This window comes from Capra hircus, chromosome 17 (assembly GCF_001704415.2).
Source record: "Capra hircus breed San Clemente chromosome 17, ASM170441v1, whole genome shotgun sequence".
In the NCBI taxonomy this organism is placed as follows: Eukaryota; Metazoa; Chordata; class Mammalia; order Artiodactyla; family Bovidae; genus Capra; species Capra hircus.
The window spans coordinates 63,066,405-63,354,762 of NC_030824.1; the positions used below are offsets into that span (position 1 = coordinate 63,066,405).

The 288,358-nt window shown below is 43.4% G+C and overlaps 2 protein-coding genes, 2 non-coding genes and 1 pseudogene across 4 annotated transcripts in view; 3 read left to right on the top strand and 2 right to left on the bottom strand.

Annotated features, from left to right (window-relative positions):
* TRNAQ-UUG lies at positions 10,660-10,731 on the bottom strand. Its single transcript has one exon. It is a non-coding gene; the product is annotated as a tRNA-Gln (tRNA).
* Positions 49,203-239,800, top strand: DCLK2 (doublecortin like kinase 2). The gene is made up of 17 exons (XM_018061207.1): positions 49,203-49,933; positions 73,774-74,105; positions 171,938-172,040; positions 177,566-177,667; positions 178,848-178,898; positions 182,759-182,853; positions 202,494-202,569; positions 203,907-204,015; positions 205,952-206,009; positions 215,837-215,956; positions 216,541-216,687; positions 224,883-225,016; positions 225,418-225,495; positions 231,602-231,698; positions 232,475-232,555; positions 233,703-233,819; positions 238,661-239,800. Exons 1-17 carry the CDS (start codon positions 49,513-49,515, stop codon positions 238,844-238,846), a joined length of 2,307 nt encoding a protein of 768 aa, XP_017916696.1. The 5' UTR covers positions 49,203-49,512; the 3' UTR covers positions 238,847-239,800.
* LOC108637858 lies at positions 63,418-69,999 on the top strand (annotated as a pseudogene).
* Positions 103,367-103,438, top strand: TRNAS-GGA. Its single transcript has one exon. It is a non-coding gene; the product is annotated as a tRNA-Ser (tRNA).
* LRBA (LPS responsive beige-like anchor protein) overlaps positions 248,999-288,358 on the bottom strand; it is a 747,979-nt gene continuing 708,619 nt past the window's right edge. Inside the window, exons 52-57 of the mRNA XM_018061590.1 lie at positions 286,890-287,045; positions 280,268-280,435; positions 262,323-262,424; positions 259,073-259,269; positions 254,406-254,557; positions 248,999-250,109 (exon numbers count right to left, since the gene is read on the bottom strand). Coding sequence (XP_017917079.1) covers positions 250,019-250,109; positions 254,406-254,557; positions 259,073-259,269; positions 262,323-262,424; positions 280,268-280,435; positions 286,890-287,045 — 866 coding nt within the window. The 3' untranslated portion in view covers positions 248,999-250,018. The remainder of the gene's footprint in view (positions 250,110-254,405; positions 254,558-259,072; positions 259,270-262,322; positions 262,425-280,267; positions 280,436-286,889; positions 287,046-288,358) is intronic.

Below are 288,358 nucleotides of genomic sequence, written 5' to 3' on the forward strand. Positions count from 1 at the left end.
AATTAAAGTTACACAAGAGGAGGAAATGAGAAAATGGGGCAAAGAAAGACATGAGGAGAAAATATTTGATAAATTTCTAAAGTTGATGAGAGACTTTAAACCCCCTATTCAAGAAATTCAGCAAACTCCAAGCAGAATAAACACAAAGAAAAAAATCTAGATGCATCATAATCAAAGTGCTGAACACCAAAGATGAAGAATCATACAAGCAAGCAAATAAAAGAGATGTAACACACTGAGGGGAATAATATTGAAAATGAATCTGACGTCTCATCAGAAAGATTGAAAGGTAAAAGACAATAAAAGAGCATGTCAACCTAGAATTCTATACCCAGTAAAAAGCTCTTTCACACTAAAGATAAAACATATTAATATATTTGGACAGACAAAGCTGAGATAATTTGTTTCCAGCAGATGTGTGCTGTAAAAACTATGAAAAGAAGTTCTTTAAGCTGATAGGAGATGATGCCACATGAAAGCCCAGAACTACAGAAAGGAGAGACGAGCACTAGAAAAAAAATAAGTATGTGAGAAAAATAATTTTAATTTTTTTGAAAAGATTATTGTTTACAGCAAAAATATTGACAATGTGTTATGTGTGTATGGAGGAAAAACTATGACAATAAGGGCTAAGTGTGGGAAAGGGGTAACTAGACTTGTACTGTTATGTGTTACCTAAATCTTTATGAAATAATGTATTATTCTTTGAACATACATTGTGATTACACATGGATGCCTATCATAAACTCTGTAAAGCCACAGTTATTAAGACAGAGTGGTATTGTCATAGAACAGACAAACGCTTAATGGAATAGAATGATAGAGCGTCCAAAAATAGAGCCACATACAAACGGTCAACTGATTTTCAAAAAAGTTGTTGGTGAAACTCAATGGAAAAGGAACATCCTCACAAAGAACTGGAACAATCCAGATATACGTATAGGGAAAAAATTGAACCTAGACCCCTACTTGAGTCTATGTTTAAAAATTAACCTAACTGTCCAGCACCCTCAGAAGTCTTAGCAAAGAAGCCTGCTTGCAGTTAGGTAAGTAAAGTCCCTCTGGGGCTGCAATTGCCCCTTTCCAGTCCTTACGGCTCTGGCTGCCTGTCCCCGGCGGGGGATGGTCTGCAGCCGGCTTTTTCCGTTCCGTCCTTTGTTCTGTGCTCGGTCCTGGCGGTGTCTTATGTTCGAGCTTTTCGCGTGGTAGCTATCCCACAGTCTGGTTTGCTAGCCCAAGTTAGATCGTTCTGGTTGCGCGTGGGGCGTTCCTGCCCGATTCTTACAAAGCTCTGCAGCCCGCGCCTCCCGCGCGTCCCTGCCCTGCCCCCACTTCCCAATGGCGGATGCAGGCGTCTGTGCTGCTTTTCCGCTGGGGGAGTTACTGGTGGGCTTGTAATCTGTTGGTTTTAATTATTTATCTATTTTTCCTTCCTGTTATGTTGCCCTCTGTGTTTCCAAGGCTCGCCACAGACTCGGCAGGGAGAGTGTTTCCTGGTGTTTGGAAACCTCTCTTCTTAAAATTCCCTTCCCGGGACGGGCTTCCCTTCCCAGGATGGAGCTCCCTCCCCACCTCCTTTGTCTCCTTTTTCGTCTTTTATATTTTTCCCTACCTGTTTTTGAAGACAATGGTCTGCTTTTCTGGTTGCCTGATGTCTTCTGCCAGCCTACAGAAGTTGTTTTGTGGAGTTTGCTCGGCGTTGAAATGTTATGAAGCAACTGACAGACAACTAATCTCAAAAATATACAAACAACTTCTGCAGCTCAATTCCAGAAAAATAAACGACCCAATCAAAAAATGGGCCAAAGAACTAAATAGACATTTCTCCAAAGAAGACATACGGATGGCTAACAAACACATGAAAAGATGCTCAACATCACTCATTATCAGAGAAATGCAAATCAAAACCACAATGAGGTACCACTTCACACCAGTCAGAATGGCTGCGATCCAAAAATCTGCAAGCAATAAATGCTGGAGAGGGTGTGGAGAAAAGGGAACCCTCCTACACTGTTGGTGGGAATGCAAACTAGTACAGCCACTATGGAGAACAGTGTGGAGATTCCTGAAAAAATTGCAAATAGAACTACCTTATGACCCAGCAATCCCACTGCTGGGCATACACACCGAGGAAACCAGAATTGAAAGAGACACATGTACCCCAATGTTCATCGCAGCACTGTTTATAATAGCCAGGACATGGAAACAACCTAGATGTCCATCAGCAGATGAATGGATAAGAAAGCTGTGGTACATATACACAATGGAGTATTACTCAGCCGTTAAAAAGAATTCATTTGAATCAGTTCTGATGAGATGGATGAAACTGGAGCCGATTATACAGAGTGAAGTAAGCCAGAAAGAAAAACACCAATACAGTATACTAACACATATATATGGAATTTAGGAAGATGGCAATGACGACCCTGTATGCAAGACAGGAAAAAGGACACAGATGTGTATAACAGACTTTTGGACTCAGAGGGAGAGGGAGAGGGTGGGATGATTTGGGAGAATGGCATTCTAACATGTATACTATCATGTAAGAATTGAATCACCAGTCTATGTCTGACGCAGGGTGCAGCATGCTTGGGGCTGGTGCATGGGGATGACCCAGAGAGATGTTATGGGGAGGGAGCTGGGAGGGGGGTTCATGTTTGGGAACGCATGTAAGAATTAAAGATTTTAAAATTTAAAAAATAAATAAATAAATAATAAATAAGCAAATAAATCTAAAAAAAAAAAACAGGGAATGGAATAGCATACAAGAATCAAAAGGAACAAACTACTGATAAATCAACAACACAGATGCATTTCATAAACATAAAATTAAGTGAATGAAACCAGACACAAAAGAATATATATTATTCCATGATTTCAGTTATAAGGAGTACAAGGCCCATGATAACTAACACATCTGTGGTAACAGACATGGTTGCCTGGAGAAGGAAGAATTGACTAGAAAGGACAAGAGATCATATTCTGGGGTGATGGAAATATATTCTAGATTTTTTTTTTGAGTGTGAAATTACTTCCCTTTATTTTTTTAATATAAATTTATTTATTTTAATTAGAGGCTAATTACTTTACAATATTGTATTGGTTTTGCCATACATCAACATGAATCCGCCATGGATGTACATGTGCTCCCCATCCTGAACCCTCTCCTACCTCCCTCCCCATACCATCCCTCCAGGTCATCCCAGTGCACCAGCCCCGAGCACCCTGTATCATGCATTGAACCTGGACTGGCTATTCGTTTCACATATGATAATATACATGTTTCAATGCCATTCTCCCAAATCATCCCACCCTCGCCTTCCGCAGAGTCCAAAAGACTGTTCTATACATCTGTGTCTCTTTTGCTGTCTCGCATACAGGGTTATCGTTACCATCTTTCTAAATTCCATATATATGTGTTAGTATACTGTATTGGTGTTTTTCTTTCTGGCTTACTTCACTCTGTATAATAGGCTCCAGTTTCATCCACCTCATTAGAACTGATTCAAATGTATTCTTTTTAATGGCTGAGTAATGCTCCATTGTGTATATGTACCACAGCTTTCTTATCCATTCATCTGCTGATGGACATCTAGGTTGCTTCCATGTCTTGGCTATTATAAACAGTGCTGCGATGAACATTGGGGTACATGTGTCTCTTTCAATTCTGGTTTCCTTGGTGTGTATGCCCAGCAGTGGGATTGCTGGGTCGTATGGCAGTTCTATTTGCAGTTTTTTAAGGAATCTCCACACTGTTCTCCATAGTGGCTGTACTAGTTTGCATTCCCACCAACAGTGTAAGAGGGTTCCCTTTTCTCCACACCCTTTCCAGCATTTATTGCTTGTAGACTTTTGGATCGCAGCCATTCTGACTGGAGTGAAATGGTATCTCATTGTGGTTCTGATTTGCATTTCTCTGATAATGAGTGATGTTGAGCATCTTTTCATGTGTTTGCTAGCCATCTGTATGTCTTCCTTGGAGAAATGTCTATTTAGTTCTTTGGCCCATTTTTTGATTGGGTCATTTATTTTTCTGGAATTGAGCTACAGGAGTTGCTTGCATATTTTTGAGATTAATTCTTTGTCAGTTGCTTCATTTACTATTTATTATTTTCTCCCATTCTGAAGGCTGTCTTTTCACCTTGCTTATAGTTTCCTTTGTTGTGCAGAAGCTTTTAGTTTTAATTAGGTCCCATTTGTTTATTTTTGCTTTTATTTCCGATAATCTGGGAGGTGGGTCATAGAGGATCCTGCTGTGATTTATGTCGGAGAGTGTTTTGCCTATGTCCTCCTCTAGGAGTTTTATAGTTTCTGGTCTTACATTTAGACCTTTAATCCATTTTGAGTTTATTTTTGTGTATGGTGTTAGAAAGTGTTCTAATTTCATTCTTTTACAAGTGGTTGACCATATATTCTAGATCTTCACTTGGGTTGTGTTACATGGGTGTATACAGTTTTCAAAACTCATCAAACTATACACTTAGTATCTGTGCATTTTATTTTCTTTTTAAAGAACAGATTTTTTCCCCCCTTTTAAAAGCATTCTGGCTTGGCTGGTCATTGCTGCGGCGCACAATCTCCTCACTGTGGTGCGTGGGCTTTCCCTAGCTGCAGCACAGGCTCTAGTCACCCTGTGGCATGTGGGATCTGAGTTTCCGGAGCAGGGACTGAGCCCACATCCCCTGCATTGAAGAATCCCCTGCAGAGTCTTAACCACTGGACCACCAGGAAAGTCCCTATCTGTGCATTTTATTGTGTAAGTTATCTCAACAAAAAATGTAAAAATTTAAAAATATATATTGAAACTATAAGGAGTAGCTGCAATAACCTTACCACTGATCATTCTAACTCACCTGTACAACAGTAAGCAAGCATTCAGTTCTGAGCTTCCCTAAAACTAAGAAAATGCCTGTGTTTTACCTGAGAGAAAACGTTTTTGACATATAAAGGCTTGTTGGCTTCTCCAGTGGTTCAGTGGTAAAGAATCTGACTGCACTTCAGGAGATATGCAGGAGACACGGGTTCAATCCCTGGGCCGGGAAGATCCCCTGGAGAAGGAAATAGCAACCCACTCCAGTATTCTTGCCTGGAGAATCCCATGGACGGAGGAGCCTTCCTCCAATCTATTCCTGTAACTTACAATAGGAAGTATTAAAAAACAAATATGACCTGACTTCCTACTGTATGTGTGCATGTTTAGTTATAACTCAGTTATGTTCAACTCTTTGCGACCCCACGGACTGTAGCCCACCAGGCTCCTCTGTCCATGGGATTTTCCAGGCAAGTATACTAGAGTGGGAAACCATTCCCTTCTCCAGAGGATCTTCCCAACCCAGGGATCAAACCCTAGTCTCCTGCATTGCAGGCAATCCTATTGATTACAAATCAAATATAAACTTTGTTGTAGTGTAGCATATAAGATATTATATAGCCTCACTCTATTTAGCTCCCTAGTCTCATTTGCTACTACTCCTTGCTTCGTACCTTAAAGTCTTCTCATATACAATTGTTAAAGTGTCCTTGCACACTCTGTGTTGTGTAAAATCCCCATGCCTTGCTCATACTCTTCCCTGTGCTCAAAATTGCCTTTTCAACCTATCTTATCTTCAGTATCTTACTTATCCTTTTCAGACTTAGCTCAGGTGTCATCTTTTTAGGATATGTTCCTTGAACCATCACTTTCCCACTGTAACCAGAATAGCCTTAGCCTTAGGCTATTTTAAGTGCTTCAACAAATATGTATTGAGCATCTCCTATGTACCAAGCACTGTCTTAACCCTTGGAATACATCAGTTAACTTATTGAACCACCTTAACATCAGATAAATTTGTTAATTTGCTTTATCCAGCTAAATTCCATGAAGCCAAGCCATGGTTTTCCAAGTTTGTACCCACCAAGCACTGTGTTGGGCACATGATAACTGTTCACCAAATGATGGAACAGGACATAAGATGGCTCTGTGCTGATTAGTAGGAAGAGGAAAGACTGATTCTCAGGAACGGTCTGTGAAGCCCCAGCCTCAGGGGAGGCCCCTCAGCCATGGGGAGCAGCGGTGCAGCTGAGGGCCACGGGGAGGGCCAGACTTTATCGACTACAGTTTTGCCTAGATCTGCCCCTGTGTGAAGCAGCCAGGAATCATTTCAAGACCACATACATGCTGGGCTTTGAGTGGCGGCAGATCGCCGCTGACATCCCGCCGAGGGTGTTTGATTGCTGCCCTGTATCCCACACCAGATGTGTTTGGACGGCAGTCTACTTTCTCTCACCCTGGGGTGGCCAGAGGGGAAGTTGGATTAGAGGTAGGTGGGCAATAAGGTGAAGGTTTAAAAAATTATATGCTATGACTGATTCCCTAAGATGATGTATGAGGTGTGATTATAAAGTAATGAGAGATATTTTCATGTGTGACTTGTCTTATGTTTTAATCACACCTCATATATGGAATGTGTGTCATTTTATACAATGTTTGAAAATTACCACAACCTAGGGGATTTGGCAGGAAATGTTAAATTGTTATTGAGTGCTCTTTTACTAGGAAACTGTACCCTGGTTTCTCCTCAGAGAATGTACATAATTATAAGACTATGAAGAGTCTTTTCCTTTGAGAATATGTAGTTCTAGGCATGTCACTTAAGAGAAGAGAGAAACACTGTATGTATAAAGTAGTGATCGTTTAAACACTTCTCAGCCCTGTAATGATTGTTGTAAACTACCAGGGAATGATGATAAAAATGAAACTTTTGTGAATATATAATAGACACATATGTGGAATTAAGAGAAAGGTTATTAATTAAAATTATGAAAGTGATGATAGTAAAGGATTTCTATACAAAACAACTGTCATACTTCTTTCAAACATTTGCCTTTATTATCTAAAGGTCTTCAAATAAAATTCAGGTGAGTATTTGACAGACATGAAAACACTAACATTGAAACACATAGACAGCATTTTTAAAAGCAGAGACATGACTTTGCCAACAAAGGTCCATCTAGTCAAGGCTATGGTTTTTCCAGTGGTCATGTATGGATGTGAGAGTTGGACTCTAAAGAAAGCTGAGCACTGAAGAATTGATGCTTTTGAACTGTGGTGTTGGAGAGTCCCTTAAACTGCAAGGAGATCCAACCAGTCCATCCTAAAAGAAATCAGTCCTGAACATTCATTGGAAGGACTGATGCTGAAGCTGAAACTTCAATACTTTGGCCACCTGATTTGAAGAACTGACTCATTTGAAAAGACCCTGATGCTGGGAGAGATTGAAGGCAAGAGGAGAAGGGGACAACAGAGGGTGAGATGGTTGGATGGCATCACTGACTCAATGGATGTGAGTTTGAGTGACCTCTGGGAGTTGGTGATGGACAGGGAAGCCTGGCGAGTCCATGGGGTCACAAATAGTTGGACACAACTGAGTGACTGAACTGAATAGTTGATTCACAATGTTGTGTTAATTTTGAGTATACAGTAGACTTAGTTATATGTATTCAGACTTTATATATATATACACATATATATTATATTCTTTATCATTATAGGTTATTATAAGTTATTGAATATGTACTTTTAAAAACAGTTCTTGCTGTAGCTGAAAGAACACTCATAACTGACTTAACAAGAGAATAGCCATATTTTAAGAACCTAAGATTTGAAGTTTAAGATGTCAAATGCAAAAAAAAAAAAGGAAAGAAGAAAAGTAGTCAATTATGAGATTGACAATAATTGGATTCTGTCTTTGGTCACATGGAACTAAATCCATGATTATCAATATTAGATCTTGAGGGACAGATATGGCCAATCCAACATAAGAAGTAAAAATGTCAGCAGAAGCCAGAGTTGCACACAGCAGATTATAAAAAGGGAAATTTAAAGAGTGATTTATCTGGAGTGTGTAATTTTCAAAATGACTTAGGGCAGTTGTTCTCAAACTTAATGGCTCATAGAAATCACCAGGAATGCAAATTTCTCATTAGTGGTAGGACAGGAATCTGCATTTTATTCTAATGTAGGGGGTCTTCTGATTATGTTTTTAAAGTAGCACATAGAAAGCAGGAATTCTTATATAATTTTCATTATGACTTTCCTACATAATTTAATATGGCTTCCCAGGGGGCACAGAGGTAAAGAATCTGCCTGCCAAGCAGGAGATGCGAGAGACACATATTTGATCCCTGGGTCAGGAAGATCCCCTGGAGAAGGAAGTGGCAACCATTCCAGTATTCTTGCCCAGAAAATCCCATGGACAGAGGACGCTGGCGGGCTACAGCTCACAGGGTCTCAGAGTCAGACATGACTGAGCGGGGTTGCAAAGAGTCAGATACAACCGAGCAACTCAGCACATAATTTAATAGTGATAAGACTCAGATTTTAAAAATTTAGCAAAACTTACACTTGGGAAATAAATTCATTTAAAAATATTTCCCCTAAGTTTAATTATTTGAGGGGTCTGTATCCTTAGGGTATCTAAGAGAACACAGTGAGAAGTTGATTTTCTCTAGACTATGATTAATGACTTGAAAATCAAAAAGAAATAGGAGAAATAACATAATATAAAATCTAAGGTTCAATTTTCAAAGTTAGGGATTATCATTCAAGATAGATCAGTGTTGCCAGAGGGTGATGATGTGATGTGGAAACCAGGTTGGAGGCATTCATATTCGTATGCATCTAATTTGAGTATGCAAATATAGACTTCTCGCTGAGAAGCCCTTTTGCAAATTTTGCCCAGAATTGCAAATGAGAGCTCAGAATGTACTACTCCCACAGCCTCCGAAGGGTCCCAAGCTGAGCAGATCCCATCTGCCCGGGGACTCTACCACTTGTAAAAGCAGCAGCTGCCACTTCTCTGGTGTATGTTGGTGTGAAACTCCCAAGCGAAATAAAAGACTGACATCTGGGCTTAATTTCACTTCAATAGAAACTATCATGCTATGTTTGTCATGATTCCAAGAGGGATTTTTAAAATAATTAATGAGAAAGATACATTTCTCAAAACTCCCAATTGAGTTCTCACACGTTTTGTTACAAAGATGTCTGTCACAGAAAAACAGGATCATATTATTTACACTAACATAAAAGGAGGTTGATAAATAAGGTACTGAGCAACTGTATCTTATTTGCTTCAGCAAATATAGAGAAAAAAGCTAAATTTTATTCCAGCTTATTTGTGATATTTCTACATAGTAGGAGCTGTGCAAGCAAGGTTTTAAAATCATTGGAAATATATTTATGAAAACGACACAAGGGAGATGGCTTCCTTTCCAGGGCCATTAAGAGTGAGGGGAAGGGAGGAACACAGGTCAGATTATATTGCTGCTATGATACAAGGACATACAGTTCAGAGAAGGGGCAAAAGGGAGAGCGGACCATCTTACCTGGAGAAGCCTGAAAATTCTCCCTAGAAAGGTGAGCTGAGGCACCTAAAAAAATGTTTAAACCAAGAGGATAAGTGTACCCTGTAGGACGTCCTGGAAACCTCCTGGGAATTTGAGGAATATCAGCAATTTGATGGGGTCCAAGGGGGTGCAGATAAATGTTAAAACTAGAGAGGCAGACAGGAACAGGGCTGGCGGTTCAGGAGCTCTGTTTCCCATGGGAGTTACGTCAGAACCGCGAGGGTAGGTCTCCTGCATCAGGACCTTCTAGCAGGCCCATAAATGATGATTCTATGTGTTGCCAAGATTGATGACTGCAGCTCCAATGCATTCTCGTCAATGTTAACATACGTGCGGTGTGTGAATATTCCACATTTTAACGTGGGGCTTGATGTCATAATGTCCTATATATAAAACACTAAAACTTGAACATTAATTTACTGCTGCAAATAAATAATATATTATTTTCATTGTAGTTAGGATAACCTATGCGGAAGGGATTTGAGAAAGGAGATGGAGGTCCAGGCAGGAGGCTATTCCAGTAGTTCTGGTAATAAGCGTGAAGCCAGGCAATATCCTAGGGGATAAATAGGAGGAATGGAAATACGACTAGGAAAGAGACCCAAGGGACAAGATTTGATCACAGATGCAGGTGTGAGGTGGAGAGTTCAAGGGTGGCTCTGAGGTCTCTGGTCTGGATGGCCTATGGGCAAATTTAGCATGAATATCCCCACTTGAAATATTCAGATTTTACCAATTCCATCCAAACCAGCAGGCTACCGCTTTTTCCATGTGTTCCCTGCTATTCCTGATAACAATCTTCCTTCTGACCATCCTTAGAAACTCACCTGCATTTCTCTGTGGTGCTTATCATTTCCAGCCATTTGCTGGCATGATGCACACATGAGTCTGCACAGCGGGTGTGCTTCTAGTCCTTTCCAACCGTGTGCAAGACCTCACAGTTCTGCACGGTGAAGAAATGGTATTATGCCTACTAGGTCTCCTAGAAATTTCTACCTTGAGATGCAGCTCCAAAGCCAGTGCTTTGTTTTGTTAAATTACTTATTAGAATCCTGTGGACTCTACTTAGGAACAAGTTCAGGGAAACTTGATGGTCCATGATTGTGGGCCTGGACAAGGAGTCCCATTTTTTTCTTTCAGAAATTATCAAGCCACAGACAACAAGAACTTATATATATATATATATATATATATATATATATATTTATTTATTTATTTATTTTTATTTATATTTATAAATATGGCTGCCCTGAGCAGCTTGTGGGATCTTAGTTCCCTGACCAGGAATTGAACCTGGGCCCTCAGCAGTCAAAGTGCTGAGTCCTAACCACTGGACTTCCAGGAAATTCCCCAAAGCCAGTATTCTTAAAGCTATAGGTGTATCATGGGCCCTGTTGGCACTCTAGAGGCAAACTGATCAAACCAGGGATCTCTTTCAGAATGATATTTTTTAATGCAAAGAGATCAAATACACAGATTTATAAGAGAAACCAATCACATTGAGACATGGCTGTCAAAACAGCTTTGAAAAACAAATGTGTAATATAATACTATGTTTTTTTAATTAGTGTTTTAAGTTCAAAAATACAATAAAATATAAACAAATTAAAAATAAATTTATCTGTAAAGACTTATCAGTGGGAAGTCTGTTGTTGCTAGATTGAATAGGGACATTAATCTCTGGAGAGGGCTTTGAAAAGGCTATAGGCATGTCTTGTTGGATAAACAGCTTATGTCAATTTTTTGTTATTGTTACAGACATTGAGACTGCTGATTTGTAAATGTAAATCCTTGTAAATGGTTTAAAGCTTTTAGAGCTACTTTACAAGACAAGAATAGTTTCTGTCGAGGAACACCTGAACTTTCCAAGGTTTTTTGAATTAAACTCCAACTGGAGTCTTTTTTTTTTTAACCTAAGAATAATGAATTCCCTTTTGGCTAGCTCATCATCTTAATATACTTTATAGCAAAAAGAAAAAAGAGTAAGAGTTCATGGTTCAATTTTGATGTCATCAATAGACAATAACTGGTAGAACTTTCTGAACTGTTTCCAGATGTTTGCAAATTTGTCTTTTCAAAGAAACTGACAGAGACTTTTGCATCTCATCTTCCTGAGATAAAGCATCCACTCCAGCAGTGACAGCAAGATTTCCAAGAATATCCATTTAGGCAACAATAAAATTGATGCACTCTGTTCAAAAGTCCTCGCTGCCTTACAGAGAGTGAAGAATTCTTATTTAAACTGTCTAGTTTTGCAAACATTTAGGAACTAATTCCTCATATTGATCAACAAACAATTGTAGGTGGCTAATCTTGTAAAGCAGCATAACTGTCTGGGATACAGGTCTAGGGCAATTTTATTTGTTTGATGAAAGTATAGAGTTGACCAATAGCTGGCCAGCAACACTGCACAGTATCTCTAAACATGAAGATTGTGGTCCATGTAATCTTTCTAATTCAGAAATAACAATGAATAGTGATATTTTGCAAATCTGCAATAGCTACAGATATGAAAATATCTGTAGATTTTCTTGATAATGAAGTCACAAAAGAAATAACACCACTGTGGTTTGTCATCTACATTCATAATTGAAAGGTAACTAGAGTTAGATATATTAAGGGCATATTTTTTTCTTCTTCAAGTTCATAGACTCCCTCAAATTCTGATTTCAATCCATAGAACTCCTGTTCTAAAGGTAAACCTGAGATTTCCGGTTTACTTCTGAAATTCCAAAGGAAAAATAGCAAATGTAAACCTCCAAGGTTCAGTTCAGTTCAGTTCAGTCGCTCAGTCATGTCCAACTCTTTGTGACCCCATGGACTGCAGCATGCCAGGCTTCCCTGTCCATCACCAACTCCCAGAGCTTACTCAAACTCATGTCCATTGAGTTGGTGATGCCATCCAACAATCTCATCCTCTGTCCTCCTTTTCTCCTCCCATCTTCAATCGTTCCCAGCGCCAGGGTCTTTTCTAAGGAGTCAGTTATTTTCATCAGGTGGCCAAAGTATTGCAGTTTCAGCTTCAGTATCAGTCCTTCCAATGAATATTCAGGACTGATCTCCTTTAGGATAGACTGGCTGGATCTCCTTGCAGCCCAAGGAACTCTCAAGAGTCTTCCCTATCACCACAGTTCAAAAGCATCAATTCTTCAGCGCTCAGCTTTCTTTATAGTCCAACTCTCACATCCATACATGACTACTGGAAAAACAATAGCCTTGACTAGATGGACCTTTGTTGGCAAAGTAATGTCTCTGCTTTTTAATATGCTGTCTAGGTTGGTCATAGCTTTTCTTCTAAAGAGCAAGCGTCTTTTAATTTCATGACTGCAGTCACTGTCTGCAGTGATTTTGGAGCCCAAAAATAAAGTCTGTCACTGTTTCCATTGCTTCCCCATCTATTTGCCATGAAGTGATGGGACCAGATGCCATGATCTTAGTTTCCTAAATGTTGAGTTTTAAGCCAGCTTTTTCACTCTCCTCATAAAATCTCATTGTTCAAAACACCTTTGGTGGGGGATCTGGGGGAAGTATATTAATAATTACATCAGAACAAAAGTCTCCAAACAAGATTGTCCTGTTGTTCAGTTGCTAAGTTGTGTTGACTCTTTACAACCCCATGGACCACAACCCACCAGGCTTCCCTGTCCTTCACTATCTCCCAGAATTTGCTCAAACTCATGTGCATTGAGTCAGTGATGCCATCCAACCACCTAATCCTCTGTCACCCCCTACTCTTCCTACCCTCAATCTTTCCCAGCCTGTGTCTTTTCCAATGAGTCGGCTCTTCACGTTAACTGGCCAAAGTATTGGAGCATCAGTTCAGTTCAGTTCAGTCGCTCAGTCGTGTCTGACTCTTTGCAACCCCATGAATCGCAGCACGCCAGGCCTCCCTGTCCATCACCATCTCCTGGAGTTCACTCAGACTCACGTCTATCGAGTCCGTGATGCCATCCAGCCATCTCATCCTGGGTTGTCCCCTTCTCCTCCTGCCCCCAATCCCTCCCAACATCAGAGTCTTTTCCAATGAGTCAACTCTTCTCATGAGGTGGCCGAAGTACTGGAGCTTCAGCTTTAGCATCATTCCTTCCAAAGAAATCCCAGGGTTGATCTCCTTCAGAATGGACTGGTTGGATCTCCTTGCAACCAAATATTTGGCTATGCTACCCAGAGTAGAAAGGGGGTTAGCATGGAAAATATATATTGCAGAAATCAAAAGTGGCTTTATTTTTACAGAGATTCAATTCTCCCCTTTTACAAAGAATCACAGAATCTGAGGGAATTAGTGATTTCAATCCATTAATAAGTTAAGCTTTTTGCTTCTATCTTACCAGATATAATAAGCCATAGCCATCAATAATATAATTTACTTCTGTATGTGAAGGTGATCTAAACAAAGTTTTTTGACATGATGCAAAATTTGCCTTGGTCTAACACCCACTTTCTACTAAAAATTTATCCTAATTTGGGAAAATTATCTTCACATGCAAGTCTAAATTATTATTTAAAGTATTTAAAAGATGATCTTTTTAATCAATTATTGTGTCATTGCCTGTTGTAATCCATGAGCTTATGATACTTTATAGGCTTCCCTGGCGGCTCAGATGATAAAGAATCTGCCTGCAATGCAGCAGACCTAGGTTTGATCCCTGGGTTGGAAAGATTCCCTGGAAAAGGGAATGGCAACCCCCACCAGTATTCTTGCCTGGAGAATTCCAAGGACACAGGAGCCTGGCGAGCTACAGTCCATGGGGTCACAAAGAGTCTGACACAGCTTAGTGACTAATACTTTCTCTTTCACTATGGTACTTTATGAGCTCCTTGTATAATACAAGAAAAAGAGAAGAGGCACCAATATGGTTGATCCTTTGCCTGTCACTTGGTACTCAAGGGCTTGAGTGAGCAAGGTTATTGGAGTTTCTGAACTTGAAGTTTTCCCTGCAAGCACACCAGGCTGTAGAGTCCTGGTGCCCCAGAGACACAGGTGCAGGGGAGAGTTTGCAGTCTTCACAAGTCTTCCCAAGAGTCAAAGGAAGATATTTTTTCAGAGAAAAATCTCAAAAGTGGAAGTCACAGGTTTTTCTTTGTCAAGGCACAAAATTGAATGAAGGAGAGAAACTGGGAATGGAAAAGAGAAAGCACTCCTTTTTGGAGGTCTACATGTACCAGTATTTAAGATACCACCTCATTTAGTAGTAAGCCTGTAAAAGTACCGTTATTCCTGTTTGAAGGTTGAGGAATTTATTAACAGAACTAATTAACTTTTTGGAGGTCACAAAGCTAGGAAGTGCCAGAGTCAAGTTTTGAACCTTAAACTTGATCCTTCAGTCCAGAGCATGCTCTGCTCCTCACTGATACCTCAGCTCAGTTTGAGAGATCAAGGACACCACCATAACCATGATCTCTTCTTGCCCCTGGAATGTGAAGTCCACCTTCATCTGAATCCAAGATCTAAGGATGGAAGGGAGAGAGGTAGGAAGGCCTGAGTCCCTGGGAGAAGAAATTCAGGTCTTTTGTGTGTATGGGTCAGGAAGGTGTTTCTTAGAAGAACAAAGTTGATATGAAGGTTAAGTCTCTTCTGTTACAAATGTAGTTGGGCTATAAGAACAGGAAGTTTCTTTTCAAATCTCAAGGAAGATTTTTCACAGCCCAGTACAATTGTCACTATCACACAACACACTCGTTGGGCTTTCAACCAAGTCAATTATGACTCGTATTCATCACAAGGCCAATACAGATTCATCGCAACATGTGTGGAAAACATGGCTTGAAATATTGTTTCATCAATCTTCTTCCCTGTCTAGGGTCCATCCCATAATTTTAGGCCTGAGCTATGTAACTGGAGCTGTTTCTGATTAGCAAAATTAGCCTCCACTCCCCTTCATGTTAACATGTAACACACTTGAAGATAAGACTGATTGCCCTCTTTGAGTAAAGGGCTTTCAACAGAAATCACAGTTAATTGAAAAAGTTTCCCTTGAAATACAAAATACAAGGGGGGAAAACCCAGAAACAATAATGAAAAATTATCAGAAATTTAAATTTTTATCTTGAAAGGCAGCTTAAATTTAAGAGAAATTGTACTCATAGTTGTATTCATCTACTATATTTTTCTGTCAAGATACTCCAAAATGTAAATAAGATTATGAAATTTTAAAAAATGAAGGTGAGACTTCATTCATTCTTTCATTCATTCAATGATTTTTTTTTTTAGCACCAACAATTTTTCACACATCAGCAATGTGTTAGGCATTGAAAATACACAAGTGAGCAAAACAGATATGGTACCTGCCCTCACGGAGATCTCAGACTAGTAAGAAATACAAAACTGTTTTAAAAGTACTCTGAGGATTAAAGAATCCTCAATTCTCTGGCAGCCAAAGACTACGCAGGCAGAGTCAGGGTGTGCAAAGAGAGCCAGAGGTTTTAAGTCAAAAGACTCAAGTTCTTGCCTCAATTCTACCACTATCTCCAAGAACACATTACTTAAAACTCTTTGATAGAAATAACAGAAACCAGATCATATCATTTTAGGCAAAAACCAGTTTATTATAAACATATGTAGCATGAGTAATATTTCTGAACATGTAAATATTACCAGTTTTTCTCAAAACTTATATTTCCTCTCTACCCAACTCCCGAGGTTCCAAGTTTCTGTGATGAGTAATAAAGATAAGGAGAGGAAAGAACAGGAGGGGGAAGAAGGGAGTGAGAACAAGGAGACACAAATCCACACATGCTGAAATGTTACAGAGCTTTTTGTTTGTCATGTGAGTAGTTTCAAAATAGGCCTGAGGAGCCAGGAATCAGGCGAAAGTGGTTTTTTTAAAAGATGTTCTTATAAAAAACATTGTGAATTGTCCACAAGAGACCCAAGACCAGATTGGAATTCAGGTTATTTTTTGCATTCTATGTCACGATTCTTGCCAACACTGGGTCCACCAGAGTTCCGTTCCATGAGTCCTCTACTTCACTCAAGCATTGCTGCTGCTGCTAAGTCGCTTCAGTCGTGTCCAACTCTGTGCGACCCCATAGACGGAAGCCCACCAGGCTCCCCCATCCCTGGGATTCTCCAAATAAGAACACTGGTGTGGGTTGCCATTTCCTTCTCCAATGCATGAAAGTGAAAAGTGAAAGGGAAGTCACTCAGTCATGTCCGACTCTTCACAACCCCAAGGACTGCAGCCCACCAGGCTCCTCCGTCCATGGGATTTTCCAGGCAAGAGTACTGGAGTGGGCGTTACATCCCAATAAAAGTGACAAGTGTCTTCTCTAGTCCATTCAGGTTCTTCTCCAAGCTCTGTCTCAGACGCAAGTCTATCTCAGGGACCTGAGGCAGATGAACAGCCTGAATCAGAACCCACAAAAGTTTTCCCACCTCCCTTCACCCCTCTCCAGTTACTTTAACCCTCCTCTTCCTGCTTCACTATTTATGATAGAAGAACTGCACCCCAGATCCCCGAGGGACAGACAACTTGATTTTTGGTCACCTTTCCAAACCATCTTAGAAGGATGTCTGATTGAGCCAGTTTGAGTCAGATGGCCACTCCTGATTCAAACACTACGGGAAGGGCTTTTATTTCTGTGAGACTTCCAATCTCTAGGACAAGTTGTGGGTTTTGTCCCCTCTGTGTTTCTATTTGCTTGGCTATAAGATGAAAATAATTGTAATTCTCCAGTTTTAGCACAGATTGCTGTATTTTTTAAAATTTAAACCTTTTATTTATGCTTAAAGACTTTTTTTAAAATGTGGACCATTTTTAAAGTCTTACTGACTTTGTTACAATATTGTTTCTGTTGTTTCATGTTCTGGTTTTTCAGCCATGAGGCATGTGGAATCTTAGCTCCCCAACCAGGGATTGAGCCTGCATCCCCTGCATTGGAGGGCAAGTTTTAAACACTGGACTGCCAGGGAAGTCCCACTGATTACTGTGATTTTTAAATGAGCAAATATAGATTAAAGTGACCTAGTAACTGTAAAGTTCTCTTTAAATAGAACTTTAAAGTTATTATTTATATTAAAACATTTGAAAGCAATGTGTATAATCACAAGCAATACTGTAGTGATGCCAGTTCTGCACCTCTTCTCAAGCAATCCTTTTGACTTAAGAGTAAATGTGTCTGCTTCCTGTTCAGATGACAGGATCCCCACTCAATGCGTGTACATGCATATTCAGTCACTCAGTCGTGTCTGATTCTTTGCGACCCCATGGACTGTAGCCCACCAGGCTCCTCTGTCCATGGGATTCTCCAGGCAAGAATATTGGAGTGGGTTGCCATTTCCTTCTCCAGGGGATCTTCCCCACCCAGGAATCAAACCATCAGTACTGATTACTCTTTTGGGATCACAGCCCCTTCAAAGGCAGTGGTAGGAGCTAGGGAACTTCTTCCATAAAAACACTCCCACATTCCTAAATGCAACATTTTGTGTATGATTTCAAGGGCTCCATAAACCCCCTAAAGCCCTATCTCTAGCTAAAGGTGCAGGGAGCACCCTCAGAGGCTTAGTAACCTGCTTCTCCCCTCTCCACTGACACGAAAGGGAAGTCACCTTCAATAGACTTCACTGTCACAGCTGAATAAGAGCAAGATTTCATCAGAGGGAGAGAGGGGGGAAAAAAAACTGCATCCTCTCAAAAGGTTACAAACTCCACTTTTATCTCTCCAGAAACTATTGCCTTTTCAATTTATCAAACAGTAAGCATCCCCCTTGTGTCATTATGGAATGAGAATTAATGTATTACTATTTCTGTCCTGCTTATTTTCTTTAGTAGAAATTTTTAATTTTTGAGGTTATCATGAATTAAATAAAATATTATCAAGTTCTACTATATGACAACAAAATTCTGAAAATAAATCTTATATAACATTTATAATCAGATATATATAGACAAATGAGAGGTCAACATGTCCCCTCAATTTGCATTTAAATATGATGAATTTCTAGTCACTTTTGGCCTCACGATGTCTGGACAGTATTCTAATTAAACTCAAAACTTGATTATTTATTCTACTAATTGTTTGACCCACTAATAATGTAAGTGGTTAAATCTGATGAGCATAAACATGCAACCTAGATAATCCACTTTGTATAGGTAGATATTCAGCTTGAGGTATGTGGAAATTATCACATCTACCAACAGAGAGCTGAAGATATTCAATAGATAAGGACAAACTGTCAAGTCATATTTGCTGTTGATCATCGTGTACCATCTAATGTACTAAATCAGGTGGACATTTACCTAAGTCATGTGGAACTCTCACCAGCGTCTAGAGTCTCCCAATGAAGACATAAACTGGGATAACTCCTGAACTGAATTAACCTGGATAAGGCTTTTGAGCCCGTTAAGTGCCCTATTGCACTCCTTTGCTAAATCATACCCAAGTTTGCTTTCATTAAACCTGAGTTAAAAACCTAGTTATGGCATTCACCAGCTACCTGACCTTGAGCAAGTGACTTGGCTTCTCTGCATCAAAATTTTCATAGCCATAGAGTGGGGATGACTCGACAGGTTATTGTGAGGACAAGATAAGAAAATGTGTGTACCCCACACAATGCATGACACATAGTAACTATGAAATAAATGGTAAATTGTTAGTGCTAGCCAGTTTACAAAAATAGCAGCTGAATTTGTCAACTGTCCTTCCATGCTGTAGACATTGCCCACATTCCAAAGACAGGCATGGGTAAACTCTAGTCTTATAAAATTAAAAAATTGATATTCCAATTAAAAAGCGGGAACAATGCTGAAAAAAAGTTATTATTTATTTGACGTTCACATTGTCCCAGCTTATCTTAGCAATGGGTCTTATGGACCAGAAGCTGATTTTATCATTCAAATGTATCTTTGTGATTTTTTTTATATATTTTACTAATTTATTATAGTTTTAAGTAATTTATCTTTCTTCACATAATCCAAATAGACCTAAATATCCATATTCAAATTACCATGGCCTATGTCAGTTGCCTGTAAACTTTTCAAATGAACACTCACTGCTTATTTATTATAATACTCACGAAACTAAACATACTAGATATTTGCTGGCATTTTTAACTATTACTTTGGTCTACCTGGCATCTGAACCCCCATGTGACTTCTTGTGGGAAGCACCACTCACTCCAGAAGTCCAAAAAGGCCAGATTCGTTCTTTGCCAGCCTCCCTTGCAGCTAGGAGATGAGCCCATAAGGTAGGTTGACCCACTACCTCATCACAGATTTTGAATAGGCATGCATGGCACAAGGAGGGAGGGGAGGGGAGCAGAGAATCTGTTTGGCTAAACTGACTCAGCCTCCAAGAATGGCGAGGGCAGGGGGACATCAGCACTTGACAGCAAGGGCTACGGTGCCCCTGACAGGCTGATTCCATGAAAGATAATGAGTTAGACATGCAAGTATTTCTTCTCTCACATTAAAGATGTGCAGAAGTAGACAATCCACTGAGGCATCAGAGACCAGACTCCTACCACTTTTCCCCTATACTGTACTTGGACATCACACTCTCAATTACCTAATGGCTCAGGATGGCTGCTCTTGGGGTATAAGTCATCACATCCTACTTTCCAGGCAGCAGGAAAAAGGCAAAGTGGCACTCCTCCCAGGTGAATTGCTTCCTTTTTTGTTGTAATTTTTTAAATTTATTTTTAATTGGAAGATGACTGCTTTACAGTGTTGTGTTGGTTTCTGCTATCCAACAATATGAATCAGCCAAATTTCTTCCTTTTAAGAAGCTCGCCTAGAAATACTATGTCAAGAACCTAGTGCTGGGACCATACTTCCATCCACAGCTACAAGGGAGGCTGGAAAATGAAGTCTTTATTCCAGGTAGCAAAGATGAGGTGAAGAGGTGCTGCTTCTAAAGCAAAAGGGGAAGGTGAGTGTGAAGAAGGCAGATAGTGTCTCGGCCACACCTCGACAGCAAAACTTGTCCCGGAAGTGAAAGTAGTTTATGGTCATGCTCCTGCCACTGTCTGTCCCTCAGGATGCTCCCTCCTCCACCACCCTGAAACTGTTCTTGTCAAAGTCACCAACTTCCAAATTGCCACAGCTCATGACATGTTCCCATCTTTTCACCCTTTAACTTCTGAACAGCATGCGGCACCATGTCCCACTTTCTGCTCTTGGTCTCCGCCACCCATTCACTTTTCCTGGTGTCCCTGCTCCTTCAATGGCTAGTTCGTCTCAACCTTCTTTGCTGGCTCCTTCCCCCTGCCCTCCTCCTTGACAGCACACCCCCTCCAGGACAGTGTGTACAATCTCAAGCTTCAAATACTGTCTCTATTCTGATGGCTCCTAAAACTATACCCCTGCCCTGATCTCCCCTCTGAGTTCCATGCTTAATTTGAGCGGCATCTACTCCATAACCACATGATGCATATCATCTTTGGCATATCCAGTGTGGCACTCCTATTTCTAAAAAAAAAAATAATGACTGCTCCTCAGATTCTGAAAATGAATGACCGTCTACATGCTGTGCTGTGCTTAGTCACTCAGTCATGTCCGACTCATTGTGACCTCATGGACTGTAGCCCGCCAGGCTCCTCTGTCCGTGGGGATTCTCCAGGCAAGAATACTGGAGTGGGTTGCCGTGCCTTCCTCCAGAGGATCTTCCCTACCCAGGGATCAAACCCAGGTCTCCTGCATTGCAGGTGGATTCTTTACCAGCTGAGCCACCCGGGAAGTCCCAATCATCTACATGGAATTGGTCAAACCGAAATACCACTCACTAGTCCCTGATTCTGGGCCTTCTTTTACACCCACACATCCAGTACATAAATAGAGGGTTGCTAGCACCACTTCTAAGACATTTTCTAAACCTGTCCACTTCTCTCCAGCTCCCTTGCTGCCCCCACAGTGCAAAGTTCAGAACCAGTATCATTTCTCATGCGGACTGCAGAACTAGATACCTAACTGACTTACCTGCTTTCATACTCCCTCATCCCACTGTTTAAAATATAAGACAACAGAAAAACCCTTTAATAGCTTCCACTTTTACTAAGAATCAAATCAAAAGGCCCATGAAGCTCTGAGGTGTGGACCCTGCCTGCCTGAGTGTCCTCAGCTCAGCCTTCCCTCTCCCTGTCCAGCAACAGTGCCCACTCTGGGCCTCCTTCTCTCCCTTCCACACATCAGGCTCGTTTTCGTTCAGACCTCCCGCATTTGCTGTTCCCTCTATCTGTACTATTATTCCCTCTGAGATCATCTGGTGGGCCCATTAGCCATTCAGGCATGCAAACGCCACCAGCTCAGACATCCCTTACCTCCTCATCTGATACTGTGCTCCCCTCACCCAGCTGGCTCGCTTTCACTCTATGTGCTTTGTTTGAAAAAGTGGGATATGGTTGCTTTACACTATTGTTAGTTTCTGCTGAACAATGAGGTAAATCAGCTATCTATCTATCTATCTATACATATATGCCTTCCTCCTTGAGCCTCCCTCCCACCCACACCCCCATCTCACCCATCCAGGGCATCACAGAGCACCGAGCTGGGCTCCCTGTGCTTTATCCTGCAGCTTCCCACTAGCTGGCTGTTTCACTCATGGTAGTGCATACAGTCAATCCCACGCTCCCACTCTGAGGACGTATCTTTTAGAAAGTGACTTTTAAGCTGGTATTACAAGTAGGTGGTTAGTCCAAAGAAAAGGGTAGAGAAGAGCATCCCAAGCAGAAGGAGGAGCACAAGGAAAGGCCCTGCGGGAGGACCAAGTCTAACCAAGGACAGGCCAGCGTAGTGCGGAGTGGCAGAAGCATGCGGGCTAGGTCTGAGTGTCAAGGCTGGAGCCACACTGTACGGGAGGACCAAGTCTAACCAAGGACAGGCCAGCGTAGTGCGGAGTGGCAGAAGCATGCGGGCCAGGTCTGAGTGTCAAGGCTGGAGCCACACTGTACGGGAGGACCAAGTCTAACCAAGGACAGGCCAGCGTAGTGCAGAGTGGCAGAAGCATGCGGGCCAGGTCTGAGTGTCAAGGCTGGAGCCACACTGTACGGGAGGACCAAGTCTAACCAAGGACAGGCCAGCGTAGTGCGGAGTGGCAGAAGCATGCGGGCCAGGTCTGAGTGTCAAGGCTGGAACCACATTGTATAGGGCTTTACAGACTACGGTGAGGGCTCTGATCATCCTAAGAGTAATGAGAAGCCCTTACTGATTCTTAAAATGGTTCAGGGAGTAGATGCAATGAAAATTAGGAAGCAAGGCGGCTTCACTGGCTTCTGGGTCAGAATGATCTGCCACATAGAAAGGGAAACAACCCAATCCTTTTTCTTTTGCTTGACATCATACTTCAAGCTAATCGGCATAAAATAGACAAGGATCCAAAGGTCTTAGTACCATCAGACCTGCAGCCTAAGGGAAGAAATATCATTGGACTGCTTTAATTTGACCTTCCTCTATTGAGTTCAGATTGGAACCTGGTCTTTCGAGATTTGGACATAATTATTTCAAGCCACCCAACCCACATGATCCAGTCCCCAACCAAGGTGATTGCAGATTCTGAGGGACTTCAGTTTGCCTGGTTACTGTGGCACGGGGAGTTAGTCCAGACACATCCTGTAATTTTCCTGCTGGATCCTAGACTCAGGCTTACCTAGCTTCCTTTCTTCCATCTTCCCTCCCTTCCTCTCTCTCTGCTTCCCTACATCCTCTTCTCCTCTGCCTCCTCCTCTTCTTCTTTTTAAAACGTTTTTATTGACATATAGTTTATTTATAATGTAAATTCTTCTATAATTCAATGTTAATTTCTTCTATACAGCAAAATATATACATTCTTTTTAATATTCTTTTCCATATGGTTTATCACAGGATATTGGATATAATTCTCTGTGCTATACAGTAGGGCCTTGTTGTTTATCCATTTTATATGTGATCTCTCCCCATCCCCTTTTTCTGCTCATTTTCTTCTCCCTATCTCTCTCTTTCTCTCTCCCTCTCTTTCTCTCTCCCTCACATTCTCACTCTTACTCTCCTGAAAGTCATGAGTTCATCCTGACACCTCCAATTAATTTCAGCCCAACACTGCAGGGCTCCTTCTTGTTTCTCTCTTTCTCTGTCTGTTACCCCCTCTTCTTACCATGAAAAACCTGACTCCCGTCCTCCTCAATATACTGACCTATTTGCTCATGCCAAGAATACACTGACAATTGTTTCAGAACTGCTAAACCGTACTGCTGAGAAAACACATATTCCATATTGTGTTGAGTAAAGACACTGCAGTTCAGAATGCTTAAGTGATTTGCTTTAGAGACTAGAAAGCAGCAGAGCCGAGATTGTCCTTCCATTCTTCTGATGCCTTCTTCCATGCCCTTCCCACCATTTCTGTTTTTTTTTAAGACATGAAACAAAATAATGACTCTAAATATTTTATCTCTACTTATAATTCAGCAGCCACACACTTTTCAAACAGTATTCAAGGTGTCAGAAACATCAGGAAGTATAGATGTGGCCAGTTTTGACTGGAGAATTTTCAGCTTTTTCTATACTTTTCATGAGGCAAACACTGAAACACAGGAGCAACTTTAAAAATAAAGCAATTTTTAATGCATATTTTTTGAAAAATTAGCCAATGAGATCAGTGAGTTAATTCTAATTAGATGGAAACAGATTTTTGTGAGTTTATTTTGATTCCTGTGACTTTTTTCTACACCCTCCACCCACTCACACCCCCAGAGAAGTGAGCTAAGCAGAAAGATGAAAATTACCCCTTCCTTAGATGGGTGGGGTGTTTCTTTGCTATAGAATCACAGGGTTAAGATTTTAACATTTGATGAAATAATGATACTTTCAGCAACATAGATGGACCTAGAGATGATCAGTCTAAGTGAAGTAAGTCAGAGAAAGACAAATATCATATGATATCACTTATATATAGAATCTAAAAAATGAGACAAATGGACTTATTTACCAAACAGAAATAGACTCACAGAGGAAGAAAACAGACTTATGGAGGACTTACCTGGTAGCCCAGTGGTGAAGAATCCACCTTACAATGCAGCAGATGCAAGCTGAATCCCTGGTGGGGGAACTAAGACCCCACAAGCTGTGGAGCAACTGAGCCTTTGAGACGCAACTCCTGAGCCCACACATTTTGGAGCCTGCATCACAACTAGAGAGTCCATGCACCATAAGGAAAGATTCTGCATGATGCAAAGAAGATCCCGGATGCTGCAATCAAGACCCGAGGCAGGCAAATCAATAAATAAATATTCTTTGAAAAAGAAAATAAACTTATGTTTACCAAAGGGGAAGGGGAGGGGGGATAAATTACTAACAGGAGGTTGGGATTAGCAGATACAGAATACTGTATAAAAAAATAGTAGGTCCTAATAAGGACCTACTATGGCTTCCCTTGTGTCTCAGCTGGTAAAGAATCCACCTGCAATGCAGGAGACCTGGGTTCAATCCCTGGGTTGGGAAGATCCCCTGGAGAAGGGAAAGGCTACCCACTCCAGTATTCTGGCCTGGAGAATTTCATGGACTGTATAGTCCATGGGGTTGCAAAGAGCAGACACGACTGAGTGACTTTCACTTTCACTTCACTTCATGTATTCATAGCACAGGGAACTATATCCAACATCAAAGACCCTGATGCTGGGAAAGATTGAAGGCAGGAGGAGAAGAGGGATGACAGAGGATGAGATGGCTGGATGGCATCACCGACTCGATGGACATGAGTTTGCGCAGACTCCAGGAAATAGTGAAGGACAGGAAAGCCTGGCATGCTGCAGTCCATGGGTTGCAAACAGTTGGACAAAATTTAGTGACTGAACTGAACTGAATAACCTATAATGAAAAAGAAATATGTATATGTATAACTGAATCACTTTGTAATACAGCATATTCTAACACAACATTGTAAATCAATTGTATGTTCATTAAAAAAAGATTTGAGATTGTGCATAAATTTTTTTATATAATTTCAGGTTGCAATCACTGAAGTCACATTTGTGGGCCTGCTAGAAAAGATATTGATGGCAGGGTCCACACATCACTAGTCAGGCTTAGGTCTCAGAGTATAAATAGACTAACTGAAAATAGCAGGAGTTTTTGTTTTCCCTTGAGCAATAATACCTGGGTAAGAAGCATTGTAATTAGAACGTACACAATAATTACAGATGTGCTGAAAAAGCATGGGTGTTATGCTCCTCAAAATCTATTATTTCATGGTCTTTGAAGCAACCATTATGATACCATGATGTTGAAGCTGTCATTAGAAGATAAGTCGTACCAACACATTTTTGCAAAACAGAGTGAAAAAATCTTACCCTTTTCTTCTTTGAGGGAAGGAATAAGAAGATTTTACCCAAAGTGTTCAACATTAAGAAGTGTTGAGAATAAATAGGAAAAGCAACTCTACCTATCTATCTATCTATCCATCTATCTGACTCTGTGGGTCCCTGGAAGGCGGGTCTGCTGACTTTCTCTTCCGGGGGCAGCCTGAAGCCACCCGGAAGAAGATCCAACAGACTGTGAGATTAAACAGGAGAAGTTAATGTGCCACCACTGATTACTGCTTTGAAAGAAAGCCACTGTCCTTGAGGCCTTATTTGTAAAAGGGATCTTTAAGTGGACTCTCAAGGAATATAGTTTTTGTCCCCAAAACCTGTAGAAGAAAACCAGAATTCTATGGTCTGCTGTGGGTGGTGAGATGTAATGATGCTGGTGGAACATTATCGCGTCCAAGGACACGGGGACATGCCTTGGGGCCCGAGTGCCAGCCGCTCACTGGCCGCACCCTATCTCTGCGCGCCACATGGCTACTGTCTTGCAGTAGTAGCTGCTCAATCAGTAACGCACAAATCTGTCACGTGAACCCCATACTCCACGGAGCAATGAGATTATGTCCAGGGAGTGATTTGAGAGTCAGGGGTGGGGGTAGAGAGAAAGCACAAATTACTGGGTCCATTTTTAAGTTGGAGAAGTCAGGGGAGCACCTGTGTTTTGAGTACATAAATGCAATCTTCACAGCTGCCTGGTGACCATCAATTTCCCCATTTGGCACATAGGGAAATAAAACTTGCTGACGTGGCTTGGCAAGTGACACGCTTCTGATGCTAGAATGGAACCCATTTACTTGTTATACTCCAAATCCTTACTCCACATCATACTGGGAGTAAAATTTGTTTCTGGCCAATGGCAATCAGGACCTCCCTGATAGTTCAGTTCGTAAAGAATCTGCCTACAATGCAAGAGACTCCAGTTCGACTCCTGGGTGGGGAAGATCCCCTGGAGAAGGAATAGGCTACCCATTCCAGTAATCTTGGGTATCCGCCTGCAATGTGGGAGACCTGGGTTGGATCCCTGGGTTGGGAAGATCCCTAGGAGAAAGGAAAGGCTACCCACTCCAGTATTCTGGGCTGGAGGATCCCATGAACTGTATAGTCTATGGGGTTCCCAAGAGTTGGACACGACTGAGTGACTTTCACTTTCAGTGGCAATCAGGTGGTCATCAACAGATACAGGAACACTCCTCTTACCAAGGAATGAAAACACTCCATTTTTCCCAGGCTAGGCTGACAAAAGAACTGTATATCTGACTATTCATGCTCCACATGTGAGCACAAACCAGTGTGTTAGACCCAGGCTATGCATACTCCCGCGTCTACCCCCTCCTTGCTCCATGAGGAGCCCCAGCCACTGCTTCTCATGTCCTGTCTCCCAGAGCTCTTCCAGAGGCTGCTTGAGGGACAGTCAGGCTGGGACACAGTCTACATTAAGCCCATGATGGCAGAGCTACCGCAGCCCTGGTACCCAGGCCTCGTCTGCCAGGATGCACAGAAGTTCTGCCTCTGGTAAAGTATCCCAGCTGGGTAATCTGCCTTCCCAGTGGGGTCGTGTAATTCTGCTAGTATGTGTTAGAAGAGGAAGTCAAACTGATCCATTCAAAGGAAACTTACGATAAGGATCTGCTTTTTTCTTCTAGGCATTGTTTTAGAACCTGGGGCATCTACGGTGAAGGGTTCTCAAGAAGCTCATATTCTCTGGGGGAAAGTCAGGTCACTTGACTTGGGGCCATGCTTTTTGTCTCTGCAGCACATTGGCAATTCCAATAACCCACCTAATATTACATGTATTTCTTTTTAAATTTTTTTATTCTATATTGGATTATAGTTAATTTGCAACATTGTGTTAGTTTCAAGTGAACGGCAAAGTGATTCACCAAGAATATTGGAGCGGGTTGCCATGCCTTCCTCCAGGGGATCTTCCTGACTCAAGGATCAAAACTGCGTCTCTTTTCTCCTGCATTGGCAGGTGGGTTCCTCACCACTAGCGCCCCCTGGGAAACTAGCTTTATACATACACATATATGTATATAAGTTCTTTTTCAAATTCTTTTCCCCTTTAGGTTATTACAAAACATTGAGTACAGTTCCTGGTGCTATACAGTAGGCCCTTGTCTGCTCAAGCGTGCTCAGTCAGTCGTGTCTGAGTCTTTGAGATCCTATGAACTGTAGCCCTCCTGGCTCTGCTGTCCATGGAATTTTCAAGGCAAGAATACTGGAGTGGGTTGCCATTTCCTTCTCCAGATTTTCCCAACCCAAGGATCAAACCCACATCTCCAGCACCTAATGCACTGGCAGGTGGATTCTTTCCCACTGTGCCACCTGGGAAACTAGTTATACATGTGTGTGTTAGTCGCTCAGTTGTGTGACTCTTTGCAACCCCACAGACTGTGGCCCACCAGGCTCCTTCGTCCATGGGATTCTGCAGGCAAGAATACTGGAGTGGATTGCCATTCCCTTCTCCAGAGGGTCTTCCCAACCCAGGGATCGAACCCGGGTCTCCTGCATCGCAGGCAGTTTCTTTACCATGAATTCTTTATCAACTTTTTTCCCCATTTCGGTTATTACAGAACATTGAGCACAGTCCCTTGTGCCTGAGCAGCTCCTTGTGTGTTCGTGCATGCCCAGTCTCTGAGTCGTGTCTGACTCTTTGACATCCTATGAACTGGCTCTGCTGTCCATGGAATTTTCAAGGCAAGAAAACTGGAGTGGGTTGCCATTTCCTTCTCCAGGAGGTCTTTCCAACCCAGGGATTGAACCCACACCTCCAGCATCTAATGCACTGGCAGGTGGATTCTTTCCCACTCTGCCACCTGGGAAGCCCACAATAGGTCCTTGTTGGTTATCTATTTTAAATACAATAGTGTGTATATTTCAATCCCAGACTCCCAATTTATCCTTCCCAGTCACCTTTCCCCTTTGGTAACCATGCGTTTGTTTACTGTGAGTCTGTTTCTGTTTTGTAAGTAAGTTCATTTGTAGCTTTTTTTTTTTCCTTAAGATTCTGTATAGAAGCACTCTCATATATTTGTCTTTGACTTACTTCCATATCTTCTAATTCTCATTGCAATATTTTGTAAGAAAGGAGAAAGGAAATACACATGTATCAGTATATTAATAACAAAAACATCCCCAAATGCTGAAACTCCAAGTTCTACTATTATCCCTAAATAATACTGGAGAGTGTGTTGGGTGTGATTCAGTGTGGGAAATAGAAACCACTTTTCATACTTCAAACCAAAATGGATCTAACACGTGAAATTAGGGGCTGATGAAATGCTTGGAAGAGTTTGGTCTCTAGAAATCAATCACAGAACCATTCCTTAGAACTGACTCACTGGAAGCTATTCTCTGAGACTACCATTTGAGCAACTGAGTTCAAGAACATACAGTCATAATTGTAGTGATGAAATTAGGACATGGAAATGAAGGAGCTGAACGTGACATTCAGCTTCCTCTCCATAGCAACTCCTCTGAATACATAGAAAGCTAGATAAGGAAATTGGTAACATCACTAGCAGAAAACGTCACACCCCATGACCTGTTTGCCGATGGAATAAGGTAAGAGTCAAGAAAATGGCCTCCACTTCACTTCTGTCTCCCAAATCTCATGCAAGTTGGAGGAAACTACCATAGGAAATGAAATTTTCAGCATTCCAAACCCTACAACAGAGAAAAACATACTAGAAGAATGATCAAATAAAAATTGAATTAGCCAGTCCACCATGCCCACCACACAGAAGGAAAGACTGACTTTACCACATTGAATGATCACTATGGAATTACCAGGTGAGTCACATCTCCACCTGGTGCCTAGTGCAACATCCTGCACCTATTAGATGCTCATCAAAAATTTAATAAGTGAAAGAATGAGTCCATGAATAAATGCACTGTGGATGTCACAAAAATGAACCGTAATGGTGGCTTTTTTCTTTTAGTCTCCTTTTAAAAAATTATTCCTAAATGATGTAGTGATAGTTGTTTGTTCACTTATTTCAAATACAAACTAAAATATTCTTAACTGTCTCGTTTCCCTTTTGTGTTTGTCTAAGCAGCTTTTTAACTAACTTTCTAACTTCCCTGGTGGCTCAGACAGTAAAGCGTCTGTCTACAATGCAGAAGACCTGGGTTCGAGCCCTGGGTTGGGAAGATCCCCTGGAGAAGGAAATGGCAATCCACTCCAGTACTATTGCCTGGAAAATCCCATGGACAGAGGAGCCTGGTAGGCTACTGTCTATGGGGTCGCAAAGAGTCCGACACGACTGAGTGACTTCACTTCAAGCAGCTTTTAGAAAGCTCAGGAAGTAAAGTTTTAAAAATAGAAGAAATCTAGATTTTTTTTTTCTTCTTCCTTTTGTTGGACAATGAGTTTCCCTTTCACACTTTAGTGGTTATTATTGCTAAATGTTTCCTCCAAGAAGAAGTCTTCCTATTTGGTTTATTTTTAGAAAGTCAAAAGAGAACTTCTAAGCAATGGCTCTTTATTTAGGCCAGGATAGCAGCAACTTTGAGTAAATTATAAGAATATAGCCCTGCAGTCGGTCAACCTCTGATTCTCTTTGTTCCACATTAAACAGCATTTTTCAAGACTACTTTTCATTCTCTTTCCCTATAGCATATAGACAATCAAATCCATTTACCCGTAACAAAAAGTCATCCAGATATCTCCTTGCTTAAATCAGAACTAACTAGGATTGGCACTAAGTTGTACAAACTCTTATCACAGAGTGTTGGGACCAAAAGAGGTTTTAAGAGTCACACTGAACTACTCTATCACTTGTGGGTGAGCCTCGTTTGTAGGTGAGCACACCAACATGCAGTGAGGTTGAAGATTATCCTGCACGTCCAGCCTCTTCTCCTTACTTTGGTAACATTCTCTCACGTACATTTGTCCATCTAGTGGATAGTCAGTGTGCTTGGCACACAAAGCACTGTGGGAGGACTTGAATGGAGATGCTGGGATGTTTCCAGCCACACACAGCAAGACTACATCTAATGAGCCACACGCAAATCCAACCACAGGGGACAGTGATCCACCTCCCAAAGTGGCATGCATTTTCATGATTGCTCATCCCTAACCTGGGATTTCCCCCACAAGACCCAACCCCTCCCTCTCTTCACATCAAAATCCTATATGTTCTTCAAAGCCCCGGTCAGTTGTTTGTTTCTACCATGGTCTGAGTGTCTGTGACCCCTCAAAATTCATCTGTTGAAATGTTGGTGCCCAATGTGAGAGTATCAGCAGCTGGGGCATTTGGAAGGTGGTTAGATCAGGAGGATGGAGCCCTTATGAACATGATGAGAAAGTGACCCTACAAAACTCCCTAGCTCCTTCTGGGAGGATCCAAAGAGAAGTCTGCAGCCTGGAAGAGTGGCCTCAGCTGACCATGCTGGCAGCCTGACCTCAGACTTCCAGCCTCCAGAACTGCAAGCAGGACATTTCTGTTGTTTGTAAGTGACCCAGCCTGTGGGGTTTTGATACAGCAGCCAGAAGCGACTAAGACAATTACCAAACCAAGCCCTTCTCAGATCCCGCAGTCACAGTTGATTACAAGTTTTGTGAATTGCCAAGAGCTTTCTTTTGCTCTTCTGTTATGTCTTGGCTGTCTTCTGGCGGGGTAGATGTTATACAGATGGATACATACCATTTTGTCATGGTTCCAGCACTACGCTGAACTAAGGACAACATGGAAGCCCACTGGCTATAAGCCCTTAGGAACACTGGATTACAAAGTAACATGACAGAAAAGTTTTTAAAGTCAATCTTTAACTGAAAGAAAGGGAACACTCCAGCTGGCAGAAACACAAAGGGAACTGAAAGCCAGAGTAAGAAATGCCAGGACTAGGGGGGCAGCAGCTTTGAGAAGCTGATGGAGACAGTGTTAATGATTTGGTAAATGCAGGGTTTCAGCGGGGCTTCCCTGGTGCTCAGATGGTGAAGAATCTGCCTGCAATGCAGGAGACCCAGGTTCAGTCCCTGGGTTGGGAAGAGCCCCTGGAGCAGGAAATGGCAAGCCACTCCAATACTTTTGCCTGGAGAATCCCATGGACAGAGGACACTGGCGGGCTACAGTCCATGGGGTTGCAGGGAGTTGGATGTGATTGAGCATACACAAACACACACACACACACACACACACACACACACATACACACAAACACACAGTGACACTGCAGGAAACCTCAAGCCTAGAAATTGTCACGGTCCTGGGCCTGTGTTGTCTCCAGGACACCAGGAGGATGTTGCTATTAAACTCTGCTACCCAGGCAGCATGGGACAAGCACAGACAAAAATGAGCCTCACTGCAGCGAGCTTGTAATAAAAATCCACGTATAATGTATAACAAATAACCAGGGATATAATAAACAGGAGGTTTTTTAATCTCAAAATTTAGTATACAGGAAAACAATCTAAAAGAAACCATAGTCCACATGTTTAAAATTTTGAAAATCTGAAAGGCATTGGAAAAAATAGACAAATGGCATGTGTGCATGCTAAGTCACATGTTGTGTCTGACTGTGTGATCTTATGGACTGTAGCCCACCAGGCTCCTCTGTCCACGGAATTCTCCAGGAAAGAATACTAGAGTAGGCTGCCATGCCCTCCTCCAGGGGATCTTCCCAACCCAGGGATAGAACCCACGTCTCATTCTCCTGCATTGGCAGGTAGGTTCTTTAACACTAGTGCCATCTATTAAGCTCCAAATAAATGGCAATTCACTACGAAAGAAAAGGCAAAAATTTAAAACAACAAATAGAACATCTGGAACCAAGTCCCCTTAAAACTGAGATCCCTTGCAGAGTTAATGATTTATCTCTCTATCCACATCTTTATTCTCTTTCTGTCACCTCTGAATTCAGTCCTGTGCTAACTGACCACCAGAATCAGATGACTGAGACTGGTGTTGCTGATAACACTGTTAATGTTCTAAAATTGTTAGAGTGAGTGAGTGAGTGAAGTCGCTCAGTCGTGTCCGACTCTTTGTGACCCCATGGACTGTAGCCTACCAGGCTCCTCCCTCCATGGGATTCTCCAAGCAAGAGTACTGGAGTGGGTTGCCATTTCCTTCTCCAGGGGTTCTTCCCGAGATATCACCATCAAACCTGCAAGCTCAGGTTGTTTCTCCAGGGCAAGATGAGATAACAGATTTCTAAGTGACAGATCACCTGGACAAAAAAACTGCAAACCAGAGATACCCTAACTCCCAAAGCTATAATTAAGATATGTCACAACGATTAGCCCTAGTTTCTTTGTTCTTCCCCTTTAAAAAACCCCCGCTAACTCAAACACCAAGTTGGAGTGGATCTGAGGCTTGTCTCCCCCTCCCTTACTTGCCACCCTGCAATAAATCCTTTGTTTGTTGCAAACTCCCACTGTCAGAGTTTGGCTTTCTGAGCCGCAGACACAGAATCCTTGCTCGGTTACACACCTAGATGAATGGTCATTTAAATTTACCACTGGACAAATGGTCTGAGCAGTAGATTAGAGTCAGCTGAAGAAGGGATTAGTAAACTTAAAGGTAGATTTGAACACATTTTCCTCACTGTAGGACAGATGAAGAAACAGAAAATACGAAAAGGCACAGAGAAAAAAATGTTAAGGTCCAACTTAACATCTAATAGGAATTCCAGAATGAGAGAACAGACAGGATATGGGAGATAAAATATTTGCAGAGATAATGGCTAGTTGACTATATCAATAACCTCAGATATGCAGATGACACCACCCTTATGGCAGAAAGTGAAGAAGAACTAAAGAACCTCTTGATGAAAGTGAAAGAGGAGAGTGAAAAAGTTGGCTTAAAGCTCAACATTCAGAAAATGAAGATCATGGCATCCAGTCCCACCATTTCATGGCAAATAGATGGGGAAACGGTGGAAACAGTGACAGACTTTATTTTGGGGGGCTCCAAAATCACTGCAGATGCTGACTGGAGCCATGAAATTAAAAGACGCTTACTCCTTGGAAGGAAAGTTATGACCAACCTAGACAACATGTTAAAAAGCAGAGATATTACTTTGCCAACAAAGGTCCATCTAGTCAAGGCTATGGTTTTTCTAGCAGTTATGTATGGATGTGAGAGTTGGACTATAAAGAAAGTTGAGGGCTGAAAAATTGATGCTTTTGAACTGTGATGTTGGAGAAGACTCTTGAGGGTCCCTTGGACTGCAAGGCCTGGGTGTTCATTGGAAGGACTGATGTCAAAGCTGAAACTCCAATACTTTGGCCTCCTGATGCGAAGAATTGACTCACTTGAAAAGACCCTGATTCTGGGAAAGATTGAAGGCAGGAAAAGAAGGGGACGACAGAGAATGAGATGGTTGGATGGCATCACTGACTCAATGGACATAAGTTTGAGTGGACTCCATGAGTTGGTGGTGGACAGGGAGGCCTGGCATGCTTTGGTCCATGGGGTTGTGAATAGTCGGACATGACTGAGTGACTGAACTGAACTGAACTGAACTGAACTGAATGGCTAGTTGATAAAATCAGTTGATAAAAGATATATTTCTTCTTTTACTGGATAACTGCTTTGGGGCACAAACTAATTATTCATATTTACATTCTTAGAGCACTGTAAAAAAAAAAACAGTGTTAGCTGCTCAGTCATGTCCAACTCTTTGCAACTCCATGGACTGTAGCCTGCCAGGCTCCTCTAGTCCATAGAATTCTCATAGACCATTGTAAGAACTCTTAAAATATAGAGTTTTAGTATAATGAAAGTTACAGATATTAATAAAGGAAAAATATTAAAATAAGATGTGAGAGAATACAAAGGAAGTGCTACTGATGAAGAATTTATAGCAAGAAATTGCTTACATCTGGGATTATTAAAGAATTCATGGAAGAAGGAAAGGAGTACACTTTGACGAAGGTAGGAAGGAGGGGTTGGCCATTCCCAACAATCAGGATGATCTAATTGATCTGGTAAGGCACAGAGTGGGAAAAGGCAAAAAACACTCAAGAAAAGGCAAGTAGTCCATTCTGGTTAAATCAAGGACTAGTTGTGGGAGAGCAAGAAAATAGAGCCAGATGATACAGGCCTTGAATGTCAGGTTAAATATTTCGGACTAGTGGAGGAAGAAAAAATACTTTAAGTAACTGGCTGATGGAGGTGTTTCAACAATGGGGTGACAAGATCAGAACCGTTGTTTAGGATGATTGATCCAACCAATAATTACACGCAATATGAACTAGAGGGAAGACACAGGAGCCAGGGAAGTCAGTCGATTTGTGTGTCACAAAGGACGCTGGCTAGTGACAGGAAATGCAACTCTACCTGACTGGAGCAAATAAGTTTTACTAGGTCATGTAACCAAAATGTGCAGGGTAGATCTGCTCAGGTGTGTCTTTACTCAGCGTTCCATAATAAAAAGTTGAGGGACTTTCCTGGTGGTCCAGTGGCTAAGACACTGGGCTTCTACTGTGAGGGCTGTGGGTTTGCTCCCTGATTGGAGAACTAAGATCTCACAGTCCACACAGCATAGCCAAGAAATTAAAACAAAAAATTAATTAAAAAATAATTTAAAAGAATGTAGCCTCTGTCCTTGGATACTGGGAACTAACCTGTAATTCATTGGAACTTCCTAAGTAATAGGAATATTTTTGTCATTCCTAATGGACCCTGAGAGTTTATGCTAATACTGTGACTCATGTTGGGTCCCTCGTTTATACTAAGATGATGACTCATGAGGGTTTGGGAACTGAGCCCGGTGATATCAGCCTGATCTCCACAGAGGGGAGAGGGCCTGGAGATCAAGTTTAAATATATGACTAATGGTCCCATCAATCATACCTACAGTGAAATTCTAGTGAAACACAAGACAACGAAGCTCGAGAAAGCATCCCTAGCTAACAATATTCTGTATGTATTGCTACGCATCAATGCTTCCCGACTCTGCAGAGAGAGGATGCGGAAGCTTTGCTCTTGAGACCCTCCTAGACCTCCCCCTCTTCTTTTGGCTGGGCCCATTCTGCATCCTTTTAGCTACAACAAGACTATCACTGTAAATACAGTGCTTCCCCGAGGTCTATGGCTCATCGCAGTGAATTATGAAAACTGAAGCAGTACTGTGTCCCCTGTAGCCAGTTAATCAGAAGAGTGGATGGCCTGGGAGCTCCTGAGCTCACTGCTGCTGATGGAGGCAAAGGCAGCTTTATGCAGGACTATGCTCTCAACTTGTGAAGGCTGGCTGAATTCTGGGCCGTTAGTGTCAGAGGTCATTGCATCCAGCAGTGCAAAGACCCTGAGGTGGGATCATGCTTGGCTCACTTGAGAAACAGCAGAGGGGCCCAGGTCCGAAGGTGAGTGGTGGTTAAAGTGACATATATATGAGTCTGATTGGTAGCCAGTCAGCTCACAAAAGCACTGGAGAGCTTCTAAAAGAAACCAGTGTCAGGGAACCTATCCTAGGGAGATCCAATTAGTTTCTCTTGGGGGTGGGCACAGGCATCTGTATCCTTATAACTTCTTCAGGTGATACAGGTCTGATGTAGGCCCTTGCTGGCCATAATGTAAGGACACTAGATATTGTTCTGAGTGTAAGGGGAAGTTGATGATGCCTATTGAGCAGAGTGACATAATCTGTCTTAAGGTTTTAAAGGACTCACTCTGGTTGCTGTATGAAGAATATTCTGTAGTGGGACAAACTGGAGGCAGGAGTTCAGGTGAGAGATGAAGATGGCTTAGAATAGGATATTTCTGTAAGTGGCAGAGAGGGCTGATTCTATGTGGGATGAATTTTGAAGGAAAGCAATTTGCTTATGAATTAGATGTGTGGTCTGAGAGAAATAAGTCATGAATGAGCACATGATTTTTGGTTTTTGTCTCTTTTGGGGCCTAAGCAACAGAGTGAAAGGTAGTGCTAATCACTGGGGCCAAGAGAATGTGGTCAGCTGGCCAGGACTGACTCACATGTGCGTCCCTAAAGCAAGAGTGAAGTCAGTCTTGCCTGAAACACATATACTAAGAGCATAAGAGAGTATTCCACCAGAGTGAAAATCAGGGCATGCCATCAGAGGCCGGGGGAAGAGATGCTGGGTGAGCCAAGAACAACAGCTCATTAGACGAGTAAAATACACTTCAGAAAAAAAAAGCTCCTCCCTTTCCCTTCCCAAACGATTCAGTCCTAAGGCAGTTAGGTGTCCAAGAGGGTAGTCATGGTGGACCAGAGCAGGGTGTCTGGCCCCAAGCAGGGTGAGGAAGGTATTCTGATCAGGAGGCACCAGTGGCAGCCAGGAATGGTTGCTGGATCTGGGAGGGGCGGGAAAGTCAGCATGCAGGAGGACTGGCCTGCGGGGAGTGTCAGAGCCTAACCAGGATGAGGAGACCAGCCAGGAGGACCAGCCAGTGTGGAGCACCCAGGTAGGATAAGGAAAGTGCCCGTGCAGGACGCGCCCCAACACAGGGTCCTGGGGTCTGAGTCAGGTGAGGAGGACGTCTGTGTGCAATGGGGGCTTCAGCGTGAACTGACAGTTTTCAAGATACTGTGTGTATACACATATTTCCTAGTTCTGCCCGCTAAGAAGCCCAAGAGCAGATGAAACCCAGGGACAATAAGCATGCCTATTACCCCAATCTTGGCTCCCAATTAGCATTATTTATCAAGTTCAGTTCAGTAGCTCAGTCGTGTCCGACTCTTTTCGACCCCATGAATCACAGCACGCCAGGCCTCCCTGTCCATCACCAACTCCCAGAGTTTACTCAAACTCATGTCCATCGAGTCGGTGATGCCGTCCAACCATCTCACCCTCTGTCATCCCCGTCTTCTCCTGCCTTCAATCTTTCCCAGCATCAGAGTCTTTTCAAAAGAGTCAATTCTTCGCATCAGCTGGCCAAAGTATTGGACTTTCAGCTTCAGCATCAGTAAAGGAAGAAAAATAACTGATTCCACGGCTAGGGCAGAGAAAGCACCACACAAGTCCAAAACTTAAAACCAAAAGTAAGTACTAGAAAATGATGGGGACAGCCAAAGGGCATAGACGTCAGCTTGAATGCATTGACGAAACTGGGGATGATTTGAGCATTAACATAAATAATGATAGTAATTGACTAAAATAAGATACCATGAGTCAAAAGTGATAAATGAATAGATTGAAAGCTTGAGGAATATGATAGTCACATCAGTTACAAAGTGTCTTCTGACAATACTAGCTAATTACAGGAAATACAATGAAATACTTACTAATTTCAAGGGGAAAAAAAAGAGTAAACTTACATTGAAGAAGCCTGACAGGTATCACTTAATTAGGTGATCAAAGGGAACATCACTGGTAATGAGATAAAGTGAAATTGACCTCCCCCTCAGTATGATACCAAAGTGCACAGCACTTTGGTGCTGTGCATATCACTACTCTGATATTCCTGCCAAAGACATATAACTTAAATCTAATCCTGAAGAAGAATCAGACAAACCCAGCTGAGGGTCTCCTCAAAATCACTGGCTGGTAATTTTCAAAAGAGCTTCCCTCCTGGCTCAGTGTTAAAAATCTGCTTGCCAATGCAGAATACAGGGGTTCAATCCCTGGGTTAGGAAGATCCCCCAGAGAAGGAAAGGGCAACCCAACCCAGTATTCCTGCCTGGGAAATCCGATAGACAGAGGAGCCTGGCAGACTACAGTCCATGGGGTCACAAAGAGTCAGACACGACTTGGCAATTAAACAGCATGCTCAGTTACTAGGTCATGTCTGATCCCTCTGCCAGGCTTCTCTGCCATTCCCTTTCCTGGGGGATCTTCCTGACCCAGAGATGGAATCTGCACCTCCTGCGTTGGCAGAAAGATTCTTTACCACTGAGCCACCTGGGAAGCTCCTCTCAACAACACAATCTTCAAAAGTGTCAATCAAGTCATGGAGGTCTAGGAAAGATCGAGGAACCATTCTAGTTGAAACAGACTAAAGAAACAAGACAGAGAAGCACATAGTGATCCTGAATTGGATTCTTTCCCTTAAAGTGACATTATTAGGGCATCTGGAAAATTTGAATGGGTTCTGAGGATTAGGTGGTAGCAATGTTATCAGTGTTAAATTCCTGACTTTGATACTTGCATCATCCTACTGTGTAGGAGAATGTTTCAATTTTCAAAAAAATACACGGTAAATTATCCAGGGATGATGAGACATCATGTTGGCAATTTAATCTCAAATGATTCAGGAAAAAACTGCTTTGTACTGAATTTGCACTTTTTTCTGTCAGTCTGAGGTTTAAAAATCAACAACAACAACAGGCAAACCAAAAAAAGAAAAACAGAAAACTTGAGGTACAGATTGTTTTGGTATGTCAAGAGTCTTTCCAGCCCTATGGACTGTAGCCCACCAGACTCCTCTGTCTATGGGATTCTCCAGGTAAGAATACTGGAGTGGGTAACCATCCCCTTCTCAAGAGGATCGTCCCAACCCAGGGGTTGAACCCTGGCCTCCCACATTTCAGGCAGATTCTTTACCATCTGACCCACCAGGGAAGCCCCATAACTAATAGTTCAGTTGCCCAGGCATCTCTGACTCTTTGCGACTCCATGGACTGCAGCACGCCAGACTTCTCTGTCCATCACCAACTCCCGGAGTTCACTCAAACTCATGTCCATTGAATTGGTGATGCCATCCAACAATCTCATCCTCTGTCATCCCCTTTTCCTCCTGCCTTCAATCTTTCCCAGCATTAGGGTCTTTTCCAATGAGTCAATTCTTCGCATGAGGTGGCGAAAGTATTGGAGTTTCAGCTTCAACATCAGTCCTTCCAATGAACACCCAGGACTGATCTCCTTTAGGGTGGACTGGTTGGATCTCCTTGCAGTCCAAGGGACTCTCAAGAGTCTTCTCCAACACCACAGTTCAAAAGCATCAATTCTTTGGCACTCAGCTTTCTTCACAGTCCAACTCTCACATCCATACATGACCACTGGAAAAACCATAGCCTTAACTAGACAGACCTTTGTTGGCAAAGTAATGTCTCTGCTTTTCAATATGCTGTCTAGGTTGGTCATAACTTTTCTTTAGAGCCCCCTAAAATAAAGTCAGTCACTGTTTCCCCTGTTTCCCCATCTATTTGCCATGAATAACTAATAGAGGAAAACATAATTTTAGAGCTGACTGATACCAATTAGTCTGTGACCCAATCCAGAATTTTAAAATCATTCATTTGCTCCAAATAATTATTAGTAATTCTTTAAGGCTTTCTTAAATTATTATAGTAGATTTTTCTGATATTGAATGTGGATGTATTTCTTTAAAAGTATTTTTAATTAATATATGAACATTTTTTTAACATAATGCTATTGCATACATAACAGACTATAGTACAGTATAAACATAACATTTATATGCACTGGGAAAACAGATTTGTATGACTCACTGTGATATTTGCTTTATTCCCGTGGTCTGGAATCAAAGTGGAAATATCTCTGAGGCATATCTATACTATTGTAGTAATAATAATAAACAGTAACTATAATTAATCATAATACTAAAAGAAATGTAATTTTACATTGCTAACAAACTATTAATAATGAAGATATCAGTTACATTAAAATATATATTATTGGGCAATCATATGCATATACCTCTTTACCTTAAATGTTTAATATATACATTATATACATGCAGATATAAAACATACACACACACACCCCTACACATACAAACAAGTGAACAAACACAGATACACATGCATATATGACAAATAATTTGTATGACCAGTAAATCATGATCAATAGCAGTTCCTTCACATAGAAGTCTGGAAAGTATCAAAGAAAAGTTATTTTTTTTTAACTAAATGCATAGCCAAGTGAGTACAGATTTACTAACAGGGACTGAACAAGTCTGAATAGTATCATTATTTCTGTATATAAGATAAATATATTGTTTTAATATTCAAATATTTCAAATATGTATATGAGGTATAAAACATTTGTCCTAAAATAACCAGCTAATTTCCACTACAAACCTACCATAGGTATAAATTTTTTAACCATAAACTCCTAAAGAGACCTCCTTGTGATGAATGAATTTTGAAAGCCTGAAATGAACATCTACCCTGGAGTCAATTTCTATTTCTGCTGCTTAATCTTTCCTATTTCTTGTCTGTAATCTGTTTCTTTAACTAGGTCATAACTGCTTATTAATCATTATGAAAGCTTTATTATCCTTTAAGTACTCATGACCATCATTATTTCAATCTCATATATAGAATGACAGGAACACAGTTTGTCATATTCAGTATTAATATAAACATGAAAGGTGCTATTGAGAGGAGGAAACCACTATCATGACTGATTTTAAGACAAATACAATAATTCTTGTGAATTTAAAATGAAGCAAAACGCCTACATTCAAAGAGCAAATTGTATATTGGGCTTGAGAAATTTGATTCTTCAGAAACAAAATGAGAATACTGTAGTTCTTTCCCATGGTTTTCCACTTTGGGTATTACTAAATATCAAATAATTAAATAACTGTTGAAAATCACTGACTGGATCTCCATCCCCTTATCTGAAAGTAGGAATACTAAGAAGTGCTCCTAGACTTTCTTCCTAGGGAGATTTAAGACAAATAAGTTCAAATTTCTAGAAAGAGTTACTTTATGATTTTAATGTTTCCATTATTTTCACTTTAACAATTGTTGCAGATGGTGGTGGTTTAGTTCCTAAGTTGTGTCTGACTCTTTGGTGACCCCATGAGCTGTAGGCCACCAGGCTCCTCTGTCCATGGGATTCTTCAAGCAAGAATACTGGAGTGGGTTACCATTTCCTTCTCCAGGGGAGCTTCCCCATCCAGGGATACAACCTGGGTCTCCTGCACTGCAAGCAGATTCTTTACTGACTGAAAAATGTCAAAATATTGAGTATAATTTGAATACAGAGAATTTACTTGAAATGTGAGAGTCTTTGACTAGACACTTTGCGGAAGTGAAATGGGCCAGTAGAACTATTAGAACTATTAAACCATAGTTTTCTTACAAGGAAAAAACGAACCCCACCCATTTGTGTTCTACAAACATTTCAAGCATGCATATCTGAATTTTTCTTCCACTCATCTGCTATTTTCATTAAAAAATTAAACTTGAAATTTTTGAAAGACTTAATCAATTTTCTAAACCTGAAAGAGTAGTTTTAATCATTCTCTCATCTATATTTGCAAAGTCATTTTATTTGTGAAGTGCTACAAGCATCATTGCCGCAAAGGACAGTAAAGCTCTCAGGGGAACAAAAATTGAGAGAACAGTGTGAATCTTTTTCCCAGTCGTGGTGCCGGTTATACGGTGGGGTACAGAGTCTCTGAACCTCTGGGCTTTATACATTTTCTTGTAAAAATGTGATTAAAAAAAACCCCACTAAGTTTATAATCACTAAAGATTATTAAATAAAAAATTATGCTCTTTCAAAAATTCAAGTTCATAGTCACCCAGCATTTTCACTGAAAATAGCTGTTTCATCACTGTTGCTTCTGGAAGAAATGCCTGGCACACAGTGAACAGAGATGAAAACATGAGACAGCAGAAAGTCTTAGCACAGTGCAGTCTAAAAGGCTCGCAAGCACCCTTTATGTAATAAATAATGGAGTGGCTGGAAAACTGCCTCTGAAAGCAGAAGGTTCTGGCCGAAAGTGAAGAGCAGCCAATGCATTTGAGAAATGAAGTAGTGTGAAGCAAACCCAGGAGATGTTCAAGCAGAGTTTCTTAGGAAAAACTTCACATGGAAGCGTGGAATAAATAAATCTCATTTAAACAAACTATGCCACATAAAACTTGGTATTGTATTTCTTAATCAATGTGGAAATGGGGGTAGGGGGCAGGAGTTACCACTTGGCTAAAGGCAGCTCTAAAAGTCTATTGCTCATATGTGAAATCTGAAGAGAAGTGTCGAGAACAAAGAACAATCACCTTTCCTTCCAGCCTGGTTGAATTTTTTTTTGCCCCAGTGGTTTTCAGACGATCTGTCTTGAATAGCATCATGAAAAGTTTCATGTGCCCTGAATACTTTGTGATTTAAAAATATTATATATTAAGAGCAGAAAGGAGTTCTTTCTAACCCTGCATAAAATAAATGCAGAAGAGATTTTGGATTGAAATTCTTGGAGCTTAGAGATGAATTTTTGTTTTAGGCATAAAACAACAAGAATTTGTTTTCTCTTCTCTCGTGGTCCTAGGGGCCAGAAGTCCAAGAACAAAGTGTCATGGGGCGATGTCCCCCTGAGGTTCTATGAGGCGCCCTTCCTGCCTCTTCCGGCTCTGATGGTGGCTGACACTGCTTGGCTGGGGCCGCATGCCCCTGCTGTCTCCTGGTGGGGATCCATCTTCATGTGACATTCTCCTTGCGTGTCTGTATCTCTTCTTATCAGGCATCTTATGTGAGATTCAAGGCCCACCCTACTCCAGTAGGACCTCATCTTAACTATTAACACCTGCAAAGGCCTTATTTCCAAATAAGGTCGCCTTCTTTTTCATTTGTTTTTATTTTGTTTTGTTTTCAACTGGGGTATAGTTGCTTTACAATGTTGTGTTCGTTTCTGATGTACAACAAAGTGAGTCAGCCATACGTGTACATATATCCCCTCCCTGAGGAACCATTTTTAAGTGCTTTGCACAACACTTTTTATTCAGATAAATGTTTCACTAAGAGGGGTTCCCCGATAGCTCAGTTGGTAAAGAATCTGGCTGCAATGCAGGCGACCCCAGTTAGATTCCTTGTCGGGAAGATCTGCTGGAGAAGGGACAGGCTACCCACTCAGTATTGTTGGGCTTCCCTGTGGCTCAGCTAGTTAGGAATCTGCCTGCAATGCGGGAGACCCGGGTTCAATCCCTGGGTTGGGAAGATCCCCTGGAGAATGGAAAGGCTACCCACTCTAATATTCTGTCCTGGAGAATTCCATGGACTAAAGTCCATGGTGTTGCAAAGAGTAGGACATGATTGAGTGACTTTCACTTTCACTTGGAAGGATGAATGATTAGCAAATCAGATAGTGTTTCTTGGTTAGGAAAAAGGGGGTGCATCTCAGTAAAGAAAGGATATATCTTACTCTGCAAATTCTGCAGCCCCTTGAAAGGGAAGTATTTGCTTTATAAATTTTAAATCACACAGTAATCAAATTAATTAATAGTTGCCTACCTAGTACTCCCAAATTTTGTTTGCATTAGAATTATAATGCTGAAACTAATTTTTCCCACCCCAATAAGTCTTTAAATCTGGGCCAGCTGGGTCTTGATATAAGCCATATTCACTATGCAAATATCTTATGAAAAGTGATTGCATCTTAATTCTTCTGTGAAGATCAGGGATAAAATTCTTCAAACAGATTAATGTAAAAAGCAGGCACAAAATGACTTTTTACTTTAGGAAACAGCTTTGGAAATATTAATACTTCTCCCCCCCAACCCTCTTGAAAAGCCATCATCTTTGTCAACTTAGGGATAGAGCCTTAGGGAATAATGTTAAAATGCTGGCATATTACATCATTGTACTCATTGTTTAAGAAGGGTGAAATCTTTCATCAGGAATCCTTGAGTGAGAACACGTGTTTACATCCTAAAGCTTGACTGACTGAACCTGTGCTGCCAGCCTGTATGACGACCCCAGGGAGTTCCTGGTAGCCATAGCCCTACATAGTCCTCTCCCGCATTAAGCAGGACTGACCTTTGTAACATCATCTCATTTGCAGAAATGACCGTGTATTACTTCCAAGCCTACATCATGAAAGACATCTGGCTTCCACCAAAATGCAGTTCTTGGGTGCAATCTCAAAAATGACAGAATGATCTCTGTTCATTTCCAAGGCAAACCATTCAGTATCACAGTAGTCCAAGTCTAGGCCCTGACCAGTAATGCTGAAGCAGCTGAAGTTGAATGGTTCTATGAAGACCTACAAGACCTTCTAGAACTAACACCCCAAACAGATGTCCTTTTCATTATAGTGGACTGGAATGCAAAACTAGGAAGACAAGAGATACCAGGAGTAACATGCAAATTTGGCCTTGGGGTACAGAATGAAGCAGGGCAAAGGATAAGAGAGCTTTCCCAAGAGAACACACTGGTCATGTCAAACACCCTCTTCCAACAACACAAGAGAAGACTCTACACATGGACATCACCAGATGTCAATACTGAAATCAGACTGATTATGTTCTCTGCAGCCAAAGATGGAGAAGCTCTATACAGTCAGTAAAAACAAGACTGGGGGCTGACTGTGGCTCAGATCATGAACTCCTTGTTGCAAAAGCAGAAAGAAGTAGGGAAAACATTAGACCATCGAAGTATGACCTAAATCAAATCCCTTACAGTTATACAGTGGAAGTGACAAATAGATTCAAGGCATTAGATCTGATGGAGTGCCTGAAGAACTGTGGATGGAGGTTCACGACATTGTACAGGAGGTAGTGATCAAGACCATCCCCAAGAAAAGGAAATGCAAAAAGGCAAAATGGTTGTCTGAGGAGGGCTTACAAATAGCTGAGAAAAGAAGAGAAGCTAAAGGTAAAGGAGAAAAGGTAAGATATACCCATCTGAATTCAGAGTTTCAAAGAATAGCAAGGAGAGATAAGAAAGCCTTCCTCATTGATCAGTGCAAAGAAATAGAGGAAAACAATAGAGGGAAAGACTGGAGATCTCTTCAAGAAAATGAGAAATACCAAGGGAACATTTCATGCAAAGATGAGCACAATAAAGGACAGAAATGGTATGGACTTAACAGAAGCAGAAGATATTAAGAAGTGGTAAGAATACACAGAAGAATTATACAAAAAAGGTCTTCATGACCCAGATAACCACAATGCTGTGATCACTCACTTGGAGCCAGATATCCTGGAATATGAAGTCAAGTGGGCCTTAGGGAGCATCACTATGAACAAAGCTAGTGGAGGTGATGGAATTCCAGTTGAGCTATTTCAAAGCTTAAAAGATGGTGCTGTTAAGTGTTGCACTCAATATGCCAGGAAATTTTGAAAACTCAACAGTGGCTACAGAACTGAAAAAGGTTAGTTTTCATTCCAGTCCCAAAGAAGGGCAATGCCAAACAATGTTCAAACTACTGCACAATTGCACTCATCTCACATGCCAGCAAAGTAATGCTCAAAATTCTCCAAGCCAGGTTTCAACAGTATGTGAACCGTGAACTTCCAGATGTTCAAGCTGGTTTTAGAAAAGGCAGAGAAACCAGAGATCAAATTCCAACATCCGCTGGATCATGGAAAAAGCAAGAGAGTTCCAGAAAAACATCTCTTTCTGCTTTATTGACTATGCTAAAGCCTTTGACTGTGTGGATCACAACAAACTGTGTAAAATTCTTAAAGAGATGGACATGCCAGACTACCATACCTGCCTCCTGAGAAATCTGTATGCAGGTCAAGAAGCAACAGATAAAACCGAACATGGAATAACACACTGGTTCCAAATTGGGAAAGGAGTACATCAAGGCTGTATATTGTCACCCTGCTTATTTAACTTACACGCAGAATATATTCTGCAAAATGTCGGGCTGAATGAAGCACAAGCTGGAATCAAGATTGCTGGGAGAAATATCAATAACCTCAGATATGTAGATGACACCACCCTTATGGCAGAAAGTGAAAAAGAACTAAAGAACCTCTTGATGAAAGTGAAAGAGAAAAGTGGAAAAAGTTGGCTTAAAACTCAACATTGAGAAAACTAAGATCATGGCATCTGGTCCCATCACTTCATGGCAAATACATGGGGAAACAACGGAAACACTGACAAACTTTATTGCCTTGGACTCCAAAATTACTGCAGATGGTGACCACAGTAATGGAATTAAAAGATGCTTGCTCCTTGGAAGAAAAGCTATAATCAATGTAGACAGCATATTAAAAAAACAGAGACATTACCTTGCCAGCAAAGGTCCATCAAAAACCATAGCTTTGACTAAAGCTATGGTTTTTCCAGTAGTTATGTATGGATGTGAGAGTTGGACTATAAAAAAGCTGAATGCCGAAGAATTTATTGCTTTTGAACTGTGGTGTTGGAGAAGACTCTTGAGAGTCCCTTGGATTGCAAGGAGATCCAGCCAGTCCATCCTAAGGGAAATCAGTCCTGAACATTCATTGGAAGGACTGATGCTAAAGCTGAAGCTCCAATACTTTGGCCACCTGATGTGAAGAACTGACTCCTCAGAAAAGACTCTGATGCTGGGAAAGATTGTAGGCAAGAGGAGAAGGGGACAACAGAGTTTGAGATGGTTGGATGGCATCACTGATTTGATGGACATGAGTTTGAGAAAGCTCTGAGCATTGGTGATGGACAGGGAAGCCTGGCGTGCTGCAGTCCATGGGGTCACAAAGAGTCAGACACAAATGACTGAACTAAACTGAATAACAAAACAAATGAACCACCCATTTTAAACCATTTACACAGTTGAAAGGCTCTGCAGTTGCTACTACTGAAGGAGGACTTAAGAAATTTGGCATTTAGGTTCTTGTTTCTCAAAGTGTTGTACCAAGACTAGCAGTACTGGCATTATCTGGGGCTTCCCAGGTAGCTCAGTGGTAAAGAATTCGCCTGCCAATGCAGGAGATGCAGGTTTGATCCCTGGGTCAGGAAGATCCCCTGGAGTAGGAAATGGCAACCCACTCCAGTATTCTTGCCCGGAGAATTCCATGGACAGAAGAGCCTTGCAGGCTACAGGCCATAGGGCTGCAGAGAGTCTGACAGAACTGGGTAACTGAGCACGCAGGAGCACACATGCACGGAAACATCAGAAATACAGAATCTCAACTTTCACCAAAGACCTAGTGACTCAGAATCGACATTTTATGAGATTTCCCCCACTACATGAAAGTATGTCAAAGTTTGAGAATCAACAATGATCTGTTTGAATCTTAATGTTACATCCTATCGTTGGAAACCCTGGCTGTACCTAATACGTAGTTCTAAAAGCTACTGTTTGGGAAGCCCAACTCCAGAAATTCTGATTTAATTGGCTTGGGTTGAGGTCTATTATGCTGGTAGGGGTTGGGAGCAGGAGGAGAAGGGGAGAACAGAGGATGAGATGGCTGGATGGCATCACGGACTCAATGGACGTGAGTCTGAGTGAACTCCGGGAGTTGGTGGTGGACAGGGAGGCCTGGCGTGCTGCGATTCATGGGGTCGCAAAGAGTCGGACACGACTGAGCGACTGAACTGAACTGAGGTCTCTTATGGCCACGGACCCAGTTTCACATACCCACATGTGTCCTGAGCCTGTCCTGGGGGTTCCCTGAGCAAGAAGGAAGCTTCTGGGGCACTGCATGGCAGTTCAACTTCACAGCTACTGAGAAACTCCATCATATTTTCTTCCTTTTCTTATTCATGCTCCTTCAGGACTTAATTCATTCCAAGAAAAGCCTGTGGCGGCTTGGATTTGCTATCTAGGGCCACTCAGAGAACCAGGTGCTGAAGCCCTCAGGGAAATTTACCACCTGTCAGATTAGCACCAAATTTCTGTTAGTTTCATCTTTTCCTAATGGTGAAATGGAAGTAACTATTATTGCTCTCCAGCCTTTGGAAAATATGCTTTTACTGTTGACCAGGCACTACTAAATTAAGGTTTCCAGTATGAAAGGTGCTTACAAATAATAGACATATTACTTAACAAGAAGCTCAAATTGATAATAAGTATCACTTAGATGCAGGTGGTGGGGTGCGGGGATTGTCTATTTACTAATGCATCCCCAGTAACAGAAACAATGCCTGAAACGTTGCATGCTTTAATAAATTTTGTTAATTAAATTCCTCAAGAAACAATAATGTGTGACCTTTCATTCATTCAAAGTGACCGAACGTACCGTGTTAGCGAACCTGCAACAGACAGTGTTTTACCAAAGGATTTTTAAATGAAGCTCCAGATTTCCTTTGAAAAATAAATTGTGTGCCCCAATCCACTGCCGTGTTTCAGGTGCCCTAGTTTGACCTCGGCTCCTCAGTTGGAGGCTGGCTAAGGGATGTGATCCCTGCCCTTGAATCTCCTTCCTTTGTAGTTTTTTTGACCTGCGCGGTTCCGTTTCCCAGGCGGAGGAGCGCGCGCCGCGGCTGCGCCCGTCAGCGCGCGGCGCGGGGTTGTGGCTGTCGGGCGGGCGGGGCCGCCTAGGACCCGGGAGGATCCGCTTCTCCGGCGCCGCAGAGCCTCGGCGCCCCCACGTGCGGCCCCCTCCTCCTCCTCCAGGCCCACCGCCCTCCCTCCGGGGTTTGGCATTCCTTGGGGAGCGGGAAGCCGCCTCCGGCCCTGCAGCGGGCCGGGCAGGCGGAGTGGTCGGGCCCGGGGGCGGATGCTCGTGGGTGGGCCGGGCCAGCCGGCTGCGGGGGAGGCGGGCTGCGCTGTTTCCCGCTAGGGCCGGACTCTGCGCGGGACGAGCCTCCGCGCGGTGCTCGCGGGCGGGGCCCGGGGGCGAGCGAGGCGGCGGCGCTGCACCCGGGCCTGGGGCCGGGCCGACGCCCCCGCGGCGCCTCTCCCACGCTCGCGGCCCCTCCCTCCCTCCCCCCGGGCTCCCGGGAGCGGCGGGCGGAGGAGCTTTGTGTGCGCCCGCGGGCCGGGGGCGGGCCCACCTTGACGGCGGCCGGCGGTCTCCGGGGCGGGAGCGGTGAGGCGTGACCGGGTGGAGCGGGGGCGTGGGGCTGCCGGGCGGCGGGAGGGACCGAGCGAAGCGCGCCGGACAATGAGCCGGGCAGCTCGGCGCTGCGGCCACTTCTAGGGGGCGCGGGCCTCCGCGGCTCCACCTGCGCGGAGAGGGCGGGATGTGCGGGCCAGGTGTCCCGGCGCGCTGAGGCTCTCTCGCAGCCCGACGTTCCCGAGCCGGTTCTCGCCTTGACCCCGGGCTACCTGGAGCCTGCGGCCGGGACGTGCTCGGCCGGGCGCCCGCCCGGAGCAGCCGCGATGGCCAGCACCAGGAGTATCGAGCTGGAGCACTTTGAGGAACGGGACAAAAGGCCGCGGCCGGGGTCGCGGAGAGGGGCGCCCAGCTCCTCCGGGGGCAGCAGCAGCTCCGGCCCCAAAGGGAACGGGCTCATCCCCAGCCCGGCGCACAGCGCCCACTGCAGCTTCTACCGCACGCGGACGCTGCAGGCCCTGAGCTCGGAGAAGAAGGCCAAGAAGGCGCGCTTCTACCGGAACGGGGACCGCTACTTCAAGGGCCTGGTGTTTGCCATCTCCAGCGACCGCTTCCGGTCCTTCGACGCGCTGCTCATGGAGCTCACCCGCTCCCTGTCGGACAACGTGAACCTGCCCCAGGGCGTCCGCACCATCTACACCATCGACGGCAGCCGGAAGGTCACCAGCCTGGACGAGCTGCTGGAAGGTAGGCGGGGAGGGCCCGGCGCGGCAGGTGCGGCCCCGCGGGCGACAGGTGCAGCGGCTGGGCAGCCTGCGGCGGGGCGGAGGCGGCCGCGGGGATTGTGTGGTTCTCTCTGCTGTTCCACAGGCTCTGTGTGTGGGGCGTGCTTTCACAGACCCTCGGGCCTTCCTAAGAGATAAGTGTTTTTTAAAAAAGTGAGAAATCCTAACGGGATTTGTGACATCTCTCAATATGGATGAACTTCTTTTGATATTTGCTCTTTTGAAGTGCTCCATCATTGTGAAAGTGGCTCTCCCGTGAGGATCTGGGTAACCCTCTAGCTCATAAGCTGTCTGTCCATCGCTCTATGTGGAGCTCAGTACGGGCACCTGTGGTGTTTCGGCTTTCAGGACCCTGTTGTACCGGGTCTGCTCAGAAGCTGTGTTTGTGAAACGCTCTAGGTTGCCTTTCCTGGTGTGCGTTGCAGCAGAAGTTCCATGAGGTCAGGAGAGGTGATCGGAGACTGTGGTTCTCAACCTTGGTTGCGTCTTGGCTCACTGGGAACTTTAAGAAGTAAGGGTGCCTGGGCCCCCTTCCCAGGTATTTGGATGTAAATTGGTTTGGGGTATGGTCTGACCATCTGGAGTTTTAAAAGCTCCTCAGGTGATCTGAATGTGCTGAGGTTGAGAAGGGCTGTGATAAGGGTTTTCCACGATTGGTTGGTAATGAGGTGCTTCAAGGTTAATCTTTCCTAGTTAGGGAGATAGAGGCCCCAGAATCAGCAATAGAGGCCTGTTACAAATTACGCCTAGAGTGTCAACCCTGCTGGACTCAAGGCTGTTTGGCCTTATGTTGGGTCATCCTTGAATTCCTGCACTGTGTAGACTTCCTTCCCTTCAGGGAGAGAAATCAGTTACTAGTAGTTAAGAACCTATGTGCAGAATGAAACAGGACCCATAAAGTTCAGAACCCAAGTATGTGCTGACTGTGTTTATATACAGCCTGCTCTCATGCATCTTTTTTATAATTTATTTTTTTTAAATTTTGGCTGTGCCCTGCGGCATGTGGGATCTTAGTTCCCAGACCTGGAATCGAACCCACACCCCCTGCAAGAAGTGAAAAATCTTAAACAGACCTCCAGGGAAAGCCCCTCATGCATCTTAATGCAAAGAGCACATACTGCTCTGGTAGTCAGTCGTCCCTGTATTGGCTTGGCAGGAGAAGGAAACTGAACTTGAAGCCAACTATTTTTCTTATAGTAACTCATCATGTTGTTATGCTCTGAAGGCATTATGTCCATTTTATGCATGGGGAAACTTAAGCAACACGCCTTGTCATACAGGACATGCGGTATATGTCCGTTCACCTGCAATTCACTTTTTAAAATTTTTATTGGAGGATAATTGCTTTACAATATTGTGGTGGTTTCTGCCATACATCAACATGAATACATACATCAACACAAGTATACATGTGTCCCCTCCCTCTTGAACCTCCCTCCTGTCTCCCACCCCATCCCACCCCTCTAGGTTGTCGGAGAGCACTGGGCTGAGTTTATAAAACAGATGTAGTCACACTGTGGAGTCCTGAAAGTGGTTGGGTTTCTGTTTAGTCACTGTTAGGGAAAGTTTTCCCTGCCCTAGGCTAGATGAGGACTCAGCCAAAACTACATTGTCTTTTCTGTGTGTGTGTTTGTGACTTCACAAATTCTCCTGCACATTTGAGTGTTTTGGTTTTAAAGGCTGCCTGAGGTGATAACAGCCAGCAGAGGATTAGAATGAAGATACATTGTTAAAAGGGTTTTATTGCTTCATCCTGTTGCAAACTTAAAAGTAACATTTGCCTAGATACTTCAAAACTGAGTAACAAATTTTCTGATTGACCCAAGGCTAGGCTAGTGGCCCCATGGAAGGGTGGAGGCAATGCCTTTTGCTTAAATATTCATTACTCACATGCCCTTGGGGAAACTGTGCCTAGTGTGATCTGAGAAGGGACAGTAGTTTTAACATCCTTTTCTGAAATAATTTTAACAGTGTTAGCTGCATGAAATGAATGTAATCCAAAGGTGAATATCATCCAGGGGGCATGGTCAGCATTTCCGTTATGCATATGAAATGAGAACACATATGGTGTACTGAGTTTGTCATTGCTCTGGTGGTACATGGCCCACTGAGTCTAATTCTCAAATTCTCCTACTAATTTCTGTAGGACAGGGAACCATAAGTATACGGAGTCCAAATTACACCACAATATGAAAAGTGATAGAACATAAATATTTGCAACAGAGAACTGTTTCCCTAGTATAGCCAATTGCCCACTTGTTTCAAATGTAATAAAATTATATATATTTAAATGTAGTAAAATCACTGCAAATGAAAATTTAAGCACTTCTTTTGTCATAGTGCTATTCTCTTTGACAATAGATCTTTGAGTCTTGAATTTCCCACAAAATGAATGGACTACCCTGTTTCAAGGCAGTTTTTAAGAAAGATCCATCGATGCTTAATACCAGCCATTCAGTAATTTATATAGTTTCAACATTTAGCTAAAATTGTGTACTCAAATGTTCAGCTTTATCATGCAGCAGTACTAATGAGCCGTCTGTGAAGTTATTTGCATCAATATCACCCATGTCGTCAAAATTGACTATTTCATCTTAGTTCATCATTTTTAATAAAGATTTTCTGATAGTATGTTTTTACATCATCATGTTTAGCTGTTCTCTCCTCTGCCTCTTCCATTCTGTGAAATTTGTAGTTTAGGAGATACTGTTTTTCCTAAAATGTTTTTTTCTAAAATATTTGCTGTGAAGAATAGAAAATGATGACTCAAGATAGCTGGGCATGAATGCTCCTTCAGAGCCTCAAGCTCACTGAACTTAGATGACAAAAGAAATTTGCATGGCCCAGATTTTTTTCTTCTGCCCTTGAAATCCTCTGGAGACTAAAACCTGCTCAGGTGTAGGCTGGTCCTTCTGCACTGCACTAACCAGCAGGCACCTTGAAAGTGAAAGTCACTCAGTCATGTCTGATTCTTTGCGACCCCATGGACCATACAGTCCATGAAATTCTCTAGGCCAGAATACTGGAGTGGGTAGCCTTTTCCTTCTCCAAGGGATCTTCCCAACCCAGGGATCAAACCCAGGTCTCCCGCATTGTGGGCGGATTCTTTACCAGCTGAGCCACAAGGGAAGCCCAAGAATACTGGAGTGGGTAGCCTATCTCTTCTCCAGCAGATCTTCCCAACCCTAGAATTGAACTGGGGTCTCCTGCATTGCAGGCAGATTCTTTACCAACTAAACTATCAGGGAAGCCCAGCCTAATGGTTTAACTCCCCTTGCTGCGTTAATTTCAACGAGTTGGTGCTGTGCATACCTGTAATCCTATTTAGTCCATATAACTGGATAGGGACCTTCTCTCAAAGGACTGTGAGTCATAGCAGTCAGTACTGGGAAACACAGGTTGAACTGTCTGAAGCCATGAGCTAGCCAACCATGTCACAGCTCTGATAAATAACTGAGGATGTCCGGCTTACACGTTCCTAGGTTCTCAGAACTCTTGGTCTCAGTGTTGTTTCTTGAGTGTTCTCTTTTTCAGAGCTTGAGCTGTAATTATTTTGATGTTCCAAAGACAGATGCCCAAGGACAGTGGAAAAAATGCATGACCAAGTTGATGTCCCTAAGTTCTGCTGACTGTGGATTTGAAGAAAATTCACCTCCATTCACGGCCTCAGTGTCCTGTAGAATGAAAGGTTGGCAGATCCCCTAAGTTAGATCCCATCTGATCTAAAATATATACCCTTCCCCTGCCTAAGTGGTTATTTATTGTGTAATGGTCTGGGGTGCCTTCCCTTACCCAGAAACTATCTTCCAAAGAATTGGCAAGGCAGCAAATGCCTACACTACAAGGAGTGGTATGTGGCTCTGAAAAATTGTTTGCAAGGAGCCTGAATAGTTGCTGCCTATATCTGCTTCTTTCATTACAAAGTAGTGTGTCACTTTATATCATTTATACCTTTTCCCCCTCAGTCAACAATGAGTAAACCTCTTCCATTAAGCTATCTTAAATTAGCCTGAATTTGAGAAAAATTAAATTCTAAAAGAAATCAAACATTTGAAACTTCTGAGGTTTTCCTACTGTGCCTAGTTTATTGAATCTCTGGTCATTCAGTCTCTTTGGTTATTCAGTCTCCTTGAAGGTGTTGGATCAAAATATAGTGACAGTTACTTTTGAGTAAAAATGAGTCTCCCATAAGAACTCACATTATAGGTTTTATCCCCCTTGAAAGGTAGATTTTTATACCAAGAACAGTACCTGAGCTCTTGGAACTTGTTATAGTGAAAGCAACATAAACCCATGAGATATAAGATATTTGTTTGTGTGCGTGCTTGCTCAGTCATGTCCCATTCCGTGACTCCATGAACTGTAGCCCTCCAGAGTCCTCTGACCATGGGATTTCCCAGGCGAGAATACCGGAATGTTGCCAGAGGATATCCCAACCCAGAGATCAAACCTGCATCTCTTGCATCGGCAGGCACATTCTTTACCACTGAGCTACCTGAGAATCCCCTGTAAGATATTTGCACATGGTGAAAAGCAGGGCACATTTATATACAGCAAGTATGATGACTGGACATAATAGTTAACATTGGATCTTCACTCTGCAAAAGCTTCTCTACCTGGGAGACTCCTATCTCCTTCCAGACCCTCTTCAAATATCATCTTTCTGTGAACTCTTCCCACATCTCAGGGTCATTGGTCTCAAAGTGTTGTCGATTGAGAGGATAGTTGTTTTTCAAGGTGTTGGGGGTGCAGTTTTTTCCCTCACGGTGATCACATTCTAGAGGGGGCTTCACCGGTGGCTCAGTGGTAAAGAGTCCACCTGCCAGTTTGGGAGACACGGGTTCCACTCCTGGTCCAGGAAGATCCCACATGCTGTGCCGGACCAACGGACCCCATGTGCCAAGAGAAGCCACTGCAATAAATAGCCCAGAAAATGACTTTCCCTCTAAGTCTCTTGATTGTCAAGAGAGAATTCAAACTATGAATTAAGTTTGAATAAGGTTGTTCCTCTATATCTGTGGAAATGTGTGTTTTGGAAAATTGGATTGTATTTCCAATGAATCAGAGATGCCCTGCTGACTCATAATGGTGCAGACGATGTACTCTTCTGCAGTGCTTGCTTCTATAAATCTGATTTTTTTCCCTTCATCTCATTTCCTCAAAACAGGGGAACTCAGGTCTGCTATAATGCAGCTGCATAGGAGGCTCTTTCCAGGGGCAAAGGGAAGAGAAATTTTCATTTGAAGCATAAAGAATTCTAGAATGAATTCTAAGATGAAATACTTGGGAGAACATTTGTGAGATGAGGTTCTGACACAGTGATACGCTGGTAGTTAAGAGAAGATCACTATTTCATGAGGTTTTAAACTATGGAAATGGATGTTTTTATGGCCCTGTGATATAAAGTAAAGGGAACTAGAATTGTTAAACAGTGATTATCACACTGCTTTCTTCATCATAGAGAGGTCAGGGAATTTCTGAGCATCTGTACTGCCTGGCTAAGCCTCTGCTTCTCATCCCCACCAGCCTCTGCTCCTACCACTTTTGTTTTTTCTCTCTTCTATTGATAAAGTAAACCGTTACCCTAAGGATGATATATCAGTCACTGTAGATGTAAAGACAGTTTTAGGATGTTTTGTGTATAGTTCCTAAAATGAACCCTGTATTGACCTGTACACCTGCACAGTAAGGTCTGTGCATTCAAATTCTGCAGGGTGCCTTACTTGGCTTCAGTGTCCTCATCTGCAAAATGAGGAAGGTTAGTCATTGCTAAGAAGTCTTCCTGCTTAAAGTTCAGTGATCTTGAGAAATGCTTCCGGAAGTGGGAAAGAGAAATGATCTGTCTGCCTCCATGTCTCTCTTTAAAAATTGGCCAGGTTTTGTGTTTGAATGTGGTTACCCAGGTTCAGATGGAGTTCTTAGGATCTCCAGTAACGTCTAGGAGGTTCTTCTCCATAGAATGTTCTTAGGAAAGAGGAAATTACAAACCCATTGGGGGTGGGGACCATGGCCATCTTGTTCATTCCTTTTTCCTATCAATAAATACTTCTGGCACATGATGTTTTATTTATTTTACCTTTGTGCCACATAGAAGATAATTTTGATAGGTGGGAATAAGTGGGTATTGGTGTCTAAAAAATCTTTCTTAGTTAAGACAACCGGCTGAACAGTTGGCTAGATTTGCAGAGGTGGACTTAGTTCATGTCACTGGCAAATAGTCCTTGTCTCTTGTCTCAGTTTTGAAATAAGATCTTATTCAAGGAAAAGGGATGCAGTATATTTATATGTTAACAACTTGTCGATTTCACTAGTGTCTGAGATGCCTAACTCGTTTTTTCTCTCTGGAAATCTTTCATAATCTAATTCTTATACCTTTATTTTGAATGTGTGTGTTAAATCCCAGGACTATTCTAAGCCCCCTACTATTTTCAGCATCTGCTTTGAGTTAGTTCTCTGACATAACAAAGACTTAGTTTTGTTCATCTTTTCATATTTTTATTTTAAGCATTGTATTTAGAGAATTTATTTCATATATAGTTTAGATATGATGTGTGTTGTACTATAGTTTTAAAATTCTATGTGTTGGGACTTCCCTGGTGGCTTCAATGGTAAAGAATCTGCCTGCAATGCAGGAGACTTGGGTTCAATCCCTGGGTCAGGAAGATCCCCTGGAGAAGGAAATGACACCCTACTCCAGTATTCTTGCTTGGAGAATTCCATGGGCAGAGGAGCCTAATGGGTTATAGTCCATGGGGTTGCAAAGAGTCGGACATCACTGAGCAACTAATGCTTTCATTCTTTTATTCATTAGAGCATGCAGTAATTTCCATTCTAATTCAGGCTATTTGATCCTGTTTGCCATATCTCCTGCAGCCTAAACTGCTAGACTGGCCATATTGTAATCTGTCAGAAGCTACTACCTTTGAGACTGAAGGAATGGGAAAATATTGATTTGTGAGATCAACTTTGCTACTTTTGATTATAACATTTACTAACATCTCAACATAAATAATCTACAGTTGTGACCTACTATGTTTTTTGTTTATGCATTGGTTAAATTACAATCACTAGCAACCAAAATATATCACAATAGAAGTTTTAAAATTCTCATTGATTTGTTTCTTCTTTCACTGTATATGTTTTACAAATTTCAGATTACTCTGTTAATTTTTTGTCGTTTAGTCACTGAGTTTCTCTTTCCAGCATCTGGCTTTGCTTCTGTGACCAGTCACATCCACTATTGCATAGAAACCTGGAATATTAGGTCCATGAATCAAGGCAAATTGGAAGTGATCAAACAGGAGATGGCAAGAGTGAACATTGACATTTTACGAATCAGAAAATGAAAATTGACTGGAATGGGAGAATTTCACTCAGATGAACATTATATCTACTACTGTGGGCAAGAATCCCGTGGAAGAAATGGAGAAGCCATCATAGTCAACAAAAGGTCTGAAATGCAGTACTTGGGTGCAGTCTCAAAAATGACAGAATGATCTCTGTTCGTTTCCAAGGCAAACCATTCAATATCACTCTCAGTATCAGTGTATCAGTATCAATATCACTATCACTATCAACATCAGTAATCCAAATCAATGCCCCAACCAGTAACGCTGAAGAAGCTGAAGTTGAACAGTTCTATGAAGACCTACAAGACCTTCTAGAACTAACATCCAAAAAAGATGTCCTTTTCATTATAGGGGACTGGGATGCAAAAGTAGGAAGTCAGGAAACACCTGGAGTAACAGGCAAAATTCGCCTTAGAGTACAGAATGAGGCAGGGCAAAGGCTAACAGAGTTTTGCCAGGAGAACGCACTGGTTGTAGCAGACACCCTCTTCCAACAACACAAGAGAAGATCTACACATGGACAGCAGGTGGCCAACACTGAAATCAGATTGATTATATTCTTTGCAGTCAAAGATGGAGAAGCTCTATACAGTCAGCAAAAATAAGACTGGGAGCTGACTGTGGCTCAGATCATGAATTCCTTATTGCCAAATTCAGACTTAAATTGAAGAAAGTAGGGAAAACCGCTAGACCATTCGGGTATGACCTAAATCAAATCCCTTATGCTTATACAGTGGAAGTGAGAAATAGATTTAAGGGACTAGATCTGATAGACAGAGTGCCTGATGAACTATGGATGAAGGTTCATGACATTGTACGGGAGACAGGGATCAAGACCATCCCCAAGAAAAAGAAATGCAAAAAAGCAAAATGGCTGTCTGAGGAGGCCTTAAGAAGAGAAGTGAAAAGCAAAGGAGAAAGATATACCCCTTTGAATGCAGACTTCCAAAGAATAGCAAGACGAGGAGAGATAAGAAGGCCTTCCTCAGTGATCAGCGCAAAGAAATAGAGGAAAACAATAGAATGGGAAAAACTAGAGATCCTTTCAAGAAAATTAGAGATACCAAGGGAATATTTCATGCAACGATGGGTACAATAAAGGACATAAATTATATGTACCTAATAGAAGCAGAAGATATTAAGAAGAGGTGGCAAGAATACACAGAAAAACTATACAAAAACAGTCTTTACAACTCAGATAGTCATGATGGTATGATCACTTACCTAGAGCCAGATATCCTGGAATGTGAAGTCAAGTGGGCCTTAGGAAGCATCACTACTAACATAGCTAGGAGGAGATGGAATTCCAGTTGAGCTATTTCAAATCCTAAAAAATGATGCTGTGAAAGTGCTGTACTCAATATGCCAGAAAATTTGGAAAACTCAGTAGTGGCCACAGGACTGGAAAAGGTCAGTTTTCATTCCAGTCCCAAAGAAAGGCAATGCCAAAGAATGCTCAAACTGCCACACAATTGCGCTCATCTCACATGCTCAAAATTCTCCAAGCTAGGCTTCAACAGTACATGATCTGTGAACTTCCAGATGTTCAAGCTGGTGTTAGAAAAGGCAGAGGAACCGGAGATCAAATTGCCAACATCCATTGGATTATCAAAAAGGCAAGAGAGTTCCAGAAAAAATCTATTTCTGCTTTATTGACTATGCTAAAGCCTTTGTGTGGATCACCACAAACTATGGAAAATTCTGAAACAGATGGGAATACCAGACCACTTAACCTGCCTCTTGAGAAATCTGTATGCAGGTCAGGAAGCAACAGTTAGAACTGGACATGGAACAACAGACTGGTTCCAAATTGAGAAAGGAGTACATCAAAGCTGTATATTGTCACCCTGCTTATTTTAACTTCTGTGCAGAGTACATCATGAGAAACGCTGGGCTGGATGAAGCACAAGCTGGAATCAAGATTCCTGGGAGAAATATCATTAACCTCAGATATGCAGATGATACCATTCTTATGGCAGAAAGTGAAGAAGAACTAAAGAGCCTCTTGATGAAAGTGAAAGTGGAGAGTGAAAAAGTTGGCTTAAAGCTCAACATTCAGAAAACTAAGGTTGTGACACCTTGTCCCATCACTTCATGGCAAATAGATGGGAAAACAGTGGAAATAGTGACAGACTTCATTATTTGGGGCTCCAAAATCTCTGCAGATGGTGACTGCAGCCATGAAATTAAAAGACACTCCTTGGAAGAAAAGTTATGACGAATCTAGACAGCACATTAAAAAGCATAGACATTACTTTGCCAACTAAGGCCCATCTAGTCAAAGATATGGTTTTTCCAGTAGTCATATATGGGTGTGAGAGTTAGACTATAAAGAAAACTGAGTACAGAAGAATTGATGCTTTTGAACTGTGGTTTTGGAGAAGACTCTTGAGAGTCCCTTGGAGTGCAAGGAAATCCAACCAGTCCATCCTAAAGGAGATCAGTCCTGGGTGTTCACTGGAAGGACTGATATTGAAGCTGAAACTCCAGTACTTTGGCCACCTCATGCAAAAAGTTGACTCACTGGAAAAGACCCTGATGCTGGGAAAGTTTGAAGGCGGGAGGAGAAGGGGACAATAGAGGATGAGATGGTTGGATGGCATCACCAATTCAATGGATATGAGTTTGAGTCAACTCCGGGAGTTGGTGATGGACAGAGAAGACTGGCGTGCTGCAGTCCATGGGGTCACAGAGTCAGACACGACTGAGCAACTGAACTGAACTGAGTCACTGGGTTGTGCTTGATTCTTTTTGACCCCATGAACTGTAGCCTGCCAGGCTCCTCTGTCCATGGGATTTCCCAGGCAAGAATACTAGAGTGGGTTGCCATTCCCTTCTCCAGGGGATCTTCCTGACTCTGGGATTGAACTGGTGTCCCCGGCATTGCAGGTAGATTCTTTACCACTGAGCCACGGGGGATGCCCTTGTTAATTTTTGTGTAATAGCAGTGTAATTGTTTCTGAAAAACAGTGTTGGATGCTCTCTTCCCCAGTATCATTGCTCATTATCTCTGTTTCTTAACAGTATTTTTATCTCATCTGTTAAGGAATCAGGAAAAGAAAAAGGGAGTTACGGAAACTTGCTACTGGTTGTATTCTTCATCAAGCCTTGGAGAACGAAACAACTTGAGAAACAGCCTGATGTAAACTCGTCTTTTCTTAGTTTAGTGATTAAGGCCAATAGCTAGAAAGTTTCACATAAACTCTGTATGTGAAACACTTAGCAGAGTTCTAGCATGCTGTGGTGGAGAAGGCAATGGCATCCCGCTCCAGTCCTCTCGCCTGGAAAATCCCATGGATGGAGGAGCCTGGTAGGCTGCAGTCCATGCTAAGGGTCAGACGTGGCTGAGCGACTTCCCTTTCACTTTTCACTTTCATGCATTGGAGAAGGAAATTGCAACCCACTCCGCTGTTCTTGCCTGGAGAATCCCAGGGACCGGGGAGCCTGGTGGGCTGCTGTCTATGGGGTCGCGCAGAGTCGGACACGACTGAAGTGACTTAGCAGCAGCAGCAGCAGCAGCAGCATGCTGTGGCGGAGAAGGCACTGGCACCCCTCTCCAGTACCCTTGCCTGGAAAATCCCATGGATGGGTGAACCTGATGGGCTGCCATCTGTGGGGTTGCACAGAATCAGACACGACTGAGCGCTTTCACTTTCACTTTTCACTTTCAGGCATTGGAGAAGGAAATGGCAACCCACTCCAGTGTTCTTGCCTGGAGAATCCCAGGGACCGGGGAGCCTGGTGGGCTGCCGTCTATGGGGTCGCACAGGGTCGGACACGACTGAGGCGACTCAGCAGCAGCAGCATGCTGTGGCTCTTTGATTAGTGGGAGTGCTCCTCAGCATCTCAAGCAAAAATGTGTGTCCTTGTAACTTCCCCCTGTGATTCTGGAGCCACCCTTTGGAGCCGTAAGACTTCAGATGGCACTGAATGGCAGCACTTCACACATCTCATGACAGTGGTCATGCTTCCTCCACTGTTTCCCCTTTCTGCCCATCCCCCAAATGTAACCACTTTTTTTTTTTTTATGAACATCTGGTTTCTTTATCTTTTAACCTCTTGACTGAATTTTTTTGAGCTGTTCTCACTATCAATCTCTTGCTTAAAATTGGAGCCAAGTCTTCCTTTAAGATGAGTAGTGAAATTTAAAGGTGGACTGGGGAAACCTTGTTGAGGATGGTTTACTTCTATTCAGATGATGAGCCAACTGAAGGACTGACCCTGTGTCCATTATGCCCCAGCTTACTTACAGATAAAGTACGATGGGCAAAACTTTTTTCTATTTCTGTTTTGACTGCATGGCTCCTAGTTGTGGCATGCAGACTTCTGTTTAGTTGTGACACACGGACTCAGTAGTTGTGGTACACGAGCTTAGCTATCCCATGGCATGTGGGATCTTAATTCCCTAACCAGGGATTGAACCCGTGTCCCCTGCATTGGAAGGTGGATTTTTAACCACTGGGACTCCAGGGAGGTTCCCTAGATGGGCACATTTTGGTTTGAAGATCTCTTTCTCAGTATCCTTAAAACTGCAGCATTTCTCAAACTTCTTGCAGTGTTGGGATAATTAAAATTGAAAAACAATGTAAAAACCTAGTAGCCAAGTTGCAGAAACCCAGCACTGCCTTAGTTATTTTAAACACACTGTCACTTAAATATTTATTGAGGTAGATGTACCTGTGCATATAGGTCTTAGACACCAGTACAACTAGACAAACAAATTGATAACCTAAAAGCCAACAAAACTCTGCAACCAATAAAAATGCAAAATAGCGACATAAAGTTCCAGATACTATTTGCTTAAACTAAATTGTTATTCCCAGTGTGATCGTGGTGCTGAACACTGATCAGGCTTGGTGTGCTGAGTTTCAGAATGTCGTGTGATGAGTCTGTTTTGTACCAGTAATGAACCTTCATTCTTGCAGGGTGAAACTGTGTCCTCTGGCCTTAACTCTCTGTGCAAATGTCTTGTATGTAGAGTAAGTCCCTTCCTCCTCTTTACCTCCCAGCAGAATTGCACAACATGATGCCAGAAGTGTGGAGGCTGTTTGCACAGAGTGGCCTGACTGCTCTTGGTTTAGAAATAGACATTCAGCTGTCCCAGATAGGACGGTGTAAGCATTTTAAGTCTTACTGTCAAATTAAGTACAGAACTGGGAGTTCCCTGGTGGCCTAGTTGTTAGGGTTCTGGGCTTTTACTGCCATTGCCCGGGTTCAGTCCCTGGTCAGCGAATTGAGATCAAGGAAGCCATGTAGCTGGAGAAGGCAACGGCACCCCACTCCAGTACTCTTGCCTGGAAAATCTCATGGACAGAGGAGTCTGGTGGGCTGCAGTCCATGGGATCGCTAAGAGTTGGACGTGACTGAGTGATTTCACTTTCACTTTTCACTTTCGTACATTGGAGAAAGAAATGGCAACCCAGTCCAGTGTTCTTGCCTGGAGAATCCCAGGGACGGGGGAGCCTGGTGGGCTGCCGTCTATGGGGTCGCACAGGGTCGGACACGACTGAAGCGATTTGGCAGCAGCAGCAGCAGCAGCAAGCCGTGTAGCTCGGCCAAGATAAATAAGTACAGAATTAAAATTGCCATGATGAATGCTTGTGGATTTATGGGGTATGGGGTATGGGGTATGGTTGGCTTAGGTTTGAGGAGCAAGGAGACAGATTTGATCTATGGGTTCCATCCTACTGGGAGATTGTTGTTGTTGAGTTGCCAAGTTATGTCTGACTGTTTGTGGAGATTAGACTTTTTTTTCCCCTCAGCTTTAAGGCTTTTTGGTTAGTGTGTAGCATTTTTGTTTTTACTTTTACATTATTTCGTTGGTCTTATGTTAACTTTGCCCAAATTTCAATGCCGAAGCATGGAGTTGTGGACCTGCTCCCTAGACGTTGTGATGTTTGGCGTAGCTTTTCCACCGCTTCTGCAGTGGAGGGCGCACAGGCTGTGCCCCTGCATTGTCCCTTCGGGAGGTTGTCTGCAGCCGTTGGCCTTCAGATGTGCTGGGGCGTGCTGGGTCTTGGAGGTGAAAGATCTCGTTTTGCGCCCTCAGCCCTGCCCTGCGGGAAAGACTCATATTCGTTTTGTGAAGGTGGCCGCAATGGTCCAGCGTCCGGGTGAGAGCCGTGAGTTTTGTGTCACTCTTCTGGTTCACGTAAGTTTAAATTCTGGACGTTGTATGGTTTGGGTAGAAAACCCAAATTAAGCTGTTTGCCATGACAGGGTAGCAAGTCCGTCTAACTTTTCCTTACTCTGTATTTTTCTTAACCAGCTGGGTGTGGGAACTTATCTTCGGTGTGGTTTAGATGGAGATACTCACATTATTTCTGAGGAGGGCATGGCAACCCACCCCAGTATTCTTGCCTGGAGAATCCATATGGACAGAGGAGCCTAGAGGGTCACAGAGAGTGAGACACGACTGAGCAACTAAGCACGGCACAGCATTCTCTTTATTACCCACCCGGTAGGACAGTCTCACAAATGTGCTTGATTAAGGACATCGAATCCTCTTATACATGCAACATACCCAAGTTTATTTTTCTTGGTTACACTCCTGTATGTAATGTTTTTCCTCAAGTTTGGAAGTTGGGAAAGAATTTAGGTTTCTAAGATTTTTTTTGGTGATATTGGACCTAAAGTTTCAGCCATAGTTTTTTTTTTTCTTTCCTCTTCTTTGTTACCGTATTTAAATCTGTGTGTGTGGGCGGGGGTGGGGTGGGTGGGGGAGGTTTTCTCTAAGCTTGATGAGTCCTTGCACTTTAGACTTGTAAACAAGTTTTCTTTTTCATCAGGAAGTTCTTGCTTGCTTCTACTCCCAGAGTTAGGTATAGTCTCAGTGTCCAAGTTTTGTGTATCTGTTTCTGCCATGAATGTCAAATAGTTTGTAAATATAGCTAATTAATGCTGTTAGACAGTTAATGTAAATATTTTAACAGAGGCGGATAGAAGACTTTCATAGTAACCGGTAGGGCTAAAACATAGTGTTGTGGAACTTCCAACTGTGAATTTGCATTTAGCTGTTTACAGTTTGTAACAGTAAGTGGCTCAGTGGTAAAGAATCTTCTTGCCAATGCAGGAGACATGGGTTTGATCCCTGGATCAGGATGATCCCCTGGAGAAGGAACTGGCACCCCACTCCAGTATTCTTGCCTGGGAAATCCCATGGACAGAGGAGCCTGGCGGGCTACGGTCCATGGGGTTGCAAAGGAGTCAGACCCGACTTAGCAACTAAACAACATACAACGGTAAGTTGATGTTTTAAATGTTGAGGAGTTACTGTAATTTAGCTATTAAAATATATTTCATGTATAATTCACACAAAAACACATGCACACGTTTCATTGATTGAAAGACATTTATTGGGGGCCTCCCTGATGGTTCAAACGATGAAGAATCTGCCTGCAATGCAGGAGACCCAGGTTCGATCCCTGTGTTGGGAAGATCGCCTGGAGAAGGAAATGGCAACCCCTACAGTATTCTTGCCTGGAGCATTCCATGGACAGAGGAGCCTGGTGGGCTATAGCCATAGGGTCGCAAAGAGTCAGACATTTCTGAGCAACTAACACATTCACTTACATTTATTGGAGTGAAAACGTGTCACGGTCTGAAATGAAAACATTCCAGTAGGTACTAGGCAGCCCTCCCAGCCTGCTTGTCTTCCTCTGTGCCGCAGGTTGCCCTCTGAGGGGCTTTCATGACCCGAGAGTGTCTCGGACCACACGTGACGTCCATCAGGAGCCTGGCCCGGGCCTTTCACGGTCAGTCCATGTGACAGCTACCTGTGCAAATGTTTAACCCAGGAGCAATGCAAATCCAAACCCTGAGGTGTGCAGGTTTGCTCTGGAAATACGTGTCTTCGTCATGACTTTGACAAAGGTGTTCTGGGCGCCTCCTATGTACCAGGTGCTGGGCTAGGTGTGGGGAACATCAAGATAGGGGTGCCGGTGTTTTCAGGGAGCTTCCAGTCTGGGCAGTGGCTTGTAACCAGATTGTGTTCCAAGTCAACTGTGAAATTAGGAAGCCTTTCTCACATACTCTGGTCACACGTTCCAGTGTTTCTGGTTCAGATGAACAGTGGTGAGGCCTGGGCATCTGGGTTCTACAATAAAACCATCATACACAAAAGAAATTCTCCCCTGAGGACCAGCAGAAGAGACAGATAAAGAATAAATGATTGTGAGAGGTTAGCACACTGTAGACTCCAGATACAGTAAATACACCGAAGAGCGACCTAATTTTAAAAAGTTTGAAACTTACCTATAGAGAATTCATAAAACATACATGTATAGCCCAGTGAGTTATTAGGAAGTGAACACCTTTGTGACTCCTATCAAGAAATAGAGTAGTGGGAGCTCCCTGGCTGTCTAGTGATTAGGACTGTGCTCGCACTGCCAGGGCCCTGGTTCAGCCCCTCTTTAGGAAACTAAGACCCTGCAAGACGCATGGCATGGAGAGAAAAAGCAGTAGGATGCTGCCAGCGTCTGAGAAGCGCTCCCTGTGTCCCTTCCTAGTCCCGGTAGTCCGACTCCTGCTTTCCTTTGTGCTTTACTGCTGAGGAGGGCACCTCTAATCAGTATAGTTCAATTTTACTTGTTTTGAGTTTAAAGAAATTAAATCCTACTGCATTCTATTCTTTTTTCGTCTTTTGCTCACTGCTTGTAAAATTCATCCAAATTGTTGCATGTGGCTTGTTTGTTCATCACTGCATGGCAGTACGTTATATGACCACACCACGGTCTGTTCTCTTGCTGGACACGTGGGTTGATTGTCATCTTTGATTACTGAGCAGCGCTTCTGTAAACACATTTGTGTGTGTGTGTGTATAAACTCTGGTGCCCATATACACCAGTTTCTTTTTTTTAATTAATTTATTTTAATTGGAGGCTAATTACTTTACAATATTGTGTTGGTTTTGCCATACATTGACATGAATCAGCTATGGGTGCACATGTGCTCCCCATCCTGAACCCCCCTCCCACCTCCCTCCCCACCCCACCCCTCAAGGTCATCCCAGTGCACCAGCCCCGAGCACCCTGACTCATGCATCGAACCTGGACCGGCAATCTGATTCACATATGATAATATACATGTTTTAATGCCACCCTCCCAAATCATCCCACCCTCGCCTTCTCCCACAGAGTCCAAAAGTCTGTTCTGTACACCTGTGTCTCTCTTGCTGTCTCACATACAGGGTCATCGTTACCATCTTCCTAAATTCCATATGTATGCATTAGTATACTGTATTGGTGGTTTTCTTTCTGGCTTACTTCACTCTGTATAATAGCCTCCAGTTTCATCCACCTCATTAGAACTGATTCAAATGCATTCTTTCTGATGGCTGCCATATACACCAGTTTCTTCAGGGAATTTTCCTGGGGTGGAAACCTGTATGACGTGTACATGGTCAGCTTACTTATCACTAGGTAATGCCCCCCTGTTTTTCTTCAGTGATTGAACCAGTTTAAAGTACATGGAAGTTTAAAGTACAATATATCAAAATTCCTATTGCTTTACCTCCTTGCCAGGGGTGATGAATCTTGACTGATCAGTAAAAAAAACAGGTAACGAGAGAGGAAGAGGAAGGCTATTTCAAGCATGTGAGTGAGAATGAGAAAAGAGGGTGTGGTGAGTTTGGGAGGAAAGTGCATGCATCTGGTGTGACGGTACCTTGGGAGCCTGGGCGGAAGTGCGGGGGGTGAATGGAAGTGTGTGATAGGCCGGGCAGTTGGGCCTTTGTTCTGATGGCGGCAATGCAGGCAGAAGACATCAGATCTACACTTTTCAAAGCTTGCTGTGATAGCTCCGTGGGGGGGTGAGCTGCTGAGGCCTGCCACTGACTCGTAATCAGGGGAGACCCGAGAGAGCGCACGGTTGAAGGGTGAGCTCCCGAGATACTCAGGCCACTGTCAACAGTTCGGCCAGTTCTGCTGAACGTGGGTAAAGAGAGAAGAGAGGCAGAAGTCTGGGTTTTGCCTGGGCGACTGTGTAAGTGGTGTTGCATTAGGCTGGTGAATTCCAGAAGTGAGAGTTTGAAGTCGAGTGGCAGTGCTGAGGAGTGGAGTTAGCTTCAGACGTGGCGTTCGAGATAACCCCGCTTACCTGGTAGAGATGCTTTGTAAGTGGCTTGAACTCGAGAGGGCTGGACTGCAGGTGTCTTCAGCGTCCAGGTGGTGGTTGAAGCCATTTGCAGGGGTGGATGCAGCTGCTCACAGGGTCTGAGGAGGATGGGGTGGATGGAGGGTGGGAAGGGAATTCTGACAAACAGACCAAGGAGGAGCACCAAAGAAGTGAGGTAAGCGGGAAGAAGTTAGATCGTGGAGGCTGAGGAAGAAAAGGATTTGCAGGAGACAACTCGTGACTGGTGTCCAGCACCCTCAGAAGACATCAAGTGACATTACAATATGTGCTTTTCTTGTGGCAGGAGAGACATGCTTGGGGTTAGGGCATGTCAGCCAAGGGGCCGCAGGAAGCAGAGGTGATGCCGCAGGGGCTTTGAGCAAAATGTGGGTGAGGAAGTGGGGAAAGCAGATGAGGACTGTCTAGCTGGGCACTGCGTGTGTTGGTGGCTCAGTGATGCCCAGCTCTTTGCGACCCCATGGACTGTAGCCCGCCAGGCTCGTCTGTCCATGGGACTCTCCAGGCCAGAATACTGGAGTGGGTTGCCATGCCCTTCTCCAGGAGATCTTTCCAACCCAGGAATCGAACCCAGGTGTCCTGCATTGCAGGCAGATTCTTTACCGTCTGAGCCACCAGGGAGTGAATGGAACCCAAAGCGCCTCAGGTAGAGGGGGACAGGGAATGAAGAGGGGAGGATTTGTGTGTGGTAAGGTCGGAGACACTTGTGTATAATCCTGTGTGAACAAAGAAGAATGTGCCTGACTGGAAACCTCAGCATGAGAGGCAGGAAGGATCCAAATGTGGGCAAAGGGGCATGACGTTGAATGGGAGGAGAGAGCCCTTGTCACCGAGACGGGAGAGGAGGCGAGAGAATTGGTGCAGACTGAAGCGTGTCTGTAAGAGATGGAGGTGTTCAGAGAGGAAGAGTTTGGGAAGTTCCTGGCTTCTTGCCTCTTAAAGAGGAGGCAGTTCATTTGGTTCAGTAAGGATGAAATAACGGTTAACAGGTACCCAGGTTACATTACACAGCTGGTGACGGTCGGTCTGTCAGCCTGGCCAGCCTGAAGTTATAGGGAGCATCTCTGAACAGACGTCAGTGGTAAGAAGCTGCAGCTATGCCTCTGGAGAGTGGCAGAAGTCGGACATCTTTCTGTTTTGCACTCTGCTTGAAAACAGTTAGGGTGGTGTGTAAACCACCTCGTGCTTCTATCCCTCCTTCTACACTGAAAACAAAGCCTTTAAAAAAAAAGGTTCATTGAGGTGTAGTCGACTAACAATGTTAGTTTCAGGCGTATAGCTCAGTGATTGAATGCTTTTACAGATTACACACCATGCAATATTATCGTAAAATGTTGGTTTTATTCCTTGTGGTATATCTCACAGTGTTGTGACTTACTTTCTAGCTGGTCGTTTGTAACTGTTAATCCTCTCCACCTATTTTGCCACTCTTGCAGCTCCTCTCCCTTCTGATGACCACCGGTTTGTTCTCTGTATACAAATCCTTTTCTATATAGTATTCTTGTGATCATAATTTATAACATGATTTCCCACCAGTGTGTTATGGTCAAAGAACTGTTGTTAGAGACAGACTGTAAATATGTCTGAGCGTGTGTACGTATCTCAGCTCTCTTCAGCTGAAGACCACCAAGAGCACACCCAGAATTGAGCAAGTTGAATTTCCCACTCACGGCAGCAGGCAGGAGTGGACCCCACAGGACGCCTCAGGGCCACGCAGGAGAAGGCGTGACAGCTGCCGCAGAAGTTGGGCTTTGGGTGGATAGTTTCAGGGAGGTTCTAAGGCAGCAGGGACTCCTGGATTAATTCAGGGAGGTTCTAAGGCAGCAGGGACTCCTTCTGGATTGGGTGTTGTCAGAAGAAGGGCGATTCTGTGACTCAGTGTCTTGCTAAATGTTATACTGAGGGCAGACGACTGAGGGAAAAGCTAGACTGGCGAAGAAGTGGCCGTCCCTGAGTGACCTTGTTTGTGTCACTCTGTCACCTCGGGGTGGCCTCGTTTGATACAGATATTCTGTGAAGTGATACCCGCAGAGGAACACAGGTTGGACCATCTCAGACCAGACCCTGAGATCTAGCTGTGACTGTCAGATCAATTCTGACCATCCTCAGGGACGGCTTTAGTTTTGATATATCCATGTATGATATTTAGGTATATACATAACACATTTATAACTTTCATTTTAAATGAGATGTTTATTCCTTGTTTTGGTGAGTGTGTAATGTGTCTTGGTAAAAGTTTAAAAGATTCTCTGACAAGTTAGGGGAACAAGGTCGTGAGGAAAGAAGCGCCCGGTTTGCAGCCGCCGTTTCTTCCGCCTTCAGTCTCTGCATCTTTCGCAGAGCTTCCAGCAGCGCTGTGCTGGGACAGAGCGTCCAGAGGCTTGCATCCTCTGTGGTCCATAGGAGCCACTATGAGGAGGGTCCAGGGAAGAATATACCACTTTCAGTGGAAAGCAAGTGGCGATTTCTAGCTATGATGACTTGGTTCTTTGGGTTTGGATTTGCTGTACCTTTCTTAATAGTGAGACATCAACCACTTAAAAAATAATCAATGAGACAGATAGGAAGAGGAGCATATTAAGAGGTGGAATCTCTTAAAAGGATCAAACCCTTGAACTCAGCATCCTAGATATGTTTGTAAATAAACTTACGGCATAAATCCTTAACGCCTCTTCTCTGGAATATGAAAGTGAAACTACAGTCGTTCAGTCGTGTCCAACTGTTTGCAACCCTGTGGCCTGCAGCCCACCAGGCTCCTCTGTCCATGGGATTCTCCAGGCAAGAGTACTGGAGTGGGTTGCCATTTCCTTCTCCAGGGAATCTTCCCAACCCAGGGACTGAACCTGTGTCTGCCGCATTGCGGGCAGACTCTTTACTGTCTGAGCCACCAGGGGTGATAATTGAGCATGTGCTTATTACATTTTATTTGGGTAATATTGCATTATTACTTTCTTAATTAGACCTGTGATTTAAAAGAAAAAATAATTCTCTCACAGTGTAGCATTTTATGCATATACCAAGGTTCACTACTTGAGGGCATACTTTGTCAGCTGTGTCCTTAGCATTAAATGCACTGCCGTTTGGAAACCTTGTTTCCTCTCTGGAGAATGTGTAGGAAACAGAAGACTCTTTCACTGACCCAGGGGGGAAGTAGGTGCTGATGAGGGCAGAGAGGAGGGATATTTTTAGGAATATTTAGAAGGTTAATACGACACTGTGCAGCAGTGATGCTCCAATAAACTCCTTTTCTTGGTATTCATTTATTTTGGTTGTGAGGAGTCTTGGTTGCTGTGCACAGGCTTTCTCTAGTTGTGAGGAGCAGGGGCTACTCTCTAGCTGTGACGCACGGCTTCTCATTGTGGTGGCTCCCCTGTTGCAGAGCACGGGCTCTAAGGCAGCGGCCTCAGCGGTTGCGGCCCTTGGGCTCCAGAGCGCTGGCTCAGTAGCTTTGGTGCACGGACTTAGTTGCCGTGTGGCATATGGGATCTTCCCGGACTAGGGATCGAACCAGTGTCCCTTGCATTGCAGGGCAGATTCTTAACCACTGGAGCACAGGGAAGTCCAAAATCTTTTTTTAAGAGAGAAACATTTAGAAGATAAAGCAGATGGAATTTGATACCAGAATATAGTTTGTAGGGAAAACGTAAGGGTGAGGGATGATGCCTAGGTCTCTGGCTGAGGAGTTGAATAGGAAGTGATGTTCCTCACCAGGATGGGGAAAAAGGGAGCAGTGACTCATTGGCAGGGGGACAACAGATTTCAAACAGAAGCATAAATCTGGTTGTTGGAAGACGGATTGCTTCTACTCAATCTTGTAGTTGCCTGGTGTCTAACAAAGAATAAGGTTTTATTGTTTAATAGCAGGAACTATCACTGCCTTAGGAACCAAAGTGTGTAAGTGCTTTTGTCCACATATTCTCTCCCTGTAGGCAGATCTGTGTAAATGACAGAATTGTCGTCAGGAGATTGTTTGATGGAGGGGAACCAGGAGAGGCTAGTTGAGGCATCTCAGTGGCTACTTTGTCAAGGTGTGACATCTTTATATAGGGATTTCTGTGTCCAGAATACAGAAACTCAGGGCTGACCTCAAAATCACGTCTTGAAACTTTGTGCTGAAATGTTGAGTGCCAGGGATACCAAGGTGGGTTTGCTGTCATGGGGGCACCTGTCGTGTGAGCAGGCACTCCAGTGAATGGTGAGGAGAAAGTCTGGGCTAAACAGAAGGGTGCTCTATGAACGCTCGTGTCTGCCATGGGTGCAGAACAGGATGAAGCTCTGTTCAGCAGGCATTAGTCAGGCCAGGTTCAGAACTTTACATGTTTATTATAGAACTGATCCACAAGTTTCTAATAGAAACATTATGAAGAAAGGAAGAGAGAGGAAGGAAGTAAAAATTAATCAGTAACCACACACAAAATTGAGAGATGGGCTTTCTTTACCTGTTTTCATTCTGGCATTCTGAACTCGTGTAAAGAGGCAAAAGGAAAATGTAAAAGGCAGCTTTCCTGGTTGACATATCAGCTTTGAAGGGGCTAGTTTGATCAGGGTAATCTGACATATTAGCGCTTGTTTGGCCATTATCATTTCTCTTTATGTGTGGAAAGACTCTCCCCTAGCTGATTTCTCTGGCCTTAAAAAAGAACAATCCCTTTTTCTTGCTGAGATTCCTTCTTTTATCTTCCAACTTAATGTTTTGGATCAAACATGCAATTAAACTTTATCATAGGTAAAAATAGTAAGTTTTTCAATGTGAGAATGGTTTTCTCTATAAAATTAAAGCAGGATTGTAACGATTTATCTTAGCTCATGAATACATGTATGTGATATATAGTTCCATTTTTCTAAATTTACACTTACTTTTGAATTACATGCTGTTTTCCCACATTGTGAAAAATGATAAACCTACAGAGATGGAAAATCTCTAAATGGTGGTGGTTGGGCTAGATTTCAGAGTATTGGTGAAGAAGGAGCATTGAAGCCTGAGGCTGGTTCCCTAGCTTTCTGTGGGCAGTGGCCCCGTTGGACCTTTAAACAGAAGACGCTGCTCCTCTTTTCAGATACTTTTGTGTCTCATCTGTTCCTGAATTGTTCACATACCTTCGGGAATCTTTGCGATCTGCATTAATTAAGACTTCAAAACATTCTGACAATAGTTAAAAATAATATTTGCATTAATAGGTTTTCCTCAAGAATTCCCCTCTACTTGTTTTGGTCATTTTGTTTTTAGCATTTAAGGCTCGTATCGTCTATTTGAAATGAGGCCATTATATTACATATGTGACAGAAAGTGAATTCTTTTTGAGTTAGAAGATACTTTAGAGAAAATCTTAGCGTGTAATCCTTTTGTCTTTTATACCAGAAAGTTGAGACTAAAAGAATTAGGTGTCTTCTGAGTTTCCTGAGAGAAAAATTGTGATATTTTTTTTTCAATATATAATTTTGGAACTTAAAAGTAATGAACATTTGGATCAGTTTAACCAATTGAAAAATAGTACAGTTGCTATGTTTTACTTAGTAAAAATTAAGCCAAAGCCTACATGAATAATGAACGCATCATTTTAACTAATAATCCTTCCTCATTTAAGTAGGCATTGCAAAGGGTATCTGTTTAAATTAATTATTTTAAATTCATTCTGCCATTAAGGAAAAAAAATCTTGTGGTATATTTCTTTGAGCTGACAAAACTCTAGCTTCATTTTTGTAGTTTCGTTGAGTAAATGATCGTATAACTGAATACAATTTAGTCAGCTCTGCGAATTTTGTAGAAATTTTTCTTTGAGGGCTGAAATACATAATTGGAAAGAGGAGGAAAAGTTTTACTTCTTTATGTGAATATATTATCTTGTGATTTAGTTATTTCTTCCAGAATGAGACATTAAAAGTTAGTTAATGGACTTTTGTAAGCAAGGAGTAACTTAGAATTCGCCTGATTCAACAACTTCCCTTTATAGACAATGATGCTGAGAAGCAAAGTGCAGGAAATTCCCTGGTGGTCCAGTGGTTGGGACTCTGCACTTTCACTGCTGAGGGGTGGGTTTGATCCCTGATCAGGGAACTGAGGTCTCACAAGCTGCTTTATGCAGGGTGACATGTGACCAGAAAGAAACTCAGATCTTTAGTTTCTTTTCCTGTGCGTTTCACTCATGCACACATTATGAATAGCATCACACAAGATGCTGTGAAAAAGAAAGGGCTGTGGGGAGAATGCTGAACCTATTAAGCTGAAGAGTCACTTAATGGACTTACAGCATTTGTGCTTCATAGAAAATGCTTCCACAGTGGGAATAATTACATTGATAAACCTGATTTTTTTTCTTTTTAGGTGAGAGTTACGTGTGCGCATCAAATGAGCCATTTCGTAAAGTGGACTACACCAAAAACGTTAATCCGAACTGGTCTGTGAACATCAAGGGTGGGACCACCCGCTCGGCTCCTCCCTCCTCAGTGAAGAGTGAAGTAAAGGAAAGTAAAGATTTCATCAAGCCCAAATTAGTGACCGTGATTCGAAGTGGAGTGAAGCCTAGAAAAGCTGTGCGGATCCTCCTGAATAAGAAGACTGCTCACTCCTTCGAACAGGTCTTAACAGATATCACCGACGCCATTAAGCTGGACTCAGGAGTGGTGAAGAGGCTCTGCACGCTGGACGGGAAGCAGGTAGGATGTTTCTAGCCCCACATGCCCTAGCTTGCTTTTAAACCCCTCTGTACCACGGGAGTTACCTAGTTAACAATATGAATGTCAGAGTTGACTAGAAATAATTCTCCTAGTTGTACTTGTGAGGAGCGTGTGCATCTTGGTCTTTATCATGAAAAATGTAAGCAAGCGGCTTCCTTGTCTCTTTACCCAAGTCTCTGTAAAGAGATGTAGAGAAATCTATCATAAACTTTTTGAAGTATAGTGTTACTGTTGTTTAGCAAAGTGATTCAGTTCTTTTCTGTTATGGTTTAATCATAGGCTATTGAATATAGGTGTGTGTGCTATGCAGTAGGGCCTTTTTGTTTATCCATTCTGTATATAAAAGCTTCCATCCACTAGCCTCAACCTCCCACTCTGTGCCTCCCCCAGCCCCCTCCCCTTGGCAAGCACCAGTCTCTTCTCTCGGAGAAGGCAATGGCAGCCCACTCCACTACTCTTGCCTGGAAAATCCCATGGAGGAGCCTGCTAGGCTGTGGTCCATGGGGGTCGCTAAGAGTCGGACACGGCTGAGCGACTTCACTCTGACTTTTCACTTTCATGCATTGGAGAAGGAAATGGCAACCCACTCCAGTGTTCTTGCCTGGAGAATCCCAGGAACGGGGGAGCCTGGTGGGCTGCCGTCTCTGGGGTCGCACAGAGTCGGACACAACTGAAGCGACTCAGCAGCAGCAGCAGCAGCAGTCTGTTCTCTGTGTCCATGATTCTGTTTCTGTTTCATAGGTGTTCATTTGTGTCATATTTTGGATTCCAAAAAGAAGTGATATCATCTGGTATTTGGCTTTATTTTTCTGACTTCACTTCAGTACGATAATCTCTAGTTGCATCCATGTTGCTGCAAATGGCATTGCTCCCTTCTTTCTGTGGCTCCGTAATCCTCCGCTGGGTGTACGTGGCACACCTCTATCCGTTCCTCTGTTGGTGGACCTTTAGCGTGCTTCCGTTTCTTGGCTGCTGTGAGCCTGGGGTTGCGTGCACCTTTGGAATCACAGTTTTCTCAGGGTACATGCCCAGGAGTGGGATTGCTGGATCATATGATAATTCTGTTTGTAGTTTTCTGAGGAACATCCATACTGTTTTCCATGGTAGCTGTGCCAACCTAGAGGGAAATGTGAACTGCTGAGGGGAGAGTGTAAGTTGAAAAGGCTGCTACATGAAAATGAAATATTCTCTATTTAAGAATGAAAACATCTGTTGACCAGTAGAGTCATTATGAGTTTGGGTAAATCACAGAAGTAAAAATAAAAGATATTTAATACTTTTAGGAAACTCTTTCCTGCCTACTTATGTATAATATAGAAAATGCGTTTCAAAAATGTACTTTCATAGGAATGTTCATGTGAGTTTCATAGGGAACAGTGGAGGTAATTAAGCAGCATTTCTGAAAAATCTACACAAATTATACAGGAATATGCAGGCCAAATTATAGTAACAATATACCAGGGAACCTAATATGCTAAGAAAAAGTTGAGTAGATAGCAAGAATGCATGAATAGCAGATACACAAATATTGAGTTTCACCACAATCAGATTATCATTTCTAAAAAGAAACATGAGACTTCCAAAGTGTATTTTTTCCTAATTTCAGTAGTTGTTTAGATTTACATTGTATTAAACATTGTAGTTTCCAGCATTCAATTTGTTACTTTATTCCATTTTATTTCTTTCCTCGAACATACTTAATTTATTTTGAAGTGTTTGGCTTGTGTAGTGCTGAGAATGCATAATAAACACTGGAGCAATGTCTTCTGTAAAAACACAATTAGTTTCCAATTTTCTAAGACCAGATCTAGTTACTGGGTTGTTATCTTAAACAAAATTTTATACAGTAGATTCTAAAAGTTCTAGTACATGATAGTGAGTTTACAATGACTTTATTGATTAAAATTGATAGTGAGAAGGCATAACATTTCATAGAAGCCTGTCCCAAAATAGATTCACAGTATGAATGGAAATAGACACTTTGCATTTTAAGTTACTAGCACAGCACAATACAAAACACCTTAAGATTCATCTTGCAAGTAAGTGAAAAAAAAATTAGACCACAGGACAGAAAGGAGATTTGGTAAATCAAATAGCTGGTTGTTGGTGGATGCATAGAAGACTAGAAGTGGGAAGACAGATGTGTAAGATGCCTGACAAGAGGAAAAATGAAAATCAAAGGTGCAGCAAATTAGGAAACATAAATAGAGTATAAACTGGAATTCAGTAAAGACTTTAAAAGCAGAAACAGATTTGGAAATCTCCAAATGAATGTTGTTCAGGGAAAATGTAAATAAACTATAGAAATTGAACACCTAATTGAAATAGAAATCCCTGAAATTTTAGTATTCAGAAAATTATCTTTGAAAAAACTCCAGGTAGAAATATTTATATTTAAAAATGTTAAGTAAAGCACAAGCAATGCAAATCACCAACATATTAAAGACTATTGTTATGAGTAGACTTAGACAGAAATTAAAGGATGCCTTACTATTAAGAAACCCTTTCATACATGAGATCTAGAGGGAAAGGCAGAGTACACACGTTCCCAAACACTGTCACAAAGGCATTGACAAAATACAAATCTGTATTCTGTTAAAGATCTAGTAGTAAAATGGGGGACGAGTTCTTTAATACACTAGGAAAAGAAAAATTCTTACCTGAAACAAAAGCCCATGTCAGTTCAGTTCAGTTGCTCAGTCGTGTCCGACTCTTTGCGACCCCATGAACCGCAGCACGCCAGGCCGCCCTGTCCATCACCAACTCCCAGAGTTTACACAAACTCATGTCCATTGAGTTGGTGATGCCATCCAACCATCTCACCCTTTGTTGTCCCCTTCTCCTCCAGCCTTCAATCTTACCCAGCATCAGCGTCTTTTCAAATAAGCCCGCTCTTTGCATCAGGTGGCCAGAGAATTGGAGTTTCAGCTTCAGCATCAGTCCTTCCAATGAACACCTAGGACTGATCTCCTTTAGGATGGACTGGTTGGATCTCCTTGCAATCCAAGGGACTCTCAAGAGTCTTTCCAACACCACAGTTCAAAAGCATCAATTCTTCAGTGCTCCGCTTTCTTTATAGTCCAACTCTCACATGTATGTATAGTCTTTCCATACATGACTACTGGAAAAACCATAGCCTTGGCTAGACGAACCTTTGTTAACAAAGTAATATCTCTGCTTTTTAATATGCTGTCTAGGTTGATCATAACTTTCATTCCAAGGAGTAAGTGTCTTTTAATTTCACGCCTGCAATCACCATCTGCAGTGATTTTGGAGCCCCCAAAAATAAAGTCAGCCACTGCTTCCACTGTTTCCCCGTTTGCCGTGAAGTGATGGGACCAGATGCCATGATCTTCGTTTTCTGAATGTTGAGCTTTAAGCCCACTTTTTCACTCTCCTCTTTCACTTTCATCAAGAGGCTTTTTAGTTCTTCACTTTCTGCCATAAAGGTGGTGTCATCTGCAATCTGAGGTTATTGATATTTCTCCTGGCAATCTTGATTCCAGCTTGTGCCTCATCTGACCCAGCCTTTCTCATGATGTATTCTGCATATAAGTTAAATAAGCAGGGTGACAATATACAGCCTTGATGTACTCCTTTTTCTATTTGGAACCAGTCTGTTGTTCCATGTCCAGTTCTAACTGCTGCTTCCTGACCCGCATACAGATTTGTCAAAAGGCAGGTCAGGTGGTTTGGTATTCCCATCTCTTTCAGAATTTTCCACAGTTTATTGTGATCCACACAGTCAAAGGCTTTGGCGTAATCTATAAAGCAGAAATAGATGTTTTTCTGGAACTCTCTTGCTTTTTCGATGATCCAGCAGATATTGGCAATTTGATAACTGGTTCCTCTGCCTTTTCTAAAACCAGCTTGACCATCTGGAAGTTCATGGTTCATGTATTGTTGAAGCCTGGCTTGGAGAATTTTGAGTATTACTTTACTAGCATGTGAGATGAGTGCAGCTGTGCGGTAGTTTGAGCATTCTTTAGCATTTCCTTTCTTAGGGTTTGGAATGAAAACTGACTCTTTACACTCCTGTGCCCACTGCTGAGTTTTCCAAATTTGGTGGCATATTGAGTTCAACACTTTCATAGCATCATCTTTTAGGATATGAAATAGCTCAACTGCAGATGGTGACTGCAGCCATGAAATCAAAAGGCACTTACTCTGTGGAAGAAAAGTTAGACCAGCCCAGACAGCATATCGAAAAGCTGAGACATTACTTTGCCAACAAAGGTCCATCTAGTCAAGGCTGTGGTCTTTCCAGTAGTCGTCTATGAATGTGAGAGTTGGACTATAAAGAAAGCTGAGCACCGAAGAATTGATGCTTTTGAATTGTGGTGTTGGAGAAGACTCTTGAGAGTCCCTTGGATTGCAAGGAGATCCAACCAGTCCATCCTAAAGGAGATCAGTCCTAGGTGTTCATTGGAAGGACTGGTGTTGAAGCTGATACTCCAATACTTTGGCCACCTGATGTGAAGAGCTGAGTCATTTGAAAAGACCCTGATGCTGGTAAAGATTGAGAGCAAGAAGAAAAGGGGACAACGGAGGATGAGATGGTTGGATGGCATCACCAACTCAATGGACATGAGTTTGAGTAAACTCTGGGAGTTGGTGATGGAGAGGGAAGCCTGGCATGCTGCAGTCCATGGGGTCGCAAATAGCTGGACACGACTGAACGACTGAACTGAAACTGTGGTGGGGGTAGTGAAGACAGTGGTGACCTCCCTCAAAAGATCCCACGCATGCGCTGCTACAGTCCGTGCCCCCAGCCCTGCGGCAGGCCACCAGTGGCCCACGCCTTCACCGGAGGCTCCCAGACACTCACAGGCAAGTGGGGTCGCTGCTCCTTTCTCCTGAGTCCTGGTGCACAAGGTTCTGTTGTGCCCTCCAAGCGTGTGTTTCCCAGTCCTCTGTAAGTTCTGGCGGTTCTGGTGGTGTTAATGGCGACCTCCTCCAAGAGCACTTATGCCACACCCACACCCAGAGCCCCTGTCCCTGTGCCAGACCACTGCCGACCCGCCCCTCCGCAGGAGATGCTCACAGTTCTGTCTCAGTCTCTGTGGGGTCCCTGGGTCCAGGTGCACGCAAGGTTTGTTTGAGCCCTCTGAACATCTCTGGTGGGAACGGGGTTTAATTCTGAACATGTATTCGCCCCTCCTACCATCCCGCTGGGGCTTCTCCTTTGCCCCTGGATGTGGGTTATCTCTTCACAGCCACTCCAGTGCCTACCGTCTTACTGAGGTTTTTCTGACCTTGGACGTGGGGTATTTCCACTCAGCTGGTCCAGTGAAGCGCAGCAGCCTCTCCAGACCTTGAACATGGGGTATCTCAAAAGCCCATGTATTGGAAAACAAATGAGTTTCAGGAAGTGTTTCTATGACACTCAGGTACCTGGTAAGGATGCCTGATAGCACCTGATACTATCATGTTGATTTTTGTTGTTGTTCCATCACTCAGTCATGTCTGACTCCTTGTAACTCCACGGACTGGAGCACGCCAGGCTTCCCTGTCCATCTCCTGGAGCTTGCTCAAACTCATGTCCATTGAGTCGGTGATGCCATCCAACCATCTCATCCTCTGTCATCCCCTTCTCATCCTGCCTTCAATCTTTCCCAGCATCAGGGTCTTTTCTAAGTCAGTTCTTCACATCAGGTGGCCGAAGTATGGAGCTTCAGCATCAGTCCTTCCAAAGACTATTCAGGATTGATTTCCTTTAGGATTGACTGGTTTGATATTGCAATCCAAGGGAATCTCAAGAGTCTTATCCAGCACTACAGTTTAAAAGCATGAGTTCTTTGGCGCTCAGCCTTCTTTATAGTTTAACTCTCATCAACTCTCCTGATTTTTTGTACTGATTAAATGCAGTTTCCTTAAGAATGTAAATAAGATTGTTTTGGAGTGAGGAGAGCAGTACCTGACAAAGTGGTTTTAAAAGTTAATCTGAAAAAATAAGCAGGAGAATTTTGGAAATAATGATTCATTGGCTGTCATGCTGCCAGATATCAAATCCACATCCTCATAACCATACCAAAAATAAGCTCCAGGTGTCTTAAACATATAGATGTCGAAATGAGGCAAAAGAACGAAAGGATGATATGTAGGTGGTTGCAATGGGAAAGGATTTTCTAAGTATGAAAGCAGTGGAAAAATTAATTATGAAGGGAAGGTTGATTGGTTAAGCATACCAATTTTAAGTCTCTAGATGTCAAGCAAAGATTATGTCCATTTATGTTGAGTCATAGTAGTTTAATATGAAAAAAACCAACATTACAATGGAAAAGTAGATAAAGGGCTAAACAGACAATTTGAGAAGATAGGATTATAAATTGTAAGCATAAAAAAGTTCAGTGTCACTAACAAGAATGTAAATTAAGGCAATGAGATATTATTATTACTATTTAAAGTTGATAGTTTTTTTTTTTTTTAAAGAAAATGTTATTGTTTAATGTGCGGTGAATTGGCATTTCCAAAGAGTGGAAGTGTACTCCATCTCATCTTTATGGAAAGCAATTTTTTTGTATAACTTCAAAATATTTTTCCTGTTTGAACTAGTAAATTAACTTGTAGGAATTTATCCTAAATAACTGAAGATACAAACATAATTGTGCATAAAAATTTTCTAGCAATCAGATCAAAAGATTGGGAATAATTTAAAATCTCTAAAGTAAAAAGCAGTTAAATGGTATTACCATAAGATTTATGTATAGTAGGTATTGAAAATTGTGGTGGAGGAATATTTAAAGATAAAAGAAAATGTTAAGTGGAAAAAGCAAAGGAAAAACACTGTAGTATGTTTTCAGTTTTGTGTTAAGAAAAGTAGAGGAATAATTTTTTTTAATGAATTCAGAAGGCAACAAATTATAGTTAACATCAGAAATCCAGCATTTGCTGTTTTGATTTCCACTACTTCTTTCTCGTGTCTGCTTAGAAGCAGAAACTCAAGCACTGAGAAAGAAAATAAGACTGATTTCAATCAGATCATAGAAATTAAAACATTGAGTTAATCATTGAAATTTTGGCATGTGGTTATAGAATGTTACATGTATCATTTTTGTCACTGTTCATGTCTTAAAAAGATTAAAACATTATTTCCCATGTGCAAAGAAAAGAGAGATTTTTAAACTTTGAAATAAAATGTTGATTTGGAAAAATTATAGATTTCATTTTTGATAGACACAGCTTTGGCATATTATATTTTCAGATTGCCAGGTACCCTTAAAAACTGTAATTTTCTGGGCATGGGTTCAACATTTGTACTGTAGGTGGATTTACTATTTAAAACATCAAGTTTGTCTTTTTGTTGGTTTATAAGTGTGAAGAGATTAAATCTTGCTTTGAAATAGCCTGAGATTTGTCTTGTGCTTAAGATTAATGCAAATCTTTAAGTGGTCAGTGTTCATTTTAATTTTTTTTCCCATAAAATGAATTTTTCTAAACTATCTGCTCTCTAAAAACTCTCAAGAAAAGAAGAGCTTTGCTTAGTTGATGAGAAAGGAACTAAAATGTGTTAATGAATTGTCTCTGCACAAAAGTTTAGACTATCTGCGTTGACTTTAATGTTCTTTTTCCTGGTTTCTTCCTACTCACCTTTTGTTCTCACTTTAATTAGTCTGGTCTTTGACACAAGGATGGAGGTTAAACAGTTTGTAGGCAATTAATCAGTTCATCATGAACAGCCTAGTGATCCCATTCTGACACCTGTGCTAGAGTTTTGAAGGGCCCTGGTTATCTTTTCTGGCTTGAAAGCTTTTCTTGGTTGAAGAGGTACCTGTGTGCCATGTGCCTGAAACATTTATGTTGTGAAAGCCATGTCTGTGAAGCCTTTCCTCTCCTCTAAACCGGTGATCCCATCTTCCTAGTAGTAGTATCTCCATTTACAAGGTCTGACTTGGTTAGTCTGATGTATTTTATGTCTCTTTGCAAAATCACTTAAGATAAAATCACATTTCAGGATTTTGTCCATGAGAATTCTTGGGTTTTCTTTAGCATTAAGCTGTAGTGCTCAGCTGGGTACACTTTTGCCTTTAGAGGACTTTGCAATGTCTGTGAGTCGTGCTTTGGTGATCTTGACTGGCATTTAATGGGTAGGTGCCAGAGGAAACTGCTGACCCTCCTGCAATGCACAGGACGGCCACAGAATAATTCTTTGGGGTCCAAAATGTCAATAATGCTGAGTTTCAGAAATCCTGGTGTAAAGTAAGTGAAATGCTTCAAAGGGAAATGATACTTATTAAAATATCAGCTTTGTTATCATTTAGGTCACATGCTCCAAGTTAGGTTTATTGCAGACCTCCTAGATATTCTCATAACCTTTCTGTCCACTTTTTATCTAACTGACTCAGGTGGGTTTGAATGTCATGGTCTGTAGTCTTTATTCTCCTGGATTTCAGACTGTTGGTATTCATTGTGCAAGGCTGACATACTGTTGGGTAGTGTAGTTTCACACGGAATTAAATAAAGATGTCCCAAGTCATTTTACCTGTATTTAAAGAGAAGCCTAAGACATCAGGATTTAATTTTGTAAAATCTCAAGTATTTAATACTTAAAAGTGATGTTATATTTATCAATTTTTAAAAAATATACAACCTAGGTGTTTATAGATGAGATGACTAGAAAAAAACATTTGTGTAAATAGAAATCGTTACTATTCCCCTAAGTAGTTTTTTTTTAACTTGAAATTAATTTAGATTAAATGCTTGACTTTTGTTTTTGTTTTTAAAAACAAAATCATCTTGAATTTTTAAATTGTTTAGAAAGAGGAGGTTTACTTTTTAAATTTTGTGAAAATCAGAGTGCCTTTCTTAGAATAAACTGCAGCAGGGGAGAGTTCTCTTTTAAAAATGTCTTTATTCTGTTAAGGGACTGAAAGGTCCAAATATAGCTTTTGTCCACATCTGTAAAAGAGTCTAGCTTTTAGCTTTCACAGAAACAGCAGAGTTTTAAGGTAAAAGAAACATATTTAGTGGAACTTTGCAACAAGTTGATTCTTGTCATGGGCAGAGGCAAAACAGACTCAGAAATTGCTTGCAGTTGATGCTTTGGGGGTAAAATGCTTCCAGACTTTGGGACCAGTGCCAGCCTCAGGATGCCTGTGTACCATGGGGCCTCTGTGGGGAACAATGGCAACCCCTTGGAGGGCATCCATCTTATCAGCTATCTTAGTTTATGAAGGTTTCCATCCTCACTTTTTAAAAAGTTTTTTTTAATGGGTACTATACTATGAATAATACTTCTTTTGTGTCTTTTTCCAGCATCACATTTTTCTAGTGGAGATTCATTTCTTTGTAATGACCCAACCATATTTATTTAAAGCAAAAAATCTCTAAAATTGCTGCAGAAAAATCAAATGGTTGAATATAAATGTTTTCTATAATTCATCTAATCCTGATAGTCTTCTCCCTTGAGGTCAACGAGAACAGTTCGGTTTTAATTCTCACACTGCTCCCAGTTCCCGCATTTCCTTTTGTAGATACTAAAAGTCCAGACAACAGTGTTTTGTCCTCCTAGATAAATTCACACCTCTGAAGTATGAATAGGTAATCTATCTCAAGTCATGGAAAATTTATTCCAATCAGGAATCAATAGACTGTGAGTAACTAGGGATTTTTTTCAGTACAGCTGGGATCCAGGTATAGAGAGGGAGAGAATGTTCATTTGTTTTTTTTTCATTTGTTTTTTGATCCTTAATCTAAGCAGAAATATCTCTTACTTTAAGAAGGAGGGGAAAGATTAATCTTTGTTTTTTATGTAACAAATCCCGTTTTTCAAAGAGTGGTCTGAAAGGTGGGAAGAAAGACGGAGCATTTAGATATCACTCTTCAAAGTTTGTGTTTTGCTATTCTGATATCCATGGTATAGGCAATTTCCCTTGACCTTAAATAATAGTTTTTCCCTTTTATGGGAAACGGTAGGAAAACACTGAAATTTGGTTAGTAATGACTGCAATTGCAAACTAGGAGAAGAGATACTTAAAAACAATTTTAGTTCTCAGTGAATTATGCAATGTAAAGTGTAGGTGAAATAAAAATGACATCACTGAAAAATCTTGTTTCCTTATTTATGCCTTTGATGTCCAAGTTAGAGTAGTGCATAGAACATAAAGATTGTGTGAAGTTAGTTTCACTTTTGTTATAAATGTATTTTCAGTGATTATACTAATTATTAAAATGTATAATTTGTCACATATGTATTGTGCAGTGCTTAGAGTAATAGCTTAATTAGCTCATAGATATAGCTAGCTGCTTCCGAGGTCAGGCATTAACGTTATCCTTTGCATTAGTCTTCTCCACTAGTCCTCACAGCAGCCTTGAGAGTTGGGTATTGCAGTTTTTACTTAGCACTGAGCAAGCTGAAGTAGAGAAATCAAGTAACTTGCTCAGAATACTGCACTGGGGTTCATACCCAGAGAGGATGGTCCTGGATTCCATACTTTTCACAGCTACACTGTACGCCCTCTGTGGTCAGGCTTTGGGAAAGGCTTCAGTGATGTTATTAATAATAATGAGGGACAGGACAAATAACTAATAAGTTAACTAATAAGTTAACCTTGTGTCAAACAAATTTTTTTAGGTTTTAGCATGATGCAACTTTACCTGGGGTTTCTCTAAAATCTGTGTAATATTAGGTGGTGTGGTTAAATTGTATTTTGAGTCAGTCAGTCATTTCACTTGCTCAGTCATGTCCGACTCTTTGCCACCCCGTGGTCTGTAGCACGCCAGGCCTCCCTGTCCATCACTAACTCTTGGAGCTTGCTCAAACTCATATCCATTGAATTGGTGACGCCATCCTATCATCTCACCCTCTGTGGTCCCCTTTTCTTGCCTTCAGTCTTTCCCAGCATCAGGGTCTTTTCCAGTGAGTCAGTTCTTTACATCAAGTGGCCAAAGTATTGGAGTTTCAGCTTTAGCATCAGTCTTTCAATGAATATTCAGGACTGGTTTCCTTTAGGATGGACTGGTTAGATCTCCTTGCAGTCCAAGGGACTCTCAAGAGTCTTCTCCAACACCACAGTTTAAAATCATCTATTCTTTGGCGCTCTGCTTTCTTTATGGTCCAACTCTCACATCCATACATGACTGCTGGAAAAACCATAGCTTTGACTAGATGGACCTTTGCTGGAAAAGTAATGTCTCTGCTTTTTAATATTCTGTCTAGGTTGGTCATAGCTTTTCTTTCAAGGAGCAAGCATATTTTTAATTTCATGGCTGCAGTCATCATCTGCAGTGATTTTGGAGCCGAAGAAAATAGAGCCTGTCACTCTTTCCATTGTTATATTTTGAGTAGGATCTGAAAAGTGAAAAAATATAGGTGAAGGAGTGATTATATGCTTGACAAAAAGATGCCTCAGTGTTATTTTATAGATTAAAAAAAAATAAATGTGACATTGCAGAAATTACAGGGAAGGCTAAATGTACAATCTTTCCACTTTAGCACTTTGTTTTCATAATCAAGTGTTTCTATCAATATTTTCATTTACACACGTTTCATTTAAGAGAAAACTATTCAGGTAAAATCAGTATATTTTTACTGAAAAATGCAAAAGATTCAGGGAAATGCAAAGAATGAAAGGTTTTTTCCATGTCTGCCCTGCTTCCCCAGTCTCACTCTACTTCTTAAAAGGAACCATCTAATAACAGTTTTGTTAATGAGATTTATTTTTATTTTTACTTTTCATGGTACAGAAAGGCTTTAGTATAAGTTTACATATAGTATATTGCATCTAGTGGTTAGGAACTCAGTGATAATTTTCAGACATAAAAGCAATAATGGCGAATATTTATTGAGTACTTACTGTACTACACTTGATACATGTTATCTCACTTAATCCTCACAAAAATCATTGAAGTGGATGCTATTTTATTACTTTTCTGTCCCTGTAAAGCAGAGGCATTACTTTGCCGACAAAGGTCCGTATAATCAAAGTATGGTTTTTTCAGTAGTCATGTATGGATGTGAGAGTTGGGCCATAAAGAAAGCTGAGCACTGAAGAATCGATGCTTTTGAACTGTGGTGTTGGAGAAGACTGTTGAGAGTTCCTTGGACTGCAAGGAGATCCAACCAGTCCATCCTAAAGGAAATCAGTCCTGAGTACACATTAAACTGATGCTGAAGCTGAAACTCCAGTACTTTGGCCCTCTGATGCAAAGAACTGAGTCACTGGAAAAGACCCTGATGCTGGGAAAGATTGAAGGCAGGAGGAGAAGGGGATGACAGAGGATGAGATGATAGGATGGCATCACCAACTCGATGGACATGAGTTTGAGCAAGCTCTGGGAGTTGGTAATGGACAGGGAAGTCTGGCATTTTGCAGTCCACAGTATTGCAAAGAGTTGGGCATGATTGAGCAGCAGAGCTAAACTGAATGGATGAGAACTGTCTCAAAGAGGTGATGTAACTTAACCAGGGTTGCAAAGCTCATTTACATGCATATGCACGCACAGTGTTTTCATAACATGGATTTTACGTGTAATCATGTATCCTGCTTTTCTCATTTGTTAATCATACTCTTCCACGTCATATAACCGGCATATTACATACTTAATGACTGAACCTAGTGGTCAGTTGTCTCAGTAGACTGTCATTTCTCCAACTTATTGTTGGACATTTGGGTTTCCAGCTTCTCATTTTTTTTTTTTTTTAATCCTGTGATCCTGTTGCTACATACAGATTTTAACATTACTAGATCAGTTCATCAATTAGATCAGTTCCTTTCTTTAGGATGCATTCCTAGAGGCATATTCCAATAAGAGATTTTTAGGTATTTGGGGATACCAGAGATACAGTCAAAGCTGTTGACACAAAGTTGTCTAGTTGGCAACACTCCTGGTTTGTGCCCTAGTGTCTCTGAAGCTAGGAGACACTTAAGAGTGGATTAGATAGGACAGCTAGGCGAAGTGGTCATACTTGATTTCTTGCATGGAAAAATGCACTTTATGCAAAATACCTGTTGTGTAAATCGAAGCCCATATGCATTCCTCTTCCGACCTTTGCTGCTTGCTGTTCTAGAGAGTAGTTTATAAGGAGAAAAACCAGTTGACCTGTGTTTATCGGTTGTGTATTCAAGGCGAGTGCCAACCAACCAGTGTTGACGATGTTAAGCTTATTAGTAGGGAGAAACTATTTTTTTAAGCAAGTAGCCCACATTATGGTACTATGTCACCTTAATCTTGAACTAAAAACCTATCATTTCATTCAGTTATTATTATTTTTTTAATAACTTTTGCCTAGATGCCAAAAGTCCTATGAATATATTTCTGGTATTTAGTGAAGTCAGGTAACTTTTAGCTGTATGATACTTTGACTCAGAATTGAGTCAGGGATATTACTTGGAATAGTTACTTTGTAAAGTTTATCGCTTTTAGTCATAGCTAACTCTTGGATTTGTGTTGTTTTTGTATGCTATCGTGAGTGTCTACTGATCACAATTTCTACCAATATATATAGTATATAATAGTACTTTACAAGTTTTACTGGATTTTATGAAAAGGTCATTTATTCATCATGCCTGTGGTAATAGCAAGGACAGGTGCAAAGTCAGCATGGTGTTTTAGAATTTACAGTTGAGATAGGAAATTATTTAGTACAGCTTTCTAATTTTATAGATGAGAAATCTTTCAGGGCTCGTAATAGCTTTTGAGGACATGATGAAATCTGTGATTTTTCTCTTCCAAGTAAAGCCTGACTCAAAATTTTATGTATGATCGGCTTGTTTGCAGTTTAAGAAACTCTTCTTTGGCCTGTTTTACTCTGATCCCTTTAGTTGGGGGAACTGTTTACTTTCAGCCTTAAAATCATTGATTTTCCTTGAGAGCAAAAGTTAAGCTTGATTATGGTCATCCACATTCTTAGAGTGCTGGCTCATAGAAGAGGAATTAATTGGATCTAAACTAAAAATTACTTTATGAAGAAAAATAGTACCAGAGTCTTTATTTGATTTTTTAGTAATGCTGTGCAATCTCCTAGATTTAAAAAATTAACCTCTTGCATTTTGCTTAAGTTAGGAAGAGTACCACACTTGAACAGTAAGACTAGCTTTCATGAATATTTGGTGTGTGTGTATTTTTAGAACTTTTAATTGCAGCCTGATGCAGCTGCCAGACTCCCAGCAAAGTGTTGGAAAGCCCGTAGTCATTAGAGGTTCGCCTCCACAGAAGTTTAATTTTCTGGGCCTGAGGATTGTTAGGAATGAAGTAACACATACCCAGAAGGAGCATTCTGCTTTGCCATATGCATTTCAGGGTATAAGACTTGAAATAGTAAAGTTTATTTTAAAGTTTCTTTTTTTGTTTTGTAGTGGTTTATGGCAAGCTTCTCTAAATGTGAGCATAAAGACGCTTGATTATATTTTTAAATATTGCTCTTTGTTTGCCCACATGGTAAGTCATTAAATGCCATTTTAAGTGTGAGTTGTGGAAGATATCTAAATATTATATCTATGTATTGGTACTTATTAAAATGACATCAGTTACACTACTGTGTTTCTGAAGAATTAAGTTTATTAAACACCTAGTGTTTAGTATCACTTATATGTTTTTAGTGGTAAAATATTATGGTTACACATGCTATTGTGAAAATGCAAATTAAAAAGACAGTATTTTTAATGAGATTCAAAAGTTGTGTAAATGGAAACTTGTGAAAGCCTAGCTATGTAATCCACATTTTAATGTTTTATGTGTCTTTTCAGTTAATACCCCTGGAGAAGGAAATGGCAACCCACTCCAATATTCTTGCCTGGAGAATCCCATGGACAGAGGAGCTTGGTAGGCTACAGTCCATGGGGTCACAAAGAGTAGGACACGACTGAGTGACTTCACTTCACTTTCACTTTCAGTTAATACAGTCCAGATTTTTACATGCAGATAAAATGTATAACTCTTCTAGAAGGTATTATAGTGATTTTCACTTCTAGAGCATTCCTGCCTAGGCAGCATTAGTTCATCAGGGTCTTAATCACTTCTTGAGCTTCTAGGAGTTAAGAGAGTTGACATCAGTGTGATGTATGCCCGTAAGCAGCTGATTATATGCACTGGAATCAGAAAATACAAATTGAAATTTGATTGGAACATATTCATTTCCTGTGATGAGCTTCCTTGGTGGCTCTAATGGTAAAGAATCTGCCTGCAATGCAGGAAACCTGGGTTCGATCCCTGGGTCAGGAAGATCGCCTGGAGAAGGAAATGGCAACCCCCATTCCAATATTCTCGCCTGGAGAATTCCATGGATAGAGGAGCCTTGCAGGCTACAGTCCATGGGGTCGCAAAGAGTCGAGCATGGCTGAGCACACACATGCATACAGGGATTCAGTGACTTTCTGATTCAGTGGTCTTGACTGGGGGGTAATTTTGCCCCAGAGTGGGACGTGTGGAAATTTCTGCAGACATTTTTGGATGTTGTAACTGGAGTGGGCGGAATGGGGGAGAATGTGCTCCTCGCATGTAATGGGTAGAGGCCAGCAATGCTGGTGCGTGCCTCCCAGCACACAGGACATCCCTTCACCACGAATAATTATCTGGTTGAAAACATCAGTAGTGCTGAGACTGAGGAACCATGGCCTACTTTAATGGGTGTAAAGTAGGAAAGAAGTGGGGTATTGAGGGAAATGCAGATGGTTTTGGAACGGCCAACGTGAGGGATGTAAGTAGATACACATGGTTGAGTGTAGGTTTTGAAACTAAAAGGTTAGTCAAGGGAAGGTTATGCACAAGATACACTGCATTTCCAGAGATGTGGACCTCATCTGTGACAGGTTGTCAATGAAGAATGGTAAGAGGATTGGGCTTGCATTTTATATACAGTGTTTACTCTGGAGAGTGTAAAACAAGTTCACAAAGATGACCAGTCCTAAAGGATTGAATGTCCCCAGAAGCTGTCTCAGATAATACTATTTCAAAGGTGTAATATATTTTATAGTTTCCAAAATGCTTATGGGAGTTAGTTCCTAAACTCTATTCCATATAGGACGCAGACATTCCTAAAGAGATTTAAGTAGTTTCAGAGGGTAAAGATTTGGTTTTAGCAGGAAATGAGAAAGAAAGGGTCAGAGTCATGAGATCTCTTTAAGTAAGTGGACAGAAAGCATCATTTGGCTGGAGATTTTCCAAAATCTTCATAGTGATTGGAAGTAAGTAACATTTTATCAATATTAGTGTTCAAAAAAGAGCATTAATTTTCCCTGTACTTTTTATGTTTTCACAGTATTTGAGATGTCTGTGGCAGGATGGATATAGGGATTGTTGCTCACAAGTAGTTCTGGAATGTGGGTAAACACTACCTTTCTACCTGATGCAAAGAACTGACTCACTGGAAAAGACCCTGATGCTGGGAAAGATTGGAGGCAGGAGGAGAAGGGAGACAGAGGGTGAGACGGTTGGATGGCATCACCGACTCAGTGGACATGAGTTTGAGCAAACTCCAGGAGATAGTGAAGTCAGGGAAGCCTCGCTTGCTGCAGTCCATGGGGTCGCAAAGAGTCGGACACGACTGAGCAACTGAACAAGTGCCTTTCCTCATGTGCTGCTGGCCCTGTGGATGCTTTTTCTCCTCCTTTCACAACACACACCTGACAAGTCCAGGTGATGTATGACCAGGGGGCAAATTTATGTTTGGGAGCACCTGTTACTGCAGTATGGAAAGTCCTGCAGTCTTCTGCCCTCGGGAACACGTTTGCGAATGACTTAAAAGAGAATCACTGTGACAGCTAGGAAACATGCATACAGAAGCGCTTCTTGGTAGCAAAAGAAAAGGTTCTTTCCCTTAAAATTATTAGCATGGCTTAGAAGGTAAATGGTTCAGTCTTCATGAACCAGGTCATGATAGATCTATTAGAATACTTCAAAACCTTTGATAGCTTTAAAAAAGTGAACACTCCTGTGCTTAGGCTAATAAGATGTGTCTTCAGAAATATATTGATGAAAGTCAGTTGTTGAACTATTTCTGCTTCATCTTCCTAAAATCAAAGATAATTTTATTTCTTCCTAAAATCAAACTTTTCTTCTTTACTCGTGGACGTAGAAATTGCTTTGAAGAGGAGCCTAATCTCCATTAAATGATTTGACTTTTCATGCAGCTGTACATGGAGTTTTCATGCTGATATATTTAGGCTAATTTGATGACATGTGGGGTTGTATTGTTTATGCTGTGCAGTGATTCTTGGTTAACGGCTTCCTCAAATGATGTTTAGAGCAATTTAGGCAACTATATGGAGAAATGAAAGAGCGCAATTAAGTCCATGGACTTTTCTCCTGGAAGGTTTTTTTTCCTTACACATATATAGGTATCTCGGAGAAGGCGATGGCACCCCACTCCAGTACTCTTGCCTGGAGAATCTCAGGGACGGAGGAGGCTGCTGGGCTGCCATCTATGGGGTCGCACAGAGTCGGACACAACTGAAGTGACTTAGCAGCAGCAGCAGTTAGCAAACATCCAGTCTACCTAATGAACCTGTAATACTGAGGCTCAAAAGTACTTAATATGTATTTACTCTGAACTTCTGAATGCTCACCTGCTCAACTCATTCAGATGAAGTGAGGTCTCTGTTCTTGAGGAGCTTATACTCTAAGTGGTGAGGAAATATAAAACACAAGATGTAATTAGACATTGACAAAGGCCTGGTAGATAGGGGTCTTCAGCCAAAGAATAGATGTGTGAACTGGAGGAGCTGGGAAGAGTTCATGAAGAAATAAGGATTCCCTGTTAGCTCAGTTGGTAAAGAATCCTCTGCAGTGCAGGAGACCCCAGTATGATTCCTGGGTTGGGAAGATCTGCTGGAGAAGGGATAGGCTACCCACTCCAGTATTCTTGGGCTTTCCTGCTGGCTCAGCTGGTAAAGAATCTGCCTGCAGGGCGGGAGACCTGGGTTTAATCCCTTGGGTGGGAAGATCCCCTGGAGAAGGGAAAGGCCACCCACTCCAGTATTCTGGCCTGGAGAATTCCATGGACTGTATAGTCCATGGGATTGCAAAGAGTTGGACATGACTGAAAGAAATAGGATGTAAATTGTATTATGGATGGGGGAGCTGATCTAGAAGGACTGTTCCCACCCCACCAGATACACACATACACAACAGCAGTAAGGGAAAAGAAAGCATAAAAATGAATGACAATACTAAGGGAAAATAATGCCAGGTCACAGTAGGAAAGGAGTTTGAGGAATTGGAGGGAGGAGTGGACTTACATTCAAAGAAAGAGCAGTGTGGAGAGGGACTATTAGCTTTTGATGAAACAGCAGTGTGTTAAAAATCTGCTTTGGAGGGACTTCCCAGGTGGTCCAGCGGTTAAGACTTCGCCTTCCATTGCAGAGGGTACAGGTTTGATCCCTGGTTAGGGAGCAAAGATCCCACAAACTTCAAGGCCAAAAAAGAAAAAACAACAACCATAAAACAGAAGCATATTGTAACAAATTCAATAAAGACTTTTTAAAAATTTATTAAAAAAAATCTCCTTTGGGGTCAGTCTGCCGCTGGACTGATTTTGGAATGGAAGGAAAAGGACTGCACGGCCCATCAGAAGAGCTTCCCCGCAAACAGGGTTTGGTCCAAAGTGGCATGGCAGAAGTGGGACCGAGGAAACGACGGGAAGCAGAGAATCCAGGCTGAATGGGTGGGAAAAGAGTATGCTGGTGTCCTTTATACGATCACTGAGCCGCAGAGCCGGCTACAGGCCTGTCACAGAAACGCTTCAAAGTCCTGGCTTCCTAAGGGGCCACCAAAGTTGGAACAAACAGAAATATCAGGGACCCAAAGTATAGCTTCCGCAGTAAGTTGATCTTTTTATTAAAGGCACGTGGAATCTCATTATTATGTTTGATGTAGAAAAAAGCCTAGTACATTTCCATCCAGGAATAAATTAAACCAATTTATCTTTTAAATACCCACTTCATTTTATGTTAGCCGCTTCTCTGGTGGCCCAGACTGTAAAGCATTTGTCTGCAATGCGGAAGACCTGGGTTCTATCCCTGGGTGGGGAAGATCCCCTGGAGAAGGCAGTGGCAACCTACTCAAGTCCTCTTGCCTGGAGAATCCCATGGACAGAGGAGCCTGGTGGGCTGCAGTCCATGGGGTCACAAAGAGTCGGACACGGCTGAGCGACTTCACTTTCACTTTCAATGAGACAGCAATAACATTTTTGTTTAATTCCATATCACAAATTGCTCATGTGGGAGTTTTGTGTTTTTTCCCCAATAGATGTTCTTTGTGTGAAGAAAACAAACTGTTGTTTTTTACCTAAGTAAAATTTAAGCCTTCTTTAAGTAGCAAATATCCTTATTTTGCTGTTAACCTGAAAACGTGAGAAAGAGCTGCTTTGTGCCTGGAGCGGACTTTTCAGATGTGTAAGAGCCCATGAGACTGTTCTGTGAGAAAGACAGCTGAGGTCCGCATATCTGGGTCTCTTAGCCGACCCTGCAACCACCCTCGGTTACCAGAGCGACTGGGTGCTCTAGTCGCTGTTGTTAGAAACCTTTTTACTGGAGGTAGCAACGCTGTAAGAATCCTGGGGAGCCATCCTCAGACCGTGCCACCAGTAACTTGGTAGCCATTCATTTGTTTCCTATGCCTGTGACTCTGTTTTGTAGATAGGTTTGTAAATGAATGTGTTGAATCATGCTTTATAGAGCGCATGTAAGCAGTGTCCTACGATGTTCGTCTTTCGCTGTCTCACTGACTTTACTTGGTGTGAAGATCTCTAGATCCATCCGTTTTACTGCAGGTGGCATTATTTCATTCTTTCTTTAAACATTTATTTTTAATTGATTGCTTTACAATATTGGCTTGGTATCTGTCATACATCAACGTGAATTCGTCATCCATTATGTCTGTGTGTGTATATCACATCTTCTTTATACATTCATCTATTAATAACAATTTAGGTTGCTTTTATGTCTTGGCTACTGTGAATAGCGCTGCCACGGACATTGAGGTGTGCGTGTCTTTTTGAATTACAGTTTTCAGCTTTTCCAGATATATCCCCAGGAGGGGGATTTGCTAGATCTTACGGTGACTGTATTTTTACTTTTAGTTTGGTAAGGAGCCTCCATACCGTCTTCCACACTGGCTTAACCAGTTGACATTTCCACAAGCAGTGTATGAGGGTTCCTTTTTCTCCACACCCTCTGCACCATTTATTTGTAGACTTTTTAATGATGCCCGTTCTGACTGGTGTAAGGTGTTACCTCCTTGTAGTTTTGATTCACATTTCTCTAACAATAGTGAGAATGAACATATTTTCATATGCCTGTTGACTGTCTGCATTTCTTCCTTGAAGAAATGTCTGTTTAAGTCTTCTGTCCATTTTTTAATTTTTTTTTCATATTAAGCTGTATGAGTTGTTAATATATTTTGCAAATTAAGCCCTTATTGTTTGCATCATCTGCAAATATTTTCTCCCATTCCATAGCCTGACTATTAATTTTGTTTATGATTTCCTTTGCTGCTCAAAAGCCTTTAAGTTTTATTAGGTCTCATTTGCTTACTTTTGTTTTTATTTCCATTACTCTAGGAGATGGTTTCAAAAAAGTACTGCTGTGATTCATGTCAAAAAGTATTCTGCGTTTTCCTCTAAGAGTTTTATAGTATTTGGTCTTAAATTTAGGCTTTTAATCCAATTTTAAGCTCATTTTTATATGTGGTATTAGAGAATTCTAATTTCATTCTTTTACATGAAGTGAAGTCGCTCAGTCGTGTCCGACTCTCTGCGACCCCATGGACTGTAGCCTATCAAGCTCCTCCATCTGTGGGATTTTCCAGGCAACAGTGCTGGACTGGATTGCCATTTCCTTCTCCAGGGGAACTCCCTGACCCAGGAATCGAACCTGGGTCTCCCGCTTTGCAGGCAGACGCTTTACCGTCTGAGGCACCAGGGAAGCCCTCTTTCACATGAAGCCATCCAGTTTTCACAGCACCCCTTACTGATGAGATTGTCTTTTCTCAGTTGTGTATTCTTGCCTGCTTTGTCATAGATTAATTGACTGTAAATGCATGGATTTATTTCTGGGCTTTCTATGCTGTTCCATTGATGCATGTATCTGTTTTTGTGCTGGTACCATACGGTTTTGATTACTGTTGCTTTGTAGTATAGTGTGAAGTCAGAGAGCCTGATTCCTCCAGCTCTGTTCTTCTTTCTAAGCATAGTTTTGGCTATGCGTTGTGTTTTGTGTTTCCATGCAAATGAAAATTTTTTTGTTCTAATTCTGTGAAAAATGCTGTGGGTAGCTTGATAGGGATTGCATTGAAACTGTAGATTGGTTGGGTAGTATGGTCGTACTAGCGATACTGATTTTTTTCCAATTCAGTAACACAGTTAATTTCTTTCATCAGCATCCTATCATTCTCAGAGTACTGGTCTTTTGCCTCCTTAGGTAGGTTTGTCCTAAATATTTTTTCTTTTTGGTACAGTGTTAAATGGGATTGTTTCCTTAATTTCTCTTTCTGGTACTAACTGTTAGTATATGAGAAATGCAGCAGATTTCTGTATGTTAATTTTGTATCCAGCAATGTTATATAATTAATTGATGAGCTCTAGTAATGTTCTGGAAGTCACTTTAGGATTTTCTATGTATAACATCGTGTCTTCTGGAAACAGTGACAGTTTCACTTCTTACTTTACAATTTAGATTCCTTTTATTTCTCTTTCCGCTTTCTGTGGCTTGGACTTCAAAGTTATGTTGAATAAAAGTGGTGAGAGTGGGCATCCTTCTCTTGTTCCTGATCTTCAAAGAAATGCTTTCAGCTTTTTACTATTGAGTTTGTTAGCTATGGGTTTGTCATATATGGCCTTGACTGTGTATTCAGTTCAGTACGGTTGCTCAGTCGTGTCCAACTCTTTGCGACCACATGAACCACAGCACACCAGGCCTCCCTGTCCGTCACCCACTCCCCAGAGTCCACCCAAACCCATGTCCATCGAGTCAGTGATGCCATCCAACCATCTCATCCTCTGTTGTCCCCTTCTGCTCCTGCCTCCAATCCCTCCCAGCATCAGGGTCGTTTCAAATGAGTCAGCTCTTCACACCAGGGGGCCAAAGTATTGGAGTTTCAGCTTCAACATCAGTCCTTCCAATGAACACCCAGGACTGATCTCCTTTAGGATGGACTGGTTGGATCTCCTTGCAGTCCAAGGGACTCTCAAGAGTCTTCTCCAACACCACAGATCAAAAGCATCAATTCTTCGGCACTCAGCTTTCTTTATAGTCCAACTCTCACATCCATACATGATCACTGGAAAAACCATAGCCTTGACTAGATGGACTTTTGTTGGCAAAGTAATATCTCTGCTTTTTAATATGCTGTCTAGGCTGGTCATAACTTTCCTTCCAAGGAGTAAGTGTCTTTTAATTTCATGGCTGCAGTCACCATCTGCAGTCATTTTGGAGCTCAGAAAAATAAAGCCAGCCACTGTTCCCTATCTGTTTGCCATGAAGTGATGGGCCCATTTGCCATGATCTTTGTTTTCTGAATGTTGAGCTTTAAGCCAACTTTTTCACTCTCCTCTTTTACTTTCATCAAGAGGCTGTTTAGTTCCTCTTCACTTTCTGCTATAAGGATGGTGTCATCTGCAATCTGAGGTTATTGATATTTCTCCTGGCAGCCTTGATTCCAGCTTGTGCTTCCTCCAGCCCAGCGTTTCTCATGATGTACTCTGCATAGAAGTTAAATAAGCAGGGTGACAATATACAGCCTTGACGTACTCCTTTTCCTATTTGGAACCCAGTCTGTTGTTCCATGTCCAGTTCTAACTGCTGTTTCCTGACCTGCATACAGGTTTCTCAAGAGGCAGGTCAGGTGGCCTGGTATTCCCATCTCTTTCAGAATTTTCCAGAGATTGCTGTGATAAACACTGTCAAAGGCTTTGACATAGTCAAGAAAGCAGAAATAGATGTTTTTTGGAACTCTCTTGCTTTTTTGATGATCCAGTGGATGATGACAATTTGATCTCTGGTTCCTCTTCCTTTTCTAACATCAGCTTGAACATCAGGAAGTTCACGGTTCACGTACTGCTGAAGCCTGGCTTGGAGAATTTTGAGCATTACTTTACTAGCATGTGAGATGAGTGCAATTGTGCGGTAGTTTGAGCATTCTTTGGCATTGCCTTTCTTTGGGACTGGAATGAAAACTGACCTTTTCCAGTCCTGTGGCCACTGCTGAGTTTTCCAAATTTGCTGGCATATTGAGTTCAGCACTTTCACAGCATCATCTTTCAGGATTTGAAATAGCTCAACTGGAATTCCATCACCTCCACTAGCTTTGTTCATAGTGATGTTTCCTAAGGCCCACTTGACTTCGCATTCCAGGATGTCTGGCTCTAGGTGAGTGATCACACCATCGTGATTATCTGGGTCGTGAAGATCTTTTTTGTACAGTTCTTGTGTGTATTCTTGCCACCTCTTCTTAATGTCTTCTGCTTCTGTTAGGTCCATACCATTTCTGTCCTATACTGAGCCCATCTTTCCATGAAATGTTCCTTGGTATCTCTAATGTTCTTGAAGAGATCTCTAGTCTTTCCCATTCTGTTGTTTTCCTCGATTTCTTTGCATTGATTGCGAGGAAGGCTTTCTTATCTCTTCTTGCTATTCTTTGGAACTCTGCATTCAGTTGGGTATGTCTTTCTTTTTCTCCTTTGCTTTTCGCTTCCCGTCTTTTTACAGGTATTTGTAAGGCCTCCTCAGACAGCCATTTTGCTTTTTTGCATTTCTTTTCTTGGGGATGGTCTTGATCCCTGTCTCCCGTACAATGTCATGAACCTTCATCCATAGTTCATCAGGCACTCTATCTATCAGATCTAGTCCCTTAAATCTATTTTTCGCTTCCACTGTATAGTCATAAGGGATTTGCTTTAGGTCATACCTGAATGGTCTAGTGGTTCTCTCCACTTTCTTCAATTTCAGTCTGAATTTGGCAATAAGGAGTTCATGACCCGAGCATGTATGCCCATTTTCTGTTGAGGTTTTAGTTTTTATCATAAATTGATATTGAATTTTATCAAAAGCTTTTCCTGCAGCTATTGAGATGGTCTACCAAGATTACTCTTTAATTTTTTAGTGTGTGTCAGATTGATTTGTGGATATTCAGAAATCCTTTCATTCCTGAGATAAATCTCACTTGATCATTGTGTGTAATCCTTTTAATATATTATTGGAGTTTAGTAGCTAGTATTTTGTTGAGTATTTTTGCAAATGTTTTCCTCTGTGATATTGGCCTATAATTTAATTTTCTTTTCTTGTGATATCTTTGTCTTGTTTTGATTATCAGGGTGATGATGGCCTCAGAATGAGGTTGGAAATGTTCCTTTGTCTGCAATTTTGGAATAGTTTCAGAAGAATAGGTGTTAATTCTTCTCTAAATGTTTGGTAGAATTCACCTGTGAAGCCATCTGGTCCTTGACTTGCTTGGTGGGAGTTTCTCAATTAATGAATCAGTTTCAGTACTGGTAACTGGTCTGTTCGTATTTTCCATTTCTTCCTGGTTCAGTCTTGGGAGATTACAGCTTTCTAAGAATTTATTCATTTCTTCTAGATTGTCCATTTTGTTGACATATCAATTCAGTTCAGTTGCTCAGTCATGTTTGACTCTGCGACCCCATCAACTGCAGCATTCCAGGCTTCCCTGTCCATCACCAACTCCCAGAGCTTGCTCAAACTCAATGTCCATCGAGTCTGTAATGCTAACCAACTAGCTCATCCTCTGTTGTCCCCTTCTCCTCCTGCTTTCAATCTTTCCCAGCATCAGGGTCTTTTCCAGTGAGTCAGTTCTTTGTATCAGGTGGCCAAAGTATTGGAGTTTCAGCTTCAACATCAGTCCTTCCAATGAATATTCAGAACTAATTTCCTTTATGATTGACTGGTTTGCTCTCCTTGTTGTCCAAGGGACTCTCAAGAGTCTTCTCCAACACCACAATTCAAAAGCATCAATTCTTCAGCACTCAGCTTTCTTTATAGTCCAACTCTCACATCCATACATGACTACTGGAAAAACCATAGCTTTGACTAGACAGACCTTTGTCGGCAAAGAAAGGTCTCTGCTTTTTAATATGCTGTCTAGGTTGGTCATAGCTTTTTTTCCAAGTAGCAAGTGCCTTTTAATTTCATGACTGCAGTCACCATCTGCAGTGATTTTGGAGCCCAGAAAATAAAGTCTGTCACAGTTCCCATTGTTTTCCCATCTATTTGCCATGCAGTGATGGAACTGAATGCCGTGATCTTAGTTTTTTGACTGTTGAAATTTAAGCCAACTTTTTCACTCTCCTGTTTCCCTTTCATCAAGAGGCTCTTTAGTTCACATATAGTTGCTTGGAATAGTCTCTTACTATCCTTTGTATTTCTGTGGTGTCTGTTGTAACGTCTTCTTTTTCATTTTTGATTTTGTTGGTTTGGACCCTCACCCCTTTTTCGTAATGAATGTGGCTAATGGCTTACCAGTTTTATCTTTCCAGAGAACCAGATTTTAGTTTCATTGATCTTTTGCATTGTTTATAGTCTGTATTTCATTTGTTTCTGCTCTTTTTTTCTTTCCTTCTAATAACTTTGGGCTTCCCAGGTGGCACTAGTGGTAAATAACTCACCTGCCAATGCAGGAGACATAAGAGGTGTGGGTTCAGTCCCTGGGTTGGGAAGATCCCCTGGAGGAGGGCATGGCAGACCACTCCAGTATTCTTGCCTGGAGAATCCCATGGACAGAGGAGCCTGGTGGGCTACAGTCCTCAGGCCTGCAAAGAGTTGCTTCTGACTGAAGCCACTTAGCACACTAACTTTGGGTTTTGTTTATTCTTTCTCTAATTGCTTTAGGCATAAGATTAGGTTGCTTATGTGAGAATTTTCTTGTTTCCTGAAGTTAGGTTGTATCGCCAGAAACTTGTCTCTTAGAAATGCGTTTACTGCATCCCATATGTTTCAGATCTGCATATTTTCATTTTTCTCTAGGTATTTCTTTAATTTCCTCTTTGAGTTCTTTAGTGATTCATTGGTTGTTTAGTAGCATATTGTTTATAGTCTCCATGTGTTTCTGTTTTGTGCAGTCTTTTTCTCTTAGTTGATTTCTATCCTCATAGTGTTATGGTTGGAAAAGATGCTTGATACGATTTCAGTTTTCTTAAATTTACCAAGCTTTGTTTAGTGGCCTAGCATGTGGTCTGCCTTGGAGAATGTTCCGTATTCACTTGAAAAGAATATGTATTCTGCTGCTTTCAGATGGAATGCTCTATAAACATCAGTCAAGACCATGTGTCACTTAAGAACTGTGTTTCCTTATTGATTTTCTGTCGGGATAATCTGTCCATTGTTGTAAAGTGGGGTGTTGAATTCCTCTGCTATTTTGTTAACGTGATTTCTCCTTTTATGTCCATTAACGTTTACCTTAAATATTTAGGTTCTCCTGTGTTGGGTGCATATATATTTACAGTTGGTACATCTTTTTCTTGGATCAATTCTTTTTTCATTATAGTGTGTCCTTTGTCTCGTGTAACAGTCTTCATTTTAAAGCTGATTTTGTCTTATGTAAGTTTCACTGCTCTGCCTTCCTTTGATTTACATTTGCATGGAATAGCTTTTTCCATCCCCTCCCTTTCAGTTTGCATGTTTCTCTAGATCTGATGGTAGTCTCTTGTAGGCAACATACATACGGGTTCTGTTTTTGTATCCAACAGCCAGTCTATATCTTTTGATTGGAGCAATTAATCGGTTTACATTTAAGGTAATATCAATATGTATGTTCCTGTTGCCATTCTGTTAATTATTTTGGATTTGCTTTTGTAGGTCTTTTCCCCCCTTCTTTTGTTTTCTTGTGATTTGGTGACTGTCTCTACTGTTAATGTTTAGATTTCTTTTCCTTGTGTCTATATCTGTTATAGATTTTTAGTTTGCAGTTACCATGAAGCTTTTGTATAGCAGTTGGTTTATGTATGTGCTTGCTTTAAATTGCTTATCTCTTAATTTCAAATATATTTTAGATACCTTGCATTAGTACTCTCCTTCCCTCGTGATTACTGGTTTTGATATTATATTGTACATCTAATTGTTTTGTGTATCCTTTAACTGCTTATTATGGATACAGATGAATTTACTACTTTTGTCTTTTAACCAACCTACAAGCTTTGTGTGTGGAGATTTCTTACCTTTATTGTATGTTTGCTTTGCCAGTGAGCTTTTCCATTTCATAATTTTATTGTTTCTAATTGTGGCCTTTTCTGCCTAGAGAAATTCCACTAGCATTTGTTGTAAAGTTGGTTTGATGGTGCTGAGTTCCTTTAGCTTTTGCTTGCCTGTAAAGCTTTTGATTTCTTCATCAAATAGAATGAGAGCCTTGTTGGATACAATATTCTTGACTGTAGTTTCTTTTTCTCTTTCATTACTTTAAGTATATTATGACATCCACTTCTGGCCTGCAGAGTTGCTGCTGAAAGCCTTATGGGACTTTTGTTGCATGTTATTTATTGCTTTTCCCTTGTTGCTTTTAATATTTTCTTTTTATCTTTAATTTTTTATCATTTTGACTAGTGATTCTTGGTGTGCCCCTCTGTGGGTGGTCTGTTATGGGACTCTATGCTTTCTGGACTTGGGTCACGCTTTCCCAGGTTAGGGAAGTTTTCAGCTATTCTCTTTAAGCATTTTCTCAGCCCCACCGCCCCCCTTCTCCTTCTGGGGTTCCTATAATCCCTTAGCATGCTTGATATTGTTCCAGAGGTCTCTTAGACTGTCCTCATTGCTTCTCATTCTTTTCTCTGTTCAGCAGCAGTGATTTCCACACTGCTATACCTTCCAGCTCACCGAGATGATGTTCTGCCCCGTTTAGTCTACGCTGATCCCTCCTAGTGTATTTTTCATTTCAGTTATTGTGTTCTTCAATTCTCTCTGGTCGTCCTTTATATTTTCTGATTCTTTGTTGAAAACTTTTGATTTCTTGCTCTGTGCTTTCATTCTCCTGAATTCTTTGATCATCTTTATGATCATCACTCTGAACTTTTTCTCAGATAGATTTTCCATCTCCATGTCACTTAAAACCCCGTCTTCTGGGATTTTATTTTGTTTCTTCAGCTGAAACATATTTCCCGTTTCCTCATTGTGTGTAAATTGCTGTTTGCACTTTTGTGTATGCGGTAGGTTAGCTGTGTTTCTCAACCTTGGAGAAGTGGACTCTGTAGAAGATGCCTTATACATCCCAACAGGGCACTTCCCTACTGTCACCCAAGGCCTAGAGGCCAGCTCACCCCAGGGTGGTCTCTGGCCTGCATTTGTGAAATTGGTCTGCAGGCTGTGGAACTGGACTTTCTTGCTTCTGGTGTCTGCCCCTGGTGGATGAGGCTGGTGTGGAGGTTTGGGCAGGCTTTGTAATTTGAGGGACCAGTGCCTGCCCACTGGTGGGTGAGACTGGGTCTTGGTCCCCTGGTGGGCAGGGGCGTGTCTAGAGGCTCAGGGAATCTTTAGGCAGCTTATCTGCTGATGGGTGTCCCTGCCTAGTTTGCTGTTTGGCCTGAGGTGTCCCAGCAGGGGAGCCTACAGGCTATTGGGTGGGATCAGGTCTTGGTGCCAAGATGTCAGCCTCTAGGAGAGCTCACAGATGATCGTTTCCTGATGCTTATCACCAGTGTGCAAATCCCCAGGGAGAGCCAGAGTCTACTCCTCCCTCCCCCCAGCCTCCCCAGGAGAGCTCCAAGGCTAGCAGGCTCCTATCAAATTACTGCTTTGCCTTTGGTCCCTGTGCGTGTGAGATTTTGCATGGGCCCTTTAGGAGTGGCTCAGAGGTTAAAGCTTCTGCCTCCAATACGGGAGACCTGGGTTTGATCCCTGGGTCACGAAGATCCCCTGGAGAAGGAAATGGCAATCCACTCCAGTATTCTTGCAAAGAGTCAGACATGACTGAGCGACTTCACCTTACCTTACCTTTAGGAGTGAAGTCTCTCTGTTTCCCAATCCTGCGGCGCTCCTGTCATCAAGCCCCACTGACCTTCAAAACCAAATGCTCTGGGGGCTCCTCGACCTAGTGCTGGGCCACTGGGCTGCGGGGCCTGATGTGGTGCTCAGAACTCTCATTCCTGTGGGAGACTCTCGGTGATACAGTTATTCTCCAGTGTGTGGGTCGCCCACCCAGGGAGTATGGGATTTGATTATATCGTGTAGCCATCCCTCCTGGATTTCCCTTGTGGCTCAGACATTGAAGAATCTGCCTGCAACACAGGAGATCTGGGTTCAGTCCCTGGGTGGGAAGATCCTCTAGAGAAGGGAATAGCAACCCACTCCAATATTCTTGGGGCTTCCCTGGTGGCTCAGAGGTTAAAGCGTCTGCCTGGAATGCAGGAGACCCGGGTTCGATCCCTGGGTCGGGAAGATCCCCTGGAGAAGGAAATGGCAACCCACTCCAGTACTCCTGCCTGGAGAATCCCATGGAGGGAGGAGCCTGGTAGGCTACAGTCCATGGGGTCACAAAGAGTCAGACACGACTGAGTGACTTCACTTTCACTTTCTTTCCAATATTCTTGCCTGGAAAACCCCACGGACAGAGGAACCTGGTGGGTGGAGTTGCAAAGAGTCAGACATAACTGGCTAACTAACACTTTTATCTCTCCTACCCATCTTGTTGTGGTTCCTTCTTTGTTAGTTGTAGATCTTTGCTGGTAGGCTCCAGTCTTGTTCAACAATGATTGTTCTGTGGTTAGCTGTGATTTTGGTGTGCTCTTGAGAGGAGGTGAGCTTATTGTTGTTCAGTCACCTAGTCGTGTCCAACTCTTTGTGACCTCATGGACTGCAGCACGCCAGGCTTCCCTGTCCTTCATCTTCTCCTGAAATTTGCCCAAGTTCATGTCCATTGCATGGATGATGCCATCCAGCCATCTCATCCTCTGATGCCCTCTTCTCCTCCTGCCCTCAATCTTTCCCAGCATCAGGGGCTTTTCCAGTGAGCTGGCTGTTTGTATCAGATGACCGAAATACTGGAGCTTCAGCTTCAGCATCAGTCCTTCTATGAGTATTCAGGGTTGATTTCCCTTAAGATTGACTCATTTGATCTCCTTGCTGGCCAAGGGACTTTCAGGAGTCTTTTCTAGCACCACAGTTTGAAGGCATCAATTCTTTGGCATTCTGCCTTCTTTATGGCCCAGCTCTCAAAATTGTTCATGACCACTGGAAAGACCATAGCCTTCACTATACAGACCTTTGTTGGGATGGTAATGTCTCTGCTTTTCAACACACTGTGTAGGTTTGTAATAGCTTTCCTGCCGAGAAGCAGTCATCTGATTTCATGGCAGAAGTCACCATCCACAGTGATTTTAGAGCCCAAGAAGAGGAAATTTATCACTACTTCCATCTTTGCCCCTTCCATTTGCCATGAAGTAATGGGGCTGGATGCCATAATTAGTTTTTTAATATTTAGTTTTAAGCCAGCTCTTTCACCCTCATCAAGAAGCTCTTTAGTTCCTTTTCATTTTCTGCCATTAGATTGGTGTCATCTTCACATCTGAGGTTGTTGATATTTCTCTCACCTGTCTTGTTTCTAGCTTGTAACTCATCCAGCCTGGAATTTCTCATGATGTGCTCAGCATATAAGTTAAACAAACACGGTGAAAGCAGACAGCCAAGGTGAGCTTCAGTTTAGTTCAGTTGCTCAGTCGTGTCCGACTCTTTGCAACCCCATGAATCGCAGCACGCCAGGCCTCCCTGTCCATCACCGTCTCCTGGAGTTCACTCAGACTCACGTCCATCAAGTCAGTGATGCCATCCAGCCATCTCATCCCCTGTCATCCCCTTCTCCTCCTGCCCCTAATCCCTCCCAGCATCAGAGTCTTTTCCAATAAGTCAACTCTTCGCATGAGGTGGCCAAAGTACTGGAGTTTCAGCTTTAGCATCATTCCTTCCAAAGAAATCCCAGGGCTGATCTCCTTCAAAATGGACTGGTTGGATCTCCTTGCAGTCCAAAGGACTCTCAAGAGTCTTCTCCAACACCACAGTTCAAAAGCATCAATTCTTTGGCGTGCAGCTTTCTTCACAGTCCAACTCTCACATCCATACATGACCACTGGAAAAACCATAGCGTTGACTAGATGGACCTTAGTTGGCAAAGTAGTGTCTCTGCTTTTGAATATGCTATCTAGGTTGGTCACAACTTTTCTTCCAAGGAGTAAGCGTCTTTTCATTTCATGGCTGCAGTCACCATCTGCAGTGATTTTGGAGCCCAAAAAAATAAAGTCTGACACTGTTTCCACTGTTTCCCCATCTATTTGCCATGAAGTGATGGGACCAGATGCCATGATCTTCATTTTCTGAATGTTGAGCTTTAAGCCAACTTTTTCACTCTCCTCTTTTACTTTTATCAAGAGGCTGTTTAGTTCCTCTTCACTTTCTGCCTTAAGGGTGATGTCATCTGCATATCTGAGGTTATTGATATTTCTCCCAGCAATCTTGATTCCAGCTTGTGCGTCTTCCAGCCCAGCATTTCTCATGATGTACTCTGCATATAAGTTAAATAAGCAGGGTGACAAGATCTATTCTGCCATCTAACAGAAGCAGAAGATATTAAGAGGTGGCAAGAATACACAGAAGAACTGTACACAAAGATTTTCATGACCCAGATAACCACGATGGTGTGATCACTCACCCAGAGCCAGAGATTCTGGAGTCCAAAGTCAAGTGGGCATTTGAAAGCATCACTATGAAAAACCTAGTGGAGGTGATGGAATTCCAGGTGAGCTATTTCAAATCCTAAAAGATGATGCTGTTAAAAGTGCTGCGCTTAATATGCCAGCAACTTTGGAAAACTCAGCAATGGTCACGGGACTGGAAAACGTCAGTTTTCATTCCAGTCCCAAAGAAAGGCAGTTCCAAAGAATGCTCAAACTACTGCACAATTGCACTAATCTCACATGCTAGCAAAGTGATGCTCAAAAGTCTCCAAGTGGGCTTCAACAGTATACAAACCGAGAAATTCCAGATGTTCAAGCTGGATTTAGAAAAGGCAGAGGAACCATACATCAAACTGCCCACATTTGTTGGATCATCAGAAAAGCAAGAGAGTTCCAGAAAAACATCTACTTCTGCTTTATTGACTATGCCAAAGCCTTTGACTGTGTGGAACACAATAAACTGTGGAAAATTCTGAAAGAGATGGCAATACCAGACCACCTGACCTGCCTCCTGAGAAATCTGTGTACAGGTCAGGAAACAACAGTTAGAACTGGACATGAAACAACAGACTGGTTCCAAATTGGGAAAGGAGTACATCAAGGCTGTGTATTGTCACCCTGCTTATTTAACTTATATGCAGAGAACATCATGGGAAATGCTGGGCTGAATTAAGCACAAGCTAGAGTCAAGATTGCCGGGAGAAATGTAAATAACCTCAGATATGCAAATAACACCACTCTTATGGCAGAAAGCAAAGAAGATCTAAAGAGCCTCTTGATGAGAGTGAAAGAAGAGAGTGAAAAAGCTGGCTTAAAACTCAACAGTGAGAAAATTAAGATCATGGCATCTGGTCCCATCCCTTCATGGCAAATAGATGGGGAAACAATGGCTGACTTTATTTTGGGGGGCTCCAAAATCACTGCAGATAGTGACTACACCCATGAAATTAAAAGACACTTGCTCCTTGGGAAAAAAGCTGTGACCAACCTAGACAGCATATTAAATAGCAGTGACATTACTTTGCCAACAGAGGTCCATTGTTAAAGCTATGGTATTTCCAGTAGTCATGTATGGATGTGAAAGTTGGACCATAAGGAAAGCTGAAGCACCAAGAATTGATGCTTTTGAACTGTAGTGTTGGAGAAGACTCTTGAGAGTCCATTGGACTGTAAGGAGATCCAGCCAGTCAATTCTAAAGGAAATCAATCCTGAATATTCACTGGAAGGACCGATGCTGAAGCTCCATTGCTCTGGCCATCTGATGGGAAGAACTGACTCCTTAGAAAAGACCCTGATGCTGGGAAAGATTGAAGGCAGGAGGAGAAGTGGATGACAGAGGATGAAATGGTTGGATGGCATCACCAACGCAAAGGACATGAGTGAGCAAGCTCTGGGAGTTGGTGATGCGCAGGGATGCCTGGCATGCTGCAGTCCATGGGGTCACAAAGAGTCGGACACAACTGAGCGACTGAGCTGATTCTGCCATCTCGGCACCTCTCACCATCCTTGCCCTCGACTGTGCTGTTCCTTCTCTGGGTGACGTGTGCTGCCCCTTCTGCTGAGTAGGAAGCCTGGGAGCAAGACCAGCTACATCATTGGTAGGGCCCAGTGCAAAATGAAAATGCAGGACTCCTTGTGGAGATGAATGTGGGCGTAGGCTGTGGCATCCTCGCTTGCTCTCAGGGTCTTGTGAGACTTGGAAGGACTCCTCGCCTGCCACCAAACTGGAGAGCTCAGGACTGGCTGCTGCTCACACAGCCTCACATGTCCCGCCTGTGCTTCGGTGTCAGGGAGAACGGAGCTCCCTCCAGCCTTCTGCGTTCAGCTCCATTTTGTTAACAGTAACGTTCTTCTGAGAGGAGTGGTTGACTTCTTAGACATTCAGTGCCAGGTGGTAGGTTCCAAAACACAAGAGAGCCTCATTGTTGATGGTAGTTATGTTCTATAAAGTTGTCACAGACACTGAATTAGCAAATACTGATATGTTCCTCCTGGGTAACAGAGTTAGGTTCCTGTGAACCCATGGTCAGAACCTTCATCAACCAGTCAATACACAATCTTGTTTTAAGTGTGTTTTCGGTTGACTGAAGCTTTATTTAATATATAATTACTATATAGTGTTCATCCATTTAGGACGATGCGCTCAGGACCGACAATGCTGTACCTCATGGCCGCACAAATCGTGTCTAACACGTGTATTTTTCTCTGTGAGGCACATCACAACCTTCTTGAACCTAGGAACATTAGGTAGCACTTCCGCTTTGCATTTGGGGGCCATTTTGAGAGAGAAATGATAGCAAGCCCCCAAATAGAAAAACAGTGGCATTAAACAGATCATGAGAAGTACGTGAGCAGGAACCCGACAACAGAGTGTCACTTCGTTCAGACTCAGCTGGGAATTGTTGGGTGGCTCAGATTTTCTTGTCACTGTGCTCATGTCAGTGAATGACTGCAGAAGTGCCAGGAGTGTTGATTTAGGGCCAAAAATACATTTTAGAAAGTAGGCAAATTTGCAACTGTAGGATCTGCAGCGGAGGATCAAGTGCACTTGGAATGTCAGCTGTTTTATCATAGTGAGCTGACTTGTAATGCAAAACTATGTATCAGCATGGCAAAAGGTGGTTACTGTTTGTTTGTCTTTTTGAAGGCTGGTATAAGATGTAATACATTCATATGACAACCAACACAGTGTTTTTAAAATTTGAGAGAGCTGATTCAGAAGATAGAAAACGTTGTTCTGTGTCAGACATTTTCAGATTAAACCTGAAATACATTTACTTCTCTCTGATAAGAGAATGTGAAGGTGTTGTGGATTTGATAACCCATGGTACTAATAACCATCATTGAGTGTCAGCTAATTACAATGTGTAAAAATAAAGTATCCAGCTAATGGTAGGTTACATTAGTTTCAGTTCATGAGTCATCTTGTGTAAACAAAGGTGGTAGCAAAATGAGGAGATGAAAAAAGTTGAGATAGTACAGACTATATTAGGGCTGTTGTTACTCCCTTAAAGACACTGGCAGGCTCCAAAATACTGTCCAGTCTCTCTAATGATTGCACGGTTAAAGGAATTCCTTTGGAAAGCAGACTTCAGTGTTTGTGATACAACATTAAAATTCAGGAAATGAGATTGCATGTTTTGAAAGCACTCTCCTCTGAATGACACTTTTGTGTTCAAAATATTGTGAGACATTCCTATGGACATTGCATTTTGTGGAATAAACAGATAAAGCAGTACTTGCTGTGTTGACAAGACAGCTGGAAACATCTTGGAAGGGTTCAGTCACTCATGGATGCAGTGTGTGTCTTATTTGTATTTATGCGTATGCAGCAAGGGCTCATGGTACGGGTCAGTGTTTTTTGGTTTTGTTTTTTGATCTCCAGGGAAGTCTGGCAGGTTACAGTTTATGGGGTCACAGAGTTGGATACGACTGAATGACTATAAGTTGTCTTATCACCTTTAAACCAATCATGTACAGTGATGATATAATAGTTAAGTAGCATCAATAATTGCTTGTTTGTTGCAAAGGTTTTGAAATATCCAAAAGTCTTTTGTTTTTCTGTTTTCTGAAGCCTGGTGTATTGTGGGGTTATGGTTTGAGTTTGTGGTGGTTCTTCACAGTAGTTCCCTGAATCATGTTCCCTCTCTCCTGGTGGCCTTCCGTTTCACTCAGGAGGCCAGGCTAGCAATGGCCTCACTCTCTCTTTTGTTACTATTTTGATCTTTAAATGAGTTCATCTTCTAAATAACTGTTTACTGACTTGCCTTAGCCAGATGATAATGTTAGACCATTGACAGAACCTCAATTTCATTCATTATATAATGAAATGGTTACTTAGAATGCTTTTAAACAATTTATAAACCAAATTTTAGAAGACTGGTTTTCTAAATTATTATTTTTCCCTATTCTCTGGGCAGTGGTTTTAAAAAAAGTCAAAATCCACTGTGCCTTACCTCCCTTCACAAACATACACGTACCATACATATGTGTGTACACACACACACACACACACACACACACGATATATATGTGCGTGTGTGTGTATATTTGTACTCCAGAGTTCTAGGTTGTATTTGGGAAAGGCATCATTCTTGGAGACTGAAAGTGCATATTAGCATATCAGAAGCTTTGAAAAATTCTGCAGTGACAAAGCCTGTTGGTACAGGAATCTCCAGCTCTGGGGCCACGGCCTGGTAATGGTACATGGCTTGTTACAAGCCAGGCCGTACAGCAGGAGATGAGTTGCAGAGAGCGAGTGAAGCTTCATCTGTACTCACAGCAAAGGTTTTGAAATATCCAAAAGTCTCTTGTTTTTCTGTCTTCTCAAAATCCATCTGTTTTCTGAAGCCTGGTGTATTGTGGGGTTACGGTTTGAGTTTGTGGTTGTTCTTCACAGCAGTTCCCTGAATCATGTCCCCTCTCTGCTGGCTGCCCCCCATCGCTCGCATTACCAGCTGAGCTCCCCCTCTTGTCCGATCAGTGGCAGCAAAATAAATATAATGCACTTGAATCATCCTGAAATCTTCCCCCGCTCCCTCAACCCTCCTGGTCCGTGGAAAAATTGCCTTCTGTGAAACTGGGCCCTGGTGTTGGGTTAGAACATTGCCCAAAGTATTTGATCATAGATCCCTTCATTGTGGAATACCCTATTAGTATCCCCTTGAGCTCATGTTCTGTAAAATGCTGCCCTGAAGAGAAACAGGCATTTAAATGTTACCACTCAAATATAGCGAGTGTTTACTATGGGCCAACCACCAAGCTAAGCAGAAGGCATGTAATTGGTGACTAATGGTTTTCACCGCCGTCACGGGGAGAGCAGTGAATGGGACAGAACGCAGTGTGATGGGTGACGGGTGCCTGGTGGTCAGTACAGGCGCTGCTGAGAAAGACCATGAGGGGTGGGGACTAACCCATCCTCAGCAGGAAGGGTTCTTTCATTTACTGTGCAAAGATGTCTGAATGGGTTGAATGGGGGCTACAGCTGTGAATAAGAAAGTCCTCTGCTGGCGTGAAAGTTAAATTCCATCATGGAAAGGCAGAAAATAAGTCATTTAGCATTTTTGATAGTAAAAAAGTTCCATGAAGAAAATGAAGGTTTGAGATAGATGCGTGAATATGCAAGAGAGCTGGAAGGGGGTAAGCAGCTGTGAGGGTTCTGGTGAGGTGGGAACCGCAGACTTCATAACGGCATCACGAGTGTACAGAACCGTGTGGGTTTTATCCAGCTGCATCCATTGCCCAGGTGAGGAGCAGAGTATTTAAAAGCTGGGTTGACAGGAACTGGGGATTTTTCAGTCGTGGGCAGTTAGGGGAGGATCAGGTCCTGGTAGTAGATCCTGGAGGCTGAGCTGAATGGGAGAAGCCTGTACCGGGAGCAAGGAGGCTAGTAAACGGTTCAGATCCCAGAGATCAGTCAGGTCAGTTCAGTTGCTCAGTCGTGTCCAACTCTGCAACCCCATGGACTGTGCACGCCAAGCTTCTCTGTCCATCACCAACTCCCAGGGCTTACTCAAACTCATGTCCACAGCGTCGGTGATGCCATCCAACCATCTCATTCTCTGTTGTCCCCTTCTCCTCCTGCCTTCAATCTTTCCCAGCATCAGGGTCTTTTCTAATGAATCAATTCTTCGCATCAGGTGGCCAAAGTATTGGGGCTTCAGCATCAGTCCTTCCAGTAAATATTCAGGACTGATTTCCTTTAGGATTGACTGGTTTGATCTCCTTGCAGTCCAAGGGACTCACAAGAGTCTTCTCTAACACCACAGTTCAAAAGCATAGATCAATATATGGGTGTATTAGACTGAAAGGGCTAGAAAAACAGGAAGTTTGTGGTCAGGGGGCTGTATTAAAGATTCAGAAGTGGGGGTCCCCAGAATGATGAGGTCTGGATTGCAGCAGTGAGCCACGGTGACTGAGGACCTGCAGTGGTACTGGCCTTGCTAGGGGTGAGGAGGTTGTCCTGACCATCAGCATGGGCTGTGATGTCACTCAGGATAATAGAAGGGATACTTGGTATGGAGAGACCATGAACCAAGGTCTCAAGCTTTTCGGAAAAGAGGGAGACTGTCAGAACTGGAAGATATGAAGTGATAAATTAGATGGTGTGAGACTCTGAGGAAGAGGGGATTTCTTTACATTCAGGGTGGAGAAGGGGTCGGAAGCATCACAGTGAAGATGTAAGCAGGTTCTTCTTACCCTGCAATGTGGGAGAGCCTCCAGGTGCCTGGAGTGTGGCTTCACCATAACCTGGGCTCTGAAGAGGCTGTGACTTCTCAGTGCCGTTGGTAACTGGCTGAGAAGTAGGTTGGTAAAGCTCAAACCACGTCTTCTAGCTCTCTCTGCAGGGCCTTTCTTCCTAGTTGCAGAGATGTAGAGGCTACAAAATAAAAGATAATGATAAATTTATAAGCAGCCAAATAAATACTTTTTTTGATGAATGTTATTGGTAGTCTATCTACTGTGTAAAGTTGTATACATATTGGACCAAGCTTCTGGATTTTCATTTTTGAAAATCAAATTTGAAAATTTCTGGAAACCACTTTTGAGCTGTGGATGTCCAATATTTGAAAAATTATGTGATTCACAAAATGACTGCTCCCAGATCTCCATCGGTGGCCTGGTTTTCCTCCCCACCGCAGGTCCCGTATCCCTGCCGTATCCCTTCTTTCCCTGCCATCCTGCCTTGTCGTCCCTAACAGTGGCCAAAGTATCCATGGGAAACCTCAGCTAGCCTGCATCTCATCCTAGAGACCTTTGAGAGGTCATTGCTTCAAGTGCGTTTTCCTTGGAGCCTTAGCGAGAGGTACTGGTGCTGGAATGGTTTGTTTTAGAGATAAAGAATGGGAGCTTTGGGGGATCCCCTGGCCATCCAGTGCTTGGGACTCTGCGCTTTCACCTCCAGGGGTGAAGTTTCGGTCCCTAGCCAGGATCCAACAAGGTGTGTGGCATGGCCAAGTAATAATAACAATAACAAGAGCTTTTCATTTGCACAGAAATTGATTCCTGGGTCCACCTTTTTTATTAATGGGATAACTTTCATCAAGTAACCTCACTGCTCTTTAAAAAATGCGAGTAAAGTAAGATTTATGCCAGAGCACTTAGCACAGGGCTGACACATGGTACTTGGCAAATGAAATGTCCTCGTTCTTATCGGCATCCCCAGAGGTCCTTGCAGGAAGTAGTAGTGTTAGGGGCTGCTGGGGAGGAGGCTCTGGAATCCATCGTCTCTACAGGGACATCCTTCCTTTTGATGTGCTTCTCTGTGAACGTGACCTGAGTCGCTATCTCCCATGGACTGTGAAGCCCTGCCTGAGAGGAAAAGGCCAAATCTGGCCTGTGAGTAAGCTGGCCCTTCATCTTTTAGGACTGTCAGTTAGGGGTCCTGAATCATGACCGTCCATCAGAATCACCTGTGGAGTTTAAAAAACAAAAATAGACCCCACGCACCAGGAGATTCTTGTTAATAGACCTGGGGTAAGGCCTGCACAAGAAGGAAATGGCAACCCGCTCCAGTGCTCTTGCCTGGAAAATCCCATGGATGGAGGAGCCTGGTGGGCTGCAGCCCCTGGGGTTGCGAAGAGTCAGACACAACTGAGCGACTTCACTTTCACTTTTCACTCTCATGCATTGGAGAAGGAAATGGCAACCCACTCTAGTGTTCTTGCCTGGAGAATCCCAGGGGCAGAGGAGCCTGGTAGGGTGCTGTCTCTGGGGTCACACAGAGTCGGACATGACTGAAATGACGTAGCAGCTTAGCAAGGCCTGCACAAATGCATTTTAAATGTGTATAAACAGGTATATGAGCTGATAGAAGGTAGGACTAATAATCAAAACTTCCCAGAGCTGTCAGGATGAAGCTTGCCTCGTCCATCACAATTCACAGAATTATGTCAGTGATCTCTTGTTGCATAATAAATCACCCTAAATTCAGTTGCATTCAGAAATCAGCACAATAAGCATTGCTCTGTCGCCCTTTCAGCCAGCTATGCTGGCTGCATAGCTCTGCTGGTGCCCGCTGAGCTGTGAGGCAGAGTGCGGGTGGCCTGGCAGGGGCCGCTTTCTGCCGCAGCTTTCTCATGCTCCTGCCAGCAGCGAACCTGCCCAGGCCTTCCCAGCGTCTGTCGGAAGCCCAGGGGAGTAACTGGAAGCCTGGACTGAGAACGTTACTTCTGCCTCATTGTGTTTTGCAACAAGCCCTTGTGCCAAGGGATGGTGAAGTGTATGCAAAGGACTTGGGTGCAGGGAGGGGTCAGGACCGGGGGACAGTAGTGAGGTCTGTCCCAGAAGCCAGAGACATGTCCCTACTAGTGAAAGTGAAATGACTGCAGATGGGAAAAAAAAGTTGATGAAGCGTCCACTCTGTCGGGCTAAAATACCAACAAAAAGTGACGGAAACTGCCTGTAATGAAGGATTAGTGATACACGTTATTAGTTCCTCTAGGAGTGAAACAGAGTTAGAGTGTGTGTAGGATTTGGGGAACTTCCCTCGCTTTATAACTTTTTCCTCCCCGTAGGAAAAATCACACAGGATTTAAATGAGTTTGGGGAAATTACTCATAAAATGTAACCCACTTGTATTTTCCTTATTTCCATTCCATAACAAAACGTGTTGTGAAAATATTATTGGACCCCCAAACCACATCCTTTTTCAGCTGCCGTCTAATTATAACCTCGCATATGGAAGGGAGCTTTGTGGGAAGCATTAGGTATTGGATTTTTTTTTTTGTTTTTCTTTTTGGTTGGGTGCTCAGGCTTCTCTAGTTGTGGTGCTTGGGCTCAGTTGCCCCACAGCATGTGGAATTTTGGTTCCCTGACCAAGGATCGAACCCGCATCTTCTGCATTGCAAGGCAGATTCTTAACCTCTGGAGTACCAGGGAGATCCCTACACATCGGCTTTTAAGATAAAGAAATTTGCTACTTCGTCTGATGCTTGCATTACAGATGTGTGCATGAAATTTTTATCCCTGCCTGTTCTTCATTTGTAATGAGAGAAGTTACTTCACACGTTACTTATTGAGATTAGATGTAATAAAATATGAGAGTTGCTTCAAAGTTGAATGTCATAAACCAGTAATAAACGAAAGACATTTCTCCCAAGAACACAGGGGAAACTGTTGGGCTTCATGGCCAGATTACCTGGGTATGACTTCTGGCTCTCCCACACTGGCTGTGAAATGTTGGGCAAGGTAGGTTAACTCCCTTGCCTCAGTTCCTCCTTGTTGAAAAGGGAGTGAGCGTCCAATCTGGGCTTGCCTGGTGGCTCATCTGGTAAAGAATCCACCGGCCAATTCAGGAGACCTCGGTTCCATCCCTGGGTTGGGAAGATTCCTGGAGGTGGGAATGGCAACCTGCTTCAGTATTATTGCCTAGAAAATTCCATAGACAGAGGAGCCTGGCAGGCTACAGTCCATGGGGTTGCAAAGAATTGGACACGCATACACACGCAGCAGTCCTGTGTACTCTCTAAGGGGGCATGAGGATTCAGCGAGGTGTATTCTTGTAAACCTTGTCCTAGGCACAGTGCCTGGCCTACTGTAACTATCAGTAAAGGTAACTTTTTTGCCACAATAAATGAAATATAAACAAAATTACTGTTTGGCAAATTATGCTCAGTGATAGCTAGAACAAGTCTAAGACTTATGAACTTAGAAATCTGAGTGGGAAAGTTTGAAAGGTTGTATCTGCTTTGGAATTTTTCAGGTCTCAGTTATTTAAAGGTGAGCATTTACTGGGGACCTGGCAGTGTACAGTAATGTGTGATCCCTAGCAAAGAACTGAAGACATGGTCTCCATCTTGGAGAAGCTCACAAAAGCACACTTATAAGTCTGAAGTGATGGTGCCTGAAGGAGTGTGCATCCAGGCTGCTGGGCGGGTGCCAGGGAAACTCTATCTGTGGTTTCAGATGGCACTCGGTGGGTAGCCACGGCGTGGGGTGGTTATGTACTTATACAGGGGCGCAGGGTTAAATTGTGGTCTCCCAGGTGTCTGCAGCTGAAATGAGAATCCACAGAGGGAGAAGGGGAGTTTTGTAGTTGATGCTCATGTTTCTGAAGTCTCTGAAAGTCTCTTCTTTCCAAGAGAATGCAGAAAAGAGCTAAGTCATTTCATGCAGAGGCTCTCACAGAGCGAATGGGTCATGTGTCGTTCACAATGAAGTGTGGTGTTGGCCCTTGCTGGGAGAGGCAGAAACCAGCTCGTTCAGGCTCCGGTGGCTCTGCAGTGCGAAACCTAATGCCGGTTTTGAGCCAAGAATATAGTTCGGGATATTGGAGCATTATTGTCTTTGCAGTCTGTCTTTTTAAAAAGGATGATTTCAAAGTTTATATGAAGTGAATCTTGTTTGTCTGTTTCTTATCCAGCTGAGGTGGTTTGTTGTACATTTTGGCAAATGTAGCAAGCAAATATACCTCTGGAATGTCACTGCTTAGTCCCCACTTAGCCTTATATAGTCTATAAAGGTGGCGTTGGTCATTATCTCAGTATGGCGTAAAAGTGAAGCTTTAATAAACCATTATATTAGTAAGTCAATAAACCATTAATATTAGTAAGTCAAGGAGGGGAATGTAGAATATAATTTTCCCTTTGTAAAAACAAACAGAACAGGTTTCTTCCATAAAGTACATTAAAATGACTCAGATTCTAAAATGAAATTGGTGATGATTTGTTAGTTTAGCTTCTCTATTTGTTATTAATATTTTGCAGCACTTCTGTCTTAGAATTTAAGCTCTAATAGAAGAGATTAGATACCTTTGTTCTCTTTGGGTGAGTGGGGCTGTTGAGGAAGTACAGAATCGGCTTCCCCAAGCGAGCATGTAGGCCCCTCTAGACCCTGTGGGTCTCCAGAACCCGAGGGGGCTGTGGCGGTGACAGCAGAGGAGTCTGTAGGTTGAGGTCTCCGGTGGTGATGCTGTGTGGCTGGCAGGAGAAAGTGCCAGAGTCACTCGTGAAGACAGTTCTGGGGAGAAAGGACTTTTTCACAAAAGACTTTACAGTAGGCATGAAATAACGACTGCCCTGTGCTCAGATGTTGCAGGTAAGTCAGTGCACTGAGAAGAATTTTTCTATATTCTGCTTATTCTTCCTATAGCCTGCTTTTCACAGGAGTGAAATTTTGTGATGGTGCTGCTGTTTTATTTTTATTTTCTTAAATGTTTCTTGTGACAGTCCATGTATACTTTTAGATCTTAAGACAGTGAGTACTGTTGTTGGCGTTGGTTAGTTGCTGAGTCGTGTACAACTCTTGTGACCCTGTGGACTGTAGCTACCAGACCCCTCTGTCCACGGTATTCTCCAGGCAAGAATACTGGAGTGGATTACCAATCCCTTCTCCAGGATATCTTCCCAACCCAGGGATAGAACTCATACCTCCTGCATTGTCAGCTGGGTTGCTTACCACTGTGCCACCAGGGAAGCCCAATGAGTACTGTAAAGAGGTTATGTTAGTAGTAACAGTGTCGTGATTAGAACTAGGTAAATAAGATACGAGTAGCAGATTATAACGAGAATTATCATGTTTGTGTATCTAATGCTTTTCAAAGCTTTTATTGATTGTGTAGCAAAGCTGGATGAGAAACTTCTTTATTCAGATTATTATTTTTTTTTAATGTTTACTGTCAAAACTCTCTACCTAGTTAGGGGAATGAATGGCACTTCATTTTAACTCATTCTTTTCCTTCAAACATACATACTCAGCTAGGCAGGTATTATATTTATGATTTTGAAGCCATACTACCAACTGTGTGTGGCTTTGAATGTTCTGTTTTTGTTGTTTTTTTTTTTTGGGTGGCAGAAGTCTGCATGGCATTTTCTTAGCCTATGAGTTTTAATTCCATAATATTTCTTAGTTCTTAACACTAGGCCATATTTCATTAAATTCTCAGAAAATTAATCTTATAAAGGTTGTAGGATGATTCATGCTTGCCTTCCTTTCCCAGATCATGACTCATTTTCAGAGTTGTGTTTGAAAAGCTATGTAAGGTAAGGTGAGATATTTAGAGTTTGGCACTTGGCTATTTCCCCGACTGCCCACGTGGTCTCTGCCAGCAGTGCGTGTGATGACAGGGTTAGGTTTTATTTCTCAGGTGTTTCTGTTGGTGTTTCATTTTGAGGATCTAAACGGGGGGTTAGAAGGGAGTGCTGAAACAGAGGAGTAAGCTCTTAAGATTTTGGTTCCTGAGAGATGGAAGCCATTCAAAGACATCTGGTACATAGAGCTTTGTTAGCGTCCCAGTATTTGGCTCTTACCAGTTTATCGGCATCTTTACTACAAGACCGGTCTTCCAGGGTTCATTTTCTATCTTCGCAGAGTTCTCATTGGAAATATGCAAACAAGTCATGGCAAAAAGGAGAAGTTGAAACGTATTAGGGATTAGAGAGTGATAAACTTGAGGTACACATTCATTTCTTGGCAGAAAGATGTGAAGGAAAATGTGTCTTCAGAGCAAATGAGAACTACTCTACAAAGTTTTGAAAGATGCCTTTGAAATTTCTTTGTGTGGTTTGCTAACCCTTTTCCTCAGGAGAGTAGTGTGATTTCAGGCTCTGAAGTTAGGGTCATTGTGGTGAACCGCGCAGCTGTAATTAGAACACAGTTGGCCTGAACCCTGGTTTGAAGCTTGAGGCTTGATATGTTAAATGCATTAGCTCTCTTTTCGGAAAGATTTCTGTAACAGTGAAATCAGACTGTGTTGTGTTAAATTGCTAGTATCTTTCTTTTAGACAGAGGATTGTGAAATGTCTGATTTTTTTCCCATTACTCAGGAAAAAGTTTTATAATCCTGTCATGAATCAAATAATTATTTAGTGTAGTTTGCACTTAATTCCCTGCATTGCCACATATTCTTCTGTGACTCTTTCATCACTCCCTTCTGACTTCCTCTTTAGATCTGCAGTCAGTTTTCAGAAGCACATCTGTCAACATCTTGTATATAATTAGCACAGTGTCTTAGGTGATATCATCTGAATTACCCAGCAGGGATATTGATTGAGTAATCTGAGATGTCATCATTGACCCCAGATCTTCCTTCGCTGAATGGTAATAGTAGATAATGGTTTCTAAGCCATTGCACCCTTTCTGTTTCATAGAATGAAGGGTTAAAAAAAAAAAAGGAAGGAGAGGAGAAGGAAAGAGAGTCTTTCTGGATGTTTTTAGTTTCTTTTGTTTCCTTTATGTATTATTTAACATGCTAACCTACAGCATTTGTTTCCCTCACTTCTGTTTCAAATTAGAGTCAGTTACCTCTGGTATTTGTTGACATCAGAATCGACTTCAAGCATTTTATTTATGGAAGCTGTACTGGAGTTAACAATGAGCCAAGCTCCAGGAGAAGTCATATGGTAAATCAAGTATTTGAGTTCAAGACTTTATGCTTAACAGACACAGAAGTGCCCAAGATGCAGCTCATCACTTTAGTCAACTTGTGGTTGAATAGTCAAATTAAGTATAAAGCAGATTCAATGAGAAAAACAAAAGCCCTCAATTCTGTGTAAGGTTTTTCATAAGAGCCTTGGAAAGAATGTTCCAGACAAAGAGATAAGATGTTTTAAAGGGATGCTGACTCAGATCCTCCTCTTTCCTTGGGGTGCCTTTGACTGTCTCTGCATCACCAGATACTACCCCCATCCCTGGGAAGGCAAGTCGTCGGTGGTTATGGGAGCAAACTGGAGTCTCTGTGCTAGGTTGGGGTTTTGAATTGTTTACATGGCCTTTCTGAACCTGTGTCCTCACTTGTGAAAGGGGACGACAATCAGACTTCTTGAAGAAATACCTTAATAGATGATGAAGAAATGTTACCTCTTACTACATTTGCACTTTTTCCTGTAAAGTCCAGAACTGAAGAAGTGAAATCTCAGTTGTGTCTGACTCTCTGCGACCCCATGGACTAAGTCCATGGGATTCTCCAGGCCAGAATACTGGAGTGGGTAGCCTTTTCCTTCTCCAGGGCATCTTCCCAACCCAGGTATTAAACCCAGGTCTCCCGCATTGCAGGCAGATTCTTTACCAGCTCAGCCACAAGGGAAGCCCTTTAAAACCCAAGTGGTGGCAAAAATACTCTGTTGCCATTCACTTTTGCCAATTGAGACTGACTGGCATTGTAGGAAATAATTTTTCTTGATAAAATACTTATTGAATACCTACCATGTGGCAGAAACTACACTGGTTGGTTTAGATACATTATTTTACCTAATTATCATGACAGATGTAAAGAGGTAGGTTGCCTTAGCTCAGTTTTGTTGATAGCAAAGTAACAGTCTCTTTGAACATCAGTTTCTCTAAAGTCACTCCACTTTGGTATGTAGTTGGAGCTGAAATGCCAACTCCTGATCTTTTTGACTCTAAAAACTCATGTTTCTTCTCCAGTATCTCACAGAAATAGATATAAAATGACTCTCAAAAATGCAGAGTACCCAAACTTCCTATCAAAAGGGGGTTTTCTGTTGAAAACGCATAGAGTATCAAAGTTTCTCAGGCCCTGATCCTGAAGAGTTTGTATGACTTCACAGACAAAATCATTCAAATAATGATTGGAAATAAACTTTTGAGCAAAACAGATTCCTACTTCTTAGCCTCCCGTTCATCTTCAAATGGTGGACGTCACTAATGTCAAGGACCTGAGACCCATTTTAAGATTAAAAATGGTGAAGTACCTAACCCAGTAAAGTCATTTGCTTATGATAAGACTTACAGGAGAAAAGCGGGTCATGTTTTAGTCTTAACCTCCTCCCCACCAGGTGCAGCCCAAGGACTGGCATCAGCGTCCCTCAGAAGTTTTCACAGATGCAGACTCTCAGGTTCAGCGTTAGCTCTCTTGCATCTAACTCTGCATTTTCCCAGCCTCTAACTGATCTGTATGCACAGACTCGCTGTGTAAAAAAGCAATACAGGAGAAAACTCTCTGCACCTTACCTGGACAATTGTACTAATTATTAATGCTGGAAGAGAATACAACACCGTAGTCTATTTCCTAAGGTGAATTTATGAACCAGTTGGCCAGTACTGTGGTGCAGTTGTAGAAAGCTAGTTCGTTCCGCTGAGACCCGAGTTTCTGGACTCAGACGGCCTGCATCGGGTCCTAGCTCTCTCATGAACCAATGTGTAAGCTTGGGTGAATACATCCCGGAGGCTGTGACGTGTTCTACTTAAAGCTGTCAAGGACCAGACCCAAAGCAATTACTTTCATACTGCTGCTGTGATAAATTGGAATAAAATGGTAAGAAACACACGCGTCAAGAATAAGTTGTACAGCTGCTTCGTCCCCTGTGTTTGGTGCCTGTTGGCTCCCGACTCTGACCTAGCCATAATGCAGATTATACCCTTGTTATTCAACCCCATTATGCACGGTTGTGTCGTTAAAACTGGGCTGCAGAGGAAACACCTGTACTTCATAGAAGGTTGCCTGCCTCTGGAGCGGACGCTGGCCAAGCACAGGGCCAGATGAGCGATCCACTGAATATGCAGTGGCTGTCTGGTGTGTGGAGAGCATTGCTGGTACCTTATCCTTCTAGCCATGATATTGTCATTTCGTGAGTTACAGTAAGTAGGTTAAGTGAAATACGAGTCTGGGCAATATTTATCGGTAGAGTGTTGAAAAAATATCTTGTTGAATAATGAACAGAGTAGATGTTGAAATAAGGGTTGCCCTGGAAAGTGAACTGTGATCATGTTAAACAGTTGCTCACAAGAGGAACTGCAGTAGAAATCCTCTTGTTTTAATGTAATTGATCTAGGAGTATTTGGTGGATCTAAAGTCTTAGATCATAAAAATTGCATGTTCTTTTTATAGTAGAGTTTAACTTAAAACAATAAGTACATTCTGATTCAACAGATGCTCGATGTCAAGGCCTTTGCTTGGATGGTAATCAGCTAAAGAAATGTCTACCTTCTCTCTCCCTCTCTCGTGTAAACCACATCTACAGTGTTGAGTCTATAATTGCTACTCTCAGTTCTTAAAGATGGAATGAGACATTGGATACCTGTGAGTCAATCTGAGGGAAGAACCCATTTAAATTTTTATCATATTTCATCCCCCAAGTTTAAGATGTCTTGAGAACATTTAATTCAGTAGTAGTTTATTTGAATAACCTATCTTTATGGAGCATTTTCAAATCATTCAAATTAATTTCTGTTGAGAAACTTGATTTTCATATTCCTATTTCTACAATGTATGTGATGATTAAATTGCAGTTTTAGCCAGCTCAAGTAGCATAAACAGTTTTGCTAAGAAGCAGAACTGAGTAAGTTTAGTATCTGTTAAACTCAGCTGTTGGAAGTCAGTAGGTTTCAGGTACCTGGAGGTAGCCTTGAGTGTGTCGTTCAGCCAGCGTGTTTCACAGAGGAGATGGAGAGCGTGGTGGAGAGTCGGCCAGTGTTTATGGAAATATTCAAATATTCATTTTGACCACTGGCTCTAAGATGCCTGGCGTGAAGTGAAGTGTCTTATTTTTTGGAAGTTTTTTTTTTCTTCTTCCTACCGTTTTGTGAGGACTAAAGGTCATTTGGCAAACATGTGCTGTTTCACAACACATTATTAACAGCTTCTTTTCTCATGGGACAAGAAGCAAGCATGTATTTTTCTTTGCTCCTGTGAATGTCTCTCACTCCAGTTTTTGGAATGGTGTTTAATACAGAAAATCTGCACTGATTCTGGACCTGAGGGGAAGAAATCTTGGCACGTTGGTTGGGGATAGAAATGAGGTAGTCCTGTGACTTTTAAAATACTACAGAAATGTGCATCCAGTTCTTGTAAAACCAAGAGGACCTGGTCCTGATCTGAGCAAAACTTCACATGTTTAACTTGCTTGTGTTTTTAAATGAATGTTTTTGCTTTTTTGTTCAAAGGTTATTTTGACAAAGAGCATAGTTGAAGTACATGAAAGTGAAAGAAAATGAAGTCGCTTACTCGTGTCCGACTCTTTGCAACCCCATGGACTGTAGCCCATCAGGCTCCTCCGTCCATGGGGTTTTCCAGGCAAGAGTACTGGAGTGGGGTGTCATTGCCTTCTCCAGGAGATCTTCCTGACCCAGGGATTGAACACACGTTTCCTGCATTGTAGGCAGACGCTTTACCATCTGAGCTACCAGGGAAATTACATGAGGGTTAGTCATATCATGCTGACTTCTCAAAAATGAAGGGAGGGGTTTTTTTTTGTTTGTTTCTTTCTTTTGCTTCTGTGACTTCATTTAATGGGAAGTTTAACTGAATGTGTTTGAGATAAAGGTTTTAAAAAGTGAGAACAGTGTGTATTGTGGAAGTCATGCCTAGGCTGTTTCTCATTTCAGAAGGGTCAGTGCTCTTTCACGAGCTTTGTGATGAAAAGGATGCGCTGTCCCTGGTCTGACAGAGCACTGGCTGGAGACAGAAGCCTGGATTTCACACCCTCACCTGGGTGATGTCTGGTGAAAGTGTTGCTCACTCAGTCCTGCCCGACTCTCTGCGACCCTGTGGCCTATAGCCCCACCAGACTCCTCTGTCCATGGGATTCCCCAGGCAAGAATACTGGAGTGGGCTGCCATTCCCTTCTCCAGGGGATCTTCCCAAACCAGGGATGAAACCCCAGTCTCTTAAGTCTCCTACATTGACAGGTGGGTTCTTTACCACTAGAGCCACCTGGGAAGCCCATTTCCGGGAAGGGCACCAACGTAAAGAATTTGCAGAGGACTAAGTGATTTGGGGGTCTGGGAGGCACTCTGGCCAGCGTATCTGAGCCCATGGAAGATTTGAGGTCTTTAGGCCGGATATTGGGATGAGCACGTGTAACTCTGCAGGACCCGGAAAGGAATAAACTAGAGAGAGTTCAGGCTAGCTCCTCGCCCAAGGCTACTGCTTGCCCTCTGCTCTCTTAAATCCATTACTTTGGAAGTTTGGAAATATAGCAGCATTTTTGAGTGTTTTATTCCTCAAGAAGCTTGAAATGGAAAATGTGTCTAGGTAAAACCTAAGAAGCTCCAGTGAAGGTTTCTCCATAATTATTGATGAGATATTTTAAAATGTGGCTCTGGGTAAAATTTTAGATAGTCAAATGAGGTGCTTTGCATAATATTATTTTTGTTACTGTAATACCAGCTCACTCAACTGACGTATTTTAGGTCAATTTGAATCACGTACCAAGTTCAGTGAAGTGTAGAAATCATTTTATATATATATATGTATATGTGTATCTATATGTGTATACATACACACACATTTAACATATAAGCTGAAACTCCAGTACTTTGGCCACCTCATGCGAAGAGTTGACTCATTGGAAGAGACTCTGATGCTGGGAGGGATTGGGGGCAGGAGGAGAAGGGGACGACAGAGGATGAGATGGCTGGATGGCATCACTGACTCGATGGACGTGAGTCTGAGTGAACTCCGGGAGTTGGTGATGGACAGGGAGGCCTGGCGTGCTGCGATTCATGGGGTCACAAAGAGTCGGACACGACTGAGCGACTGAACTGAACTGAACTGATATATTCATTTACATATATATAACATATATAAAAGGAGAGGAAAACCTGAGGAAACTGTGACCATAGCAACAAGATTTGGATCCTATGAGTCTTCTTCGGGATATCAGATTTTGGTAAATAACAACTGAGTGGGAAATGCATATATAATTTGAAAGCACCTGTGTGACATAACTGATTTTTGGTTTTATTAGGTTTTTTCACTTTCTATGCACATCAGAAAAAGTGAAAGGCCAGTAACTGGTTCAAAACAGTGAATTCTCTGTACACTGCCCCTAGAGTAGCTGCTTGGTGACTTAATATTTGGAAATGATCATAACTAATGGTCATGGTGTAAGTAATATTATTATCCATAACAAATGGATCATAACTAATGATCATAATGTAAGGCCAAAAATATGCTTCACCAATGCCCAAAGATTAATTTAGAAAATAAAACCCAGCTTTTCTATTTCAAAAGAAAGACTCTTGTTTATATACTTTAAACAGTGCTTTCAGTGATACATTTCCTGGTGGCTCAGACAATAAAGAATCCGCCTGCAATGTAGGAGACCTAGGTTCGATCCCTGGGTCAGGAAGATCCCCTGGAGGAGGAAATGGCAACCCACTCCAGTATTCTTGCCTGGGAAATCCCATGGACAGAGGAGCCTGGCAGGCTACAGTCCATGGGGTCACAAAGAGTCGAATACGACTGAGGGACTGACACTTTCACATACTTTCAGTGGATCAGACTTACAGAGCAGCTTTGAGGTCAGTATATCCACTTGTCAGTGAGAGGAACCCTGTAAAAGCTTGGTAAATGTTTTAAGATATTAAGCAACGTGCTGTGAGAACAAAGGAGGGACTCATTCTGACTGAGAGGCTCTTCCTTCCTCTCAAAGGTTGGAGCATTTAGATAGGGCTTTGGTGAATGAGGGAGGGAGGAAGTGTGAGCAGAGGCATGCAGGCTTGGAAGTCCGTGGGCCCCTTGGCGACCGTGGAGGAGCCCGTCATCGCTGTGAGTGCTTCTCTTTTTCAGGTGGCCCCTGACAGCTTCGGGGCTCTTCTGAGACAGCCCCGGTTTCCCTCCCTCCCTCCAGCAAGCATCTCTGAAGGAACTCTTGACACAGTGAGCCTGATTTCAGAGTCAGACTCTTTGGAGACCCAGTGCTGTCAGTGGCTCTGGTCAGAGGCCATCCTGGGCTGCGTGGAGAGAGATGGTCCTGTGAGGGCAAAGTGTGTTCGGTTATTGGAAGAGTTGGGTGTGGGTGCTGGGCCTCGTTTGCAGCACAGGCTTGGTTCGGAGGTCTCCTTATCTTCAGTATACACAGTCGTTCACGGCAACTCTTTCTCTCCCATTGCTAGTGGACACTCACCAGAGTCCTTTAATTACATTTTCCCCCTACCAGAGTGGAATCTCCTTGAAATCAAGGATTCACTTACTCATGTCAGTAGTATTAACACCCATTTTGTACCAAGAGTCTTGCTCTGCATTAGGGATGCAAAGACAAGTAAGTTTGGACCCTGTTCTCTTAGGGTGCTTACGATGGAGTAGGGACTTAGGTTAGAAAGGCCATTTAAATACTCAGGCTTTACATCAGGACCCTTCATTTATGTTAAAAAAGGTTTAAATTTCAGATTCAACTTGAATTTTTAGGTGGAAAGATGGTGTGCACTGTATTTCCTTGCTTTTCTTAGAAACAGGCCTTCATGTAATTACCGAGTAATTTTTAAACACATAAAAGGAGCTAATCAACTAACTATAGAAGCCTCTGCTAGCTAGGTTTGCAGAAACAGAAGTGGGGTGATGGGTTTTTATTTTTTGATTTCTGTCTTTGTCATGTTAGAAAGCTTATTTTTATAAGTAAACAACACGTGTGAATGCACATTCTCATTTAAGTAATCACTCTGTTACCAAACCATACTTGGACTTGCGCGCCCTTGAGCAATAAAGCCAAACTGCCACCCCTAGCTGGCGGTGAAGGGAAAGTGCAGCATTTATTGCAGGAACCAAGTAAGGAGTCCGGGCAGCTAGTGCTTAAAAGATGCAAAGTTCCCCAGAGCTTGCAGAGACAGGCTTTTAAAGACAGGGTGAAGGAGGTGGGTAGTGAGGTGTGCAGACAGCTCGCAGACATTCATCTGATTTGCTGGTGGCGAGATGATCAGGAGTCAGCATCATCAACCTTCTGGTTCCAACCAGTCTGGGGTCTGTGTGCTTATGGGCAGCATATAGTTACCTTCTCCCACCTGGTGGGGGGTTTCAGTAGCTGTAGAACAGCTCAAAGGACATGGCTCAGAATACTGTCTATAGCTCCTGAGGAGGAACCGAAGGCCCTTGGCTTTGTTTAATAGCTACATGTGTGTTCACTCATGTTTGACTCTTTGCGCCCTGTGGACTAGCCTCATCTGTCCATGGAATTTTCCAGCCAAGAATACTGGAGTGCGTTGCCATTTCCTCCTCCAGCAGATGTTCCTGACCCAGGGATCAAAGCCGTGTCTCTTGCGTCTCCTGCGTTGGCAGGCAGATTCTTTACTGTTAGTGCCACCTGGGAGGCCCCTGTTTAATGGATAAACTATCATTGTCTTACTCAACTGTTTCCCTTTCTTCTGCATTTTCTCACTTCTCTGATTAAATTTACTCTTTGGAAGGTCTAAGAGGCTAAAGTTTCTCTGTAGACAAGAGGTAGGTGGAGAACACGGGGGAAGGGGGAGCACAGTCTGTTCTGGGAAGGCGCCATAAGGCCCTCCGCTGTTACAGCTCATGAAGACGACTCAAGAGAAAGTTAATCCCGAAGGTTGAACTCACCTCCATCATGAGTATACAGTATACGTTATGCATAACTTTTCTATGGATCAAGACCTTTATTTTCAGGCTCTATACCAGCTGAAGGGTATACTTCATATTAACTTTGTGCGCGTGCCAAGTGGCTTCAGTTGTGTCCCAGTCTTTGCAACCCTATGGACTGTAGCCCACCAGGCTCCTCTGTCCATGGGATTCTCCAGGCAATAGTACTGGAGTGGGTTGCCATACCCTCCTCCAGGGGATCTTCCTGACCCAGGGACCTAACCCCTGTGTCTTCTGTCTCCTGCCTTGGCAGGCAGGTTCTTTACCCCTGGTGCCACCTGGGAAGTAATTCGTATTAACTTGAGGGTTGGGAATATATTTTTCAAGAGACTCAGTCTTTATGTACAGCAAAGCATTACTTTTTGAGAAAAAGACAATGGCTGTACTGAATTTGAGAAGTGAATAACAGCAGCATGTCTGAAGATATGTTGGAAGTGACCATGGGCTGTGAGGATATCCCTCTGGAGGTCAGGAAGGGCAGGGGCGCTGAGTGTTTCCTGACAGTAAGTACTGAGAAAGGCTTCCAGGCCCCAGGGGAAGAGTCTTGAGAACTTCGTGGGAGTAAGTAGTGCTGGGCATTGACCGTTAGGTTGGGTTTCGCCTAGAGAAAGATGACGGAGTAAAGACTGCACATGGGTGGGCAGAGAGGCATTCAGGGGACACAGCAGCCCTGAAGGAGGTCGTCTGCACAGGGGACAGAGCAGGAAGAAGAAGGGGGCCTAGGACTGAGCCTTGTAAAATTTCCGCCATAACAGAGTGAGGAGGGCAGATGGAGGCTGAGGAAGACAGATGGGTGTGGAGTAAAGAGCCAAGGGGTAAATAGGCCTTTCAGGAAGGAGGTAAATGGACAGATGCTGGCAAGAGGTCTTTCTGAGGTGAGAACTGGAGATTTGGCTGCGTGGAGGTTGCTGGTGATCTGGAGGCGTCTGTGAGGCGTGGGGGCAGAACCCACACTCGAGTGCCTTCAGGTGTGGGGACGTGAAGACGCTGGTGACGATGGTCTGCCAAGAATGTTGGCTGGGGAGGAGAGGGAAAAATGCGGAAGAGTAAGTGGGGTTTGCAGAAACTTTGCTTTTGAGGTGGGAGAGATTTGAGAAACAGGTGAATGCTCTTGCAGATTATCCTATAAAGGAGTGAAAAAGGATAAGGCCCTGAGAAGACCGGAGGAGGTAGGTCTTAGATTACCATGGGGAGGAACACGGCCCTGTTGTAACTGGAAGGAAGGTATAAAGAAATAGGTGTGTGTATAGATTCTGGGGAGTTGTTTTCCAGTGTGGCTGTATCAGTCCCAGTCTTGAAAACTGCAGTGGTAGATACGTTTCTGTATTAGCCACTTCAGTGTTTCTTAACTTTTCTTTCTTGTTATTACCCTCTAGGGAAAAATTCTTAAGTAATTAAATGTATGAATTTATTAATTCATTCAAGATCTTTAAATTTAATTGTAATGAGATAATTAGTGAGGAATGAAATTTTGTCAGGTAGGGCTGAATTTTGGAGGGCCGCAAGCTGAAGCCAGGTAACTTGGCTTGGACTTGAATCCACAGATTGGGACAAGTACCCATGGTCTTTTAACTGAGATTACACCTGGTTTCGGAGAAGGCGATGGCACCCCACTCCAGTACTCTTGCCTGGAAAACCCCATGGATGGAGGACCCTGGTGGGCTGCAGTCCATGGGTCTCAAAGAGTCAGACACGACTGAGCAATTTCACTAACACTTTCCACTTTCATGCACTGGAGAAGGAAATGGCAACCCACTCCAGTGTTCTTGCCTGGAGAATCCCAGGGATGGGGGAGCCTGGTGGGCTGCCGTCTATGGGGTCGCACAGGGTCGGACACGACTGAAGCGACTCAGCAGCAGCACACCGGGTTTTAGGACTTAAGCAAGCTCAAATTCTTTATATCTCATTGCAGAAAGAATTCACTGAGAGACAAAGTGATAGTGAAAAGTGGGTTTATTTAAGAGAAATGTACTCTATAGGCTTCCCAGGTGTATGGGGTAAATAGGAGGAAACAGGACAGGGCATGACCTTTAAAAGAATGACACAGCTTGAGGACAAGATGAAACTGCCTGGAACCAAACAGGTCCAAGGTGGTGGACGGGCCGAGCTCCACTAGACATTGAGCCTCAATACATGCTCTTTGCAACATGTCAGCAAGCTAAAACACACAACCACAGGTGCACAGTGTGGGAAATGCGGGTCCAGTCGCTGGATGGGGAAGATCCCCTGGAGGAGGAAATGGCAGTCTGTTGTGGTATTCTTGCCTGGAAAATTCCATGCCCAGAAGAGCCTGGTGGGCTGTAGTCCATGGGGTTGCAGAGTCAGACAGCACTGAATAACCGACTGAGCATGCACACGTGCGCACACTCCACAGAGGGAGTGTGGGCCGGCTCAGAAGATGAGAGCAGTGCCGGGGTGTGGGGTTGTCGGTTTTTATAGGAGTAAGTTGTTTCATAGGCTAATGAGTGGGAGGGGTGTTCCAGCTCCTTTGGGGAAGGGGTGGGGATTTTCAGGAACTGGGCTGCAGCCTGCTTTTTTACTTTTGTGGTCAGGCTTGGAACCGTCATGGCACCTGTGGTTGTGTGTTTTAGCTTGCTGACGTTACGAAGAGCATGTATTGAGGCTCAATGTCTAGTGGAGCTTGGCCCGTCCACCGCCTTGGACCTGTTTGGTTCCAGCCAGTTTCGTCTTATCCTCAAACTGTGTCATTCTTTTAAAGGTCGTGCCCTGTTCTGTTTCCTCCTATTTCAGTACCACATCAGAAGCGGTACCATTCTCAGCTAAAACTGAGCAGGGCTCTGCGGGGCCCTCCCAGGTACAAAAGCCCTTCTGTATCCCCATGCTTTTATTTGTAGGCCTTCCCTGAGCTCCAAAGGGCAGATTCAAACCATTTTTAATTAGGAAAGTGAGGCAATGCAGGTAGAAAGGAAATGCAGTCAAAGAGTGGTGTAGCCATAGAGTTCTAGCTCCTCCTCAGTGAATACATATAACAGTGTATCTTTGTGTTCTTCGTAAGAAACTAAGGCCCCCACCCGGGTGGAGGATGGTAACTTCAAGCTGATGACATACAATTCCCGGAGTGCGGCCCGGTTAACCTCACTGCTAACTAATCATAAGAAAGGCATGCATCCTGCAGCCCTCCCCAACGAATTTGACTTTAAAAACTCTTCCCTGAAAACCACCTGGGATCCAGGGCTTTGAGTGTGAGCTGCCTGTTCTCCTTGCTCGGCCTCTGCAATAAACACTTCTCTGCTCCCTACTCCGACATTTCGACTTGTTTGGCCCCCAGTGTACGTCCGGCGCGTGTAGTTGGGGGCGCCAGCACATCCTTGATAAGGACGGTGTGGCGATTCCGGGCTGCTCAGGGGAGCACTGGGCTGTGAAGGAGAGGTCCTCATGGGCTCACCTGTCTGTGAACATGTACCGTCTACACGTCAACTTGATGGCGTTTCGTCTGCCTCCAGGTGTCCTCTAAGGGGGCTTCTCTGCCTGTCTGCCACTCTTAGGGATTTAACACTCACCTTTCGTCACCTTGGAACCTGGCAATGTCATCTAGAAGGCCTGGGCCAGCAGGCTGGGCGCACTTCGGGCCTGCGTGCCCTGCCTGGCTTTGAGAGAGGGGTGTTGTGACTCGAAGTGTTGGGCGTCTGCACGTGCAGACAAACCACAACACCTGCTAGTCCCCCTGAACAGGGCTGTCACAGTGTGCTATCGTAGGGGACCACCATTCATCACACAAAATGTGTTTCTTTGTCCTGTTTGAAGCTGGCTATTTTCTAAGAAACAGCAGACTGGAAAAACTCTTGAGGACCAAGCAGGAATTACGCTTTAGAAGAAGCGTCCGTTTGTAAGGGAAACTCTCCATTTGTAAGGGTGTCTCCTTCAGTGTACCAGGAAGAGGTGGTTGTTTAGTTGCTAAGTCCCTTCTGACCCTTTGTGACCCCATGAACTGCAGCCCACCGGGCTCCTCTGTCCTTGGGATTTCTCAGGCAAGAATACCGCGGCGGGCTGCCATTTCCTTCTCCAGGGGACCTTCCCGACCGGGCAACTGAATCCATATCGCCTGCATTGGCAGGCGGATTCCTTACCCCTGAACCACCAGGGAAATCCAGCCAGGTCGAGGAGGACCTCCAGATCTCTAGAAGCTTAACAGCAGAGAAGGTGATGACTTCAGTCTGCACACCAGATTCGTTTACTGTCCTTTTCCTTCCATAACTGGCTCTCCCCACCCTCAACATCCTTTTCTTTTCGGTCCGTAGTTGAGGATGCTATTTAAGGTGAGGGCTTCAGCCAGTTTCTGTGAGTTACTCAGTTTTGCTGGGTCTTTCCCATGTATATTGTTGGACTTTCTCCTGTTCATCTGTTTCATATTGATTTAATTCTTATACCAGCCAGAACAACTTAGAAGAGTAGAGGAAAAAATTTCTCCCCCCTGACCCAGTAGTATACGCAATTGGAATCTTTATTGAAGAAAGGGAGCCGTTTTCTACTTTTCACAAAGGTAAGTTGATAGTGACAATGAAAGTGATACAATTAGGAAAGTGTGTTAGAAGGACAGTCTTGGAGGCAAGAAGACATTGGGATTCCATAAGGATTAGGACGTGAGGGCAGGAGGTGGCTGAGAGACAGGAGCATCTTTCTTTGTTTCCTCGTTAGAAAGAGCAGGAGTCCCTGTGCATGGGACTTAAGAACAAGAGCAACATATAAAACAATGGTCCAGCATGTGAAAGATTTCCTTTCTCTTTCATCCTCTTGTTTGCAGGCCTTCCCTGATTGCCCTTCATTGTAGCAGAAGGGGTGCTTTGAGAGTAGTATTGTCTTTCTCTGATAATCATATGCTAATTATTTTGCAGCTTTTGAAACTATTGACATTCGTATTCTGGCACTGTGTTGATGTGGAGGTCCTGAGGATGACTTGAATTTTATCCATGTACCTAAGGATTCGTGATGACCCTGGGCAGTTAAAAAACCCGAAACTCAAAGAGGTTAAATAGCTTACCCCACCTCCTACAGGGGTATTGTTGAGGCTGAGGAAATCGCAGTGTTGAAGAGCTAACGGACTTACTTTGTTTCACAGTGGATTTGGAGCAGAGCCTAATACTGGTGTTCCTTAATGTGTTCGAGACTCCAGAGGGTGCTGATTAGGCAGACTATCCCGTCCAACCAGAATGTTTGCCCCCTCTGGACTCCCTTCTGTGAGCAGGAAAGGGAGGAGAAACATTGTGTTATTTGATCACAGGCAGAAGGACACTTACAAATCCTCTACTGGAGGCTCTTCACTTTATTGGTGAGATAATTAAGCTCCAGAAAGGCTGAGACTTGACTGAAATAACAAAGCTATTTGGTGGCAAGACTCCTGTCTCCAAATTCATTGATTTTTTTCAATCATATCCACTCTTTGAAGTTTAAAAAACAAACATGCAAAAACTCACTGAGCTAGTTAAAACCATTTGCATTAAAAGGAAATGAGTAAGGAGAGGGAAGCAGTATTTAGGTAAAACATTTGATTGCTTTATAGAAACTTTAAATTATATAGATTGTGAACAGGGGCTATAAAAATCAGAGGCTGAGGATGTAGAGAACTTAGTTTAAGGGTAGTTGGGGAAGCTTCCCTTTTGTGATGTAAATCAGTACAGAACTGCCTGGATGCAGGCTATCTTAACTCATGCGGGTCTTGTAAAACAGTAATAAATGTGCTTTCTATTTGCAGTTTCAGCTAACCTCTATAAATTAGAAAAATTAATGGATACTGGTGAATCTGAAGCCTGGAGAGCCACTTGATAGGTCTTCCCTCAAGAGCCAGAGATCGTTTCCTTGTGGGTTCACAGGGTAATAGATCTTGGATGTGCATTACAAAGAAGCCAAACACAAATTTTTCAGTTCCCAAAGGTCTAAGAGCTTTTCCACTTCTTTAGATCCTATCAGATAATTTATAAGATGTGCAGCTGATAAAAGACAGTGTAACACCCCGTCATTCAGGACAGTGACTCTCTGAAGCTCTCTGGAATCAGTTTGGTTTTCTAATATATTAACAGTTTGTGAGGAAAGGAAGGAAACCACATCACATCCATTTAAAAGTATGCACAGATGTGCCCCAAATCCACAGACAGCGGTTGCCATTTGTAAGTATTTTATGCCGTGGACAGGTTACGAAGTGCCGGGAAAATGGGAGATGAGAGATCACAATTTGTGAAATTGTGACGTTAGAACTGAATTGTCCAGGGAACATAAATTAAAAAGAAAATAATAAGATATGTGTCTGCTGCCTTACCACTGTACGTGGAGAGTCCCTCAAGTCCAGGTCCTGTGAATTACAGGGGCTGATGGGGTGATTCTTCTAGGGAGAGTCATAAACTTGTTTCCTACCGTGACTTGCTTCATGTCCTCACTTTCTGTTTATTGATTATGATTTACTTTTTAATACACTAAAGGTAGAATTATCAGGACCAGAGGAGCAAATCTAGATGGCATTTTTTAAAAAAGTGGATTTTAGGACTAATATAAATCTATTAAATATTATTATCCTCTATGTACATTTGTATGACCTCCCTCCTAAAAGTTTCAGGCTTATATTAGAAAAAATCAGAATGTTAATTTTAGTTGACATGATAAATAGCTAGATAGTTTAAGGTATTTTAGTGAAGATGATTTCAAATCAAATGTGCAGATAACTTTTAATAATGTCCTCTGAACTTTTTTCCCCTACGGCTATTATTTCACAGTCTTTCCAATAGGATACTCTCAGTCCTACTGGAAGTACTTACAATGTTGTTTCATCGCTCAGTCATGTCTAACTCTTTTGTGACCCATGGACTGTAGCCCACCAGGCTCATCTGTCCATAGAATTTCGCAGGCAAGAATACTGGAGTGGGTTGTCATTTCCTTCCCCAGGGGATCTTCCCAATCCAGGGGATCCGCAGGGGATCGAACTTGCGTATCCTGCGTTGGCAGGTGGATTCTTTACCACTGGGCCACCAGGGAAGCCCAGTTACAACATAGAAGGCAGTAACTCACACTCAGGTTCAGAGAAATCTTTTGACACTCTTATTCTATCTCCTGATCTCATCATTCAGCTGAATATTTATTATGACCATAGAATTGTCTATTGGGCAGTAATACTGAGAATGAGCTACATCTGTGACGTATCTCCCTTTCTTCCAAAATTGGCAAAATAACAATTTTTTAATCATTCTCCAGGACAGTCACCTCATCAGAGGGAGGTGATGAAACCAGACATTTAAATTGTTCTTTCCCTCTTTCATTCAATAACAGATTATATGTTAGTTCAGAGCCCAGGACCCTAAGCCACCTCCTACCCCCTTGTTGCATAACTTAATTTCTGAGCCCCTTTCCTTACCTACACAATGAGGGTAATTATAGTGCTTGCCCTGCGAGGATTAAATAAGGTTGTGAGGATTAAATAAGAGAACATTCTCTGGCTTCAGATAGTGAAGTGAAGTGATGTGAAAGTCAGTTCAAAAGTAAGAACTCAGCAAATGGTAGTTATTGTTGAGTACTTACTATGTGGAAAAAAATAGTTGAATAGACAAGCTCAAGAAGATTGTGTTTGAGGCACTCTCTGATATAACTTATTTAATTTGTATGAGATTTTTCTGTTTTGAAAATACCCTGGCTTGCATTCCCATTTGAACCTCATAATATTACTTTTTAAAATGCTCATGATTAAGATGAATGGCCATAATTAAGTTCTCGTCAGTCTTAGGAAGCTGGCTATTTTAATTCTTTTCAGCTTTCTGTGGTTAAGGACAGTACCGCACCATTAAGCCGCCTTTCCAGTTCTCTGTCATATCCATTGTATTTCTGATGTTACTGTACAGTTTTTATGCAAGCAGTGAAGAGGTAAGCTTCGGTTTCACCTCAGAAATTAGGGCATAATGTCTACTTTCTAAGATAATGGCTCTTAACGCCACATGCATGTTGGGATCACCTCGTGGAGAATTCGAACGCTACTGATGAAATACAGATGCCTGACCCCTCATCCTGCTGCTGCTGCTAAGGCGCTTCAGTCGTGGCCGATTCTGTGTGACCCCATAGACGGCAGCCCACCGGGCTCCCCCGTCCCTGGGATTCTCCAGGCAAGAACACTGGAGTGGGTTGCCATTTCCTTCTCCAATGCATCAAAGTGAAAAGTCAAAGTGAAGTCGCTCAGTTGTGTCCGAGTCTGTGCGACCCCATGGACTGCAGCCTACCAGGCTCCTCCATCCATGGGATTTTCCAGGCAAGAGTACTGGGGTGGGGTGCCATTGCCTTCTCCAGACCCCTCATCCGAGAGGGCCTGATTAAATGGTCTGGGGCTGGAACCCACGACACCAACATGTGAAAAATATACAGCTCCAGTGGAAACCACTGCTCTAAGGAATATGTTCCTACTTTGGTGCACACACCTTCCCCACCCCCCTTTCCTCCCCTAAATTAAAAACGTATAATTCATTAGCAAACAACAACAACTCTACATATTCTGTAGGTTTGCAGCTATTAAAGACACATTCGAAACAGTGAGAGGCTATTCTGGGGGGCTCCAGAATCACTGCAGATGGTGACTGCAGCCATGAAATTAAAACAGGCTCCTTGGAAGAATAGCTGTGACCAACCTAGACAGCATATTAAAGAGCAGAGACATTTCTTTGTCAACAAAGGTCCCTCTACTCAAAGCTATGGTTTTTCCAGTAGTCACGTATGGATGTGAGAGTTGAACTATACAGAAAGCTGAGCGCCGAAGAATTGATGCTTTTAAACTGTGGTGTTGGAGAAGACTCTTGAGAGTCCCTTGGACTCCAAGGAGATCCATCCAGTCAATCCTAAATGAGATCAGTCCTGAATATTCATTGGAAGGACTGATGCTGAAGCTGAAACTCCAATACTTTGGCCACCTGATGTGAAGAGCTGACTCATTGGAAAAGACCTGATGCTGGGAAAGATTGAGGGCAGGAGGAGAAGGGGACGACAGAGGATGAGATGGTTGGATGGCATCACCGACTCAATGGACATGAGTTTGAGCAAGTTCCGGGAGTTGGTGATGGACAGGGAGGCCTGGCGTGCTGCAGTCCATGAGGTCACAGCTGAGCAACTGAAGTAAACTGAGGGACACATTAATAAGCGTGTATAACGACTGAAGCGACTTAACAGCAACAGCATACTATTTAAAAGTATTTGAAATCTCATGTGTAGATTAACCATATGTGTCTCTTCAGGTAGTAAAGATTTATTTTTGCTTATTTTTTTAGTAATGATTTATTTTGAGCTTCAATAACATTATACAGAATAAACAAAGCTCCCCTTGGTTCTTGTCTTCTGACCCTTCTGCTCGTTCGACGACACTTATTTATGAAAACACTTGTTCTGGTTGACGGGAGAAATTTCTGATTTTGTAGACATGAAATGGGTTCAGTCATCCGAGACAAGTTTATTCATAACCTTTAGTGAAGGTCCCTTGAGGACGTGAATATTCCTTCTGTGGTTAGTGGTGGAACATACCAGTAGGGAAGGGACTTCCTTTTTTAAAGACCCTTAACAACTGTGGACTCCAGAGTTTTATAATTAAACGACTGGTCATTGAACTGTGAGTGTTCATTTCTGTGGTTTCTTCTGGTCTTTGTCTGCCTTTGGGTGTATTAGCGCTATTTCTGTTCTATAAGTCTAGCAGCTGTTAGAAATATCTCAGATGTTTGCTGAAATTAGGTGGTGATTTTATATACAATGCTGCTGATTGGATTGCTCAGGGTGGAGGTTTGCTTTTTTTTCTTTTTTAATTTCTCTTCTAGCATAAAGTTGGTTAGATTGGGGAATTGCTCTGATTTCTGAAAATTGGTTTTTAAATGTGCAGCATGTTACCGCAGTTGTTGCCATAAACAGCTGCAAACTGTGTATTAGCTTGAACACATGGTAAACGTTTTCTGGCTGGAATCATGAATGTTGCTTGCAGGAGAGAATTTATTTTAGAGAGAAAATAAATTGACCTGTAAAAAAACCAGTGGGAACCTTGAATCTTGAGATGCTGTATTCCTGAGTCTCTTGTTTAGCATCCATATAGAGCTATCCTGAATCCTTGGGTTACATTCCAGTCTTATCTACATGCATTTTGGTTGACTCGCTTGATGTCTGAGTCTGGATTCTAGTCACTATGGAGAGTGTTTATCTGTCTGCACCCAGGCTTGGTTGCAGCGCTCGGGATCTCCAATCTTCATCGTGGCCTGTGGATTCTTTAGGTGGGACGTGTGGGATCTAGCTCCCCGACCATGGATGGAACCCAGGTCCCCTGCATTGGGAGCGCAGAGTCTGAGTCTTAGCCACTAGACCCCCAGGGAAGCCCCTGCAGAGAGTTCAGAGGCTAATGCCAACACAGTCTTTGTTTAAAAATCTCACCAAAGTTCCACTTCTTCCTAGTGTTGACTGCTGATGAAAAATTAGTCTAAAAAAAGAAGTAATAAAATTTTATTTGAGTCAGATTTGAGGATTATAAGCCAGGAATAGCATCTCTGAAAGCTCTGAGAACTGTGTTTGTCTGAGACAAAGCAGTCAAGGCACGGTTCAGTTTTTTGAGACAAAGGGCTGTACTTTAAACGATTGATTATCATCGACAGTTTACAGAAACCAGAGCGAAGCACCATTGTGGTGAGTCATGTGACTTACAAGATCCTGATGGAATGCTATCATTTTAAAAGTTTATTGAGTTAATTATTTTTGGCTGCACTGGGTCTTCTTTGCGGTGGGCGGGGACCACTCTCGAGTTGCCGTGCACAGGCTTCTGGGCGCAGAGCGTGGGCTCTAGGCCGTGGGCTCAGGGGCTGTGGCACGTGGGCTCAGTTGCTCCATGTCCTGTGGAATCTTCCTGGACCAAGGATGGACACTGCATTGGCAGGTGGACTCTCAACCCCTGGACCACCAGGGAAGCCCGGGATGTTATCTTTAAAGGGGTCCTCTTGTTGCTCTTTATGGTTAAGCAAGTTATTTCCACTGATTGGGCAAGTTTGGTCAATGCGTGATGCATGGTGAGGGGAGATGGGGAGGCCAAGGGGTAGAGAAGAGTTTTTTATGTTTGATGCTGAAAGCTCAGCTTTCAGGTTGACTATGGGTGTTGCGTCGAATCTCAAGGAGTTTTGGGAGAAGTAGAAAAGAAAGGCTTTATTGCTTTGCCAGGCAGAGGGGCTGCCAGGTGCTAATGGCCTCAAAACTATGTGTCCCAACTTGAAGACAGTGAGAAGTTTATAGCAATTGTTCAGAGGGGACAGGATCAGCTCCTGGACATCCTGTTGATGGGTTGGTGGTGAGGTAAGTAGCAGTCACTGTCATCAGCTTCAGGTCGCACTGGTCTGGGGTGCCCTGAGCTTGTGGGCAGCAGACTGTCGTTAATCAACTTCTCCCACCTGGCGGGGGTTTCGGTGTCTGCAGACTAGTTCAAAGGTGATGTTCCGTGTATCCCTTATGGGGAAACAGGACTTTGCCCCAAGGCTGCTCTTGACTGTTTCTCCCTAGTTTCGCATCCCCTCTCTTCCCTGATTAACAACTGGTTGAATCTGCAGTTAAATCAACAAGTTCTTGAATTGGAACTCAGGGAAGATCACAGAGGATGAATGAAGGCTACCAGACCACCTGACCTGCCTCCTGAGAAATCTGTATGCAGGTCAAGAAGCAACAGTTAGAACTGGACATGGAACAACAGACTGGTTCCCAATCGGGAAAGGAGTACATCAAGGCTGTATATTATCACCTTGCTTATTTAACTTCTATGCAGAATACATCATGCAAAATGCCAGGCTGGATGAAGCACAAACTGGAATCAAGATTGCTGGGAGAAATATCAATAACCTCAGATATGCAGTGGAGAAAGAAATGGCAGCCCACTCCAGTACTCTTGCCTAGAGAATCCCGGGGACAGAGAAGCCTGGTGGGCTGCTGTCCATGGGGTCACACAAAGTCAGACACAACTGAAGCAACTTAGCAGCAGCAGATATGCAGATGACACCACCCTTATGGCAGAAAGCGAAGAACAACTAAAGAGCCTCTTGATGAAAGTGGAGAGTGAAAAAGTTGGCTTAAAGCTCAACATTCAGAAAACTAAGAATATGGCATCTGGTTCCATCACTTCATGACAAATAGATAGGGAAACAATGGAAACAGTGACAGACTATTATTTTGGGCTCCAGAATCACTGCAGATAGTGACTGCAGCCATGAAATTAAAAGATGCTTGCTCCTTGGAAGAAAAGCTATGACCAACTAGACAGCATGTTAAAAAGCAGAGACATTACTTTGCCGACAAAGGTCCATCTAGTCAAAGCTATGGTTTTTTCAGTGGTCATGTATGGATGTGAGTTAGACTATACAGAAAGCTCAGCACCAAAGAATTGATGCTTTTGAGTTACAGTGTTGGAGAAGACTCTTGAGAGACCCTTGGATTGCAAGGAGATCCAACCAGTCCATCCTAAAGGAAATCAGTCCTGAATATTCATTGGAAGGACTGATGCTGAAGCTGAAGCTCCCATACTTTGGCCACCTGATGCGAAGAGCTGAGTCACCGGAAAAGACCCTGATGCTGGGAAAGATCAGGGTTTTTCACTCTCCACTTCCATGGGGTGTAAAGAGTTGGACATGACTGAGCGATTGAACTGAATGAAGCCTATTTTTTTAATCCATGAAATAGGGAACACAGAAAAGCTTTGTGCCCAGGGGCCCCACAGTGCCCTGATCCATTAAAGGTTATTGCTAGTCACGAGGGTCTGATTGCTCAGTTAATGATGTTAGTGCTTTCCTTTGCAGGATGCAAGAATCTGGCTTCATTAAATTTTTGTTTCCTTTTGCTATCTCCAACTATCAGGGGCCTGGTTTTCCAAAGTACAAAGTTTCTTATCTCATCTTTAATCCTGGATTCCTTACGTGGTGCGCTATCAGTCAGTGACTGCAGTGGCTAACTTACTTGATCCTTGTTCAGCTGGATGGTGGGCAACATTCTTTGTTTTACCCAAGCCTTTTCAGTTGCTGGTGTAATGGAGAAGAGTGTTTTCCCTGGTGTCTTATCTCTGAAGGGGTGAAGTTCTGGATGCCGACTTCTGTGATGAGTAAACATTTTCCTATTTTCTTTGTGTGACAAATGATTAATTAAAATGCAAATGTTAGTGCATATTTTATCTGAGGTTTTAATTAGAGCACAGCTCCAGGCAGTGATTAAAAGTCCTCTCTGCTCCTGCAGCCTTTGTGCACTGTTAGGGAGAGCCGGGCTCTCACTGGGCTGATTGCCGGTCCTTTTCTGATTAGGAGACAACCCTCAAAAAGGCAGTGCTTCTGGCTTTTTTCAGACCCCTCTGAATGGCAGGGAGCCTAGCCTCCTTTTCAGGATTCTTCCTCGTTGCAGGGATAAATGGTGGGCGTGACGCTGCCTAATGATGACTGTGATCATGTAAAATAGCCTCTGATTAAAGAGCAGCTCAGGGGGCCTGCCTGGGTGCATTATTCTCTTGAGAGACGTATTACCAGGGTGGGGTTGAGGGAATTCTCTTCCATATTCAGGAGATAAATTGCTCTCATCAGAGGACCATCAGTTAGTTAAAAGCAATTTAAAATGTGCTTTTCTCATTTCAGGGGAAAATGTCGAAAAATTTTCTATTTCAACTAGAAAGAGGAAAGGAACATCCCAAAAGCCTGGCCTCAGACCTACAGACTAGTAGCTCTTTGGGCCTTTGCACTAGTTACATCCTCAGCTTAGGAAGGGCAGGTGCTCTTTGTGGCTACAGGAGTGGCTCTGAAAGGCTATGTCATGTTTTGAATATTCGTGGACAGTTTCCTATAAAGTTGCAGAAGAAAACAGTCTGTATCTGCTTGTGAACTTGCACCAATCTGCTAGTTATTTGTCAGCCAAATTACACTACAGACTTCAAGTTAAGACCCAACAGAATTTGTTTTGAGACCTAGATCTAATAATTGATCGGAAGAGTGAAACTGTGCGCCTCTGAGTGGACTTGAACCAACACGTTAGGTCTCTAACCTGGCCAAAGCCCAGACTGGGACTTGAACCCATGGTCTGTTAATTAGAATCACTCACCTGGTGTCTAGACTTACTGAGGCTTAGGTTCTTTGTATCTCAGCACAGAAAGAATTCAGTGAGAGAGAAAGTGATAGGTAAGAAGTGGATTTATTTAGAGAGACACACTCTCCATGGACACGGTGTGGGCCATCTTATAAGGTTGGAGGCCCTGAAATATGGTGTGGTTAGTTTTTTAATGGGCTGAGTTAATTTCATAGGCTAGTGACTGAGAGGATTATTCCAACTATTCTAGGGATTTCCAGGAATTGGGCCATCACCCACTTTTTGACCTTTATGGTGGCCTTTGGAACTGTCATGGTGCCTATAGTTGTGTTATTTAGCTTACCCATATGTTAAGATGAACATTCCCTGAAGCTCAAGGGCTAATGGAAGTCGGCTTATCGGCCACGTTGGACCTTTTGGTTCTAATCAGTTTGTGGTGTCCTCAAGCTATGTCCCTGGTGGCTCAGACAGTAAAGCGTCTGTTTACAATCCGGGAGACCCGGGTTCGATCCCTGGGTCAGGAAGATTCCCTGGAGAAGGAACTGGGAGTCCACTCCAGGACTCTTGCCTAGAAAATCCCACGGACGGAGGAGCTTGGTGCAGGCTACTGTCCATGGGGTCGCAAAGAGTCGGGCACGACTGAGTGACTTCACGTCACTTCAAGCTGTGTCATTCTCTTCAAGTTTGTGCCCCGCACCCATCCCTCATATTTCAAACACTGGAAAGGCATTGTATCTTGTGGTTTTCCTATCCCCTCCGAAAATAAAAAAGGAAGGGTCAGTGCTGTGTGTAGAAGTATCGTTAGGCTATTAGTTGACCGTGACGGGAACCAAGGTCTCCACTTCTGTTTGTGTAGCAGCTCTTGCAGTCTGAGTGTTGCGCTAGCCCTCTACAAATACTCCTGGGTGAACACTTTGCAGTGAGTTGGCAGTGACACTTACTGTAGTATGTGCTCGTCACATAATCGGTCAATGCTCTTGACTGACCCATATTTCTCACTGATGAACTCTAGATCTTAGCTTGCTCTGACTATTAAGCTGTTTACCAGTTTCTCAGCGATGTTGCTTTTGAAGGTCAAAGATAGGTGACTCGTGTGATATGGACGTGTGATGTTTAATGGAGCAGGAAGGTCCCATGACCGTCCCAAGGCTCAGGAAGAGCCTCTTTTGCTATCGCTCCACGTAAGAAGCGAGAGGGCCCACCTGAGAGAATCACTGTTTGTGCTGGTCAGATTTCACACATCTTCTTTGTTCTTAGCTTTTTGGCTTAGGCAGGCAGACTGGTGTTCCCTGTAGCCCTCTTACCCAAACCCCGCCCCCAGTTGTTCTAAATAGAGAGTGGTCATTCACATCCAGGAGTGCTATCAGATTGGGGAGACTTCTTATCTGACACAAAGGAGAACCTCGCCTCTGGAAACTTATTAAAATATTTCCAACATAAAAATTAATTTCTAAACGTCCTCACACTGGACTGAAGTGGTAAAGTTGTCAGATTCAGAAAGAAAAAAAATGTTCAGTTGACATTTATACTAAAAAATGATTTATTGCGGGACTTGCCTTATAGTCCAGTGGCTAAGACTCCATGCTCCCAAAACAGAGGGCCTGGGTTCAATCCCTGGTCAGGGAACAAAGATCCCACATGCCTCAACTAAGCCCCAGCACAGCCAAATAAATTAATACTAAAAAAAAAAAAAGATTTATTGCTTATCTGAAATTTACTTATTTTTTTCAATTAAAAATTTTTATTGGAATATAAAGTTGATTTACAGTGTTTTGTTTTAGGTGTACAGTCAAGTGAATCAATTATATGTATACAGAAAGTGAAAGTGTTAGTTGCTCAATCATGTCTGATTCTTTATGACCCCATGGACTGTCCTGACAATGGAATTTTCCAGGCGAGAATACTGGAGTGAGTAGCCATTCCATCCTCTAGGGGATCTTCCCAACCCAGGGATTGAACCTGGGTCTCCTGCGGGTTCTTTACCATCTGAGCCGCCAGGGCAGCCCATGTATACATATATCCAGTCTTTTCAGGATTGTTTTCCCATATAGGTCATTACAGAGTGTTTATGTATAGAGTTTCCTGTGCTATACAGTAGGTACTTATTAGTTATCTGTTTTACATATAGTGGTGTGTGTATGTCAGTCTCAGTCTCCCAGTTTATCTCTCCCCCACCCCCTGCTTATCTGAAATTTAAATTTAACTTGATGTCCTGAATTTTATCAGGCAATCATAGATGCAGGTAATGTTAAAAGAAATAGAAAAAAGAAATTAAAGGAATTTCCTTGAGTGGGGAAAGGGAGAAAACATTTTTGGACTACTGGTACCATGAGAAAAGTTGCCCTCAGTCCAGTTTACAAGAAACTAGAATTTTTCAAAGTTAGGCTAGAGACAATGAGAAGGGGGAAATGGATGGCAATACGCGCACAGTAGGAGTAGTGGGAGTTACAGAATACGAAGGCGTCCCTGTGATATGGGGAAGCGAATCACAACCTGTTACAGGGGAAAGGTTCCTTATAGATGGCCTAGTCTGATTTCTGCATTTCTCCTAGAAGGAATTGGAAGTGAAATGCTTAGAGGCTCAGTTACCGAACCACATGTTCAGCGTCATTTGGAGGCAGAACCAAGAACAGAACCTTGGTCTCTGACCCTTCCTTTCTGAAGACCTGTACATTGAGACTTTGACACACCAAGTTTAGAGTCAGTCCGCAGAAAATCAAGTACTTTTGATGATGGAGACATCTGAAGAGAGCTTTCTTGTGTAAAAAGATTTATTATTAAAATTGAAGCAGCACTTATCAAAATCCATCTTTATTTCAGTAACTGCCCTCTCCCTCCTACAGTGACCAGATTCACGACATCCTCAATACATATTCCTGACTTTTTTGGACTCCTAAAGGGAGCATCCCAGTTGACTAACCTATAAGCTAAGGGAGTTTGGGTTACATGATCTTAGTGGGAGCTTCTAAGTCTGGGACTGAATGATCTGTATTGTCTTTATCTCTCTTTAGAAGTTTAGAGTCCTGGTGATAGAAGGCATACTCATACAGCGTGCTCAGTCGTGTCTGACTCTTTGTGGACTGGAGCCCACCAGGCTCCTCTGCCCGTGGAACTTTCCAGGCAAGAATACTGGAGTGGGGTTCCATTTCCTACTCCAGGGGATCTTCCCAACCCAGGGATCGAATCCGAGTCTCTTGCATTTCCTTCATTGCCAGGTGGACTCTTTATTACCAATGCCACCTGGGAAGCCCACTCTAGGTCATTATAAAATTGGTCAAAAATTAATGTTAGTTAATTAAACTAACTAAAATTCAGTATGTGTGTGCCTAAGGAAGGAGATAGCAGTATTAACTGGAGTGAATTCTCCAGAAGAATAGGAGCTAAACTGAACCTTGAAAGGGCAGAGTGTGCACACTAGATTCAAGGGCGAGGCATCAGGCCAGTCCAGGCGCTCAGCCCTGGCCGACTCTCTGCGACCCCATGAATCGCAGCACGCCAGGCCTCCCTGTCCATCACCCACTCCCGGAGTTCACCCAGACTCATGTTCATCGAGTCGGTTATGCCATCCAGCCATCTCATCTTCTGTCGTCCCCTTCTCCTGTCCCCAATCCCTCCCAGCATCAGAGTCTTTTCCAATGAGTCAACTGTTCACATGAGGTGGCCAAAGTACTGGAGTTTCAGCTTTAGCATCAGTCTTTCCAGTGAACACCCAGGGCTGATCTCCTTTAGGATGGACTGGTTGGATCTCCTTGCAGTCCAAGTGACTCTCAAGAGTCTTCTCCAACACCACACTTCAAAAGTATCAATTCTTCGGTGCTCAGCTTTCTTTACAGTCCAACTCTCACATCCATACATGACCACTGGAAAAACCATAGCCTTGACTAGACGGACCTTTGTTAGCAAAGTGATGTCTCTGCTTTTGAATATACTATCTAGGTTGGTCATAACTTTTCTTCCAAGAAGTAATTGCCTTTTAATTTCATGGCTGCAGTCACCATCTGCAGTGATTTTGGAGCCCAGAAAAACAAAGTCTGCCACTGTTTCCCCATCTATTTCCCATGAAGTGATGGGACCAGATGCCATGATCTTCGTTTTCTGAATGTTGAGCTTTAAGCCAACTTTTTCTCTCCATTTTCACTTTCATCAAGAGGCTTTTTAGTTCCTCTTCACTTTCTGCCATAAGGGTGGTGTCATCTGCATATCTGAGGTTATTGATATTTCTCCTGGCAATCTTGATTCCAGCTTGTGTTTCTTCCAGTCCAGCATTTCTCATGATGTACTCTGCATAGAAGTTAAATAAGCAGGGTGACAATATACAGCCTTGATGTACTCCTTTTCCTATTTGGAACCAGTCTGTTGTTCCATGTCCAGTTCTAACTGTTGCTTCCTGACCTGCATACAGATTTCTGAAGAGGCAGGTCAGGTGGTCTGGTATTCCCATCTCTTTCAGAATTTTCCAGAGATTGCTGTGATCCACTCAGTCAAAGGCTTTGGCATAGTCAATAAAGCAGAAATAGATGTTTTTCTGGAACTTTCTTGCTTTTTTGATGATCCAGCAGATGTTGGCAATTTGATCTCTGGTTCCTCTGCCTTTTCTAAAACCAGCTTGAACATCTGGAAGTTCATGGTTCACGTGTTGCTGAAGCCTGGCTTGGAGAATTTTGAGCATTACTTTACTAGCGTGTGAGATGAGTGCAATTGTGTGGTAGTTTGAGCATTCTTTGACATTGCTTTTCTTTGGGATTGGAATGAAAACTGACCTTTTTCAGTCCTGTGGCCATTGCTGAGTTTTCCAAATTTGCTGGCATATTGAGTGCAGCACTCTCACAGCACCATCTTTCACGATTTGAAATGGCTTAACTGGAATTCCATAAATAAGACATAAGGAAAAGCATAAACAAGACAGAGAAATAAAAAAGGATTATAGAATGTTCTAGAAATTTAAACATTGGTTATGGCATAAAATGTGTGTTTGGAAATTGTGTCAAATAGTAATGCTGCAACCTCCGCTGTCCTCTCCGGTCTCACCCTTAGTCTTTTACAACGTAACTGAGCCACCCTGGCTCATCAGGTCTGTTTATTCTGACTAGTCTGGCCTGTCCACCTTCTCTCCAAGGAGGCTTTTCCAGAGTCCTCTAGGCCACTCCCTCATCTGACAGAACAGAAGATAAATCAGCACATGAGTCCCTCTTATGCCGTGTCCAGAATGTGGCTCAATAATGTTGTTAAAACGGCTGGACGTGACTTGGCAGCTGGACAACAGTCCTGTTTCCTGCTTACAGAAACCGCATGCATCCCTTGCCCTTAGTTGCAGCTCCAGGATCAGGCATTGCGCCTTACATGCAGTTAGTGGCCAATAACGTCATTTGTTCCAAGCTGTTTGCTGTTCTGCATGCTTGACTTAACAGATGATAGGAAAGAAGTGTAAATGTTCTTTGATGAAAGAGACCTCCCTTCCCTTTGTGCTTAACGCAGTGCCAGGAACACATAGCTAATCTCAATAGACATATGTGTGGAAACATGTACGTGTGTGATGAAAGGAATCTACAGCTTGTATACTCCAAACCCCCAGCTTTATGTGTGAGAAAACTGAGAACTGGAACGGGTAGTAACTTTCTCAAGATTACTAAACAAAATTTTAGGCATTATTATCCGGGCCTCCTCACTCTAGGGGGTGCTTTTTTTTTTTTTTTTTCTTTTAAGATTGTCTTGCTCTTTCTCATCTTTGCCTGGCAGTATATAAGAGCAGTTAGCTGGATTCAAGGGTGGATTGTGCGTCTCTCTGTGGCGTGCCCATGTCTCACTGTCCATCTCTCCTTTTGCCATTATTAGGACTAACGTGAAAAGAATGCCTAGGAGCCAGGGGACCTGGTTTCTTTCTAACCCTGCCGCTGCATTTGTGCCTTTGAGAATTCACTTATTTTCTCTAAGTTTCTGTTTCATGCGCATGGAGTTTAGCACCGCATAAACACTCAGGCCCCTCTAGTTACACTCAGTGATTCAGCCGTAGTTCTGAATTTTGTTGACTTTTGGGGGGTTCAAGAATGTTCCATTCTTCTTTGGCTTCCCTCTTATAAAGTGTTTCCACAGCATTTGCCAAAAGTAATGGCTAAGACAGTAAAGAATCGGCCTGAAGTGCAGCAGACCCAGGTTTGATCCCTGGGTTGGGAAGATCCCCTGGAGAAGGGAATGGCAACCCACTCCAGCATTCTTGCCTGGGAAATCCCATGGACAGAAGAGCCTAGCGGGCTCCAGCCTGTGGGGCTGTAGAGTCAGACATGACTGAGCAACTAAGCAGAGAGAGAGAGCAGAAAGGTGTAAGCATGTGTGGGAGTGAGGGGTGGGAGTGAGGGAGGGGAGCGGTGGGCCGGGGATGGAGCCGAGCTCCGGGGCGAGACTGGCTGGTGGCTCCTGCCCTGCTGCCCGCCCTTCCCCAGGTGGCTCAGCGTGAAAACACCAGCCAGCTCAGCAGGATGACCGTGGGCTTCATGGTGTGACGAGCCTTCTCATTGTGGGTGCCCCAGCTCTAGTTCTTATGTGGACGGTGTATTTGGTATCCATGTCCACAAAGCAGAAAAACAAAATAGCAAAAAGACAGGCTCTCCCAGGGCGTCACTGGTGGTGGAGCAGCGAGGCGCCTTCCTGAGGCACTGGGTGAGGAAACCACGGCGCCCTCGGGGAGGGAGAGAAGCGTGTGTACCCTCTTCACCTCTTTTTAAGTGCTGAGCCTCCCCCGAAGGATGTGTGTTTTTTCTAGAAGGAAAAGCCTGTGCTTTTGACAGCAGAACCGAAGTAGAGAAATTGAGCTTGACCTACTTCCTTAGCAGTGCAAGCCTTGCATTGTCCTCTCAGGCGCTATGAAAATCCTTGAACTGGGAAACTGACAGCTGCAATCAGACACTTGCATGGAGGGAAACATCATGAATTTTAATGGGAGTGCTGCTCCTGCATGAGGTTGGGAGAGCAGAGAGCGTCTAGCCAATTCAAACAAAGGGAGCAGGAGGGGGGTTATTATACCCACCTCTCACGGCAGTGATGAGAGCAAAATTCAAATTATTTATCCCACACGATGTTGGTGATTTACCAGGGAAGGACTGCGAAACTCTTGTAAAGTGGACAGGGTTGTGAATCTTCCGTGATTATTAATCCCACTGTACTGAAGGCAGAGAAGGCGGGACAACAGAACCTGACTTGTCCGCATCAGCAGTGCCCGGGAAGTGAGCTGGAGAATCCCGGCACCACCACCCGCTGACAGCGCTTTGGTCCCGGGCACACGTGCACGTCCACAGAGTGGGCTTCAGCACGCCCTTCCTGCAGCCCTCCTGAGTCACCACCAGCATCCTGTTTCCTGCGATGGAATCCGGTCCCATCGTCAGCCCCTTTTGTCACACGGTTGCTTCTTGGTATGAAAATTCCCAAAGCGGTCTCCCAAGGAGTGACCAGTGCAGTTTTTGTTGCTCACTCGCTCAGTCGTGTGTGACTGTTTGCGACCCCATGAACTGTAGCACACCAGGCTTCCCTGTCCATCACCAACTCCTGGAGTTTGCTCAAACTCCTGTCCGTCGAGTCGGTGATACCATCCAACCATCTCATCCTCTGTCATGCCCTTCTCCTCCTGCCCTCAATCTTTCCCAGCATCAGGGTTTTTTCCAATGAGTCAGCTCTTCATAGCAGGTGGAGCTTCAGCTTCAGCATCAGTCCTTCCAATGAATATTCAGGGTTGATTTCCTTTAGGATTGACCAATAAAGAGAACGTGTAAAAAGAATGCTTCTCTTTTGAGAACATGGTCCTGTCTGTCTCTTTATGACTGCGCCTGCCGAGCCACACCCAGACCAGTTGCATTTGTCAGAAGCCCAGCTGCTTCAGAGAGCGAATGCATTGTGAGCCTCTTTGTTCCTGTTATGTGATTGTGCTTCATTTTAGAAGGAAGACCCGAGGCTTTATCAGAAAAAGAATGTGATCATTTCAGAACTCCATTTTTCTGTGTAGATCTTGAAATAATTTTTTATAGTGAAGATGGCATTGAAAAAATACATGACAAGCTTTGTTCATCAGGTTCCTCTGTTGGTGAGATTATTTAGCCTGGGAATAGTTCAGCCAAACATGGTCTTCTGAGATGGTGCTGGCTGCCGTTCTATTTATTGGGGAAGGACTGAAGAAAACCTCCACACACTGCACAGAAGCAGCAACTGCCATTCCAAAATGGAATATTAAAGATGGAGCTAATTTCTTGGTCTGTGAGCAGGTTCTCCTCCTGTAGTAGACAGGGAATGAGATGAGTAAGGTCATCCCTTAGTATCCTCGCTGGGTAAATGGGTTCCAGGACCTCCTCTGGATATCAAAATGCACTGAGGTTCAGTCCCCATAAAGGGCCTCGACATCCACGGTTCCACATCCTTGGATTCAACTATGTAGCAGTTCTGTATTTAATGAAAAAAAAAAAAACCCACGTATGCGTAGATCTGCACACTTCACACTGCTGTTCTTCAGACGTCAGCTGTGTTACTATGATATAGAACTGGAACTCAAGTCAGAGCAAGGCAGGACACCTGAGAAATGGAGAGGAGGAACGGAGCTACCCTTTACTAACCAGACTGTGAAGGGGGACTCATCCTCAGTCCCTGCCAGGACTCGGCACTCGCCTAGAGGTGCTGGGGCTGAGTTTGTGGGCTATTTGGCCCAGACCTCACATTTGTGAAGGTCTCATATTGAGTCTTTTAAAATATCACTGAATGGATTTATATAGTTGTGCAAATCTGTGCAAAGTCTTTTAGTCATGTCCAACTCTTTGGCCCCTCATGGACTGTAGCCCACCAGGCTCCTCTGTCCATGGGATTCTCCAGGCAAGAATACTGGAGTGGGCTGCCATTTCCTTCTCCAGGAATATGTAGTTTTAGTTTTGTGTATATTTAAATCATTTGCTGTTGCGTGTAGAATATGTCATGACTACCTTAACCTGTTTCTGCACTTGAGTTTTAGTAAGTGGAAGTGTTCCTCCCTCCTCACCCCCTTCACTGGTCTCTGAGCACACTCTTCCTGCCCACAGCACTCCAAATACTGGGGTGTCCTAGGGGTCCATTTGATACTGGGGTCTTCTCAGGGTCCCATTTGTTTTGTCCTGACTGTAAGCTGGGAGTGTTCCCATCAAGTCATTTAAGCTGCTAGATCCTAACCAGCTATGGTGGAAGAGGATAGATAGGTGGGTGGGGTTTGTTGTGAGAACATTACTTACATTTGGGACCCTGCTGGTGGTCAGATCCTTGCTACTGTGCAGTCATGCCACCGTTCCGCTGACGTCTGTTTCCTAGGGCCTCGGTGGTCCACGGCCATCCCTGCAGTGCAGTAGTAAACCCTGCCCCGCTATGAGTCTAAGGCTGCTGAATCTGGAGTGCCTGCCTCTACACCACGCATCCACCCACTCACTCGACGAGTAGTCCCTGTGTGTCTCTACCCAGGCGCAGAGCTGGTGCTCTGGGTACAGTGTGGAGAGACATGGACACGGGCTGGAGCTGCCACGTGTTTCCCCATCCTCCTCGCTGCTCCAAGCTCACGCCGACCTACCTAAGTCCCCATCTGGATGTCCCATCTGTCCTCAGCCACCTGCTTGGGTTTCCAAGGTACCTTGCCACACCACAAGAGAGTGAGGGTAACTTCTGTTCATATGGAGGAGAAACAAGGCACCAAGACCAAGCATCTTCCTGGAGAGAGGCTGAGAGGCCTTAAAGCTGTGGTGAGGCGGGGTATTCTTTAAGTCATTCAGGTGCCACGATGGATTGGAAGATGGCCAAGAAGGAAGGAGGCTCTTCTTTTCAGGCTAAATAACAGCCTCCTTGTTGGGAAGGGAATAATCAGTCCCAGCTGGAGCAGAGAGCCCAGCGTTCCCTTTGCTTTTCCATTCGAATCTAATCTCATGACATGAGCTTCTGACATGAGTAGCGTTCTTGCCCAGACTTGTGGCCCCAGGGAGGGAGGGGATGGTTATTTAAGACAGCTGGCTCCTCATGCAAGGCATATAACTTGATGATAAATGCTTACAGACAACTTCCCTTACTCACTGGTCCCAGTCCCAGTTTAACTGACAGCCCTGGAGACTTGGGGCAAAAAGAAACAAACATAGATGTTTCTTTGAAAGAATATCATGTCTCTGGATGCAAGAAAAAGATAAGAAATTCTGCAGGCATCCAGCTCATCGGTATTTCCCAGCTTACGGAATTCTTCAGGGAGGAATTCCTTTTATGCATTCTCTGTGAAACAGAAGTTTCCTGTGCCTTTAAAACCTGTCTGGTGTTATAGTGTACAATCAATCCAACGTATGATTTTGCTTTTTCCTTCCTTTGCTCTGTCTTTCAAAAAGAACTGTTCCTATGAATTAGTAATGTTAAGTCATTTTGCAGGTGTTTTTCTCTGAAAGCTTAGATATAGCTCTGTCATGAATAATTTTAAGTTTTAGTAATTAAACAATTCTTTTTTTCTTTATTCTCTTTTGGGTCAAAAAACCCTGTTCTTGGAATAATAGTTTTGCCCAAATCTCTGGACCTAAATGTCAAACATTTGCTGCCCATTCTTTTTTCTTAATTGGAGATGAAGTCTGTGGGCAAAACAGGAAGTGATTGACACATCTTTTCTTCCATCTGAGAACTTATTGGTCACCCTAATGGTTATAATGTACAAACTAAAATGATTAGTCTGAATAATAGTCATTTATCTGAGAGATTCTGAGTTTTGAGACTATGTAGAATTTATCTTTGCAATCAAAAGTAATGTTAAGTGGTACATGATGATCAAGGTTTTAAAAGCAAAAACTTTAGGAATGGATCAATGAGCTAAAAAAAAAAAATTAATATAAAAAAAACTGATACCTGAATAGATTTTAAGATCAATACCAACTGAAAAAAGCAAATTGCAGGATGATGTATTTCGTATGCTATAACTTACATAAAACTTTTACAACACATTAAACAAATTCCTGGTTTGCTGTAATATTGCTACAAGGTCTAAAAACGTGGCTTGAAAGGACCTAGGCTGAATATATCATGGTGTTTTGGGGAGGTGGTGGAGAAGAAAGGCAGGCAAGAGGGAGGGGAAATGGGACTTGGGACTAGGAACGAGAGAGATTTTAACGTAGGTTTTATTTCCAAATATTAAAGGAATCTGAGGCCAACACGACCAAATAACATTCGCTAACTCTGGGTTGGGGGCTGGGCATTATCTGCAGTAGTCTTTGGTCCTAAAATATATTAAATTACCTTAAAATGAAACAACAGCAAAAAGATTTTTCTGCCTTCATTCTAAAGTTTCAAACCAATGGGAACAGACTTGCACAGTCAACAGATACATGTCTTCTGTCGGGTTTTGTATTTTTGACAAACTGATGAATCTGACTGCCAGGTATCTTTACTGCTTTAAGTCCTCCAAAACTGAGGGCCCCTTCTAACAACAGTGCAAATCCATTATGTATATGTTAGTGTAACAAGTTCTGGCTGTGTTTCAGGAACAGGTGCCTTTTAAATAGGAAAATCTAATTGTGGTCTTTGCCTCCGCCAGTATCACTTTCATTTTAAAAGTGTTGCCATAAATAATTCAAATGGATGGCATGCTTTCCATTTCTAAATAGCCACAGGCAATGTACCTTATGCAGAGGATGTCTTTGGCTGTAAAAGTGAGACCCGCATCTGGTAAGAAGACTGTGTTGGAAAAAATATTCTCGTTGCTTTTCATGTAGGATTGATGTTGCTTTAAAAATGGAAATTTTGATTCCTTGTCACGGTGAAAATAAATGCAGCCATAGAAACCAAAATCTCAAGGTTTCTGTGGCACAGAACTGCCCATTTATTTTGGATTCAAATCTGGCCTACTCACCAGGCTGGACCACAGCTTAAAACAGGAACTATATGAAGGGAACTTTGTCGTTAGACAGTGTAAAATTTGGGCACTAAAGCTTCTTCCAGTAAAAGTTTACTCTTGTTTTACTCTTGTTTCCAAAACCTGAATTATCTCTCCTGAATGTGAATGCAGCAAATTAAAAGGAACAGTGCTGAAAGAGTAAGTGGGGTGGTCCTCTTGATGCAAGAAATGGAGATTCAGAGCATGATGGTGTTGCCTAAAAAAAAGATGCATAACTTGAGAGTTGTGAGTTAAGTTTTATTTGGGGCAAAATGAGGACTGCAGCCTGGGAGGCAGCACCAGATAGCTCTGAGAGGCTGCTCCAAAGAGGCAGTGGGAGGAAGGTCAATATATAAAGTTTTGGTGAAGGCAGAGTTCAATACTATTAAGCACTCATTTTACAAAAGGTTTTCTGCTAGTTAGGAGATCTCATGTCGCCATGAAGGAACTTGGTGCTTTTCTAGATATGAGGAGATGCAAGGATTGAGATCATAAAATCTGTTCCTAAAAACATCCAACTATCTAAAGACCTGTCCCACCAGATCCCTTGGAGCTCAGAGTACCTTCAGTTCAATTCAGTTCAGTCGCTCAGGCGTGTCCGACTCTTTGCGACCCCATGAATCGCAGCACGCCGGGCCTCCCTGTCCATCACCATCTCCCGGAGTTCACTCAGAGTGCCTCACTCCACCTGAACTTGCTCAGGGGGTGTTGAAGATCAGCAGCTGCAGCAGCACAGGGTTCAGTCTCTGCAGAGACAGATGCAGATGCCCCTGTTGTTCAGTCATTGGCAATGCAGTTGGTAAGTGCCAACTTGTAGTTGACAATGGCAAGAGAGGAGAAAAATAATTAAGATGAAGCATAAACAACAGACATGATTCCTTTTTAAAGACAGGGTTGGTTTTCCTACAAACCTAAATAGCCCTGCTACCTGAGAACATGCAGTGGTGTTTGTTCTGGCAGTGCTGAGTGGTTGGTGTTTTCCAGAATAAGTGTAGAATTAACTGACCAAGTTTTTCTGTACCCTGTTCTCTAATGGTTCTCTAGTCTTGATTGCCAGGGTCTTTACTACCTGGATGTGCTTACCATATGCTAAACCACATGCAGAGGCTGAATTTCCAGAAAGTGTTGCAGGGTGTACCTTTATGTTAAAATCTTAAAGGTCACAATATTTATTAATACATATTATACTCTAAGAGTCTCCAATCTGGAAGCAAATGGAGTGCTGAAAACCATAGGATTCCAACTTGTGCTTGTAATTTATGTTTAGTAAGACTTCACCAATTTGTTTGAAGATATCAATTTCAGAATATATTTAGTATTCCCGAAAGGATAGGTGGTTGGCCTGAACTTGTCCTGACGTTATGGCATTACTTAGAGGTTGATCCTTGGGCGGGGGGAAATCTAGATATATGCTTGCCTTTCATTTTCTTCATAAAAGTATGACATAGAAAACTGGTCTGATTATTTGGGTTTTAGACAAGTATGTAAAAACTTCTTTGAAGTTTTTATACTCAATGAGTATAAAATCTTATACTTTAAGATTGTATCTCAATAAGGTCTTTTATGTTGTTTTCATAGATTATAAATCACACTGTTGGTTTCCCTGGTAGCTCAGCTGGTGAAGAATCCGCCTGCAATGCAGGAGGCCCCAGTTCAATTCCTGGGTCAGGAAGATCCCCTGGAGAAGGAATAGGCTACTCACTCCAGTATTCTTGGGCATCCCTGGTGGTTCAGCTGGGAAAGAATCCACCTGCAATGCGGGAGACCTGGGTTCGATCCTGGGTTGGGAAGATCATTCTGGCCTGGAGAATTCCGTGACCTGCATAGTCCATGCCACAAAGAGTCTGACACAACTGTGAGACTTTCCCTTTCACTTTCTGCTTTATGGAAACAACTGTGTGGTCAGGTACGAAGGATGCATTCCAAGTCAGATAGGCAGAGTTCACATCCTGTGACAGGAAAGAGTCAATTTTGACTCTTCAATGCTAGATCTGTTTCTTTGACTTTAGCCCTTGGTTTTTTTTTTTTTTTTTTTGCCACTTCGTTACTATATTCATATATGATGGCCTGCCTCAGAGAATCCTGCCCCTGTGCCTGACTGTTAAGCTAAAGTGCCTTTGTTCAAAACCCTGTCGACCTGTAGATGGCAGGAGGAAATTGAAATCGACACATCCACCTGGCCTGAGGCTTGCCATTCTCAGAGATATTTGCAAAATTAATGGCCTTTTTTGCTTTGTTTCCTTGCCCCGACCCCAATGTCTGATCCATAAAAGAACTTGGCATCCAGACCCCAATAAGATGGTTATTTTGAGGGATTACTCTGCCATCTTCTTGGTCAGCTGGCTTTCCAAATAGTCGTATCCTTGCCTCAACACCTGGTCTCTTGGATTAGACCGAGAGACTACCACACTAGCCTCTCATGCAGCAAGCAGAGCGAGCTTGGATTCAGTAACAATGTCAGCTCCCCCCTCACTGGCTGTGTGACCTTGACCAAATGACTTAACCTTTTTGAGGCAGCAGTGCTGTGTAAAATAGGAAAAATCCTGCCCGCTTGACAGGGTTGTTCTGGGAGTTCAGTGAAATTGGTGTGCAAATGAGAATCAGGGTGTACACTGTATAGGTATGTATGCTCTGCTTGTTCTCCTAATGTTCGAAACAGAAAATTTTGGATTAGAAAATTGCTGCCTTAATTTTGATTCTCAGTTGCCTCTTCTGTAACACTGACAATACCATTTTTTGTTTGTTTGTTTATGGTTGATGCCTGAGTCCTAGGGAACATTGACTCAAAATTCTAGTCCCATCTGCTTGAAAACATTTAGGTCCCATTTAGGCTCAGAGGTTAAAGCGTCTGCCTGCAATGCGGCAGACCTGGGTTCGATCCCTGGATCGGGAAGATCCCCTGGAGAAGGAAATGGCAACCCACTCCAGTATTCTTGCCTGGAGAATCCCATGGATGGAGGAACCTGGTGGGCTGCAGTCCACGGGGTCAGACATGACTGAGCGACTTCACTTCAGAATTAGAGGAAGACTCATGATGGTTGGTATAATAGATTTCCTCTGACTACTTCACCTGAATTCTTCTAAAATTTTGCTCCAGCCTCTCTCCCTTGATAGAAAACTCTGGAGTAGGTTTGAAACTGTTTGTCTTGTAGGATTTAAGACTGAGTCCCTCAGTAGAGGCAGTCAGAGGGTCAGCTTAGAAATCACCTCCTTTATAGAAAGAGTGATCTCGCCTCCCAGAATCAGTAGCTGAATATTGTGAATTTTTCAAGGTCTTTTCATCCTGTTGATAGAAGTACTTTCTGAAGCCAAATCTTAGGCCTCAAGATTTTCTAATTAGTCTCAATTGGTGAATCATCATTATTGTGGGGAGGCCACAGTGGGAAAAGGAAGGTTAGTCCAGTATTTTTCAGTGAAAGCAAAGTAAATGTAGGGAGCTCTCTGCAGATGAAGCTGAGAAGCCCTTTACTGTAAGTACTGTCATCTTTTAGCTTCAGTTCTGTTTCCATGGCAACCACAGGGTTGATGCGTGCCTGGCTGAATGGTTTTACAGGAAGCTGAAAAACATTGCTATTCTCAGTAGCTTTCTTTTTTGCTGTAGAAAGGAGTCTCTCCCTGACTGGAGGCCAGCCAGCATTTACTGGGAACAAAGCAGGCTATTTATGCTGATTGTGTTCTGGGTAGGGAAGAAACAAATAGGGAGAATCCCAGCCCCTGGCTACTGACCTGTGAGTTTATTTTTCTGGTTGTTTTTTCCAGCATTTTGGAAGAACCAGATGACTTAAGTCAGATATGATTTTCCTGTTCATTTTAAGCAGAATTTATATTTCAGAGGTAGAATTGGGTTTAAAAAAAAAAAGAGTGGTGGTGGTGTGTGTCTGAGATAATGTTAGTTTTGATGAAGTCAATTTGCTGAATTTATAGCTTTGAAGTATCTATTTGAGTTTATTAAAAAAAAAAAGTGTCCCCTGCTAGCAATAGAAACAGGAAGATATTGGTTCAGTCAGTTATTAGGCTTATCCTTTATTATACATTAAAATTGTCATTTAGGTATTTTTACATCTTAAAGTTAACATTTTTATTTGTTTACATAATAGAAGAATTACATGTGGTAGAATACGCCTTGAGAGTTCACTGTGCAGTTCTCTTTGGCAATTTATTACCATTTCTTAGGAAAAAACAAAAGCAAAGGTATTGATACAATTCCATTAAAAGCCTATATAATAATTTTAGTTTCAAATATAAGCCACTGGGCTTTCTTTCTGGAGCTCCTTCAAACCCTCTTTATAAGTAAACTAGGGAACAAAAAAAAAAGTTTCTGCCTAACTGCTCTTCAGCAGAGGGCACCTTTCAAAGCCGAACCCTGATAGTGAAAGCATTTGACGTCAACAGAAGCTGTGGACTTTTGTTCTATTTCTGTCTTTCAGATATACCCACACACACAGTTAAAATGAAAGAAAATCCATAAATTCCATCTTGCAGCTTTTTAACTTCTGATATCCATCATGCCCTTATTTCTTTGATAAAGTATGATTCTTGTTCCAAAAAGTAGAGATTTCAGAAGTTCTGAGATTTGACCCTGATTCTGTTCAGGTAAGTTGATGTTTGTTAGCTTTAACTAGGCTCTCACTGAGATCCAGGATGATTCTTTTGCATTTTTATCAGGTCTTGGAGATTTTCAGTAAAATAGGCTTGGAAAATAGCTCAAGAGAACTTGTTTACTATAACCCCAGGTCTTTGAATGGCACCAAATGGCAGGTTTAATTGCAAACTTCCTGCCTTTGGATCTCCTCTACCAAATGGTTGCAGCAGGAAAGTTCATGAGCAGTTTTTGATGAGATTTAATTCTGAAAAGAGTTATGTGATCTAAGATGAGTATTCCAAGGTGTCTAGAGCCAAAATTTGATTACTAGGTATTTGCTGAATACCTCCTCTAAGGAGCTAAGGGTTTGATTGGTGTGGTCAGAGAGTTTATAGATTATCTTGATACGACCTATGGACTGTATACCACCAGGCTCCTCTGTCCATGAAATTCTCCAGACAAGAATACTGGCGTGGGTTGCCATTTCCTTCTCCAGGGGATCTTCCCAACCCGGGGCTCGAACCCAGGTCTCCCGCATTGCGGGCAGACGCTTTATCAACAGCCACCAGGGAAACAGCCAGAGAAAACTACCATTATAAATCTGGGAACAAGTACTACCTTGCGTGATAATGAATTGATAGGAACTCAGAAAGAGTGTGAGATGGAGCCTCTAGGAAGGGCTTCCTGGAACAGAAAGGAGTGAGGGCATTTCATTAATTCAACAGAAATTCATGGAACACATGCTCCATGCTAGGTGCTCTGTGCTAAGCTAGAAATCTATTAATCGTAATGACGATGAGCCTGCATGTGTGGAACTCGCACTGTGGTGAGAGGTTCAGACACAAAACCAGGCTACTGCCTCACTGCTAACATCTATATGGAGAAAGAGAGTATTAAGGCAACACCCAGGTTTGGAGGGCATGAAGATTTCATTGACGTTCCCTTTGAGGACATGTGAAGCTGAAACTTGGACAGAAGGAAATCCCAGATGGACATAGCTGTTACCCACTTAAAATAGCGCTCCTTTTTTTTCTTCTCTCAGAGAAATGCACTCAACTTTTCTAAAAGCACTGTCCTAAAATATAAATAAGCTTTTCTTAGAAACTAAAATGTTTAGACTATACTACTTCGTAGTAGGAAGTGATCTCAAAGAAATTCAGCCTGTTTTACCATCAGCTCCTTGGCAGCTCTGGAAAGGGTAGGAAATACAAGATTTCCAGAGTGCTAGGGGGTCAGGAATCAGAGACCTTGAGTTCAGAACTTGGGTGTCCAGGGACGAGGACAGCTCTGTGTCCTCCACCCGTTTCCTTTGGAGGAAATGGTTTATTATGCTCCGAATGCATGCAGAGTATTTTTATCAGACCTCTCGCCTTTGTGTCTCTTTCTGTATCCTCTAACAGAGTCCAAATAGGGAAAGAAGAGGGAAAAAAAAGTGGTTGTTGCAATTTATTAAGTACTAGCCCTGAAATTATGGCTGCCACCTCTTCACCCTGGGCTCATTAATCTGTCTACTGAAGTATAGAAAAATTACTGTTTTTAAATGGCCCACATTTGTTTGGAAGACTCAGATATGCTCCTGCAGATACATTATTTCTCAGTTGGATGTTTCCCCATTAGATCCTGCTCAAGGCTTTAATTTTGTACCTTAGCAGAAATACTACTTTACCTTCATCTGTGTAGCTTGCTTTCTAAGCTGCAGAGCATCCATTATTCGTGAGGAGCTTTTTGCACAGAAAAAAGAATTTAGAAGCAAACTGTAAGAGGTCTTTCAAATGGATATGCTTTTCCTCGTCCTTGTTAAGAATGACTTTGAGACATTATTCAGGGTATTGATAGGTTTTTCTTCTGAGTCAGATTTAATGACATGGCCCATAACTGAATGTTAAATGCTGGTTTTAAAAATATATGCGAAAAGGAACGAACAGGCTACTGGAGTTAAAGAACAAGACATATGTTTAAAAACCCATAAGAGAATTCTCTAAGTGTCTACACAAAAGAAATACTCTAAAGGTATTGAATATTTTACAGGATGCGGTTTTTCGTCAGGTTATTGCTTCTCTGCACTGCTTTATCCCTCTTGTAGCCGGGGTGCCCTTCTGTTACCACCTTTGCTTACTGTCATGTTTCGAGTGATACTTACTCCTCTTGTTCGTCTCCACCACTACTGCGTGCTTCTTGTCTTTTGTTTATGCCTGGCATCCAGTAGGCGTATGATTCACGTTAGAATGAATGTGCAGTAGTAAATTAATGTGAGAGTTGTTTTAACTTACAACAGTACCCTGGGCATTTTGTCTGATGTTTTATTTTGAAAAGTATCGACTGACTTTGGGGTACTACAGAGAACAATTAAATATGTGGCCTGACGTGCTTGTGAGATTTAAGTACGGCCAAGTAATGACTGTATTACATGGGGATCTACTATTCACAAATATAATTTTGGCATACAATTAGATTGATATGCTTGGAGTTCTATCTTTATATACATTATCTAAAAGCATCGACATTTATAGGTATAGCTTATGTGCATAAGCCAATGCTTACTACATTTAAGTCGAATCTTTCTTTTCTTGTTTGTACTTATTCTAGGTAGAAACATTTTTTAATATATGCATATAAACATTTAGGCGTATGTTACATATGTTTACTCTATATGGTTTATTTTCTATGACATGAATCACATTTTTGTATGCAATTTCTGGGAGCTTAAGAGATCTTAAGTTTGGGGGGCACTGATTTTTCACAAGTGAAGGGTATCAGTGGAAAGTTTCGAAGGCATCAGCGATATTTTTTCTGGGAATATATCTATCTTATGGAACTTGTAGGAAAGCGTGTGTTTTTGTGTTTTATTTATACTTAGGGAAAGGATTATCCATTAAGTTAAATTTTAAAAAATATTGGAGGCCATGGATTACTGAACATGAAGAAATAACACATACTGGCTCCTTTCACATACTATCACATTTTGTCCTTAAAGATGAAACTGGTTTCTTGCCCATTATGTAGACAGAGAAACAGAGCCTCGGAAGTTAAGTATCTTGTCTGCCTGTAGAAGAGGGAGGAGGCAGTCACGCTCAGCCAGGTGGTCCTCTGCTTGAAAGCGCACATCGAGCCTGGGCTGGGCTGACGCCTGTATTTTGAATAATGCCATAAGTGCATTTTCCTATTCAGCGAAAGCACAGACAGAACTGAAGTCTGCTCATTCTCCTCCCGTGCGTTTAGCTTTAGGTCCCCCTTCTAATCATGCTTGTCCCCCTTTAACCGCGTCTCTGCCCGCTGGCGTCTGTTTCTGCTGTGCTTTAAGTTTGCAGTTCAGTTAAACACAGTAATGGCAGTGCGTAGCAGTCCGTGTCCGCGTTGTGAAGAATATGAACAGAGACTTGCATTTTATCTGTGCTTTACACCAGCGACAGAGGGAGAGGCGTTCCCATTCATTCCTTATGTACCCGTTTTCCGTGGGCTCTAGGGTTTTGTATCGTCTGTGTTCCTAGCACTTCTCTTCTAGGGACTGATCAGGTGCCACTCCATGAAATGGTAGCTATTCCAGCTTAAAAAGACTTTGGTTTTTCTAAAACACTGTAGAGGTCGGATAGCTGCTTTCTGGTTTTAGAACCGAGAATGTCTGTTATGCAGGCTGTGGGAAGCTGAGTGGACCCCTAAATCTGTCTTCAGGCATGTCATACTTCCCTCCCTAGGCATCCTCCCCACAGTCCCAGACTGTAATTTCACACCTTGTTTCCCTCCTCACATCTGTACTTCCTCCCTCCTCCTGCCCCCTGCCTCACTTTGAGCTGATGGCTGCTTCAGTTTTCTCAGTAAAGCAGGTAGCACACTCACCCCTACCCCACCACTGCAAGTCCTTACCTAGCAGGTTCCGTCCGGTCCTTCCCTTTATTGTGGAAGGCTGTCAGTGGCCACATGCAGGCCGAGCCCTTCTGCCTGCCTGCTGATTCTCTCCCTTCTCACAAAGGGAGGCAGCTCTGGCAGTTTCCTTCCTTGCACCCCCATTTTTGTCCCACTGGATCGGTTCAGTAGCGTAGTAACGCATTATTTCTCTCACCTTGAAACTGAGTTCTCTTAACCACGGGCTCATTTCTTCCTTCTTCCACCTGCCCACCCCCTCTGCTCCACTTTCTTGGTCAAAACTCCTTGAAAAAGTTGTCTGCATTCTTTGTCTCCAGTTCTTTTCCTGTCCTCTGCTAGTGGTCGTTCAGTCGTATCTGACTCTTTGCGACCCCATGAACTGTAGCCTGCCAGGCTCCTCCGCCCATGGGTTCTCCCAGGCAAGAATACTCAGTGGGTTGCCATTTCCTTCTCCAGGGGATCTTCCTGACTCAGGGGTCAAACCCAGGTCTCCTGCATTGGCAGGCGGATTCTTTACTGTCTGATCCATCCTCCGTTCAAGGTGTTGCAGTCAGACTTGCTCTTCAACCACTGCACCAGAGCTAATTCTGATATTTAGGATCCCAGTGATCTCCGTGTTGCTGCATTCCACAGTCACTTGTCAGCCTTCATCTAACGTGGCACACCAGGAACGCTGACCTGCCCGATCGCTCCTCCCCCTTGAAACAGTTTGCTTGGCGTCCAGCAGACACCGGCTTACAGACACTCGCTTCTCTTCCTCCCTCGTTGACTGTTCCCTCTCTGTCTTCTTCTCTGGTTCTGCTTCTTCACCCTGACCTTGTGAAGTTGCTGTGTTTCAGAGCTCAGGCTTTAGACCACTTCCCCGTGTGCACTGCCATAACTGATCTCAGGATTTTAAATATCATTCAAGTGCTGGTGAGTCCCAAATGTGTATCTCCAGGCCAGATGTCTCCCATGAAATTCAGATTTGTGTCTAACTTTCCACCCAGCAACTTCCACTGTTTAACAGGCGTTTCCCAGTTCATGTTCCCAATCTGGATTTGTGAAAATCCTCACTGCCACTAACCTTGCCCATTACTCTGTACTCTTCCGTTAGAGTTACTGGCAAGCCTATCCTTTTAGAGGCTCGAGCCCCAGACCGTGAGCCATCATAGTCCTCTCTCCTCTCAGGCCCCAGTGTCCAAGGGGTGGTGAGACCCTTTCTCGTTCCACTCACTCCTGCCATCGGCCCCTCTCGTTGCCTGACTAGCGATAGCCTCCACTGCCGTCTGTCCTTGCCCGTTGAAGGTTTAGTCTGAGCACAGTGTGATCCTGTCTCAAGGCATGCGGTGCAGCGCTCTGCTCGGGAGCCTGCAGTGGGTTCGCATCCCACCCGGAGGGAAGCCAGTCCCGACCAGCCCCACCCCGCCGGCCTCCTCACCCTGCCCGCCTTGTCTCCCGCGGCGTCTCCCTCTTCGCGTGCTCTGTGCGTGTTCCCTGTAAGCATGCCAAGGCTTGTGCGTGTTCTTTGCTCACTCCTGGAACACTCCCCCACCCCCACCTCGTTCCTAGACGGTCATGCAGCTTCTCTCCGACCTCTCTTAACGCTTCGTTCAGATGTCCCCTTTGCAAGGGAGCAGCTTATTGCAGCATGCGCCCTGTGTTCATCATTCCGCTTCCTTGCTGTCTTTCTCTGTAGCTCTTGACGCTTTTGACATTGCATACATTAATTCCTTATTGGAGTATGATTTCTTTCCAGGGTTGTGTTTCTGCTGTGCAACAGGGTGAATCAGCTGTGTGTACAGAGTGTATCCCCTCCCCCTTGGACCTCCCTCCCCTTTCATCCCACCCCTCTAGGTCGTCGCAGAGCACCGAGCTTAGCTCCCTGTGTGATACAGCTTCCCGCTAGCTGTCTGTCTTACACACGACAGTGTATATGTGTGAAACCTAGAGAACTGTGTGCAGGTGGACTTCTGTATTCTTATCACGAGTCAGCTCACACTGCTTCCTGAGGGCGAGGCACCCCCTCCCCGATGTTTCTGTAGCTCCTAGTGTGCTGCCTGGCTCGGAAGTTCTCAGTACAGATTCGTTGAATGAATGGAAACGGGAGCTGCTTAACGTTTTATGAGATATGTCAGCATCCTGAGTATACCTTAATAAAATAGAATTAGTCAAAATACATGCCGGTTCATCTCGGTTTTATCATTTATATGACACCTATCATTTTTTGAGAGTAGTGGTCACTTATTTTAGGTAAATCTGAACCTAATTGCTAATTTATTCGTTTTGCTTAACTGTTTAACCAAATGTGTATTTAACGGCTGGAACCTGAATTAAAAGAGTGCAAACATCTTATGCAAACCATGTTTGGAAATCCAAATATTGACAGGTGAAATCATTAAACAGTTGATTAGTAAGAATTAAATAGGACTACTCAGGGAGGGGGAATAAACTACTTTTTTATGTATTTTATTCCCTAGACTTTTTAAATACCATTATTCCGCATAATAGACAACTTAATTATTTAGCATTTATTCTACTCAAAGCCAACTAATTTAGTATCAGATGAAATGTTTCCTTGTAAAATTAATTTGCTTTTCAAACAGATATTCACACATGTATATTTTAGAAAATTCACTTGTCATATTTTGTAAATTTATTCAAAAACTAGTGAAATGTTCTTTAAAAAAAAAAAAGGATTAAACTTTGGTAGGTATTTATTTGGCCAAGAAAGTAAAACTCAATTCAGTTCCATTTAAGAACAATTTGTTAATTATATGTGTGTGAAAAACAAAATAGAGGGAGATGTGAGAGACATTGCTGCTGTTCACTCGCTAAGTCTCAGCTGACTCTTGGGAACCCCGAGGACTGCAGCACGCCGGGTGCTCTGTCCACTGTATCCCAGAGTTTGCTCAAATTCATGTCCATGGAGTCAGCAATGCTACCTAACCATCTCATCCTCTGCTGCCCCCTTCTTTTTTTCGCCTTCAGTCTTTCCAGCCTCAGGGTCTTTTCTAATGAATCGGCTCTTTGCATCAGGTGCCCAAAGTATTGGCGCCTCAGCATCAGTCCTTCCAGTGAATATTCAAGGCTGATTTCCTTTCAGTTCAGTCGTTCAAAAGTGTCCAACTCTTTGCCACCCCATGAATCACAGCACGCCAGGCCTCCCTGTCCATCACCAACTCTTGGAGTTCACCCAAACTCACGTACATCGAGTCAGTGATGCCATCCAGCCATCTCATCCTCTGTCGTCCCCTTCTCCTCCTGCCCCCAATCCCTCCCAGCATCAGGGTCTTTTCCAATGAGTCAACTCTTCACATGAGGTGGCCAAAGTACTGGAGTTTCAGTTTCAGCATCAGTCCTTCCAGTGAACACCCAGGACTGATTTCCTTTAGGATTGACTGGTTGGATCTCCTTGCAGTCCAAGTGACTCTCAAGAGTCTTCTCCAACACCACACTTCAAAAGTATCAATTCTTCCGTGCTCAGGTTTTTTCACAGTCCAACTCTCACATCCATACATGACCACTGGGAAAACTATAGCCTTGACTAGACGGACCTTTGTTGGCAAAGTAATATCTCTGCTTTTGAATATACTATCTAGGTTGGTCATAACTTTTCTTCCAAGGAGTAAGCGTCTTTTAATTTCATGGCTGCAATCACCATCTGCAGTGATTTTGGAGCCCAAAAAAATAAAGTCTGACACTGTTTCCACTGTTTCCCCATCTGTTTCCCATGAAGTGATGGGACCGGATGCCATGATCTTCGTTTTCTGAATGTTGAGCTTTAAGCCAACTTTTTTCACTCTCCTCTTTCACTTTCATCAAGAGGCTTTTTAGTTCCTCTTCACTTTCTGCCATAAGGGTGGTGTCATCTGCATATCTGAGGTTATTGATATTTCTCCCGGCAATCTTGATTCCAGCTTGTTCTTCTTCCAGCCCAGCATTTCTCATGATGTATTCTGCATATAAGTTAAATAAGCAGGGTGACAATATACAGCCTTGATGTCCTCCTTTTCCTATTTGGAACCAGTCTGTTGTTCCATGTCCAGTTCTAACTGTTGCTTCCTGACCTGCATACAGGTTTCTCAAGAGGCAGGTCAGGTGGTCTGGTATTCCCATCTCTTTCAGAATTTTCCAGTTTATTGTGATCCACATAGTTAAAGGCTTTGGCATAGTCAATGATTTCCTTTCAGTTCATTTCAGTCGCTCAGTCATGTCCGACTCTTTGCAACCCCATGATGATTTCCTTTAGGAGACATAAATAACTGTAAAGCAAGGTAGAATGTGATAAGAACTATAAAAGTATATACACGAACTCTGGGATTCCAGGTGAGGGGCTGCACCATAGAGTCAAGTTTAAAACAGAGATGTAGACTGGAGGACCTGTGTCGAATCCCTGTGCTTCTGTTCATTACCTGTGTGTGAGCAAGTTGCTCACTGTAGAATGCTTTTTTTTTTTTTTTTTTTTTGTCATTTGTAAATGAGGAGTGATGATGGTATCAACGTAATGGTTATTGTAGGGGTTAATGAGATAACACATATACAGTACACAGAGACAATTCTGAGAGGTTAAGCAATGCCGAAGCTCTGCAAGCCCTAAACATAAGTGATGGTGGTGGAGGTAGCAGTGGAGAGGGCGTCTGTGACGCCACTCAGCCCAGAGGAGTTATTCTGTGCCTGCGAACTCAGTGCCAATAGGAACAGGCCACACAGTTCATTTAACAGACATGTGTGAAGCATCCGCCGAGGCCAGGACTCTCCTAGACCCTAGGGAACAATGAATGGGCAATATCACTGCCTCCCTGGAGGTCACGGCACCAAAAGGTGGTCAGAAAGGTCGCTTAAGGCAGAGAAACAACATGGGGGAAAATATACTGATAAGAGCCAGCACTGAAGTAGAAATTACCCACATGTCCACTAACTGGTGAGTGGATAAACAAAATGTGGAGTGTCCATGCGACCAAGAATGCTCACCTCTAGAAAGGGATGAAGTAATAATACCTGCTACCGCATGATGAGCCTTGAAAACGTGCTCAGTGGCAGAAGAGTCTTGCAAAATGCTACATATTGTGTGACTTGATTTAGGTAAAGTGTCCAGAATAGGCAAATCCATACAGACCGAAAGCAGACTATAGGTTCTTGGGAGTGAGGAGATGCAGACCTGGGGAGTCGATGCTAATGGGCCCTGGGGGAGGTTTCTTTTTAGTCATGACAGTGTTCTTGCGTTATGGTGACTGATGGTTGCAGAACTCTGAGTACCGTAAAAATCATTGGATCGAATGCTTTAAATGAGTGAATTGTATGGTTTGTGAATTATGCTTCAATAAAGCTGTTTAACAAGAAAGAATCACTGGACTAAATGAGTAGTGACCCTGAAGTCATCTCGGTGTGGGTAAGAAGCGAGTGTGCAGAGTCAAGGGTAGAAGGCCCAGGCGGGGCCCGTCTTGTGTGCCCTGTGCAGGATCATCGTCTTGTCAGGGAAGGAGGTCAGTGAGCCCTGTAAGCAGTGTGGGTTTTGCAGGAAAGAGAGTGGGTCGCTAGAGAATCGTCACATCCCAGGTCACGTCTGAGTCCCCGGGGTGGTCGCCAAGTGGTGGTTCCTGGCTTCGCAAAGGAAAGAATTCGATAGCAAGCCATAGCAAAGTGAGAGAAGGTTTATTCAGGACCGAAGCATACTCCACAGAGTATGGGTCATCTCATAAGGCAAGACAGTCCCCAGGGTATGGGGCTGTCAGTTTTTATAGGCGTAGGTAGTTTCGTAGGCTAATGAGCAGGAGGAGTGTTCAAGCTCTTTTAGGGGAAGAGGTGGGGTTTTCTAGGAATTGGGCCACCGCCCACCCTTATGGTCAGCCTTGGAACTGTCATGGCGCCTTGTGGGTGTGCCGTTTACCTTGCTGACGTGTTATAATGAGTGTATAATGAGGCTTCAGGTCTAGTGGAAGCTGACTCATGCACTTCTTGGATCTATTTGATTCTACTCAGTCGATGTTGTGTCCTTAGGCTATGTCGTTCTTTTAAAGGTTGTGCCTCGCCCCTTTCCTGTCTCATGGGCACCCCTATACCATAGCTCAGTTGGTAAAGAATCTGCCTGCAAGGCAGGAGACCTGGGTTTGATTCCTGGGTTGGGAAGATACCCTGGAGAAGGAAATGGCAGCGCACTCTGGTATTCTTGCCTGGAGAATCCCATGGACAGAGGAGTCTGGCAGGCTACAGTCTGTGGGGTTGCAAGAGTTGGGCACGACTTAGTGACTAACCCATCATACAGTAACAGACTGCATATACCATTTATTCCCACATCTGTGAGAACAGTGATGACTGGAGCTAGGGGAGCAGAGAAGACTGCAGTTAGAAAACCTGTTGCTTGACAACGGCACGTGTCCAGGCAAGAAACAGTGAGAGCTGAACCAAGGGGTAGGAAGGAAAAATGATCTGAGGGGTTGATGATGAAGGGAGGAAAGGATGAGTCCCAGGATTCTACCATGGACAAAGGATGCGTGTGATCACCAGCTGAGGGGAAGAGAAGCAGGCTTTCCCGAAAAGGTGAAGAATGTTATTCTTCTATTATGAATGGCATGTTGGTGTCTCCCCAAGATTCATATATCGGAACCCTAATCCCCACTGTTGATGCTGAAAGCTTGGTGAAGTTGATGCCAAAAGCTGAGCCTCTGTGCACCAGTGCCAAATTGAATCTCAGAGACAGAGTTTTAGGTAAAGTAGAAAAGAATAGCTTTATTGCCTTGCCAGGCAAAGGGGACCACAGCAGGCTCCTGCCCTGAAAAACTATGAATCCTCACCCAGAATGATTTGATGGGGAGTTTTATAGCAAGGGTGGGGTGGCTGATTCAGGTATATGCAGGTCCTCAGTTCAGGTCAGTCGTTCAGTCCTGTCCAAATCTTTCCAAACCCATGGACTGCAGCATGCCATGCTTCCCTGTCTATCACCAACTCCTGGAGCTTGTTCAGACTCATCCAACCATCTCATCCTCTGTTTCCCCCTTCCCCTCCTACCTAAAATCTTTCCCAGCATCAGGGTCTTTCCTAAGGAGTCAGTTCTTCACATCAGGTGGCCAAAATATTGGAGCTTCAGCTTCAGCATCAGTCCTTCCAATGAATATTCCAGGTCTGATTTCCTTTAGGATGGACTGGTTGGATCTCCCTGCTGTCCAAAGGGCTCTCGAGTCTTCTCCAGCACCACAGTTTGAAAGCATCAGTTCTTCAGCACTCAACCTTCTTTATGGTCCAACTCTCACATCCATACATGATCACTGGAAAAACCTTAGCTTTGGTTAGATGGACCTTTGTTGGCAAAGTAATGTCTCTGCTTTTTAACATGTTGTCTAGTTGGTCATAGCTTTTCTTCCAAGGAGCAAGTGTCTTTTAATTTCATGGCTCCAGTCACCATCTGCAGTGATTTTGGAGCCCAAGAAAATAAAGTTTGTCACTGTTTCCACTTTTCCTCCATCTATTTGCCATAAAGTGATGGGACCGGATGCCATGACCTTAGTTTTCTCAATGTTGGGTTTTAAGCCAACTTTTTCACTCTCCTCTTTTACTTTCTTCGAGAGGGTCTTTAGTTCCTCTTCGTTTTCTGCCATTAGAGTGGTATCATTGCATATCTGAGGCTGTTGACATTTCTCATGGCAGTTTTGATTCCAGCTTGTGCTTCCTCCAGCCTAGCATTTCTCATGATGTACTCTGCATATAAGTTAAATAAGCAGGGTGACAATATATAGCCTTGTTGGTCTCCTTTCCCAATTTGGAACCAGTCTGTTGTTCCATGTCCAGTTCTAACTGTTGCTTCTTGACCTGCATACAGATTTCTCAGGAGACAGGTAAGGTGGTCTGGTATTCCCATCTCTTTCAGAATTTTCCACAGTTTGTTACGATCCACACAGTCAAAGGCTTTGGCATAGTCAATAAAGCAGGTGTTTTTCTGGAATTTCTCTTGCTTTTTCTATGATCTAGTGGATGTTGGCAATTTGATCTCTGCTTCCTCTGCCTTTTCTAAATCCAGCTTGAACATCTGAAAGTTTTTGATTCACATACTGTTGAAGCCTGGCTTGGAGAATTTTGAGCATTACTTTGCTAGCGTGTGAGATGAGTGCAACTGTGTGCTGGTTTGAGTATTCTCAAGCAGCATCACTTTTCAGGATTTGAAATAGCTCAGCTGAACTTCCATCACCTCCACTAGCTTTGTTCATAGTGATGCTTCATAAGGCCCACTTACTTTGCACTTCAGGATGTGTTGGCTGTAGGTGAGTGATCACACCATCGTGGTTATCTGGGTCATTAAGACCTTTTTTGTACAGTTCTTCTGTGTATTCTTGCCACCTCTTTTTAGTATCTTCTGCTTCTGTTAGATCCATACTGTTTCTGTCCTTTATTGTGCCCATCTTTGCATGAAAGTTTCTCTTGGTATCGCTAATTTTCTTGAAGAGATCTCTGGTCTTTCTCATTCTATTGTTTTCCTCTATTTGTTGGCTATTTCTATTTCTTTCCTTTATTTTAGATAAGAAGTATCCTTTATTGTATTAAGAAGTAGAGATATCACTTTGCTGACAAAGGTCCAGGTAGTCAAAGCTGTGATGTTTCCAGTAGACATGTATGGGTGTGAGAGTTGGATTGTAAAGAAGGCTAAGCACTGAAGAATTGATGCTTTCAAACTGTGGTGCTGGAGAAGCCTCTTGAGAGTCCCTTGCACAGCAGGGATAGCAAACCAGTCAGTCCTAAAGGAAATCAACCCTGAATTTTTTTGGAAGGACTGATGCTGAAGCCAAAGCTCCAATACTTTGGCCACCTGATGTGAAGAACTGACTTATTTGAAAAGACCCTGATGCTGAGGAAGATTGATGGCAGATGGAGAAGGGGATGACAGAGGATGAGATGGTTGGATGGCATCACTGACCCGACGGACATGAGTTTGAGCAAGCTCTGGGAGATAGTGAAGGACAGGGAAGCATGGCGTGCTGCAGTCCGTGGGGTTGCAAAGCGTCAGCCACGACTGAGCGACTGAACAAGGGCCCTAATGAGCCCCTCTGCTCGCTTTCACTTGGCCTCAGGTAGGTTTTTAGTTGCTCCTTCCCTGATTGGCAACTGTTGGAATCTGCCCTTTGAAACTCAGGGGGAGGTCCTGGAGGCTGCATTCTGTTCCCTACAAACAGGAAAATGGGAGACAGAAAGTCTTCTGTGTCCCGGACCCCCACGGGATTCTTCTTGGCTTCAATGTGATGGTGTTAGGAGGTGGGGCCCTTTGGGAAATCAGTGGGGTTGGGTGAAGTCGTTAGGGAAGAGCCCCGTGGAAGGATTCGTACCCTTATGAGAAGAGGCAGGAGACAGCTGCTCCCTCCTGTGTCTTCCCTGTACCCCGCCATGTGAGGGACCCGGTAAGAGGGTCCTCACCAGAGCCCCACCCCCCTGCTCTCAGCCTTCCAGCCTCCAGAGCTGTGAGAGTAAGGTTCCGTCATTGAAGCTGCCTTGTCTGTGGGAGTTTCTGACCAAACTGGCTAAAGCGCTGCTGCCTGGGCGGGTTTCAGTGAGGTGCAGAAGACACATCTTGCTCGATGAGAATTGGAGTGGCTGGAGCAGAGTCCTCGTCTGTTCCATTCGCTGTGTCTAGTTCACTGTCTGCTCTCTAGAGCATTTTCTTTTAGCTCTGCAATGAGAAATATGTTTTTTCAAATAAAAAGCTAAGTAGTGATCAGAAAGACAAGGAATTCTTGAGATAACACAACTTTTCCAAGTACTGGAAACTTTATTAAACTTTATTACTTGTTAAAAACTTCATATTATTATTCGGAGAGGAGTACTTTTTTGAAAAAGAAATCGTATACATCCCGTTAGAAAACAGGTGAGAATGGAGCCTGTCTGCATCCCGAATCCTAGAAGATGGTTCTTCTTGTCACCACTTGGATGAATGGATAAATGTGCTTCCTGGGGTGGGTCAAGTTCTATGGAATCTGAAACTTATACTGTGTGGGGGAGGGTTGAAAAAAAGAATGCGAAGTTAAGACTGTTTAAGTACAGGGCCTTGGAAGGGCCCTCATTAGCTTTATGACAAGTCTTCCTCTGATTCCAGTGATGGTGGCAGAGATGAGTCTTAACACATTGTACTTACATGCCTGGCACTCGTTCCGAGAGGTTTTCGTGCATCAATCCTCATGACAACCTAAGGCACACTGTGCCAGAGATACAGAGGGGCCACGCCTGAGATGACGTGGCTGGGATGTGGAGCTGCTGGGAGAGAGGAAGTGTAGACGAGCAGACTGCGAACAGAGAGCTCCACCTGCCCCAGCGTTGCCCCCTGTTCAGGGAAACCTGGAACACATCACTGAGCCTCCTGTGGATGCCTTTCACTTCGCCTGTGAAACAGGAATATTGGTGCCAGCTATGAGCCCCTCATTTTGTTGTTCTGAGGTCAGGAGACAGTGTGTGAAAGTGCTTTGTGAAGAGTAAAATACTTGGAAATAGTTTTTCATTCCAACTCACTATTATAGGTGAGGCTTGAAAATATAAATTTTGTTGACTTTTATTGCACTTTTAATGTTTCTAATTTACTTCTTGGACATGATTTTTTTTTTTTTTTTGTAGGTTACTTGTCTGCAAGACTTTTTTGGTGACGATGATGTTTTTATTGCATGTGGACCTGAGAAATTCCGTTATGCCCAAGATGACTTTGTCCTGGATCACAGTGGTAAGGCGATTCAGTGATCATCTTTGTAACCCTGAAGTGGAGGTTTAGGTTTGGCATTTGGTGCATGTTAAGTGGTCTGGTTGTCAAAGAAAGAAGTAATGAAGAGTTAATTTAATTAGATCATCATCTACTCTCTCTCTTAGTAGAGTTAGTTTCTTTGAATTAACAAAAGTAGAAAATACAATGAGGCAGTTATCTAGTTGCAAAAACCAAAAAACCCTAATTCCAAGTAGTTAAATATTTTTGGGTTTTTTTTGCAAGTTGGTTTCTCCTCTTTTTTACCGCATTGTTACACTTTCAAAATTGATTCCTCCCTTCTTCCAGAATGATGCCTTGGCTAGGCCTCCTTAAAATATGGATAGTGCTGAACCTGAAAATAGTTAATTATACATTTCTCATGTCCATAAAGAGATGTGTAAAAGAATAATAATATGTTAGTAATGATTATCTCAGATTTCTTTGCTCTGTTTCCATCTTTTTAAAAAATAACATGAATTGTTATATATGCAGAAAAAATAAAGCTATTTTCATTGATAAGAAAATCCCTTTCTCTTAATTTTAGCCAAAAAATGGAGTTTTTGACTGTTTAGCAATAACCTCAGTGATTTCAGATGTTATTGATTATGGGAATATTGCTGTACTCTGTTATCTGAAGTTTAAACTGATTAGAGTATTAGTGATTATTAGCTGATAGTGAAGTCAACTTCATCTTTAAATGAGATAGAATCATATAGACAAAACATTTCGCAGAGAAGAGAGATGTTAGAGGTTTCAATCCCACGCTTTAATTTCATCAATGAGGAGAGCTGGCTTTTCAAAAATTAGACTAGTGATAAACCCCTTCCAGTTGCAGTGACTCGACAGTCCAGAATTAGAGAAACATATCACCAAATAAATATGGTGACCCATAAACTTTTAAAAATTCAAGATGGTACATGCTACAGTGTCAGACTTCCTAATTCTTTCCTGTTATACTATATCAGTTTTCTAGGGGTGACTTATCTACTGAGTGCTTGGGGCTCATTTATCTACTCTTCTTGGTTTTCCACTTGTTTTTTTTCCCCACAGGTGCCAAATTTCTTGAGGGTTTCTGTAGCATCTTATATCTAGCCCTGCTTTAGATGAGTAATGCCACCAGAAAGACCTTAAAGAATTAGCGATATTATCTATGTTAATACTCTCACCTATTCTTGTGGGTTTACTGAAAAATGTAAATTCACATATCATCTCTATTTTACATCGTTTTTGACTGTAGCTTAATTTCGTTTCATAATGTTTCTTTGTCAATGTTTATCATTTTGAAAGTTGAGACATTGAAACTTGGCCTATTTCAGGTTGTAAAGTTAATTTGGGTGGCAACACAGCGATTAAACGTTTATTGAGCACTTTATATACTAGGCATTGTCCTCAGTGCTTTTATGTTAGTATGTTGTTAATTTACCTGCAATATTTGAATCATTCATAGGTTTTTGTTGTTTTGGCTACCAATGAACTCCTATAATTAGAGATAGGAGAAAGTTACTGATTTCTTCCCTCTTGATATCTAATTACTTAACCTTCTGCAAACTGGGGATAATAATAGGGGCTTTTTCATAAGATTTTGTGAGGGTTAAATGAATTAATATGTGTAAAACAGTTGGAAGGGTGCCCATTACATAGTATATGCTGTTACTGTTGTTGTTGATGTTATTATTATATCATCACCATTAAGTCTGTCATGCGAGTGAATATTCCTCGGCTCTTTGTCTCGTCACAACAAAGATTTGGAGCCACGGACATTAAAGCCCTCGGCGTGTCACAGCTCTCGGGTCTTGGACAAACCGTGTTATAGCTCGTAGGCAAATCAGTGTTACAGCTCTATTTTATTTAGGAGATAGCAGGAGAATCCATCCTCGAAGCGTGAGGGCATGCCAACCCAAAGACTGGAAGGGAAGAGAGTGGAGGGGAGAGAGAGAGGGAGAGAGAGAGAAAGAAGAGAAGAGAGTGGAGGAGAGAGAGAGGGGGAGAGAGAGAAAGAGAAGAGAGTGGAGGAGGGGGGGAGAGAGAGAGAGAAGAGAAGAGAGTGGAGGAGAGAGAGAGAGGGAGAGAGAAAGAAGAGAAGAGAGTGGAGGAGAGAGAGAGGGGGAGAGAGAGAAAGAGAAGAGAGTGGAGGAGGGGGGGGGAGAGAGAGAGAGAGAAGAGAAGAGAGTGGAGGAGAGAGAGAGAGGGAGAGAGAAAGAAGAGAAGAGAGTGGAGGAGAGAGAGAGAGAGGGAGAGAGAGAGAAAGAGAAGAGAGTGGAGGGGGGGAGAGAGAGAAGAGAAGAGAGTGGAGGGGGGGGAGAGAGAGAGAAGAGAAGAGAGTGGAGGAGAGAGAGAGAGGGAGAGAGAAAGAAGAGAAGAGAGTGGAGGAGAGAGAGAGAGGGAGAGAGAGAAAGAGAAGAGAGTGGAGGGGGGAGAGAGAGAGAAGAGAAGAGTGGAGGGGGGGAGAGAGAGAGAAGAGAAGAGAGTGGAGGAGAGAGAGAGAGGGAGAGAGAAAGAAGAGAAGAGAGTGGAGGAGAGAGAGAGAGGGAGAGAGAGAAAGAGAAGAGAGTGGAGGGGGGGAGAGAGAGAGAAGAGAAGAGAGTGGAGGAGAGAGAGAGAGGGAGAGAGAAAGAAGAGAAGAGAGTGGAGGAGAGAGAGAGGGAGAGAGAAAGAAGAGAGTGGAGGAGAGAGGAGGGGAGAGAGAGAAAGAAGAGAAGAGAGTGGAGGAGAGAGATGGAGAGAGAGAGAAGAGAGTGGAGGAGGGAGAGGGGAGAGAGAGAAAGAAGAGAAGAGAAGAGAGTGGAGGAGAGAGAGAGGGAGAGAGTGGAGGAGGGGGGGAGAGAGAGAGAAAGAAGAGAAGAGAAGAGAGTGGAGGAGGGAGAGAGAGAGAGAGAGAAGAGAGTGGAGGAGAGAGGGGGGAGAGAGAGAAAGAAGAGAAGAGAAGAGAGTGGAGGAGAGAGAGAGGGAGAGAGAGAGAGAAGAGAGTGGAGGAGGGGGGGAGAGAGAGAGAAAGAAGAGAAGAGAAGAGAGTGGAGGAGAGAGAGAGAGAGAGAAGAGAGTGGAGGAGAGAGGGGGGAGAGAGAGAAAGAAGAGAAGAGAAGAGAGTGGAGGAGAGAGAGGGGGAGAGAGAAAGGGCGCGTGCACGCGGGAGAGAGCGCGCAGGCGCTTCGGCCCCTCCTCTTACATGCCACCCCCCCCCCCGCCCCGCCCCTGCCCTGTGCAGACTGGGCTTGGCCAGGAGTGCTGTTGGTTCTACCTGGAGTCTTCACTCTGGTCCTCGGACCTTCTTTTGTCCTATTTTCACAGAATTTTCCCTTCCTTGTCTTTTAGCCACCGCCATTTTGGACTCCTTTTCCCTATTCTACCTACCTAACAGGTCATAAAATTTTACTATGAAAACAAGCCTCAGACCTAATTCTGCCACAGGTGCCTTTATTAGGAGTGATGTCAAAAACTCAGCCTCTGTGCACTGGTGCTGAGTCAAATCTCAGAGACATACATAGTTTCGGGCGAAGTAGAAAAGAATAGTTTAATTGCTTTGCCAGGCGAAAGGGGACACAGTGGGCTCCTGCCTCTCAAAACTGCGTGTCCCAACCCTGGAGGATTTGGTGAGGGGTTTAACAGCAGTTGTTCAAGGGTGAGGTGTGTGCAGAGCCTGCACGCCTTTGACCTGTTCTCAGGTGGTCTTCTGATGAGTTTTTCTGGTTCCTAAAGGTGGTCTTCTCTGGAATGAGGATTGCTGATATCTTCTGTTTACTGGGGGTTTGTTCTGTAAAGAGCTCAGAGACACTGTTCTGTGTGTCCCTTGAGGCAGAACCAGGGCCCTGCCCCCCTTGCCTCTTCATTGCCTTCCTTCCCTGACTAGCAACTGTTGGAACCTGCCCTTTGGAGCTCAGGGAAGGTCATGGAGGCTGGAGTCTGTTCCCTACAAGCAAGGGGCGGAGCGGGGGGGGGGGGGCGGTGAGGGGGGGGGGCGGGGGGGCGTTGCGGGGGGCAAACAGGGAAAGGCTTCCATGCCCAGGAGCTTCTACAGGGTCCTGTTTGGGTTTAGGAGGCAAAGATTAAAAAACAAACAAAATCTGTGTGACTTGTAATCTCGATGAGTCCCAGCTCTGTCCTTTTATACTTCTGACAACATCTTGCATTAAAAAAATCATTCAAAGTTCATAAAAGTTAGCTAACCTAGTCTTAGGGCAAAATCCTGTGTTAGTGAGCTGGGTGCAGGGCTTGCTCAGATTCCTAAGCCTTGGGGTGGTTCTGGTTAGTAGCTCTCTAGGGTTATACATCCTGTTCATGAAAGAGTGGCAGTGCCTTTAGGAAGGTTCTAACTAATCCACACACCACTCCTTTCAACACTGGAATACTTTCTAACATCTATAATGCTCATGAACTAAACTGCTGTTGCTACAGCCCCCTTTGAGTAAGGTTTTGATTAGAGTCTTTCAGATGCTAACTAGCCTCCCCTGGTGTGTATTTTGCTAATTAATGTACTTCACTTGTTAATTTATTGTCCCTGGGGGTATAGATTAAAACCAACCCATATTTTAATCTTTCTGCATAAATTGAAGTATTTTAATGTGAATTTGACAATACGTTATATAATTTAATCCTTATAACAAGCCTGTTAAGCAGATTTAGTCTCATCCCAATTTCATAGGGAGAGAAAACTGAGACTTAGACCTAAGCTAAGTGCACCAGTCAGCAAAGTCACACCCATGATTCATCCCAAAGCTGCAGGACTCTAAAACCCACATTCTTAATTGTCTGAATTGGAAGTGATTATTTTAGCCGTGTAATTAGTTCTGGTACTCTACGCGCCGATTTGTGCTTCCCTGGTAGCTCAGCTGGTAAAGAGTCTGCCTGCCACGCAGCAGGGAGACCTGAGTTCAGTCCCTGGGTTGGTAAGATCCCCTACAGAAGGGAAAGGCTACCTACTGCAGTATTCTGCCCTGGAGAATTCCGTGGACTGTATAGTCCATGGGGTCGCAGAGTCAGAGATTACTGAGCCACTTTCACTTTCACATGCTGATTTATTTGGCAATTTATGGAAAGAACAAAGCTATTGTTTAAAGCTGGTTCCCTCATTTTTGATGCTTTGTACTTTGGGCAGATGGAAAATAAGTAAGGGGTTCATAAATTAGAATCCTATAGCCTTTCAAATTAAGATTAGCTGAGTTGGAGAGAACTCTATTATAGCCTTTGCCTATCAATGCTGTTGATCAATAATAATAAGTTGTACATGTGGAGATTAGGTTGTGTGTGTGAATCAAATTTTCTTGACTGAGCACTTACTATATATGGATTTCTGTATTAAGGACTCCTTCTGGAACAATGAGGTGAATGACAAGGTCTGAAGCCTAATTTACGAAAATCTCAGGTGTGCTTTTGGGATGGATGCTTTGTATATAAAAGTCATTTAACAGTAATAAAATGATCAGGTAATGGTTCTAGGCACTAAACTACTGGACTGTGGTCTTTCTAGAATTAAAACTAGATCTCTTTAAAGCGCTTTCCTTTCTTTCTAGAGTGCCGTGTCTTGAAGTCTTCCTATTCTCGCTCCTCAGCTGTTAAATATTCTGGATCCAAGAGCCCTGGGCCTTCCCGACGCAGCAAGTCACCAGCTTCAGGTAGTTACAGGGAGGGAAGCGGGTAGTCACAGACGGAGCACGTTCTTCGGTTTTCTTTAGAATGGGTTGGTAGTCGTGCCCATCCTTGTATGCAGCCAGGTTCCAACATAACATATAGATGGCATGATTTTTTATATCAAAGGTTTTGAGTCTGTTTCTCCAAGATATAACAAGTGTCCTAAGATACTTGTTTTGTTCTGACACATTTTCTCAAGAGCAATCTTATCTAGATTCTTTTCCTGGTATTTACATAGAAGTGTTTTCACATTTTGACCACTGTGTCTGCATTAAAAAAATTTTTTTAATGGATATTTTCTTCTCTTATTGGTTTAAAGCATAAGCTAATACACCCACCTAGCAAAACTATTTCCTTGATAAGGTTCCACAGGCTTTTCCTTTGTTAAGCAATTTAATCGTAGCAACGATTATTGTTGGAAGTAATACTGCTTATTTCAGAGTCAGACTTACCTCTACATTTCTTTCAGATCCTAAACCTATAGATTTGTCATAATTTTGACAGCTTTTGACATTTTTAAAAAATTAAAATGTCCCCCAAATCTTGATATTTTGATGCTATAAGGCTCGCTTATAGTATGCTAATATTGTTTCCCATTAAGGAAAGGATTGTGAAAAAACATGATTTTACATGTGAGGAATCTAGAACATGTGAAAGTAATATGAATAAAAACTGTCTGAAGCCTCAACCTGTCTATAAAATACTGAGTTTCGGGGGTTTCTGCTGCTCCATCTTCTGCACCGACCCCGCTTTCTTTAGGTGGGATAGTTTCCCTTCTTTCCGTGTGCACGTTTATTTTATTATTTATTTTTTTAGGAATTTTATACATATTTTCATTTATTTAATCTTCTCAGTAACTCTAAATTTAGATATAATTATTCTCAATGTAGAAAGGAAGAAATTAAGAGATTCTTAGTAAGACTCTGAATGGCCTCACTCCCAAAGCCCCCATGCATCCTTAATGCCATATTTTCTCTTATCATGTTGCTGAGCTGATTCACTATTGTGAGGCATTTGGGGTTATTTCTGATTTACTGTAGTGATAATTCCATCCCATAAAATTTTTTTTGTAACCCTAATCATCCTGGGTCGTGTGCACGTTTAGACCTGCCGAATAACTGCTCTCCTTACTTCTCCCCCTTTGTCGATACTGAATATGTACAGTAAAGAGGGGTGGCCACTACTCCAGTGCCTACTCTACAGCCAGATCCCCAGGTGAGCAGGAGAATTACGGCTTTGTCGCTCTGCTGGGTGTTTTGTTTTTGTCTTCTGCCGCCTTTTCTGTTTCCTTTTGCTCCATTTCCACGCCTGTATCTGGCTCGTACCAGTGGACATCTGTGCTGCAGCAAGTGTGTCCTGCTTCGGCTCCCTTGCTTGTTAGAGAGCCAGGCGCCTGCAGGAGGGAGCCCCGCGTGTAGTCTGCGTGCAGCCTCAGTACACAGTGATGGGGGAGGCGCAGTGCTTCAAGGGGTCTGTCTTCAAGTTAATTTCGGAAAATAATCTGTTAGTGAAAAAGGCTAAGGGTTGTCGGTAATACGGAAATGGCCATAGAAGCAATTCTACTCCTTCCCTCCTTCCTCACTCTGGAGTCAATAAGCCCAGTATTCTCTCTCTAAAAATATTGGCAATATGAATATTTTTAACCGGAAGCATCTCTCTGATGTTAAGCTTATTTCAGATCATAGTTTGCTTTCTGTAAAGTATTGGGTTGGCTGCAAAATTTGTTTTTTAAGATCGAGTGGAAAAATCCAAATGGACTTTGGGGCCAATCCAATATTTCAAATGCTGGGAAAGCTAACGTAACCTGAAATTTGCATGAATACACTTCACTGGGTTTACTATGTGGTAGACGTAGACATTTGTTGGGTTCTTAGCTTTTGTTTCAGTGATAGCTTTCCAGATGCTTATCATATAACTAAAATAACTAAATAAGAGTGGAGATCAAAGTTCAAAGTGGAGTGGAGATCAAAGAGTTCAAAGATCACATATTATGATTACTCTAATTTTGGCTACCCGAGGTCTAAAGAGGGAAATTAATTAAAAACACGTTTCATAGCCATACTTGTCTTGCGGACCGACTGCTTCACAGAATAGTCTAATAAATGTATAAATCTTCTTAACTAGAATTTGAGATGCTTAAATAAAGTGATTTAAGAAAATCTTAACATTTCACTACCTCAGATTTTCAACTGAGTCCATATTTGGATTTGGGTTAGTCAAGTTTATCTTAAACTTACAAGTAAGAGTTGTGAGATGTAAACCACATCTCCATGGTTAAATGACTTCTCTAAAAGAGATTAATCCAAAAGCATGTTCAATACATACTGTATAGTTATAAAAAATAGTTTTGTGTTATTAACAGCCGCAGAACCCAGATGGATAACTTGCTTTTACAGGCACTTTTGCTGTAGTGTACCCATTACCATTTAGAACATTCCATGGGACTCCCTGGAATTTCAAACAGAGCAATAACTTTGTAAACATAATCTTGTGCTTTTTCATTATTGAGACAGAAGTGCTCCCATCATTGAAGTCTTCTGATTGACTAAATCCCTCCATAAAACTCACATTTATCAAAATAGCTAAATAGTATGTAATAAGTACGTAGACATTAACCCGGGTAACACAGTGGAGAAAGGGAAAGTGGCTCAGTCATGTCCCACTCCTTGCGACCCCATGGACTATACAGTCCATGAAATTCTCCAGGCCAGAATACCGGAGTGGGTAGCCTGTCCCTTCTCCAGGGGATCTTCCTGACCCAGGAATCGAACTGGGGTCTCCTGTGTTGCAGGTGGATTCCTTACCACCTGAGCCACAATAGTCACCATAACGTGAGCATTTAAAATTCTCACTTAAGATTTCTAGCTTGTGACTCTTTGTCCACCTGGATAAAAAGTGTTCAGAGCAAGCGAACAAGAAAGCCCCACGTCAATTTCTTACCTTACAGTTGAGGGAAGGGTGGATAAAAGCCTTATTTGGGGGAAAGAAAATCCCAGTCTACTGAAGGAGAGGGAGCGTCCCAGAGATGCTGGGCGCTGTCCACCTTCCTGTTGGGGCAGCAGTGTCAGGGCAGAGAGCCCAAGGTGACCCTGTCCCAGCTTCCAGTTACCTTCCTGGAAATGGAGCAATGTGCCAATAAAAATGACATTAAGAGATCACTAGACAGCTTTTTTGTTTGTTTGTTTTGAGCCTTTGAAATACTATCAGAAACTTAAAGAGCTGTCTATGGCTTAGTGTCTCCAGGATGGGAGTTATTTAAGGGTAAATATGAACATGTATTTATAGACACCAGTTCAATCCCTGCCAGTGAGTTTTGTTAAGAAATTATGTTTAGGCAGGAGGTGTATTTATAGAGACATTGGTTGGCCACAGGGATTACCATTTGCAGGAACTAATTTTTCTTCTTTAGTCCCTTTCCCATCACTGCTCCAGGGAAATCTTTGATTGCAGAGTAATTTCTGAAGATCAGTGAAAGGTAACAACACTTGGGGAGGGGAGGAGCTGAACAGGTAGTTGTGTTGAATGAAGAGGAAATGGAGCCAGACTCAGTTTCAGCTCCTAGCAAGCTCACTAGCTCATAGCTCATAAATATCTCTTTTCTATGTGGATTCCTACCACCAGCTCCCTTTAAAGAGAATTTTTAAAAGAAACAGCACTAATTGAAGTGTGACTTTATTGAAAAATAAGCCGGACTGTTGAATACTCTTAAGAAGTTTCTAATTGACTGTACAGTTATTTGTGTTGTACTTGTGCTATAAATACCCACATATGTTTGTTCAGAAAATCTAGATAATGATTTATGAATGAGTGGTTTTAAACTAGAAAAGTTGAAGTTTGGTAATTGAAAAATAACTGTAAGACTTTTGCACCTTTGCTGAATTTTTACAGTGAGCCATACAATAAACAAACATGAATGAATCATCTCATCACAAATATTATGCTTATTGATCCAGAATTCTGCCTCCTTTCAAGGACTGGTGCTCAGTTTTTTGAGGTCACCTTTTCAGGAGTTTTGCATTTTGCTTTTTATACTTAATAGCATCATTTAAAATAATAGTTGTCTGCTCCCTTGTATTAAAAAGATTTTTTAAAAAGGAAATGGACTTTGCTTATCTTTCCATAGAGACGAATGGCAGTTTTCATCTACTTGGTGTAAAAGCTTTGAGAATTAATGATAAAAGGGGTTAAAATAACTCCCTAGAAAAGGGAAAAAAAAAGCAGTACCAGATGTTAACTAATAGCTTTGTGAAATTACAACAGAAGTGGTATAATTAGGAATAAGCCTGAGTCACAGTAGGATGTGTGACTAGCACTGTATAGTTAGTGTAAAATCTGCAAGCTTACCCTCTCCTGGAAGCCGCCATTGCCATGCTTTTCCTCACCTAGTCTCTAAACTGAGGAAGTGTGCGGAAATTTAGAGGAGGGTGTTGGAGAAACCTACCAAGATTTGCTAAATAATGGGAAAATTAAGCTAAGAAGACAAGAAAATGGAAGGACTCAGAAATAACTAGTCCAGATAAAAGGAAATTGGAAGAGTGCCTTTTATGACCTTTAAACAAATAAGTGGGTATTACAGGGGGAAATGACCAATAATTTTCTTTTTCCATTAAGAATACCCTTAGGATATGTGTTAGAATTATTGTATTGTGGAGTTGATCTGGGAGAGACAGAGAAATGCCTCAGTGATTCAGGCGGTGTGGACAGGTTGTAGGACAGCCTTCCGAGTGAACAGTTACAAATATGACGGCCATACATTTCTCTACCCTTGCTGGCATGCCGGATTTGTGGACAAGTTCCCGTTCACATCTCGAGCTCCATAACGTTTTACATATTTGTTTATGTTACTGCTGGAAAACTATTATTGAAAATCCAGTTTCACTGCTTATTTGCCTGATACTTTGTCTGCAATGCAGTAAGACACATTGTTTTGCTTTTTGCTGATTTGCCATCTGCTTTGAGCTTTCGGTGAGTCGGAGCTCCGTTGGAGCTGTGTGGGGCACGTGCTTAGTGTTTCTGCCCGGCCTGGTGGCTCTGGGTTCTGACGACCTCTCTCTCCTTTGCTGTCTCAATGTCAGTTAATGGAACTCCCAGCAGCCAGCTCTCCACTCCTAAATCGACGAAATCCTCCAGCTCCTCTCCAACCAGCCCAGGAAGTTTCAGAGGACCAAAGGTATGAAATGGGACATTGTGCCGTGTTCGTGTGATTCCGTTCTGTTGCATAATTTAGTGGTTAGTTTGTTCTGGGACTTGGGTGCAGTAACAAATCAAAAAGGAAAGAAGTTTGGATTTGGAGCCAGGAAGACTTGACTTTGGATCCTGTATCCTTTCTGTATCTCGTAATTTGGGTCAATTTACCTAACTCTTCTGAGCTAAAGTGTTCCCATCTCTTAAATGGGAATATAAAATTATGGTTAGGGTTGAACATGATGTGGTTTTATATCAATAAACAGTAGTTTTCCTATTATAATCAGAATAATTTGCAATGGCAAAGCTTTAGAGATTGATTCTTTTTAGAAATCTCATTTAGAAACCATGATTCTTTTTGGAAATCTCATTTAAAATTATGATTTTAATATTGTTACCATAATTCGACTATGTAAAAGCCTAAAATAGAGTGAAATTCTAGTATAATACTTATATACAGAAGTTAGTAACACAAGAAAAATATGTTCATTTTGGTGAAGAACTTAGAAATAAATCTTAGGTTTTGACTGTGATCTCCTGAAAATATGAACAGTAATTTAACATGATTAAGCAACTGGTTTGGTATGCATTTTATCTAGTGGAGAAGACTGATGAGTGAAACCAAATTTGCAGAATTTCAATAAGTTTTATTTGACTTAGTAGCTCTCAGTAGTTTAAACTTTTGAGTAAATTTGCCTGATAAAATAGCGGTACATTTTTTTTTTAATTGAAGGATAATTGCTTTACAGAATTTTGTTGTTTTCTGCCATACATCAACATGCATTAGCCATAGGTATACATATGTCCCCTCCCTTTTGAATCTCCCTCGCACCTCCCTCCCCATCCCACCCTTCTAGATTGCTACAGAGCCCCTGTTTGAGTTCCCAGAGTCATACAGCAAATTCCCACTGGCCATCTATTTTACATACGGTAATACAAGTTTCATGTTACTCTCTCCATACATCTCACCCTCTCCTTCCCCCAGTCCCCGACCCTGTGTTCCTAAATCTGTTCTCTGTCTTTTTCTCCATGGATGACCTGCAAATAAATTAATCAGTACCATCTTTCTGGATTCCTTATATATGCATTCGTATATGATATTTATCTTTCTCTTTCTGACTTACTCTTGGAGTGTTTAGTTGACATTGGACTTATCTTCATGGTGACAAATACATTCTCTAAAGCTGGTGACCCAAATGTTTCAGGTATCATCCAAGTGGGAAATTTTCTTTCCCTTAAGGATGTTGAGAAACATTTTCACTGGTAAAGTGAAGGATAAAAGGCCCAACGTGCCTTGTGAATTCCGGGTGGGAACCTGCTGGGCTGGCAGGGCATTTGGTCTGCGGGTTCTCCTTGCCTGCAGGGCTGTGTTCTCCATCCGACACTCCGGTGTGCTTGTCGGGTCCTGAGAACATTGTCTACCTCCAGAGTGAACTTGCTATATTCTTGTCTCAGTGCCTGACATCAATAACAGAAATTTCCACTGGAAAAGGACAGATCATCTGGTTTTGTGCCTGCTTGCTTATGTATGTTGGTAGAATTTGGAGAGATCAATAGTCAGTTTGGGATTTGGAGCACAGAGCTCTAGGTAACCTCTAAGTGCTGGAAGTTCCTGATCTTCATCAAAAGAACTGGCCATTTTCTGAAGTGCTAAATTGGCTTAGGTCAGTGCTTAATACGATTTCAATGGAATTCTTAAATGTCAACTCCAAAAGAAAAGCTGTATCAATTAAAAATCACTAATGTAATTATTTTCAGCTTTTCTTTCCCAGCTTCTTTTCCCCAGAATAGACTGGAGGTGCTGTGTGTTTTAATCCAGGTAACTTTCAAGAAAACTGAAATAAAAATCAAGTCGATTTACCTTGTTTCCAGTTTCGATTGTTTTATGCTTTATTAAAGCCAAAGCAAGCGATTCCTAGTGCTGGTGATTGTCAACCCATGCAAACCCAAACGAAGCTTTCCAGTGGCCCACCTGCAGGGCTCACTTGCATTTCTCTCCTGGCTGTTGCTGGAGGCAGGACTGCTGTGGTCCTTGGCCTCTGGTTGTCTGCGGCCATCCCAGAAGGGTACCTTAGACCATGCTCTCCTGGGTCTTGGTTGTTTTCCCCCTTTTTTGTTATCCATTGGTGATGTGGACTCTTGTCTTTCTTCCTCATCTGTCTTCAGCTCTTAGCCCACAATTGTTCTTTCCTGTGGATGCCACCAGGTCAGTTGGTGCTGCTATGCTCCGATGCAGACTCATTCTTTTACACATGTGCACATACTTGGAGGAGATCACTCACAGATGTGGAAATCTGAAGTGAAGAGTTGGGTTTCTTTTTTAATAGTACAGTAATAGTATAATAATATTTAAAGTATTTATTTTTGACTGTATCAGGTTTTAGTTGCAGCACTTAGGAGCTTCACTGTGGCACGTGTGTGCCTGCTAAGCCACTTCAGTCGTGTCTGACTCTTTGCAACCCTATGGACTGTTACCCACTAGACTCCTCTGTCCCTGGAGTTTTCCAGGCAAGAACAGTGGAGTGGGTTGCCATGACTTCCTCCAGGGGATCTCCCTGTTCAGGGATCAGACTCGAATCTCTTGTGTCTCCTGCATAGGCAGGCAAGTTCTTCATCACTAGTGCCACCTGGGAAACCTCTCTGGCACACAGGCTGTCTAATTGTGTTGTACAGGCGGGCTTAGCTGCCCTGCGGCAGGGGATCAAACCCATGTGCCCTGCATTACAAGGTGGATTCTCAACCACTGGGCCACCAGGCAGGTCCTCCAGTGGGATTTTTAAGACATGCTAACACGCTTTAATACGCTTGCAGAGACATTAGATAAAATCATTCTCAACTACAATAGATACATCTTAGTATCTAGAGTAACCTTAGAATTCACGGTAAGTGCTCACGGATTATTCATTGATGCAAAAAGAGATGAAGAAAGTTACAGGAAATGCTGATTCCTGGTCAAGACTGACATTGAAATCACCAGTAAGATAAAGGGTAACAGTCCTTTCATGACCTCCCACCCCTTCCTTTCTCCTCCAGCACACCTGAGGCTTGGCTGACAGCTGAGACCGCCTCTGGATTTCTTTTGATCATCTGTAAAATAAGAACATTTGACTTTAGATGAGTCCTACAGTGCTAAGATTGTAGTTCTTGTAAGTTGTCCAAAAACCTGTCTAGGATGCTGGGGAATCCATTCTTCTTCCTCTTACTCAAGCTGATATAGACTCACTGAATCTTACATTAAATATTTGAAGCTAAACAAGTCTGTGCTACACCCATCAGCTGTTCGGACATAAAGCTAAATATCTGTAGCCCCTGCCTGTTCCCGGGGGTCATACTTTGTGGGCATTCATTTCATTGCAGATTCCCCACAGTCGTGGTGTGTATTGTCCTTGGATGAAAACTTGCCTTTGAAACACTGCAGCTTAGGCGTGCTCCTTGCTCTGCAAGATAGCTTCATTTTGATGTCACTGTAAGGCTCTAGCCAGCATCTGTCCACGTTTGCATTATTTTCCTCTATTAAGTGACATTACACATGGAGAATTACAGATAATTATCAGGTGTTAGTGCTAGGCCTTTTCCTTCCCCTTCATTTAAAATAGCTCATTAAGATCCATTAAGAGGGGATGTCTGGCAGTGGAGGGCCGTTCTTCATGGGCAGCAGCTCTTTACTCCTATTTACCCTACTTGGATGCTTTTATGGCTTTGTGGGTAGCCTTTTTCCAGAGCACTGCAAACGCAGGCAGCGTGGGCCAGGACAGCTCCCGCCGTCCTCCCAGGACACAGCTTTGGGCACAGGGCCTCCTCCCCGCCCCTCCCCCATCTTGGCTTTACTTAACAGGGGCTTTGGCAGAGGTGAGCAGCATTTGCTATTCCGTCACAACCCGCCACCCCCCACCTTGTGGCAGATTCTGGGAACCATTCTGGCATTTGGGTGGAGACACTAAAATAATTGAAAAGGAAAAATGCTGAGGTTGTGTTGTTTAATCTCAGACTCCAGGGAGGCAGCGGTGTTTTTATTTGCTCCTCGAAAAACGTGGGGATTCAGAAACAGCTCCCCATCCCCTGCACAATGCCCTCATTGCTTTCCGGGTAATACTCTTGTGAGGAAGACAGCTCCGCTCCATTCAGACGTGTTCACAGAAGGTCAGGCTCTCTAAGGGGCTGGACCAAAGGCAGGAGAGGAAGCAAAGCTTTCCTCAAATTGTGTTTTTGGCAAGGTGGGGCTGTTGAGAAATAGGGTGGCAACCAAGTCATTAAGGTTCTTTAAACCTAAAAGTGAACGACGTTAGGACGACTGAGACTTACTTGTTCCTCGGTTATAACTCGCTGGCTTTGCTGGAGAGTTACCTAAAATCATAGAGCGTGGAAACCGGAAGTGACCCCGGATATTTTAGTTCATCTTCATCTTATAGATGGAGAATCTGACAGAGATACGAGGTGAGTTGCTCAAGTCCCAGTGGCCAGTTGGGATCTCTGACCCTCTCAAGCGCTTCATGTCTAACCTTTGACCTTCCCCACCCCCCATGGGTCTGCTTCCATGACCTCAGCACAGGCGCCCCTTGGAAAGGTGTGCTGCACGGGTCTTTTAGGAGGGGGAGTGCCTGGGTTTAGATGCTCTGAGTAAAACTGGACTGTGAGACTGGGGAAGGAACAGGGAGAGGGGAGGGTTGAGAAGAGGGATCCTGGGCTGGGGAGAAGCTGGGTGGAGGGAGGGGGAAGGTAGAGGAGAATGCCTGTTGACAGGCCTTCCTGGGAGGCTTTGGAAGAGATTGTTCATCGTACGCAATGATGATTCTTTTCAGGTGAAATGGTTACGCCGTGTGACCAGCAGTTCTGCCTGACCTCCTAAGGCTTAGTGGAATGATAGAGTCTGCAGTAGGTTAGGGTTACTGGTTTCCTTTGGAAGCCAGCAGTGGAGCTGAGTGTGGTCGAAATCGGCACAGGTTGGAAACGGATGCTGTGGTCCTGGCCCAGCAAGCACGGGGTCCTGGATGTGGGATGATGTTCCCCAGTGGTCCTGTGACCACAGGTCGTGAGCACTGTGGCGTGACTGGGACTTGAATGTAGGTCATGCACGGGACTGCTCCTGGCCCCGAGGACAGTGAGAAAGCAAGGCTGGCCTGCTGGATGCTTGGAACGTTGTCCTCAGACCAGAAATTCATAAAGGAGGCTGCTGGGGCTACTGGGTGGGTCCCCATGGGCCACGTTCCCCAGAACCTAGACCCTAGGGCTGAGAGGCTGGCCTTGATTTTTGTAGCGATTTGGGGAATCTGGCTTTTCTAAACACAGGGCCCCTCTTGTTGACAGTCATGCAGGGAGGAGACGTTTTTGCAGCCAGAAACGGGCCTCCTCCATCTCCACAGCACCAGGCTGCCCACCTCAGTCAGGCATCTGGGGAGTCAGGCTGTCCTAGGCCTGTGTCAGGAGGGCACACGTCTCCTCAGGACTCTTCTTTATTTTCCTGCTATTCTCCTTGTTGTTCAGTTGCTGAGTTGTGTTCTGCTTACTTAGCAGAATTTTCTGTGAAAGTCCAATCTGCCCCAGTTGAGAGAGGCCCCCTTAAGCCCCCTTAGACTTCCCTGGTGGCTCAGATGGTAAAAGCATCTGCTTACAATGCGAGAGACCTGGGTTCGATCCCTGGGTTGGGAAGATCCACTGGAGAAGGAAATGGCAACCCACTCCAGTATTCTTGCCTGGAAAATCCCATGGACAGAGGAGCCTGGCAGGCTACAGTCCACGGGATCGCAGAGTCAGACACGACTAAGCGACTTCACTTCCCTTAAGCCCGAGGGTGAAGGCAGAGACAGCAACCCCCTAGCGTGCAGTCACATAGGGTGAGACGGTCTGAGAAGAGGGAGCCCCCAGGCCCCTGGTCTGAGACGGACACAAGAGGCTGATGTGGTTCAGCGCGGGAGCTCGGAAACTGGGCTGTCCGGGTTCCGTCTTGGCTTGACCACTCACTAGCTGTGTGGCCTTGCACAAGTCACATCACCCTTATCTGGGACCTGCTGCACAGGGTTGAGCTTAACTGATTAAATATAAAGAAAGCACTTAGAATAACTTTGTTATTCTATTATGCTATTGTTATTCTTCCACATTCTGTTGTCCCATTTATATTACCAGAAGCATTGGGGTGTCCAGGTTCAGTTTTCACATCAGAGAATTTTCACTTAGGGAAAAAGAAATTGATATGCAATGAGGTAAGAAGAAGGAAAGAGAAAGTGAGAGAAGTCAGACTTCTCTGCTGATATTATTACCTTCTCTGCTTTCTTGTTATGACTTGCCCTCCCAGCCCTACCTTTGTCTCTGTTTTCCTGCCCTCTCTTAAAAGTTTTTGAATTTATTTATTTTGGGCTGCATTGTGGCGAATGGGCTTCTCTCTAGTTGTGGCACACACGCTTAGTTGCCTGTGGTATCTCAGTTCCCCGACCAGGGATCAAACCCACGTCCCTTGCATTGGAAGGTGGATTCTTAACCACTGGACCACCAAGTCCCTTCCTGCTCTCTTGACATAGTTCAACCCTATTAGTAATATTGTTAGTAACAAGCTATCCCCAAATTTAGCAGCTTAAAAGAACAATAAAAAATTATTTCCCCCACAGTTCTTGTGGGTCAGGAATTCAGGGACAACTTAAGATCTTAGATGGGGTTGTAGCTGTGCCCCAGGGCTGCAATCACCCGAAGTTTGACTGGGAACAGAGGATCCCCTCCCAAGGTGACCTGCTCACTTGGAGGCAAGTTGTGCCAGCTCTTGGCAGGAGGCCTCAGTTCCTCACTGGGTGCATTCCTCCATAGGTTGGCTTCAGTATCCTCAGAATGTTGCAGCTGTGTTTCCTGAGAGTGAGTGATCTGAGAGAGAGTGCTAGGTCCTGTCTGTGACCTAGCCTCGGATGTCAGGGACAGTGTCGTTTCCATCAGAGCTTAGGAACTGGAGATGTCGGTCCAGTTGAGTGTGGGAAGGGACTCCACTCGGGCATGACTGTCAGAGCGTGGGGACTGGCCTGGAGACTGGCTCCCACACCCCTTCTCCCTGCTCTCAGCTCGCCCAGAATTTCTCTCCTGAGCTGCGTCTGCTCCCTCAGTAGCTCTCTGTCCTCTCTCCCCATAAATATCACTGCTCTCTTCTCCCTGCAGCCCTTGTACTCTGCAGACCCATCGCTCTTGCCCATAGTTTTCTCTCCCCACCACCACTGACATTTTCTTCTCTTAATCCCTGTCTTCCGGATCCTCCATTTTCTCCTTGACCTCAGCCTGTGATCTCCTGTTTCCTCTGCCCAAGCTCCTCGGAGTCCCTTCGATCTAGCCGATAACCTTCCCTTCAGGAATATTTACCGTGTTTAAATCACAGCATTTTCCTCAGGACAGATAGGCAATAAAGAGTACTAAATGTGTCATCAGCTGCCAGATGGATGAAGAAAGCATTGCCCTGAAATTTAATTCATCATCCACATCCCACTTTAAGACTTTCAAGGCTGTAGTAATTCAAGGCTTCAGAGTGAGGGGCACATCTGTGGACACCGGGGGCTGAAACGTCTCACGTTTTGATGCTGACGCGTATGCCCAGGGGCTGTCTACTGTGAGCATTCTTGTTGGTTGAAAGAAGAAAGGGAAAAGAGGACGTTGGAACATTATCCAACATCTTGAGATTATAAACTGTCTGATGTGCTGATGTTTTATCTGATGATGTCTCCTGGGTCTCCTGGCGGTGAAAGATTTTCCAGATTTGTGAAGTGTGATGAAAGGGCTGGTAGTATCTCATACTGATTGGCAGAGCTAAAATGTAACTCTTTGACCTTCTGAACTCAAAACTTCTTTGCGAAGCTGTGAAATGTAAATCCACGGTAGCTTCTGACCTTGGAGAGGGTTTTGGCTTTTCCCTGGAGCTTAGGCTTTCTTTAGTATTTAAAAACTAGTTAATGGTCTTCAGTACGAAGAGACTGACACCCTTTATTACCTCAGAAATGGTGAGTGGTCAGTTAATCTCCGCATGTAATGATTTTGTTGACAGAAAAGCAGAAGAGGGACTAAGCAGTTTTGAAGATTTTGGTGCCCTAAAGAAATCAATCATCATGATGACTCGCAGATTCTGTGTGAGGACATTGATTTGTACGTCGTAGTTGGTCAGCAGAAAAGAGACATTTGGTGCATAAATGGCGCAGCTGGGTGGAAGCCCACTTTTATGGGGGTGGAGAGTTTGCCAGGCAGATCGGTGTGTAAGGTAGGATCAACTGTATACACTCTATTTGAATATAAGCAGCATATGTGTTTATCTCAAACACCCTCTTATTCATAAAAGTGGGTCATTAGACATTCTTCTCGGTCATGCATCAGTTAATTGGGTGGTGTTACTACTTAGAGGTCGTGACATTGAGCTGTCCCGTGCCAGTGAAGAACAAGAGTGGCCTATGCTGTTGACACTGAAAGTCACAGTCACCTCTCCCAGCACCCAGGCACCCTGGACATCCGTGGAACATCACACTGGGAGTACGCTGACATGTTTAGCAGGCAGGCGTGGCCATACCACTTGTTGCTCAAAATCCGGTAAGCCAACACTGCTTGAAAGGCTCACTCAATAGGGATGTGATGAGATTCTTTGCTGGTTTTGGCAAACCATGTCATCAGCTGAGGTGGCAGCGATACTCAGAGGAAGAGAAGGCCAAAGTCGGCAGGTTCCACACAGGCCCTTTTGTTTCTGGGTGCAAGTTCATACTGCTCACCACAGGACAGGCCAGGAAATTGAGAGAGGAGTTGTTGAGGCAGAGTAGTGACTTTATTCGTAAAGCCAGAAGACTGAGAAGATGATGGACTAGTGTCCTAAAGAGCCTTCTCACCCAAGTTAGGATTCAGGCTTCTTTTATACCAAAAGGGGAGGGGTCATGGTTGGTTATTGCAAACCTGTTGGTGCCTGAATCCTTTGTTCTTGCAGCTGCGGGTGTAGGTCAGGTCACAGTGTTCCTTTAAACCTTCAAGACAACTGTTATTCTCTGTTCTGCAACTTTGTATCTCTATATGAATGGAGAAATGTTGCCCCTTTAAAGATCAGAGCCTTGATGATGGGCTGTCCTGTATATTTCAAGCTATAGGCCACATTCTTTTAGTTATTAACTTGTAGCAAAAACAATAGAATACAAGTAAAAGAAATAAAAAGTAAAAGAAATAAAGTAAAAGAAACAGCCAGAATGGAGTGAGGCTTGTTCTTCCCTATTACACTTTCATGGACTTGAGCTGGCCCCTGTCCCAAACCATGTACATTCACAGACAGTGGGGTTCTGTGTACTGCTGGTCTCCACCATTAACCGTCACAAGTCTCAGGTTCCACTGATTGTACCAAGTGAGACCAAGGCTAAGGTATGGCTATAGGTGAGAGTATTTTGTATATTATGAATCTCTAGGTGCTGATTCAGATTAATTGTTCTCATATCTCATTACTAATACTGAAGTATTTCAGAGTACATTGTCACAAATCCAGTATGAACGTGATGAAGCTTCTCTCTATTTCTTTAAATAATTTTATCTGTTTATTTTTGACTGTGTTGGGTCCTCGTTGCTGCATGGACTTGTCTCCAGCTGCATTGCAGCGAGGCGGAGCTCCTGTCTCATTGCAGTGCTTGGGCGTCTCATTGCAGTGGCTTCTTGGTGCAGAGGACAGGCTCCCGGGTACAGGGGCTTCAGTAGTTGCGGTTCCTGGGCTCTAGAGTACAGGCTCAGCAGTTGTGGCGCACAGCCTTAGTTGCTCTGAGGCACATGGGATCCCACCAGACCAGGGATCGAACCCATGTCTCCTGCATTGGCAGGCAGATTCTTTGCCACTGAGCCACAAGGGAAGCCCCAGGCTTCTGTTTTTAAATGGACGCCTGATTTACCCTGGTTTTCCTTCCAATTGATGAAACTGATGTTTCTGATAGCTTTTAAAAATACTACAAAAAATGATAATGAAAGCAAATTTATTTATCAGTACAAGTAATAATGTAGCATCCTGATTTTTTTTTTTAAAAATCTTCCAATGCACTTCAGAGGTTATCATTTTAAAGAAGAATTTTTTCTGAAGACCTCTTCATATGAGGAAAGGCTGTGTATTTATTTATCGACTTAGATATTATTCGACTAAATTATAGGAAGGTGATTATAGTTATGTAACCTGAAAGCATGTTCAGATACTGCAATGACTATTTTGATCAGTGAATTGTATTGGGTGCAAGACTTCATGAGCAATTCGAGGTTGTAATGTGAGACTAGCCAAAGAGCTTCTGGGCTCAGCAGCCAGACCCGAGTTTAGATCCTGAATTTACATTTGCTGTGCCAACTGGGCAAGTTATATAACCTCTCTGAGCTTTGGTTTCTTCACAGATCAATGGAGATGAAATAATACCTAATTCATAAGATATAAAAGTATTCATTTTAGGACTTGGCTCAGAATAGGCGTTCAATCAATTGTAATGCGTTTCTTTCCTTTACTTACAAAGAGAAAGTTCTCCTTGGGCTATGGATGACTCACAGTGGTTAGGTTACTGGATGAGTGACAGAGAGAAGTTAAGGTAGCTGAACCATCAGTTATAATTACTTCAAGAAACTTCCTCCATGGAGGTTCTCAACTGTAGCTACACATTAGATCTTCTGTGGAGCTTAAAAATGTCTTGAGACCTGGGCCCTACATGCAAGGATTCTTTAATCTGTGGTGCAGCCTGGCAACAGAATTTTTCAGATCTTCCCTGGGAATTCTAATATACAGCCAAGGACAGAGAACTGCTGCTTTATAACATTATACCCTGGGGTTTATTCTGTTCTAGCGTTTAAAAGTGTAAGAATTATGTTGGAGGAAAAGCTTTCCTAAGAAAGTTCTTGTGGACTAGGGATTTATTTGCCTGTGGCCAAATTTGGCCCCAGCGCCTGTTTTTCTCAATAAAGTTTTATTGGAACGCACCCATGCCCATTCATTTCTCTTTGGTATCTGGCTGCTTTCACACTGCAACAGCAGTTAAGTCGTTGTGACAAAGACCACGTGACCCACAAAGGCTAAAATATTGCTCTCTGACCCTTTACAGAAGATGTTTCTGACCCCTGCAGCAGGCCACTTAAAATCACAGTGTCATTTTCCAAGATGCATTCAGGAAAGTCAACTCTCTACACAAGTATATCTACTAGATTCTGTTCAAATGCTTCTTTTTATGAAAACCACAATGAAGTAGGGACCAGCATTAGTAGAACTATTTTTGCCTCTTTTTTCCCCTGAGAATTGCATGTTTATGAGCAAAACTTCACAATTTTAATGTAGCATTTAACATTTCTCTTTAAATTTCATAGAAATAGTAATAATCCACTTGTCAAAGAAAGTTAATGTAGGACCCTGACTTCTTTGCTAAAAATGTGGCAAGCTGGCATGTCATCGGATGAACTCAGTCTGCCAGGAATGCTCTTTTAAATGGTGCTAGCAGTTGAGGGCACTTTATAGAATTTTTTTTTTTTTTTTGCTCTGTTTTCAAGTTTTTTTTAAAGTTCTTAGCAGAAGTGGATTCTGGTGCAGTTGCCTTCCTCATAAAACTGGGGCTGCTGCCGCCAGAGAGAAGGCCAGTGGTGGTGGAGGGCGCAGAGAATGCACTCGAAGGGTCTTCGGTGTTTTCCATCTCTTCCCTTCTTCACCCTCTATGACCTCATCAGGAAAAAGTCCCCTCTTCTCCCCACCTCTAACATCAGTGAAATACATATTTATTTATTGGCTGTGCTGGGTCTTTGCGCCTGTGCACAGGCCTTCTGTAATTGGAGCGAGCAGGGGCTGCTCTCTAATTGTGGTGGGCAGGCTTCGCATTGCGGTGGCTTCTCTTGCAGATCACTAGCTTGATAGCTGTGGTGCCCCAAGGCATGTGGGATCTTCCTGGACCAGGGTCCGAACCTGTGTCGCCTGCACTCACAGACAGATTCTTAACCACTGGACCGCCAGAGAAGTGTATTGCATCTTTCTGAACCAGTTAGTAATTATGGAAAATATCCTGAAAGAGTCCAGACGCTCCCTCCCATCCGTTTACACTTTATGGAAGAGCGTCTCGATCAGACGCAGCACCTAGGCACCGTCCTCATGCTGTCTCAGCGTCCTGGCTGCTGATGGAAGCATGAAGCACATTAGCATTTTAAGAGATTTTAATAAAAACATTTAGCTGGACAATAGAAACGGGACAGGTTTAATCAGGAATGCCGTATTTTATTCTCTCCTTGCTTCAGAGAATAGTTCTCTTGCCAGGGATGGGAAAATCCATATATTCTGCCTGGTAAATGGAGGGGATTTTGTAGTCCTTGCTTTTGCCCTTGTGTTTTCCTTCCTCTCTGTCTGCGTGTCTCTCGGGGCACCAAGAGTGCCTTATATGTAAGAATGGACACTTCATGTTTGCCAGGGATCTCTCCAGAGATCTTGGTGAATACTCAGCTTTTCTTGGATTCTCGGAGCATCAGGCTGGGAGGTCAGACTTAGAGGGTAGAGGTGTGATTCAGGTGTGCCAAGTGCAGACTCATGCTGTAGTGAAACAGCTCCTGCACATGGGTTGCAAACCATCAGAAAGAACCACATTCTGGAACAGTGAGGTTTCCAGGAATGGTTTTGCATGTACACATATGACTCTTCATTAGACTGTAAACTTCCAGGCTCTAAAGACCATAGCCCTAATCTTTGCATTCTCTAAAAGTCCGGCACAGGTTGTTGCTGATGGAGGGAAGGAAAACTGTCCCTGCATCTAATCATGTCCTGTCTGTTGAGCTGTGTTATAATGTAATGATTCCCTCATTTTTTGTATGCATTTTCATTTCCTTCATGAAAGTTTTTTTTTTTCCAAATAAAGGAACATGTTTGGACAGGTAATCAGATATGCCACTTCCGTTAGCTCTCTTATCTTTTAAACGCTGGAGGTTTAGCACTGTGAAACAGTGTCATTCTGTTGGAGAGTTTTGAACAATGCTCTTCCTGCCATCAGCCTTTGCTGAGAGAGTGCATTTCCTGGAGGTTTAGTGAGACCTTTGTCAGATACACGTGGAAGCAGCCCTTGGCGTTGCCCTGCAGCCTCACGTGGTCCCCGAGCCACCTCTCAGGCCAGCTTCAGCCTAGTTCTCATTTTGGTCACTACACTGTCAGCTTCTACCCCCGGCTCTGTATCCTGGTGTCTTTTCTGCCCCTTGCCACCTCTGAATCCCAACACCAACCAAGTTTGTAAGCGCTGGGAATCAGGATAGGTGTGAATGAGAATTTAATCAAAAGAAACATTGAGAATGTGACTGAGGTTGGCGGGAATTCAGTTAGTACTCCAGCAAGTCATCCATGTGAACATGTACAAGGAGGTAAAGATGCCTGCATTTTTCGCCTCTTTCTGGACTTCTCTTAGAGAGCCCTTGAGTCACACAGAGCACATCAGTTTGTGATGAACTAACTTACTCAAATAGCTCAGGGAAGAGACCTGTGAGAAGAGGGTTACGACTTCCAGAAGAGCTAAGCAGGCAGGCCTAGAGGAGAGTGGAGCAAAGCCAGGCAGCGGTGGAGCTGGGGTCTGTACCCCGCACACTCCCCAGGCTCTGAATGCTAGGAAGGGAGGTGCTTCCTGCCCAGTGCCCAGGCCAGATCCAGCCTGCTGTACCCCGAGGGTGTGGGGCGGCCCCGTCCTGGGTTGTGAAGTATAGACATGCAGGTCAGCCAGGCCACTGTCCACCGCTGCTCCCCCAGGCATCGACAGTCCACCCCCCCATCCCTGTAACCTAGCGGTGAGCTGAGGTCAAATGCATCTTTCTGTTTACTTTTTGACATATGAAACTTCCCCCCAAATGACTTTCTTCTCATCCTTATTCTATTAAGAATCTGTTGTTCAGTTGCTCAGTCATGTCCGACTCTTTGCTGTCTCTCGGACTGCAGCACGCCAGGCTTCCCCACCCTTCACCATCTCCTGGAGCTTGCTCAAACTCATGTCCATTGAGTCAGTGATGCCATCCAATCATCTCATCCTGTGTCTTCAATCTTTCCTCCTGCCTTCAATCTTTCCCAGCATCAGGGTCTTTTCCAATGAGCCAGTTCTTGGCATCAAGTGGCAAAAGTATTGGATCTTTAGCTTCAGCATTAGTCCTTCCATGAATATTCAAGGTTGCCTGGCTCTAGGTGAGTGATCATACCATCATGGTTATCTGGGTCATTAAGGTCTTTTTTGTATAGTTCTTCTGTGTATTCTTGCCACCTCTTCTTGATATCTTCTGCTTCTATTAGGTCCATACTGTTTCTGTCCTTTATTGTGCCCATCTTTACATGAAATGTTCCCTTGGTGTCTCTAATTTTCTTGAAGAGATCTCCAGTCTTTCCCATTCTATTGTTTACCTCTGTTTCTTTGCGTTGATCACATAGGAAGGCTTTCTTCTCTGTCCTTGCTGTTCTTTGGAACTCTGCATTCAGATGGGTATATCTTTCCTTTTCTCTTTTGCCTTTCGCTTCTCTTTTCTCAGCTATTTGAAAGGTCTCCTCAGACAACCATTTTGCATTTTTACATTTCTTTTTCTTGGGGATGGTCTTTTTTTGGGGGGGGCATGGTTTTGATCACTGCCTCCTGTACAATGTCGTGAACCTCCGTCCATTGTTCTTCAGGCACTCTATCAGATCTAATCCCTTGAATTTATTCATCATTTCCACTGTATAATCGTTAAGGATTTGATTTAGGTCATACCTGAATGATCTAGTGGTTTTTCCTACTTTTTTCCTATGTCTGAATTTTGCAATAAGGAGTTCTTGATCTGAGCCACAGTCGGCTCCCGGTCTTGTTTTTGCTGACTGTATAGAACTTTTCCATCTTCAGCTGCAAGAAATATAATCAATCTGATTTCAGTATTGACGATCTGGTGATGTCCATGTGTAGAGTCTTCTCTTGTGTTGTTGGAAGAGGTGCTATAACCAGTGTGTTCTCTTAGCAAAACTCTGTGGGCCTTTGCCTTGCTTCATTTTGTGCTCCAAGGCCAAACTTGCCTGTTACTCTAGGTATCTCTAGACTTCCTACTTTTACATTCCAGTCCCCTGTGATGAAAAGGACGTCTCTTTTTGGTGTTAGTTCTAGAAGGTCTCATAGCTCATCATAGAACCGTTCAACTTCACCTTCTTTGGCATTAGTGGTTGGGCATAGACTTGGGTTACTGTGATACTGAATGGTTTGCCTTGGAAACGGAGACCATTCTGTCATTTTTGAGACTGCACTCAAGTACTGCATTTCGAACTCTTTTGTTGACTATGAGAGCTACTCCATTTCTTCTAAGGGATTCTGGCCCACAGTAGAAGATGTAATGGTCATCTGAATTAAATTTGCCCTTTCTGGTATGTTTTAGTTCTCTGATTTTCTGGAATGTCGTTGCTCACTCTTGCCATCTCCTGTTTGACCACTTCCCGTTTACCATGGACCTGACATTCCAGGTTCCAGTATGCAATATTGTACTTTACAGCATCGACTTTACTTTCACTACCAGACACAGCCACAACGGGCGTTGTTTCTGCTTTGGCTCAGCCTCTTCGTCCCTCTTGGAGCTTTTCTCTGCTCTTCTCCAGGAGCATCCTGGGGCACCTACCAACCTGAGGAGTTCACCTTTCAGTGTCATATCTTTTTTTTTTTGCATTTTCATACTGTTCATTAATGATCCAATTGATATGCATTTAATTTGGATTCCTTATTTCCTTGAGTGACAATTTTCAATCTAGCAAGTGTTAGATTAGAAGAGAGAAGTGACTTGGAGTGAATTATATAGAAACATCTGTTGTAGCCATTGTACACTCAACAATTCAAAAGCCTTTCTCATACACTCATTTCAAGGCCCTGTGTTAGGCGTTTTGAGGAAAAGTACTGATAACTAATGTTGAGTTAGTACTGCATGTTGTTGACTGTGCTAAATGGTTTATGTTGCTGCTGCTGTTACTTAGCCACTCCATCATGTCTGACTCTTTGCGACCCCATGGATTATACCCCTACAGGCTCCTCTGTCCGTGGGATTCTCCAGGCAAGAATACTGGAGTAGGTTGCCGTGCCCTCCTCCAGGGGATCTTCCCAACCCAGGGATGGAACCCAGGTCTCTTACGTCTCCTGCATTGGCAGGTGGGCTGAAGACCTGAGGGTTGTTCTGGTGGTTGCGAAGACCCAGTGAGGCTCTGGGTCGGAATCTGAAGTCCCCTCTGGAAGAGCTGCTCTGGCAGTAACCGTGGCGTGGGGGGCCTGCCGGTGACTGAGGCGGCCTCTGGGGGAGTTGTCAGAAGCCGAGGCCGCCGGACTGGAGTGGCCGCTGTGTCCACGAATGCTGCCGAGGACGTGGTGGCTTTCCTTCCAGCTTCCCTTCGTGCCGCCCTCTGGGGCTTGGGTTTCAAACTCTAACTTTTAAATATTCCAGCATGAATTCCTGCTGAATTTGGATCCGTTTTAGCAGGGTAGTTAAAAGGAAACAAGCAAAAAAGCTAAATTTTGGAAAACTTTGTCCGCCAATGACCTGTGTTATGAGGAAAGAGTGAGTGGGTTCTGAGGAGCCAGCTACTCAGCCACCTGCAGTTCTCGTCAGGTGAAGGTGGCCAGAGAGGGGCACACATGCACACCCACGTTCCTGCAGGGCTACTCACGTGTCAGAGTGCAGGACACACTTAGGAGGGCGTGCTGAGTCCTCAGGGCAGCGCTAACGTGGTGCATCTCAGCGCTGGTTTCCAGTGGCCTGGGGTTTCCTAACAAGACACACCACTCCTGGTTTTACCATCCACACAGGTATGCTTATGTGAAATCTGAGGAAACAGCTCAGTTTTCATATGCCTGTCATTGCTGAGGCTTGTATTTTATCCCCAAAGAACTTCTGGATGATCCTGTCTGAAGGAATGTTATAAGTATTGGGTTTTCCTGGATTGAATGAAACTCAGAACCTGTGAGGTTTCCTGCTTTACCCGGAGTGGATTCGGGTCTCCAGCTTGCGGGCCGTGGGTGGCTGGGTCCCCGCCCTGGACCTGTGCTGGCTGTGTTTTCGTTTAGCAAGTGTGAGTTGAGTGGTGTGTTCACCCGGCCCTGTGGTTCACAGAGGGAATGCAGGGATGAAGAAGGCACAAGTGTGTACACTATCAGCACCAAAAAATGCCAGAGTTGCTTCTTAGTGTGTGACTAAGTCCTTTGACCATGTAAACTCCTAAAAGGAATACTTTTTTTTATTTTTAAGAGAAGAAAGGTCAAGAAGAAAGAGAAAAGACTGAGTTGCGAGGTGTAATAGCCCTTGGAAATTATGAAAAAACATTCCATAGGCCTACAGCATAATAAGCAATACATAAAATAGTAGTAAATAATGATACACATTTTATCATTTGATGCATTTGAACTGTGGTATTGGAGAAGACTCTCGAGAGTTCCTTGGTCTGCAAGATCAAACCAGTCAATTTTAAAGGAAAAGGAAATCAATCCTGAATATTCATTAGAAGAACTGATGCTGAAACTGAAGTTCCAATACTTTGGCCACCTGATGTGAAGAGCTGACTCTTTAGAAAAGACCCTGATGCTGGTGAAGATTGAAGGCAGGAGGAGAAGGCGATGACAGAGGATGAGATGGTTGGATGGCATCACTGACTTAACGGACATGAGTTTGAGCTCTGGGAGATGGTGAAGGCTACGGAAGCTTGGAGTGCTGCGGTTCATGGGGTCGCAGAGTTGGACATGACTGAGCAACTGAACAATAACAACAATGACAAACGTGTGTGTCATAGGCAGAATCAGTTTACCTATGTGTGCTCAATTGCTTCAGTTTTGTCTGACTCTTGTGACCCTATGGACGGGTAGACTGTCAGGCTCCTCTTCATGAGATTCTTCAGGCAAGAATACTGGAATGGGTTGTCATTTCCGACTCCAGGGGATTTCCCCCACCCATGTCTGCGGGCATTTCTTGCATTGCAGATGTAATCTTTACCTACTGAGCCACCTGGGAAGCCCTTTCCAGTTTCAGTTCAGTTCAGTCGCTCAGTCGTGTCTAACTCTTTGCGACCTCATGGACTGCACCATGTCAGGCTTCCTTGTCCATCACGAACTCCCGGAGCTTACTCAAACTCATGTCCATTGAGTCAGTGATGCCATGCAACCATCTCATCCTCTGTCATCCCCTTCTCCTCCTGCCTTCAGTCTTTCCCAGCATCAGGGTCTTTTCAAAAGAGTCAGCTCTTCACATCAAGTGGCCAAAGTATTGGAGTTTCAGGTTCAGCATCAGTCCTTCCAATGAATATTCAGGACTGATTTTCTTTAGGATGGACTGGTTGGATCTCCTTGCAGTCCAAGGGACTCTCAAGAGTCTTCTTTGCCACAGTTCAAAAGCATCAATTCTTCTGCACTCAGCTTTCATTATAGGCCAACTCTCACATCCATAAATGACTACTGGGAAAACCATAGCCTTGACTAGAAGGACCTTTGTTGGCAAAGTAATGTCTGTGCTTTTTAATATCCTATCTAGGTTGGTCATCACTTTCCTTCCAAGGAGTAAGCGTCTTTTAATTTCATGGCTGTAGTCACCATCTGCAGTGATTTTGGAGCCCCAAAACATAAAGTCTGACACTGTTTCCCCATCTATTTGCCTTGAAGTGATGGGACCAGATGCCATGATTTTAATTTTCTGAATGTTGAGCTTTAAGCCAACTTTTTCACTCTCCTCTTTCACTTTCATCAAGAGGCTTTTTAGTTCTTCTTCACTTTCTGCCATAAGGGTGGTGTCATCTGCATATCTGAGATTATTGATATTTCTCCCGGCAATCTTGATTCCAGCTTGTGCTTCTTCCAGCCCAGCATTTCTCATGATGTTCTCTGCATATAAGTTAAAGAAGCAGGGTGACAATATACAGCCCTGATGTAGTCCTTTCTCAATTGGGAACCAGTCTGTTGTTCCATGTCTAGTTCTAACTGTTGCTTCTTGACCTGCATACAGATTTCTCAGGAGGCAGGCAGGTCAAGGGGTCTGGTATTCCCATCTCTTGAAGAATTTTCCTCAGTTTGTTGTGATCCACACAGTCAAAGGCTTTGGCATAGTCAATAAAGCAGAAGTAGATGTTTTTCTGGAACTCTCTTGCCTTTTTGATGATCCAGTGGGTGTTGGCAATTTGATCTCTGGTTCTTCTGCCTTTTCAGTTTACTGAAAAATTTAGAGATATTTGTGTGTTAGACTGGGAACTTCAGCTTTTTGTTAGGTGGGAACCTATCATTTAGTTTTATCTTCTATTTCCCTCTGGTTCCTAGTTTAAAAAAAAAAAAAACCCTTATGGTGCTGCAGAGGCATTCCTACTGTCTTAGGATGGTAAAGGAGTTGGTTGGGTCAGGGCTGCTGTCTGGGTATTGAACCCTCTGGAGGGTGTTGTGCTGTGAGTGACTACCTTGTTCATCGGTGATGCCGTGAAAATCTCCTCTTCTTTACTTCACTGAGATCAAAAGTAATACAGTGTCAAAGAAGAGGAGCACAGTGCCAGTTCTCATGATACTAATTGAAAGTACTGTGTCTAAGGGATTGTATTAATGGGACTCTGTATAGGAAGAAGGGTGAGACGAGAAGCAAGGGGATGCTTCCTCTCTTTCTGTGTGATTCTATGTGGAAACTCACCCATATAGTCGAAAAGCTGAATAAATAACGAGCACTGTCCTTTTGCAGCAGGTTTCTGCGCATGGCCGATCTTCTTCCAATGTCAACGGAGGGCCTGAGATTGATCGTTGCGTGAGTCCTGAAGGTAGCTCTCAATGTGTGTGGAAGCCACCCATGTGAGCTTGGTGGACCCCCACGCCCACTTGTGCTGTATGGTGGTCTCTCTAAAGAGCAATGAGATCATGACCCCAGTTAACCTCCTCAGCCTTAGTTGTCAGGGGTCACATCAGTGTTAATTAAGTAATCCCAATTTCAGATTTTAGTTCTGGGTTTCCATTATTTTTCCTTAGTGGCAATCTGCTGGGAAAGACGGAGGGCAGGAGAAGAAGGGGACGACAGAGGATGAGATGGCTGGATGGCATCACCGACTCAATGGACATGAGTTTGGGTGAACTCTGGGAGTTGGTGATGGACAGGGAGGCCTGGCATGCTGCGGTTCATGAGGTCGCAAAGAGTGGGACACGACTGAGTGACTGAACTGAACTGAATCTGCCTACAGTTCCTAAATGTAGATTTTCATTTTTCTTAGATAATTTAAGTAGGCTTCTTTCTTTGATGTCTGCTGTGTACAGTCCACTTGGGGATGCATTGTGAAAAGTGGTCAGTCTTAACCACTTCCTCCTCCTGCCCCTCCCCCGACCTTCTTTTTGAGATAACTTGGAGCCAGAAATTGGCATTAACTTAACTTAGCTTAATTCATGACTGGCCAGAATTTTCTTTACTAGAAAATCTTGAGGAAAAACATGTCTAAGATTAAATCCCCACCATCACCCCCTTCCCCTTTCCCCAGGATTGACAAAAAATTTACAATTTAGTTAGACTTCCCTATTACCCAAGGTTAACCACTTATTTTCAGCTGATATTTCAGGAATTTGTTCAGTCACTCAGTCGTGTCCGACTCTTTGCAACCTCATGGACTGCAGTACGCCAGGCTTCCCTGTCCATCATGAACTCCCAGAGTTTGCTCAAACTCTTGTCTGTTGAGTGGGTCATGCCATCCAACCGTCTCATCCTCTGTCGTCCCCTTCTCCTCCTGCCTTTAGTCATTCCCAGCATCAGGGTCTTTTCTGATGAGTCAGATCTTTCCATCAGGTGACCAAAGTATTGGAGTTTCAGCTTCAGCATCAGTCCTTCCAGTGAATATTCAGGACTGATTTCCTTTAGGATGGACTGGTTGGATCTCCTTGCAGTCCAAGGGACTCTCAAGAGTCTTCTTGATTTTGTTGGTTTCTGATTCCAGCCAACAAGGCTAAAAGGAAATTGGTGATTCAGGCGTTTTATTAAGAAAATATGCTCAGAGGATTTTCTTTGGTTTTACTATAGATATAGAAGTGCATTTAGATTTGTTATTTTACAAATATGTAAACATCAAGGTGAAATGTGATGTGTTCATTAGCGTATGCGTTTATCCTTTTTTTGCAGGTGTGGATGGACACAGGTGCTCTGAGTCGTCGACTCTTCTCGAGAAATACAAAATCGGGAAAGTTATTGGAGATGGCAATTTTGCAGTCGTCAAAGAGTGCATGGACAGGTGAGAGAAGATACTCGCTTGGTCACTGACGCATACATTTCTGCTTTGGAACTTATTCTCACCTGAATGAAGAGAAGGCCTTCTCAAAGACTCCACCCTAGGGACAAGCGGTTTGCATGCCCACAGGCAGCTTGACTGTAGCCCTCCAGGCTCCTCTGTCCCTGGGATCTCCAGGCAAGAATACCAGAGTGGGTTCATGCCCTTCTCTAGGGGATCTTCCTGACCCAGTAATCAAACCCGCATCTCCCTCATTGCAGGCATTCTTTACTGTCTGAGCCACCAGAGAAGCCCTTCCCATAACATAAACCAAATATTGCTCGGATTTCTAATGAGCCTTTAGAAGGCATATTTTAGATGCCTGTTGCTTGGGCAACGGTCTGTGTACCAGAGCTAAGTAAAGGAGCTCAGGAGACAAGGAGCTGCTTTCTGCACCATATAATGAGCAGTAAACCTCCACCAAAGATGCAGCAAAACAGAAAAACTGTAGTTACCAGAACTTCCTGGAAAACTCACCTCCCGCCCACCCCCACAACAAAAATTACCACTTAGAACAGCTAGGACAACAGCCTGTAAGTACAAAGACTCTACTCTGAATTTTTTTCCAGTTTTAATATTGTTTACCATTTGAGAAATCAAGACCTTAAAATAAGGATGGAAAAGCAGAAATATTATTTGAATATGTGCAAAAGTTGGCTGCTTCTGATCTTGAGTAAAGTCGGAATCCATGTATCCTGAACTACTGGTAATATGAAATTAAATATTAAGTGAGGGGGTTAAATGGATTAATACAACTGTAGCATTGAGAACAAAGCCTGCCACAGGTAAGTGCTGTAGGAGATGTAATTTTTTTTAATGAATCGTATTCTTTCCCATTTCTGTCTGGCTCATGGATGAGACCTGATTCGTCTCTCCAAGTAGAAAGCAGGTTTATACTCTATACGCATATATGCAAACACGACTGGGTGGCTAACACAGTATATATACATGCAGACATGCATGCTAAGTTGCTTCAGTCGTGTGCAGCTCTTTGCAGCCCTGTGGACTGTAGCTCCTCTGTCCCTGGATTCTCCAAGCAGGAATACTGGAGCGGGTTGCCACGCAGGGATTGAACCCACATCTCTTACGTCTCCTGCATTGGAAGATGGGTTCTTTACCACTATCTGTACCATATACTAATTTAGATAAGAGTCATTCTTCCAAGGCAGGGCATCAGTGTGTACTGTGGCCACCTAGCAAATGTAGCTTGTGATTGCGAGAACTAATGCATTCCAAGAACACCACAGTGTTCTTTCTTGAACTGTTCTTCTGAATTCTGAAAGATGTATTTTGGGCATGTTCGGCTTAAATGATGTGATTAAAGGTTAAATAACATCATCCAGATTCTTGTGTCCAAGGAAACGATGTCTCTAGTACCAGACTGGGGTGTTTAGAGGTGGGGCTGAAACGGCAGCAGATCTTCACGGGAGTTTTGACTGAGAATGGATAGTGCAAGTCTAGGGACTTTTCAGTTTTGAATTGTGGCCTGATGGACTAATGGATTCTTGTAAAGACACTGATAAAAGAAAATTTTCTGTTACTTTGATTCATTTTTTTCTAAATTTTATTCTGTCTCCTAAGAGAACTATTTTTGAGATTTAAGTGTGGAAAAATATCTTTTGTCCAGCTTTGATGCAACAGAATTTAACTATTTTAAATATGTGAGTTACTGAATAATATTGTAATGGTTGATATTTATAAAAGGAAATTGACAGTGTGGCTTTGTGGGTTTTTAAAAAATCTTTTGGGGAGTATTTTTCTCCCAGACCCCACTCAGCATCCTCTCTGGGGTATAGAGGAGGAAGCCAGTCTTTCTTCCCAGAGTCTGCTGTAGAGGGAATCAGGAAGGATGGTGTCTTTGATGTATGTCTTTAAATGGCCTTCCTCTGTTTATTCATAGGTCAACCGGAAAGGAGTTTGCCCTGAAGATTATAGACAAAGCCAAATGTTGTGGAAAGGTACAGTATATATAAATATTTTGTAAAAAAAAAAAAACTGAAAACACTTAGGGCTGTTTACTGTGGTGAAGGAATTTAAGTGGTGATTTGATAAGCTCATAACAGGAATTAACTGCTGGTAGTATTGGGGGAAACCATATCAAGCTTTTTTTTTTCTTGCCATTTTTCTGAAACCTTAATCTTAAAACAGTAACTTGATTTGATCTTTATCCTAACCATCGAAAAATGTATGTTCTCTTCTCTGGGAGATGACTATTTCAGAACCTAGTAACACAAAAAAAAGTTGTGTCAAGAACAGTGAGGGGTCTGAGACTTGACCCTACTTTCAGACTAACACATTAGCCTTCTTTCTAGCTTTATAGATGTGGCAGAAGACACAGCACTCCTGAGTCACACACAAAAAAACACTTACTTGTGGCATAGCAGGTAGCGTGAGCTCCGTGCTGGCGTTGGTTCCTCTTAACTCCCAAGGCCCAGAGTGGGTTTGTGTCACAGTGGAGGATCCCTAAGCTTAGGAACCCCCCAGTCTTAGGGGAGCCACTAGTATCCTCGCCAAGCTCTGCTTTAGAGGAGGATGTTATTACCGTGGTCAGGAAACAGATCCGCCCTCCCGGCCAGGGCAGTCACCATCTTTGTGTTCCAAGCATGTTGGCGGTACAGACATCTTTCCAAGGATGTAGTAACAGGAGCTGAATCAGGATGTGCACACACGCCATGGATTGTCTCTCCAAGTGGATGAGCTTTGTTCTCCGTCCCACTCTCAAGATCCAGCTGGGGGAAAAAAAATCAAATGAGGGCATGCTGCTAGGTTACTGGTATTTTAACTATGTTTGAAAAGATAAATATTCTCTAATAATGACGACAAAGACCATTTTAGATTTCTTTCTGGTAGCTAACTAGCAGGTGAGAGAGCAGGCTCTGGTACTCACGGTCCCACTCTGAGCTCCTGGCACTGGAAATGTGGCTAGTCTGAACTGAAATGTCTGCTAAGTGTGAACACACAACAGATTGTGAAGACTTAATCCTCAAAGAAGAATGTAAAATGCTTAATATCTTTTGTATTTGAATACATGTTGAAATGGTAATATCTTGAATATCTGGGGTTAAATAAGTCATAAATTTTACCTGCTTTTTATATTTTTTAGCATGGCTACCTAGAAAATTTAGATTTACATGTGTGGGTCACGTTGCTGTTGAACAGCACTACTCTAGACAGATTGTATTAAGTTTAATCCTGTGTCTTCTTGCTGTGTGACCTTGGAAAAATTAGTTAGCCCCTCTGTGCCTCTGTTTCTTCCTAATAACTAATAAAATGCAGTTATTAATAATATTTAAGATAGAAGTTATTGTGAATTAATTAAGGCATGTAAGATATGCAGAAAAGTACCAGTATATAGTACAAGTTTAACACATGTTAGCTGATAATATTATTAATAGGCCAGAGGGATTCAGAACTTATTACTAGGAGGACTTGATGTGACTGTAGTGGTCTTGTATTTATGGAACTTGTAAAACTATTCTTCATCAGACATTTACAAAATTGTGGATTTTTAACAGAAAACCTAAAATAAGTATGGTAAAATTTCTCAGGGCCCCAGAATGTAAATCCAATAGGCAAATTTGTCATACACTTTTTTTTTCTTTTACTACATTGTGGCAGCTAATGAAGCAGAGTCTGTGCAAAATGCTCCCCTTTCTTTGAATAAGGTGTTTCTAAATTTAATTTTCTTTAAGTAATTCTGTATGTTTTTACCTATCGTGCTGACAATCTGATTACATTTTCAACTGCTGAGACTTTCTCCTTATGGGAGTGGGTGTTACTCTTTGTATCTGATATTGTGTGACTTAAGCAGAATGTGTTGTAATTTGGGGAGCCAGGTTCTAAACAATTGCATTAAAGTATTTCTTCATAAAAAGTTTAAAAATAATTAAGATGGAAAGAATACTGTTTACCTGATTAAAATTTAAGCAGCAGTCTCAGTAGTAGTAAAAAAGATCCTCATGCAAAAAAATACAGTCTGATACACCAAGTGTTAAGACAAATGAATAGGTCACTTCAAGCATTTGGGTGAAGGAAAAAAAAAATTGAGGTATTGTTTTTCCTTGTTATTGAATGTCATTGTATTTTTATAATTGATGCTCATATAGTTAGTTTTCATCCTCTGTTTTGCTTACTTGAGCAATTATTTCCACATTGTAGAAAATTATAATTTCAAAATTTTTTAAAAAATGGATAGTTGATTACAATATTGTGTTGGTTTCAGGTGTACAGCAAAGTGACTCAGTTCTTTCTTTTCAGAAAATATCAGTATTTCATTATGGGTCATTATAGGATGTACAGTAAATCCTTGTTGCATGTCTGTTTTATGTATAGTAGTTTGTATCTGTTCCTCTCATACTTATTTTCAATAAGTAGATTTTTCCACTGAATTTTATGCTTCGGGAAAAATGGTATAGAGAATTTTTTTTTTAAACAAAATCTTAGGGCAGGTATTAAGACACTCTCCTGGGGCATTGTTCCTTACCTCTGCTTTGTGAGATGTTCACAGAAAAGTAATAATGCTGAAAACAATGTCTGCCATTTATCAAAATGTAATGTCTATCCAAAATGTATTATCTATCCATTTATCAAAATGTATTATCTATCAAGGCTTGGACATTTAGGAATTTCGCACATTATCTTTAATGACTTGTAAACCAGATGTATTGGTTTTACAGATAAAGACAGAAATACAGATTAGATAGCTTCCCAGAAGTCACACAGAGGCAGAGCAGTGACCGGGTCTTTGGGTTAGTCCATCATGCTCCTCCTCCAGGTTCAATTTCTGCCTTTGTTCCTGTAATAAGAACCTGGGGGGAAATTCTTAACCTCTGACTTTCTATTTGCTTTTTCTATAATGTGTATGAGTGTTATTAGATTAATTCACTGTTTATCCAACATCTGATGTTGTGTGAGATTCTGTGCTAGGAATAAGGTGATTTAATATACAAATTAATACCAATTCTGTAAAGAGTGTTTTGGGAGTTCAGGGAAGCAGATGAGAGAGAAGCAGATGCTCAGTGGTGATGCCTTAGAGCAAGAAGCACTGGAGCTGAACTTGAGCAGTGGGGTAGTGGCAGACTGCGGTCCATGGAGTCACAAAGAGTCAGACGTGACTGAATGACTGAGGGCGCACGCGCACGCGCACGCAGGGCTTGAATAGGCAGGAATGACAGAAGAGCCTTAGAGGCGGTCAGCACAGCCTGGGCAGGGGCCCAGGAGATGGAAAGCATGTTGGTTTCTTCCAAGTGGGATATTTTCGTAAGTTGAAGTATAGTTCATTTATAATGTTGTCTTTCTGGTTTACAGCAAAAAGATTCAATTATACACATATTTTTTTAAATTATAGGTTAATACAATGGTGAATATCTTTCCCTGTGCCATATAGTAGGACCTGGGTATAGTAGGGGTATGCTAGTTTGTATCTGTTAATACCAAACTCCTAATTTACCCCTTCCCCACCCCCTTTCCCTTTTGGTAACCATGGTCTGTTTCCTGCGTCTGTGAGTCTCTTTCTGTTTTGTAGATAACTTCATTTGTGTCATATTTTAGATTTACATACAAGTGATTTGGGGCTTCCCTGGTGGCTCAGTGGTAAAGATTCTGCCTACGTTGCAGGAGACCTGAGTTTGATCCCTGGGTCAGGAAGATCCCCTGGAGGAGGAAATGGCAACCCACTCCAGTATTTGATATTGTATGGTATAATATTTATCTTTGTCTGACTTACGTGCCTTAGTGTGATAATCTCTAGGTCCATCCATGTTGCCGCATATGGCATTATTTCATTCTTTTTATGGCTGAGTAATATTCCGTTGTATATGTGCACCACATTTCCTTCTGCTGAGGGACATTTAGGTTGCCTTCATGTCTTGACTGGAGAAGGCGATGGCACCCCACTCCAGTACTCTTGCCTGGAAAATCCCATGGACGGAGGAGCCTGGTGGGCTGCAGTCCATGGAGTTGCGAAGAGTCAGACATGACTGAGCGACTTCACTTTGACTCTTCACTTTCATGCATTGGAGAAGGAAATGGCAACCCACTCCAGTGTTCTTGCCTGGAGAATCCCAGGGACGGGGGAGCCTGGTGGGCTGCCATCTATGGGGTCGCACAGAGTCGAACACGACTGAAGCGACTTAGCAGCAGCAGCAGCAGCAGCATGTCTTGACTATTGTAAAAAGTGCTGCAGTGAACACTGGAGGCGTATATCTTTTTGAATTAGAGTTTTCTCTGGGCGTATGTCCAGGAGTGGGATGGCAGGGTAATATGGTAACTCTGCTTTTAGTTTTTTTAAGGAACACCCATACTGTTCTCCTTAGTGGTTGCACCAATTTTTATTCCCACCAACAGTGTCTGAAGGTTCCCTTTTCTCTATACCCTTCTCCAGAATCTATTATTTATAGACTTTTTAATGATGGCCATTCTGCCTGGTGTGAAGTGATATCTGATTATAGTTTTGATTTACATTTCTATGACAATTAGCAGTGTTGAGCATATTTTCTTGTACCTAACTGGCCATCTGTAAGTTTTCTTCAGAGAAATGTCTTTTGAGGTCTTCCCATTTTTTGATTTGCTTGTTTGTTATTTTGAATTGTATGAGTTGTTTATATATTTTGGAAATTAAGCCCTTGTTTGCAAATATTTTCTCCCAGTCTGTAAGTTGTCTTTTTATTTTGTTTATGGTTTCCTTTGCTGTATGAAAGCTTATAAGTTGAATTAGTTTATTTTTGCTTTTATTTCTGTTGCTTTGGGAGACTGACCTAATGTCAGAATGTTTTGCCTGTGTTCTCTCCTCAGAGTTTTACGGTGTCCCATTTTGTATTTAAGTCTTTGAGCCATTTTGAGTTTTTTGTGTGTGCATGGTGTGAGGGAGTGTTCTGACATCATTGATTTATATACCAAGTAGGAGATTTTTGCAAGATCTACCTTGGGGCCAGATTTATGGAGGCTTTTGAGAAGGCTATGATATTGATAAATTTAAGAATTCTTCTATGCCTAATATTCTAAATGATAATCATTCTAAATATTTACTGAATCCCCACAGTGTGTGAGGATTCAGAAAGCCTGGAGCTTTCTGTAGTGTGCTTAGAAGTGGCCCTTCCCTCCTTTTCTCCCCAGAGTTCTGCATTCATTATCTACATGTTATGGGTCAGGGCAGGACAGAAATCTAAATGTATGCTGTATTAGCGTCCTGAGGCTGTTGGAATAACTTCCCAACCAGCTTGATGACTTAGAGCATTTTTCTCAGTGTTTCAGGGGCTGAACTCTGAAATCCACTTTTGCTCTGCAGGCTGTGGGGGGAAATCTGTTCCTTGACTCTAAGTAGCTTCTGGGAGCTGACAGTATTCCTTGGCTTGGAGGAACACATCACTCCGAACTCTGCCTCCAGCTTCACATCTCCCTCTCGTCTTTGTGTTTATTTTGCTTCTTCTGACTGTGAACTTTCCCTCTGCCTCTGTCTCATAAAGACACTTGTAATGGGACCCAGAAAATCTACAGTTTTTTCTTTGTTGCAGTGGCTTTAATCATATCTCCAGAGACATTATTTTTCCTCAAGTACAGTAGTATTTACAAGTTCTAGGCATTAAGACCTGATAACTTTGTGTGGCTGTTATTCAACCAACCACACTCATGATGTATAACTATTGAACATCTCGTCTCTCACTGTATCATCCTCAGAGGTACTCACTCCATAATATAGATACCGGCTGTAAAACTTGTAACAGTGAGCAGTGTGTGATGTGTTTACTCAAGAATGAACCGTGCTGGTTGCTGGAGAGCAAGGTAAACAAAGACCTCCAAGACAGCAGGTGACCGGAGTGAGCGCAGGGCGCTATGAGGACAAATTCGAGGGTTTCCTAACCCAGCCGTGATTAAGCAAGGGAGGCTACCTGGAGGAGGTGAGGTCCCCCATGGTTCTGAAGAATAAATAGGAGCTCATCAAGAAGTGGGGAAAGGAAGTTCCAGACAAAATTGCCTTTGCAGATGCCTGGAGGCCTAGAAAAAAGATTGGCAAAAGGGATAAAGAAGGAATGGATGTGTTCTGAGGCTACTGAGAAGGCAGGCGTGGCAGGGATGGGTGACTGATGAGCTGGGCAGGAGGATGCGGGAGGGAGGGTCAGGGCAGAATGCCCTTTTGCTCTCGGCACCCGGGTTCATTCAGTGAGACAAAGGACACAGGCGGGAAAGACTGGACACAAGACGAATCGTTTGGTTTGGGAGCATTGTTTATTCCCCAAATCCATTTGTCTCTGGCCCTGTCTGTCTCTCTTTTAGATGTTAAAAACCACCCTGGCCAAGGATAAGGCTGTATCCTTTGCCAAGTTGGCAGTTTTCTTTGTCATTTATTCTCACACACAGAACCTTGGCATACTGCCAGGAAATGATTCATATGTAAATTATTTGGAGTTAGAATCATGAATCACTTAACATAAATAATGGTGGGTGGTTGAATAATGTAAGTTCAGTACAGTTAGAGACAAAAGTGATGTTCATCTTGTATTTAGAAATATTTTTCTGGAAAATGTAACCTAGAGAGCATCTTTATATATTAGAAACAATGATTACATATGGACTGTTTAAAAAGTAGGAAGATAGCATTTTTAAAGATTTTTGTGCACCATTCCATTTTGCTTCTGAGGATGGTTTACTTTAAAAAGTGGATTGGTCCTTCAAAGACATTTTTACAGACATAGTCAGAGGTTGGGAAACAAATAGCTCCCACATCCCAACAAAAACCTTCAGTATGTGCGAAGAATACTAGGCATTGTTGAGTAGCATACAGCAAGCCAAGATAATAAATAGTGGTGGAAAAAATGTTGTTGGAATATCCACTTAATATTTGAAACATAACACGGCCGGAGGCCCAGGGCTAAGTTGCACAGTGCGTCCCAGAAGAGGCTCTGCTGTGCCTTTGCGTGAAGAAGATGACTTTGGAGAGGTGCGGGCTCCCTGACTGCTGGGCTCTCTATTTTAGCTCCAGTCTGAGTGCATTCCTGGGGTACTGGTGATGTGAATTATTTTATATATGTCCCTGGAAATTAGCATCACATGCAGAGCCCCTGAATAGAGGTACATTTACAGACTCCCCCCCACCTCGGGCGACGGAGAGGCGGGAGGAGAGCTGACAAGATAGATCCATTTAGCTTCCAAATCAAACCCCTGTTTTACTACAGTGTCGACTTGGCGCCACACAGAGTGAAATAAACTCATTCGGTTGCCTTTACCTGTTCACAGAGGTACAACCACCTCTGCGGTTACTGTGATTAAGGACCCGGTTGGCACAGATGAGCCAAAGGCTTCTGAAGAAGTGTGTGAACATGGACCATTTTTTGAGTCTTTGTCCCCATGGCCACAAGGGCTCGGCTGCCCAGCCGCTTGCCTTGGGAGGGCCCAGGGCTCTGTGCCTGCCTGGTGACGCTGCCACTCTGTAAGTCAGCGCTGTGCGGCCGGAGCCGGATCGGCAGCCCTGCGGCCTCTCTGCCGTGGTCAGTTAGGATCTGAGACCTGCCACTCTTCCCTGGGTGCCGAGTACAGAGCCAGCTACGTCTTGCCAGCCCTACTCATTAGTAGGCATAGGTGCTCTGCTTGGTACGAAGCCTAGTGTGGTCCTGCCTGGAGCCTACCTCAGGGTGATGCTACCTCTAGTTCCAACCTTTCAAGGAATCAGTTTCAGCTTGACAGCTGTCATTTTCATTTTGAAAGATTCCAAAAGATGTCAGCTTCGATGTCAGGAATCTAGGTTTGCATCCCCCCACTCAAAGAACTGTTCTAAGAATAAGCGTGGAGATGTTACGCAAGCACCCTGTACAGTGACTGGGGAATGGTGGTTTCTTTCCCCTGTGTGTGTGCTAAGTCAGTCAGTCATGTCCAACTCTTTTCGACCCTATGGGCTGTGACCCGCCAAGGCTCCTCTGTCTACCAGATTTCCTAGGCAAGAGTACTGGAGTGGGTTGCCATGCCCTCCTCCAAGGGATCTTCCTGACCCAGGGATTGAACACACATCTCCTGGGGTTCCTGCATTGCAGGCAGATTCTTCACCACTAAGCCCCCAGGGAAGCCCTTTTCTTTCCCCGGCTGCTGCTGCTAAGTCGCTTCAGTCGTGTCTGGCTCTGTGCAACCCGGTAGACGGCAGCCCACCAGGCTCCCCCGTTCCTGGGATCCTCCAGGCTTCTGTTTAATGTTTGCACTGTCATTTGCCAACGTTTGGACAAACACGGTGCATTCAACACTCAAAAAACACCACTCACCATGAGGCTGCCACAGACTTTTGTCTGGATATTATTTATTGGCTTGTTATAATTTATGCTTCCATCTATTGTCCAGAAATATTTGAGATTGCTTTGAGTAAAAATACACATATACGTGGAGGCATGGAGATAAGCGAGGAAGCATAAATGGTACAGTGAACTAGAGATAAGATAACGATCTCACTACCGCAGAGGGACATTCAGTTTAGTTCCGAGATTCAAGAGGGCAGAGGAGGCAAAAAGGGTGGTGAGAGGGACGCGCACACATGATGGACATATATGCACGTGTGTGTATTTGGGTACTAAATGGTAGCTCTTATAAGGTAAGCTTATATAAAGAAAGCTGTTTGAAAACCTAAAGTGTATAATAGGGCAATTAGCAGTCTTACAGAACATTCCCTAAATCCTAAACAATTCATTATTACAGTTAACGAGGATCAACAAATGTGACATTATTGAGCAATTTCTAACGTCTCAAAATAGAGCAATCGTTGTTCATGATTCATGGGCTGGCATACTAAGAATAATTCCTTAATGCTGTGAGTAAACATTTTGCTACGGTGCTGATCCGAACCACATTGCCCACCAGAACTGACAATCAGGCGGTGTTTTCAGAGAAGTGATTAGGGTTGAAATGAGGATGGTGGTCCCCCTGGTACTATATGCTTCCTGACTTCTGAAATACAAGAGAGGGAACATCTATCTGGTGAGTGGTTTCATACCCAAATACAGAGGAGGAAAGTTTCTTTTTCACAAATTTCAACATAAAATTCAAATTCATGATAGTTTAAAAGCTAAAAATGTTTATAAGGATGGAAGTTGTATCCCATCAGGTCAGTTCAGTTCAGTCGCTCAGTCGTGTGAGACTCTTTGCGACCCCATGAATTGCAGCACGCCAGGCCTCCCTGTCCATCACCATCTCCCGGAGTTCACTCAAACTCACGTCCATTAAGTCAGTGATGCTATCCAGCCATCTCATCCTCGGTCGTCCCCTTTTCCTCCTGCCCCCAATCCCTCCCAGCATCAGAGTCTTTTCCAATGAGTCAACTCTTCACATGAGGTGGCCAAAGTACTGGAGCTTCAGCTTTAGCATCATTCCTTCCAAAGAAATCCCAGGGCTGATCTCCTTCAGAAAGGACTGGTTGGATCTTCTTGCAGTCCATGAGTATGCCAAGTTTCCTTACATGCTGTCTTCATTTCTGAGTGTATACTGAGAGGGAAAAGTGATTCCAGCTGCATTACGCAGCACAGTGTGGCAAGCCCAAGCTCTCATAGCATCAGGAGCTCTTCAAGTGTTGGGAATGAAGAAGAGGCAGGAGGGAGCGTGTCCTACAGTCCAGATAGCGCACCGAGCGCTGTGAGGGCCGTGTGAAGTCCTTCCGCTAGTTGCCGTGAGCTGCCACGCCGCTTGTCTTGTCCCCGGGGTGCGGTTTGTCTCCACTCCTGCAGGCTCAGACCCACAGCCCGTGTTGTCCTCCGGCACGCAGGAACGGAGCCTGTTCCGTCATGTCTGATCCACCCCTCTAAACCGTTTTCCCCAGGAACATCTGATTGAGAACGAAGTGTCGATCCTGCGCAGGGTGAAACATCCGAACATCATCATGCTGATTGAGGAGATGGAGACCGCCACCGAGCTCTTCCTGGTGATGGAACTGGTCAAGGTAAGAGGCGGAGAGATCCCAGGAGGGTCCGTGAGTGCTGGATCCTGAGGCTTAGCCGTTTTCTCAGAGACCCTCACTGGACATGCACGCTGCTGCCTTGAAACTTTCGTTATTTGTGAAATGGATCTTCATTCATTTGCGCGGCACTTGTGTCTTTTTTTTCATCGTCTCTTTCAGGCTGATGAGCTTTGTTTGTCCCCTTCATAGCCCTGCCACTGTTGATTTTTTTTAAATTTAGCTTGTTTTTATTTTGTACTGGAGTATACCCGATTAACAACGTTGCGATAGTTTCAGGTGGACGGCAAAGGGACTCAGCCGTACGTATACATGTATCCATTCTCCTCCAAACCCCCGTCCCGTCCAGGCTGCCACATGGTGTGGAGCAGAGTTCCCTGTGCTGGACAGTAGGTCCTTGTTGCTTCTGCAGTTTAAACATGGCAGTGTGTACATGTCCACCCCGAGCTCCCTAGGTATCCCTTCCTCCCACCCTTCCCACTTGGTGACCGTAAATTTGTTCTCTACGTCTGTGAGTCTTGTTTCTGCCACCGTCGATGTTTTGATGTGTTCTTTTACATGTTCTCTAGGGTGGAGATCTCTTTGATGCAATTACCTCTTCAACCAAGTACACGGAAAGGGATGGGAGCGCCATGGTGTACAACCTGGCCAGCGCCCTCAGGTACCTCCACGCCCTCAGCATCGTGCACCGGGACATCAAGCCTGAGAACCTCTTGGTACGTGGTCCCTTCCTTTCTGTTCCAACTCTGGCCTCGCTCCCTTTAAAGTGGCAGAAGTCACACACAGACAGTCTTGTGCAAACTGTGACATTCCATACCAGCCCTGCAGGTAAGGGGCCAAGAGAATTTAAATCTAGAAAATCAAGTCAGTGACCATAAAGTCTTGACGGATTTCTTGAACTGATCTGCACTTCCGCATTTACTGTTTACCAGACATCAGAAAGCATGTTTTCTTTCCTCTTTCTTGGAAAGTTCTTTGTGGCTGTGCTGGGTCTTTGCTGCTGTGCAGGCTTTGCTCTAGTTGCAGTGCGGGGATTTCTCACCGCACTGGCTTGTCTGGCTGCGGAGTGTGGCCTCGAGGCCAGGCAGCCTCAGTAGTTGCAGAACATGGGCTCAGTAGGAGGCACAGTAGTGGTGGCACAGCGGCTTAGCTGCTCCGCGGCACGTGGGCTCTTCGGAGACCAGGGATCGAACCTGTGTCTCCTCCGTTGGCCCTGTGAGCCACAAGGGAAGCCCAAAAAAACCCATTTTCATTTATGTTTTAATGGATGGTACTAACTGGAGAAAGACAAATAGGAAATTACTTTATGAGGCAAAAAATTCTGCTGGATAAATTGGTGACAGAATTAGAGGATCACAGACAGAAGTGGAAGGGTTCGCTCGTGTGCAGGGCAGAACTTTGGAAACCTAACATAGTCTGTTCGGCTCAGCTTTGCGGGGATGGAAATTGAGCCCCAGGGATGCTGACTCTTCTTGTTGGGAAGTCTGCTTTGTCCTGCTGCTCTACAGAGGAGCGGCTACTCTGTTACGGTGCTCGGCGTCACAGTCTGGTACAGTCCACCCTTCCAGCCTCTTGTCTTGGTCCTCCCTTCCCTACCCATCTGGCCAGCATGACACTCACCTTAAACCCAGATGTCGCTCACTGCATGGTGGCCTTAATCACTAAATGTAGCCTGCTGACTGGGGACAGTGCTTATGTCTACGCTGTAGAGAAATTGAAGAGAAGGCAATTTGGGAGTTCTCCCTACACAGATCCACCAGTACACACAAGATACGAGGCATCTCTGTTCCCACCTTTCAGGGCTGAGCATCACCGTCATCATCCTTACTTTTTGGCAGGCGAGATTATCTGCGTCTCCTGTATCACGTTCATCCAAACACAGGTTTCCCCAGGCCCCAGCGTTGGTGAAGATGAGCCTTGTATCAGCAGTGTTAAACCTCACTGTTGATGTCCACACTGGTCCTCATAAACTGATCCAGTGTGCTCAGCTGGTGAGGAATCCGCCTGTCAGTGCAAGAGACCTGGGTTCGATCCCTGGATCAAGAAGGCCCCTGGAGAAGGAAGCGGCCACCCGCTCCAGTATTCTTGCCTGGAACATTCCATGGACAGAAGAGTCTGGTGGCTACATTCCTTGGCGTGGCCAGAGTTGGACACAACTTGGCAACTAAAACGCCACCATACTGGTCTTGTTTGCAGCATCCTGTCCGCCAGCAGACAGGTCCATCTCAGAAGATACTGAGCAAGGCGTGTCTTCTTGACATCACCCCAGCCTCCTTGAGCAGAGGCAGTCAGTCCTGGCCCCCTCTGGTTTCTGCTGCACTACCATGGTTCTGTGATTTTACCATTTATTTATCTGTCATTTTCTCTAGGTCAGCTCAGTTCAGTTGCTCGGTCGTGTCCAGTTCTTTGCGACCCCATGGACTGTAGCACGCCAGGCTTCCTTGTCCATCGCCAACTCCCGGAGTTTACTCAAACTCATGTCCATTGAGTTGGTGATACCATCCAGCCATCTCATCCTCTGTTGTCCCCTTCTCCTCCTGCCTTGAATCTTCCCCAGCATCAGGGTCTTTTCCAATGAGTCAGTTCTTTGCATCAGGTGGCCAAAGTATTGGAGCTTCAGTTTCAGCATCAGTCCTTTCAGTGAATATTCAGGACTGATTTCTTTTAGGATGGACTGGTTGGATCTCCTTGCAGTCCAAGGGACTCTCAAGAGCCTTCTCAAACACCACAATTCAAAAGCATCAATTCTTCGGCATTCAGCTTCCTTTATAGTCCAACTCTCACATCCGTACATGACCACTGGAGAAACCATAGCTTTGACTAGATGGACCTTTGTTGGCAAAGTAATGTCTCTGCTTTTAATATGCAGAGAGTCTAGGTTGGTCATAACTTTCCTTCCAAGGAATAAGCGTCTTTTAATTTCATGGCTGCAGTCACCATCTGCAGTGATTTTGGAGCCCCCCAAAATAAAGTCTGTCATTGTTTCCACTGTTTCCCCATCTGTTTGCCATGAAGTGATGGTACCAGATGCCATGATCTTAGTTTTCTGAATGTTGAGTTTTAAGCCAACTTTTTCACTCTCCGCTTTCACTTTCATCAAGAAGCTCTTTAGTTCTTCTTTGCTTTCTGCCATAAGGATGATGTCATCTGCATATATGCAATCTTGATTCCAGCTTGTGTTTCATCCAGCCAAGCATTTCTCATGATGTACTCTGTATATAAGTTAAATAAGCAAGGTGACAATATACAACCTTGACATACTCCTTTCCTGATTTGGAACCAGTCTGTTGTTCCATGTCCAGTTCTAACTGTTGCTTCCGGACCTGCATACAGATTGCTCAAGAGGCAGATCAGGTGGTTTGGTATTCCTGTCTCTTTAAGAATTTTCCACGGTTTGTTGTGATCCACACAGTCAAAGGCTTTGGTGTAGTCAATAAAGCAGAAGTAGATGTTTTTCTGAAACTCTCTTGCTTTGTCAGCAATCCAGAGGATGTTGGCAATTTGATCTCTGGTTCCTCTGCCTTTTCTAAAACCAGCTTGAACATCTGGAAGTTCACCATTCATATAATGTTGAAGCCTGGCTTGGAGATTTGAGCATTACTTTGCTAGTGTGTGAGATGAATGCAATTGTGCGGTAGTTTGAGCATTCTTTGGCATTGCCTTTCTTTGGGATTGGAATGAAACTGACCTTTTCAAACAGTCCTGTGGCTACTGCTGAGTTTTCCAAATTTGCTGACATAATGAGTGCAGCACTTTCCCAGCATCATCTTTTAGAATTTGAAATAGCTCACCTGGACTTCCATCACCTCCACTAGCTTTGTTCGTAGTGATGTTTCCTAAGGCCCACTTGACTTCACATTCCAGGATGTCTGGCTTTAGATGAGTGATCACACCATCGTGATTATCTGGATCATGAAGATCTTTTTTGTACCGTTCTCCTCTGTATTCTTGCCACCTCTTCTTAATATCTTCTGCTTCTGTTAGGTCCATACCATTTCTGTCCTTTATCGAGCCCATCTTTGCATGAAATGTTCCCTTGGCATCTCTAATATTCTTGAAGACACCTCTCGTCTCTCCCGTTCTCTAGGTAGTGGGCGCCCATAGAGCAGGTGTGTGTTCAGCCACCTTATCTCCAGGTGCTGAACGAGCGCACAGTGGGTGAGAAGTCCATGGCTGGTGACTGGCCATGATGGTCACTCAGCTCACCTGAAGCGGACACTCACAGCCAGGTCTTACACCCTGTGTCCTGTGTGCGGCACACCAGCACTTACTGAGCAGAGTGTGCTTTGATGGGTGGGCCGTGGCGCCATTCTTGGGCCCTCCTGATCCACCGTTCTGTTCCCCTTTCGATAGTGCCGTTTGATTATTGTTCAGCGCCCACTTAAAAGCGTGTGACATTTGTTTTCTTACCGTCTTCTGCCTTGAGCGAATGTGTTTTCTTTCTGTTAGGAAAGTAAATACCCCTGGTATGTAAAGCACGACGTGTCATGGGGCTTGGCGTTCTGACCTCTGAGGAGGAGTGGGGACAGTGGCGAAGCGGGCCTCGGGCCCGTGAGGACCCGCTGTGCTGCTGCACCGGAGGCTGTGGGGCGTGGCAGCGTCCCCCCAACCCCTCCACCGCCGGCCGAGTTTGGCCGTGGGATTCCCTAGCAGAGGTGACAGGGCTCCCCGGTGTTCCCGAGGACACCCTGCCCTCCACGCCCTTCCGTAGACCCGAGGGTGTCCTGTCCTGCTCAGCGATCCCACCCCTCCCCACCAGCCCACGTCTCCCCCTCCGCACTCACATTCCTTACTGTGTGCGGAGGCTCAGGCCCGCATCCCTCAGCCTTTGCTCTCGTTATCCGTCGGGGAAGAGACCGCGGCAGGGACTGACGGCTCCAGCCTGCCATGTCTCTGATGGCGGCCGGGAGACCGGAGTCAGGGCCTCGTCTGCCTCCCCTGCCCCGGCTGGGTGTCCCCCCCGGCCCCAGCCCCGCTCTGCTGCCCAAAGGGGAGGAGGAGGAGGATGGTGAACCTGGATGAGGCCTGCATGAGGCTCCCGTGTGACATGCGAGGCCCCTGGGGGTGCGCTGCAGACACTCTTCACTGAGTGTCTCAGTAAGATACGTGTCTGCCACTGCCGACCCACGGGGACCCCCGGCAGACCTAGAGACAGTCGGCATGCGGGTGCCAGCCCGGGATGAGAGAGTGCCACCGCGGCGCTAGAAGCCGGTCCACGCCCCTCGCTGCTCCGAGAGAATCCCGTCTGTGAGCACCAGGGCATTCAGACGTCTCATTTGCATCCCCTCGTCTGGCAGCTGTGTCGTAATTTAAACCCTGCCAGCAGAGATGTATGGGTCCCCGTGTCAGGGAGCACAGGGGTGGCCGTTAATGCTGTGAGTTACAGCCGGTGGTGCCCGGTCAGAGTTAACTGTGAGAGACCAGTGATAAATTCTGCCTTTCCAGGGGTTCTGGGGACAGGGGAGAGGAAAGGGCTGGTTTCTCATATTTAAGGTCCTTCTAAATCACCATGCTGACATTTTATTTAGAGAACTTGCGGCATGCAGTTTGTATGTGGGATCAGTTTTGCATTCTGAGAGTAGCTTGCGACAGGGCCTCTCAGCTGGTGGCGGAGCATCTGCGCACAGCAGAGCCAGCGTTCCCACGGGGGTGCTGGGTTAGGTCCCACCCGGAGTCTGTACACCCTGTAGCCTTTCAGACGCAGGGGAGTGCAGTGGATGGGAGTGGACTTGTTTGCAATCCCACTTGGCCACCTGCTCGAAACTTGATTTTGCTGGGCCTCGGTTTTCTCATCTATAAAGTGGAATAACAGCTGCCTTCCTAGTTGCCCAGCAGGGTGACTACAGAAGTGCGATGAGACGGTGTTTGGGAGACTGTGGGAATCTTGCAGGCCTGCGAGGATGGGCACTGCTGAGGAGAACTGAACTCTGCCAGAATGAGGCCTTGGAGTCACCGTGCGTTTATCACCTCTGCCTTAAGATTGGTTTCCTAAAGCAAAGCCTGAGTGTGCCAGTGTCGGTCTCTTAGAGGAGTGTCATAAATGTGTGTGTGTGTGTGTGTACCTGCAGATTTATAGGTGTGTGTATATATTTTTTCCTGCTTTAAAGACAGTCTCCAGCCAAGACTTGAAATTTGCTTACATTCTTTTTCACATGTTTGCCTCTGTGTCTAGCACTGCGGAGTGATGAGTCAGGTAAAATGTTATCAGTTCAGGCTTGTCTGCCCTATTTGACACTGCCCTTTTGATGTTTAGCCAGAGTACCCCTTGCTCAGACATTATTCAGTGACTATAGACTCTTCATTCCCTTTCTGTTTATGTTCCTGCATCTGACTCTGAATTCCTTGTAGGGGACATGAAAAATGGGACTTCTGGGACCTCTGAGTATCCAACAACAGCTCTTAAATACCCTTAGGCATCCCTAAATTGAATGTCTAAAATAAACATGATTTTTTTTTAATGTACCTAATGAGTATATTGTAAAGTTGTAAAAACAAAATGACATTAACAAAACTTTTTTTTACTCTCATGATACATTTAGAATTATAATGTTCTTATCACTGCAATTGCTTAGGGAATTTCTAAAGTCTGGGTTGCAATAAATGCATCATAAATTTTAACTATAATTCAGGGTGTTCTCGTTAATGTTTACATTAAACGTAATGGATGGAAAGTCGTCCTAAGACTATGCATGACTAAGAACCTGGTTTCTGCTGCTTTAGGCTGAATCCTTAGTAGCTTTGAATATGCTTCTGCTGAGCTGTGGGCTGACGCAAAGTGATAAATATCTGTGAGGGCCCCCAAATCCTCCATCAGTCCTGTGAAACTGGAAAGTCATAAAGATGCTTGCTGAGCGTGGTCTTTAGTACATCAGCATGGAAGCAGTTATTAAAATACTGAGGTGAAAACTATTCCTCTTTAACTGTCGAGAAGCATCACAAGCGAGAAGGGTATTTCAGTGTCCCCCTTAAAAAATCCCCATTAAGACGGGGGTCATTGGCATTAGGAAGGCCTGAGGTTTTTGATATATTTTTTTTTATTGAGGAGTTTATAAATCACTCCCCATCATTAAGTATCAGACTAATGGACGGTGTCGTTAATGTGCTTATCTTGAAAAAACATCATTTGCTAAATTTTTCTCTTCTTTTAGTAAGTAGTGGCTTAGATGAAAATCTGGTTCAGTTCATAGTGGGATACAAGGAAACACAAACAAATATGTTTAAAATGTAAAAGTAGAGGAAAGATATGACAGAAGTTCCTGTTAGGTTTTTGCAGTTATTTCGAAATTCAGTGTTTTCAGAATGGACATCTAAGAGGCAAATAGCTTATTAAAACGCATACGATCAGCTCTCAGATTGTGTTCTCATATACACTTGGTTGCTTCGAAAACCATCCATTTAAAATAACTTCCAGACTTTTATCCCATAAGGAAAGTCTGCTTATATATAAAATTAATTTTTCTGAATTATGGAATGAGCATGTGTTCATTGTAAACATTCTGGAAACTTCTGAAAAGTATAAAGAAGAAAAGTACAGTAACCTGTAATGCTGCCATCTAGCGTAAACTTAACATTTTAGGGTATTACAGTATATATATATATTTTGAATATTCCTTTTTCTTTAATACACTGAACATTTCCCATAAGATTAATATTTACTTGAATTGTGCTTACTAGTGACTGTATAATATCACTGTTGGGATTTGCTATGATTTATTAAGTCATTAACCTGTTGGCCGCTAATGTTGCTTCTAGTTTTTAAAAACCAGAAGATGAATTCTGAGGTTGGCATTCTTGGATATAACCTTTGGATCCATCTCTGTTCCCTTACAGCAGGTTCTTAGAAGTAAATTTACAGATCACAGGTTATTAAGGATATTAAGAAATTTACATAGGACTGCCATACTTTCTAGAAAAGTTGCTTCGATGTCAGCAAACACATCACATCCTCACCAGCATTGTTAAACCTTTTCCAAGATGATGATCCACTTGATCTAATCAGCCATTCCTTCCAGGAAAGAAGGAACATTTACCCAGTCCTGATCTGACCTTCATCTCATTTCACCCTCTCACCAGCCCTGTGAGCCAGGGACCAGCTGTTATCCCATTTCACAGATGACGAAACATGCCCAGGGTGGGGGAGGGGCTTTCAGGGGTCAGGTCACCAGACAAATGGGTGGAGTGTTTCTTCCTGCAGGCTTGGGCTGTCTCATCCCAAAGATCATTTTCTTTCTAGATTTCCAAAGTTCTCCCCTAGGTAGTATCACTGTTTATACTCATCGTTGTCTAGAGAGCAAGTCCTAATTGTATCTTGTAACCTAAACATGTGAGTTGGAGAGCACCTAGTACTTTAGTGGACAACCTCTAATGAACACCATTTCTGAGGCTCTCAAGTGCCAACCCCACCCCCACCACGCACACAGCAGAGGTCAGCGTCCTGCCTTGAGGCTCGGGGGCCTCTCAAGCGAACCGGGTAAGCCGCCCACCTCCCCTCAGCATGCACGCATGTTCATTCTACTCCTAGGTACGGGACTTCTTGCAAATGTAGGAAATATTTTTTTCATATTTCACACAGTCAAAATCACACGCAACATCTCTAAAAAGAAAAATCAGAGCTTTAAAAAGCAAGAGAGGGACTTCCCTGATGGTCCAGTGGTTGAGACTCTGGGCTTCTAATGCAGGGGCTTGCAGGTTCGATCCCTGGTCAGGGAACTAAGATGCCACATGGCCAAAAAATCAAAACACAAAACTGAAAAGCAGCCGAGATAAACCATGGCCTTCATATCAGAAGGAGAGGTGTCTTACGATTTGTTGGTAAGTGTGTCTGTGTCATTCCTGCCCAATTCCAAAGGCTCCTCCTCTTGCAATCACTGAGGGAAAAACACTTCTGAGCATTTGCTGGTTTCTGTTCCAGGTGTGCGAATATCCTGATGGGACCAAGTCTCTGAAACTGGGAGACTTCGGGCTGGCCACCGTGGTGGAAGGCCCGCTGTACACCGTCTGCGGCACCCCAACTTACGTGGCCCCCGAAATCATTGCTGAAACCGGGTATGCCTCCTGGGGGGTTGGATTAGTGCTTGAACTCTGGGAACAGGCATATATGCCACGACTGCTGCTGTGGATTCACGTGCCTCCCTGGAACATGGGGGGCGGGAGAGGCTGATCCCTGCACCGTGACTTTGATACCAGGAGCTCCAGCTTGTGCTTGTACTTCCAAGAGCCCTGGGCCTGGACCTCTGTCCCAAGGCCAGTCTTGGAATCCAGATAATGGCAAGCTTGGGAGAAGAGCAGACACCTTGTCCAAAGGGTAGTTCATTCATCTGCATGAAACGAGGGGTCTGGTACTGAAAGGCCTTTTCCCCTAACAAGCCAAGGTACGTGCTGCAGTCCTGTGGCGGGTTCGTGGGAGTAGCGTCCTGTCTCTCCTCCCGCCCGCTCTGTTTCCCCAGCTATGGCCTGAAGGTGGACGTCTGGGCGGCTGGCGTGATCACGTACATACTGCTCTGTGGCTTCCCTCCCTTCCGAAGGTCAGTGGCTCTTCTAGTGACCATCTTTGAACTGTAAACTCTCTCCCTTTGATCAGGAAGCAGACATTCTACTCCTGGCAATCAGGACCGGAAACAGGTCAATAAAAATGTCAGTAAAAAAATTGTATAAACATGCTGCTCACTTTTTAATCTTAATTTACCACCTATTCATGTACATTCCGCGTCCGCACTTTTGAGGCGGCCCAGCCCTCTGCTCTGTGCCTGGTCCCCTGGGTTTCCCACGGCCACTCCTCCGTAAATCTCACCCCGCAGTCCAGTGTCTGTGATTTCCATTCCGTCTTTTTCAAGAGGAGTGAGGTTTAAAGATGCTCGCCAAGCAATCTGATCCTCCCAGGTAAGACTTTCTCTAGTTCTTAAGGGTTGTCTCTTCTACCTAATCTGACAGCTGTTTTTTAACAACTCATTTTGCAGAGCATGTGACCTGGTTCTTGTAGACACAGGGAACTGGTTCTTTTTCAATTAATTTTGTCCATTTATATACTACTTGGTTAAGGAGCATTGCAAATACTTTTGGCATTAACAGGCCTGGGAAGGGCAGATTGACCCTTCATGACCATACACTCACCTGCTGGGAGGACAGATGGCTGCACACGGGGTCCGGGTGTGTGGTGGGGACCCCCCCAAACGGTGTATGAACAGGGGCCATGTGGGGCTTCACCGTAGTGTCTCTCTTAACCAGTGCCGTCTCCCTCCGAAGCACACGAACACTTTGAAGCAGATGTTAATCTGATGATGCACGTCTGATGATTTTCCTCTGACTTTTCTTGAATGCTGTTTTCCTTTTAATCTTCTCTTATGGTCATTTTACAACTGTTTGTAGAGTGGCTATACAGTGGGCCAGGCATCGATCTAAGTTCTGGGAATTGAGTGGGAAACAAAACTTATTCTGTAAGGCCATAGTGTTTATAGAGTGTAGTCAGTCAGTAAGTGAAAAAATAGATCTATTTCTTCCCTCTCACCTCCCACATTTTATTATAAAAGCTTTTTATTATAGAAGCTTTATTATAAAAGCTTTTTACTATATGAAGCTTTTTATTATAGAAGCTTTATTATAAAAGCTTTTATTAAAGCTTTTTATTATAAAAGCTTTCCAACATACAGAAAAGTACAAAGATACAACATTTATCTTTTTAAAAAATAATCTATTTTTAGAATATATCGTTTAACACTGGGTCTTGGTTGTGGCATGTGGGGTCTAGTTCCCTGACCAGAGGTTAAACCTGGGCCCCCTGTATGAGGGGCATGGAGTCTTGGCCACTGGACTACCAGGGAAGCCCCTAATGATCAGTTTTTAGTTGAGATGAATAGTTGGTTTTGTTTTTTTTTTTTGTTTTGCTTACATTAAATACACGAGTAACACAGATGTCAGTCTCTACTTTTGAAAGGCTTATTGGTTTGAAAACACAGCATGAGAATATTGATCAAGCAGAATAACTGAGCATGAGGTCATGCCAAGTTGAGGGCAGGCTCAGCTGAGCACTGGACGTCACAAAAGGTTTAATGAGATACGACATTGGAGTGGGACCTCATCCTCGTGGCGTGGCTTGGGTTTCTTTCGGTGGAAGGCTCTTTCTGTCTGGCCATCCATCAACGTCTTGGTTTCCCACTGAGGTCATTGCCAAGGTGGGTTATTCAGACTGTAGGATATGACATCTGTTAGTTTTTACTGAAGGATAGATTTGTTCTAAAAGTAGGGGTATGAATCATTCTGGGGATCGACTGAGCCATTCTCTTGCCCTGGGCTGGCTTAGCGGGAGCCTGAGGTCAGTGTGGCTCACTCACATGCCTGGTAGCGGCTCGGTGTCAGCTGGGACCGCAGGTCTGACTTAGCCACGTGCCCGCCAGCATCAGAGAGCTAGCGTGGGCTTCACGTGGTGGTGGTGCCAGCTTCCTCAAAGCAGCAAGAGGGAGCAAGTTCCCTGCCCGAGTACCGTCCAGATCTCTGCTTGCTTCACATTTCTTGATTAATGCCCCATTGATCAAATGAAATCAAATAGCTAAGCCTGGGGTAAATGTAGGAGAAGGTTGTGTTCATAGAAGGAGGGAAGTAATTTGGGGCTATTTTTACAGTCACATGGTGCCCTGTGGTTTCAACTGGTTTCAGTGATGACTTGCTTTGGGAACCAGTCAAGTGCAGAGGATAGTGCGGTTTGATAGCAGGTGACCCAAGGGCCCGGGGCTTCCCTGGTGACTCGGTAAAGAACTTGCCTGCCAATGCAGGAGATGCGGGTTCTATCCCTGGGTCAGGATTAGCCACTGGGAAAGGAAATGGCAACCCACTCCAGTATTCTTGCCTGGAGAATCCCATGGACAGGAGCCTGCCGGGCTGCAGTCCATAGCATCGCAGAGTCAGACACACCTGAGCGACCAACCACCACCGCCAAATCCAAGGGCCGTTTCCCTCCTTGGTTAACCCAAGCTGAGAGCAGTTGGAAGAAAGGTATGGAGGAGCAGTTGTGGAGGACTGTGTGCTCACAACTCCCTCTAGTGTTTCCACTTGCTAGTGCAGCCTGGAAGTTTTTTTTCTTTGACTTCCTTGTTACTGTTTAACAAAAGAGAGACTTGAATTAACAATACGTATCTATTGTTACTTGTTACCTTGGTCTCTCTGTGGAATCTTCAGATCAGTCTGGCTAATCAAAAGCAGTAGAAGTACATTCTGAAAGCTGCTGCCTTAGAGGTTATATTCAGAAGCTGGTCCTATTAACTCTAGATAGCTTACCTTTGAAAATGTTTTCCTCTCTCATATCATGTTGTGATGAAAGAGAATTGATTATGTTACATGTTAGTTGTGGATGCATCTTCATAGCATAGAGAGACATTCTGGATAGATTTTATAACCTACTATAATATAAAATATTTACATATTTTATATATCATATATATCAAACTATGGAAATGGTCCTTTAAATAATGACAAATGACTGTGGTTTAAGATTAAGCAAATCTACATAAATTTGTTTCTAAAATAAAAGTCTTTCCACAGATATCTCAAAATATTTTCATTGTTTTCTAAAAAAGATTAATTGAACCCAAAGCTTTTTAATTAAAATTGTTCCTTGGACTTGACAGTTTGAGCTTCTTTACCTCTAGCATTTCCCATTCTTTTTTCAGGATTTTCAGGCATTAGTCGTAGGCTGACATGTAATATTTCATTGTTACTGAGAAGAATGTTGCTTTTCCAGGGTTTAGGTATTGCCTAAGGAAGTTTGTTCTTAGGGCCACTGATACCAAATAATACTTGCCTGACGATCCTGAGATATTTGATGTTTCTCTTAAACACACACCCCTGCTCCCTTTAAGTGAAATGTTTTGCACATCATTTGTGAAATAGCTTACAACATTTTTCACCTTTAACACCTCTGCACTGGAAAGAGTGTGTACACAGAGTCTTTTGCTGTTTTCAGAGTTTTTCTTACTGGCACTTCCAGACTTACAGCACTATACTATTTGAGAATTAAAAAGTGGCTCAGATGGTATAGCTTCTGCTTGCAGTGCAGGGGACCCGGGTTCAATCTCTGGGTTGGGAAGATCCCCTGGAGAAGGAAATGGCAACCCACTCCAGTACTCTTGCCTGGAAAATCCCATGGATGGAGGAACCTGGTAGGCTACAGTCCATGGGGTTTCAAAGAGTCGGACACGACTGAGTGACTTCACTCACTGAAGCATCTCAGCCAGACTAGTGTATACATGTGTTAACCCACCCAGGGGAGGTTTAATCAGAGGGACTTTTATTCTGTGATGACTGAGAAGGGTGCCTTCTCCGCAGGTCTGCTCTGGTGAGGACCACCGGAACACCAGGGCTCTCGCAGTTCACAGCACGGGTCCTCAGGGTGCCCCTCTAATTGCCCAAATCCTGGGCTTGTGTTGTTGACTCAGGCTATTTTGCCAAGAACCTAAATCCTGCAGACACACACCCAATGTTTTAGCTGTTTGTTAACAAAATAAAGACCGTGTGTATCAACAGAAGCTATTTGAGATTCCAGAAGAAGACCACGAGGGAAATGCATGCCACCATAGAGAGGAATGGCTAAAAAGAACGGTTCTGGAAACGGGTGACTTGATATATCTTCTTCTAACATTGTCTCCTGGGGTCCTCTGGTTTTCTGAAAGTTTCTATAAAATGCCGTTGTGTTTTCAGGCACATTCTTTATTCATTTTTAAGGAGAGATGAGCTGAATTAAGTCAGTAGAGAGGTGACAGTGAAAAGGAAGGAACATCAAACACCTGGAAACGAACAGCCTGTGCTCACTCGAAGAGCATCAGTTTCTCGGGGAGCAGGGCTTGCAGCCACCACTCTGAGTGCTGCCTGACGTCACGAAGCAGCAGCGTCGATTCCGCTCAGCTTGGTTTGATGTGATGAACGTTCCCAGAGCTCAGAGACTCTGCCCTTCTTCCTAGAATAGGAGTGAGGCAGCCACCTCATCACACAGCCCCAGAGGCTGTCTCTGGACACTGCCCTGAGTCACCTGTTTCTGGGGATGCCACGCTCACCATTGCAGAGCCTGGAGAGCTGGTAGTGTGGCCAGGCTCCTGTGCAGGAGGCTGGGCAGGGTCCCACGTGAGCACCCTGAGCAGCGCGTGGGGCTGAAATGTTGCATCCTTGCCAAGTGATCAGGGCTTCCCTAGTAGCTCAGTTAGTATAGAACCGCCTGCAATGCAGGAGACCCCGGTTCAATTCCTGAGTCGGGAAGATCTGCTGGAGAAGGAAGAGGCTACCCACTCTAGTATTGGGCTTCCCTGGTAGCTCAGATGGTAAAGCGTCTTCCTGCAATGCGAGAGACCTGGATTCAGTCCCTGGGTCTGGAAGATCCCCTGGAGAAGGAACTAGCAACTCACTCCACTATTCTTGCCTGGAAAATCCCATGGATGGAGGAGCCTGGCAGGTTGCGGTCAACGGGGTCATAAAGAGTCGGACACGGCTGAGTGACTAACACTTACACTTATTTGCCGAGTGAGACTGAACTTCCGCTCCTGGATTTTAACCTTGATTCCAGCAGCCCATCCTGAGTTTTCTTCTAGGCTTTGCATTGGCCTAGAGAGCCACTGACTTGCTTCCCACTCTGGCCATTGATGTGTCCACCAAGGGAAGGGGCCACGTGGCTGTGGAGATGCACTTTCTGGGAGGTAGGGGATGTCCAGTTTCCTGAACTTTTCCCAGCAGTATTTCCGCATTTCCCTGGCACTGTCCATCAAAAATGAAGTCATCTTTTACTCTTTAGACACCTGTGTGCAGGTGCACCTCTGAGGGAGGCAGGCAGGTAGGGGTGCCCACCTAGGGGGCTGCACCCCTGCAGTTCTAGTGGGTATTCTCAGATGATGGGCTTTTTCTCTCAAACTGAGCCTCAGTGAAAGGTTTCAGAGGGGAGCGTGTTCTGCTGTGAATGTTTACCCAGACTCTGAACTCCTTATACCTGTCCCATGTGCTGGCTGCTTCGCTGGTCTTTGGCTGTTTTGTTGGGAAAGTAGAAGGGGGAAGGACAAGGAGATCTGACTCGGGTTTCCCGCTTCCCCCACTTGTTATTATACCATGAAGGACTGAGGGCAGATGGCGAGCTGCTTTTTTTTTTTTTTTTTTTTGAAATGAGGACTTACATTTTTTGTGGATTCCATTTCTTCTTGAGTCTTTGTTTTTTGTGGAAAACTACACGTGACATAAAGTCTATCCCTTGAACCATTTGTAAGCGTGCAATTTCAAGTGTTAGGTGGTATTAAATACATTTAAACCATTGGTAAGTGTCACCACCACCCTTCTCCAGAACATCTTTGTCTTCCCACGCTGAAACCTGGTACCCACCATACAGCGTTCTTGGCTCCCTGCTCCTCTCTCTCTCTGCCCTGCTCCTCCTTTCTCCACCACCCGCCCTCCTCCCCTTTCTCGCTGATTCCCAGGCCCCTGGAAATGTTCCTTGGTTCAGCACCTAGAAGGCAGAGTGTGTCATCCCAAGCGCAGTTGAGATGCACAACCAAGCTGTGAAATGCCCACGCCAGAGACACTGGACTCCCCTGTCCCCCGTCCCCAGGAGCTTTTTATCACAAAGCCGAATGGTGACGCTGACCTTCTGTTTCTCTGTCACTGACTCAGTGAGAACAACCTCCAGGAAGATCTCTTCGACCAGATCTTGGCCGGGAAGCTGGAGTTCCCAGCCCCCTACTGGGACAACATCACAGACTCGGCCAAGGTACCCATCCCGGCCTGGCTCTGGGGGCGGCGGCGTGTCAAGGGGCCCCCGCCTGTTCCTGGGAGGCTGTCGTGTTGAGAGGCCCCCGCCTGTCCCGGGGGGGCTGTCATCATGTCAAGGGGCTCTTGCCTGTCCCGGGGGGCTGTCGTCATGTCAAGGGGGGCTGTTGTGTTGAGGGGCCCCCGCCTGTCCTGGGGGGCAGTGGCGTGTTGAGGGGCCCTCGCCTGCCACGGGGGCCTGTCGCCGCTCTTGCCGAGCTCCGGGTCTGTCTGCACGTGTGGCTCACCCTGCAGCGCGGTGCCTGAAATACTTCGGCGGATTCTGAAAGCTGGCCTGTCTTCCCAGTGTGCCGAGGCCTCCCCCTTAGGGCTTACAGACACTTCCCTAAGGCCTCCCTGTGTGTCCCTTCATGTGTTCGAGAGCTGTGTCATAGCCCCCTCGGCCTGCAGCCGTGGCCCCGTGCGGCCGGTGGCGTTGCCAGCAGGGGCGGCTCCGCAGCACTGGGCTGTGGATGACGCCGGTGCCCAGAGCCCATAGCAGGGGACGCCGTGGTTTGTGTGGACTCGGGCGAGACCTCTTGTCTCGGTGCTGCTGACGCGGCGGCCGTGCCTGCCTCGGAGGCCTGGGGAGGTGGCCGTGTGATCGCTTCTGTGTCCAAATACCAAGCAGCGGTGCTGGCTATGCCCTGAGGTACTCAGTGCAAACTCACGGTTCCTGTGTCTGTTGTTAGTCACCCCACTTTTGTCCCCTCTGTCCTCTCCTCTCTTTCTTCCCAGGAATTAATCAGTCAGATGCTTCAGGTCAATGTTGAAGCGAGGTGCACAGCAGGACAGATCCTGAGTCACCCCTGGGTGTCCGTAAGTACCCATGTCCGCAGGGAGCCGACGTCTCTGTGTCCTGTGGGCCACAGCGGGCCTCCTCGCCTGGGCTGTGGCGCAGACCGAGTTCTGGGTCCACGTCCTGTGGCGGATTGAGCGTCCTTTTCCGTAATGAGCAAGCGCCATGCAGCCTGCTCTCTGGCAGGACACAGCTGGCGCCAGGCTCCCTCTGTGAGCGGCCGGGCTCATCACGCTCTCTGCAGGCCGCGGCGTCCTCACCTGTGAGGTGCGGGGATCGGCCAGGAGCTCTCTGAGGACCTCTTTCTGTCATCCTGGGGTTTGAGAGTCTTCAGAGCTTGCCCATAGAGGAGCCTGTGTCAGAGCCTGATCTCTGCCTTCCTGGCACGTGGTCACGGGAGCGCTCCTGCTCCCGGGGGGCAGGCAGGAGCCGGGCGGAGGATGTGTGGGGTTTGGGGAGTCCTCTGAGTGTGGGCAGTGCCTCGGGGCCCGGGTGAAACAGTCCACACCAGGGGAGTCTGGGTCCCCCTCCGTCCTGGGAGCCTGGGTGCAGTGGCATTAACGCAGGGGCTCTTGCTGACTTCGGGGACGCCCTGTGCACCTCGGCCACCCAGACTCTGTCCCCCACATTCTGACAACTCCATTCAGACTCTCTGGGTCCTGTTATGTGACTTGGTTCTTGGACCAAGTAGCTGAGATGCCACATTTTTTTATTGAGTGATAAAGACTAGACACTACCTACATTCTTGACTAAAATGATAATTTTGACATTTCCATGGGCAGGATCTGTACTAAATTAGGTGGCATTTGTGCTGTGGAGGACGGTCTCCGGGCCCTGCAGAAGGTCCTTCTGCCCTCTCCTCAGTGCACTCCACACCTCAGGAGGGAGGTGCATGGCAGAGGGTCTTTGCAGGGGGTAGGGGACCACCCCATCCCACTCCAGACCTCAGGAGGGAGGTGCATGGCAGACAGTCCTTCCGGGGGGTAGGGGACCGCCCAATAGCAGTCGTTATTTTCAGTTACTTGACTTACATGGTTCCCCTGATCTCACGGCTTAGACGGCCCATTAGGAGGAGACGGTGGGAGTGATGGATGGGTGTGTGACTGCTGAGGAAGAGACAGCGTGGACCCGAGACTCAAAATACGTGTCTTTGATTCTTTTCTGTAGGATGACGCCTCCCAGGAAAATAATATGCAAGCTGAAGTAACAGGTAAACTCAAACAGCACTTTAATAATGCGCTCCCCAAGCAGAACAGCACGACCACCGGGGTCTCCGTCATCATGGTAAGTGGAGCGTGTGGTCCGCCCGTGGGCGCTGCAGGTCTGGCCTGAGTGCTCGGCTGACAGTGAACCTTGCGGGGTCAGCGGCCCAGCGCGCCCCTTGTGTGGCCCTGGTGCCTTCCGGGCTCCTCCCTCCACGGCAAGGATGGCCTGGCATGTGAAGGGCAGCGTGTGGCCGGCTCCCAGTCCACGGGTCCTGGGATCAGAGGGTGTGCAGGTTCCAGCCAGGCCAGACTGCAGGGCCTGGGCCCGAGTCCCCGCCTCTTCTCCTGGGCTCTGTGGACCCTGGGCTGTGGCGTCTGTCCCAGCTCTGCTTTCCCCCCTAGAGAGGGCTCCCCAGCCAGGCGGGACTTGCTGCCAAAGGCAACGACTCCCTGATTACTCAGGGCTTCACAAATAGATTATTTGTGCCGTGAATGATTCTTTGGGACCGGGGATAAGAAACAGCTAGAGTTAAGCAAATTCCACTTTTAAAAAATCAGTATTTTGTGATTTTTAAAAGTTCAGAAGAATGAAAAAAAATTGGGTTTTCCAGGTTTGGTAAAATTTTATGAGAAGTTAGTAACACAGATCCCCATATTTGGTCAGATCTTCCCTCTAAAGTGTTTTTGAGGCAGCTTACCTAAATCCATAAACACAGCAAATGGAAAATGGCATTAAAGTACGTGAAGTAACATGAAAGTAGGTCAGGGAGCGGGAGAAGATGGCAGAAAAGGTGAGAGTGAGTCAGCAGTGTGGCCAGCAGCCCTCCCACCAGCTGTCCAGACCCTGTCCTTGCTCCCGTGAGCCGTGAAGCTGGCTGCTGCCCCCCCCCCCGCCCCACCCCTGCTCATAGGATCGGGAGCAGCAGGGGCTGCCTTCCCGGGGAGAGGCAGGCTTTCTCGAGGTGGGGACCCAGAGCCGGACAGCGGGTGACGGGCCATCCCCCTGCTCCATCACTCTGGCCTCAGGACGGACCCTCCCACTCTGGAAAGGCTGGTTTCCTCCCTGACTGGGAGGAAACGGTCACTTATTCTCGCAGCTCCGATCCTTCCCTTGGAGGCCTGGGTGCAGGTGGGAGCCGGGGGGGAAGCCCGCTGCTCTGTCCCGGGATGGGGGGCCCGCTCTCCATCCTGGGGACCCCTTTCCTCCTCCCCTGCCAGGCTGCAGGCCCCCCAGCGGCTCTGGGCCAGACGAGAGGGAAGGCCTCTTGAGCTGTGGTTTTCCAGGATCTCAGTAGTGTCCTGCCCAAAGCCTGGGGCAGTCGGAGCTGTCACAGAGCGGCAGCTGAGACCCCGCGAGGAGAGCCGCCCTGCCTGAGCCGCGGCAGGAGAGCCTTCTCAGTGAGTCACCGCCGCCTGGGCTCGGGTCACAGCCCTGCCGCCAGCCTTGCCGTTAGGCAGCTCCAGAGGAAATCTAGAAGAACCTGAAGCATCAAAAATTGCCACACTCACCATGTAATGAAAAACCTTGAGAGTTAGCACACTTTAATAACTACACGTGAATTAAGCTTCCCAATCTCCTCGAGGAAGAAGCTTTATAGGATTCGCCCAGAGCTCACGAGAGCTGCCCCCTCATCCCCTGGGTCACCTGTTGACTCATGGCCCAGACACGGGGCCTGAGGCCCACCAAGGTTCTGGAACGATCGGCCCTTTTGCCTTTTGGCCCAGTATAGGCTCTGTTCTGGATGAGGATAATCCAGGCCCTCTCAGAACCTACATCTTGGGGTTTATAAGACGTTTATGGCTTTTTTTTTTTTTTATGGTTTATGGCTTTTTTCCATTTGCTGATGAAGTTCAAGCATTGTGTCAAACTCCTGACCTTTAACAGGATGTTTGCATGAATGAACACTGCTTTATTTTTTGTGAGTCTAGCAGTGATTGTGAGCATTGTGTGTTCACCCGTGTATTGTCTTGTTGGGCATGTTGGCAGGGCTCCATCTCACCCCCCGTTCCCCACCTAACTCTGCAGCTCCTTAGTTCTGGGGAGGTGCTGGCTGACCCATGAGGTCCAAAACCCATGGGGGAGCCAGGAACACTTCTGGAGGGACCATTTCTCCACGACCAGAAAGCCAGCCTTGGAATCTGGCTTGTCCCACGCAGGCCTCCATAGGGAGGGCATCCATCCTCACCCCACAGAGGCCTGGCCGGGGCGTGGTTGTGTCCGGGCAGCTTGCAAAGCTTCCGAATCATCAGTCATCCCCCCTGCCGCCCCGGACCACCACTAGCTTCAGCATTACTGTGTGTGTGTCCTGCCCCTGGGGACAGTTTCAAATGTTTTCTTAAGACTCCTGATTCACACACAGCTCTTCCTGGTATGCACATGTTCTCCTGTCTGGGGCATGTAAGGCTCGGGCGGTTTCCTGCTGATACAAACAGCACTGGGGACAGTGTATCCGTGTCCTGAGGCGGGACCCTCTGGTTGGGTTTGGTTCCCTTAGAACCCTCAGAGTTGGAGCCTGGGGCTCCTGTGGGGAAATGGTAGGCCAGGAATGGTAGATAGCGGCGAGCAAGTAAAGTTGATGCTGTTGCCTGCCTTTTGTTTGACAGTTTGACTTGACAGTTTGAGAGACACTTCAGAGTTTCACTGTGTACCCCGCTGAGACTCTGGGGACCCCGGAGCAGCGTTCTGGTATTCATGTGCTGTGCTTCCTCAGAGCGGCCTCTAATTCTCAGCCCCTCTTATCTGCATGCTTCTCTCAGACTTTGACAGCAGCGTCCAGCTCTCAGCTTCTCATGGGTGCAGGCTTCCTGTACCTACTGACACCCATTTTGGCCAAACACACCCGTGAAAACTTTACTTAGAAGTCTTCAGCTTGCCACATCACCTTGCTTCCCAGACCAAAAGCTGGTGAGGGCATGGGAGGAGGACCCCAGTCATTCTCCTGCTAAAGGTTATCTTTCACTGAGGTGCAAATGTGTATCTTTTAGTGGATGACAGCGTTAAGATGGGAGCCTTTGTGAAGGCTTTGGTTCTTTCTGCAAGGACATTTGCAAGGAGGCACTGTCCTCAGTAAGACAGTGTGCAGGCTAGGCTTTGGGATGGGAGAGTGCAAGAGGATAGGGTTTTGGTTTAAGTTGGGCCTGTGGTTGCAGATTGTACTTGCAGTCACTCTGACTTGTCCTGAGAGGCTTAAGGAAAGGCCCCGCACCTGCAGAGCGGGCTCAGGGCCTCGCCCAGAAAAGGCCATCTCGTGGTGGAAAAGGGAATTAGTGATAAGAAACCCCTCGTAGCTGCATTTTGTAGCCTTGTAGCTGACTCGAGAAAGGATGGATTCGAAAGGAGTGCTTCCTCACTCGGGGGACTGTGCTCCTTTCAGGGGGACGCTGGGAAGGATCGGGGCTTAATTTAAGTTAGACAAAACTGTTTCGACTGTGTTGCTTCTGTTGAAAGTAAGTCCAGTTTCTGTCCCCGCTTCTCTCCCCGCTCCTCGCGCCTCTCCCGCCGCCTGCATTGCTTCCCTCTGGCTAGGCCCAAGGCGACGGTATGTACTAACTGCACTGCTCTGCTTCCTCCCGCTGCCACGTTCATGTTCTCGTCGGGAAGAGAAGAGGAGAAGTAACTGTGGGGATGTTGATGTCTTTGGCCCAGGGGAGGCTTTTGGGTGGAAAACAGCGGAAGAAGCCTCTCTGCACGTTCCGTGTTTTCCTGAGGGGGTGGCCTGGCCTCTGCTCACACTCGGCGCTCCGAAGCTTGTTAAGGTGCAGGGCTGAGTTTCTGATTTGGCTTTTCCCCAGTTACCTCTTCTCCAGGAAGCGGAAAGTGCCCTTGGCAGTCACCGAGTGTTCAGGAAGGGCCTGTGGAGAACACCTGTCTTCCAGTCTGCCCCAAGGGCCCTGCAGGCAGCCCCGATTGTTCGGATTTTCTCCAGGCACTTTTTTCCCCTCCTGGAGTCCTGGAAGAATCGATGGTTCCTTTCCCCGTCAAGGTGGTTAGATGACAAGAAAAGGACTTCTGGTCTACATGCCTTTCAGCTAAAGGTGCTGAGACCTGACAGAGCCCCACGTTTGGAAAACCTGATGAGAGGGCGCCTGGCCTGGCTTCCCTGACTGAGCAGCGGTCCTCATACCAGTCAGAGGAGGAGGCAGGCAGGCCAGTTCCCAGCTCCAGGCTAGGGTCAGAGAGCAAGGGGACATCTGTGCCCCTGGGGCAGGGGAAAGTCAGAGTGTTAGTCGCTCAGTCATTTCCTACTCTTCGTGATCCCATGGACTGTCGCCCACTAGGCTCCTCCGTCCATGGAATTCTCCAGGCAGTAACACTGGAGTGGGTTGCAATGCCCTTCTCCTGGGGATCTTCCCTACCCAGGGATGGAACCCTGGTCTTCTGCATTAGAGGCAGATTTTTTTTTTTTAACCATCTGAGCCACCAGGGGGAGCAGGTCACAACCCTTGGGGGTGTGAAGACACCCCACAGGAAGAGAAGGCCAGGGAGGAGATGCTGGAGGCTGGAAAGATGGGCAATGTTTTTACACCCTGCATTCCCAGGCTTTCCATAGATTTCCGGCCGCCAGTGCGGCGGTGGCTTCGGGGCGGGATGAGGGTTAGGTATTATGGATGACATGACTTAACCTTTCCCATCTCCCGATGAGGAACCTTCTTTAGAGAAGTTAGCAGTCAGGTGCCTTTCATTCCCGTGCAGCTTGCTCTCGTCCAGGACGCCTCTGGGCTCAGATCCCAAAGGCTCCGGCCGGGCCGTAGGAGCAGAGGCCGCGGTGCGGGATGGCGGGACAGCTGGGCCGACGGGGGGCGCCGCGGGGCCGCGGGCGTTACTTCTCCTCTCCCGTCCCGCCCTGCATGCTCGGCGCGCCCGCGTTGCCCCGCGCGGGCGGCGGGCTCACGTGTCTTCCTCTCCCGCTCTCTCCCCAGAACACGGCTCTAGATAAGGAGGGCCAGATCTTCGGCAGCAAGCTTGGCGCCGACGGCGGCCGGCCAGGCCTGGAGCCCGCCGCCGCCGCGCCCGCCGCGCCCCCGGAGCCGCCCCCGCACCCCGGCCCCGCCGCCCCCGCCCCGGGCAGCGAGCGGGCGGGGACGTGGCGCCGCCACCGCGACTGACCCGCTGCCCCGCGCGGCTCCGCACGCTGCCCGGCCGGGCGCCTCCCGGGCCTGCAGGGGCCCCTAAGCGTCGGCTTCGGGGACGGTCCTCGGAGCGGCGGCTTTAAACGTTCCGCCTTTTCAGTTCAGTGGACGTTGGACCGCATCGCCAGGAGACTGCAACTTCGATCCGGCATCCAGCGCATTTTTATAGAAACGCTTCGGATGAACCAAGGTCTCTATTTAAGTAAACTCGGAGGGCTCCTTTTTTCCCTCTCTTTAAAACAGCTCAGAACTGTACCTGACCCTTCGTGGGCACCCTTCTTCTGCTGCCGGGGGTCGGGGGGCCAGCTTCCAGTGGAAGTCCTGGGCCCCCGGTGGACCCCCTGGTCCCAGCGCTCAGCCCATTTCGGGCTCTTGCAGGTGCGGGGCGGGGGCTCACGTCAGAGGACCCCGGGTCTGGACTTGGGCATAGACCCCCAGAAAGGCCGCTGCTTCCTCCACGACGTGCGTTTCCTCAGCTCCTCCCACGTCTGTATCGGGAGATGCCCGGGACGTTGTCCCTGGGGCTTTTCGAGGAGAGGCGGATGCATGTGCGTCGCCGGCGGGGCTTCCTTCTCCAGGTCCGACTGCGGGCACAGCAGGACCGACGTGAGCCCCTCAGAGGCCCCCAGTCTCCCTGCTCCATCCGCTTCTCATCCGCGGCGGGGACAATCCCAGGACGCGCGGGCACGGTCGGGACTGGGCAGGAAGGTGCCTGCAGACGTCCTCTGTTACTAACCTTCTGGAAGGCTGCTGGCAGTTTTTCCTTTTTTTCCACCACCCTGCTGTTTTTAATGATTGTACATAATCAGTGTATTTGTTTTCCCTGCTCATCTTCTAAAGGGGTGAGCCTGTAGTTCCTGCTGTTAGACTTTTGCCCCCTACAAGTGTATCCAATAAACTCTTCCTTCTTGAGAAGTAGTATTCAGGGTGGGCAGAGGTTCCTGTGTGGCTGTTTGCATTGCAGAGTGTGTGGTCAAAGCAACGCCCGCCAGGGCTGGGTTCTGGAAGGTACCGGTGTTTGCTTTTGTGTTGGGGACATGGCTGGGAGGAGAGGTGCTCGGGAAGAACACACGGAGATGCACTGGATGCAGGTATATTTGATCACAGGTGCAAAAGCACACAGCCAAGGCTCCAAAGCCGACTGGGATTATTGGTGTACGGCACAGGACTCTGATGGAACCCAGGATCCAAAGGTCAGGCTTTCCAGGAAATGGGGAGTCGGGGCCGCCATTCTTGTTTCTCTGTGTCTATCTCTTTCAGAGACTGTGCCGTCTCTTGTTTCTGCTTTTTTCAGTGTATTTTGGCCCTTGATTTCTGTTCTCTGATGACAGCTACTTGCTTGGGCTTAGCCTGGAACTGCTCTGTCCCCAGCTTCTCAAGTCCATACAGCTCCACGGCTTGAAGTCATCTGTTCGGCTTTGGATCACTTCATCTCCATTGCTGTGTGATGATTTCTCCCTGGGCTGAGCCAAACCAGAGGCGGGTGACAGAATGCAGATGGGCGTCAGGGGATGCAGGCTTCAAGAGGAGGGTGGTGATAGGCAGGTCCAGAACATTCTGTTGCTTTCCTCACTAGTTAAAGAGCAAGATTTTTTTTTTTTTTTACAGCTTCTAATAGAAAAATGTTAATGAAAGTGAAGAGGAAAAAAAAAAAGTGAAGAGGGACTTCCCAGGTGGTAAAGACTCTGCCTGTCAATGCAGGAGAGACAGGTTTGATCCTTGGGAAGATCCCCTGGAGTTGGAAATGGCAATCCACTCCAGTATTCTTGCCTGAAAAATCCCATGGACAGAAGAGCCTGATGGGCCACAGTCCATGGGGCGGCAGAGAGTCACACACGACTGGGTGAGCATGGAATAGACGCCAAGAGCTAATGTAACAGGAGAAAAATGAAAATGGAAGAACGATGGTGCGAGGCTGTTAGTGCCCGAAACTCGACCGCACTGCTGGAACTGCGAGGTTCAAAGACATTTGCCAAAGACTTAGAGCAAGTGGCCAGGAAGTGCCAGTCACAGGTGAGAGGACGAGCCCCTGTGTCCAGCACGCGCTCCCACGCTCTGTGCCACACTCGATGGCCTGGGGACAGGAGCTGCCTGAGTCCAGGGTGGTGGCATGGCCTCGCAGTGACTGAGCAGCTCTTCAGTAAATACCTTCATCCCACAAACACAGAGCAGTAAACGAACAAGCCTAGAAGTCGGGTGACACACCAGGGTCACAGACGTGGCAGGAGACAGAGCCGCGATGTGCCAAGTGAGGGCCTGGGCTCCGGCGGCCAAGGAAGGGCTCCGCCAGCACGGGCAGCTTGTTCCCTGGCCCACACGTTCAGCAGACATTTATTGAGATCTGGCGCTGGTCTCAGGATCCAAACTAAATGCAGGTGCCCAGCTACTGGGTTCCTCTGCTCCTGCACAGTGGGCAAGGCTGGGCTTGGGTTATAGTCAGTCCCTTGTTCCAGCAGGGGGATCTGGGCTACAGAAGGTAAAGCGAGGGAAGCGGTGACCTGCTGACGTCACTGGGGGGGGCCCTGCCGGGCTCAGCCGTGGGTAAGCCTGAGTCTGCCTCTCCTGAGTCAGGAAAATCCCCTGGAGAAGGGAATGGCAACTCGCTCCAGTCTTCTTGCTTGGAGAATTCTATGGACAGAGGAGGCTGGCAGGCTACAGTCCATGGGGTTGCAAAGAGACAGGCCCAAGCGATGAGCACTTTCCCTTTGCTCAGAAAGGTTGCCTTGAGATAAAAGTATATGGAATATACGGATTGGAAGCATTTGGCATCACTCCCCCCAGAATACCTGCATGAATGAGATTGTGAAATGAGAATCAGGAGGCGGCGAGGACAGACCCAAACAGATAAACCATACTCGGAGAGAGGGCGCTGGGCAGTGATGCTGTCTCGGATGAGGACCTCCAGAGCAGTTGGCCATCTGGTGGATATACAGTGTAAGCCACATCATTTATCTGATACCACATTAAAAAAAAAAGTAAAAAGGAACAGGTGAAATAAATTTTATAGCATAGTTTATTTAGCCAAATATATCTAAACATACCCAAAGTAGTATTTCAACATGTAATCAACAGGAAATCATCGGGATGTTTTCCCTTATTTCTTTGTACTAAGTCTGAAGCCTGGAGTGTACTGACACGGACAGCACATCCCAAGCTGGACGCACATTTCAAACATGTAACAGCCTCGTGCCCCTCCCCCTGCCACGCTGGACAGTGCGGCTCTAAAGAAAGGCCGGGGCACTCAGTTTCCCTGCTTAGTTTTGCATACGATGTGAATAACGGTGAAAAAAGACTCCTTATTCACTGTTGTAAATTTTTTTATTGGAGTATAGTTCCTTACAACGTTGTTCAGTTTCTGCTGTGCACTAAGATGAATCGGCTGTTGCGTAGACAGACACCCCCTCCCCCGGGAGCCTCCCTCCCTCCGGGTCGGGGCCCCAGGTGCTGTGCGGCGGCCTCGCGCCAGCCGGCCGCGTTACACGTGCTGGTGCGCATGCGCAGCGCTGCCCTCTCAAATTACCCCAGCCCCGCCTTCCTCCTGCCAGGGCCCACGCGCCCGTTCTCTGCATCTGCATCTGCGTTTCTGTCCTGCAGATAGGTACCATTTTTCTAGATTCCATATATATATGCCTTAATATGTATTTCTGACTCACTATGTATGACTCTCTAGGTCCGTCCACATGAATACAATTACTCAATGTTATTACTTTTTATGGCTGAGTAATAGCCCATTGTCTATAAGTACCATTCTTCTTCATTTATCTGTTCTAGGTTGCTTCCCTGGCCTCACTGTTGTGAACAGTGCTGCAGTGAATATTGGGGTACCCACGTCTTTTTGAATTGTGGTTTTCTCAGCATTTATGCCCAGTAGTGGGATTGCTGGTTCTATTTTTAGTTTTCTAATGGACCTCCATACTGTTCTCCTGGAGAAGGAAATGGCAACCCACTCCAGTGTTCTTGCCTGGAGAATCCCAGGGACCGGGGAGCCTGGTGGGCTGCCGTCTATGGGGTCGCACAGAGTCGGACACGACTGAAGTGACTTAGGAGGAGGAGGATACTGTTCTCCATAGTGGCTGTATCAATTTACATTCTTACCAACTGTGCAAGAGGGTTCCCTTTTTTCCACACCCTCCCTAGCACTTATTGTTTATAGACTTTTTGATGGCCATTCTGACTGCTGTGAAGTGACAACCTCATTGTAGTTTTGATTTGCTTTTCTCTAACAATTAGTGATATTGAGCATTTTCCCATGTGTTTCTTGGCCATCTGTATGTACTCTGGAGAAATTTCTATTTAGATCTTCTGCCCATTTTTTGATTGGGGTGTGTGTGTGTTTTACTATTGAGGTGCTTGCATATTTAGGGGGTTAACTTTGTCAGTTACTTCATTTGCAAATATTTTCTCCCATTATGAGGGTTTTCTTTTTGTCTTGTTTATGGTTCCTTTGCTGTGTAAAAGTTCTTAGGTTAAAATTATGTCCCATTTATTTTTGTTTTTATTTTCATTAAGAGGTGGGTCAAAAAGGATCTTGCTGCAATTTATGTTGAAGAGTGTTCTGCCCGTGTTTTCCTGTAGCAGTTTTTATAGTGTGTGGCCTTACATTTAGGTCTTTAATCCATTTTGAGTTTATTTTTGTGTACGGTGTTAGGAAGTGTTCTAATTTCATTCTCTTCCATGGAGCGGTCCTGTTTTCCCAGCACCATTATTGAAGAGGCTGTCCTTTCTCCACCGTATATTCTTGCCTCCTTTGTCCAAGATAAGGTGTCTGTAGGTGTGTGGGCTTCTCCGCTGTTTTAAACGGGATGGATTGATATCAGGTGACTTCAGCAGGTGAGGGCGCTGGTCCAAACCTGAGGTGTGAAATCAGAGCGTGGATCCTGTAGAGTCAGTGGCCAAAGCCGTGGCGGTCACTGCCGCTCGGGAGAAACCCGGGCGGGGAGAAGCACGCTGAGCGGCGGGTCATCCAGCGCCAACAGAGCCGCGTCCGCGTCAGCCGCGTCCTGAGAAGCCTGGGCGGGTCTCGGGCAGGGCCCCGTGCTGGGTGAGTGGTGCCGAGGAGGCAACCACTGCCGCAAAGAAGGCAGGCAGGTGGCGGAGGTTTGGAGCCCCGGCAGCCGAGGACTGGTGGCAAGGCGGCCAGGTGTGGGCTACGACGAGCCAGAGGGCCCTCTGCTCGCTGTGTTCCTTCGCCGAGAGCTGCTCTGCGGCAGGGGGTGCAGACGTCTGTGGGGTGCTCGGGGTGTGGCCCGGGTTAGTGGGCTGGAGGCCTGGAGGGTCAGGTATGAGCCCAGCGTTGGAGGAGGCGGCCAGTGAAAGGGTTGGCTGCTTTCTCAGGGGTCGAGCAGCTGGTTCTGGGAAATGCCTAGGTGTAAGTGAAGATTAGCCCTGGGATTTCTTTGGAAGGAATGATGCTAAAGCTGAAACTCCAGTACTTTGGCCACCTCATGCGAAGAGCTGACTCATTGGAAAAGACTCTAATGCTGGCAGGGACTGGGGGCAGGAGGAGAAGGGGACGACCGAGGATGAGATGGCTGGATGACATCACGGACTCGATGGACGTGAGTCTGAGTGAACTCCAGGAGTTGGTGATGGACAGGGAGGCCTGGTGTGCTGCGATTCATGGGATCGCAGAGAGTCGGACACGACTGAGCGACTGAACTGAACTGAAGTGGTAACAGAAGTTCCCAGTTTACAGAGTACCTCATCCTGTGTTGTTTGAGCCACATCACAGCCCTGAGACACTCACTTTCCTGTTCAACAGACGAGGAAACTTGGATGGGTTCCCAGGGCCCAGAACCGGGAGAGGCCTCCCCTGGCCCCGGGGCAGGTGTTCGGCCTCTGCCTTGCCTCTCCAGGCAGTCAGGGATGCTTTAGGGGGAGTGTCTGTATCCTGAGGCGGAGGTGGGCCGGGCCGGGGGAGACCCCTGGCAAAGTGGTGGAAAATCTAGGCAGCTAAGATCCCCTGGAGGAGGGCACAGCAGCCCACTCCAGTATTCTCTCCTGGAGAAATCCCACAGACAGAGGAGCCTGGTGGGCTGCAGTCCATGGGGTCGCAGAGTCAGACACAAGTGAAGCGAGTGAGCACGCAAGAAGTGATCAGGCCACAGCAGGTGTGGTCTGTTAGATGAGGGAGGCTGATGTGTGCAGCTCTGGTGAGTCCCGGCCAGTGGATTTCAGGGGGCTACTTCATGATAAAATCCACAGCCTTGAACTCAGTGGGGATACGTCGCCACCGTCGGGCAGCTGAGGGGAAGGAAAGGGTATTTGGTATAGAGACCACACAGAAGCCTCCTTCACTTTGGGCAGAGCTGGCAGCATGGCCTCGGTGTGGTCAGGATGGTTTCAGCCGGAGTCTGAGTCACCTGCCTCAGAGGCTGGGCACCCGCCTGAGGTCAAGGCTGGGGAGCATCTCAGCTGATCCAAGTCCGAAGCTGCGGCACAGCCGGCTGGTTTGGCGAGGAAACTCACTCCTGGACTTGCGACAGGAAAAGAACTCATTGCGTGCTTCTGACACCTGACGGCTGAGGTCTCGAGATTCAGAGGAACACTTGTAGGTGGCCTGCGCCCCTGGCCTGCAGGTCAGCCCACGCTGTTCATGCCGGAGAACAATGAGTGCGCCCCGATTGAGCAGTCTGCATTGCTGGCTCCGAGCTGCAGGGCAGGGGTCACATGTCGGTGCCGTTCATCGTAGCCTCAGGCTTTTATGTCGTGATCCTGTGATTGGGACACCCAGGACTCTACTTTTCAGGTCTACTGAAAAAATGAGCCAAAAGATGTGTCCCCACTCATCGGAGAGGAAATAGGAGAGACAGAATGTTTTTGATTTGCTATTTTATGGTCTTTACCATCTTCCTTGATTCTCCCTTGCAGTGACAAGTTGCGATGCCTACAGGATTAATGTCATTTATGTTACAAAAAAGAGAGGCAGCAAGGCTGATCACTCTCCTAGTTGAAGCAGAACACTCTTTTGTCCCTTTGTGATGGGGCAGAAATAGCCAGGTGGAGGCCCTGGTGTGTTTGGCGGTAGGTGAGGTGTGTGCAGATACTGACCTTCATGTGCCCCCTGAGTGTGGCTGGGAACGTGCTCTGGCCTAATGTGATGTCACGAGGTGACATGGCGGTGTGAGGCTGGCTGCTCCTCCGTCATCCAGTGACAGCAGAGAGTGGCAGCGCCTGCCCACCACTCTCAGCGTGCGCCCCTCCCCGCAGTGTGCGGACACGGGGCTGTGGAGGAACCTATCGGGGCTGCAGTGCAGGAGCGGGCGGGGCCGATGCAGGAAGGAGACCCAGACCGGGTCAGAGCGCTCAGCCCTCTCTGGGAAAGACATATCAAAGGTCCCCAGTGAAACTGTCCTGTCAAAGTCCTGTCCGGCTGGATCTAAAATGTGTGACATTTATTTTTTAAAAATGTTTATTCATTTATTTGACTGGGCTGGGTCTTAGTTTCAGCATGTGGGATCTAGTTCCCTGATCAGGGATTGAGCTGGGCCCCCTGCATTGGAAGCGTGGTATCTTACCCACTGGGGCACCAGGGAAGCCCTTTAAATTCAATCATATTTGTGGAAAGGGTGCAAGGTGGACGTGCGGTCTGGCTGCGTCCAGATTCCCTGGCCATCTGCCAGCTTGACCCCTGCGACCTCACTGCCCCTCTGACAGCGGAGTGGGTGCGGGGGGTGGACACACGGCCTCGGGTGTGGGCAGGCCCCTGGCGGGCTCCGTTCTCCCTGCTGAATAGGGGTGGGCAGCCTGGGTAGGAAACGCCCAACCTCGGGTCCTGCTTCCTGTGGTTCCCAGGGAGGGGGCCGTCCCGCATGCCGAGAAGCAGAACTGAAGGATGGGGACACTTCAAGGCAGAAGGTTCCTTCTCAGTGGACTGCCTGATGGAGCGTGTATTTATGGATGCTGGGTCCACGGTGGGAACAAGCTTCTCCTGGGTGTGTTGTTCACCACTTCATATCGGCTGGTATTCCCTCTGCTCCAAGCCCCGTGCCTTCTCCTGGAGGTGAGGGCTGTTTCCTTCGTTACAGAGCCTCAGGGACTTAATGGACGATGTCTCAGTCAGAATCCACGGCATCGGCGAGAAAAACCGCACTCTTCCGAGGCAGGGCGACTTCAGGTAGCGCGCTCTCTGCTGCGTGGGCTCCCGGCTGCCGAGGGTCATCCAGTTTCAGCCCACAGCACCTCAGTTTTGACCTGTTTTCATAGATGGTTTACATGTATTTGAAATTTTTTTATTGGAGTATAGCTGCTTTGCGGCAGCGAGTTAGTTTCTGCTGTTCAGCAGACTGTAGCAACTGTATGTTTGCGTATGTCCCGGCTTTTGGACTCCTTCCCCATTTAGGTCACTGCAGAGCGAGGCCCCTGTGCTGTACGGGGGCTCTCCTCAGTCATCTGGTTTATGCCTAGTATGGTCCACATGTACACAGCTGATGCGCACCGATCCCACTCTCCGGAGTCATCCACCCCCTCTTCCTCCCTTGGTGTCCACGTTTGCTCCGTCTGCCTGTGTCACTGTTTCTGCTCTGTGTATGGGATCGCCCACCAGCTTTTCAGATTCCACACGTATGTGTTAATATACACTTTGTTCTTCCTCTTCCTGACTGACTGCATTCTGTGTAACAGTCTAGTCTACCCACATCCCTACAAGTGGCCCAGCCTTGCTCCTTTTTATGACTAATATTCCACTGTATATGCTTTCCACATCTTCTTTATCCATTCTTCTGCTGATGGACCTAGACGTAATTTTTTTAAAGGAGTGAAAATTGGATAAACACGTGAATGTTGGGTAGATCCTAACATATACTGTACTGAGCAGATTCTATTGCCCAGAAGCCCCGTGTTGATGCCAGCTGAGTTCGTTTTATGAGTACGTGTAGCTGACCCTCCACAGCCAGAGCCCTACATCTGTGGTCAGTGGAAGCTGTGGGTGCAGGGAGCAGCTGAGGTAGTGTGTTGATCCCAGCTGTTAAACGTTTCAGTGGATTCTCTTAGTTGTAAGTTTTAAAACAATGGAGGCAGTGGAGGCACTGATTGTCTTCTTAGGCAAAAGGAAGCTGCTTCATGAACTTGGCTTCAGGCTTGTTAACATGGAGTCAAGTATCAGATGCCTGGTATGTGACTTAGAGATTCCTGTTCCTTCTACCACTTTGCATGAAGCTCCCAAAGTGTGACATCACAGGTTGATACGGTGAGGATATTCATTGAGCAGTAACTCACGTATGTCTTTGATTTGGAGATGTACTTCCCCTCGCCCACGTTTCAGCATCTATTGTTTTGTTAGTGGTTTGTAAAACAACTGTAACTGTGGATGTTAGAATAGTGTATAAATTCTTTGGTTTTATGGTTAAAGGTCTAGTGTTCTCATTTAGTTAAGAGGGAGCTCTCTGGCCAGAGGCCCATTTTTCCTGTTTTTATTCAAGAGAATTTCTCTATTGGTTATTGTTTGAAAACTGAATGAACCAAAGTTTAACGTTTTCTTTGAGAATAACTGTATTATCATTGTTTCAAAATTCGAAGTAAAATTGCTAGAAGCTGACATGGTTCTAGGTACCTATATAAGCATGCTGTGCTGGGAAAAACAGGGCTTGGTTTAAATTCTGGCTTAGTGCTAATACTGAGCTGTCTAGATCTAAGCCAAGTGTATTAGTGTCACTAAATCTTTAATTTTCTCAACTATAAGCACAGTGTTATTTTGATGATTACATGGACTAAAGTACTTGTTCTAGAAAAAAAGGAGTAAAAATATTTCCAACAATTACAAATACATTTTATTTTTCTGTCAAACCGAGTTGTTCCATTCCTAACTTTTGCTTTTAGAAAAGAGCTGAATGTGTAGAAAAAATGGTGCATGTGTGCTAAGCGGCTTCAGTTGTGTGCAACTCTCGAGACCCCATGGACTCTAGCACACTAGGCTCATCTGTCCATGGGATTCGTGAGGCAAGAATATTGGAGTGAGCCGCCATGCCCTCCTCCAGGGGATCTCCCCAACCTGGGGAGCAACGCTAGTCTCTACCTGCATTGGCAGGCGGGTTCTTTACCACTAGCGCCATCTGGGAAGCCCAGAGGGAAAGGAGGTCACCCCTTTTAGGCAAGTTGCAAGAGAAATAGAGATGGAATGTCAGTTTCAACTCAGAGTTCACAACTTACAAAGTATTTATTTATGCCATACAGACCTTTTCTCAGCTATTTTTCACAGAATTCCACACAGCAATCGACTAGAAAAGTAGAATTCTACAACACCAAAATAACATTTTCGTAGTATAAATTGCTAATCAAAAGGAAGAGGAAGATTGTTTCATAACAAATAGAAGGTAAAGCAAGGGTTGCTTCACACAGCACCCAGTAGCCACAGGGCTCAGCCTCAGTATGGGGGCACAGTCAACCCTCAGGGTGAGCTTTGGTGCTTACTTGCATTTACTTTAAAAGGAAAACAAAGTGCTGAGCCCAAGAACATCTCCATCATTTCGTTCTGATCTGCTACGAGGACAGATGAAGAAAACACTGCAGTATTTCACACTTGCTAGAACAGTAGGTCCCTAAGATGACCACACAATAAAATAAGCCTCCCCCAAACCATAATTTTCTAGGTCTAAAACATGCTTGAAAGATAATAATATTGATAGAAATAACTCATTGAGATGTTTCAAATTACATTTACCATAATTTAAACATGACTATTTAAATCCCAGAAATTTCTGTGCTGAAGAAGCACAGTTGTTTGGAAAAATACAGAACCCAAAGTACAGCATAAAATTCCCGTGTCCCAGGATTATAACCCATTTCCTTCTTGTTAAAATCATACATTCTCAAGATTACAGATAAATGGGACGTGTTTTTCATATATAACTAGAATAAGTGGGTTTACTTACTCCACTCTTTCTGTAATTGGTGAAAATAGACTTCTCATTATGACTAAAAATATAGATTTTTTTAAAACTACAGAACCCAGCAGCCAGTTTTCTGCTTTGCTATCCCCCCCCCCCAAAAGTCAAGCAAAGTCTACAAAAATAGCAATTAACTTTAAAAAATATTTTGCTTCTTGGAGCAAATTGAAGTTACATTCGGATGTGATAGCTATTTCTACGAGAAAGCTGCTCAGGGCACTTCCTGTGCTGGGGCTGGGGGCACGGCTGAGCCCAGCTGTCACCATCAGTAGCGGCTTTGGTACTCGTGGTGCCACCGGTTAAAGTCGTTGTAGAACAGAACGATGCTTCCTGAGGCCATGCCAGCAATGATGCACCTGGGAGGAGCAGAGAGAGGAGGCGCTTACAACCCGGGAGTCTCGTCAGGCTCTGCTACTAGAGAGAGGCCTGCCTCCCCACAGCCACGCAGGAAATACAGCAGATGGCAGCCAGACCTACGGTTTGTGAGGGTTGTGGTATGTTTTCTGATAACTAAAATGCAGTCTTGGGTAAGCTCAGAGTCCTACCTCCGTCACTCTGCAAGGGTCCAATCCACAGCTCGCCTTTATGTTGAAAGTACAGCCAGTATGTGCAGGATGAGTCACAAACCTGAACAGACTAGCCATTTCTGAGGCAGGGAGGCTGGGCAAGTGAATTTTGTATATTAGGTATCAGAATGAAAATAATGACAATCTCAGAGCAGCTGTTGGTGGAGGATCAATCACAGAGGTATTTGCCATGTACAAAATGGAAGCAGACTAAGAGATCAGTGCTGGGCCCAGTTTCGGCTGTGCTCTGCGGACCACCACACTGCGTCCACCTTGCTGAGGGTGGCCACCCGCTGACATTCTCCCTGCAGGAGCTGCGCCTGCTTCCCCCCGGCCCCGAGCAGGTGGTGCAGGGAAGAGATGGAGCAGTAAGCCAGGCAGTGCAGAGCGGCCTCTGGGAGGCAGACGCCTGTTGATCATCTTAGACCCTCCTCTGTCTAACCCTCTCGGTCTCAGGTTTGGTTAGGACAGTCCTTAGAGGTCATCCTTAGTAGTGCCTCATATCGAAATTAGGGACTAAAATGTGTCACAACAAAAACCCAACTAAACACAAAAGGCAGCGATGAGGATATGAGGGGCAAAAAAGCACTGAGACATGTAGAAAGCAAATAACACAATGGCGAGAGTCTCTCCCTGTCGGTAATTACTTCACGTGTAAGGTGATTAAATTCTCCACTCAGGAGGCAGAGAGACTGGCAAAATGAATAAAGACGTGATCAAACTATATGCCGTGTACCAGAGACTCACTGGTCTAAAGACAAACAGGTTGAAGGGATGGAAAAAGATACTCTATGCAAATAATAATGAAAACGGAGCTACAGTGGCTATACTAATATCAGACAAAATAGGTTTTAAGTTAAAAGAGACAAAGAAGGATGCTATATAGCAATGATGAAAGGTGTCAATTCATCAAAAGCATACAGCAATCACAAACATATATGAACAAACAGCAGGCTCAAGACGCACGGAACCAACACTGACGGAACTGAAGAGAGAAGCAGTTCTACAATAATAGTTGGAAACTTCAGTAATGGGTAGAACCACCAGACGGAAGGAAGCAAATTATTCAACAGTATTTGAACAATACTAAAAACCAGTTGGGCCTAAGACATATATAAACATTCACCCAACACAGCATGCACAGTGGACATTCTCCGAGATAAGCCATATGGTAGAGCACAAAACACTTGAAATACATTTTAAAAAGATTGAAATCATACCAAGTATTTTCCCTAATCACAACAGAATTAAACTAGACATCAATAACAGAGGCAAAATTGGTTAAGTTTGACCTGATAGGTCAAAGGAAAAGTCTCTAGGGAAATTAGAAACTACCAAGACAAATGAAAACGAGACAACAAGCCGAACCTTACAGGACGCAGCAAAGCCAGTGCTAAAAGGGAAGTTTATAGCTGTGAACACAGGAACTTTAAGAAAAGGAATATCTCAATCAGTAACCTAATTCTGCACCTTAAAGAACAAGAGAAAGGTGCCAAGTAAACCCAAAGCTAAGCAGGAACGAAACAGTAAAAATCAGAATGGGAATAGAAGACAGACAGAAAAACCAAAGGCAAACTGGTTCTCTGAAAAGGTGAACGAAATCGACAAAATGTTAGACTAAGAAAAAAGACTCGAATTACGAAAAATCATAAAGTGGAGACCTTATTACCAATTATAAATAGAAGTATTATCAGAGTACTAGGAACATCCATATGCCAACAAATAGGATAATCTAGATGAAATGGAAAAGTTCTTAGAAACACATTATTCCACAATTTAATCATGAAGAGGAAATCTGAATAGACATAGCTAGTAATGAGACTGAATCAGTAATTACGACCCTCTCATTACTGAGAACTTCACCAGAGACGTCTACCACACATTTAAAAAAGAATTAACACCAAACACTTTTAAAAACTAAAGAGAACATTTCCTAAGTCATTCAATAAGGCCGACACACCCTGATATCAAAGTGAAACAGACACTACAAGAAATGAAATTACAGACTACTATTCCTATGATTACTTATACAAAAATCTTTAACAAATACCAGCTAACCAAATTGAGTAGCATATTATGAAGATTATACACAATGAAGAAAGCGGGATTTATTCTTGGAATATAAGGATTGTTTCAATTTTTGTTTATACAAAAACCAATTGTAATATATCATATCAATAGAATTAAAAACAAAAAATCCCATGTGAGAAAAGGCATTTGACAAAATCCAACATCCTTTCGTGATTAAAAAAAAAAAACAAAAAAACTAAGACCAGATGGAAAGTACCTTAACACAATAAAGGGCATTTATGAAAAATTTCCAGCTAACATTATACTCGGTGAACACTGAAAGTTTCCCCCTCTTACTGGGAATAAGACAAGGATACCTGCTTTCACCACTTCTAGTCGATATAGTATGAACAGCCCCAGCCAAAGCAATTAGGCAAGGAAAAGAAATAAAGAATCTAAACCTCAAGGGTGTCCAAACAGCCAAAACAATCTCAAAAAAGCACAACAGAATTGGATATCTCACACTTTCTGATCTCAAAACTTACTATAAGAATTGAAAGAGACACGTGTACCCCAGTGTTCATCGCAGCACTGTTTATAATAGCCAGGACATGGAAGCAACCTAGATGTCCATCGGCCGACAAATGGATAAGAATGCTGTGGTATATATACACAATGGAATATTACTCAGCCATGAAAAAGAATGCATTTGAATCAATTCTAATGAGGTGGATGAAACTGGAGCCTATTATACAGAGTGAAGTAAGCCAGAAAGAAAAACACCAATACAGTATACTAATGCATATATATGGAATTTACAAAGATGGTAATGATAACCCTGTATGCGAGACAGCAAGAGACACCCAGATGTAAAGAACAGACTTTGGGACTCTGTGGGAGAGGGAGAGGGTGGGATGATTTGAGAGGGTAGTGTTGAAATGTGTGTTTTATCATATGTGAAACAGATCGCCAGTCCAGGTTCTATGCATGAGACAGGGCGCTCAGGGCTGGTGCACTGGGATGACCCTGAGGGATGGGATGGGGAGGGAGGTGGGAGTGGGGTTCAGGATGGGGAACATGTGTACACCCGTGGCGGATTCATGTTGATGTTTGGCAAAAACCACTACAATGTCTCCAATAAAAATAAATTAAAAAAAAAACCTTACTATAAAGGTGTAGTAATCAAAACAGTGTGGTATTGGCTTAGAGACAGACACGCAGACCAGCAGAACAGAGACCAGAAAACCTCTCACATATACGGACAGTCATTTCAACAAACAGTGCTGGGAAACTGACACCCACATGCAAAAGAATGATCATATGCAAATATTAATTAAAAATGCATCGAAAGGTAGACATGAGTTAAAACTACAGAACACTTAGAAAATATAGAGGAAAAACTTCAAGACATTGACTTTTGCAGTGATCTTGGATATAACACTGAAAGCATAGGCAGTAACAGAAAAAATAAATTAGACTTCATTTAAAAAGATTCTGCATATCGAAGGACACCAAGAGACGAAATAATGAAAACGTTTTGGAAATTGATAGTGGTGATAGTTGTACAACACTGTGAGTCTCCTTGATGTCACTGAGTTATGCAGCACCAAAAATAGTTTAAGTAGTAAGTTTTATGTATACTTCATCACAATAAAGATGTTAAAAACTAAAATGAGAGACTATATTAAGAAGAAATAAGATGTTGGATAAAGACTATCTCCCCAAAATGAAGGTTTTAGGAAATAAGCCAGATTCCTCAATGGAATCATTATGGAACAGATGGCATGTCACAAGAAATTTCGTTTAAGAAAAAAAGGTACTTTAAGAGTCTAGAAACTTTACAGCAATATAATTGGAGCCTTTGTTACTTAAATCCTGTCTAACCCTAGACAAGATAGCCTCTGTCCACAATTGGCAATGTCATCAAAGAAAAACATGCCTTTTAAAAAGTATCTTGGAAATTCCAATACTCACTGGCTTTTTCAATTGCACTGGTGACCTGCACAGCCCAGCCCATCTACATGAATCCCTGGACAGATTCTACCGCCACCAGTAGAGCCCCCGTCCCAGTGTTACCTCTGGTCGTAAGACAGGGCCATGGCCCGGATCCCGGCATCGCAGCCTGGATAGGCGAACAGCTGCTTGAGGTCAGACACCTGCCAGACCATGAGCACACCGTTGTCCCCTCCGGTGAGCAGGTACTGCCCATCCCGGCTCAGCTGGATGGCCTGGGGAGACACAGCAGCGTTCAGCAGGGTTGGGGCTCCAGGAAAGCCTGCCCGCCCTAGCCCACACCTCTGAGTAATTCGACATGAAGCCAGCTACTATGGCGTAGGGGGAAGGGAGGGAGTGTGTGTGTTCCTGAGTAGTTTTCAGGAAATCATGAGTCACAGAAGACTTTTGCTGTTTTTCAAATATCATATGGGCAAAGGTAGGCAATGCTTTTTCTTTTTTTTTTTTTTAATTTGTGCTTTTTAAGGATGAGGTGCCAAAATCTTCCAACTCTACAAACACTAATTAAATGGTGTGTGTTGTGAACGGAGACCTGGGCTCTGAAATGAGGAACTTCCTGGCACCTTTGCATTCGCTGTGGACATGCCAAGCTACCAAGGCTGGGCAGATGGTGCTAGCTGACATCACGTCCCCCGTCATAAAAACACTGCTGCCCTGGGGTCCCGGCCCCACAGGAGACCACCTACAGCTCAAGCACCCTTGCTGCTGCTGCTGCTGCTTTACAACAGTTGGGACGCCAACTTGGTAAGGAAACACAACTCCCAGGGTAAAGCCAGTCGAAGCATTTTCTTCTTGCTTCAGGACTGACTGCTTTCTGCTGGTGCTAAACTCGAAGGGCAGACATGTAATTTGCTCTGTAATCCTGTCAAACCCACCGAAGGCAGGTCACTGCCTGTTTTTCTAGGACTTTTTACATTTTTTTTCCTGGTTGGAAAAAAATCAAATATTTCATGACATATGAAAATAATATGAATTCTAAATCTCAGTGTCCATAAGTAAGGGCTGTTAGGACAAATCCACACCGATTCACTTCTGGCTACTTTATTTTTTTTTTTTAACGGAGGAAGTGTGCCTGCTCCTGACAGAAAAGGTCACTGCCTATTCTAAGAGCAGATCGCACTGCCCCTTCCTCTCCTCTGGCTCCCTGCTCTGCAAACCTTCTTCTCCCGGCTCATTAAGACACACACTTCCTTTCTTTAGCTGGAGGGTATTGGGAGTTCTAAAAGTTACTACAAATACCTATAATCTTATGTCCACCTGGACACAGTGAATGTGGGAATCCAGATGGCAAGCCAGAAAGAAAATATCTACCTTCTGAAAAATGTATTTACATTGTTCTGCACTCAAGAGTTTTAGGATAGTTGCCTTAAGTCTTCAAGCTGCCCTTTTACAACAAAAAAAATTTTTTTTTAATTACAGTTTTCTGTAAGGACTGTTTCATAGCCATTCAAATTCACACTAAAGTAAATGTAAACTTTTAGAGGTCTCTTAAATACAGCTTATTTTCAAGAACATAAAAATATAGCTAAGAAATCAGAACGCATGGGCAGAAGAGAGTTACATGTAAGAAGTATTTTCTAAATTTTAACCAATACAATAATAAGATTTTTCAATGTAAGTAAAACCCAATATCATTCCCCCCATTCATTTCACAAACAGCACTCTCCAGGGAGTTATCTTGGAAATGAAGACTACTACAAATAATTATTTGCTACACTTATAAAATTCAGTGGATGAAAACCCATTGACCTTGTGGCTGTGGTTCACTTGAGTTTTATACTTGAGGCTTTTTACTGGATAAGTGCTATATTAAAACATAAATTAAAACCATTAATCTTTAATTCTTTGTCCTAGAGTAAAAACTCCTTAATCCTAGTTCTGTGTTGAAATAAATAAAACCTGGACTTTCAGGACTATACTTTTATCCACATCTAAAACATTCTAATAAACCAGATGCCTGCCAAAGTTAGAAAATATTTTGTCGGCCCTTCTCATGAGGGACTTGTCAAGTTTCCCTGGCCATAAGAGCCAGGGGAGCGTTTCCTGAACAGCACCCCATCTCCCCCAACCCCAGTGGAGTTCTTGGTCTCATGAGCCTCCTGAGTGTCAAGGCTGGGCTGAGACTCTGGATGTTAGGAGGGCCCTGGAAACATGTGAACATCAGTCTCTGGACTCCTGAGAGCGTGGACAACACTGGCTGCCCTGGTTTCCAGGAGGGACCAGCGGGCCCCAGCCGTCTGCTGGCAACAGTCACATCTGAAGACACAGCTTCCCCAGGAAGAGAAAATAAATGAGTTTCTATGGTGAAATGGTGGCGGGCCTTTGTTTAGGAGAATGTAACTGCTGCTCCGTACGGGCTGCCCACTTAAATTTAAGCTCTTCATTAAGACATCTAAACACTGCCTGGTTGCTGTGCCCAGATATGTTAACCAAACGCCACAGCGCAATCTGGCATCTAAATAAAAACAGGTGGGAGGCCTTGATGAGGGCCGAGGTTCCGCAGGCCGCCTGCCTACAGGGTTCTTGCTATTTCAAAGAAACTTCATTTCTGGTCTGAGCTAACGACTAATTTGTTTCCACGGTCTCCCCCCTTAGACAGGCTCTGACTGAGGACGGAGGTGGAGAGTGTCGCTCTGTGAAGCCTCTTGCTCCCAGCCTGCGGTGGCCTTCCATCCTTCCCAAGGCAGTCAGCTACGAAAGGGTGGGTCTCTGGGGCTGGGCACGGGCGGTGCTCATTTTAGGCAAGCGCACTTTAATCACACACTTGCCACTTACAAGTTAGTATGATAAAGTACAGGCGTGCTGGGGAAAAGGCGATAGATTGTTTAAGCCTAAAATCCAGGGGGAAATATTACAGAGGAAAAAACACAAGGCCACAGGGCAGAGAGGAAAAGCGTGTGTGTGAGAACAGTGTGCAGAAAGCCTCCAACTGCTTCCTGGAGGAGCTTCCCGGAACCTTTGGTACTGACTGAAAGGCCACAGAAATTGTTTTAGCCAGCTAGGGATTTCAAATTACTTTACAGATTTATTAGTGTAGCTGACAATATAATCGCAACTCAAAGTGACAGGTTATCAACATTATTATCGTAAAGAAAAGAGGAAAGGAAAACCCTCTGATGTGTACTTGGTTTAAATGAAGGGAGGGAAAAATAAAAAGCCGAGTGTGAGCGTCTGTGTGTGCGGGGCGGGCAAAATGCACTGGAGAAAATTCCCAGAGAGAAGAGGAGAGCAAAGAGGAAAGCCATTTACTGAATTAGCAAGCCAACCTGGAGAATTCCCTGGTGCTCCAGTGGTTAAGACCCCACTCTTTCGTTGCTGAGGGCACAGGTTCGATCCCTGGTTAGGGGAACTAAGTTGCCTAGTGCAGCCAAAAGCTAAAAAAAAAAAAAGACTTAAAAAAAAAAAAGTCAATCCATGAAAGAAAGAAAAATAAATCATCCTAGGCTATAGAAGCAACAAGTGCCTTCGGTCTGATCAGTGCCATCTATATTTAGGGTTTCTATTTCTTAACGGGCTTCCCTGGTGGCTTAGATGGTAAAGAGTCTGGCTGCAATGCGGGAGGCCAGGGTTCGATCCCTGGGTCAGGAAGATGCCCTGGAGAAGGAAACCCACTCTAGTATTCTTGCCTGGAGAATTCCATGGACAGAGGAGCCTGGCGGGCTACAGTCTAAGGGGCTGCAAAGAGTCGGACACGACTGAGTGACTAACACTCTCTCTTGCTCCTTAGTACTTCCTGACCCCAATATTTATAGGAGAAAAGAGATCAGACTAGAGGCGGGAAAAGTGCGAGAATGCATGTCACCTAAGTCACTCCAGGTTAGGAGTAGCCACGAGTACAGCGGCCAGAACTAACTTAGACCACACTCAGAGGGCTGAGGCCTCTGCGGCCTTCTGCCCACCCCCAACACATCCTGCCCTTCACTGTGGGCAGGTCACGCGCCCCTCCGACCTTATCTCAGGAAATACAAGGGAGAAGGGAAAACGAAACTTCACCTGCACCAAGAAGTCTGGAGGTGTGAGAAGAAGGACCTTGAAAACACAGCCTCTCCAAGAGCAGTCCTTACTCTTCTCTTCACCCTCTAATACTCACGGAGCCTTATCCTGAAAATGAAGACCCAGGAGGGTCCACAGGGCCGTCTCTTGGACACCAAAAGTGAAAAATCATTTGTTGGATTCACATCATAATTTGAAGCACAACTTCCTTAACTTGGTGTGTTTGGGTCTTGTTATCCACACAGAAGTCAAGCCTGCAATTAGATGCTAGTCCTAAAGCATCGTAATCCCTACCATTCCCACCATCAACCTGTTCAAGTGTAGAGGGCGCCAGTTTTAGGGTACCCTAAAGGCACTATTTTAGCTTTGATACTCAGGAAACAGCACTGTGCAGTTAACATTCTTAGGTTAAAAAACAAAAACAAAAAAATAATGAGCAGTGCCACTGACAGCCACCCAGATGGCTTCAGATCTAAGAAGAGCCCTCTGCTGAAGGCTCCTCCCGGCTTCACATCACGACCTGGACTGCAGGCTGGGCACACAGTTGGCATGGCGGGACAGGCTGGGCTCTGGGAAGCAGACACCCTCGTCCAGGTGCTACCGGGTGATTCTGTCTCGGGTAAAAAGAAGGCCCTTGGTGTCGAAACAGAGGGTTCTTCGGGACCTTTCTGCCTCCTCACTCACCTCTGCGCTGAGGTAAAAGCGCAGACCCTGAGGAGTCTGTGCGGAACACTTACCCTTATGTTATCGTCGGTCTCCATGGCGGCCTGGAGCTTTCCGTTCACACTGAACGTACAGAAGGAGCCATTCTCATAGAATATGACACAGTGGCCCTCTCTTGACGCCTGAATGAGTTTTGGTTTCAGGCAGTTTTCTGGACCCTCCAAAGTCCTTAACAAGTCTCCATTCATGGAATGTATGAGACATGGTCCCTCTGAGAAAACAGAAACAAAAGGCAAAATGAAGCTTTTTCATAAGAACAGACAAAAGTGATCTGACTCTCGAGCACAGATCATATCACAGTTGCAGAAAGACTGAAAAAGATATCAGCTATTTTGTAAAATCAGCATGTCAGCCAGATCTCCCCTTCCACTTGGGAGAAAACAGTCATACATGTTCAATTTCACATCTCAAGAAACAGGAAATTACTTGTGAAATTCATTATGCCCAGAGATGATAAAAACTGGAGGAATTCAGAAAGGAACAGGACAAATTTCAAATCCTAGAAGAGCTTCCAGGAAGGCTGGGCCTCAGTTGAACTTGGGCTGCCATGAGGCACAAGATGGCCGTCTGTGACCCTCGCTGCATCTCACAGGGGCCTGGGTGCGGGCGGGCGTGGAAAGCTCAGTAAGGAAGGTGAAGAGACTGCCAAGCAGCCCACACGTAGCAGTGCTGTTCCATCTTTACCGAGTGCCGGCTCCACGCAGAGCAGAGGAGGAGCAGGTAACCAAAACTGCCCGTGTGATGAGCAGGTCCTAAGAAATGTCTCGTTGGATAAAGGAGGTCACTAGACTACAGGCCCACTTTTCTCTAAATTATCCCCAGTCTACATGGACTCATTACCCGTCCCTGCGTGACTACTAAGGCATGCTTCTCAGCTTTCTCTTGACCACTCAGGGAGTTGGTAAGTTTTTAGCATCCTCACCATAAATACACAAGGCAGTGTTTGCCCTGCACGGGTCCGGCAGGCATGGATTTCAGTCGTCACTCTAAATGACCCCAGCCTCGGTTCAGATTTCAGTTACCACAGGAACTGCCTAAGGTACACGCTCCATAACCAGCTCTTCAGCCCACAAACAACTACAAATAACAGGCCCGCTTCTCTCAAAGTCTGTTAGTGAACGGTCACTGCATGTCCATGACTCGGCTTACCCACAGACGCAGGCCCTATAGTTCTGTTGCCTCCTTGTCGCCAGGGACAGGACTATCTGGCATTTTACAAAAACAGATGATCAGAAGAGGACAGGGGCCAACAAAGATGACTCTGCCATAAGGAAATGGGAAGTGACAATGCTGGAAGTGACGTCTGAAGCAAACCCACATGGGTTTAGAGAGGACAGAGCTGGCCGTGGGGTGTTGGCATCACTTAGAGGCTGCGGACGCACAGCCCCAGGGAGTGAGTGAAGGTGGTCTCACTGACATAAGTTAGGAAAGTGGCTTATTAAACATGAGGATACCCTGGGCATGGGGCCAGCAGGAACCTTCACATTAAAGGAAACCAAGGAGATGTTTCATGACACTGAAAGCAGAGAAGATAACATGTTGGAAGCTGATCCAAACTGAGGAAGGGGTCTGACAGCTGGTCAAGGCGTCCAGAAGGTGCTCACCCCTTATCTTCCATTACAGGGAGAGGAAGGGGCAAGCACGGTCACAGCACTCCTATTTTTCACTCTCAGCGTTTCTAATGTTTTAAATTTACTGTGTGCTAAGTAAATGCGAAGAGCTGACTCATTGGAAAAGACCCTGACGCTGGGAGGGATTGGGGGCAGGAGAAGGGGACGACAGAGGATGAGATGGCTGGATGGCATCACTCGATGGATGTGAGTCTGAGTGAACTCCGGGAGTTGGTGATGGACGGGGAGGCCTGGTGTGCTGCGATTCATGGCGTCGCGAAGAGTCGGACACGACTGAGCGACTGAACTGAAGTAAATGTTTTACTTGATTTTTATGTCCATAGATGTGTGTATGTGTGTGTATACGCGCTCAGTCGTGTCCAACTCTGCCACCTCGTGGACCGTAGCCCACCAGGCTCCTCTGTCCATGGGCTTCCCAGGCAAGAACACTGGAGCGGGCAGCCATTCTCACCTCCAGGGAAATGTTCCTGACCCGGGGATCAAACTTACGTCTCCCGCGTTGCAGGCAGATTCTTTACCACTGAGTCACCGGGGAAACCTGTGCATGTATATGTGTATCTATGAAACTGAACAAGAGAATTTTAAAGGTTTTGATAAAAAATTCAAAAGCCACAGAACAGCCATAAAATTTCCAATTGATTATTAATCATAATATTTCCCGTTTAAATGACTGATTTTTAATATCTTTGCTTGAAACCATGAAAGGTGTCCACTTTGGATTGCATACAGTCCAAGAACTCATGTTAGCTCAGGATAAATAAAATACTGGGTATAAAAGGCAGTTATAGAATTCTTCTTATCATTATTATTGTTTCATTGTTTTGACCAACTAAGTTTTAAATACTAATATTGAACTAATACGTCTTATTAGCTAGACAAAGTATTATAGTTCAAGGCACAGGTAAGGTGACTCAAAAACTCTATGCCTCCCCATCAGATCAGCCTAAAAGAGATGTGATTGCATTCTGTATGTTCAGAGCTAAGTGCAGGGCAGCGGGACAGAGCGATGAACAGACTATTACAACTGAATGAAAGTGACCTGGAAACTGCTCTGCTCCGGGTCAGACGCTGATCAGTGTGTGTGCTCTTGGAGAGCGTGCTTAACACCTTTGGCCGGAACACAGGAGATACTCTGAGGGAGACCCTCGGGCAAACCAGCTGAAGTATTTTTCCACTCCATTCTCAATGCCATCTCGTTCAGAGATTTGGAAGGAAAGACAGACTGGGTCAGGAAGTTCTGTTCAGGTATGGGATGGAAGCCAGCCCCGTCAGAATCGAGAATAAACAAACACACAAAGATGCTCCTGTCCTCGCCTCACTCTTCAGAGCGATGCTGTGAAACAGGGCTTTCTGCGGTGATGGAAAAGTTCCCTTTCTGGGCTGTCCGACACCACAGTCCCTAGTCATGGGTGAATACTGAGCTCCTGCAGTGTGGTCAGTGCCACCAGGGAATTGAGCTGCAAATTTTATTTCATTTCAGTTAATGTGAACAGTCACGGGTCTGCCATGTGACTAACAGCCCCTGTGACAGACAGCACAGCTTCAGGAAAAAAGGCACCAAGTTCATCTTTGGTAATCTGTTACTAGAAGACACCAAAACGCGCACTCATTCGTGAGGGTCCCGCAGGGTTACCTCTGGAGCCGCTTAGCACGAGGCCGAGCTCCGCGCAGACTGCAGCACAAGTGACCTCGTAGTCGTGGCCTGTCAGAATGGCCCGCGGAGTGGCGGTCTCACCTTTTGGGGGAAAAAAGAAAAAAAGAACAAATTAATTCAAGTTCATGTGAGGGTGACCTCCCTCTACTCAGATTAAATCACCAATAATTTACTCCTAATACCCCTGATGCCTAATCTCTAATTTACAGCTTTGGAAAGAAACGTGTGTCAGCTGCTCAGTCATGTCCAACCCTTTTGCGACCCCATGGACTGTAGCTCACCAGGTTCCTCTGTCCATGAGGATTCTCCAGGCAAGAACGCTGGAGTGGGTTGCCATGCCCTCCTCCAGGGGACCTTCCTAATCTGAGGATTTAATCCAGGTCTCCTGCATTTGCATGCAGGTTCGTTACTGTCTGAGCCACCAGGGTCTTTGACCCCAAATCCTATTTTTAGGTGATGATCTGGACTCTATGCTAGAGTTTCAGAAGCCCAGGTTGCTAAATTTCTAAGCTTTACATGATGAACAAACAACGATCGTTTAAAATGGAAAAAAGAACACAAAAATCTGCATTATAATGCCTCCGATACTTTCGCAAGTATATATATGAGCCCTCTGATGAGATGGTCTGTGGATGAACAATAATAAAGTACGGAATGTGGTGGCTTCCTCTCCCCACTCCCTCAGCTGGCCCTCCTCCTCTTGGGCCACTGAGACCCTTGTCTTGGTGAAGATGGTCTGAACTGCACTCATGGTGTCTTGAAGCGGCTCAGTTCAGTTTAGTCATGCAGTCGTGTCCGACTCTTTGCGACCCCATGAACTGCAGCACGCCAGGCCTCCCTGTCCTGCATCATCTCAAACTCATGTCTCAACCATCTCATCCTCCGTCATCCCCTTCTCCTCCTGCCCTCAATCTTTCCCAGGATCAGGGTCTTTTCCAGTGAGTCAGTTCTTCCCATCAGGTGGCCAAAGGATTGGAGTTTCAGCTTCAGCATCAGTCCTTCCAATGAATATTCAGAATTGATTTCCTTTAAAATTGACTGGTTTGATTTCCTTGCAGTCAAGGGACTCTCAAGAGTCTTCTCCAATACCACAATTCAAAAGCATCAATTCTTCGGTGCTCAGCTTTCTTTATAGTCCAACTCTCATATCCATACATGACTACTGGGAAAACCATAGCTTTGACTAGATGGACCTTTGTCAGCAAAGTAACGCCTCTGCCTTTTAATACACTGTCTAGGTTGGTCATAGCTTTTTTTCTAAGGAGCAAACGTCTTTTAATTTCATGGCTGCAGTCATGGAGCCCAAGAAAATAAAGTCTGTCACTATTTCCATTGTTTCCCCATCTATTTGCCATGAGGTGACGGGACCAGATGCCATAATCTTAGTTTTCTAAATGCTGAGTTTTAAGCCAACTTTTTCGTCCTCCTTTTTCATTTATCTTTATCAAGAGGCTCCTCAGTTCCTCTTTGCTTTCTGCCATAAGGGTGGTGTCCTCTGTGTGTTTGAGGTTATTGATTTTTCTCCCAGCAATCTTGATTCCAGCTTGTCCTTCGTCTAGCCTGGTACTTCCCATGATGTACTCTGCATATAAGTTAAATAAGTACGGTGACAGTATACAGCCTTGACATACTCATTTCCCAATTTGGAACCCGTCTGTTGTTCCATGTCCAGTTCTAACTGTTACTTCTTGACCTGCTTTCTCAGGAGGCAGGTCAGGTGGTCTGGTATTCCCATCTCTTTCAGAATTTTCCAGTTGGTTATGATCCACACAGTCAAAGGCTTTGGCATAGCCAATAAAGCAGACGTAGATGTTTTTCTGGAATTCTCTTGCCTTTTCAATGATCCAACAGATGTGGGTAATTTGATCTCTCTGGTTCCTCTGCCTTTTCTAAATCCAGCTTAAACATCTGGAAGTTCCTGGTTCATGTACTGTTGAAGCCTAGCTTGGAGAATTTTGAGCATTAATTTGCTAGTGTGTGAGATGAGTGCAGTTATGTGGTAGTTTGAGCATTCTTTGGCATTACCTTTCTTTGGGATTGGAATGAAAACTGACCTTTTCTAGTCCTGTGGCCACTGCTAAATTTTCCAAATTTGCTGGCATATTGAGTGCAGCACTTTCCCAGCATCATCTTTTAGGATTTGAAATAGCTCAACTGGAATTACATCACCTCCACTAGCTTTGTTCGTAGTGATGCTTCCTAAGGCCCACTTGACTTTGCACTCCAGGATGTCTGGCTCCAGGTGAGTGATCACACCATTGTGTTATGACCAAATGCTGCAGGTCAAAAAATTAACTAGTGCTTTTTATGATGGTCAATGTGTTCTCTCAAATGTCATGCAAATTTATGTACATGCCTGTGTTTTGGGGGGTGGGAGGAAGGAAAAGAGGTTTTCTTGACAGCACATTGACCCAAACCAGGAGAGCACCTCTTCTTTAAAGACAGTCTGGTCTCTGTGCTCTGGGCCCCTCCGCCCCAGGAGCCTGCAGTTACTTCGCGTCTGTCTGGTCGTCTCACATAAATAACGCAGTGCGTTTACTGACTGCATGATGCAAGGGTAGGTCCCCACCGTGTCCTTCCTGGCTTTGGTGACTCTAGGTGCTTCTGAGTGAAAAGGCAGCATGTCAAACTCTGCACCACACTGGCTGTGCTCCGTGCAGATGCAGGAACTGGCTCGCATGCTGGGTGACGGACCAAGGGAGCCCTCAAATGACATACCGAAAGGTCAGGGGGTAAGTGCAACAAGGGCCTGGTTTCTTTGACTCAGTTTTAAAACTTTTGGGGGGAGAGAATGGGCTTTCCAGGTGGCGCTACTGGTAAAGAGCCTGCCTCCCAACGTAGCACATGTAAGAGACATGGGTTCGATCCCTGGGTTGGGAATATCCCCAGGAGAAGGGCATGGCGACCCACTCCAGTATTCTTGCCGGGAGAATCCCATGGACAGAGCGGCCTGGCAGGCTGTGGTCTATAGGGTTGCAAAGAGCTGGACACAACAACTGAAGCGACTTAGCATGCAGCATGCATGCATGGGAAGAGAAACCCACCTTAATACAAAGTTAACTTCAGATTTTCCAAACCAGAAAGCATTTGTCACACAAGCAGCTTTTTTTTCCCCTTTAAAAGTATATAAATGTGTTAAGAAAGAAGCAAATAATGCAAACCTGACTGAACTACTTAACCTTCTGCTAGAGGTAAGTCTTGCCACTAAAAAGAGAAATAATTTTTAAAAGTTACCAATACTTTAGCCCTGATTCATGGTTTCTTCCCCCTTCTCAAGATGCTCTATATTCCACAAAAATATGAGATGATGTTATATTTTTGAAATTAAGGTTTAATTATATCTATTGGCAACTTTCTTAAAATCAAGAATTAAAATCATTAAGATCTAAGGAACATATTTTCACTGTAGTTGTTCCTTTTTGTTTTCATAAGGTGCCATTTTCTGGGGTGCTGTCACTCAAGCATGCCAATGCTAACTTTTTTGTTTGTTTGTTTTCTAGATCTAAGAGTATTTTCTCAGAGACATGGAGAGGAAATGAGAAGATTGCTATCAATTAGATTTCTTTCTTTAATGTGAAAGAGTTGAAATACTGAGAATTTTCTAAGACTGTGAAGTTAGAGTTTAGGAAGCCTCATGATTTACCCCATAGAGTGAATTAAGATATAAGCATTCTTTTTGTAAACTCATAATTAAGATTTTTTAAACTATGCTTTACTGACAAATACCAGTTTCTAATAATCCACACCGTACCAATCATTTTTCCCTCCACACATCAGAACACACAGGCACATACTGTGTCATTTCAAAACCGAAAGAGATTTTTCTTTTCCTTGGGCTTGATCTCTAAATAAGGCCTGTTCAATGCTTCAAAGTTTGCAAAATGTTTCCTAACCCAGGAAGCAGATTAGACAGCTCAGGAAATACAGGGGGAGGAAGAGGAAAAGGAGAGAAAAAGAAAAGAAAACAGCAAATTGAAAGCGTAAGGGCCGTCTTACGATCACTGGGTTACATTTAGGTACCTGGTTTCACTCAATTTTTTCCAGTTTAAAAAAAATAAAGCCCCTGCTACTGAGCTTTCTTTCCCCCACTTCAGGAAACGCACATTAACAACCTCTAAAAGTCCACATACAACAATATAAGAAGAGAGACCATTTCCTCTAAGAAAAGCTATTTCCAGTCTGGTTTAAAGACTAAACTTCGTATTGCCCTTTACTGTATGGGGTGAAGATCGGATAGTCTTTACATTTTCTCATTTTAAAATATGCTCAAAATAAATACTTGGATTTTTGTAAGTTTCTATAAACCGAATGTTTTACATATTACAATTTCACTGTAGCAAACAGAATTATACGATGTGAGATTTAAGTTCAACAGATATTTTGGGAACCCTTGGAATAAAATTATGAAGGCTAGATGTGATGATGGGGGAAGGGAAATGCAGACTTCATAGTGGCTCACAGAATCTATTTATTTCTCTGTGGTTACATTATCCTGCAATATGCAATAACATTCACATATCGATAACAATACATATACATGTCTATGTATATGTGTTTGGAAAGCCTAGAAAAGAAATCTGGGAACCATATATGACTCTCATTGCAGCACTCAGCTAAATTTGCCCCTCCCACTACCTGTCAACACACAGAGTTAGTACCTAGCGGGGAAAATCAGCTCAAATAAGACAACACCGGCCACACAGTACCTTTTCAAAGACTCCAAAGCTATGGCCATCTCTCATCGAAGTCTCTAAACTGAATATAGAGCAGGGGGAAAATGTCTTCTGAAAAACATCAGGTTAATTCTTTGATACAAATTTCCACTAGTTGGTGGATACAAAAAGTCTTCACTGTTGCTTTCTGAGACAGTGGGATCTACCGAAAGCTATAGATCATAAAGCAGAACAGATTCCCTTAAGAACCTTTTAAAGTCTTGCTGCTTGAAAAATCGTCATGGCTTTCAATAAAGCTGAAGAGAAAAATTTATCTTGCTGCTAGTTTAAGGGGCTACACTTCAAACTCTTCTTAAAGAAAAATAAAAAGAGAAAGAGGATAGACTTCTTGGACTGCTTTGAAAAGCTTGAGCAATTACTTCAAAGGAAAGGGTGTCTTTGTCCGGAGAGCAGGTTTATGACTACTGATGCAAATCCTGACCAAAGGCTGAAAAGGACACTCAGTGCATCTTTATGGAGGGCCTTAAAGGAAGATGAACAAGTCAAAGGAGATTAAAGACAGTCCAAATCCTGCCACAAACACCAGGACACATCAGTTTTTACAGATGTGCTTTTCTCAGTACATAACAGGGAATATCAGTTACTAACTTACAGACGCCATTATAACAACCCAAGTTTCATTTAAGCAGAACAAGATCTCCATGATACCCATTAAGCATTTATATTGGACCTTAGTTTTAAAATATTAGGTGAAATGTTTTACACCATTAGGCAGAATAACAAATGCTGCTATTAAATGTGTTTCTTTGGTGCTCGCATAACACTAAGTGTATTTCTTCATCAAATGGACTCTGAACCACTTAAAGTTATACTTGAAAGAAGAGACGGAGGAAACAGTAATTTCTCTGGTATCCTGTTCATAAATATCCAATGAGAAAAATATTTCAAAAGATCTGTATCCATTAAGGCAAAGGGAATTAATAAGCCAGGTAAAAATAGCCCCGACACCTATTTCTGGCAAACTTTGACTTGCATTTTTAAAAATGAATAAAGTTCTTGGTATTTTGGCCATCATCTCCTTAATCTTAATGAAAATTAAATTACTTTCCAAAGGCACTGCAAAGTTCTCATTAACAGCTGAAGTACGTTGTTACTAGCAGAGAGAATCCACTTCATTCATTTACCATTTTCATACCATCTATCATGAAATGAAGAGGAGGTCAACATTTCCTTATTTTTAGTTTTATAGAAGTAAAATTAACTCTTCCAATGAAAACTTAAGTTTAACTACTCCTGGGACAGAGGTTAACATTTCTCATTTGTTTATTCATTCATTCCTTTAACTCCTTCACTTTAATATAACATTTACCGAGTATGAATTATGTGCAATGCACTGTGGAAACAAATGCAAGAAAATATGACCCTGTATATGTAAATGATTTGATTTTAAATGGTCACTGGATAAGGTTTTGTTGACCCTACTATAAGCCTGCTAATTATAAATATCTATTATTGGAAAGATCAAAAAGCTGCACTGAAGTCCAAACTATTATAACTTAATTTTTATACAAAATAAGTATTTACCATCAACTAATAAGGTTTTTAAATAAAAACAACCAATATAATTTTCTAGGTTAGCAAAATCTAATACCCATCTGACCTCTTAGAGACATAAAACAAAATATGAAACCTTGCTTTAAAAAAAACCACTTCAATCGAGTATTTATTTTGAAAGAAAATGTAAATTTGTTTAAGGACCTAAATATATAATTATTACATATATATAGGTTTAAGAAAATCTAAGTACTATATATACTCGCCATTTCCTAAAACTGAATACTTCTGTTTTGCACATCTTTTATTCCATTTTAATTACATCTGATTACTATAAAGCATCCATCAATGAAAAAATTCATCTGAAAACTGAAGACTAAGCTTTCTCATGTGGCTCACCATAATGGTAAATCAAGAGAGGAAATGGTTTTTGTGAAGCAGATGAGGTTAGTTGTTAAATGTTTCTTAAATCTTCCCATTAACTTTCTAATTTTTCAATTGGAATGATAACACTACATTTTAATTATACAAAGAGAAATTATTTAAGACTTGGTGTATAGCATCTCTACCAACCTTTCCTCTTTTCCTTTCATTATGGATTTTTTTCCACTGTTTTGAAAACATGTTGATTTTGTTGAACATATACATTACAGAAAACAAGTCATGGCTGCATTTAGAATATTGACAACCAACAATAAAATTTGGTAGCTTCCTCTTGTAAATATTATTAGAATTATTAATATAAGACAATATAATGTTGGTTTAAAACTCAATAATACTAAGTTCCTGATTTATAACCTTTCTCCTTTCTATGATATATACTACATATAATATCATATAAGTTCATATGAACTTATATAAACAAAAGTTTATGACAATGGAATCATCTTCTAAGACTACATTAAAAAGTGTACTTGTGTGAGTATATACCTACAATTGTATACATAAAGAATAATCCTAACATGTGTAATAGTATTTAAAAAGTACAAAACCTTATCATGACATTTTGTAAGAACTCAATACTAACTAGAGATTGCTAGAGGTAATAAAATTATCTTCTGCAAATACTAAGAGTGCTTCAGTGACAAAGCTGCATCACATTTTCCACAGTTGATGATCCAATAAAATGAAATTTAAAATGCCGTCCAGTTTAGTGGGTAAGAATGGTGCCTCTGGCCTAGAGAGCCTGGGTCTGAATCCAGGCTCTAGTTTGCTAGCTATGCTCCCCTTCCCTTGGGTTTTGAAGCTCATCGGTCTTACTAGAACTATGAAAACTATGAGAACTCAAATTCATGTCCACTGGGTTGGCGCTGGTATCCAACCGTCTCATCCTCTGTTGCTCCCTTCTCCTTCTGCCCTCAACCTTTCCCAGCATCAGGGTCTTTTCTAAGGAGTCAGTTCTTTGTATCGGGTAGCCAAAGTATTAGAGCTTCAGCTTCAGCATTAGTCCTTCCAGTGAATATTAGTCCTTCCAGTTGGTTTCCTCTTGGATTGACTAGTTTGATCTCCTTGCTGTCCAAGGGACTCTCAAGAGTCTTCTCTAGCATCGCAATTTGAAAGCATCAGTTCTTCGGCACTCTTTATGGTCCAACTCTCACACCCGTACATGACTACTGGAAAACCCGTAGCTTTGACTATATGGACCTTTGTTGTCAAACTGATGTCTCTGTTTTTTAATATGCTGTCTAGGCATAGAAAAAAGTCTGGAATGATAACTAGTACATGTGAGCAATCTCCTCCTGCCCTCAATCTAGTAAGTTCTCATGGTTCTAGAAAGATCTAGAAAGTAGAGGCATACTAATATTCTCTCTGTGCCTCATCGATAAAACAAGGATAATAGCAGGCCTGGGCTGCCCAGGTGGATCAGTGGTGAAGAATACGCCTGCCAGTGAAGGAGACGCAAGAGATGTGCATTCGATCCCTGAGTTGGGAAGAGCCTCTGGAGAAGGAATCCCCACTCCACTATCTTACCTGGAGAATCTCATGCACAGGGGAACCTGGTGGGCTACAGACTGTGAGGCTGCAAAGAGTCCAACACGACTGCACACACACACACACACACACACACACACACACACACACAATACCAGGACTACCGTGAGGATTCACGAGCTACCATGTAAAGTGCTGAAGCTGTGCCTAGCACGTAGGGGGCACTCAGTAAACACCAGCTAGCAGCAGTAGGGTGATGCATATTTTCACCCTCTGCTGCATACATCTTTTTGTAGCAAAAGCACAATATCTGATCCTGTGACACATAAATACCAATTAGGATGAGTTCTTATTACTACTTTTCCTGTCAGGGAGGAAAATATACCTTCATTTCATTTCTAGAAAGTAGACTATGATTTCTCCCATTGCTCTTTTTCTTAGATTCTCCAACCTTCTCTAACAATCCATTTAATTCTGATATAGCCAGAACATATAACTGAGAGCAGGAAGGGAAGGTACATTACAATAACTGGGTATTTTCCTACCCAGTAAAACCTAGTCATTGTCTCTGATTATCGAAATTATATATGCTCATTATAAAGCATTCATACAATTTAGTAAATTATGAAGAGGAAAATGAAAAAAATGCCTCTAAGTTCCACTACCTAAAATGACCATTGCTTACATTTACCAGTTATTATTTTTTTCTTGTGCTTTTTAAACTTTTTTAAATATAAATTTATTTATTTTAATCGGAGGTTAATTACTTTACAATATTGTATTGGTTTTGCCATATGTCAACATGAATCTGCCACAGGTATACATGTGTTCCCCATCCTGAACCTCCCTCCCTCCTCCCCCCCGTACCATCCCTCTGGGTCATCTCAGCGCACCAGCCCCAAGCATCCAGTATCATGCATTGAACCAGTTATTATTTCAGACTTTTTTCCAGCCTAGACAGCATACTGAAAAGCAGAGACATCACTTTGACAACAAAGGTCCATACAGTCAGAGCTATGGCTTTTCCAGTCGTCATGTATGGATGTGAGAGTTGGAAGGATTGATGCTTTTGAACTGGGGTGCCGGAGAAGACTCTTCAGAGTCCCTCAGACAGCAAGGGGATCCAACCAGTCAATCCTAAAGGAAATCAACCCTGAATATTCATTGGAAGGACTGATGCTGAAACTGAAGCTCCAATACTCTGGCCACTTGATGCGATGAGCCGACACCTTAGAAAAGACCCTGATGCTGGGAAAGGTTGAGGGCAGGAGGAGAAGTGGGCGACAGAGGATGAGATGGCTGGATGACATCATTGACTCAATGGACATGAGTTTGAGCAGACTCTGGGAGACAGTGAAGGACAGGGAAGCCTGGCGTGCTCCAGTCCATAGGATCGTGAAGAGTTGCACAGACTGAGCAACTGAACAATAGCAATACACAGTATACAAAGTATCCACTTACCGACACACATATTTAAAATATATCTTATTATACGTGTAGTTTGGTGATCTCTTACACTTACCAATTCAGAGAGCATATACTTTCATGTCAATATCACAATTCATAATACATTAATGGCTCTACAGTCTTCCATCATGTGGACACATCAAACTTTACTTAACTTGTTTATTTCTTTTATCCTAGTTTTTTTGAGATTTTTCACTTGCCAATTCCCCACAGACAGCCTTGTCTTTGGCTCTAATTCTTCGATAGCTTCTGTAGCTGCACATGTGTGTCTGGAAACATCAACATTGTAAAACTCTGCCTCCAAAAAGAATGTAGATACTTAGAAAAGTTGTTGAAATCTTATTCATATTTGTTGATGTTTAATATTATGATTCTTATAAATACAAAACCAAAAATGGATAACTATTTTTATCTATCTATCCTAAATATCCAAGTCACATAAAATTCTTTGTAATTTGTCCTCCTCAACATTTTTAACATTTGTTAAAGATACCTAAGTAAGGCATTAGTGAGAAGTATAGAGGATTTCCACATCTTTAGCAATTTGAAAACACCTGGATTTGACACCAAAAGCAAAGACAACAAAAGCAAAAAATAAACAAGCGAGATTACATCAAGCTAAAAACCTCTGGACAGCAAAGGAAACCATCAACCAAGTGAAAAGGCAACAGATGGAACGGGGGAAAATATTTACAGATCATAATACCTGAAAAGGGTGGTTAATATCCAAAACACACGAAGGATTCACATAACTCAACATCAAGAGAACAATCTAACTTAAAAATGGACAGAGGATCTGAATAGACATTTTTTTTTTTACAAAGAATACATACAGATGGCTAAGAAGTACAGAAAAGGGTAACTCAACATCACTTATCACCAGGGAAATGCAAACCACAGTGAGATACCCTCACAACTGCTACACTGGCTTTACGAAAAGGACACGCAATAACAAGCTTTGATAAGAAAGTGGAGAAAGGGGAATCCTTGTGCACTGTTGGTAGGAACGTAAGTTGGTGCAAACACTATAGAAAACAGTATGCAGTTTCCTCAAAAAATTAAAACAGCAAGTTCACGTCTAGGTATAAATGAAAACACTAATTCAAGAAGATATTTGCACTCCATGTTCACTGCAACATTATTCACAATGGCCAAGACATGGCGATAGCCTAAGTATCCACTGCTGGATGAATGGATGGATGAAATGCTACACATACACAGTGGAATATCAGTCATACAGAATAAGTGAAGCCTGCCATTTGTGGCTATATGGATAGACTTTAAGGGCACTGTGATAAGAAAAACAAGGCAGACAAAGACAAATACTTTATGATCTCATTTATGTGTAGAATTTTAAAAACAAAACACACTGACTTCAAAGATACAGAGAGCAGAGTGCCAGAGGTGGCTGCCAAAGGTGGAGAGTGGGCAAAACGGGCAACAGTGGTCTAAAGGTACAAACTCACTCACAAAATGAGTCGGTCTTGGGAATTTAATGTAGAGTATGGTGAGTACAGTTAAGACTCACGCTCAGTCACTCAGCTGTGTCCAACTCTTTTTGGCTCGATGGACTGTAGCCTGCCAGGCTCCTGTGTCTATGGGATTTTTCAGGCAGTAACACTGGAGTAGATTGCCATTTCCTCCTCCAGGGGACCTTCCCGGCCCAGGGATGGAACTCACATCTCCTCTGACGCCTGCGTCGGCAGGCGGCTTCTTTCCCACTGACCCACCAGGGAAGCCCATTTAATAATACTATATTGCATATTTGAAAGTTGCTGAGAGAGTGGATCTTAAAAGTTCTCATGTCAGAAAAAAACAGTGTAACTGTGTGGTGATGGATGTTATTTAGATACTGTGGTGATCCTTTGCAATTATACAAATATCATGATGTTGTACATCTGAAACGCATATAATGTTAGATGCCAACTATATCTCAATTAAAAAAACAGAAACTTCCCAACCCTGCTCACCCTGAGGAAATATAAAGCATTCTCTCAGCTGTAGAAAGTGGTAAGCTATGAGAATAAAACTAAAAAGCTTAAGAGTCATGAAGACCTGAGCCATGAGAGGCAGAAGCAATTCTAAGGCTTTTCTTCCCGGTGTAATTTGCTGTCTGACTCAGGGAGCTCAAACCAGGGTTCTTCCCAACCCAGAGGGAGTGGGGAGGGCTGGGAGGTAGGTTCAAGAGGCAGGGGACATATGTGTACCTATGGCTGATTCATGTTGATGTATGGCAGAAACTAATACCATATTGTAAAGCAATTACCCTTCACTTAAAAATACATATGTTTAATAATAAATAAAAGCAACAAAACAAAAACCACTTCAAATCCAAAATACAAAGTTTGACCAAACCCATTTGAATGTGAACTAAATTACTTTTAAAAACAGGGCAACTGGTAAAGAAACCATCAGGGACATTTACTACCTAATTTCATATAAAAACGTGTCTGTTCACGAATTCTCAGGACTGTCTCAAGCACAATGTAAGGTACATATACACAAAGATGTCGTATAATTTCTCTAAAGAAGCAAACTCTTTGAAAGTCAACCTAATATGTTGTTCCAGGAGGTCTTCATTAACCATGTCCTTAATAGTTCTACAATAATATACATCCCCCACACAACATTCTAAAAGCAGAAGACTCCTGACTTTAGGCTTAAAAAAGGAAGAGAGGGGAGGAAGCAGCTTGAAATTTCAGAGTACATCCAGTCTCAGTCAAATGAGAGGAGACATATTCACAGTTTTCTTTGAGAGCCTACACTTCATTGACTATAAAGAATTTGTAGCTTCTAACTAATTGGTAATTCCCGCCATTGTTTGAAATTAAACTTCCTATCTGAGCATAAAGTATTAGGCAATTTTCTTTGGTGTTGCACTATTAAAGTGTTCATATGAAGATACCCAGTTGCAATTTGAAGGGATAAATCATCTGTTCTTCTGTTCTCATATTTATATGGCAAGAACCCATGGGTTGAATGGTAAAGTCATTTTTTCCTGCAACTAAACAAGGTAAATAAATGTGATATATTGGCACATCACCCCACCACTCCGCATATGGTGCACATTAAGGCTGTATTCATTTGCCATATGAATATAGTTCCTTTTACCACATCTACTATTAGTTACAAGCAGTAAATACAGAGTTGTTTTGCTGGAACGGGAGGGCCTGCATTACATCATGGGGCACCAAACATCCTGGCCCTTCTGGAGAATTTCATAGACATAGTCTTAATGTCACCTGAACTTGAACACTGCCAACATATTGCTTCAAACCATGCTTGATGAATTCTTCAAGGAAAAAGGGGGAAATACAGGGCAATCTTAGTGCAATAGCGCAAACCACAAGGAATGTTCTTGATGAGATATATATGGAAGGAGCCATGTTCTAGACAAAGAATCAGACTGAGTCATATCCCAGATATAAAAAACTGTTTCAAACACTGCTTTCATAATAGCTGTGAACATAAGGAAGCTAAAGTTAAAATATCATCCAAACAATTTCCTCCAACTGTAGCCTACTGAAGACCTGTGATTAATAAGATAAGAGTTCTTCTCATTACAAACTGTGATGCTTTGTTTCATTAGGTATATATCGTGCTTACTTTCTCCTTAAACAAAATATTGATTGTAACAGTCCAAATCCAGGTTAGTGCAGGGCAAAAGAAGAAAGAATGTTATTTCTTTTACAAACTCATACAGTTCAACACAGATGTACATATCTTGACATTTTTGAACCATAAATACTACACCACAGGCAATTGAAACAAAGTACACCTGTTTTAACAAGTACTGATTTTCAGAGCTATCAAGCCCCCCAATGAGCCCAGCAGATGGCGCTCTAGGACGCTTACTTCTTGTGTTACATCCACCTATATTCTGGCAAGACAAAGAATAAGGATTTATCGGTAGCTTCAGTAAAGCGTAGTAGGCTTTATTATAAAAAGAACATAATTCCTAAGTATGTGCACAAAAAATATACATATGCATAAGCACATGTGCACAGAGACAACCAGTAAATAAGTCACACCTGGACATACTGTGATACCACTTTCCTTAAAGACTTGATGAGTAGTCTTATGTGTATCAGTGGTATTTATGGTTACATGGCAAGATCATTCTAAATTCATTAAAAAAAAATTTAGAATGCCTTAAAGTTAGAATTCATTTTTAATTATAGCAGGGATGTCTCATTAGGGTGATACTAGTAAAATTAACAACAGTAGGATTTACGGTAATGACTTAAGTGATTGATGAGAGTGTAACAAAATGAAGTTTTCGACAGAGAAAAAGCAGGGCAGCCATGGCATACAGTACTTTAAAAAACAGCTCTGTGGTCTGTTAGTGCTAGCCTTATGGTTAATAAAACCTTCTTTCTAATTAATGGTGCTGAAATATTCTTAACAGAATCTTGTTATGAGAAAAACTTTTTTTTTTCCAGCAGACGCCATTCGTATAAAGGAGAAAGCTGATATAGATTAGCATGTCTGATTGCAAAGAAGAAAAAAAATGCCACCTTTCAATCAAATCAAAAACAGAATGTGAGAATGGAAAACTACTTTACTGAAATACTATGCACACCGTCTATGCAACACCTCATAGTCATCGACTGTTTGTTTCTAAAGCTATTCAACTGTGACTTAAAAAAAAAATTACTCAGATACCTAAAAATGCTTAATAAGCACTTACATTTAGATGCTTAATGAGAATCTGATTTTAAGTTTATGATCTAAGACAATGCAAAAACGGTGAATAACTCTTCTGTGAATTTTCATTTTGATTACAAGATCATTTTAAAGTTTAAAGTATTTAAATGTCAATTGAATGCATCAGGGAACATTTTCTTCAAAATTTGGAAATGTGCAGTCTGGATAGCATTATTGTGAAGGAAAAATGAGTATTCCAGGAAAGCATTTTGGTGGACAAAATCCAGTTTTAAACACAAAGGGTACGAGGGCAAAGAGAGATATGCTTTCATGCAGAAAACGTCTTTTTTTGAAATGTTCTTGGTTAATTTTATTTTAAAAATCCACAACTAAATGGAATCCTATCTTAATTTTTCTTCTCATTAAGAAAACTGCATTCCACATGAGATAACTATCACCAGACAATAGAGTCAAAAATGAAAAACTATCATACAGGAAAACAAGGCTTTTTTTTTGCTATATAACCTAGTCAGATTTCATAAAACATATGCATCCTTTTAAAAGCCTCATGTTATACTATATACAGGTTTTATCCAGTTTGAATTAGCATGATTTTGCCTGAGTAATGTACTTATTAACTCTAGATAACATGAGTTAAAAAAAAAAAACAACTGATAAAGCTATCAACTTTACATACAGCACTAACATTAGATTTGTAGGTAATGCCATAGGCTTACGACACTAGCAAGTAAAATTACTAGCTTATTCTTATGATTTTTGAAATAAATAAGTTATATGCTTGGATGAGACCTATAAAATGCAGGGAAGGCAATAGTCTAGTTTTTGTTTTTTTTTTTTTAATCACCCATTTTCTTTCCAAGCAAGAGAAAAGTCTAAATTCAAAACTTTAAGTTGAGGCACTGTATGTATCTATAGACCACGTCGGAGTTATGTATATAAAAGCCTGGCTATTTCTTAAATGTCAGTTCATCCAAGAGACACAACAGAGAAGCAAGCATAATCTAAAATTCTTCATCCAAAAATCGGTGACTTCAGCGGCTGCACTGTGGAGCCATCAGTGAGCCACAGGCTTAAAAAATCTGAACCAGCTTGCATGAGTGCTTAAAACAGTTCACACGCAGCACAAATGTCTTTGTTTTTGTTTGTCATTTTCTTTTGAAAAGCTTACAGTGGTTTATTCATTTTTCCATTCTAATGTGTGGAAATTCTCATTATATGAAAAAGTGCCTATTTGTCTTTTTCTCAGATTCACCTTTCAAAGTTAAAGAAAAATTCAGTTGGGACATTACAAAAGGACCCGAAAGGATGAGGTTCACTGTGAGAAAGGTAATTTAATTTATCAAGAGTCATTACAATTCTCTAAAATTTTCATTAGATGCGCTGTTAAGTTTATTCTTTTATTTTTTTTCCTTTCATTACCAGCATTACTAGGAGTTAACGTCCACCATACTGCAGACAATGAGAGGGTATAGATGAAGTGCTTTATGGAAAATATAACATTATAATATATACTCTAATACCAGCAAGATGGTGTTCGTGTGGTGATTTATTTGCTCTGAAGCAGTCTGTGCTTCTGATAACACCTTAAGCCAGTTACTATCGCTGCTTTCATTTTACGGACAAGACAGCACAGCAAAGCACAGAACTTAGCTTTGCCTTACTCTAAACTCCAGGATTCGGTCAGTCCTGCTTGATTCACTTTTATAATGTCATGCACATAAAAAAATCATCTTTAGGTTGATTTACAATATACATTTATCCTTTCTAGAAAAGCTGCATATTTCTAAAATACATTTATTTTAAAATACACTTACATTTCTGAAATGTAACAACAATTACACATTAAGTGTAGCTAGAAAGCCTTTAGCTACTTTTCAAAATACCCATTAGTAATGACATAGAGAACAAGGTTAGGTCAAGGAAGTTAAAAAAAAAAAAAGAACAATTTTTTTTTTCATTTGGATTGCTATGTGTGCATGAAACATTTCACACTATTTTAAAGCAAAGTTCTTCCTAAATATTTTCACATAAATAACAAAATGGTATGCTTATTGTCTGTGTCAAATCTAGGTTTGTCTGAGACAGTTTAGTGAATCTCAATAACTGAGTTTATAGAAACAGGGAAAAAGGAAATTGAAAGTAGTCGCTCATCTTAAAAGGCCAGAAAGGAGGAAGGAACAGAACATAAGGCTCCATAAAGAAAAGAACATGAAGCACTTCTCAAAAGAATGCGAAAAACAAAGTTCCCTGAAGCTTACAAACTTAAAATCATTACTTTAAATTACATATTAAAATGGAGATGTTGTGTAAATACGTGAAATACTCACATGTACACACTAACCTCCCTATACAGGCACACACTCAAGTTGCTCTGACTACTATTACCCATAGCATTAAAGCCATAAAGTTACTTTTCACATTTAATTTGTGTAGGGAATTGTCCATGTTTTGATTAAAATAAGAAATACATTTAGAGGTTCATAAAATAAGAACTCTGATTCACCATCACACCAAACATAATACATACAAAGCAGAAACAGTGTTGGTAAAAATACTTTGCATATACTTCTTTTAAAACTGTACTGGCTCTTGAGTAAATTTTTTAAAAAGGTTTCACTTTCATACAAATAATATACATTTAATAAGCACAGCTTTAATAAGTCAATTCAAAATACGATGGACTTAAACATAATCAGGCTGTTTTATAACTTGGGACTGAGTGACAGAAGTACGTACCATAGTATTCAGGTAATCAGTAATACCGTGATCCTTCCTTAGCCAAACAAATTGCAACTTGCTTTAAATTAAGAAACTAAATATTTAAGAGCAGTTAAAATGCTCTACCTATGAAATAAAAAATTTAATGCTATTCTTGCAGGATCCCTTCAGTGTTGTCATAATCATTTTAATTAAATTCTCATTTTTCAGGTGGGCCTTTTAATTGTTTTTTCCTACTTCTTAATGTGTTTTTCTAAAGCCATTTCTTCTCTGCAGCTGTGTGCGATTGGTTTTAATGGTAGCTGCTTCCTTTTTTGCCTTCTGTGAATTACAATTTTAAATGGTTACACATTTTTTGTTTTACTGCCTTCAGCATAGTTTCATAAAGATGTTTAAGGCTGTTGGTGAACATTTTCATTTCCCATTTGAGAAACCAACAACCAATTTGAATATTCCATATTGGCCTTTTATGACCTGTTTTATCTTTTAATATGTAAATGAAAGCATATTTTTTCTAAACACTGGTTTGTTTCCATGAAATTATAATTTTTTTTGCCCTTTAAAATAGGAATTCAATAAACAATATGTGATTGCTGTTTTACATTATATCTTATTGTTTGTGAATTAAACTCTTCTATTTTATTTGGTGATAGCCATTCCCAACGAAGAACTAGCATTTTCAGATAAGAATAACCAAACACATGAAAATGAGATTTTATCCTTGAATTTGAATTATCATTGGTCACAAAATGTTAATAACAAGGTTATCTAGAGCTTTCTTAAATTATAACTAAGAAATTAAAATTACTTGATACTTCAGTTTCACTTTCACCATGATGAAATAGGTAAAAACTTCACTGCAAAATGTTATTATACATCACTTGTAAAAGTTTACTTATAAATTGTACTTACTGCCCGGGTTATCTCCAATACCACTGCTTTTTCCATTCCAGTACCAGAGCAGAAGGGTTGCATCACGTGACCCTGACAGAATGTAGCAATTTCCCCCGATATACGACTCCGAACGAGTGAGGCAAGTGACGACATCCCAATGGCCAAACACCACTTGGATCAATTTTCCTGAAATACAAAACAAGTTTCTTTTATAATTGCTATTTTAAAAAACTGAAAAACTTTCCAGTGATTGTTTAACTTTTAAGAAGATAATGAAGTTGTATTAACTCATATTCTGATAATTCAGATTTTATAATAAAATTCGATCTGGTCCAACCTAAAAGTTTTCTTTGAATAATTAACGACAGCAAAAAGAATCAATTGAACAGTGATAGTAACATTTTTGAAAGACATATGTTAAAACTATTTCAACTAATAATATTATTATACATAGCTCATAGGAATTATGTCTACTGATTAAAGGAGACTCAAGAGAACCCTTATTTGGAACCATTTCAACAATTTATTAAGTTACTCTAGATGATTCAAAACAAAGCAAAACTTAGTTGCCTAAGTGATGGAGTACTCCATCACTCAGACTTCACTAATACAAACCTATCTCTGAATCAGTAAAGGCAATTTATTTCTTCTTCTCTTCTCTGAACTGATCTACACAAAGACAGTATAAACCACATCCAAGAGTTTCTGCTTTTCAAATCAGGATTACATGAGCTAAATTTTGATAAAAGGACTAATATCTTGTGACTGCAATTTGAGCTAGTGATCTGAATGAGGAAAACTCCTGAGGAGAAGGGAAATTAAGATGACAGTTTACCAGTAATGACTGGGGAGGGGGACCCAGTAAACTCCCCATGTATCTAGGATGTCAAGCACAGGATGAACTGCTCACGTAACAGTGTCAGAAAAAAGTAAAGGTCCCACTTTTTAGATTTTTTGCTTAATCAGATACGGTGTTTGTAATTCATACAAACTTGTCTAAAGAATTAAATAGCTACAGCAGCTCTTCAACTCTACCCTGACCAGTTTCTAGCAAACGTTTCTCTCTGAAATGCCTACAGAATCTACAAATTAATGTCATAGAATGTCTACCTTTAATACTCAGCATGAATGCTTTTCTTTTTTCAAATAAGCATTTCGGTGGGGTCATAAAAAATACAATTCAGATGTTCAAGATAAAAACCATTAAGCTGGAAAGAAATTAGTATGCCCCCAAAGTTTATATGTTTAACTTGGAACAGATCATAGCCTATCAAAAGCTTAAGGTCTCAACTAAGCATTGGTATCTATATGTATTTAATTTTTCAAGATAATAAATAGAACTAAAAGTATTTCCACTAAATTTTTTACATTATTGATTTAAATAAACCCAAAGCATATTATAAAGTCTGCAACTTTAGAAATATAATACTGCTTCATCTACATCAGACGGGAAGTCAGATACAGTGTTGCCCCTTATCTGTAGTGTTCTAATAGTAACTAAAGAAAGACTCACATCATTCTCAAACTGCAAAACTGATAAAGTACACTTTTGTCTCCTATGGAAAAAGACTTTAGTCAAAGCAGGTATTTTAACTTAGAAGTGTTAAAAATGTTCACTTTTGAATTTCTCCAATCTTTTAAATTAACACCAGAACCTTTCATTTTAAAAATTAACTTCATCAATAAAAATATAAGAACTCAAGACTTTCTAGAATTAAAAAATGGAAAAGAAAAAGAAAATTAAATATTAAAAGTATAATAATTTTTATCATTTCCAATTGATACGAAGGACAAAGTAGAGAGGTTTAGTGGTAAAATGGCTGGACTTAGATTAGACGGAAGACCTAACTAAGGATGAGACAAAAGGTAGCTCAATGTACTCTTACTACAAATTAGAAAGTGACAGTCGCTCAGGCGTGTCAGACTCTGTAACCCCATGGACTGAAGCCCACCAGGCTAACCTGTACATGGGATTCTCCAGATAAGAATATTGGAGCGGGTAGCCATTCCCTTCTCCAGGGGATCTTCCTGACCCAGGGATCAAACCTGTGTCTTCTGCATTCCAGGCAGATTCTTTACTGTCTGAGCCATCAGGAAAGGAGTACTAATTAGAAAAGTGAAAGCTAAATCATGAGTTTTAACTACTGAAAATACTGAACACCCCATAATGTGATTATGTTTTTGATCACAGAGTATGTACAGTGACTTCTGCCTCAGCCTATGCTAAATGCTCAGAGCATGTCAACTATATGAGTGATTTAAATAGGTTATTTAGAGTAGACTTATTTAAGATTTGACAATCATCAATTCAGTGGGCTGTAGAAGTGAAGATGAGCAAAGTAATACATCTAGGTATGTGAGGTCTGTGGCAAAACAGAAAACCCAAATGTTCCACGTACACCAGGAGGCCTGCAAAAGAGCAACTGTCTGCTTGGTAACCTGCTTAGTTTCCAGCTAGTGAGAACAAAGGGGAAAGTTTTAGCTGTAAAAGTGGGATGGATTAAAAAGACTGTCAGAATTTCCCAAGACACATAATAATTTGTTACTTCTCATTAATTAAGTCATCATTCTATGTCTACAATGTCAGTGTTAGGAACATGTATATTCAGACTGTGGTTTCTTTTTTAATTAAAATTTCCCAGTGTTTTAATTTTTGCCCCTAAAAGTTATCACACTTATTTTTCATTCAGCAAACATTTACTGAGCACCTACCAAGTGCCGAGCATTAGATCTTCGTACTTGTATATAGTGGCAAACAGAGAAACGGTTCCTGCCCTCATTAAACAAACAGAAACAGACACGAAACTGTGGCCAGTGTCAGCTACCAGAAAAGAGGAGACGAGCAGCGAGAAAACCAGGAGAGGACAAGCGTAGCCTGGGCGCCAGGGAAGACTGAGATGCGGGGGTGACAGGTAAGCGTTTGCATCTGAAGGGTCTCATGTTTTAATACAAATTAACTTCATTCTCCACAATTTATACTTTGGGCTCAACTCTGGAAAACATTATCTTTTTTTTTTGAGTCTGCTTTTTCCTGTCTGGCAGTGCTCCTCAGCAATATTTGTTATTGCTATGAGGTGGAGGTTCACTCCTTCTAAATAAATCACAGCATATAAATACCTGCTGTTCTTTTTGGTAAATTATTTTCTGATAATCTCATAAGTGTTCCTCAAGCTTTATTTTTTGTTTCCTTTAATACCAGTCTACCTCTCCACACACTAATACCAAATATTACCACAAGCACTAGAATATCCTTTTTTTGACAGAACAAATTTTCTAGTTAATGTTTTATTTGACAGCTGTGCTACAAATAAAAAAAAAAAAAATTCAAGCTCGGGACTCTGCACCACTGAATCTAAAATGTGGCCTGAAAATAATTCCTACTGCCGGGGGAAGGTTTTATTGTTGCCTCTGCTGCTCTGGTTGTGTCTTGAAAACATGATTTATGTTTAAAGAATTTCCTGCTACAACCGTGTTTCTCTCTAGCCCCGCCTCCCCACCCCGCCAAATCTAATAAGAGAAGGATTTTTTTTTTTTGGCTTACGTGCCAAAATATCATTGAATTCAACACTTGTGATAGTTCTGCCATTATATATTATTGATCATACAATTTTTCTGCTAAACTTAGGAGAAAACATTTAATATTCCTATCATCATGAAGACACTGACACATTTAAAACTTAAATAATTTTAAATAAAATTCGCATCAGAGTTTGTATACAAGATATTAAGAAAGGTATTAGAATTATCATATGAGAGTTTCTTCAAAGCTTTCCTGGAAAGTATAAATATTTTTGGTATACGTGCTCAGTCCCACTGAAATGAAGTTTAAAATGAGACTACTTTCTTATGAAAGTGTTTTATACATATACACACTTGTGCACATTTTAAAAAACAATGAAGTAGAAGGCTTTTGGAAAGAGAGAAAGGAATGCCATCTAGTTTATTAAGTCTAAAGTAACATGGCAGACATTCTAGGAACCTAGATTTTAAATGGGTAACACTTGTATGAGATAAAATGGACTAATCACCAAGATGCCACATCTGAGGTCAGAAGACCTCCAATGCCCAGGTCTAGCACCATCACCTATGCAAATTTCAACAAGTTACTTAACTTTTTCAAACCTTGATTTCATCATTGAAAAAATGGGCCTATGGATACCCATTTGATTTCCTAAGATTACTGTGAGGCTGACACAATATCATATATGAGAAAGAAGATATTTTATAAATTCTAGAGAACTGTGTGACTATAAAAATTGTTTTATTATGAGTATTATATAAAAGTGAGGTTAGCTTTGGGGGTGGTGGCTTAGTTGCTGAAGTCATGTCCAACTCTTGCAACCCCATGTGCCTGCCAGGACATGGGATTCTCTAGGCAAGAATCGGAGAAGGCAACGGCACCCCACTCCAGCACTCTTGCCTGGAAAATCCCACGGACGAGGAGTCTGGTGGGCTGCAGTCCATAGGGTTGCTAAGAATCAGACACGACTGAGCGACTTCACTTTCACTTTTCACTTTCATGCATTGGAGAAGGCAATGGCAACCCACTCCAGTGTTCTTAGAGAATCTCAGGGACGGGGTAGCCTGGTGGGCTGCCGTCTATGGGGTCGCACAGAGTCGGACACAACTGAAGTGACTTGGCGGCGGCAGCAGCAGCAGCAGGCAAGAATACTGGAGTGGGTTGCCATTTCCTTCTCCAGGAGATGTTCTTGACCCAGGAATCGAACCCAGGTCTCTTGCATTGGAGGCAGATTCTTTACCAACTGAGCTACAAGGGAAACCTCAAGGTTAGCTTTTACTTTACAAAGGTTAAAGTAAAAGGTTAAAGAGGCTAGCTTTAATTTACAAATATCAATATTCAGTGTCTTTAAGATGATATGAAATGTCAACAAACTCAGAAAGGCTCAAATGTTGAACCCAAAGATTGACATAATATATGATCCCATTTTAGGACATTCTGGAAAAGGCATGATTACAGAGATGAAGAGTATGTCAGCAATTCTGAAGAGGCTGAGGTGAGGGAAGAAACTGACCACGAAGGGGCAACCCGAGGCGTTTCTGGGGATTTTCTGCTGCTCTGCATCTTAACTGTGGGGGTGGTTGCAAAACTGGATACAATGCCCTGAGATTAATGGAACTAAAGGCCAAAATAAGGAATTTTACTGTGCATAAATTGAAAGATAATTTTCAATGTATAAAAAACAATATGAATCTAAAAGAATGTTTAAGAAAACCTCGTGAGAGGATGTAACAATTTTAGTCTGAAAGTCTGTGAAGAAGGGAGCATAGTTTGAGGTCAAATAACACTAAGGTTGTCATTACCTTAATAGTGAAAGAAAAGGTTAAAATTTAAACTTGAATATTAAGCCAGAGAAAATTTATTATAATAATAAATAATTTTAGGAAAACTTGTCAATCTCCAATGCATTTTTAAAGAATTCCAGGGGAGTTTTAGGTTCAACAGTAATTAATATCATAGACCTAAACATCTAGTCAAAGCCCAAGTAATCGGGAAGACCTGAATGATGTTCTCTTTCTGAACCTACCTCCAGAATAAAGAAGTAAATTATAAAAATATTAGGTCATTGATTCCCTGAAATAAAAATTAAACGAGATCATGTCTAACTTCTAGGGTTTATTCTATACACAGTACATATTCAACTATTTTCCCTACTCTCTCATTGTTAGGTTAAAATACAATCATCAGAATGTAGCTAGGACAAACTCCCTGAATACCCAAGAATTAATTTTTTAATATACTATACTTACTAAAGTAGGAGTATGGACTCATACATTGTACAGAGATTTACTAACATGACTGAAAGAGGATTTGCTGTAAAACAGTTAATTAGAAATTTCAATTTAAAACATTTCCTATCCCCAGAACAGTTAATCAATATAATCATTTGTAGATCCTTGTTTTCGTTGAACTATCTACTTCCATGGTATTTAAGTTCTAATGCATTACTATCTAATTTTACTTATTTTAAATATACAACTACACATTCAGTGTAAGTTTATGTCATCCTCTACCAGTTTCTAAAATACTTTAAAGAGATTCCATTAAATTTTTCAATGTTCTTAATTGCCTATATGCAAAAATATACAGCCATTCATTGGACTGGATATCCTATAATAATACTGATTTGAGTTTGGTTAGTCCCTTAGGGAGTTGCATGCAAATTAATAAAGAGTCAGCTACCTTTCTTCACGATGGTGTGGTTTTCAGCAAGATTCAATGGAACTGGGTGGAGGCAAGATTCCCACTCACAGGAAACACACTTAGAATTTCCAGGGGAAAAAATAGCCTTTAGATAATATTAAAGTGGGGAAGCACACCTGTAAGTATGCAAGCTAGCCATATGAATATGCATGGACATACGGTATTTACACACCAGGATATGCCTTCACAATAAATCATTCACTTGGGAGACAGACCTACCAAAACCTGCCCCTTTACAGACATTCTGAAGTTAACTTATTAATGGATTATAGAGTAGATTATTACTTGAAGGGGAAAATATATTTTACACATTTTAGACTTCTGTAAGTTTTACAGGGGAGATGAGAAAGCCTTTTAAGCCTCCTACTGCCACTTGTTGTAAACTTGGGTTCACTGATAAAGAAGCGATGCGGTTACCTGTGTCTGTAGAATAGACGCGGAAACTCTTATCCCAGAAGCCGCAGAGCAGGATGTAGCGGTTGTCCGACGTGATGACGAAACACTGGGAATGGACCTGAATGCTTTGGTCTAAGAGGTCAGTGATCTGCCTTCTGTGCGTTCCCGTATTGCTGGCTGTAAGAACAGAGGGGAAAAAAAGCCTATAAACCCCCACGGCAAAGAAATCCCGTAAGTTGTCATGCTGGGGGCTGGGGCCAAGGGAGGAGAGACAACACATTCCAGGATAAAAACATTTGATCTTTAATTTTAAATACAACAATATTTGAAAAAACCACAGGAAAACACAATCCGATTGTTGGAAGAAAGAGGGTAGCCAACTTCAACAGCTCGGTAAGAAATTCTGCCTAGAGGAAAGAAACAATAATACACTACAAATTTAAAATACGGAGCATACAATTCTCAGAACATGCTATCTAGCTCTTGGGCAGGACCAAACTAGATTAGAATCTCCAGACTGCACCCCAGTTAGGTTTGTGTTTCTGACAATCTCATTACATCTATTGTCAGGAGAATGGATTCATGTTGTGACAATCTATTACCTCTAACTTTTTGTCACAAGGAAGAGATATTCGAATTTAAATGTCATATATGTGAAATATTGGAGCATCCTGCACTAGTCTGACTTTAACAGGTCTTTAATTTGACCAGATGAACTCCCATTTCCCCTGTTCACAGCCGCACTTTTATGCAAGGAGAGGGTACGATGACTATTTATTAAGGATACTTGTAATTGAAAAAGTCAAAGCACAGCACACAGCAACTTTCTTGCTACTTCTGTAAACAATAAAACAAGACAGTCTGGCAGGATGTTTCCAGAGTGCTGCAGAGCACCTGAGACGGAGTCTGTCACAAGGCATAAGGTCAGACACAGCACGGCATCGCATGCATGTGAAGAGCAATAATCCTCTAGAAACACACTGTCAGCCATGTCATCATCAGCAAAGGAATTTTCACGGAGGTGCCTTCTTTGGCATTATGAAGCCAACCAAACAGAAAGCTCTGCTGTTCGTGATCTAGGAGTTATTTCATTATCAACTTTCCAACACAAATCATAGTTCTTATACTGCTAAAAAAAAAAAAAAAACTTGATCATACCAGAAATCAGAACAAAATAAATGTCTACATCTAATTATTATGTTCTTTGCATCACAGCTTTCAGTTTTTATTGGAAAAAATACTATAGATGCATTACTGATAAAAATTAAAAATAGAAATATATTTATGTTATATTTGTTATAGGTAATACGTTAAGATGGCCAATTCAATAGAAGGCTCAGAAAGTAATACGGAAGAAAAAAAGTGTTCAAAATACTTTCCAGTCCTCCGCTGGGATACAGAGAGATAAAATACCCCTTGCCCTCATGGCATACAGAACATAGCAAACGTATTCACGTGAAATATGGCAAAGTTCTGCTGGTGTCTGACTG

What these genes read in the sequence shown, in the direction of transcription:
- DCLK2 (XM_018061207.1), top strand. Translation starts at nt 49,513, where the DNA reads ATGGCCAGCACCAGGAGTATCGAGCTGGAGCACTTTGAGGAACGGGAC. An exon ending in TGAGTCACCCCTGGGTGTCC is followed by an intron (nt 232,556 to 233,702) that starts GTAAGTACCCAT and finishes TCTTTTCTGTAG; the next exon opens with GATGACGCCTCCCAGGAAAA. An exon ending in CCGGGGTCTCCGTCATCATG is followed by an intron (nt 233,820 to 238,660) that starts GTAAGTGGAGCG and finishes CTCTCTCCCCAG; the next exon opens with AACACGGCTCTAGATAAGGA.